At 43.5% G+C, this 275411-nt stretch overlaps 9 protein-coding genes across 23 annotated transcripts; 3 read left to right on the top strand and 6 right to left on the bottom strand.

Annotated features, from left to right (window-relative positions):
* Window positions 1–61437: 61437 nt before the first annotated feature.
* On the top strand, window positions 61438–117719 carry LOC122399003 (DNA-directed RNA polymerases I, II, and III subunit RPABC3). 2 transcript variants are annotated; one of them, XM_043399296.1, is made up of 4 exons: window positions 61438–61538; window positions 85043–85126; window positions 90407–90587; window positions 117321–117719. In XM_043399296.1, the coding sequence occupies exons 1-4, from the start codon at window positions 61466–61468 to the stop codon at window positions 117436–117438; spliced, it is 456 nt and encodes a 151-aa protein (XP_043255231.1). In that variant the 5' UTR covers window positions 61438–61465; the 3' UTR covers window positions 117439–117719. The 2 variants fall into 2 exon arrangements, with proteins under 2 accessions (XP_043255231.1, XP_043255232.1); XM_043399297.1 differs by lacking the exons at window positions 61438–61538; window positions 85043–85126 and adding an exon at window positions 88283–88693.
* Window positions 117720–117850: 131 nt separating this feature from the next.
* Window positions 117851–120721, bottom strand: LOC122399002 (dynein axonemal assembly factor 10). Its single transcript, XM_043399295.1, has 4 exons — window positions 120187–120721; window positions 119552–120052; window positions 119384–119481; window positions 117851–119296 (listed from the first exon to the last, which is right to left on the bottom strand). Exons 1-4 carry the CDS (start codon window positions 120451–120453, stop codon window positions 119089–119091), a joined length of 1074 nt encoding a protein of 357 aa, XP_043255230.1. The 5' UTR covers window positions 120454–120721; the 3' UTR covers window positions 117851–119088.
* A 2776-nt stretch (window positions 120722–123497) lies between these two features.
* On the top strand, window positions 123498–124779 carry LOC122398888 (ribosomal RNA processing protein 36 homolog). The gene is made up of 3 exons (XM_043399150.1): window positions 123498–123834; window positions 123990–124500; window positions 124569–124779. The coding sequence occupies exons 1-3, from the start codon at window positions 123790–123792 to the stop codon at window positions 124706–124708; spliced, it is 696 nt and encodes a 231-aa protein (XP_043255085.1). The 5' UTR covers window positions 123498–123789; the 3' UTR covers window positions 124709–124779.
* A 613-nt stretch (window positions 124780–125392) lies between these two features.
* Window positions 125393–212969, bottom strand: LOC122398658 (sodium/potassium-transporting ATPase subunit alpha). Of its 6 annotated transcripts, none has more exons than XM_043398735.1 (10): window positions 212447–212969; window positions 144472–144552; window positions 143243–143368; window positions 141450–143175; window positions 140603–140839; window positions 140033–140334; window positions 139692–139786; window positions 131272–131446; window positions 130764–130996; window positions 125393–130680 (listed from the first exon to the last, which is right to left on the bottom strand). In XM_043398735.1, exons 1-10 carry the CDS (start codon window positions 212474–212476, stop codon window positions 130560–130562), a joined length of 3126 nt encoding a protein of 1041 aa, XP_043254670.1. In that variant the 5' UTR covers window positions 212477–212969; the 3' UTR covers window positions 125393–130559. The 6 variants fall into 6 exon arrangements, with proteins under 6 accessions (XP_043254670.1, XP_043254669.1, XP_043254668.1 ...); XM_043398734.1 differs by lacking the exon at window positions 139692–139786 and adding an exon at window positions 134133–134227 and having other exon boundaries at window positions 212447–212838; XM_043398733.1 differs by lacking the exons at window positions 139692–139786; window positions 212447–212969 and adding exons at window positions 138888–138982; window positions 151994–152323.
* Window positions 212970–217470: 4501 nt separating this feature from the next.
* Window positions 217471–218272, bottom strand: LOC122399060 (NPC intracellular cholesterol transporter 2-like). Its single transcript, XM_043399412.1, has 3 exons — window positions 218207–218272; window positions 217889–218053; window positions 217471–217803 (listed from the first exon to the last, which is right to left on the bottom strand). Exons 1-3 carry the CDS (start codon window positions 218223–218225, stop codon window positions 217538–217540), a joined length of 450 nt encoding a protein of 149 aa, XP_043255347.1. The 5' UTR covers window positions 218226–218272; the 3' UTR covers window positions 217471–217537.
* A 593-nt stretch (window positions 218273–218865) lies between these two features.
* On the bottom strand, window positions 218866–221896 carry LOC122399058 (estradiol 17-beta-dehydrogenase 2). 2 transcript variants are annotated; one of them, XM_043399409.1, is made up of 5 exons: window positions 221226–221896; window positions 220528–220812; window positions 220082–220387; window positions 219582–219813; window positions 218866–219068 (listed from the first exon to the last, which is right to left on the bottom strand). In XM_043399409.1, the coding sequence occupies exons 1-5, from the start codon at window positions 221359–221361 to the stop codon at window positions 218894–218896; spliced, it is 1134 nt and encodes a 377-aa protein (XP_043255344.1). In that variant the 5' UTR covers window positions 221362–221896; the 3' UTR covers window positions 218866–218893. The 2 variants fall into 2 exon arrangements, with proteins under 2 accessions (XP_043255344.1, XP_043255345.1); XM_043399410.1 differs by lacking the exon at window positions 218866–219068 and adding an exon at window positions 219149–219266.
* Window positions 221897–222085: 189 nt separating this feature from the next.
* LOC122399059 (zinc finger protein-like 1) lies at window positions 222086–226684 on the bottom strand. Its single transcript, XM_043399411.1, has 4 exons — window positions 226470–226684; window positions 224347–224523; window positions 223563–223868; window positions 222086–223485 (listed from the first exon to the last, which is right to left on the bottom strand). The coding sequence occupies exons 2-4, from the start codon at window positions 224446–224448 to the stop codon at window positions 222919–222921; spliced, it is 975 nt and encodes a 324-aa protein (XP_043255346.1). The 5' UTR covers window positions 224449–224523; window positions 226470–226684; the 3' UTR covers window positions 222086–222918.
* Window positions 224456–232191, top strand: LOC122399056 (ribosome-releasing factor 2, mitochondrial). Of its 4 annotated transcripts, none has more exons than XM_043399400.1 (6): window positions 224456–225003; window positions 225126–225259; window positions 225338–225444; window positions 226691–228462; window positions 230763–230909; window positions 230975–232191. In XM_043399400.1, exons 2-6 carry the CDS (start codon window positions 225213–225215, stop codon window positions 231137–231139), a joined length of 2238 nt encoding a protein of 745 aa, XP_043255335.1. In that variant the 5' UTR covers window positions 224456–225003; window positions 225126–225212; the 3' UTR covers window positions 231140–232191. The 4 variants fall into 4 exon arrangements, with proteins under 4 accessions (XP_043255335.1, XP_043255334.1, XP_043255337.1 ...); XM_043399399.1 differs by having other exon boundaries at window positions 225321–225444; XM_043399402.1 differs by lacking the exon at window positions 224456–225003 and having other exon boundaries at window positions 225302–225444.
* Window positions 231248–261905, bottom strand: LOC122399057 (transcription factor kayak). Of its 5 annotated transcripts, none has more exons than XM_043399405.1 (3): window positions 261493–261905; window positions 233854–234291; window positions 231248–233715 (listed from the first exon to the last, which is right to left on the bottom strand). In XM_043399405.1, the coding sequence occupies exons 1-3, from the start codon at window positions 261622–261624 to the stop codon at window positions 233152–233154; spliced, it is 1134 nt and encodes a 377-aa protein (XP_043255340.1). In that variant the 5' UTR covers window positions 261625–261905; the 3' UTR covers window positions 231248–233151. The 5 variants fall into 5 exon arrangements, with proteins under 5 accessions (XP_043255340.1, XP_043255338.1, XP_043255342.1 ...); XM_043399403.1 differs by lacking the exon at window positions 261493–261905 and adding an exon at window positions 256506–256972; XM_043399407.1 differs by lacking the exon at window positions 261493–261905 and adding an exon at window positions 240101–240579.
* Window positions 261906–275411: the final 13506 nt, after the last annotated feature.

Below are 275411 nucleotides of genomic sequence, written 5' to 3'. Positions count from 1 at the left end.
GAGCAATTAGTGGAAGAGAAATACGTTACGAAATTACGATTTTATTTCTCTTTCGTTTCGCCCAAATCGTAGGTGCTTTGATCGATAATTTTCAACGTTAATAGGAAAGAAAAATTTTACCGTCGGAATACTTTTGCAATTTTATTTTTTCTCCGAACGTTCTATATATTTTGGGGTTTGTTCAATGATAACAAAGCTCTAAAAAATGTATTTTAAAAATCTTTGTTTGTCCATCCGTCTGAATGTTTGTCCCGCCATAAATCGAAAACGACTCGACCTATATCGATAAAATTTTTTACACCTGCAGAAAATCTTCCAACAATAAAAAAAATGTGTTTAACATTCGCTCGTTCGAATGCACTTAATTTTAGCAGATTTTAAAGATTTCCAATAAAACGTTTGAATACGAACGTTGCTAGAATCTTCTGGTCGTCCAAGTATATAAATACTATGATTTGCGAGGAAGAGTTTCAATCGATCCAGTGTCGCGACGATATCTCGATTAGCTATACACGATTCTCTTCGATAATAACGATAAGTATTCTCAAGATCAGCTCCTCTATAGATGGGATCGCATAGAACAAACAACAGTTGTCACATGATGCGAAAACATAGGAAGTTATCGTGGCAAAACACACCTTTCAAACTATCTACACGATCGTAAGTCATTTCACAATCCCGTTCAGTTAATACCGCCTCTAACGATCGTTATTTAACATCAACTCGTCAGACTACAAAAAATATCGTTTGATCGTTGCTCAACTCCTGCAAGTACGAATGTTAAATTGTATTCTAATTTCGTAAACCCTACCGATTCACCAAGAAGATCGATTACAACTTATTCCGAGAAATTCAATGCTCGAAGCGTGACAAACACGAGAATTAGAAACATAAAGGTGAGTCAAACTTCTAAATATTTTGCTACCCAATCTCATCTTCGAAGAATTCGTGCGACTGTCGTGCATTAATGTCTCACATAAGACATGTACAAATATTTTGGAATGTCTTAGTAAAAAAAAATTAATAGACCATAATTGTTAAATTTTAACAATCGATATATTAATATACACAAATGTTTAAGTTACCCAGATCTTTCTAGGAGTTGCATCACCTATTTTGGAAAACACTGGTCTAACTGTACCGAGCATATAATATTAATCAAGTTCAATTACTATAGCACTTCAGATTACTTTGTCTATGCTTTATCGCTTACGAAACATTGTTTACCTCGCGTCTGCAGTTATGTCTCCGATATAGTCAGCAGAAAAGCAGTCTGAAATTTGTCAATGAAAATTAACGTCGCAATAATTCTCGGCGCATGTGACATCGTCTCGATTAAAGAAAGTAATTATTTATGCGATACCTGAAATATAAATAGCTAACCTTTTCAATGTCACAGTCGGAGACGGTTGGTGGGGAGCAATCTGAGAACAGGGGCCCGTACAGCGTTCGAGCATAGACTGAGGAATGGTGGGAGACGGGGCCCTACGCTGACTCACCCCTTGGTACACGCATGCGCGCTTGGAACCTCGTTCTCGCTCGGCCGAACGATACTACGAATACATTGTGACGTAGTTTGTGAACAGTTTGTAATAAAAAAAATATTTAAATTATTATATACTCGTGTGTGCGTTGATGTCTGAAAAATCCAACATTCCTACCGGAAAGTCTGTCGTGTCTCCGTACAGGGAGCTACGCGGAACGAAAACGAAACATTTTCGCGCGTTCGGTCGCCGTTCCCTTAACGAAAGCTCGGGGTTAAACGCAAGCGGACGTGCAAACCGACGGTAACAATTGGTCAATTCGTCCGCGCCCAATTAGAGAATTGCAGCGATGAAAATACCGGCTCGTTCTTAATTCGATTCCGCCAATTAAGTCTTTCTCTCTCTAGGCAACGTTCGCGCGAGCCACGACTGCACAGAGCGTACCGTGTAAACTGTTACATCGACGACAGCGACAGCAAATTCTTTTTTAGCGTTGCAAAGATCGATTGGAACTTTTTCGGCCTATTTATAACGCAAGCGAGGAAAGTGGACGTTTAAAATTTCTTTAGGAATGGTTCCTGGACCCCCAAGATATCTATTTATAGCCCCCAGGGGGGCCCGTGGACTTATGCGCGGCGGCGATGGAAAGGGGGAGGAGGCTCGACAAAAACACGAGCACGGTCGACCGAGTCGCTGACTCGGCGGAGCAGAAAACATTCCAAAACACACGCCGGTCCGTTTCGTCGTCGCGTGGCTTCGAAGCGTTCCTACGAATTACCCAGCGACCCAATTCCCTTCGGGGAACTGGCTGTCGGTGGTGCTCGAGCACACTCGGGATCATCCTATTCCTGTTGTTCGACGCGAATTGGGTCAAAGTCATATCGTTGCAAAAACAACCGCGACCGTGAATCGAACATCTACGATTACATAATCGAATCGAGCCGTCGTACATGTTCGAAGACAATGTTTCGGCGAAACCGGAGACGGGCAGAATTTTATTCGTGTAATGGATGACTAACAGGAACTCCGTTAAACGGTTTGTTTGCTTCGTTTCGTTATCCGTAATTTTATGGTGAGATCAGAACGTTGCCCGTTTCGATACAACATGGCGTACGGATGGTGAGAAAAATTAACTTGAACCACTGTAAAATAACGATAATCAATGATATTAGAAAGAAAGTAGCATAGAACAGCGGATTCGTTTATAAACGGTTCTTTAACCGTCTAATGGAATAATTTCGTTTAAGCAGACGAGCCTCTATCAACGTCGGGAGCTTTATCAGTCGGCTGCTTATCAACGACTTCACGTGCCCCGTTGAACAGGTTTATGGCTCGGCTACTGGAAAACGCAAAACGAGTCTGTCTCATTTGCGTCGAATACGAAACGCATCGCGGTGCGTGTATGCATTTGTTCTTTTCCACGTATCGCGTGGGTCCTGTTCTCGGTTAACCCGTGATCGAACCAGCGCGCCGACTGCGTCGTTTCACGTTTCGACCAAGTCGTAACGAGACAAAGAGCTTGGAAAAGACGAAGCCGTGCAAACAGCGGGACGATTTTTCTCGCCGGGCTGCCCGTGGCCGAAGCTGCAAACGGGATTCGAGACACGTGTACCGATGGCAAACAGCGCTGATTCGTCGTTGGCGGGAATTTGTTTTACGCTGACTGCGCCGCGCATCCGCTACGAACAAGATTTCGAATGCAGACGAGTCTAATCTATATACAGGGTGTTTTACATTTACGACAGTCAAACACGATCAATTTTCGACCGTTCAAATTATTACTCGCGGTCCTTTGACACCCAAGGACATTCAGAATGTTGTGCAACCGGGACCACGAAATTTCCTCGATCGCAGCCGATTGCCCGGTTGAAGTAATTGCGAGTCGAGAGACAGAAATCGAGCATTCTGCACGCTCGAAACGGCGCGCCACTTTCACTTCATTCTTGCGAACAAAAACGACTTGTCGCCGTCGGTATTTCTTTCGTGACTATGTAATTGTCTCTGAAAGGAGACGTATTCGGTGTGTTTCTATTTGGAACGGTTCCAGAGATTCCTGGTTCATTAGGTTATCTTCGTCGGAGCGATATCTGGCTCCAAGAATACATGCATCTGGCATTTTCGAGCGACTGTTGAAGCGGCCATTGTAATCGCGAATAAACAGAGAATGAAAAACTGTTCCTCCACCATCGATAAGAAATTATTTTTTTACAACAAATTGTTAAATTTAAGAAAGCGTGGATACTTCGATAGATTCGATTTCTCTGGAGGAAGACGTGCCAGTGATCACGTAAATGGTCCATCCGACGTATCAAATAATGCCATCAAGGTCGCGTTGCGTCGAAACTTGGTTTATCTTTAGACTGACGTCCGTTCGTTCCTTCGAAATTTGTTTTCGAGACTTATCAGTGAAAATCCGCGACACTATTTCTAAGAAGCCTTTGCCCGACTACCAAACAACAAAGTCGACGCGCCATCACTGATTAGAATATCGATTCTTTCTACGAAAATCCACGTACGACGGAAGTTTCTTGGAAGTCGGGACAAAAATTTCTAAATTTCTTTTTCTGAAAGTAATTCGCGGAAATGTAACCGGTAGTAATTTTTGAACGGATCCAGGACCTGTGTACAATGCGGAGGAAGACTCGATGAGAGAAGTCTAGAGAGGAGCAGAAGCTCGACTCGTAAAACGAAGAGTTACTACCCCGAAGAACAATAAAACGACGGTCGAGCAACGTCGACGCAGACCACTTGGGAATTTCACGACGTCGTTACGGTACCGAGGCAACATGGCGGAAAGAAGAATAAACGCGCGGAGGCGATCGAACCTGATTGTTCCGTTGCGCAATTATACAGTGGTTGCACGACAGTGAAAGTCGTCGACCGATAAAAAGACGAATTATTTAATTGTACTTTTGGACCACGTGACGCGACACCATGATGCGACCACTGCGCCACCTATCCATGCGCAACAAGAACTATCACGAATTCTTTCTATAACCTCAATGGACCAAATATCATATACATTTTCTAAGTACAAAAATTGATTTCCACTTACCATTGAAACTTTATCTTGACTTTATATTTAAGTCTATTTTATTAAACGAACAACAAGCATGATTGGCAGGGCCCGTATCGCGGAAGGATTAAAGTTGCACTTTGCCTCCTAACGAAGACGAAATCCTCACAATCGTTTCAGACGATCGTCAATTCTTTGAAAAATAAAGCCATTATCTGAAACCCGATGCAATCGCCCATAGATTCGTACCGTCACTCTGATTAATTAAAGAAGAAATAAATGAGAATCCAACCATCCAACGTTTATCTATCTATGAATATTTATATTTATAACGCCCATTTGAATCGAATTATAATTTTTGGTAAAAAATACACATAAGATTAGACGATTCGTTTCTTCGATTAATTCCACGGTTTTGATCCGTGCTCGGGTCGAAAGCGATTCCGAGAATACACGGCACTCGATCTTCGCGCGTGTCGGAGAACAAAGTGTAATTGAAACGAGCTGGATTATCGAGCGTGTAGTCTCACCCGGGTTCTGAGAGCCATTCGAAACGTGTTATCGATCGTCCGTGAATCGTAATCGATAAGTGTCATCGTGAAATTTCAAAGTGGATTACGTTATTTACGGTTAGATTAAAATCCTTTGAGCTACCGCCAGAATTGAATTTTTATCTTACGTATTTCGCAATTCTATTGCTCCTTAAAGTTTAAGTTCAAATTATATTTGAACGAAGTTTAAGAAGACTACATTTTTAAGAAAAAATTTACAATTACCTTAAGAAAGAACTTACGAACCAGTGAAATTTCAGGTTCGTTTGACCATAACTTGTCCGGCTGCTTAACGTGTCACGCGTTGGTTACGACACAGAGTGTCATATTTTTAAGTTCCAGGGTCCTTCCCTTATTTGCTCGGGACAGTGTTCGAATCGTTGATTCGAATCATGCAACGTAAACATTCGGCACAAAGACATCATAAAGAATAAATTACACCTCTGTAGACACCGGACTGCACATATTGCTGTTTTATTTGTCTCCTAAAATTACGCCGTGGCTACCTAATACGCAACGATATGTATTTGGTTTCAGTTTTCGAGGCAGAGATAAACAAGACTTCAGGGACGACCCAATAAATTAACCACTTATCGAGTAGTTTGAAATATTACTTGTAACGACATTGAAAATATACATTACAGGTTGCATTTAAACCGTCAAATTTTTTCGTTTCGTAAATATTTTAAAAAAACCGCGTTATTTATGGGACGTCTTAATAAATTAACCAGCCATCGGAGTCGTTCGAAACATTAATTACGACGACGTTGAAAGCACACGTTTCGGATGGAATTAAAACCGCGTCGCATTTTTCCGTTTCGTTTTGCAAATATTGTAGAGAAATCCCATTATTCATGGAATGACCCAGTAAATTAACCGGCTAACGAGTCGTCTGAAATATTAATTACGGCTACGTGTAAAACAGCAGGGACGGGGCACGGCAAATAACGAGGAATGCCACTCGATAAGGATGCGTGCAACGTTGAGCGCGAGGTGCAAGGAGTATCCAGCAAGGATCGTGATCAGAATGTACCTAGCGAGACGCTTTGTGACTGGCATAATTGTCCCATTGCCTCCCCGCGCGCCGACCAGGCGTTTGCTAATCAAGTTAATTCCATCTCGATCCGATACGATCGTATCGACGATTTCATTATACGCTCGAATCGTCAGAATTCGAATGCCTGTCGATAAGATATCTTTTCACGCGCGGTACAGGTGAGTCACGACACGTCAAGTGACTCACCACCTGTTAATTCTTTCTTCAAGACGAACGACATTCTAGGAACGCGTAACTTTCATTTCTGTTTGACGCATCGAGTATCGATTTCCCCCCATTTATTTTATCGTCGATTTTATTATTCATGGTAATACTGGGCTTCGAAAAAATTTTAAGTCATTGGACATTGTTCTTTTTTCTCATCTTCCACCTTGTCCAGGAACTTGGAAATCGTCGGAGAACGGTCGAACAATCGATACACCGGATCGCAAAGTTGCACGGTAATTAATTCCCGGGATAGTTGGGGGCACGATAGAATAAAACTTGGACGCCGGCCGATCCAATCGACGCCCATGGCGGGGCGCAACTTTAATAAAGCGTCGTATAATTGCTGGCCCTCGGGAGCTCGCGTGGCAAAAACTTTCCAATTTGCGACACGGCGTCGATTGAGAAATTTACGCGTCGCGGGCCATAATTCATAACAGTTTGCGGCGACACTTTCCGCGCCGACTATTGCACAGTTTTCCGCCGAGAAGGCATTCCTGTTTCGCTGGATAATTCGCGAGAAACGGAAAGCCCGAATATATATCTATCCGTCCGAAGCTACGTCAATTTTCATTCGAAGAAAAGGCACGGAACGTTTCCTGGCATAATGGAATGTCAAAGTTGCATGTAAAAAAACAGTGCATGTAGAAAGAACGAGAGGCAGAAAAGCAACGAGAAAAATAGTCGTACCTGCATCGACGTGGAACGGAGATACCGTTCCTTGCTTTTATCTCTTTTTCGCCAGTTTCCCGGCCGGGGGAAAACATAGCGGCCCGTGAACTGGAAACAACGGCGAGATGAAACGTACAGAAACGGCGAAGAGGCTCGGGGGGGTAGGGGGCCTCCGTTGCTCGTTACTCCGTGAAAAAGAAGATTTCCAGGCGCGTCGTTCGAGACATTAAGAACGGAGTCCGGTACCGTGGATGAACGATCGTTTATATTTATCAGAGACGACGGAAAGTTCGAAAGTTTATCACGCGATACGCGGCAAACAGCTCGGAAAACCGACGATCCATTTTCTTCCCCCGGTGTTTACGTCCGCGGGACCCTCGAGCGGATTCTTTGATGGAAAAGTTCGAGGAATATCGAGATTAGAAAATCGACGGGAAACAGAGAAAAGCGAACGCTTCGATAAAGGGGAGATTTAACGCCAGCCGGGGGAAAAGTTGGAGGAAAAAAAAAAGAACGTTTCGGTTGACGAATTATAAAATCGTCCAAGGAGTAAGACTCCACGTGTAAATTAATGCCAAGGCGTCGCGCGTTGTTTGCTCGAGGCAAGCAAGATAGAAATGACTAAAACTTTGATTCGGTTTCGACTGGTTCTGTGTGATTGTTACAAGTCCGGTGTTGACTAACGAGTGGCTGGTTCTAATGGGAACGTGACACTCCGTACTGGTTGAGAGTCACTGACGGAGGGGTGAGACTCGACGAGACAGTCGATGTTTTTTTTAGGAATATTCCAGATCTCCAAGTGTCTGTCGTCAAGTGAATTCTATGGGGGAGGGGAGGGAGGTGTACGACCGTGCCTCCGTCCAGCCTGACACGGCCCGAGACGATTTTTTTTCCTGGGTTCGAGTTACCGAACGCGACGTAATAAGACTCTTTTCAGATTTATTTATAAGTCGAAGAAAGCAGATTCGTTAATTTTATTTACCGAATTCGAATATTTTCATGCACAAAAATTAAAGTAGAAACGTTCAAGTCCAAGTGTGTAGTAGTGGAAGTTGAAAATTTTAGATAAATAAAATTGCAAAAAAAGAAATCTACGATCGAAAAACACGAACATCGACCTTTGTCTATTTTTTCTCGCGAGGCAAAGTAATTAAAGATAGAATTGAACGCTGAATGGGAATATTCGTTATCGACGTCGAGCAGCTCTGTGCACGTTCCACGAACGGACGGTAGAACGGTGTAACGGTAAAAATTACTGCCAATTAATGGAACAAAACTCTCGTTTTATTTCGACAGAAAATGTAGATAAAATTTCGATCGATTAAAATAATAAATTTCTCATTTTTTTTCGATCTTTCACGATGCTTCTTTAACGATCGCACTCGATGAAGTTGTCTGCGCGAGCTACTATGTCCAATTTGTAAGTTTCAATATGATTGCTTCCTTTTTACTCGGTAATCATGCTACCACGATTATAATCTCATTTGCTATGGATCAAAGTAGATACGTTAAACAAATGGTGATATATCGTGAGGCCTACTGCGCTCGTGCATCAACACAATTATTATTCCATAAAGCGCAGCTGTGCTGATCATATAAGATACGATCGTTGAATTGCTGGCTGATTATAAATTATTCCGAACCATTCAACAAGAGCGACCGCAGCACAGAAAATTGACAGAACGTTGATCGTGCATCGCAATAATTATTCCCACGAGAATTCTAAACCAGGCACGCAACTTTCATAGATTTCCTCATTCTAAAATTAATCTCACCGGCATTACTGTCGCGTACTTACAAATTGCATCTCGACGATTCAAACCTTCGTTGGCTTTGCTAAAAATAGAAGCAACACTATCCGCGGCAGTGCCACTAATTTATATGCAACATGTTTATATGTGGGTAAATTATTGATCATGTTTTAAGAACCATCGATTTCACTCACGGCCACTACTACATCCGTTTGCATAACTCGATAATAAGATGTATAATACATAAATACGTGGGCAGAACTTGTCAATGTTAGAATAATTCAAACGTATGGATATCTGCTTTTCTTCGAATAATAATTTTTCAGTACCGATAACAGTGATATTTAAATAATTCATTGCAATATTCGAGCGCCTGTAAAATACTTTCCCGATCCATTTTTCTTCGAATCGTGCTTCGAACAACAATCAAGTGCTTATCGAGATGATTAAAAACTCTACGGTTCGTCGTAAATCTTTGATCGAATGGCCTCTGATTTCTCCGTCGAGAGAACTGCCCCGACAAAGGAAATTCCCGACCCCGGTTCGATTTCAAGAGACATCCACGGATCAGATTTCTTAATTCGGGCGTACCTCGGAGTCGCGGAGCTAAAATACAGTCCCGGGGTTGCTTGGACGGCCAGCAAAGAGTGCTTAATGGCGAAAACTGATTACTTCGGGATTAAGGTCACGGCCCGTGATCTCGTCTTTCGAGCGAAAAACCGAACCGCGAACCGTCTTTAAAGAAAAAACCGTCGGTGAATTTAGACGTTGGTAGGTTCGTATAAAATTTTATGTTACATACAGGGTGTTTGGTCATCCCTGGGAAAAATTTTAACAGAAGATTCTATAGGCCAAAATAAGACGAAAATGAAGGATACTAATTTGTTGATTTTTTTCTCGAAAGTAGGTAGGATTTCAGGGGTATGTCTATTCACCAAAAATGATGGTAGTTGACCCCTGCGATCGAAAATAATTTTTCCAGAACGATTTGAAATTTTTCAATTTTGTCGAAAAACTTCACACATTCTCGAATTTTTTTCTCGAAAATGGGTAGGATTTCGGGGGTATGTCTATCGACCAAAAATGATTGTAATTAACTCCCGCAACCGAAAATAATTTTTCCTGGACGATTTGAAATTTTTCAATTTTGTCGAAAAACTTCACACATTCTCGAATTTTTTTCTCGAAAATGGGTAGGATTTCGGGGGTATGTCTATCGACCAAAAATGATTGTAATTAACTCCCGCAACCGAAAATATTTTTTCCAGAACGATTTGAAATTTTTCAAATTTGTCGAAAAACTTCACACACTCTCGAATTTTTTTCTCGAAATTGCGTAGGATTTCGGGGGTATGTCTATCGACCAAAAATGATTGTAACTAACCCCCGCAACCAAAAATAATTTTTCCTGGACGATTTGAAATTTTTCAATTTTGTCGAAAAACTTCACACATTCTCGAATTTTTTTCTCGAAAGTGGGTAGGATTTCGGAGGTATGTCTATTCACCAAAAATGATTGTAATTGACCCCCGCAATCGAAAATAATTTTTCCATGAGTGATTTGAATGTTGAATATTCATTATGGTTTAAATGGCCGACTACCAGCACAGTTACCCTATTCGACAAATTTGCTATGCCTTAAGTTGTCCAACCACCTGTGAGAACAGTGTGTCGGCAGATGAAACGTGTCGTCGCTCGTCACGGAGACGGACGGTTCAGATTAACCGACGTTTCGCAACGACGATAGGTATAACAGGCAAAGATTTATATCGATCGATTTCGATAGACGCTTAATTGGCACCTTGTGCCGCGCTTAAATAGAGAATTCCCGCTTGGGCTTGACCCATAGCTGGCCAATGAGGTCGTTCTGCCGCACGAGCAGTCGGAATGTTAAAATGTCGAGCACACCTTTCTGGATGCCGATAAACATTGTTCAGACGTCGGTTACAATAGGTTTTGAAAGTCTTCGTGCGCCTTTTTACATCGGTGTCGTATAACTTTGCAAAATAAAGCTCGAGTTACCCCGCGTTTATGTACCGAAAACTTTTCCTCTTTAATTTATTCTGTTCTGCAACACGTACGATGCTTTCCCCTATTTTCACTCCTACGAATCAGAAACGATCGATCTTAAACTACCAATAAACTATTTTTAAAGTTATTTCACGCTTGAAAATTTATTTCGAATCCCTCGTTATTTTAATCTTTGTTTACACATATGAATCTTCAGAGCTCCTATTTTATTTTATTTTATTTTTTACGCATTGTTGTAATTCGTTTACCGCGAAAAATAAAAATCGCATCGATACGGTCGCGGTTGGGGCTGCAAAATGGCCGCGAAAAAAAAGACGTTTCGACAGTGTGTATTCCTGGTACACGCGCGAACCAGAAACGGATATTTTTAATTTTATTGCTCTCGGCCGATTCGGGCAATTTCCCAAACGTCGAAAACAGAGGGACACCGCTCGATCGTGTAAATCGATATTCGAAATATCGTTAGAGTGGGTTTATTAATATTCAAGCGGGCCGCGGAAAATTCTGCAAGCAAAATACACACGATCGACGATAGCGTTTCGCCTCTCTCGGTTCAGATCCACGCGAAATTCCACCGGTAACGAAAATACCGTTGCGTGTAAACTGACCGATTCGCGCAAACGATACGATCGCGCGAAAACAAGATAAGTTTATTCAGAAGAAACCGTTGGTCCTTGGTTTCCAAGTCGCTCGTACATCATCGATGTTAAAGAAGAAGCTTCTAAGGATTTTAGATGCAGAAATTTGGCTGTGCAAGTGTTCAGGGTAATGCAAGAAAAAAAGAAAAACTCGGGAAACATAGCCATTAATGTGCAGTACTTCCGTGAAATTATCTTACCGATAACTGGCTGGAACGATCGGTCGAATATCGATGGCCCCTCGGTGGCACAGCTTCGACGAAGCCAGTTTCGGACGATATTCGTTCGACTCCCATCGAGAATGCGTACTTACGTGCCAGAAGAACCTCGAGCGATGGGAAAACAAACAGAAACTTTACTCACCTGCAACAAAGAAAAGACAAGAGTTAAAAATTGCATGATAAAAAATTACTTCGTCGAGTTTTTGCAAGAACAGTGGATGGACAAATTCCGACGGGGTAAACTTTGAAATCAAACGAATTTAAAAGGTTGGCAGATCAAACGATTTCTAACTCGCGTAATTTTACGGTCCAGGGATGGTCAGTGTCACGGCATTTTATCGCTGGAACCGCGACGGATCTGTTTACGCGCGCATCGAAATCACCAATTGTTTCTGCCCTGGGTTTTACAGACGTCTGCGTTTCGTTCCATTTAACTAAACGCGTAAATAGGTATAGGGGTTTTCCAGGATTTTTGTAAACGAACGATTTCTAACGAACAAAAATCCAAGTTCAAAAAGAACTAATTCCAACTTTTATTTTCTACATTTTCCATACTATCTGTATTTAGTAAATTGCATGGTAGACCGAAACTTGAGTGCATCGTAGATTGCAACGTCAGCTACGCAAAAAAACCCCGTGACGTAACGATCCTCGAGGAGCAGCTAAGATGGCGACTCCTTCGACGCGAGGGTGCGCAAAAAATCCCCCAGTTTCAATAGCCTCCGTTATTTCAAGACCGTGCTGGGATAGCATTCGTTAATTGTCGCCAGCCGAGCGCCTGGATGCACATTCCACGGCGGACCCAGCGTCTCGATGACCATGGACAAAACCATCGGTCGACCAGGGAACAAGGAGGCCTTTCTTGCATGCATGATTAGCTGACGCCCCGTAAAACTCGACGGAACCTGTTTGAAACCCCGCAGACACGCACAGCGCAGTCATTCATTCAGGTGTGTCTGACTATAAATAGGATTCCCGGAAGCCAATCAGAAAAGTCGATCGTTCTTTGGCTACGCCGAGAACCCTACATCCTCGCCTGGTGCAACCGCGAAACGATGACAAAATCCATGCGAATGTAAAAACTGTGAAACTCGAACTTTCGAATATTTACTGTTATAATTGTCGTTCGTTGTCATATTTTCTATAAAAAAAGATTGCGGTCCACCTTAGCGTCGCAGAGTTCGAAAACAAACACGCAACAACAATGATCGACGAACGATCTTGGCAGACGTGTGCGTTTCCCGCTGATCGAGCGGCACAAAATTAGAATTCGCGTAAAATTGAACGCGAGAGGGTCAGAATATGCTCGTTAAACGGCCCGAATGGTTCGTTTGCGTGTTCGTGCGGTCATCGTAAACGCGACTCTGCTTATTGTGCTTGGCCGTTTCGAACACACGGTGTCGATGGGCGACGATGAGTACCGACGAGTACCGACGAGTGCCGACGAGCGACGATCTCTACCGGGCACCCGTACTTACGAGGGACGGATTCGACCGAATCAAGCGCGCCACCGGTAAGGTTATTCTGGAAAATTCGTTACGAACGAGTTATAATAACGACCGTCAGCGCCGAAAGAAACCCCGAACGAGACGTTTCTGACATTAACGACCAGAATAGACGTCATAATTTTAGGAGAAAGCGAAAAATAGGTCGACCGAGTCTAGCGAGAGGCTGACAAAAGTCTTTCGAAGGTAGATTAAATTACCCCCTTTGCATTTATCTCGATTCTGACGTCGATCACGGCAGGTTTATCAAAGTTTATTTCAGATTTGCATAGGGATTACCATAATATAGGTCATCCCCGTTACCTAGTTTACGAATTATCTACAGAGGCACCAGAACAGTTTTATCGCTGCTTCCTCGGAACAGGGTCCTGGTTGCGTCTTCGCTTGTTCCAGCCCCAACTAATTTTTACCCCATTTCATAGCGAAATACCTACTCGATAATCCCCTCGGTGTATAATTAGTATCGCTACCTGCAAAAAAGTATGTATTTCTATCGGTTAGACGCGTCGGAACAGAACCATCCAAGAACCGACCAGAACTTGGAGGTCGAGCGATTCGCACGTTACAAATCCCCCAATGCAAATAGACACTCGTCGCGTCGGCTCTGCCAGAACGTGTCCGTGGTCCAGACGGAACCGTCGACGTCACGAATCTCGTAAAACGATGACGGCACTGGCGAAAGAAACGGAATCGAGAATCAGACCGGATAAAGCAGCAGTAAAATTCAAAAGAAATTTTTTACAACACCGACTGCATTCTTCCACGTGGGAGGAACGAACTTCTCCGGTTTTACGTTGCCAATTCAAGGTTTCCTCGCGATAAACATCCGCAAAGCGCCACCACTCTCGAGTTTCGTGAAACTTCCCTGACAGAGCGCGCAAAATTAAGGAACAGGCGTTGTATTTTAATGGTAACCATTCATTGAAAAAGCTACCCCCGCCGACAGTTTTCGAGCTAGAATCTGGGAAACTTTTGAGGTTAATTTCATTCTCGAAAAGTCAAAATTTCGATTTTAAAATCGAGAGGATGTTCCCTATCGGATTCGCGCCGAGGAAAAAGGGAAGAAGAGGGACAGGAGGCCGGTTAACGTTCGTCGGGCGAAGTATGATACTGCCAGACGACGAACAGGGGATGCTGGGCGGTGGATGGAATGGCAAAAAGTGGAAAAACCAAGGCGTAGGACACGGAGTGCGTCGAACCGGTCGAACGACTCAAGAGCAACCACATTCCTGAGGATTTCTACGTCACTGTTCGGCCTGACAGCCCTTTCGTTCTGTCCTCCTCGGCGTACGGTAAGGATCACCGACGGTGCAAGATTTATTCGCGCGCGAAGAACCCGGATAACTGGTCTGCACGGTTTTAGTGCACACGGCGGAACGACGCCATTTTTCAAGAGCATCAACCGTTACATTTCGTTGCACCGTTTCGTCATAGTTACGTTCGATGTTTGTCTTCGTTCGAGGTGTGTGTGTTTAGGTGTAATCGCACCCTCGTTTCTCATAAACTTCGAATAACGTCTCTACGATCGTAATAGCGACGATGGGTTTCTTTTTCGATTGGAAATGTGTCTAGGGTCTTAACTTTGTAGGTTTCGAAATTGTTTTAAAAATAGGGACCCTCAAAACTTATTGTTTTGATAGTCAACTCACATGTATTTATGATGAATAGAATCACCTCCGAATTTTCAGGTCGATATGCCAGTCAGATTGGGCCACGAAAGTCCACAAAGTGTAAACTGTCTACTCGTATACCTCGTCTGTGATTAAACGTCGCGACGAGAGAAAGGAAGCGACCTTGGATCGAAACGGAGATGAGCGTACTAGGAAGTATCATAGATAGAAAGTGATCTCTAGTCTGATTAAAATGAGCCATTAAAACGCGACCATTAAACTACGGAGGATCTGCTGTCGATATCGATCAACGGTTGACGTTCATTTAGAGAGAATCGATCCTTCGTGCTATTAATTGCAAAATAAATTAATATTTCCTTATAGTTCTATTCATCTATCGACGACTGCGATAATAATTAGGGAATATCGGAGAGAGACAAACGTCTGGAAAATTTCGCAGCTACGCCGATGCGATGGTTGGAATAACAATCGAAATTTTCTCTGAAAACAAACGCACAGCGTGGATTTCATCCGAGAGCCATGAATATCAGCGAGAAGACCGGAGGCCCAAGAGAAAAAAAATTCGACGAGACAGAGAATAATATTTGTTCGAGAATCGAGAGCGTATTTTTGTTTGCTTAATTCCTATAAAATTGGATGCTTCAAAGGATATTAAATTTTTTGAGTACCAAAAGGAACACGTATACCTTTTTTTTTTTCATCGATTCATATTCGTCTTCAAGGGATGGAAACTACCATCGTCGAACTAGCGAACGAAGTACATCTGATATTTCAGAAACTAATGAGAAATGGAAAAAATTTTTGCTGGTTTTAATTTAAACGAAGGCAAATTTAATTCGCTGTTAAAGAACAGTCAGGCAATTTTGGTCTTTTAACGCGAATCGAACCGAACCGATATCTGAAATGGAGAACCTGAAATTTGTGCGTGTCGAGCCAAGGAAAACCGAGCCCCCGAGACTGTACGCCTGTAATTACGCGAGCAGTGAATTCCGAACGGGTACGGCGATTAATTAGGTGCGCGGCACGGGTACCGTAGCGCATTATGCAACAGCGAACCCTCTCTTTTTCGCATGCTCGCTGGCAGTCTCGCTATTTCGTTGAAACGTCTGGTAAAAGTGACGCGCCTCAGCCTCGGGAAACCGCGTAATAGCTCGTTGCGGTCGTCGACGCGCCGCGAAACGCCGGGAAAAGCGGAGATTAGGTAGATTTCTGCGTCGTCTCAAGGATTTTCTGCTAGGCCAGACCGTGAGATCGAACTTTCGACGAGACCAGGAAATACCGTAAAACACGCTTTCAGCGACGTTGCTCGATTCCAGATATTCTTAGAACGCGAGTTCTTCGACGCAGAAAACACCCTAGGAAACACGAATTTCGATAAAGCAAAAGTATCCATATCGAATCCCTTGAACGAAGCTGCATCCGCGGTTCACTGACTGACATTTCTCGCTAGATCAATGTCAGGTTCGGCACTCGACCCCAATGAGGCTCGATCTTGACTTAAATGCCGCCGACGAGCAAAATCATCCCACCCAACGTTCCATTTTTTATTCAAACGCGACCCGTCGAGAAATCTCGACCGGACTCGATACTGCCAATCTGCATATCTGCATATTTATATTAAACCGCACGAACGAGTGCGAGAATCGGTCCAGGATTCCCTACGATTATTGGATTTCGCGGCCATTTGTAAAAAAAAAAACCGTTGGACTACCACGAGACGAAGGAATTTTTTTTAAGACTAATTGTTCTTGGAATACATCGTCTCCTCTTCGTTTCTTAGAATCCTTGTTCCGTTCGTCCAGACCGGGGGTGGTTCCCCCCTTGGGAGCCAGCGAAGCGTGAAAGACGACGGTTAAAAATCGATAAGAGCTTGAGCGTTGGTGACGAAGCAACGTTTTTCTATCTCATTCGCTGTCCCTTTCTTCGGTTGTCGACTGCGACCGTTGAAAAAAATAATTAAGGAGACTCCGAGGCTCGACGCTATCGCTGTCTATAAATAACCGCTGGTGTCGAATTTCGTCTCCGCTGTTCGAAAGACAAACATATGCCAGCTCCCGGAGCGATGAATCATTTCTGTTTAGTGTCCGGTCAGCTGCATCTTGAGATTTTATCGTGGTTCGATCTTTGTCTCTCTCTCTCTCTGAGATTGTTGGCTCCTCCTCGACTCGACGAAATGCTCTGTCGAAGATTCGCGGACGGTTCTTGACACGGCTAAACGGTTTAGTGAACTGAAAGTCGACAATGTAAAGCCCTGGCGAGCCCGACCGAGACGCGACTGGCAGCCCGCGTCGCATGTCGCGAAAAGAAACGAGACGGTTCGAGATTGCGACACGTACCGTGATTTGTTCGACGAGGCAGCCTTATGCAAATTTATGTACGATATAATAAGCCGCTGACCCATATTTCTCACGGTCACTAGCACGCTACCGTAAGCTTCGGCCGGGATTTTCCTATTTCCATACGGACCGGTATTTCTCTCTTAACGATTCAGTCGTCAAGCATTATGTTATACACGTTATTTCAAATATAATTGTTCTTTTCAAAGATCGTCTACGAAGACTGGGCGATATCGGGCCTCGAAAGCATATTTTTAATATTGATTTCATGAAATTAGGTTAGATAAGCAAATTGCTGTTAGGTAACACGTTACAGATATCATTTCGTTCTCGCAAATAACGATTATCGGAGCAAAGAAACCGATAGGTCGGGTTATGTCACGGGTTATGCATTTGTTTCGAGCAAAAAGAAATCAGAATCTTTGATCATTCAAATAGAGTAATGTTTCTTCGATAACGTAATTTTTGACGTAACGTCGAGAAATATGGTGAAAATAACGACAAGCGAACGTCCTCGTAAAATGATCACTCGTAAAACGCTGCAACCATTTTCCCTGCTATCGCCCTATTTTACGCGATAGCATAAACCAGACGAAGACACGGGATTTATTCGTCGGGGCATAGGCACCTTAAACGTATTCCTTTCTTCTTCGACTAAATTTTTATGGCTCCTCTCCAAGTTCGTATCGGACCACGAACCAAGAAGATGGAATTTTTATTTTTTTTTAATTTTATTCCAGAGGACTCGGGGTTCTGAATGGTTCATCGAAGTCGTCTCACGAATCGCGCGGTGAAAAATTTGCGGTCAACGAGCGTTCAATTATTTCCTTCCCGCGCTGAGAATACAAAATGGACGCTCGGATTCGACAAATATCCGACGAACCATTAATACCCAGCTTAAGTATTCCTCGCGACAGGCGATCGTACTGTTGATTCGATGACGCGGAGGCGTAAAAATGCTTTTCTCACGATTGTCGTTCGCCTTTCGATGGGGGCCATGAATTTTAACGGTATAGAAAGCGAACGTACGACATGGAGGTTAGGTCAACGATCGAATTCGTCAATGGACGCTACTGGCGCGCTCAGACTAAACTAACAAAGACATTATCGAGAATTACTGTGACATAATCGACTGTTATTTAATTCTGATAATTGACAACTTAGGTGGAAAAAAATCCTACGATAAATACGATCGGAAAACGGAAAATTGTCGTCGTCAGACACAGCATCGACTGCTATTATTGGTAAAGTCGTCGGACGTCTGGCCTATCGATTACGTTCGTCCATAAGTCTATTTTGCATAAATATGTGCGTGGAATGTCGCTCGAAGAAGCCAAGCACCCTATAAGCGATGAAAAACAACCTCCGAGCTTCTAAAATCGAGTATTCCATATTACGATTACATGCTATCGCGACTCGAAGGGTCAACGTATTAAATAATATTCAGTGCATGTGTCGTTCGATTCTTTCATTCAAGCTGCCGTTCCAGATCACGATCACAACATGACCTACGACCCGAACACGAGTCCGTCGATTGTGCTCAAAGGGGAACCGAGTCTCTGACAAGATAAGGGCATCGATATCCACTTGCCTCACGGACACTCGATCTCGTTGCTTTTCACGTTACTTCCTTGTTCACGGACGAATTATTACGTTCGGGATAAACAGACATTCGAGCCGATACTGACCGATAACGTTTATCAATCTCGCGACGATGTTATAATCACGACGCGACGTGGCTAATTCGTTGAACATTTCAGATTATTTTGTTTCATCGTGCCACGGAGGCCAGAATTGGCTAATAGATCCGGTTCCAAGCTTATTAGGATCCTCTTTCCCGACAGTCATTATCGTCGTTAGGGTTTCAGCTGGCTTCATCCGACTCCGGCCCGTTTCTACATCCTGCGGAATAAACCGGGGTCTCCCGCCAATTCACGACCTTGGGCATGTTACGTGCGAACGCGCACGCGCGCGAGACACTTTCGCTCGCGCGCCCACGCGACCAACTTTCCGCGTCCATCAATGAACGCAATTGTTGCCCCGTTGAATCGCCGTCGAGTCTATTCTCACGGACACTTGGTCATCTACTTAAACACGGACGTAAATTGCCGGAAGTTCGGTGCATCGACGATTGTTAGCGTTCGCGTGATCCTACGAGCCCGTCTTTAATCTCTTTACGAGATCGCGAACCATGTTCCAAGTGTAGTCCTTTTTTCTTAATATGGCTAATCTCTACGTTATCTTTAATATAGATAGCACCTCTCGGTGACTGAATAACACACATGAATCAAACTCGAGAATACTGACACTGTTATGATCGGACGGAAGTGAAACAAACCTACCGACGGAGATTTTCCAGAAGAATAACTAGTTTTTGACGGTGTCGTTCGTTACGGTTCCATGTTTGTTTTACGCGAGTCTGCATCGTCTATGAAATATCTCTTCCGGTTGCTATAAAAGACGAGGAAACGTGAAATTAAAAACGACGAAAATATATTTTAAAAAACTGTTACGTAAGTGCCAAATTAGCCCTAGTTGGTTTTGTTGGTTATCAATTACGAAAATAAAATGACAATAATTGTAACGTTATTGCAACGGAGTCCTGCTCTATGTACTTATTAGGCAACAACATTGAACAATTTCGCGACAAGATCAGGGGCAAACTTTAAGAGAATTTGAGGTGTCGGCGACATCAAAAGCGAGAGAAATATTATTAAACAAAATCAGATTACCTGTCCACGAATGATTTATAACCTTACTTTTTCTCACGAAGGTCGCAAATTCCGGGACACAAATATTCTTTCCTTCGTCGATTTATACTATATTTAACAGCACGCGTGAAATTGCAAATAAAAATGTAACTGTTCGACCGCAAGAATGCCACAGACAATTTCCTATACGTTGGTTTTATTGGCCACGTCCGTTATTGGGAGAAAATGTTGCGCCATCTCTGATGAGATGCAAGAAGAATAACGTTCCCGCGTATAAGGTAGATACATGTCCCCCAGTTAACCTAGATAATCTAACGTAACCTCATCTCATTAAAATTAGTCGACTCTTATACAAACGACACCAGCCCTAACTTGTACGTTAATTTATTTGGAAATAAATGTAATGGCAAAAGAAATAACAAATAATATAACCCCCAAGTATGATATTTGCAGCATTCGTAAGACGTATTCTACTTGTCACTGCTTTAAATGAAACGTAATAACCAAGAGGTTGTTAATAGAGACACGTACCTTCATCGTAGGGTTAATATCAATAAAGTAAGACGAACGAAACGAAACGAAACGTTGCCCTTGCCAGGCGGCACGACGAGGACGTGTCGTGGAGGTCGCGTGCTACGATGTTTCGAAAGTGCAGAACAACAAAGACAGGAGAAGAATGGGGCAAGTACGCCCGGTCCTTGGGGACCTTGAGCCTGATCCTAAAATCTCATTGGCCAGTCTCTACGCGACGTGATAAAGGCGACCTTCGTTTCATATCGTTCGTCTTCGTTAAAACTCGCTCGAAATTCTATGGAACGAAAGGAGAAATATCGTTTGTCCTCGTGATCGAGCGATACGACGATACGTCCAATTTTGTGAATGGCACACCGCCATCGAGAACAACATTCCCAGCTGACCGTCGAACACTGTACGAGCTTACGTTTGTTTATGACTCTATGGATAATTTTTTGTACTTGAATATTTAAAAATAAAACCAATTTATATTTCTTTTCTGGAAACTTAATTACAAGTTTTATAAAATTTCTGAATATGCACTGCTTTGTAAAAGATGTCTATTCTTAATAATACAATCTTCCTTTGAGGTTAGTTTTTAATACCGTACACTTACTCGCTTTATGCATTTCAGTTTCCTTCTACCAGCGTAATAAAGACGTTTAATAATAATAACAATGAAAAAAAAAAGAGTTCTTGAATTATTCGTCCTTTCAATCTTCGTACAACTTGCTCGTAGACTCTTTCTTTACGCATAAACATAAAGCCAATTATTCTTTCTTAACGTGCAACGTGCACGTTTTCTTTCCTTGACGTTTAACGAGATTAAAGTTTTTAAATTTCTGAAGGTACGTTTTGTAGGTTATGTCTATTACATACATTCATACACAATAAGGCTGCAGGAGTTTCAAACGGATTCCCTATGCAAATTTCAGTTCCGAGGTCAGCCAGAAGTTTCGTCGACGTTAACATCTCATTATTTATAACGAAGAAAGGAAAAAAAAAATAAAAGGAAAATTGCTCGATCCGTTGCCAAGTGAAAATAATATTTCACGTTTTGAACACGATTTGTTGCTTAAATATTTTTTACAAATGTACAAATCTTTCTTGAGTTGGTAGAAAAATGATATTGAAATTTATATACGCGAAGGAAATCGAGGAGAAAAAGAGGAGACGAGTTAACGAACACGCGTTACCTTCGCCCAACAGTTTTATTGTTGCACGTTTCACCGAGCACCCGGTGGATTCATTAGCTCTCGTCTCTTTTTTCCATTTTCCCTTATCAACGACATTTATCGCGCCTATGCGTCGTTACCTTTATGGCTCTTTCGAAGCATCTTATCTCGGAACGTCAACGAGAGTCGTAAATTCAATTGTCAGCAAAATTTATTCGAATCGAACCGAGCCGAGGAGCAATCTGCGTAACTGCTCTTTTAATCAGAGATGGTATAAACAAATTTTTGTTCCAGCACTTACCGCGTATTTACACCGTTAACAATTGCTTCGTTGGTTACGCAGACGGTATAAACGCGATCGTAAATTACGTTCAATCCGCCGCGTGTATTTTCTTTTCCTTTTGTTTGGCCGATAAAATATCGTTATGAACGACGCGCACGGCCAACGTTGCTTAATACGGATAACGATGTAACAAATACTGTCGGAAATAATTATATAAAATCGTAGACAACGATCCTCGAGTATATAATTAACGTTCTTTAGCTTTTAAAGCCGTTGGTACGAGAATTAACCCTACCCTCGTTAAGAGGTCCGTTAAAAATGTTCTTTATCGAGGTAGGCCCTGGCGAGGTTAGGTTTGAGAAACCCTGCGCCGCAACAGTTGGCCAGGCTGAAGCGTGCAACCGTTCCCCCATTGACAGATGGCTTTTTTACGTAACTGCGCGTATCGTTCCGCGAGAAACCATAATCTTCCCCGCCGGAAGCACGTGCGCGTGCGCGTGCGCTCTCGCGCGGTTTTTTACGACCGTCTGGGATTACGCGCCGGCCAGGGAAGCAGAAACGCTCCGGCACAGAGAGTTTAAACTAGTTTAATGCGTCCAATTAATCTAATCGTGCCCGATCGTTATTCGTCCCGCGCGAAACGGCATTGCGCAACGACCGATCCAAGTTTCCAACAGGACTATTAATTCCCCAGTAAACACCCCATATACCGGGCACGGTTACGTCGAATTACAACAAACCTACGCGTTACCGATTATCGGATGTCGAGCTTATCAACTGCCGCGGATGTCGGGTTATTACATTTCGCGCAAATTGGATACCGTGGGTCACCAAACGATTCAATAACGTTTCAAACCGTGCGTAGCCAATCGAGGGACACTTTTCGGCTCGATTTTACAAGGAAGAACGTATCTCGCCTGACATTTCTTTGGTAATTAGTCCTGGGGTTAGGTCTGGATATTAACACTAGATTGCCCAAAAGCAGTCATTTTGACTGCTTGGAAAATTTTAAATAATCAAATGACTCTTATTATTGAATCGAGTAAATTTCTTATATGACCAGTTCGGCTGTGCATTGAAATAACAGTTTTCATTTTTTTTCGATTACCGACACATGATAACGTACAAGTACATGATAAATTGTCGATTTGGGCGTATACTTGATAAGTTGCAGTTTCTCAATAAGCTAAAGTAGTACTTATTATTCGAATCTTTATGCAGTGATACTTGTTCTAACAAGTTGTTAAATTCATAATATTAAAACCTAATATTAAAAATTAATTTTTCATTTTTTAAGTTATTCTTTCACAATCATTTTGACTGCTTTTGGGCAATATAGGTATATACTAAGTTTCAGTCTTTCCAGTGTTAATAATATCTCTAACTTGCCTGAAACAAAAATGGAAAACTCGAGCGAACCAGAAGGCATTAAGAAATTTAAGCAGAATTAAACGGCGTATATTTCATAAACGACTCGCGATTAAATCGTACGTCAAAGGGTGAAAGAGCGGAAGTCGTTCGGGTGTTTCGCCGCCATCGCGAAGCACTTTCGCAAACAGGAAGCGCGGGTAACAGTGGCCGATCAAAGAGGACGGGAAGCGATTATTTCTCATCGTCATTGACCCAAATCGCCGACGCGAAAGACGGGCCTTTGAAATCTTGACATTGAATCCCTCGTCGCCACGCTCCGTCGAGATTTATTCGAGGCTCAGCGACGCCCGCGTGGATGAAAGTGCTCGAAACCGAACCGTTCCCTGCGTCTGTTTATGTTTCTGTCGTGCCGCTGGCCCCAGAAACGTTACCCGTAAAAATACAAAAAAATGCTCGAACAACCGACCGGAATAAACCCAAGGCTCGATCGTACATGCGTTTCACGGAACGGTAGAAACTCGTACGAACGATACTTTAACGACAAATTCAACCGGAATCGCAAGACCTTCGTACGTACTTATCTTATTAATGCGAGGATTAAACAAACGACGACGATTTTGACGATCGAAAGGCATGTTATCGATGTCCGCGAGAACGTAAAATTAATTCCTTCGACAGTTTTATCACTGGTTTGCCCAAACCGGGGATCGGTAACTCGATGTTTATTGGGTACTGACATATTATATGTGGATCGGATTGTAAATTAGGGTTGGGCTGTTTTATCGTCGAACAAAAAATGATTTCGAGGGGATTCTTTTATTCTTTTTTTTTTGCCAACGAACGAACCGTATCAATTATCGAAGCCCGTCTGGAAATTGTATAAAGTTCCAGGAACCATGGGGCGAGATCATGCAACGGTTAGGTTACGTAACGCGGCGCGGGAAGCGCGAGAAATGCTTTATTTTGATATCGTGCGAAGAAAACGTGTCAGCACTCGCACGCGGAGCGTATTCGAGAAAGGAACGTGGAAATCGTGCGAGGGAATGAATGGTTTCGTAACATCGATAGCTCGAATCCAATATTCCCCCGTTTCGCCCAACGAAATACACTCCTCGTTCCAAGGGAATAACCCGCACCTATTTTTCACACTTTCGACGCCCACGGCCGATTTCCTGTTCCATTTCTGCTTCCTTTCCTGCCCGGGGATGAAACCCGCGAAAGCGTGTACAACACACCGTATCGTTCGAAGAATTCAAAGGGGGGATATATAAAATTCACGGAAATTCTATTTCCCTCAAAGTCTCCTTACAATCCACCATAATGCATAACGATCGCTATTTCAAAAATTCTGGTACCGTCGCTGCTTAATAATAGCCGTGCATTGTCGATATCAATTTGAAAAATCTGTGTGTTTTACTCTGAATAAAAATGACTTAATGCATTCACAGTCCAGGGGCCATATGTGGGTCACAGCGCAACGTTATTCAATGGGGCGTCGAGGGAGCGGACAGGGAACGCGTCGAACCACCGAATTAAACGTTTTAAAGCAAAATGGCCAACGCACACTGAGGATTGTAAACGTTTTCCTAGCTAAAAAAAATACGCCACCGGTGTAATTAATTAAACGGCCAAGGGGAACGACGTCGAGTACGACACTTGACGGTGCCGCGCATAAGTCATAAACGAGCGCTTACGCGCGCGCTACCGCCACGTACGTATATGCGCCCGTGTCCCGTACAATCTGCATACTCGAGTACACGTTAAGTAGCTGCGCGTCTACTTGACCCATTTACCCAATGACCTCGCGCAAAGACATTTTTGAAGTGCAGTATATCTACCTAATGGCAGAGACGGACTCGTGCCTAGGCTCGAGACGAGATTCCCTCTGAATTTCCCATCTCTCCACACTCCCGACAAAACAAACGAAAAGGATCCAACACTATTTGCAACGCCGGAGGATGTTACCGGGGGCCCCCTCCTCCAGTTTCAGACCATAACTTTAATATCGCCGAGATACTATCCGAAGATGGCTCCCAGGAGAAGTTCCTCGGAAATCAGGGACCGGATAAAATCATTTCATTCTCCCCCGATACGCTGGTTAAGTCATATCGATCGCCATTTCGAAGGCTATTCGGCGTGGGCTTCCGGTGTTATCCTAAATTTCCTATACTAAGGGTACACTGGAATGGGGACTTGTATTGGAAGGGCTATATAGGTCGGTGAAACCCCCTTTTGTAGACACGTTTCGCGAGAATTCGGTATTTGAACCGTCCTGTGTGTACGTGTCACTGTGATGCACTACCTCCGGCCAGGACAGTACAGACAATAGAACACAATAGAGTTGCTAGACACCGAAGAGTTAGGTTAATCTTTTCGCTGACAATCCCCTTTATATATACCGCCCTCGCTGTAGATGGATGTTCAATGTCTACTATATAAAACACGTTTATATACTTTACTATATTTAGATATCTATAGATGTTCTTATGAATACCGTGGAAATTCGCCTTTTAGTAATGTCTGTTCTCTTGTAAACCCGTACGACTGTAGAAATCGAAGAAAAAACGGGACACCGGACAATGGGGGTTTCGAACCCACGATCTTCGGATTACTAGGCCAGACGTCCTACTCGCTGAGCCAACGCCGCACCGTTCCTTTCATGGTGTTAACGATTCCTTTTATCTTATGGGTATGGAGAATCTCTGATAGAACATACGTATATTTTTTGGACACAGTCAGTGGTGCAATCGTACGGAAACGGATACCTAGGTACCGTAAGTCACCGAAACTGGGCCATTGGATAATTATTCCGTCCTAAACGACGCGTCGAGCTGTCGTCCCCTCGTTGGTTCGTCCATCGTGTTTGTTTCGACTCGAGGCTCGACACGCGTCATTTCGGATCCATTACACCCAGCCCCTGTCGCGTCCTCTCGAAATCGAACGGGGAAAGGGTGACCGTCACCTTCGGGGCGAAATGACGTCGATGTGCGACGTGTCTCTGTGACACAATTCGAGGAACTAGAGGCCATCGTCTATACGGTATCCCCCTCGTTCCATATTCTGCGCAGTCGATGTATCGATACGGCCGCGTACGCCCGTCGAAACGTATCGAGATCAATACGAGAACACGTTCCACCGACGGAAAATTAACTGGTTTTTCCGGATAGGAAAATATATTTCACGATATCACGGTCCGGATGCCTTTCTCATACAACCAAATCATTTCTTCCTTTTTTTTAGCATGCTTTAATATTTAACCTCCCAGAAGTTAATCGTTGCAAAACGAAGATTACAATCTTTTATGATAGTTATTTTTTATACTAAACCATATTCACGTTCTCATCTTATAATCTACAACTTTTGGATGCTGAATGGTTTAACCTATAAAATGACCGCAGCAAAAGTAGTTGAAATATTGACAACGTTTTGGCCAAGTGTCCTAATATTTATGACGGATGCTAGATCGTTAGGCAACGAATGACCCGTAATAATTTTATGGGAGCTAGGAAACGAAAAACTACCCTTTAAAGATGTAAGCTATTCTTCTCACTATTTATATACATCGGTAGCTAATAATGGAAGCCTCTTTTTTACTGTCGTCTATATAAACGCAATTCACGATTAAAAAGTTAAAGAGATCTCTCAGGACGAGTCTGGATCTCTTCTCGAAATGCGCTTCTCGACTTACAATGGCTGGCGACGCTGGGAATTAAACGCGTCTCGAAAAGTCGATCGGGTACGATCGGATCATTTTACCGAAAAGAGTAAAAGTTGTTAGCTTCGAGGGGTGAGGCTGGCTAGCAACGAACAATGCGGGGATGGAATTAGAGGGTAGACGACGTCTCGATCCGCCTCGTCAGCCCCGGGGCACATCGAAGGGTGAGTTCTTTCGGAACAGAGATAACTCGGACGGCGGCGCGGGGGGCTGCCACGCGAGCCAACCGAAGTTTCTTGATTAAATTATCGAAAGCACGCTCGGCTTGTGCCTCCCGAGGCTACCGTCGGGACAGAGTTGCCGCGGGATCGATCGACCCGACCGATTTTCGCGACGTGGCCCGCCCGCGGCCTCTTACCGAAAAGTGCTCCAGGAAATTGCTGTTCAAACTAGACAGTGACATCCGGGGGACCTTGGGCGTTGTTAAGCGAATTTTGAGAGAACGAGTCGGTTCCCGGACGCGGTTAATATACTCGTGAAAAGGAATCGTTAACGATACGAACGGAACGACGTGGCGGTGGCTCAGCGAGTAGGACGTCTGACCAGTAATCCGAAGGTCGTGAGTTCGAAACCACCCCATTGTCTGTCTCCCGTTTTTACTTCGATTATTATCACTATATTGAAGACACCTTATGGAAAATAAGGTTTTTCAATAGGAACGATCTAATTTTCATCGATAGTAAAAACTTTCTCCGCCATTAGATCCCGAATTCTTGAAAATATCTTGACACTGGTTCCAATATATCGAATGTCTCATACTTTCTCGATAATCCCATAAGAATCAGACCCGGCACCACAGAGATTATTGAGTTTTCGAATCAAATAAAATTCCCTGTCGTCTCTCATACGTTATTCAAAACTGTTATCCCAAATATAGATCCCGGGGATGTAGATCAAAATTTATCCCAGATCCACCTCCCTGGAGTACCACAATCGCGATTGGACCGCAAGTCCAATAACCCCTGGAGTTTTCTCAGTATCAGGACTCTTTCGAAACTGACGGAACACACCTATAGTAGTTTCAGCTGCTATAAAATTAAGGGAGCTCTGTTATCTCGTTCCAGGCTTCTGCTCTCTCTACCCTACGTATAGATGGTACCCGTCCAGTGAAACGACGTAACAATGCTGTCGATACGCATGCTCAAAGGAATCCTGTCCGCCGGTATCTGATGAACAGGCACGAATTCAGCGCATGATGCATGCATGCAACCGTCTTCGAGCACAATAGACAGGATGGCTCTATTGTTTTCGCGTGGCCCAGAAGCGTCCGGCGGAGCGACGTAGCCCTCTCGTCGGTGTTCGACACTGTGCGTGACCTTGATCATCGTTAGAGCACGAATCTAGGTCTCCGTTCCTCGTTCGGAATGCATCCAGCGAACAAGACACCCGGTATCTACGACCAATCGTCGCTAGCGTCCGACGATCAACATTTCCAGATCGCGTCCTCCAAAGTTAGAGAAACGTTCTCGCGAAGTTGGACGGACACGATCTAAATATGCGAAGCCGTCATGGCACTCAAGGACGCTCGAGACTGCTTTTAGTAAGGTGGGTTGCTCGCGTAACGGGTTCAAAAAATCCATTTTTCGCTTTTCTCTTTATGGAAAATACCGATCGTAACAAACTGCTCGATAAAACTTCCGTTTACGAGGAACGTTCTATTACCGTGACTCGCGGTAATTTACGTCCACCTGTATGGAACGATATCCGTTTCGATCGTTCGCGCGAGGTTTTCTGATGCAGGAAAAAAATATCGAACGCCATAAAACCTGGGTGTATCGTTGCAACGACGCGCCGACAGTGATTCTTGCGGCGAAGGTATGCAGATCGGGGAACGAGGAGGGGGGAAAAATGGAAGGCAGAAAAGTCAAGCACCGGACAATTTACGACGTCGGGGGAAACCTGGCCCGAATCTCTAGGGCGGTAATTCGCGGATCGAAGAGTCAGGGTCGTTCGGAGGAATCAGTCACGGGTCGATGACCGTTATATAGGCGATCACTGTTTAATAAACTTTCTCTTTCATGGAAAAAACTGTTGCAAAAAGACCGTGGCAATGAAGGGAACGGACAATTGCCCGGGGCGTTTTTATCATGGTCAACCGTCCAAATTTGGTACTTTTCGATTCATATTTAAATCTCTATCAGATATATTTAATAAACGCCAAAGAATTCCCGACGAGTTCTTCGCGCTAAAAATTAATTGAAAATTCTTCTGGCGGTTATGAGTGGTACAATCCATTTAAGGTTTTTCCTCGCTTCCGTCGAGAACCAGGCAATTAACGTCCAATGTTTGCATAGCGGGAAATTAAACGTTTCGCTGCAAAGATGACCAGCGGTACAACGATGAAAAAACTAGAGCGAATGGAATATATCAAAGAGGATCGAATCGCTTGTCCTTTTTACTCGAGCGCAATTTCCCATCGGGAATTTTCATTCCTCGTTAGAACCAACTATACCACTCTGGACAAATTCATACTAGAAATTTTTTTCGTCCAAAAATTTACGGAACGATCTTTACGACTGTTCTATGCTTACGAGCGTTCAGTAACCACCTCGACACTTATCGTGGTTCGACACGTTCGAGTATTCGTCGTGTTTTCCTCGGTTACTTTTTCCATCTATCGTCTATCGTCGAACGATAACTTTGTAACGTTCGCGTTGCTAACGCTGGAAAACTTTCCTCTAAATAAATCAACTCGAATAATCTTTCTTAATGTGACTCGCTTTAATGTGATTGCAGAAAGGCTGAGTCACAATTGCATTTATCAACGAACAAAGGCGTCCTTTACGATCGGCCGTGCAATTTTTCTCCACCGAGCATCGCGAACAATAAATCTCTCGTCGTAAACTCTTCGTTCGACGATCGACGTCGCAGATGTAATTTAGTAAGTCGATTTATACTTGGACGACGACTACGAGTCTGCGTACGCTCGAACCACGCTAATGACGAATCGATGAATGGGCGACTAATTAGCGCGTCGATACAAAAATGCCGGGAATCTCTCAGCGATGATTACTCGAAGAAATTTCGTCGGGGCTCGAGAAGAATTTCCTTCCGAACGGCCTCCACTAATGGGACGCTGTGTTCCATATTATACCGCCATGTTTCCGGTCTTCCACGTTGTTCTATCTAACTCCGCCATCTTGAATATCTTGGTTGTTTTTCGTAAACAGAAGAAATAAAAAAAGTTAATAATAAACATGTAACAATCCCCGATATCGGCTGAAGAAACAGCACGATTAATATTGGTAAATCGAATAGTGGAACTTACAGACTCGATAAATTTTCCAAGTTGATCGTAAGTTAATCGACGAGTGAAAAAGTTCGAAAGAAATTGAAAGCATCGCAGAGGGTATTTGAAACGAGATACTCGCGCGCCATCTACTATTTCCACTAGCATTATCTTCGTCGTAAACCGTCCGATGCAGGAATAAACTCCTCGCGAAACGACGGAACCGTTGTCGAGCTAATTACCAATTACACCGATGTCGCCAATTAGCGTCACATCGCATAAATTCTTCGAGACGTCCGAACAATACACGCCATCGAGACAACAACGAATGACCGATCAAACCGTTCGTTGTACAGATCTTTTCTTTTCGAAAAACTAGTAAAAATCGCGTACTTTCCGATTAATTCGAGCAAGTGCTTGCGGTGATCAATCACAAAAGTAATCAGAAAGTAATCAATTACATACTGGCAGGCGCTGATCTCGAGGAACCGCCTGCGAGCGAGCAACGGGGCCAACTGCGACTGCCATCTACTGATTACGCACCGCACTGAGAAACAGTGGGCCGACGATAACGCTGGAATTATTGCCCCTCGGTAATTAAATTAACCGATATTGGATTCCACCTGCGTCGTTCCAGTATCGTGTTTCCATTGTCTTCGCGATCGACCGACGCTTTATCGACTCGGAAAATATTTCCCATCGTTCTATCTACAGCTATAAACGAAACACGATCCATTTATAAATTATTTACGACGAAACATTTTAAACGATCGTACAGGTTAGAATCTTGATTCGAATTTTCTAAATACGTTCAAACTCGATGTAAATAGCAAGCACGATTTGTTTATAAATTATTTACGATATAATATCGTAAAGGTTTGCACGGATTGGAATCATGATTTCTTACGTCGCAAAACGCCGCAGTCGTTGGAATTGCTCAGCCATCACGATGTATCGTGTTTCAGTCGGTTTATCCATTTGCAAAACCTCTAGGCATTCGCGCGGAATTCTGAATACCAAATTGCCAGGCATAAATTTCATTATCCCATTGAAAATCAACGTCGACCGTTTTATTTCCAGCGAGTAACGTTCCGACGATTTTTCCGCGTGGCTCCCGACCTATCGTTCGACGCGAAAGTAGCGCCCACCGGCGGCATTAGCAAACCTAATTCCGTCGACCTACGAGCCTCTCCCGCAACCTCCCGCAACCTCGCCCCGTTTCGCGCGCTAGATTGGGCGATTTGTGCGAATAATAACGTTCTTTCATGCGATCATTAACAGCTATTCATCCTCACAATTAAGGCAGGAACACATTATTGTCGCGTCACGTGACCGCGCGCCGCCCTCGGAGCCGCGAACACGAGATCGCAGTTGTTTTTAAATTGCTCAAAGACACGCTGTTATCACCAACCGCGTGTCACGATGTCGCCTGACCGCCTCAGGCGATCCCACAAACGATTTTAAACAGAAGCAAATATCGATGCAGATTCAATAAACGATTTTATTTGCACAACTTCGTAATTTCTATTCTCAATGAAAATTCAGAATTGGTAAAGAAAAAATGTTTAAACCGTGACCTCGTACGTTCTCGAACCGAATGCACACACGGCTCTGGCCATATTTGTTATAATCTTGTTAATCTTAACACGACTTGGACTAATACGATTAGTTTTCCTTATTTTTACCCGATGAAAAAGCATTCTCGATTCCGTTACCATGCACTCGTTCGTCGTAACAAAAGTTTAATGGTTGTTGTACAGTTTGACGATAAAAATAATCGAGTTTCGTAGGTTAAATAAGGTCGACACGGTATCGTAACATTGTCCGATTCAGTCACGAAGTTAACCATGCAGAAAAAGGGGGAGGAGAGGGGGGTCAACGAACCGGAAGATGGATACTCACTGCCAAGTGAATCCTCCCGTGATGCCTTCCCGCAGACGGTCCTTCAAACTGCGTTGCCTGGACGGCAGCGAAGCGTTCGCGGGCTCTTCTTGCCTAACCGGCGGTGGGCCACTTCCGCCACCAGCACCTCCACCGGGGAACAACGCCATGTCCTTTCTCAGAACGTCGACTTCGCGAACCAGTTCCAAGTTGTCCACCACTGAATAAATATATCCCACTTCTCGATGCTCGCGCGCCCCTTAAGTCGCGTGTTGGCCGAGCATCGTCGGATCACTCGCGAACACGTCGAACACGGTGCCTCGTGGATTCGGTGTCTCTGCGCGCGCCACTTTCCACAAAAGACTGACGCTCGAAACCTAACAGACCCCGATAAATTATTCGGGCTGGATCGGAAACCGTTCACGATCTTTCCCGATTCGAGACACGTGGCTGGAATCGGCCGAAAGCCAACGTTTTAATCCGGATAGCCGGAAATAATGCAAACGGAATGTATATCATTTTGACGGGGTCTCGGTTAGATAATATGTGTATGATATGATTTTGAAAGTATGGATTGTCGAGGCCCAAGTTTTTTTTATAATATTTTATTTCTTACCAAAAAGATTAGCATTCTCGTCCAGGTTACGAGGTTTATAAAACGTTTCGTTGTATATATATTTTTGTTTAACTCGCTGGAGCGTCGAATGAAACACGAAGGCTACAATGTGCAACGACTTTGCATAGACAGCAGCTGGTAGTACCAGCGATAAGTCCAATGCGATAGAATCGACCTTAACAACCTCAGTTAAATTTCATTACGTTGCTCGAGCTACGAGCATCGCTCAAGGTTGCAGCATGCGATTTTAATTGTGCAAAAACGAGCACTGTCGCCGGGATCGTTAATCAGCTCGTCTGTCAGCCGATCGTAGAAATTCATTCTCCATTTTGTAATGCGACGCGCCGCGGTATCCACTTATCCCGCATTATGAACGGAACAATTGGAAATGGAAAGTACTGAATAATCGTCAACGTAATTCTTTTGTTCTCGGACAAATTAAAACTCGTCGCGTAAAATGCGACGATGAGTACAAATAAGGCTGTTTACTTCGAACGAAATCAAGTTTTGATTCTATGTAATTATTAAATTTTACGTTTGAATTAAACCTTCTCTAAATTGCATATTTTTTCCGCGACGATTTAGCCCACTAAGCGAAAGAACTAAAGAAAATTAATTGCGTGGCGAGAAATTAATTAATTCTACGCCTCTTCGAACAAGGTCAGGTGCTCGGTGTTGAAGTAAACAGAAGATACATTCGTTAATGAATCTTCATTAATGAAAATCATTAAATTGTAATGAACCTTTCTCGACGATTATTATGGTATTTTAATTAATATTGTGTAATAATACGTTCCCTTATATTTAATCAATCGCAAACGTACACAATCCCCAAACACAAGTAAATATACCCAATTATGGCCAGACAGATTAAGTCAATCATTTACGAATTCCCACAAAGAAGGTTATCAAGCGATAAAAAATTATTTTCCCAAAAGAGCTATAGCTCGGTTCTGTTACCGAATCTGCCTGCATGTTACTAGTACAACAATGATTCTTATACTATATGCCAGACAACATTTCTATCCTTCTCAACTGGGGGTATCGTCTCTCTTAGAGTCGGTGAGGCGTGAAAGACGACGCTTGAAAAACGATACGAGCCCCGGGTGCCTGTGACCATTTGTATACAAAAAAAACATGCTTTTTCTCGTTTGCTCGCACTCACTGTCCTTTTTTTCGGTTGACAACTACACGCGATAGGCGACAAAGAAAAAGGGGACTCCGTGGCTCAAGGATATCGTTGCCTATAAATATCTCCGCCGGTGTCGAATTTCGTCTCCGTCGTACGAAAGACGAATCATCACGCCAACCCAAGAGCGACCGTTGGTCTTAGGAATCGTCACCAAAGTGGTAAAAATTTAGTTGGAAACTGTTCCCGATCGGAGTACACGGAGTTCCGCGCACCGTCGAAGGGCGTTGGCAAGGTTAAGGTCGCCAGCAAGGTCAGGGACTCGGAGTCCCGATTCTCGTCGAGTGGAGAACGCCAGCCTACGCCTCCATGTCGAAAGCCTCCCGGTATTGATCCCTTTTCGCCCGCCAAACTCGACCAATCCCAGCTGGCATCGCATGGTAACCAGCACGCTCTGACACATTTTCAGAAGAACCAACCAAACGTCCTCGGGCCTGGCCCGAAGTCGATAGGACAATCTTGTGACAACCGCTAATTAACGCCCAGATCTAAACCGAACCGTTTATCTATTTCGACCGACTCACGCAACTGCGTCCCGACAATCGTCCCTAACCCACCGATGCAATCTCCGCGAAATTCGTGGATCACGGATATCCAATTTAACATTTCCATCTGCTTTTTTCCAGTTTCACACGAGTACTATTCTTAAACCAACATTCTACAGCTCGTTCAACCACAGGTGGCCGATATTTAAGAAGCGATACTCTGAGACAACGAAAGTCTCGAAAGCTCGTGATCGAAGAAAGGTTGGAATTTTTTTTTTATGGCGGTAAATCCAATCGTTTAGAAACGACAGAGTGATGAATTTTATATTTACAGAAGTTGCAATTATATTTTGAACGAAATCGGTTTTAATATGTTTTACGGTCGAAAAGAGGTAGTTTCGAAAGAAATATTTTCAGACGACAACGTGGCCTTGCCATCATCGCGAAGGTCTGTCTCGTTGACCGAGGCTTTCGCGAAAGATCCGGCACTCTTTGATCTCCCCTGAATGCTCAGCTTTTCCGCTCGGCCCTTTTGAAGGCCCGACGACCGCGGCTCGTTAATTAGAAGCGAATTCATGAAATTTCACCAGTTGCTGGGGTGTTAAGGAGGACGTGGGCACAAAGCCGGCTCGACGACGTTTAACAGAGGAGCTGGGATTTTTGTCAATTAGCGATGGACAGGGGTCTCGTTTCGCCCTCGTTTTCAGCGTGCGCTTGATTGTTACAGAGAAACGACCTGCTTTAGCTTTTTAAGGGTATTTACCAGAGGCTCTCAAACTAATAAAGACACATACTAAGAGAATTATGGCGATTATTATACACTAACCGTTATCTTGGCTTTTTGAGGGTACGTGGCTAGGGGCCCTGGTCTTCCAAAGACCAGGGTATTCAACAAGTATAACGATCGTTATAGAGAAACTGAATGCTTAAGATTTTTCAATGTACATGATTGTTATAAAGCTTGAATTTCATAAACATAGACTTTGAACAAACAAAAACATTCGAACAAGAGAAGTAAAATCAAGAGAACGAAGATTTTCACAGGCGAATGACCTGTTTTTTAGCATCTTCAGGGTCTATGCCAGGTGTTCTCCACCTGTGCTGAAATAAGCAAGACTGTAGAGGCACGATCGAACGGGGTGCTTTGCTACGTCCAGACAGGCTGTCTCCTCACTAATACATATGTAATTTATGCGCAATCACGGGGCCACCTTTCGAGATATTTTCAGCCTTTTGTCACGCCAATCCCTGTATGTTTAAACAGGGTCGAATCGAATCGTTTCGAGCATCAACGACCACTAGAGACATCCGGTCAACGTTATTCCTACGACCGATGTGTGTCAGGGAAACGGACCCGGGCGATCGTTGGGGCTTTTTAATGCGAAAACCGAATCGATAACACTCAGGGTTTTTCTGGACGACCGTTTGCGGCGCGCCACTCGATCGTTGAGATTGCAAAGACTAATATCGTCGAGCCTCTTTCGTTGCTTAAATTATTATTTATAGAGGGTGTCCGGTGAAATGGTCAACAGGTATGCGTTAAACTAATTTTATTCAAACCGTTATGAGCAGCGTATCGATACGCATTTCTAATAATACCGACTCGGAGAAGTTTAATTCACCAATGACGTCGGTGAGTCATGTTCCCGCTCCGATACGAGCAAATTAATAATTAATGACGACAAGAGAAAAAGCAACCTTCCAGCGAAGACAACGTCCAATCGCGGATGATGTAATAATAAACAAAGGTTTCGCGCGGAATTCGTTAAACGTCCGAGAGTGCGTACTTACACGCCTAGTTCCTCGTCGATTTAAAACCTCCTTTCACGCTATACGACTGTGGCAACTCCCACCAGGGCTATTCTTCCCTTCTCCCTACACTACATTTACTATACAATTTTTATTAGGAAAGTGAAACGGATCTAGAGGTGCCCCTTTACAAATAGACAAATCGAACCACAGAAAGTTTTAGTTTTAATTCGCGTAACTCGGGATGCGCTGCACGGACAGTGGGCGAACAGTGTCAGTGGAGCATGGATCGAACAAAAAGCGTGCATCGCGGGATCGACAGGGAATCGACTGTCTCGCGGTATTCACTGGTTGAAACGACACCACGGTGACGCTCGCGATTCATAGTTGCATTAACGAGGTCGATATATCACGGCGAGGTTATCTGGGGAATTGTGGCGTCGCGTATCAGCAGTTTGCATTCCACGATGCGAGTCGCAAGAAACGCGCTCGCAGTATCGCGGGAATCCCGCCGGGAACGTCATAACAATTTTTATCGATCGCGTTCGATCGTTTTCCCAGCCTTCTCCGAACAGTTTCCCGCTCGCAAAAGCCCGAGCTTTTTCTCAGCCGTCACGATAGTCGAGCAGCTTGCGTGTTGAATAGAAACGTCGAATCGAAATTTTGAGAATACGTTCCCCCGTAAATCCAAACTTTCGAACGAGAGCGGTGCTCGTCGATCACGAAACCGAACCAGCATAACGCGAGAGTGGATGTGCTTTCGAGGCAAAGTGACCTTGAGCAGCCAATACATTCTGCTTCCACTTTGCGAACCGCACGGTAAAGCTACTTATACTTAAAGAAGACCTTGCTCTATTATTAGACGTAGGAAAGTTGGGGTAGGTTCGTTAAAACGTACAGTGCATTCCGAAGTTCTTGGTTCCAAGCTTACGGTTCGTGTAACGCTCGACGAATAAACAATAAATTAAAAACATGCCCCCTGGTATGTCGGGAAGGATGACATTTGCGAATCGTTAAATGTTCCCTTCGTGCAGGAAGGAATTACACGCCTCGCGGACAAGCACAAAGCCAGAATGGATTCTCACGCGAACCCGTTAGCAACTAACTGTTATGCCAACGCAGCCAGAAGATTAAAGCGCGAACATGAGAAAGATTTATTAAAATGAAATGTAAAATTATTTATAAATAGGTATAAATAATAAAAGTAACTGTGAAAGAATAATAATAATAACCTTTAAAGGGAGCAACGGCGAGATCGAAGGCCGAGAAAGGTGTCTTGCCAACAACGTTATAATATAATCCACCAGGTGCGCCCTAGTCGGAGGGGTAACTTGGCCTCCCGTACACCAAGGACGCCAGGGTTGATTGATGGGGCAAATATTAGCTCGTGGAACCTCGCGCCTTGGCCCAACCTTTTTACAACGACCTTACTATCATCCCTGTTTCACGCTTTTGCGAAACGACCGACTTTCTGCGCGCCTCCCATTCCACCCTCTCTTTTTCTATTTTCGGTAACCATCCTGGGTGATGTAATTTCAAACATTTTTTATGTCTCGCTAAATAAACGATTAAGAAACGAAAAAAAATAAGTTCGAAATATACACCCAGCGATCTAAATTTACACGATGACTATACCCAACGTTCCCTAACCTACCGTAGAACCTGACAGCTGGTGAAAAGAAGAAAAAAAAGCGGAGGCAACTAGTCACGACCACCAATACAACGACCTTGATGTCACCTAGAGCAGCGAAAGCAGTCGTTCCCCTGGTCGTTCTAGCCCATCCAGCCAACCCCCCCAGCACCACCGTGGCATTGTGCGATTGTCTCGGGAAGTAGGTCGCCACAATCAGTCTCCTGCAATCGCACAGATACCCCTACGTGCCGCTTACAAGTCTACTCTCGAAATTCTTGCATCCACGATAATAGGCGGAGGCCTGTCGATGCCGTATCGCGGCCACCTAGAGCCCCTAAATCCTCCCATTTAATTATACCGATCATTAATTACGCCGCGAATAGGAAGACTTTAATCGTTTCGGTGCTCCACAGGGTGTCCCGTAAATAGTGTAAGAACCGGAATGGGGGGGTAGCTGAGACGATTCTGAACAACAATTTCCTTTGCAAAAATGTCCGATGGGGCTTCGTTTTTTAATTATTCACAAAAAACACTGACCAATCACGGCGCTCGCCTTCCGCGCGCTCAGGGCCGTCCGAACTCGGAGAGCCACGAATACAAATAATTAAAAATACTACCACTGCAACTGTTACCTAATTCGTTAATTACTACGTAAATTACTAAATGGTATACGGTTCCGTAAGTAACGGAAAAGATTTGGTCCAACACGTGGCAGATGTTACGCGGCTCGAATGGAACTCGAGCGAATACAAAAGGCCCCCTAAGTCACGCCATGCAACGCAACGTCGCAGTCCCCCTCGGTTGCGTCACTCGACGCTATGGCGCTCGCACACCTTGAACCACAAACACACGGCAGATCGAGATCTCACGCGTTGCATCCAGTATCGTTGCCCTCTGTATGGTAAAATCGATCGTTCAAAGGTCATCGTTCATCTTCGTTTTCGAAGGTTTAAAAAAGCGCTATAAAAAGAGCGGATCCCGTCGAGAAGTTTCGCGAGCGCCAGGCAACGTTGACGCGCCGGGCGTTCCAAGTTTCGCGAACGATGGGCAACTTGGACGCGTGAACGAATATCCAAACTTCCGGGCGTAAATGTAGTTCCGGGGAAAAAGATTATAAGAAACCGGCGGGTAGTTCGGGACACGAGGCATTCGAGGATTAAGGGTAAGCGCTCTTAGCGCCGGGATCCGCCCTGTCTTTTGTAGCGGAAAAAAGGCCGAGCCCGTGCACAAAGAGTAGAAAGATCACGATTGCTTGTAAAGTTCGCAGCTCGTTACGTTTCCCATCCTCTTTGCAGCGTGCTATGTAGGGCACCGTATTACGGGCGACGGTCTTCCCGACGCGATATCAAACGTAAAATATTGCCCACGCGAAATGTGTATCGCATCAAATACGAAATAAAAGAAATAGTTATTTAGAAGGTAATATCGGACCAAGTATTTCGCAAACTATTAAAAGCTAAGAACGAGGTTGCACCTGAACCGCGTCACCGTGGCCGTCGGAACAACGACAGACTCCCATTTCCATCCAAAGAGGGAAACCATTAAAGAGAAACTGGGGAAACTGTAAATCTCGGTAATTCCGATGTTCCTCTCCAACAGTCTCCAAGGAAAATTGAATTAAACCCTTGAGCAGTCGCGCGGAGACATTGCGATCTCATTTCCAACGTGTCTCTCGCAACGAACGTTTTTTTCGATCCGGATGTTTTCTGTTGCCGGTAAACGGCGAGTTTTAAAACAACAAAATGGAGTCTCACCGTTACAGAACGTTTAAATGGATTCCATTTACTTTGACTCCCAAGGTGCCTTTCGCTTCCATCCCTTTGTACCTTTTAATGAAAATCTCAATTTCCACAAGCAAGAAACTCGCCCAGCGTGTATTAAGGTGTACGAGTAATCCAATTAGTAATAATAAAATTGTAATTTAAACGAGCTGTCCGTGTAAACGTTCTTGTACCAATTTCGCCTGTCTGTCGTTTAACTTCTACGCCATTTCGATTTTGCTTCATCGTAACTTCTAAGTCGCTAAATCCTTATACACGAACCGAAACACCATGCTTTGATTCCATTCCCAGAACAAAGCTTCAACCGTTTAGCGAACGAACATTAACAGTACGCGTAACCTAACCTAGAACTACGAAATCTGCTTAAATGGAATTTAACATAAACTTTAAGCGTCAAGTCCGAGCTGAACGAATGAGCCCCGAGAATCGAGCGTTAAAGTGCAAGGTTAATTTGCGAAAACATGTGTTTGACAGTTTGCATATTGACCTATCATCGTCTCGTGCTGACCGCGGACACGTATCGTCGGTGTTATCGGGAGTGTTAGGTTCGCTGCACGTGGCCAATATTGGATTACAACGAATCCTTTTACGATACGCAGTCCTCAAGGTTACCACGCGACGACCTCTGCCATTACACACGATAAAACGAAAGGTGTAAGCCACCGTTTGGTGTGTTTGTCCCGCGGAATCGCGTTACGAAAATCACCGCCGTACGCTTTCGCCGTTTCGAGTCTGTTCGCCGATAGCGTGACTATTCCCGCCTTGTCTTCGCGTGCCGTTACGTGTCACCCTCGACGAAGCCTCGGGTTTTACTGACGTACGACAAATTTCACTGACGGCTCGTTTATCGTTCATTTGGCTCTGTAGCGTCCGCCGGCGGAGCCACTCACGCGACTCTGTCGCCCTCTGCAGCGTCAAAGATCGAATGTTCAGATCGAAAGTTTCGATGCAATTTTAGAAACAACTCGTATCTATTCGAACGGCTTAATATTTGAATATTTTATACATATATATATATGAATACTATCCCGATAGTAAATTTGACAGATCGTAGCTCGATGTTTCTCTCGGTTTTCTTTTAGAAACTGACGAAACGAAAAAATCGAGATAGACCGTTACGTGGTACGCGATCGAAAGCTTCGGTAAACCTACTTGTCTCCGAAACTGGGTCAGTATGACCACTCAAAATCTTTTATACGTATAATCTCTCGATACCGGAAAGCACCGCCCTCCACGACTCTTTCGGACGCAACACAAAGGATCGCATTGGACGAAAATAAGTTGCACAGAGTGCTTCGAGATACATTCGTCGGACAGTCTGTACGAATATACGTAACATCGGTTATTATAATGCAACATCGGTGAACTGTTTCGGAAATATTGGTTTTTTTCTTCAACAATCCTGTCAGAGTTACTTACATCGAAATAAAAACAAGTTTCACATTTAAATATATGTACATATATTAATTTCAACGTCAATAACGTATTAAGACCGACGTTCGAGAAAATTTCTTACCGCGTGGAAATTATAAAAACATATTTCGAGGTATCGGATGTTTCATACGTGACGACATACTCTCAGAATATTTCCCCACCGGGGAAGGTTAGGCTCTCGAGGAGGAATACAAGAAAAATTTTCCATCGTGCTTGAACAAAACCGCGAAACTGGTTCCACGATTGTTAATAAGCTCGCCGGCAACCGTAAATCGAAACCAACGCGAGCCCCGTCCAAGTCTACGAATTCGCTGTGTAAAACGCAACGTTTCCCAACGCGAGTTTATGTAAGATTAAACTTTCTACAATGTATCATTAGCACAAAGTAGGGCAGGTGGAAACTCGCGACCACGACTTACGCGATTCCGTAACGTTCGAGCCGTCTTTATCCGGACTCGCTTCATCGCGGTGCAACGGGTCTCCATCCGAGCCTACTAGCGATGGCTTTAAGACGTTTCGAGTCCGTTCAACCAAGTTTCGTAATTAGTTGAACAATGGACCAAATCGAGATCTCTCGAATACTAGATGGATCTCTAACGAGAGTAAAGGTTTAAATTTCTCTGCTTCAAGTATCTCCAGCGATTCGAATTTTGTAAGATTCGCGGTCGGGAGACGAAGAGAAACTTCGCGGTTGAAGAAAAAAACAAAACCAAGTCCCATTACGGGTCCAAGTGGGACGCGTTAATGAATTTCCTTATCAAATCGTGGCCTCGTCGTGCCACGAGTCGCTATTATTATCTCTCCCATCGATCAATACGACGTGCAGCCGTATTGCAGGACAACTTGCAAATAACGTCAAAACGTTTCTGCGCAGGACGTGCAGGATACACATCCGTTTGTATCGATACCTGTTTCGATGCACGAGGCGCGACATCGATCGTCTCCGATTCAAAACGTTGGATAAAACGTATCTAAACGGGACACGCTTGCTCGATCATCGAACGAGACCGTCTCCTGGACTTACGAGGGAAACCCAAGTATTATCGATTTCGATGAAACTCCACAAATAGACAGAGAAATTAAATATATCAGACCTACTTTTCGAGTAGACACGCGATAGTTTACGAGGCATTTAACGGATATAAATGTTTCTACAATTTGCATTTCAACCGTGACTTAATTAGCGTACTTTTTTTTAAGATAACTTTAATAAATTATTTATTTCTCGTATAACATATAATTTACTCTTCTCTGCTATTTATCTTTTTTTCCGCGACGAACAATTAGCTCTCGTGCTCACCTACCGATACAAAGTTTATGCTCGTGGCTGCATCCGACGATCGTAGGCCCGCTAAGCTGATATCCGTGCAAATAAACCCGTCAGCTCGGTGAAGCCAGTTAAATGTCTCGAGGATTATCCGCCGAAGACTCAATTAAGATTAAAGGAGGCGGGAGGGGCGACGGACGGGCAGCGTCGAATAATTACGAGCGTCTATATATCGTCGTCTATATCGTCGTCCATCTCTCTCTCTCTCTCTCTCTCTCTCTCTCTCTGTCTCTCTCTCTCTCTCTTTCTCGCCTGTCGTCCAGCTGCTAACAACTTTTCAAATTCTAATCGAATTTTCTCCCTCCTTTAACCGACCGGGGGAAAAAATAGAGCTCGTGTAATCGTCCGCTTTAATCGCGATAATCCCTTCGAGTCTGACGTCGATGGAAACTTTATTTACACAATTTCTCCTCCACTGTTTCCGATAACGAAAATTGAGATTGGAAAGGAAGCTCGCGCGGCAGGAACGATGTTTCATGAAAATTATGCGCCGTTTCCTTTTCCTAACAATAATGTTTTCGACGTGCTTTATCCGACAAATTCAGTTTCAATATTCTCCGCTTCTATTTTCTGAAAAATTCCACCGACACGTCCTGTTAATAAATAATGAATACGTTTCTCTTAAAAACGGTCGAAGATTGTATTCCCGATATTTTCTTAGATCGAAGGAATTCGTGGAAGTGTGTTGAGCACCGCTGGCCTGCAGATTTTCTCACCGGGGAAAAAATATTTTTCAAAGGAGCGACAACGTCTCATCTGTTTGCGAAATTCGTCATCTCGGGCTGACGCGAGATCGATCAATCGCAACGGATGCATTTGCATATATTAATCATGGACCGTCGAGGAGCCGGGTCGCGTCATTAATCGCTGTAATTTGACGAATGATTTTTACGGCGACGCCTTCGACATCCGGGTCAACGCGATTTTCGTCCTGGCTGCAGAGGGAATTCCATTAACGAGAAACATGCTGTGCGCGAAAACCGCCGACGAACGAGCCAAACTAGCTTCGAAACACGGTTTTATCGCGATTTAATTGCCCCGTTGTTTTGTTTCATTTTTTACTACGTTTTTCATTTTACAAATTCGCAATATACGTCGATTTTATTCAGTAGTTCCGAGAACTTTACGCGGAAAAAATATTACGAATCACCAAACATTGAAACGTGAATTTTATAATATCAGAAGCCTCGTTGAACACCTATTTCTGAACATGGCCGCCATTGTTTTCAATTTACCGCTTTTAAAAACAGAACTTCTTCTGGATTCTTTTCGAGACGATAATTCGAAAAATAAACTTCGTTCCCTTTACAATAACATCCTATGAACAGCTTTTAAAAACCAACACATAATATTTTCGAAAACCGTAAAAGATACGAAGCAGTAAGCGCGATGTACCGAAAGAAATATAACGAAAGATAATTTCTGGAAAATTAATGGTATTTTAGGATCTCTAATATTAACCAACTATCGATACTGAGACAGAAATTAAGCGCGAATGGGAATAACAAAGGAAGAAATTAAATTCTGGTGGCGAATATTCACGATAAAATGGCGCGTCGAGACCGTCGAACTGCCAGCGTCCATTAATTTTTCATGCGTGGGCATCGAGCATAGAAACGTTCGAACCGATTAATCGTATTAGCGATGGCACGGCATTAATTGCGGTAATTTGACAAATGACCCCTCGCCACTGTGCTCGGTGCTCGATTTTCTCGGGATTCCTCGCTAAAATTCCATCGCCGCGAGCCAACCGTGCGAACGAAATGAAAACCACAACAAAATGCACGACGTCCGCCTGCAAACGGCCCACAGACTTTGTTGCCGTTTGTTCTCCCGGATTCCTGTACTTTTCAACGGAACACCGACCTTGAATGGTCATCTCTTTCGTAAAAGGGAACGCGTTCAAAATATACAGAGCCCTCTATCGTCTATACCAATCGTTCTTAATGGCGAAGAACGCCCTGTGGACGTACCATTTAATCACAAGTAATTCTTCAAACATACTTACTTTTCTTGAAATTTCTTCGTACGTGCAACGGTTGCAAGAACGCGTAACTCGGAAAAGGAGATGCACGTTTTACGACGCGTCGTAGAACGCGAATAAACGATCGGCAAACGAGCGAAAAATGTCGCAAAGGAAACGAAGTGATTGCACAACCACGCGTCCGAGGTGCGTGGCTGAAACGGACGCGTCGTTTTAATTCGACGTTAATGCAAAGTGCTCGGTCGTCGTTGGCCGAGGGTGAAGGTTATTATCTCCGGCTGGCAGGATTCCAACAGCCCGAGAGTATTTCGCGGAGAGTGCTTTCTCCCGACGCACTTAACCCGCGGTGGATTGAAAAGCGATAAAACTCTTTCTGCATCGCACTCCCGTCGACGAACGACGCGCCCTCTCGCAGACCGAGCAACGGATGTTGGACGATTCTCGAACACTCTTCGCCCCCCCCCCTCGACGGCCCAGTGGAGCCCGTGTCGCGTTCACAGGCATCGCTCAATCCTTTCGTCTTGTCTTCGATTGCTTTCGATCGCGAACACGACAGAGGGGAATTGTGGTGACGCAGCTAGAATCTTGGAACGAGGGAGAATCGCAAGCTAGGGACTCGGCCAGAGAAAGTGAAGCGGCAACAGGAAACGAGAAAAATTGAAATAGAAAGTCCTCGAGGACGAAAACTTATTAACTCGATGGGGTATTCTAGCTCGGAAGCGTCGATTTATAAAATAAAGAATCATTGCATTAGATTTCATTAAATCAGGATAAAACGTTTCAAACCTTTTTAATATTATTTTTAATTTTCGTGCCTGATAGTCGAACGAATTCTGCTGGAAGCGTAAAAAGATACTTGAACAATATTTGCCGAGGAATAACGGAAAACTAAGCCGGCGCATAAATACGGTAACAGACGTCCGAAGTGGCTTTCGAGATTATCAGTGGCCGTGCGACAACAAAGAAAACTTTCAGATTAAATAACAAGGAACAAACAGCGGAAAATGATCCGACATCCGAGAGTAATTCTACGGCAGACTGCGTACCACCGCGGTATTTCTGCGTTGTTTCGTCGGCAGGTGTTCGAGAAGTATCTTCATTCTCGCGGGGACAATGCCGAAGAGACGCGTTTTAAGGTCCGAGAAATGCGCACGTACACATCGACAGAGTTAATTCAAAGCTTACATAACTTTGTGCCCGTTGTTACGAATGGCTGCGGCTCTTCAGCCTTCTGGCTTCTGTTTCTAGGTGCGTCAAAGTGGCGGGACAATGAAATTCATACAGGGTGTCTGAAATGTTTCCATTATCTCTAGAACGGTGAAAAAAGTGGCCCCCGTGGCAGAGCCTCGCTGCAGTAACGACTTATATCATTATATCAAAGCGGGTATTTATACAGGGTGTTCCACTCGAGGAATTTTTTTCTCGAAAGTGCGTAGGATTTCGGGGGTATGTCTATTCACCAAAAATGATTGTAATTGACCCCCGCGACCAAAAATAATTTTTCCAGAATGATTTGAAATATTTTTTTTTCGCCAAAAATTCTCCGATCGGTATAGAACTTGAAACGTTAATAACTTTTTAACGAAGCCTCGATCAACAGATTGGTATTCTTCATTTTCGTTTGATTTCGATCTCTAGAATCTCCCATTCAAATTGGTGGTGGCCGAACACCTTGTATAGTAGACAAATATAAGATTTGGATATTGTACTCCCGTTATAAATCCCTTCGCGAACAGCCTGAGACGCGAAGTAGGAAAATTGTGCCGAATACTCGGGAACAGAGCACGTCTCACGGTAAATCACGTTCCTGACTTTTATTATTAGCTTCCGCGCGCGTTTTGGAGATACGTGACGCTTCGCTTTCGTATTCCACTCGCCATCTATGTACTAATGAAAACTCGCGATAACTGGTGCGCTCGCTTGGAAATTATGGCCTAATATCGAAGGCGCGTAACTTATAATATTATAAATACAAAAACCTCCCGGTCTCATAAACAAGAGTACAAAGTTTCGGATTTTCATGAAAATGTTCGTCGAGGATGTCAAAAGGCGTAAAGTTAGTATAGACGATCCTAGATTGTTCGATAACGAACGTGCACATTTTGATAATCAGGATAAGAAAAATTCGCATTCCCGTCCTCCGAACAGATGATATTATCGTCGTCGTAATTCCACGACGTATCGTCGTTGAAATCGCTTTTATCCGTCACGGCATCGCGCGTATGACTGCGAGTTAACGCTAGTTTAATCAAGAGACGTTTCGACGTCAGTAATGGCTGTAAGTCGCCAATTTATCGCGCATCAAGGCAGTCCGCGGTAAAATGGCCACGATTTCGCGAAAGCAGGTCGAGAGGATGTGGGGAAAAAAATCGAAGTGCCACGCAACCGTTTCCTGTAAATTGCTACGTGCTGTGCGAATGTATACAAATTTATACAGAACGTCGGGACAAAATGGTGCCAAAGTTCACGAACGCGCGCGCTTCTCATCGAAACGGACTGCACAGCTTCGATAAACATACGTTCAAAAATAGTCTTTGCGGGAAATTTATGTCCCTTTCGAAGATTAATCGCATAAATTTCGAAATCTGTGTGTTTGTGATTTCTTTGTAACTCGTACCATTTTTATCCAATCTGGACAAAATTTTGTTTAGACGCTGTTTATGTTTCGACCGAAAATATAAGCTACTTAATTTGCGACAATGTCAGTTTTCTATTTCGAAAATTGTAAAACTGTTCAGGATTACCTTTACTTATCATATTATTACACAAATCGAGGAACAAGCAAACATTTGTTCGATCATCTATATCGGTTTCGACGAATTTATGCCGGAATTGAAACTCATACTCGTTAGCCGCGAACAGAAAATTACTCCACGTTTTAATTCGTTGTTCGTTATCAGAATAAAAACGGTGCACGATGATGAGACGAGCTGCTCTAAAAACGTCGCTCGTAGCGCAGTTTTTAATCAAACAAAAGCAAAAAAAAAAAAGGCAACAAACTTCGTGGTGGAAAAAATAATAATAATAACATGCAACGGGGCAACTTTTTCATTTTCAAGCGTCGGATTTATATTCATAATGCATCGGTTACGTTGCCACTGCTGTTTCAATTCTTTTTCCTTTTTTTTTTTTAAATGGAAGAACGTAACTGCATGAATAATTTGGACGCTGCATCCTTGTTGAAAAATGTTCGTACCATAGCATTAATATTACACTCGGCCCATTTGTAAGAACATCTTTAATTTATAGCAATGCAAATATGTGAGCTTCATTACCCCTCAAATAAATTACCATGCATTACTTTTAAAAGTATCTTTCTTGTTTTTGTTAGATTTCTCTGCAACAAACACGCGTCAAAGTAACGTCATGAATGTTGTATCGACGAAGAGACGCTCGGAAAGAGTCTGTTGTCTCTGGGATGTCGAAGGAAGACGAATTTCGCTGAAAGCATCCGTCGAAAGTCTTCTCCCCCCCGAAATTCAATCATTTCCACGCGATCGGATTTCCACGGATACGGGATCAGACAATCTTTAAAACGATTCCGACGACGCAAAAGGAACTTTCGACAATTCCGTTCCGGAGATTACGTTCCGGTAACTGCTTCGAGGGTTTTCGTAGTCGTGTCCAAGTTGTTCGAACCTTTTTAACAAAATTCCTCGAACCGATAGAGATAAAAAATTCAACGACAAAAGTGTTTTCAAGTTCAATATCTCGATACTAGCACCGTTAAAAATTATTTGTCGATCATCAAAATTTTCTACGTTGCTTAGTTTGCAACAGTTCTATTAAAAATAGAATAAAATTGTGTATGTTGCTCTTAGTAGTTTCTGGCTTTTAATACGGTCCTTGGTTAGAAATTCCGTAGAAAGGGGTGGATTGTCCAGGCGATGCTGACTTGTTTAGAGGCTAATTAATTTTATCAGGATAACGCGATAATCCTGTGGTTAAATTCACGAAGCGTTTCTGCCAAGTGGCGCGCTTTAAACGCATTCACTGTGCAACCGACCCGCCGTTGTTGACCGAAAAACAATATTTCCCCACGAAACGAAACACGTACAAAGCTTCATTCTCGTTTTGTTATATTTTCATTAATTTTGGAAGATCTTTATTACCGTTTATTTATTTTTCTGCACGATGTCGGTCGAAAAATCAGAAACAACGTTGCCCATCAAACGCGACGTGGATCTTTTTCAGTCGTCGGTCTCGTTTTTAATCAAAGAGCTCGTCTCTTCTATCTCAAAACTCGTTTTTAATCAAAGAGCTCGTCTCTTCTATCTCAAAACAAATAAACAAATACGCGGCTCTTTTGTATCTCAACCGATGCGTCTGTTCCTCGCAGCTCTCTGGATCAGTGTTTCTCAAACTTCCTCCAACAGTACAGTCTAAATTATTATTTTTCAAATACGTCTAAAAGACTATTTTTTTTTTTTTTCAATTTTAAATGTAATAAATATGGTAACAAATTGAAACCAAGTTTTCTTTTACGTTTTAACAGGCGTCTCTAATTAGGCTAAAATACTACCGGAAAGCATGTTTTTTCTCCCGCCATAAAACGTGCTTGTTAGAGCGAGTGTCTCCTAATATTTTAAAAGAAACGGGAATTCGTAAAGTTTGAGAAACACTGGTCTCCACCACCGATGACGTCAAAACATTTAATCGTGCCCCGGACGTGCCTTTATTGGATACTGATTTTACGGGATACCGAGTTTTTATAGAACGCAATATAAATACCAGCCACGTCACGAGTAAACTCTTTCTATTCGCATCTCAGCCGTCGCGCCCTTTGAGCAAGAATTCGATTTACGAAACGACGAAGAAAATTAACGTCCCTGATGAACACAGTGCGCCCGTTCCATTAGACGCAATTCCATTCGGAGGGGGGAAAACGATGGGACTGTTTCGTCCCAAGTTTGCACTCCTATCGTCAACCGTTTCCGACCGATATTAAAAAATTGTTTACGGAGTCCTCCGATATTTAATTACAACGACGACGATATGAAATTCCTGAGCGAAAGGAAGGAGGGAACGCTTTAAACGATATTCTTGGTTTCTACCACACCCCTTGGATACAGAAATTCGACAAAATGTCTGTCGTTGTGTTTATATTCCTGTTTTTCAACTACACGAAACTATTGTTGCAATTGAAAATATTATATCACGATGGAGGTTTAGAAGCATCGATGCAAGTAGAAATAGCGAGCATTGGTCAGACGCGTTCAATAGCACTAGAATGTTTACTTTCTAAAATATTAAGCTACGTACAAAAAAAATTACGACTGTTAAATTTTGATAAGTTTAATTTTAGTTTTAACAGGTTATGTAATTATGTTTACTTGTTGAATTTTATTTCAAAACAGAAGGTTTCGAAACGTTGATAGACATTATCTAGAAACGTTTGATGAACGCACGGTGTCTAAAATCGGAACATTTATTCGTGAATAATAAATTTGTACGCATCGGGAGCACAAAAATACAAAATAATCGCCTCTCTGTAACTTGATATTTTATTGGTCCCGCCATTCATTTGTACCGCTCTCGATAAAAATAAACGATCGGATAAAAACGAAACCTTGAAACCAAAACAAATGGGATTAAATTCCATCGGAACGAAACTACCAACCCCGACAGGCATGGTATTCAAAAAATACTGTTCAACAATATTTGCATCACTCACGGTTCAAATTCACCCAAATCACAGTCCTCTTTCATCGATGATAAAATCGAGGGGGTTTCAAAAGATTATCCGACATCTATGATAAAATGCATAAACAGAGTCATCGAAAATAAAAAGTTGTAATAATACTGTAATAATGGAATTGTTTTCCTTTGATACGATCAAAAATGATAAAAAAAGATCTCCACTTACTATACACATATCCAGCTATAAAAACTGAAAAAAAAAGTAAAAATACTAGTATCACTGTAACTAAAAACTCACTTGATCCACCCTACACAAAGTGAACGATCAAAAAGCAGTTGAAACTGAATTTCATTATGAGAAAAATATATCAAACCCGCCAAAGGTAGGAAAAAAGAAATTTAGTATTTTTCTCGTGCGTCCGATTCCATCCCCAGTCACGAATCGGTTTTTTAAAAAGGTGTATAAGACGTGTCGCGTCGTGCTTACCAGAGCACGTGAGACCGAAGAAGGTACGAGAAGGAATTCACCCTTTGTCACCACGCTCGATCACGATAGCGAGCGTCCGTAGGAGCACGTCGAACGAGCCTAATCGCGAAGCAACACGGTAAATCCGCGCGGGCAAAGTCCTCGCGGAAGGATCGTCGCGAGGTAACTGACGTTTCGCCGGTGTTCATAGTTGGGACAGAATCGCGCACCCTCCAGTCCTCCCTGTCTCCACCGCCCAGTCAACCTTCTCCTCTCCTCCCTAACGTTGTCGGTCGAGCTACCCTCGCGACCCCCAGGACACCGTTCCCACCCCACCTAGAAACTCCACCCTCTAACAGCGTGTGTCTCATCCTCTGTGACGTGGATGGACGGTGTCATAGGATGCCACCTGGAATGGACTCCTCCTCGCTATTGTCTTCTCACCGCCTATGGTCCGCCACGAGAACGTATGATACGCTACCGTTCCTAATTCAACCGACGACTACGCGTATCGTGAAAACTAACCATCAAGTTTTCACTACCAAACCTACCTATTAATTTCCTCGCAATTTTAACGCGAATATATATAATACTTTACGCAACAACTGTAGAGCAAATGATTGTAAACCTTTCGTAAAGCGACTGTATACTTTTAGCAATGGAACGTATACATCCTTCGTAAATGACTGTTTTTGCAAGCCGTGTATATACACACGTCTTTTGTAGTCGGAGGGATAAAACTAACAGCTCCCAGAGACCTCTACGTGAAACTGCGTTTACCCACAGAAAGCCAGCAATAGTATCTCCTAACATCTATCCTTGTTAACTCCCAGGAAACTAATTACTCTTTAAAGTGTGGCGTGTTCGTTCCCAATTGCGTTGTATCTCGCCCGCCAAGACGGACAGAAAGTATTACGGGACGTCAACAAAAAGAAACTCGCTGCCATTTTATTTTTCCTTCGTCTTCGGTTCCCAGGGAAAACGCCTATCTTCTTCATCCTGCGATGCTAGACACTTCCCAAAAAACATATCGTTTTGGAAAATGTGAATTTTCATCGACCTGAAATTAAACGGAAACGTTCAAAAGCTGGGCATAGAAAATTTTCTTCTATATTGTAAAACGCTGTTTTTCAAATTATTTTCGAAACAGGAACGTGACACGACCAAGCAATACTTTAAATGCGCATTCAAATTTCGCCGTTGTTTTTACAAAATTTGCATATGAACTGACCGTACTTGCGTATAACGCTTTACACGTGTTTGCTTTAAAAACAAAACATCTACATACCGTTGCCGATATTTTTTTCCTGTTGCAACACAAACCGTATTGGCGAACAGAAATTAATTCCTGGTTCTATGAAGTCGGTAAAACGTTGCCCGGTGTATTAAAATTGAATATTAATTGCGAAATAAAAAATTTAATATGCGTTTCGATATCGTCGATATATTTGTTTGATGAAATTGCACGATACTTTTCGAAACGATCGTATAATTTTTATTTCTCGTTTCTTTTGGTACCGAATTCAAAAAATGCCCCTTGTAATTCATCGAGTTGAATTTGTTTCTACGCGCCCGCCTCCCTTAAATTCAGAATGCGCCTCGGCGATCCACTCGACCGAAACGAAAAATGTTTCTCCATCGAAAAGGACGATCAAACACCCCCGCATCCGTTCGAGAATGAATCGTTCCGATTTACTCGATCGTGCTGCCGGAAAAAAGAACCGAGGAACAGGAAAAACGTCGAACGAAACTTGGAGGGACGAAAGAACGATTAAAAATCGGGATCCAGGTCGTGCCGATCTATATATCTGCCTCTCAAGTTGTTACAACTGGGGTCTCGAGACTCTTGCAGTCCATAGAACGATATCGTGGTCTATACAAATTTTTAACCCGTTTGCTTGTTTCTACTTTCGTTGGTGAACCGAGCCCACCCATACAGTAATAAATAATTGACCTAGGCTTTGCATCGACGTTCGTCGATAACGTTATGGTCAACATTGCTGGCAGTTCAGCCTCGGTTACACGCAAATCGACCACGCGAATCGTAAGTTTCCCTCGGCTCGAAGAAGGTCGAAGGAGGGAGGGAGGGCATAGATACACGAGGAGGGACGAAGAACACAAAGGTGGTAGAGGGGGAGGGGGCGCAGTGAACGAAGATGCCTCTGTATAGAGTCGAAAAGGCAAGAGGAGAAGCAGAGGGTTGGTCGATGCCGCAAGGTCGTTCAGTATCGACGGCCTCTCCGATCCCCTTCTACAGGGTGTCCAGAAGCCAATCCAGACTTTCGTTACCCGATACGATTCATTACGATCCGAGTGTGTTTTGACGTTCGTTAGGCGTCGCATAAATCAGGCCCCCCGACCCAACCTGACGCAGCAGCACGGAAGCCGTGGAAATTTCAAGGACGCGTCCTTGCGACACGCCATTGCTCCCTTTTAACCGATCCTTTTGTCGCCGGTGACCTATTTCAACGTATCGCGGCCGTTAAGCGTATCCCATTTTTCAGGGTGCACGTTCGAGCAACGGACTCTCGAAATCGAGGATTTATTAATCTCGAGCCGCTACTTGGTATTGGCTTTTTTCCCCCGCCCCCTCTCCCGCCATCCCTAAGAAGAAGCGTATATTGGTAAAAAAGAATAACGTCCGCGGAAGGAAACGTTAAAAGCACGGATTTATTAACAACGAACTGCCGTTCGATACTTTCAAATAATTGCTACCGACGAAACGAAAATAATTTATTCCGTACCTAACCTAAAAGAACTAACCTTGTTCGATTTCACCTTCGGGCGAACTTGGTACGCCGACACGTGACTTCGTAACGAAGATTTCCAACTTCGTATCGTATCCAGTTTCCGTGGTTCTCGTGTCTTGAAATCGAATTCGTGCGATTCGGTTGGGAAAAGTTTCGCGCGTGAAGCGACAGCGCGACAATATCTACGACAACGACGACGACGGCGAAAAAGGAATGTCACGAATCGATGCGCGATCCATTGTCTCCCGGGTGTCCTTGAGTGACGCAGCTGGATGAAAAAGGAACAATGCTCGCCAGAGACACGTTGAACCCGGCCAACCAACACGTACGTAATAATAACAACGCCCCGGCTCATTACTTCTCTCCGGGACTCTCCGTCTCCCTTCGACCGACAACGTCCACTGTTTTTATTCCTCGCCAGCGTCGTCCCCTACTTTCAGCTGTGACCGTTACTCGAGACGAATTCTCATACCCTCGCCACGAAATACGATAAACGTGTTCCAAGAAATATACCAACGACGAACACCGCTGCAAAAACAAAGGCACCACGCTTAACCAAACACTCGAAACACGAAACGATTAACGATATTCGATGCTTAATATTTTACACCTAAATTAAAAGTCCGGGACGTCTGTCTGTTTTAAATTTATATTCTACCAAAATTCTGCACTCCGAAGGACACGAAGAACAGAGCAGAAACAGCGAATATTCCCTCATTTTCCGTGGTTCGGTCACGACCTTCGTCGGCCTGGAAAACCGATGGAAAATCGCTCGAGTTCTCATTAGAGGCGGCCTTCTCGACGGTCCTTTCTACTGTTCTCTGTTTCTATCTCTTTCCACGGCACATTTTTCCATTTCTTACTTTTTCCACCTTTTTTATTTTTGGTTCGCCGAACTTGAACGCTCGCGCGCTAGGTGGCTCTGTTGCACTCCACCCCCGCTTCCCGCCACTTTTCGTCCTTCGCTCGCCGGGCGTTTTTCTCATTTCGCCGTGAAACGAGAAACGGAATCGTTTAGCGTAATCCAGAGGCTCGGTTCGGAGGATCGTTAAGGTGGGACGGTTTCCTTTTTTTCCCAGTTTATTTTCGAACGTCGTTACAGATCGTGGGAATTGAAAATTCTAGTCAGCGCGTAGAGCTAGCTGGATTCGATCGATGCCACGATCAGAGACATTGCCGATTCGACGAGTGTCCGGTGGATCGTACAGAAAAAACGTTCGTTATCCGAACAGCGTAATTCTTTCTTGCGAAAAATGAAATTGAAATTGTTTCGGGGAAAGAAAAATCTAATTTATTTGAAGCTCGTTGAGTAGCGTTTGTTTGTAATCCGAAGGCTGGTAAATAGAAGTTAATATAAATTTAGCAGAAAATCCGAAACTGTTTCGCGTAGACCGATAGTCGAGGAAACTCGAATCAGTAACAACGTTCTCAGCATATTGCAGGAGAGTAATTACGAGCTCTTCTCATCGCTCACAGCGGCCGGATCTCGCAGAGGTTATTAGAAGATTGAAAAAAGGAGATATTCCATCGCAGGACAGTAACTTCATTAAAGACACGTCGGTCTACGCGCCAGACTGTATAATTCACGAACGAATAATGGATGATACGAGCCACCGGCGCCTCCACGACGGAAAACTAGAAGCCTCCAACTTAAAAATTGACAAGTGTTTTTGTTTTTTAATTGAATAATTAAATCGATACCGCCTGGAGGGTTAATAGCAAACCGATTTCCAATCGATAGTTTCGCGCAGGTATTCGTAATCAACGCCGCTGACCAAAACGTTGAAACGATTCATCCGTATTACTCGAGAGCTTATCTACCGTTAATTACTAGCAATCATCTGCACGAATTGTACGCGATTGCGTTGGCTTAAATGGGATAAATAATTTAACATAATCGAAAAGTTTCGACTATTCGTTTATTTTATGGGTCAGCGAAAGACGATCGAAAAATAAAATAATAAAATTGCGCGTTACAGAGAAACGCAAAACTGCAGTTTGTACAGTCAGGTGCCTAGAACGATTATTATTCGATAGTTTATGGTCGAGCAGTTGTATTGAAACAGCTGCATCTTGTCAAGAACCGAAGAAACGTATTCGGTTTCTGTTAGGAAGGTCAAGTCAGTCGAGACGTCCTGTAGATAAAAATGGAATATAACTAGCGCCATCTTACATCAAATAGACGTTAATTCCGGGCAGAAATTCGTTGGTGAAAGCGCGGAATTCGAAGGCGTAGAAACCAGCGATTACGCGCGTACGTTGTACAAGATCGGACGACGTGCTACGAACAGTAGACGTCGGTGTAAACGTTCGCCTAACCGTGCTTAGATATGCACGGTAGATACGCGCGTATCTAAGCAAATGAACCATAATCTGCCACCGCGAGTACAACGCCGCGTCGCTGAATCGTCGTAACACGGTTGCTAGGCGTGCCTTATCTCCCCACTTCCGGTGCTTGTCCGTTCCACTTCCGGGCCTGTCTCTGTTCCATTTTGTTTCCACTTTGACCCTTTGTCTCTGTTTTCTAATTACAGGAGGCGGCGGCGGCGGCGGCTGAAAGAACACGCCACCGGTGTGTGCTTTCTTTCGTCGGTTTGGTACAGACGCGTCGATAATGGCTTCGAAACAGCCTGCAAGATAGCGAAGCATCCCAAGACACGCGCGGCGGACACGACGAACGATGAAATCGCGCAGATGGTATTCGATGATAAAGTTTATTGTGCAACGCACGCTCCTCGGACACCACTTCGGAAATAGATTCAAGTACATGGACACCGGCGGTTTATTTAGAATTATGCATCGACTCGTTCCCATCAAGGTCGTTAGACCGTGAACGCCTCGATCCGACGGGGCGCTTGAACCGTTTGCTTCTCCAGCGTGTTTTTGTATCCCCCAACGTTCGCGGAACTTCCTACCCGTACTACGCGAACGAATTTCTCGGCTCGACGAGATTTTAACCTAATCGAGATACCGTAATACCCTTCGACTCTCTGCAAACTTATCCCCCGTCACTGTTAACCATCTTCCGCGTGAAATCTAAAGTCCATCGAAACAGCGTGCGCTAGTAACGTTGGCATAACCTAGATTACTTTATCGCATCGCGAATGTCAGTCTATAAGTTTAAGGAGTCGCTCGAAAGCTGGGACAGGCTGACCAACGTCGGAGTCAGGTTGTGCTGGGCGCGGTAACGCAACGCTAATGGCGCCCCCTACACGCGTAGCGCCGTTTGCTCGGTCCATTTATCATTGTGAAAAATAACTAGCATATTGACCGATCTGTATCGTGCGACAAAAAAATTACCGCCGGCACGGTTCACGTGCAAAAAAAATTGCAAAGATAGTTGCAAAGAGTCAAAAATATATAATACCGAGCGGTACATTTTCAACAGACCTAACCCAAACGATCTTGCTTCGTTCCGACTCTTTCAAGTATGTAAATTTATACGATACTCAATGATTTTATTAAGTTCTAAATGTCATGAGAGACGTGCATGTCTACCACGACCTTGAACGACCTACGAATATAGCTAAGAGTCTAAAAAAATCTTTGATTATTGCCACTGTGTACTTGTAATCACTTTACGAACCGTAAAATGTAAATAAACATACGATCACGTTGCACGCTTCATATTAATCTGTATATCCATGCATTCTATTATTAGTCCGTGGTATGCTGCCAACCAAAGTGCGGCTTTGGAATATTCAAGCTTCCAAAATGCATTATACAATACCGGAGAAAGTACATATGGTTTACATTTATGGTGGATGTCGCCATGTTGCGAGAATTTGAACGGCATTTCTGTTATATGATTTCCCATAATGTATTGTACAAGTTGGAATGTTACAAGCCGCACTTTGGTCTGAACCGAACTGGCTAATAATAGTATTCATGGGTACGGATGAATGCAAAGCGTGCAACGTGATCGAATATTTGTTTACGTACGCCAACAAATACAGAAGACAGAAAAGTGTTCCCACCGGTTCCTTGCAGTGAATTATTTTTCATCGTAGTTATTCTACAACAACCTTGCATAACCTTTAAAACATATAATTAGAGGTTAAAAGTATGAAACCAAAAAATACCATTTCGCCATTTCTTCCAAGGCTGGTCTTACTCTCTCTAAAGAATACAACACATTTGTTACATAATATAAGTAAAACGAAACTAATGTCACGAAATAATAAATAAATAAATCTTTTTACGAAAACCTTACACGATAAGGAAACCTATTCAAACTGTAACGAGCTCGCGCGATACGATTTCATAATATATGCTCGTCAACGGTACCCAACATCTAATTTCGAGAAACGAGACGAAATTTTTATTGTTTGTCAGCTACTGGTATTTATCTCTGTTTGCTCTCGAATTCAGTTTCAATAGCAACAGCCTCGAATTTAACGTCTCTTATCGGCCGAGCGGAAAGTTCTACGCGAACAAAGTTGCACACAGAGGTCACCGATCGATAAAATAGCAAGCCGCACCGTGCGGCGGACCGAATAAATGCAGATTGTGCGAAGACAAAAACGCGTGGGTTGGATGTAGTTGTAACGTGACCAAATATCGATCTGTTCCGGGCGGTCGGTGGGTTGGGTGGGGGTCCAGCAAAACGGTCGAAGAAAATGGTGATGTTTGGTGTGACCCCACGCGTCGTCGGGGGAACCAAGTCGTCTGAACCCCGAGACGGACCTATTGCAATGTCGCGGGGGGCCATCTAGCGGATTCCCGATGCCCTCCCCCCCAATACGTCCGAGGTAAATCACCGATAAGAAGCAAAGAAAACGCGAGGACAAATGTCGTTGAATTGGCAACCACTGGTGCGTTTACCTTAATATCGTTCCGGAAACACTACAACAGCTCGAACGAAACGACAAAATGGTGCGAAGTTCGTGAGCGAAAATGGCAAGCATCAATTGATCTGGAAGAATATGTACATACGTCCCGTCCCGTATCACGAGAAACCATCGTTGGTCGTTAATCGCGCGATGCTGTAATTCACCTTCACCGCGGGTCAGATGCCACCACAGTATCGTGTCCATTAACACGGACACACATCGCGCTTCAGCCAGGGCTGAATTAAGATTCTTAAGGCCCTGGTCCGGGAAACGATCGAAGACACCATTGTGGTTAAGCAACTAGAACATGGCGGAATTTGTAAATATTTTTAGACCGAAGAATATACATCTTACAGCCAATTTCTTTTTTTGTTATACATTAGCAATAAATATAATAAAAGGAGAAAGAAAGTTTCCTTAAAAAATAGACAAAATTGTCAAATTTCAATCAAAATTTACTGACCCTTAATCAGCGGTCCCTGAGTCCATTTAGATTAATTTTCTGAGGATCAGATTTCAGATTGCAGCCCCTTTAGCGTTCACTTTAATCCGTACCTGGCTTCTCCGAACGCATGCACTCGCACAGAACGAGTCCGAGGAAGGTGCATACAGTACAATTGCACCCAACTCCGCGAGTATTTCAAACTACGATAGAAATGAAAAATTCTAGAACGACCGAAACGATACCTTTCGACCAAAGTTATAAGAGACGTTAATGCAAATTCCGTTTGGTTAAAAAGATTACTTGAACGAGTACTTATAAACGCCTGTGTAAGTTTCGTTCGAAACTTGATCAATTAGCCGAGTAGTTCCAGCCCTACGTGCAAACAAACCGTGCACGCGTGTGAAACGATGGAAAAAACCGTCGCTGAACGAGCGCCAGAGACGAGCAGGTACCATATAATTTGCCGCTCGTTATGCGAACCGCACGAATGAACGATCGTCCGCGATGTCTCGGCGAGAACGATCAAAAACCCTGGCCTTTCGACGGCTCGAGGCACTCGTCGCGGACGAGAGGGCCCTCTCATTTGCCAGTCAAAGCGAGAGAGAATCTTAAAAACACTGACTGGCAAGGTCACGTCGTTTCAGGTGCAACGGTTAAACGTTGTGTTGCCGCGAGACTACCGGGTACTCTGTATAAAACATCGGCCCCGTCGAGATAAAACTGCTGCCTCGACGCGTCGTCGAGAACGAAAGTTAAAAAGAATGACACAGATACAAGTGCAAGGTTCTGACGGCTTGAAGGGGATGTTCGACGGTTGTCTCGTTGTTTCCTGTCGAAGAGTGCCACGCACGAGCGACGAACTCTCGTCGGAACGGGCAACGTGGCGGTTACGATTAATAAAAATCGATCGAATAAACGAATCGTAGGATAACACTTACATTTTCCCGTGATCGGCCATCCGGACGGTGGTGTACGCTGACCAGCAACGACGTCACGCTCTCCAAGTCCTGTAGCCCTCTCGTGTGCAGCTCGTGGTGTTCGCACGTTCGTTGATAGTGGGAAGTAACTGCTGCTATTTGCCGGATCGGTGGATTCTGGCGCCGTGGAGCGCGAAAAATACGCCACGACGATCACGAGGCGAGATTAGGTGGTGTACACGACGGCATAGAATAGCCGGCACCGTAACAGGAGAAAAAAAAGTGATAGGAACGTACGTCTCACGTCCTCACCGCCGAGCCGTTTGTACTTTCGTTTCGGGCTTTCGTTATCCCGTGAAAGAAACTACTGCGGCACGATCGATCTACTGCGACGCGAACGCGCAACACGCGCGTAACGACCGACGAAAAACGCGTGAACCGTCGTCGCGTTACGTTGCTACGACGCGACGGTAGAAATGCCAGGTTTTTCCGACGAAAATGCGATTACGGACACTCCACAACTCCCGGCCCAGACTGTCATCGATTGTTGACGAGCGTCTCGACCGATCGTGTCCGTTGGCGAAGTAACCGTGGCGCCATCTGATGTATCTGCAACAGAAAATCACACGTATGAATACGTGCACGTAGAATTCTCGTCGGTACGTACGTGCAATTCGAAGAATCGATCGCTGCGATCCTAGCGACGAGTTGCTATTTTCGTTTGCCCCGGTACCGTCTGCTGCAACGATTATATTCACCGTCGGAAAACGACATCTTTTGGCATCTTTTTCCAGTAGGCAAATGTGAGCCTTCCTCTCTCGACTCCCACGAGGCGGTCCGAAATTACTTCGGGCAGCTTCGGAGAATCGAGAAAGAGGGCATGCGTCAGTTTGCCTTTGTCGACTCTCCGAAACTCCACGAGCTCACGTACGCGTGATCTGGCATAGTGTGAGTAGTGCACTCGGTGCTCGATCTGGCATCACTGCTTTCGTGGCCTAATCTAACTGCCATATCGACTTGAAAGTTCCGAGGTGATTTTAGCGTCCTCTTCCCATGAACGACATGAATTAGTATTGAATGGCAGACAGCTGTAGGCTACAAAAAAGTATGAGACATTTCCATAGGCCATCGTACAAATATATTAAAAATCAGAAACGAATTTTTAAGAAAAATCGACAGGGGATATAGGCGAAATTAAAAAATTTCAAGTCATTCTAAAAAAATTATTTTCAGTTGCGGGAATCAATAGCAATCATTTTTGGTGAATAGACATACTCCCGAAATCCTACGCATTTTCGAGAAAAAAATTTCTAATCGAAAATATAATGTAATATTTTCTACATTATCGACTTGATTTTCTGCCAACAATGGGGATTCATATGTATACATATGTGAAGGAAAACAGAGGAAGTTTGAAAACTGTTGAAACTTGATGAAATTTATAAACTTGTTTTGAAGTATAGGTTTGAACTTTGGAAGTAATGAATTACGTGTACCAACAAGTATTTAATAGTAACTTTATTCAGACTTCCTTGTGATTACGCAACGTTATGAAATCCCTAATTTTACGTAACTCGTTAATACCAATGTATGCGTCATAATACCGAGGCCTATTTCAATACGTATATGTGTAACGATAGAACCCCTCTCAAGCTGTTTAAAAGGATAATTGTGCTGCGTAAAAACCTTAAGGCTGTACAGTGTCTCCCTCGGTCGACTTCTCGGAAAATCAAAACTTTCAAGGTTATCTGGGTCTTCAATCTAATAAACATCATTATTTCCTAATTGTGTTGATGTTCCGCTATAAATGTAAAGAAGGGCTGCTTTAACGTTCGCTATTTAGATTCTGCTATTACTGTAACTATGGAACACATATTTGCCATGCCAAAGTATTTAACATATGACGTAATAGACTGTACAAATACGTACGTACATTTATGTTATTAATTGTCATACGAAAACTCAAGAAAGAATCAAAATACGTATGAATTTTAAGAATATAATCTTTCAAAATTACAAGTATAAACTTATAAAAGATATTTTTGTAGTTGGCAGAAAGCGAATGTCAAAAAATAGAATTTTAAATGGTTCCAAAGTTATATGTAATTTTTACGTTTAATGAACTTGAAATTAATTTATCGAAATGTCTAACCTACATTATTGTGTTGTAGGGATCTGAAATTACGTTCTTCGTAAACATGATGTTTACTACGAGAGGGAAGCACCGTCGCAAGTGCCTAAAATGGCGGGTGTGCTTTTCGAGGATATTTTCAACGTAAAAGACATGGACCCGGAAGGCAAGAAGTTCGACAGGGGTAAGTCTGAAACGTTGTTCACATCTTCATGTATTTATTAACTGTGTTACGCCCGAATAATTCGCCTTGGCGTGGATTTTTTAAGCCTTGAAAGAGGTACATTTCGTCAACGTTTGTCCCTTGCGGAAGTTTGCCGGGAAGCACATGGTGTGACAGCTTGATTTAAATACTGGTTTTCGTATGTGAACTCTCTAAGAAATTGTTTCGATTACTTGCTACAAGTAGTACGTTTATCATCCAATGTTTCTTCATTGATAAGATTGTTGAGTAATTGTTTGGAACATTCTAAAATTGCACTAGTCATTCGTTGACCATCTTATCTTCTGTGAAGGCGGGTAATTTGAAACATGAATGTCTAACAAAACAATTGTTACAGAATCATACCTTGTTGATTTAATATATACATAACAAATGTTTAATGAATAGTAAAAGTGGTTATATATATAACGGAAGTAGCATTAGCAAAATGAACTTTTTATGTTACTTTCATTTTTCTTTGATATTATTTATCTGCCATAATCGAGTTCATATTGACATTACCTTCACGTAGCATAAAGATTCTGCCAGCATGATCTTTTTCCAGAAAGAGGACGCAAGGGTCGAGTATGTTTGACATTAATTTGAAAGGCAGTGCTACATAACAATGCAGCTTCGTTCTTTTCATCGCCTTGAACTATGATTTGAAATTTGTCGCTCATGTTTCTTTTACCCGACCAACAAAATATACAGATCATTTTTGATATAGAAAAATTACGATTCCGTGACACGAAGAATTTCGTTGAAGCTTGTAGTGATTGTGCGGCACGACGTGCTTAACAATGTGCATTGTTTTACTTATCGGAACCTCTTATCGGTTTTCTGTTTTATATTCGGCGAAAAGTGACGAAATCGAACCGCTTTTGTGTTTCGCGATACTGTATTCGTTCCGACTATTACGATTTCACGAACGACAAGGTTTATTCTCTGCAAACAATTTTATGCAGCGAACTGAAAAGTATAGTTATTTATTATTACACGAATGAAAAATTTTTTAATTCACAGATTCTATTTTTAAAATACAATTTTTAATCGCAATAAATTTAGAAGCAGTATAATATTACTTTTGTGTATATATATATATATACAGAATTTTAATGTTTTTTTATATAATTGCTAAATGATTTCAATCTATTTTTCACTTTCTGTCGTGCTTATTCGTTGCATATCGACTCTAGTCGATTCAAAGTCATTAAATTTATTTCTTGCATAACAGAGTAATGTTTTAGACGTTAAAAGGAAGTTAGAAAAAGTAAACCTTGAAACAGAACCGTTTCGTTGTGTCGTGTCGTGCGGAGGATCAATTTTTAAGACAATGGCGTAATTCGTAAAAAAAAAATGTGGTGTGTATCGCAGCGTCACCCTGTATTTTCACCTACATTATCGCCGGGTAAAGGGTTCCGCTGGAACAGCAGCGTTCCACGCAGATGGGTGTTAGTGGAGTCAGGTACGCGAGTGAGCGAGAGAAAAGATGTGATCTCGGTTAGCGGGGTAGGGAAAGGAGAGGGCGGCGGAGCTGTAGAACGGGCAAGAGAGGCTCGGAGGCAACTCGAAGGATCGCGTGGAGCAGGGGCGCACTCTGGGGCAATGCGAGGGAGGAATTGCATTCCCTCTACCACAAATATCAATTCTTTAACCATTACAATTTTTTTGCACAATGAAAGTACTTGCTCCAATTTGTTTCTCGACAGATCTACCTAAATGAAAGATATTTAATTTATTTTCGTCTACGAGAGCGACATCAGGGAACATTAAATTTTATTAAATGTATTACAAAATAATCCGTCTCGGTTAATTTTTAGTTGCTTCGCGTACTGTTAAATTTCTGGGTATGTCACATAGTGTGAAGGCTGACTGCACGGTAAAAGGACTTTTTTTTTCATCACGTACCGCATACGATTCCGCTCTCGAAATTTGACGTGCATCGAGGAACGCATTGTTCGAAGCTTTCCTCGCGAGAGAAAAAGTGCGACTAATCGCAGCGCCGCCCGTGGTTGTGGATCCAAGTTGCACGGTTCGAAACTTTCCGCCCGCGACGAAGGCACTTCGTTCTCGTTTACCGTGTCTCAGTCGTGACCCGATGCATCACTTTTAGGGCTAGTTCCATCCTTGTAATATTCGAATACGCTAAATCCGGCGAACAGTCCTCGAGCCTAACCCGCGATACAATCCTGCCGTGCCGTCGAAACCTATTCAGCATACGTTCTACATATGTACACACGTATGTAGTGCTCTCTGGGAACGATCCTCGCGCAATACCAACGACCAATTGGTCAACGGAGTCCAAAACATCGTTTCGAGTTTCGAAGCGTTGCTCTGATTTCGCCGTGTATGATTCATCGTCGCTGACAGAGATATTCGTGGCCATTATTTATGCGATTCCTCTCAACTTTCACCGGCCGACGCGTACAGACGCGTTTATATATGTAGGTATATAGAATAAAAAGGCGGTGGGACGCGATCCGTTGGCAGGCAGCTCCGTCGCGGCTGCTGGGAGGGTGTGGCGCGGCGAGGGGCACGGTAAGCGGAGTGATGGGTCTGCAGGGGGGTCGAGGGGCGAAAGACGAGGGGGCTGGCAGTCTGCTGCGGCCGGTCGATGCAGCAACGATGCCCGCAGCCGCAGCAGCAGCAGGCAGCACCGAGCAACATCGCATTCGCGTAATACGACGCGACTCTGGATACCGTGGGGAGGTTGTCGGAGTGAGGGGGGAGCAGCCGGGACGCGTTAGACCGACCGTGGTGGGGGTTGACACGGTCAAGGTCAGTTTCGGTTCCAAGGTCGCGGGGAGATGTCATCTCAGGAGGGAGACGCGCGGTCTTTCCTTCTCTGTCTTGCCTGCTCGTTCGCGTTGTCTTCTGTTTCGTCGTTCGGTGTGTCTGCATCGCGTTCCACCGTTGGCTCGGTCTTCCTCGTGCTTCTTTACTCGATATCTCTGTGCGCACCAGCAATTGTGATGTAATAGAGATTTTTTTATAGCGTTTCTTACCCTTTCGTTTCTTCGTCTCGAAATGAATTTTCATTAGCTGGCCAAAATCTACGTTCCACGTTAATTGAACAACGTTGAACGATCCAAGCTCGAATCGCTGGTCAATCGGTGCTTTATTTGCAGAAGCATGTAAATCTGTTTCCATGGCTGTTTGGTCGGTCATCTGATTTCGTTCCGACACTTTTTTATCGAACGGTCGAACCAATTCAATGGCCCGGACGCGACGAACGTTATGGTTCGTTATGCGCCGTCGAACTAATAAATTCCCAAAAAAGCGAGTAACGGTCGTCGATTTCACAAACAGGGTGAATAGTGCCTATTTCGCTCGCTTGGACAGACCGGACAGGGAAACAGACGCATCGAGAGAAGAAAATGATATTATTAATTTGTTCCCATTAATCCCAGCCTTTTGTTTCTGACGGACGGTTCCGTGGTCATGATATTCCAATAGGACACGTGCCTGTAATTCCGACGTACGGTATCGACTTCGTTTCCATTTTCGTGTATAAAATTAATCGCGCGGAATGGGCGTTGTCAGCGAATTTCATCCGTGAAATACCTCCGCGGGACGCGCGCCACGGATCATTTCACAAATCTTAATACAGTTCTCATTTCCACGAATTTACCCAAAATGTGGTTCAGAGATTTTAGAAATAGAAAAATCTAAAAATGCGTGAGGTTAGTCGAAACCCTAGAACCTTGCTATCGGTAGCCTGGAATCGTGTCTAAAAAAAAGCATCGATACAATCGATAACATTTACGTGTAAAATGTCACCATGGTCTTTAGCGTCTGTAAAAGTCAATATAGGGTTAAGAACGTGTTTTAGTTTTTATCATAAAAAATTAGATCAGTCTGGGAATGTATTACTCGGTCCTACCACTCGACAATTATTACTGTATAAATTTGTATATCTGTTATTCTTGCTAAATTTGTGGGCGCGCCACTGTCGACTGGTAACTCTAGCGAGACATAAAGAAGACAGTCGAACAGGTCGACTGATACACGTCGGAACGAAGGTTAACGACGATGATCGACTGTTGCGAAGGCCAATCGTGTACGAAGATTAAATCATCGTTTATGGGCCAACTTTCGTTCAGTCTGATCGATAGCGTGAATCTGAACTGCATTCTAATGCTGCTTTTCTTTAATTTGTAAAATATTTATCTATTTATTTATCCGGTCTTTGCCGCTTATTGCGCGTTTTAAGGTCGATCGTCGAAGTTTCGAACTCGTTTATTCGGCCATTGTTAAAAAACGTGTCGTAGCCTCTGCACTGCCGTATCATTTATCTAGAGGAGCTCCTCGAAGTCGATACAGCCACGGTAGTTCCAGAAAACTTTAAATCCCAGAGAGTGTGTCTGTATATATGGGTAGGACGCCCAATATGCGATTAAGGTCGCAACCTTGACCGACAACTGCACCGAGAAAGAGTCTTAAATGTGTAACGAGTCGGATAAATTCACCGCAGTAATATTTACAGAGAGTTTCGATACTCTTGCTAGTGACCGATACACTTCTATTCGTATCTATTCTAAATTTAACTCGTTCAATTTGTTTAACGCATCAAGGGGAAGAACCTCTTTCTCGATATTTATTTCAAAGTATACTTTTCGCGATAAGATATCGTCGTATAAAATAAAACGACCACCTTGAGACGCACTAGTAAAATATTTACTATCGAGATGCACCATGAATCGAACGTCAGTTATGGATATAGTCTTCGGTCGGACTGACCAAGGTTGTTCGCGAACACTTGGCAATTTGGTCCCTTTCGAAAATCGAACGAAAGTCTTGAGTATCTGGTTGCGCAATCTTCAAAGATCGTTTCTCACAGTAGGTCACCTTCCAATGTCGGGTGCTGAGGTAATTCGAGCAATTTGCTCGGACAACTCAGCCAGATCGTTGGCGAGCCTAATAATTTCCTCCTTCTGTCCAAGAATCGTGCATACATACGTGATTTCACGTTATTTTTAGGAATGGAAATTCGCTGTGCGATTCCGCGAATGATAGAATCACGCACAGGGATAATCTGCAGGTGTTCCGACAGTAAAAAAAGTCAAATTGCAAACTAATCTTCTCTTTGTTCGATCGATACATAATAAATTCAAAAATAATGTAAGGACGTACAATATGTCCAGTCGCATAGATGTCTGGTAGCCATTTTACTTATTTCCATACTTGAGACTAGTGTCTTCACGTGTATTACAACACAAAGTCGTGCACGAAGCAGCACGTGGACATTGGCTGCGTCAAATTACACTTGAAACAATGCCCAGACTCTATTAGGCGCCGCCATGGTTTCTTTCACGACCTAATCAAAGCAGATGGCGCAGAGTCTAATTACTAGGTTAACCTATACATTTGCAACGACGTGATTGTGATTTCAGTACACGGAACAACTAAATCTTATCTCCAACGATCGATAGTCTAATATTTTTCATTTGTTCGGAATTTTCTTTAGTCTCGCCTATTACGTAACGTCGTTGATCGTTTCGAACGGAAACACAATGATCTCGTTAACGCGACCGATTGTTCGGCGTTCAATTTTCGTTGGCGATTGCACAAGGAACATCCACGGGGGCCGAATAATAAAAAAATCTTTGAGAAACGTTCGTTCCTGGGAGCGCACGAGTTACATCATACACCGGGGCCGTATTATCCATTTAATCTGATAAATGACGCCGAGCTAATCAGGCAATGGCGAACGGAACGCACAACGCTACGCAACGAATGCAAGACACGTACACAACACGCGCGTGATCCTCGTCCTCGACTGTTCTCCTTGCAGCCGCTAGACGTCCCATCTGCTTATTCCCTTTCTCTGTGACCCATTTCGGCGAAACGTGGCTAAAAAAAGAAGAAACAGAAAGCACAGAAATCGGAGAACGCATGCAACGAACGCGCGACGCTCAAGAAACAGATTGTTTTTCGCCGCGAGTCGCGTACCCAGAAATTTAGTCGCTTTGCAATATTTTATTAGAGAAAATGAATATTTGTATCGGTATAAAATACAGTTGTTCCCTCGTACTCCCCCTCGGTGCGCCGCTATTCATCGTACACTTGAGAATTCGGGATGCATGGTTAGTTAACGTTCGACAGTGGGACAAGTCACGATGGGAGCTTCTTTTCAGAGGCTCCGCCGAGACGCCTCATGACGTTGCATATTGTCGGACTAAAACGAGTCCACTTGTGCCAGATGCGATTCCTTTAAGTTAGCTGTTAGGTTGGCACACCTACGCGTCGGTAATTTAAGGCAATCTTTGCGTCGCATTAGCCATGGTACAAATGTGTCCATTTAGAGGTAAAACGGTTCGATGGACGGTCTACGCGTGTATATCCGTACATTTCGAGAATCGTCGCATTGTGTTGGAAGATCCATTGCACGAAGGCAGTATGTAGGTATACGGGCACTTGAGAACACTGGCGATACGAGGGAACATGTGCACATAACACCAAGATGAGTATAATCGATTATAATTGCGATTGTAATCATTGTTTAATATCGATCGTAATTACAGTTTTATCGAAAATATCGTCGAATAAAATGCAATTTATAAATGTAATTATTAATTCCAACAACCCGCAATTACAATTGAAATTGTCAAATGTAATTGTGGCTTGGCACAATTGACAATAGTAATTGGGCTAGGTAGCAATGACAATTGTAATTGAAGCAAGTGACAGCTACATTCGCAATTACGTTCGTAATTGTAGTCAGCAGTAATTGTTGTAATTTCTCATTAATTGTAATGTGTAACTTCAATTACCAATTACATTGGTAATCGTAATTACTAATCGTTAATTGGTGGTTTACATCCCGTATCGTATTGCACGGAATTCCTTTGTCAAAACACGTATACATATAGACACGAGAGCGACAAGTTACATGCGCGCGGACCTCAAATCTAGCAAGCAGTATTGATCGATTTCCTGCGAAAGGTACTATCAGAGTTGTAAATTTCACCGGCAGCATCCTCGAAAACGCCAACATTCCCATCGAAACCGACAAGAAGGAATTTTGTCCGCTGTAGCCGAGACATTCGCGACTCGAGAGAGCGCGGTACCACTTGACGACGAAAGGAATCGTGCGATTGGCCGTGTTCGCCGCCGGCCGACCAATCGCGCGAACCCTTTAGCGTGGCGCGATGTGCCGGTTACCGGCTTTCGCGCTCGCGTTGTCTGGCTCTGCTAGCAATTGCGCGCAAAGCAAGAAAAAGCGAGGGAGATCGGTGTACGTGTTCGCGGGAAAAAGACGAACGTAAAATCGCGATCGCGACGAAGACAACGAACGTTCGCGCTCGTGTGTACGTGGCCGAGAGACAGAGAGAGAGAGAGAGAGAGAGAAAGAGAGAGAGAAAGAGAGAGAGAAAGAAAGAAACACGCGCATGGAAAGAACAACGAGGACAAAAGTAAATAGCGAAGAAGAAAATGGACATACCGGCGTGGAGACAGAGCGAGAAAGAGGAGGATAGAACGGGCGTGGAAACGGGAAGGTGCTACGGAGTAGCTGTAGGAGCGAGAAAGAAGTACAGAGAGCGCGAGAGAGACACGTCGATGAAAAAGGGGGGCACGGTGGTGCCGGCTGCCTTCGGCGAGTCGACAGTTTGGTGTTCGGTGTTGCTAGGCGCGAGGGCCACTGTCAGTGCCAAGGCGGCAGCCGGCAACCTTCTCGCGACCGCGAATCGAGCTACCTTTTTCTTCGTTTCTCGTCTCCGCGTATCCGTTCCTGTCATTCCTTTCGGTCTACCCTCGCGGGCTCGTCGAGATCTACAATTCTCTCCATGTTTTCTACTGAGAACGCGGTTCCCGTCGCGATGCGGTTTCGAGACTGTTCCAACGGTGAACCGGCACCCGATCGCGGGTCGACTTTTCTGGCAGCACTGCGTCGTCGTCGTCGTCGTCGACGCGCTGCGTCTGCGTGCGTGTGTGCGTGAAAACCAGTGTTGGGCAAATTTTGATCGAAGCGACGATCTACGATCACGATTTAGACGAATAATCGTTAATCAATCGCAACGATTCCATCGATCGTTAGTCACTTGCATCGTTGATTAAATTAATGGTTATGTTTCGGTGGTGTCGAATTGAAAGTAACACGAATATTTCTTTTCCACGCAATTAAAGAATTTAACTGCTCACGGATGTTCTTTAATAGTTAATACGTTTGAACGGAATGTTCGATGTTTTCGATTTAATACCAGTGAAGCATAACTATTTAATTAATCGTCGTGATTAATATCGTATCGCGTTATCGATTAATTAGTTGAGAAGAATCGGTCGATAAATGCCCAACTCTGGTAAAAATATAGAGATGTGGCATGGAGCACACAAATCCAACGAACTAATCGAACATGGGACGTCTTTTGAACGATTTTGCAACGATTTCTGCCGTAGGAACTGGTCAGTGATCGGGTAAGATCAAAATTAATTTTTGAAAAGCCTCGAAGCTGGATAGAGATCGAATGCTGCACGAATTTCACGGTTTTATGAATAAATGAAATAGAATTCGATAATGAAACAATAATTTTTCATCAAAATTTTGCAAGCATCGGCCATTTTTCAAGTTAGTACGGTGATTTTGGCTAGTCGTACGGAAACATACATTAAACGATCGGAAACAGCCAATAAACTGTGCGATTTCATCCAGCTACGTATTTCAGTATATCGATGATAAAGTTTTTATTACTCCTACGTAATTTTAATGTTTATGGTATATTTTAAAAATTCCGCGAACACGTAGCATTTCGGTACGTGCCAAATAGTAACGTAAAATTGAAAAAGTAGAATCGTCGAAATGCGTTTAAAATGTATCAGTTACCGAATTCTGCCAACGACAATGACAGCGGGAATGCTAATACTGCGCGTTTTATCGCGCCTTATCGGACGGTTAAATATCCTTTTCGAAATGTGAAAACGTTTTGAACACTTTAAACGTACGTAATAATGGGTAACAACGACGTATGCGATAAATCGTTCCAATTTCATCGAGTGTCGCGTCTTATCTTGACTGTTCGATGCTGTTGAACACGTTTCCAACCGAATGTTTGCTAATAATATACAGTACCTTCGATACTTGATTTTTTAACCAAAAATTATTTAGATTCGTAACATATATTACTATTACGACACAAATGTATTACATTACGCCCTGCTAGAAATATGAAATCATAGGCATCGTTCAAGCGTGGCTGTGCATTTTGCAGCTTCGCCTTGCAGGCGTTTTGGTGCTTTTGATTTCGTAAATCGAGAGCATACATTTTTCCTCGTCAACTTCGAGTCGGTGTTAAGCATTGAATGTAACTCTCAAGGTTGACGCAATATTGTGAAATCATTGCAAGCCACCGAGAAGCCGTATCTCGTTTTCTTACAAATGTGTTATGTTCTCGTGGCGTGTGTGTCGTTGTTGTTGTGTTGGCAATCGTCGATCACACTTGTGCACGTGCGACGCATGTTTACACACAAGCTGCGACGCAAAATCGACGCAGAGAGAGAGATCGATCGAAGAAAATTGCGTAGTTAACGGGTTGTATCCCCTGATCTGCCTCCATAGCACTTGGGGGTCTCCTAGGTGTTCCCGTTAACGCGATTAGGGGAATGAGTGTAAATCAACCGACTGGTCTTGCATGCGCGGGTGAACCTGCGCAGACGCACGCACCGTTTCACGACTATGTTTTCGTGATCGATGCTCGAACCGTTTGCTGCTCTTCTCTTCCTAATGTTTAATCATCCTTTCGTTATTTCTAGATCGATATCTACGTGTAAAAGTTTCCGATTCGTTCTTGTCGTTAAAAATAAATATGAACGCGGGTTTGGAAATTAAACGAATGCAGGAATTCGTTCGATCGAGCGAACCGTTGTTCCTAACGGTCAAATTCGTAGGATGTCTGCCATTTTTCGAACGCTGCGCCGCCGTCGAGTTAACCTTTAAGAAATTACTCTGGTAATTTTAGTTGAAATGATCGATTGCTGTAATCTTTTAACTGCTACGCCGAGGTACATAAATTTTCTGACTTTTACGGATGATTCATAACTAAATTTATTCCAAATAAATCTCCAGGAACTGTCTAGTTTTCATGCCGCCAAAGTAGAAAATTACCCACTCGAGATGTTCTTTACACAGGTTTGTTCGTCGTGCGCACGTTGGTACAATATCTGTCCATTGGACGAACAGTATTTCTCTTAGGGAAATGTTTATGTACCTTCGATAAATGCCGTCGTGTGTATCGGTTGTAATCAATTATTTTCAGAATTTACTGTAACTGGCTTTTTTGTTTATCCGTTTTCTCGTTACTATCGACCGACGGAGCTTAGCTATCCGATTATTGTGTTTCTTTCTGGCTCGGTTATGCTCGTAATTTCTCCCGGCCATTACTTTCTGCCAATCGAACCGCGATCAGAACCGGTTCTTAAATCTCGAATCATTACAAAACGTGTAGCTGTCCTCGGCTGGTTCCCTCAGCCTCTTTGCCGCGCACCGTGCCAACATTTATCTTTATTTATTTATTTCAGTAATTAATGAGTCGATACACAATTTTGCACACAATTTTTCATAACACGTACAATTTAAAATTTATATGCCAGTAGTTCGTAAATGTAAATCTTTTTAAAAGGCTGATTTTCTGTACGAGTTATCAAATGATAATCTTCATATTTTTTACATTTATCGCAACTTCTGATAAATCTGTAATATTGCGTAAAAGATAAAATACTGATATTTTCGACGATTTCCATAGAAGAGATTATATAATCTATGTATCTCCTGTATCGGAAGTTCAACATATCTTACCTCTATTAATGTGTTGTGGATTTCTGGAAAATGTAACACATGTATCTTCGGTGTTCATCTCTGTCGTCATTAATTGTAGGATACATTTGTTCAGCGTCGAAAATTTTGCGTAATATCTCCGCAGACCTTATAATTTTTTCGAGATATCAAACACGCGACAGGTGATAAATTATCGCAACTATGTGTGAATAACAACTGGGAGTACATATCTATAGCTACGATTTGCACGTTGTTAGAAATAGCAGTTTACTTCTTTGAATACCCGATTGATTTTGATACGTAAGTTGTAATTAAAAAGTAATATTTGTGTGTCAGATTCTGCTCGAAACGTTTATAAGCAGATTCTTCAATGCTATTGGCACCAGCAGCCATGCTTGTGTCTCGAGAGTGTATAATACCAGTGGTGAGATTTACGCTGGATCAGTAGTTAGTCCCTGAACAGGTAGGGCACTGGTTGGACGCAGTTCAGTAGTTAAACCCACTTCGACAGGCAGACAAATGAAGTGCTTATCGTATCTCGCAATTCCTCTATAATTCCCCGACCGGATCTAATGAAATTTTTTGCGCCCTCCACCATCTCGTCAACCGTAATAATATCTTCTACGCTTTTGCGCGAGCACATTCTTCGGTTAAGTGCTCTCTCGCCGCTTTCAACGATTTTACCGACACGTTACTGACAATTCATTCCATCGAATGACCGAAAAGGATACCTCTCGCGTGCCTCGGCCACTTGAAAAAGCTGAACGAGCAAATTAACAAAATGGTTTAACCGTCCCAACGCGTTCTCTTTTGCCGGAGAAACCGAAGCTAATACATTCCGATTATCGGTTGCGTATAATTTTCAAAACCTCGGATGTTCCATAAATTATTTCAACATATTTTCATAACGAACATAGAAATTATAACGTCTCGGAAGATGGAAAACGTTGAAATTAAATTTCGTCGATTATTGGAGGTTAACGCGTCGCGTTTGCGCATGCGCGGATCGTGTCGATGCTCAATATGTCCGCCAGTTTACGCGGGAATTCGTTTCGGTCCGTCTCCAAGTTCGCTGGTCGATGTTCTAATCTGGAAATGTCTCGCGCGAGGGTTTCGACGCCGGGTAAAAGGAGAGATTGCTTTCGTGGATGGGTCTCTTTTACCAGTCGACCTTGAGCCCAGCTGACAAACCGAGGAAGAAACGGCGGCAACACCATCGTTCGAAAACAGGGGGATTGCGCAATGCTTCGAAATACCGTGACATCGGAACGCCCATCGTCGGTCACCCAGCTTACATCCTCAGGGTTCCTCTTTGTCCTCAGCGAATTCGTAACGAGACGGAGAAGGAGCGGGAGAAAAAAGGCGCGCAGGCCAACGTGTGGTTGCCTCTTCGCTCTCTTCTCCGTCCCTTCCTTCTCTCTCTCTCTCTCTCTCTCTCTCTCTCCTCCTCCTCCTCTCTCCACCTCTGCCCCCCTCTCTCCCCATCGATTTCAGTCTCTTTGTATCTTTTACGCCGAACGCCGGCCTGTCCAACCGACGAATTTATTTTCGTACACGCCTTTCGACTTCACCGACAAGAGATTTATGCGAAATCGCGATCCGTGGCAAACTTTTAAGCGCTCCGGGATTATTCATACCGGCGGTCGCTCGATGAGGAATCAACGACGGTTTTATATACGTTTTTTGGTTAAACGGAGATTCGGCCTCTGAAGTAATATATTTTCCCCCCTTTCGTGTTTTTTCCGCCGGGACTTCCGCGCTCTCCAATGATACCGAGAACATTTTTATTTATTTTTTTCGTTTCACAAAAGGATACGGCGGCGTACAATATTTTTCCTAGTATAGCGCAATCAGGAACGTACGTAGAGTACTTGTCGCCCGGGTATCGTTTCAAAAATATACATAAAATCGGTTAAAGTTTAAACCAGACATTGCTAATGAATTTGAAGTTGTATTACTCAAACTTTAAACTCTTTTTAATAATTTGAAAATAGTTGCGGGAGATACGGTTTTTACTGCCAGGTACGTTGTCGAGCAATCATTAGACAATTTTACTGAAACGACTTAAAAGCAAGATAGTACAAATTTGTTGGTTTTAACGCTCCGCGTGATTCTCAATATGAATTTTTACGAAACAATTATCGTAGCATATGTGGTCTGAACGTTCGTGGCGACGGGACTAGTACGCGATGATAATTCCTTTCGATCATACCACTCGTTATTATTTTAAAGTTCTACGAACATTTTCCAAATATTTTTTTGCGTCATTTCGTTCGCGTAACGCAACGACGAACGCGTCGCTCCACGGTTGCATCGTCCCTCTAGTGGCAATTAAAGTCGATGGCAGTTTCCGTAGCGAAGATTCTCTTAATTCTCGTCATTCGCCCCGCGAGCTTTATTAAAACTTCAAATGAAGGGTTTGCACGATGGCGGGTAAAAGTTGCGGGGATTTTTATTGGAAAAGTCGTAGACGTTTCGTTTTGCCCCTTTTCTGGTAACCATTAATATTTAATTATTGGTAGAAGTCGGTCCTCTAATTAGAGGAACTTTCGAGCGTCCTTAACGCGGGTTGCGAATCGAGTCAACTACAGAAGAGAGACACGAGCGTACCGATAATTCGTCACGTGCCCCGTGACCTTCGACTTCAGCGAGAGTGTTTCTTGGTGATCTCGATTGGACCGAAGCTTGTTCTTGCTCGATATACAGGGTGTTCGCGGCCAACCCTGGGAAATATTTTAATGGGAGATTCTAGAGACCAAAATAAGACGAAAATCAAGGATACTAATTTGTTGATCGAGGCTTCGTGGATAGATTATTACTATTTTATTAAATTGATCTCGTCAATCTCCGTCTATTCTGACTCGTTTCGTCGCCGCAATCTTTTCTTCGATCACAAGCGCGAATATACGATCGACGAGGTCAAAATTGAAATTCATATTTCACGTAGGAACCTGCCGCGAGCGATCGGGCCGTGGCTGCCTATGGAATTTCGTTGTCTTCGATACACGTGAAGCATTCTAAAAATCGTTGCGAGAGACGTACTGTAATTTTTAATCGGAACTCGAAGTAGGCGGATGGAAACTGAAAATAATAAATAAAAAAATTAATTGATAACAGGGTCTGGCTGAAATGATATAATCTTTCGATCTCTCTTTTGTGTGTATGTTGCCCGGGTCGTTGCAGCGCATAGTAATTGTTGTCGCGGCTAGCCTACACAGGGTTGCGTGCGCGCAGAAAAATCAACTCGCGCGTCTCCCCCTGGCGAATCCCTAATATGTCCACCAATAATACAAAACCTCTAATCCCGGGCGGATCGATCGGAAGCCCGAAAGCCACGGAGGACCGTCAAAATTCCCGCGCGTCTGCCAACTAATTAAAATGCCACGTCCCCCCCCCGACTGTCGATCACGATCAAAGAGGAAAAGGAATTGATGAATCGGCCGAGTCCACGCGGAAAAGAACAAAAAGATACGATATTAACGAGGGAAGATCGCAAATTTGCAGGATGTCGATTTTAATGAAACCTCGCGGAGAGTATTTTATTTATAGAACGCCTAAAAAGCTTTGCTTACCGTGAGCTAACTAAAATAACGTTCAAGGGCAGAAGTAAAATAATATATAGATCGATTTAATATAACAAGATTTATTAAAGTTTACTTTGCCCGCTATTGGTTTCGCGAAGCTGGAATCTGAAATACGATTTGAGAAGAGCAAAAAGAAATAATTTGTTGCTTAACGGGGCACAAGTTTTTCAGCCATTAAGTAAGAAAAGAAAACACAACACACCGGGGCCTGCCGTACGCCTGGCCGTTCTGGAATTAAAAGCTTCGAGAACACAGAGGTGGCGAAAAAGTGAGAAAGACAGAGGAAGGTTAGCTGTTAAAGTGGCGGGGGTTGGGGGGCGGGTGGGAGATGCGTCACCGGTAGGTGGCGCCTACCACCCTCGCCCTCCGTGGCTCTTTTGAAGGTCAAGGTTTCTCTCCCGCCTTCCCCTACCTTTGTGCGCGCGTGTGGCAAGAGGATTACGAGAGAGGGGGGTCCGGGGGGGTAAGAAGGGAGGCTGCAGGCGTACAAGTGTTGGTAGATGAGCGGACGACGGGGAGGGGTGCCCGGGGGCGCGCGTGGGTGGCCGTGAGGGTGTGTGTCAGGGGTGGCGAGAGCCCGGTGCCCAGTATTTATAGCGCTTGCGAACCGGTCGATAGCGGATAGCGACACTGCGCAGTTGGGAAGCCCTCGTACCGAACTCCATCCCCCACTTTCTCTCCCTTCTTCTGTTCTTGTCTCCCAACCACCTTCGAGCACCCCTCGTCTACCCTTTACCGACCTCTTACTTGCTCGGCCACCCCTTTCGCATCGAGGCTTTTTGCTTATTTCGCCTCCTTACTCTCCCCCTCTTTCTGTTCGCCTTCGCGTTAAACTTAATTTTTTTTTTTTCTTTTTGGTTCTGGTAAAATCATCATCCGGATAAAAGTTACGAATTACTGGACGAACTTTTATTTCTTGAATAAAAATTGGAATTTCAGTTACAAAGGTACCTTAAGGTGTTCGCGTAAACACGGTTAATTTATGTAAAAAAAATATGTTGTCGCGATAGAACATTGCAAGGACGTAGAGAATCGGAAACCTCCATATGTTACACGCACAGAAACTAAATAATTGCACGGTGTCTATTATTCGATATATTTTTCCCATCATCCCGGTCGTGGGATGCTTCGACGACGCGAAAAGGTCGATATTGGTATTGATCAGGTCTTTTAGTGGCGATAGTTTTAGAAGTCGTTTCGGATAGCATCGGTAGTATCGCGCGAGATCGTGTTTCTTTCGTCCCCCCAAACAAACAAGCGCCTACTCAGAAACATTAATAGAATATAATGTAAAAGGAATAATAAATATATTTGCTTAAGATTTCATAACTCTTGGGGGGATAAGGGAGACAATCTCCCCTCTCTTAGATCCCCCCACTGACTGAGGCTTCATTAGTTTCATGGCAAAGCCTCCCTTGCCTAATTTACTTACTACCACAAGAACATAAAATTTGTCTACATGGTTACATAAGGCAATTTCATAAAATCATAAAAATCAATAATCGAATCGCATAACTTAAAAAATATCGATTCGTCAAATTGGGAGATTCAATTTTTATCAGTCGATACGTTTTATTATTGTTCGAAATTTGTTGTCCAGGTGAAAATTTTCTTCTTCCTTGATCTCTCGAGTGAACGTAGTCGTGTGTTGTCTATCGCGCGTCCTAAGTATAGGAGGCTTGCATCTATTTTCGCGGTTAATTCACAGTGCGCGTTATTGGTGAACACTTGCTAGCCAGTCGTGCTATATTAAGACGACGGATTATCGAGTGTTGGATTATTAATAAGAATCACCTGTCACGCGATTGATTCTAGAAGTTATCAAAGTACGCGTGTCGAGGGCGAAAAATGATTTGAAATTTATGAGTTGGTGAGGTTTAGTGATTTGACGGGAAAATTAAATTTAACGCGCTTAACGTACCGATTGATCACCGAGAAAAATTAATGATCGAACGAAAGTTGAACATTGATCGAAGAGCTGCTTGATTTTGTTTCGATTAATAGTTACATCTATGGTGTACAATTAAATTGGTTTCCAGCTGGAATACAAGGGTAATTAAATTTTCCGTCTAGATTATTACCAACAATAATCTGTCCTTTTGTTTCGTTAAATTCGTTTGTATCAAAGCGATGAGAAAGATTAACTAATTGAAAGATAATGGGAGACGAAAAGGGGGTCAGATTAAAATCATGAAATTAACGATATTAACTCGCTAATCTTTTACGGGGCTGAAGTAAAAATTACTTTCGTAAAGGAGACGGGAAATCTGGTGTAGAATTTGATTGTCGTTCAAAGGAGAATAATTCAAAAGATGCGCCTGGTACGTTTGAAAGAACCAGCCGAATGTAAAAACAACGTCGTGTCTCCGTTCAGCGGGTAAAAAAACGAAAACACACATAGGGCACAACAGCGGAGAGAAAACGAAGAAGAATACCAGGAGTGTACATGCGAATAAAGGAAACAAGAAACTTCTCGTAAAGTGAAAGGGAGGAGCGTCGTTAGATAAAGAACTCGTCTAGAAAAGGACGAAAATAACGTCTTACCGTATGTAGATATATACTTATTTACTCAGTTGGTCTCGCTGGAAATCGTCCATCACTTTCGCTACGGATTGGATTTCACAAAGTACACAATGTACGAATTCTCGTTCCCGTTATATACTTTTATACTCACCGTAGATAAAGTATATTCCAATGGCCAGTGTGGATAATTCATGCTTATGCGAGTTAAGCACGTGTGAGTTTCAGCCTTTCTAAGCTTCGCATATTTAAGTGACGTTTTCGGTCAAGGTCGTTGGCCCTTTACAGAAGTTTTGTTAACGCTGGCATTACACCTAACGTCGTCAAGGTTTTCGTCAGTGATATAAGAAAGTTTCTAATATACACGTGTATCGTTCCGAGGGTGAAAATTTCTAACGTTACGTTATCGTACTATATTAATTTTCGACCTATGGTACCAAAAATGACCGAGAATCGAGAAACATTTTATCTAAAAAATTTGCTTGTACGAGACCGAGGTGTTTTTGTTATTCCAACCCATAGCACTGGATGCATAAATCATATTGCTTTGAAAACGAGAAAATCGTATATTATGACTATTATTCGCTCCATTGGATATCGAGGAACAAATGAATATAAGACTCCCTACACCCCCCACCTACGTCTTCTATTTTACTTGTCCCACTTGTGTGTATTACATTTTACGAACGACAATAGAAAGGGTAAGGATGGTGGACGATTTTGAGCGTGAGCCACTGTTTGTGGTACCTGCCGCAGAGAGAAAGCAAGAGAGAGAGGGAGACCGTCGAGAGAAACAACGAGAGGAGAAAAGGGAGGTCAGAGGGTTGGCGAGCGCCGCCCCTGACGCGGTGGGGGTAGATGTATCGCCATCCCTTTCTGATCGCAGGGGTGCATCAGGGGGTTGTCATACCCTGTCCCTCTTCCGTATCGAGTCGGAGAAAGACGGGCGCGAAAAAGGGACGAACGGAAGAGGACGGATCGAGCGTGGGCGTTACTGTGAAAAGGGATGGAAGCTGATTAGCTGGACGAAGAGGCTCGAGGATCGCCGGCGAGGAAACCCGAATGACAGAGACGAGTACGAGTGAAATAATAGACGGAGATGGATGCACGCGGTGCGAAACAAAGACAGACTACTCTCTCTGTGCGTTTCGTTGGAGAACTCTAACCACCGAGCGGTAAAGGTCGCCGTCGCGTTCTCTCCTTCTCCCGTTTCGCTTCTTTCGTTCTCTCCGTCCTCTTTGCTATCCTTTAACGACGAATCGCGACCAGCTGTGGCGGCGCAACGTCAGCTACATTATACAGAGTGTATTGTACGTACAGTGTATCGTGTACCGTCCACGGGACGTACGATTTCAAATCGACAACTTGAAAATCGTTGTTCGCCGCGAAGATCAGGAAATGGAAAAATTAGTCGAACGCGGGGTGACAAAGCTGAAAGGGAGATCGGTGGAAAATGTGTCACGTTGCTTCTCTGTCGTGCGCGCGACCAGAAAATTTTTAAGGCTACAGCAACGGGAGAACGAGGGGCGGAGGGGGGGGGGCGGAGGAAACGTGCTCGGGGCGCGGTGAAGGTTAGAGGGCAACGAAGGATGAGACGTAGTGGGACGAAGGGTGGGAGAATCGCAGGCTCTTCTTGCACATTTCGTCTGGAAGCTCGGGGTACCGTCGTCCGTGAAGCATTGCCGCGTATCCCCGGCGGTGGAGGACCAGCTGACACGTTCGGATGGTCCCGAAGTCGTTCCTAGTTTTAAAGTGCGAGAGTCACGGGAGCGGAGGGGTCCAGCGCGTTGTGTGTCATTGACGACGACTCCCTAGAAAATGGTAATTACAACAGAGACGAGGAAAATCACCCTTAGAGCATGTTCAACCCTCTATAATTCTCCATTATTTTTTACTTTCATCGTGTAACGTGACATCGATACATACCGACGAGGGGATATGAATTGAAAGGTACATTTTTGGAAACGGGGGACCTTTCGACTCTGATTATATACACATTTCTTTCGTCACGATAGCCAGAACAAAATTTTTATTTTTATTCAAACTGACTGTCTTTTTATCAAAGACGTTATATCTTCGCTATTAACAAGTATTCTGTTTTTTTTTCTCTTTTCCATAACCGTAGTGAAAAGGTGATAGTTTTTCTCCGGTCCGTTTCTAAAGTTGCGCTTAGATTACGTCATTCTAGTCGTATGTAATATTTGTGGCATGTTGTCATAGTCTTGAGTATAGAAACTATTGCTGTAAGAATAATTCATCGTGTCCCAATTGTGTAAAATTTCCTCGCGGAACAACCTGGAATCTTTTTTTATCGGATCCCTTGCGATCGGTCGCGTTACTAGGAGATTAATACCGTTTCAATTACTTGGTTGACGCAATGGCGAAAAATATCCTCGTCGGCCTCCAATTTGTCTTTTTTTTTTTTCTTTTTTTATTTGGTATTATTACACAACACCCAGACCGTCGGTGGCAATCAAAGCACGAAACGTTGGACGTGGTACGAAGGGACGGATGAAGATTCCTGAGAAATATGGGTATATGTATATCGGGAGGCTTGCCAGCAGGACCAGCAGCGAGAACCCCTCTCGTCCTTGGAGGGGCAAGGAGGGGGGTAAAAACGAAAACAGAGGGAGCCAGAGTGCGACAGGTGGAGAAAGAGCAGAGAGGGGCTGCGGAGGGTGGCATTTCGGGGTGGCGAAGGAGAAGGTGGTACGACGACGAGGGCAGAGAGCGACAGAGGAGGGTAGCTGGAGACCGATCAGCCTGGCTAGAGGGAGGCGGCGGGTAGCGGGCGGCGGGCGGGAGGGAGGTTTAGGGGGTGAGAGTGGCGGTAGTGGGGGATAAAGGCAGGTTCCGTGCGTTTCGTTGGAGAACTCTCGTACCACCGGGCGACCGTAAAGGTCGTCGGTTGCTCTCTCTCCACATTGGCCGCATAGAGAAGTCGAGCAGCTGGCAGCAACGTCAGCAACCAGGAACGGATCAGTCCACCGTGTGCCAGCATCGGGATCCGTCCGTGCTCCCTCCTTGGATCATTCGATGTCGCATCCTCCGCGGCGGAGAGAAGCCCCGACGCAAAATAAATTCACGATATTTCGGCTGCGTTTGGTAACCGAGTCACGGGACGATGGGAAACGTTTTTAACGAGGACGAATCAGGAACCGATTCGGTACCGAGGATCAACCGAGAATCGATTTGACGTGTTACCAGCGCCGGGGACAGTCAACACGGTGAAAAAGTAGATCCAGAAAAAAATGCAGCCCCCGGAAATAATGGCCGGGTAGTCCGGAAATTTTCACGATTCTCCGCGTCGATCGACGTCAACGATTACCGTGAGTAATTGGAGGAAATTCCCCCCTGTAGAATTGACTGCGCGTAGAGGATTTTTCAATTTCCCTTGTTTTACCTTTGTCCCCGTTGCGTTTCGACTCGTCCGCGTTTCGAATTGTTTGCGATCGTTTCGACGTTACCGGGACGCAATCGGTACCAGTGGAGAGGGCTGGAGAAATCAGTGAAATTTGTTCAAAAATATTTTCCATTGGTTGGTTTTTTGGGATCTCGTATCGCAGGAATTAATAATATAGAAACGCAATTTTTTTCACGCTGTGAACATAAGGATTACTCTTTATAGAGCCTTGTGTAATACATCAGAAGAGCACGCTCGAACCATTTTTTTTTTTTTTTTTTTTTTCCGTTATTTACAATAATTTCGTATTCAGCTTGGCTCAATTTTTTTTGTCGTCACCGATGATTCTCGGGTGTTCCTTGCCTATTTTTTTTCCAAGAAATGGTTACACAACCGGAAAACGCAAATTAGGCGTGCAGACACGAGACTCGTTGGCGCGTATTCGTGTTTGCATTGTCTCCTTGGTGTTCTTCCTTTTTCATGAGAAAAGAAAAAAGAAATGGGCCACGACAATATTACGGTGTAATTTTAGGAGGACAAAGAAAGGACTTTGGGCATTAAACGCGATGGATCTCTTTATACTATGAAAATTAATACAGAAAATAACGAGGTAGCCTCGCTTCGAAATGCTGTTTTGCAAATTCCCTCGTTATCTCGTAGCGGGGTTTATCGATGGAATCAATATCGAGTGGGCTTTGAATCGACGTAGTCACAAATATAATAGTCCTAGGTTTGCAAAATAAAATATTTTCTTCTATATAATTGTTTAATTTCAATTTTGGTTATACATTTTTATACAAATTCTTGCACTGCATAGACACATGAAACATACAGTAAAAATGTATATATAAAAAGTAAATAATCGGTCTGTTTCCACTTGTTTAAGGAGATTATAGTTCGGTATCGAACCGACAAATTGACGAGCCTAGAACTCGTCTAGTCTTTACGCGTTTCAATTTCTATTGTAATATAATGATAGGAATAATTGCGCGCGCGAGCTCACCGCTTTAGCATTTATGGACTTGTCGGCGGAACAGATCGAAGTGCATAACACGAGCCGCGCTTAAAATGTGCACTGAGTCACGTCGTCGAAAGACACTTAATTAATTCACACGAATCCGATGCAGGCAATGAGATACATACAAATTAGACTCGCCCCTCGTTCACCGTAATTTCTCGAACGAACATACGGACGATCAACGATAAAAAAAAAAAAATAAGTCCCACGTAATCTATTCGAACGTACGCATTAAAACGACTAAAATGAATGCATAATACTTCATTAGAAATAAATAACAGTTACGACACAACAGCTACTGTCGGGTGCAGGAGAGTATGGCCTTGGAAGGAACGTGGGTCCTCCATTGGTCGTCGTTTTTCTCCCTTCTTTGTTACGCACCCGACTAAACAAAACTCACAGACTGTTATTTATCCATCGTTGTTTCGAGTTTAGAATCCCTCGTAATTTATTCATCATCGGCGATTTTGTATTATTGGTAATTGGACACTTTGACCCTGAACCGATATAAATGACATTTAATGATTTATTTTTTATCAATTGTCTACCGTTGAGCATAGAAATATTACACCTCGACCTTTCATCGGATAATAACACACGTTTTCCAAGCTCGTATATAAGATCAATTTGAAAAAAAAAGATAAAAAATAACAATCATGCTATTTTAATTGCAGCGTAATGTAAGTCCCGTGGCAGTGCGAAGCCATAAACAATCTTTTTCAATCCAGAAAAACAGCGAGCCTTCCCGGCCATAAATCAAGCTATCCGCTATTATTTCGATTTCGTTTTCCCAGCGATGCAATTCCATTTGCCCGAACGTTTGTTATTGCACGAGCAACGGTCGGGCGATCCTGTTACACATTACTATTCTGCTTCTTTGTGGCTCGTGATTTGCTTTTAACGAAGAAAAATCGAAGAGGAGTCGGTTTTGATCGCAAGTATATTCCAAGCGACGCGCGCGCGCCCGTTCGAAATTGCCGCGTCACGCGGACGGGTCCATTGCAATCATCGGCGCAGTGATGCAGCAAAGGTCTTATTGGCTGTTTCGCGAGTACAATGGCGTAGCACAAAGACGAAGCTCCGCGCAAGGACGAATTACATAATACGAACAATACGCTAATAACGATTATTATCGGATACGGGCGAAAATCAGGCGACTCCTCCCAACTTAAGTCGATTCTATTTCCACGACGTTCAGAAACTAATACGAGCATTTTCGAAAATTTCAAGGATACTGCGGTTACGAATCAATACGCGCCCCAGGACGTTCTCGATCTTTTTTTCCTCGAGTTTTCGAGAGAAACAGAGAACTTAACCTCAAAAAGAGAAATACAAAATGACGGGTATTTGGAATATTTTAAAAGCATTACACAAAAATGATATATTATAAAACTTGCATGTACGTTTAATAATAAGATATTTGTTCTACCGAAAATATCGTTTCTTTGATGGGTTCCAGTTCAGGTCGCGCGCTGGGAAATCAGAAAACGTGAAGCTTGCATGGGATCGAAATTTACACGTGTTTCGAGCACGGGGGAAATGAAAAAAATACGGGACGAAAAACACATAGACGGAGGTTCTGCGCGGCAATTATAGCGAGCTTTCTCGTGTAGGTGAAGCTCTTTCGCAGAATCGTCGTCGTCGTGTCCCCCGAGCACGTGTGTGAAAACGCGCTCGCGCGCTCGCTACGTATTCCTATACCGTCGTGTGTGCGCGTTTTCCATGTGTCGGCTCGGCGATAAATTCGTATCGCGAATCGAATGTGATTGGCCGGGCTGACAGTGACGTCAAACCGGTGGGCAGCCGTGAAGTGGCAACAACTCCGCGTTGCGTTCCCCAAGACCCGTGAAAAATATTCGTTTCTTTTTTTCCCTCCGCGGATCGAACGCGATCGAGTGTTACGAAGCCTGTTATGACTCACCTCTGGTTAATACGTATATCACGTGACTCTCTAGCCTTCTTTTTTTAATTTTATTTTTCCACGCGACCCTAAACGCTCCGTTGTTCCTCAGTTTCTCGGACCGATCTCTGTGTGCGCGTGTGTGTGTATAGGACCTATACACGCGTGTGTGTGTTCCGAGGAAACGACTATGTACATATATGTAAACGTATATCCGTCGTCGGGCTGTCTAACGATGGTGCCTTCCCGTTTCTTTTTTCCGGTTCCCCTGGCTGTGTGACGATGGGTTGCAGTGAGCAGGCTCCATTGCGAGTCCGAGTCCTTCAAAATGGACTTGATCCTGGACATCAACAGCTGGCTCTATCCGATGGAACTGGGTAAGCTAATTTCGAACGACTTATTATTACATTTCCCGCATTGGACATCTTGGAATTTTTCATTCTGATATTTAAAACGAATTTATTAAAGAAGACCCGAATTACGAAGTCGAATCGTTTGATACTATCGCTGTGCTCTGCTATTTTTAAGTCGTTTATCTCGCAATACGTTATTGGAAATGTGTTTTGCGCTGATTAAGAAACTACATATCTGGCATCCGTTTAGGTTTTCATTGTTGTTTAGTTTATCTTTAGAACGAGTTACGAGAAAATGAAACATTTGATAATAATATTTTCTGATCTAATATTTATAAATATAAATATCTAATAAGAGGTAGCATCGTATTTATTTGGATCGACGTTCTCGAAAGGAGGGGGCGTGACCATGAAGGGGCGCGTTTTACGGATCCAAAGAGGCGGAACAAATACGAGTAATACAAAAAGAATTTGTAGATAATTTTGGCGTAACCTTGATAGCTTAAATGATAGAATTCACACCGGAAGAAGCGTCATATGGTACTCGTTATGGCACGTCGACAAGATTGACGGTTCGTTCTCGGTGATGATCCATGGGCCAGCCGTATATTCTGATCGCAGAAATAAAAATACCGCAGAAAATATATCTCCGGCGAAGACTTCGTAGGTTGTTGACGATACATCGTCGCGCTCCGCTTGAATTCTTCCAAGTCTGCGAGATTCGATCTCGTAACCGAGCACGGCTGTCGTAAGATCAGTTCGACGGATGATTTATGGGCTGTTTTTTTCACACGGGGAAACGGTGTCGGCGAGAAAGTTGTGTTTAGAGAATTTTTGCAGCTTGTCTGTAATTTTTCAAATATTCTATTTTGGATAGAATATGTGTGCCTGTACTTTTTCAAACAGCGAGCATAAAGTCTAAATATTTATTCATATTTTGTCCGCAAATATTTGAACGTCATATTTTAAATTTGGATTAGAATATTTGGTAAGGAGGTTTTTCAGTCTTGTTAGACCGTAGACATTCGTGTCCGTGACTGTCGTCGAAAGGGGAAAGTAATTAAACAGTCTTTGTTGGCGAAGGATAGCCAGCTTGAAGCTTGCCATCGCATGAAAATTCTGTTTGCCATATCGCAGACGTGCTGTCACGACTCTGGTGTTTGTTTACGTCGCCTGTCTCACGGACCTGGTGTATGTACTTAATCGATACACTTGCAGCGTGAATTTTGCAGAGTTAGCACAGGGTTTGCAGTCCCGTTTAATTGGCGTTCGTGTTTAAAATAGTTGGTAAACGTGTATGTACATACGTATATTCCCAAGGAGTCGGGTGTCGTTTTAGTAGCTATTTCTTCATAGTCGAGATACACGGTCAATATTGGAGAGAGATCAACAGCAAAATCTTGGCTCGGAGATTCGTAAAACGTTAAAACGCGAAGAAAATGAACGAAACGTTATTGAAAATAAAAAAAAAAATTATTGTAGCAACCAGAAACATTTTTAAAATAAACATCGCCTCGAATTTTATAAAGCGCAGAAACAATATTTATGTGCTCGTGAAAGTCGCGGAATGTCTGAAACGCATTTGGCAGCCGCGATAGAATCGAGATTTCTATTTTCTTTATCAAGCGAATTTTGAAAAGTTCCCGCATCCGGTCACGTATGCTAAAATCATTTACATTCCAAGACCATTCCTCGTTTGTTTTATAAGCTCGGTAGGTGTCGTGTGTCCGAAACGTTGATAATGATACGCGTCTCTGCACGCGATCGATGTCAAAGAATCGATACCCACCTTCCTCTCAGCCCTTTGGTAAACGTGACACGTGTTTCGCGCTAACGGGCACACGTGCTACGCGACGGCCTTTTTATTCTCGCTGCCACTTCTCTCCGCTTCTTGGCTAGACGTCGTAAGGACGACCCTGGTAAAGGACACTGGCGGAACGTGTTCCGCGCGACTCGAAGCAAGTTGTCTTAACGTGTGTACCCACTCGAAGGTGACTTACATCGTGCTTTTTCTAACGACGAAACGTTCCCGTGGCACGATACGAGGATTGAAGAATCAGTGCACCATCTCTTTTTAGAATCCCCGCAATTTATTTATTTTTTTAATATTAAATTCCAGTACGAACATTTATTCGTATTCTTCGGTTATTTTTCCGATATTAAAACGAGAGACATGTATTTGCATTTTTCTGTATTTTTTCCAACGTCGAGTTTACATCATAATATATATATCCATAATTTATAAGTACAATAGACGAAGATCGAAGTAGACATATTTCGGTGCAAAATTTTTTGGATCAACCACGTGATGTTTGTAATCGTAAACATGGTAAAAGAAAGGGGAAGGAGGGGGGGTATTCGTGATAAACGTGCATTGGATTCGTAAGTGTGCCCAAGGCTACGCCACGCTGCAGCAAAGCAACCCATCCCCTTCCCTTGGAATATCGTCATTTTGACTCGCCCTACGGACAGTTCTGGATGTATCCCGTTGATTCGGGTGCTGCAGAGGGAGCGGGTGCGTCACAGCCCACTAGTATTAGGAGTGGGGGGTTGGGGGTGGGGTGAACCGCATCGTCGATCCACCCCTGCCTGCTTTCTGTGTGTTTACAGATTCATATCCTGTTTCCCTGCCTCCGGTTTCGAGAATGGTTTCCTTTCTATGTCTCGTTTGACCCTAGACTAATTTCTGCAAACAGCTCGACTTTCTTTCTTTCCTTCCTTATAGTTCTTACGTCAGAAAGTTTAGAAATTATCGATAAAAAAATGAAGAGAGTAGTCGATGTGCGCGCGTGTCTTATTTTTTCGTAAGTGTTCCGAACTGGAAAGAAAAAATGTAGAAGCTGCAAAATAATCGATAGAGAGGGAACCAAAATCGCTTTTACAGCTGTGCGAGTGGGATGGATTTTACAGGAAGGCGGTTGTCGAGCGAGCGAGAGAGCGAAAAGCAGGGGCGGGAAGGAGAACGAAGGTTAGTCCATAGGGCCAGGCAGTCCCGCTGTATTGACGCGCGGCGCGCACAGGCTTGCGCGAGGTGACGCAATCTCCCTCCTCCCGCCTCGATCTGCCTGTGCCACATTCTGCTAGCCTCTCCCCACTCTTGCTCGTTCGTTCCGTTCCTCTCTCCTGCCTCACCCGGCAGCTCCCATAAGTTCAATGCCAAGGTCAAAACGGCCACGACTCGTAGCCGTGTCGGTCGCGATACTCGTTCCGTCGAGAGAAGAAGAACCAGTTGTGTGTGTGTTCGTCTATCGTCGCGTCGTTGTCGTCGTCGTCGTCGTCGTCGTTCCACATCGCGTATTCGCGTTTAACCTTTTCCCCATCGTTGTCGCGGCTACGCGCCGTAAGATTTTTCGTTTCTTTTCGCGCGACTAACCTACATACGCGGCCAGCAATCATGGCGAATCGCGGCGAGTCGAGACGCGTCAACGATTATTCGTCGATAAATGGATGGTTCTCGGGTGCGAGGACTAGGAAGAGGAAAAACGCGTAACCGAATCGCGAGCGTTAATGGTGCGCAATCGGTCGGAGACATTCGTGCGTTATCGTTCGATGTCGTCGAAAGCAGCTCGTGCAGAAGCAAGGTCGTGACAGGTGCGTGAAGAATATTCGCGGAGGACGAGTCCAGGACGTCCTGCGCAGCGAATGCGGATACGCATCGGTACGAAGAATGGATATAAACTATTGTCGTCCTCTCTCGCTCTCTCTTGATAGTGTTTGACGTCACGAGACAAGATGGCGGATTTCGGTAGACTCGGGACAGTCGTTAAAGCTCTCTATACCAGGATGGTTGACGTTTCCGATCGTGCTGCACGGTACCAGTTCTCTGATACATCGATTCGTGGTTGAATATTGTTTTCCAAGTGTGTGTTGATTATCGCAGAGAAAAAAAAGAACGGAGAATGATTTTTACGAGTCGCATTAAATTTCGAAACGAAATTAAGCGTTTACGATACGGTGTCGGTGGTAAACGTCTAAATGCAGAGTCTTTACGTCGACGACTAAATACATACAGCTTACCCGGAAAGCGCTAATGCATCCACACAAGCGAATGAACGGTATACGTTGCTGTCAGTGTCAAGGTTAACGCGGCAAATCACGCGAACGAACGTAATTCTTCGCCCGGCTCGCATTATGTAGTAAATATGGCCGCCGGGGATATAATACGGTGTTGTACATCGTTCAACTAGGTAATCTATAATCGTTGTACCACTATTATGATGTAAGTCGGTCCCGCATAAGCTTCGTAACATGATCAATTGATTATGCAGATATCCCCCAACTTGGTTTCATTCGATGTTTCCTTTGTCTACTTCACTGGCACTGCCATGGCTGGGTAATATCGACCACCGTGCTATATCTATCATCGACATAGTGCGGACTTAACCTTGACCCTTGTTCCCCGAGCTCTTACATACGAACTCGGTGTTTCCTAGCGATGGAGCACATCAAACGTTCCATATCTTTCATCGAACTTGGTATCTATCGCTCTGATATTTCGTGTCATGGGTGTCGACGACGTTTTCGCTTTCCGTCGTTTTCACGTGTCCCAGTTTCCGTCGCTAGACGTCCTTTACCCTGATAGGCTAACCTCTTTCCAGGCGTCCCTTATTCTCGGTCTTCCTTGCCTTTCATCCTTCGCCCTTTTTTCTTGCTCTTCCGTTACGTGAACGTTCCAAGCTTCATTGAAGGGCCCGACATATGTAAATATACACGTAAATACGCGCAGGATTCTAATTTACGTTCAATTATTATCGCCTGCGAGAAAATTGCACTTTTTACGTATCTCTTTGCGCTAGTAGTTTCCGCTCGAGTCGATAACATTTTATCGCAGCAATTTTCTGAACCTTTCCTACCTCGTGTCGATCTCTTGCATAATCAACGACAAGCTGAGATAATCGTCGGCGACGTATTACAGTTTTCGCGCGTTCTTCCGCGGTGCTATGTGCTCGTGCCACTTCTCGAACACGTAATCGTAGAAAAAAAAGTCTGCCGACCAAATGCTCGCATTTTTAATGGAATCGCGCAGAAATGGCGAGGGGGACAAGGAGGGCCTATTGGCTTTACGCGATCAACCGTAAATCTCGTTAAAAGTACCGAAGCACGCGCCTCTGCAACGCCCCCAATGTATTTTCGATGCAACTGCCTTGGAGTTTATTATTAAACGTCCACCTTCCTGTTCCGACATTGCGCGTTCCGTGATGCTTTAATGTTTCATCGGAAAGGAAGGGTATATATTTCGTTACTTTCCGCAGAAATGTTGTTCACGGTTTATCTTTATCGGAAATATTTATTTTCTTGTTGCAGGGGATAAGTTTCGTCTGGTTCTCGCGACGACCTTGAGAGAGGACGGCTATCCGGATGGAGGGGAGTGGAACGCGACGGAACAGGAAGGAGGCTCCAGGGCAGACAGTTTCGAATACGTGATGTCTGGAAAGGTTTTCCGAATCGAGGGCGACGAAGCCAGCAACGAGCCCAGCAGCAGATTGTAAGTGAAATATTTCAGTTTTCTTCGTTTGTACATTAGTCTGCGATGGCACTGGTTAACAGAATAAAGTTTGCGTTAAAATTAACGTTATTTCGAGTCGAGTTCGGTGCATGATCGAACCTAACTCGGGACCGTCGCATTCGCCTGGACTAGCCGGGCGGTAGACGGCGGCCATTTTGGAATAGTAGAGTTAGGAAGAAGGAGCCTACCGACGTGCTCGAATAGTTGGTTCGAGTTTTCTTTTCATGATCTGATATGCCAATTGTTCGGTATCTTTGAAACGTTTGAATCGTAAAGTGTGTGCATGGAATGCGCGTTTACATTTCCAACGCTATTTTATTCTGTTACGAACCGGCCGTAATCGCTTCGCGTATCTCGTGCGTGCACGCACGTCACAGTATGACGTCATTCGTACGCGTCGTTGCGCGCGTAAACGCGCTCTCTTTCTGCTGTGAATCTCTGATTGGCTCGCTTCCAGTGCTCAATGAAGTCTCGTGAGTTTTTTTGAAACGTGTAAGTTCCAAAAAATTGCCCCAGAAACAAAGGTCGCGTCGATATTTGCGACACGAAAAGAATACGGACAAACGTAACTTTTCGGTACGACTACTTTGGAAAATATCCTGAAAGTGGTCCATGTTAAGAAAATGTGTAGAGAGCGTATAAGAAAACAGTATACGTTTAGAAACGAGCGTTTCTTGGAATTTTGTGCGAATAGGTTAAAAAGGAAAAAGTAAAAAGTAAACCAAGTATTTGTTACTTACTTCTATTCACGTAGACGTATGTCAAATATAAAAAATTGATATTTAGTAGTAGGAAGTAGGTAGGGCTTTTGTTTATTAGAAAACGTAGCAAGTATTCGACATTAGAATTCTTTGTGAATTGTTTGGGGAGAGAAAGTTGCATCGTGGTGGAGTTCCGCGATAACCCTGACTTGACCGACTTATCGTTTAACCTTGAAACTCGATTCCTACCGCGTATGCAGTCAATGTATGCAGCGAAGGCCGCTTTGATGTTTGATCAGTGCAGGTTGTGTCGTAAACCGTATATACGCGAACTTCTAGTATCGTGCACGTTCGTATTGTTGAAAATGGAAATGTGCAGTGTTGGTCGAGGCTCGATAAGATAAAGCGATGCAAGCTCGCCGTGTGGTGCGTTAACGAATTTTAAAGTGGTACGTGGAGATTACGTAATTGTTGTATGTACGTCCTAAATTCCTCTATTATTCCCTCAAACATATTCCGTTTCCACTAGATTGTTTAAAACAGAGATAAAAGAATGAAAATATTAATAATAAATTTGTGGGAACGCGTATGATAGGAGCATAACCTATACAAGGAGTTACCGAAACGAAGAACTCGTGGTATTTATTAACAATGATGGTTTGATCTTTTTTTTGAAGCGCGGAGAATTATTGTTTCGATCCACCATTTTTGACGTGTCAGAAAGTTTCGACCAAAGCCTCCTCTCTCAGCCATATCGCACCAAGTGCTTAACGCCACCTGGCAACTCTTTCCATCGCCGCAGAATTAATTGGACAGATACTCGTCGTTGTAGCGCGAAGAATGATTGCAAAATCAATTAACTTGTGACAGTTTGCGATTTATTACCGGGACATAACTATCGTGGGTTTAGTGTCCCGGTGGGGAATGCATCGTCCGAACAGCAATTCGCTTTCAGCTCCTTGAATGCTTTCGTATCGATTTATCGATCTCTTTGTTGCACATAATCTACGGTTCTCACGCTATCTTCGTGTACGTGTTTGCATTCAATCGTTATCAGAGATTTTATCTTATTCTTCGGTCGTGTTCGTGTCCTTGAAAAAGAACTCGGCCTAAAATCGATCGTTTCTTTTCGATAATGATACCGTTGTTTTTAATTTTTGTATTTTATTTAATCGCCCTCGATTTTGCTTTGTCTTTATTCTAAAACTGGCAAGGAAAGGAGGTTATGTACGAAGGAAGACCGAAGAAAGTTCCCCCCTGAAGAAATTGAAGAAAAAGATGTGTGTCAACGTTTACACGTACAATCGATAACCAAATGTTAGATTAACAATGGTTCTTGGACGAACACGTTCGTTTAATATCAAAATCGGAAGGGTTTTCAAAGGTATCGACAATTGAGAGGAGTCGCGAAAAGACCACACGCTATTGTTCACCATATTCGGTCGGTAAAAACGGACGGAGGCACCGAAACGGGCTCTCGGAGAACAGGGAGCCACTCTGCGTTCACTCGGTGGGTAATGAAGCGGGTGAACACAGCTGGTGGTATCTCAATTTTCTGAGAGCGTTGGCAACCCATTGAGCATTACCTGCTGGCACCCTGTGGTGGTTTTGTGGAAGAGTAATGGCTCTGTGATATCTCCGAAGAAACCAAAGAAAAAGGACGCATCGCGTACAGAAATATTTAAGCTTCATCGGTACATAAGGAGTCACAATATGTATATCGCGACTAAACATTTCTTGGCGCTCGTTGCTGTCTGACAGTGACCATAAAGAAAAATCATGCAGGTGTTCCATATTACCGAAGACATTCCCAGCTCGTTTATTCAGTGTGGCGCGCGATGCGTACGCCTTCCGGTAGCGCGAGCCTGTGAAAACGGGAGCGTCGCAGCTGGGAAATGAAATATTGATCAGGGTCACTGGAGACCCCGGGATACGAATATAGAGCTAATCCCCCAACGAATGGAAATTGCACACACGAGACGTTGTCATACCGGTGGTGCACCGGCGAACTAATTTGCCCTCGTCATCTTTGGCCTTTGGTCTTTACGCCATTTTGATTTTTAATTAATTCCAGATATTCAATTGCAAATTGATACTTGCATTTTCGAGCAGTGTTTGATGGTTTTTTCTTCGAACGAACAATGGTGCGTGGATCATAGAAATATTTGAGATATTCTTTTTTATATATTTTTTTTTTATAATATGTGGTTCGTGCAGTTGGGGGAACGGGGGCGAAGTGTGACCGTGTGCACGCGTGACTGCGTCGAGACGTGTTTTCGCATTGGTCGACGGCGCGCGACGCGCTAGGATGCGCACAAGGTCGCCCGGGCTGTCAAAATCAGCTGACGCTCTGGCGACCAATCAGCTGATCTCCAAGCACCGAGGGAGACTCGTCGCTTTTGACCTTTCAGCCATAAAGGGCGCGTGGTCTCGACTTCTCTTAAATTACATCCCACTTCTTTCATTATTTTTTCGTTTATTTTATTTTTATCGATAACGGGTGAACCAATTCGATCTCGTAAGAAAAGACTCGAGTATTTTCATTTTTGTTTTGAATAAAATCTTCATCGTGTATGAAATTCGATTAATTAAATCGATTAATTTCCTTACGGGAGATTAATATGATTACGACTCACTCAAGATACCCATGATGCATTCATTAAAATCGTTGTGACATGTCAAACTGTAATATCTCGAATGACATCATCCCTCGCCATTATCGCGATTAAATGTTCCTGGACGAAAGCAATCGGTGGAGGTTCTCGTTGCAATCGTACGTTTCAGCATTGAAAAATAACGTTCGCGGTGATTAATAGTCGGAATAGCTGAAAATACGAGCGTAAGAAACGCCGGGGGGGAGACACATTCATCGTTGCGGTGATCCAATGCCGAACATTTTAAGCTCTTCAGGCCTACTGTACATTGTCGTGTACGTGGACAGTATAATTAATTTTGTTAAATAATAAACGATCTTTGTTTCAATATTTTTCTTCTTTATAAATAGTTTATTTATAAATAGTTTATTTATAAAGAAGATCTTTATAAATTAATGCCAAATGTTTCAACAAAACGTAACCGATAATGAATTATTATCTGCCAGCAAGCGACTCGTTGGAAAATACGAGCTTGAAGCTGTACATAGTGTAAGCCGTATTTTCTGTTATGTTCGACGGGCGCACCGGTGCACGGAAACGAAGCTACGGGAGTTCGATAATTATATCGCGATAGCATAATTAGTATAATTGCATCGTATTGTCGTAATTATATCTTGATTAAATCTCGATTGAAATCTCCGTTTTTGTAACGGTGAAGCGTTTTGCAAACACGAGGCTGCGTAAACGGATCGTTAAACGAAATTGTTCTGACAGTATATACACTGGGTGTCGTTTCAAGTAGCGATCGTTGAAATTAAAATAATTCGAAAATCAGTAGTCGCGATTGGTGCATTAAATGATATAAAATTCCTATTAAGAGGAATCGTTTAGTTCGATACAGATCGCCGACCCAATAAGTTAGTCAATAAATCTATCCTACGCTTGCGGTGGACGCACATGGGCGTCGACAAACACGATCGTAGGCGTACGTTTTATATTCAAGGTCTTCAGCGCCCAAAGGTTTACACGCACACATAATTAAGAATGTATAATTGATACGTTGAACGCAGCGTGGAACATGTTTGATATACCCAGTAGTGTTTTCCAAAATGATGTACGTTTTTATTCAAAAGTATCAAAAAAATGTTACTTCGTGTCGTAAAGATGGACAATATGGTTTAATTCGTTGTTAGAGATTTTTAATCCGGGCTAGAATTTTATCGAACGGTCGAATTCCTCGGAGTCGTAAATACAGACCAGCGCGAGTCGGTGGAAAATTTAACCGCCACGTCATTCGACGTTAGCGTTGGAAGAAAACTCGCGGAGAAGAGGAGTAGAGACGCGCGTAAAAATGTCGCGTTATAGCTCGTCACAAAGGGGCGTAAAGAGCGGAGGAGGATTACGTAAGGTTTGCGGTGCAGCGTCGGCGGAGTTAGAGCCGCGCGTTTTTGGCAAGGAAAAACGTTTTCGTTTCTGTTCCGACGGACGCTCGCAGTGTATTATTGGCGTTTGATCGCAGGTGCGCGTACGTTTCTTGGGGACGTAAATAATCCACATTCTTTGCTTTTAAGATACGAGATTTGCCGGTGGAAAGGCTGAATCCGACGAATGGCGTTGTTCTAAAATTAAATTTATTACGCGGAAGAAGAAAATTCATTTTATATAAATAGGTTACGTAAATGCAAATTAATTTAGAACAACGTTCCATCTCGCTTAGATTCGTTTCTGGTTATTTATATTGCATTTTACAAGTACCGATATAGGGTGGAAATAAGGTTTTAAACGTTGGAACGAAATCATTTTATTAATATGAAATTGATGTATCGAATAGTACAAGATTCGATTTTACAGACTATTGGCGATCAGGGCGTAAATACCCTTTATGAGAATGGCAAGTTTATCGGTGACAAAAATGCAGTGCATTACCTCGGTATAATATTTCAGTATTAATATCAGGATCAATATTAATACGAATATAGATATCAGCATAAAAGTGAATATCAGTATGAATATTGACGCAATATTATTTCCTTCCTTGTCGTTCATCACGATATATTTACGTACAATTGGATCGAAGTAGATTGCAAGAATAGTGTAACCTGATAGGTTGAAATATTGCAACACCTATTCCGTACGCTACTGGTCGGCTCGTAGCCTTGTACTTTAGAGGCTTTATATACATTACACACAGGCACCTCGGAAGAGCGGAAGGAGGAAGGGAATGCATCGTCACGTAATGCAAGCATTATGCAATCCACCGTCGACCGTGTGTGCTAACAGAACAGCTGATCTTTTTTACCTGCTAGTGTTTCACGTTTCCATCGTCGATCGAGTTTCAAATAGAGACGCGTAAACTTTTCTCGAGATAATAAATAACGAATAAAAATCAACGGCAATTTATTCGGCTATTAAATTTTTATTTTTTGATCGTGAAATAATTTTATTCAACATTCGTTTACCTTTTACTCGCGATAAAGTATTTTTGAATACGACGTATGGTAAAATATTGGATCGCGTTGATGCAAAAATATGTAGTTATAGTTGGAAACAGGGTCGTTCGGGTCACACGTTCGACAAGACTCTTTTGCACGACTATCAAATTCCGGGATCTATCCCCGAAAATGGATGCTGTCGAATAGACGGCGACCTCTTCGCTTTCGGGTCCTCTAAACTCGGTGGCCCCGTAAATCCGTTTCGAAACTTGGACGCAACGCGCCTCTGTGTGTGTGTGTGGTTGGTAACGCACCGTAGGCTCCCTGGAGTTGGTGGCGTTGACGTCACGCGGCGCTGAAGGGGACACGGCTCGAGTTATTCGATTACGTTACATTAATCCGAGCGGTACGATTCTGGTCTGCTTCTCGCAGTGACGCATCCACGTGTAGTTTCACGTCTAGTTAGAGGCTTTAATTCCGCCACAGATATATACCAGATATTACCACCTCGACTTCCGTCGTTGCCGCTACGCGTAGCGAAAAATAATTCGTATAGAATTAGAACGGTTTGTTTTGAACGTTAGTCTTCTCGCGTGCGGACGCGCAGAGGACGCACGGAGGTCGTTCGATGTTTTGTTTTTACGCAGTTAATATTTTCTCCGATCCACGCTGAATTTGATTCCAATCCAGGAATCCTCCCTTCTCGATCTGCCCGGCATCTGCGTGCGTCGATCAGGGTTGATCGAGTCCGAGCCGGAATTATTCCGAATAATCGAATCACGTGTTTCTCGTTAAAACGATGTAGGTCAACGGGGACGATATCGACGCCTCAAACTTCTCTGTTTGATGAACGCGCCATGTTACCGCTGCACGCGAGAATGATCCGCGCGCGTGATTTCACGGATGTTCCCCTCCGCGCGCGCCTCCGAACACACGTGCAACTTCTCGTTCCCTAATATCTCCTTTTGTGCCTCGGCTCTGGTAATCGATACCTCTGACATCTCTTTGTCTCCGTAGAGAGAAAGACGACCAGACAGAGACACGTAACACCGCCGAAACATATTTTTCTCGTCCCTTTGTCCTCTGTTGTTTCGTGTTACATGTACACGGTGAGACACAAATTAGTCCCCACGATTTTTCCTTTCGATGGACTGACAAAAAAATACTTCTTAGCGAAGTTGAATTATTTCAAATAATATTCTTTTGTTAAAAGTGACTGAAAAATCGTGGGGGCTGATTTATTAACCTGTGACGTTATCGTAGGCTGGGTTACTTTCTAGCGAAAATAAGGTGAACGATTCCGAGTCTAACGTTTATTATTTATTCTAATCGAATTAGCGCCAGTCTTACAATCGCGATAATTAATCAAACGGTAACCCGAGTTCTTAGTTCTGGGGGACAGCGTCGCCAATGTATAAGGATCGATTCGTCGATTTTCCAAAGATTCCCTTTGGTAAATAGCGCGCGCAACAGCTTCCGTTCCGTAGACCGATATTCGCAGGCTCCGGCCAGTTGTTCCCGGACACGAGCCCCAGACTCTCCGGTTTCCAGGGGTGACCCAGTTTCGTTTATCCCCTCACTGTCGGCCAGCACCTGCCTGGCGAACCTCCACCACCTACGCAGAGAGTTCGCCAGGCTTTCCAGATGGAGCTTGGTCCACCTACTGCCCCCTCCCCCTTCCCCCCAAGTAACTTCCATCGAATCCATTTTTATTAATCAGTTTCCTGTTACTTTCACGCGTTTCCTCTCTGCGATGCAACGGTGGTTACGGTGCCCAAGCAAATATTCCAGAATTTCAAAAAACTAACATTACCGATCAATAGACTGCGGATTTTTATGCAAATTCATATTTCGATTAATAGAATTAACGGAATGAGAGCTTTTTAGAGGGTTGCTTCAATCCCTAAATATATTAATTCGTATCTTGCTTTAAATATTTCTTATATATTTGCACATTAAGTTTTTTACTTTTTTCGAAAATTAAAATTTCCCATAAATGCATAAACATCCGCAGTCTACCGATCAAACTCTTAACAAAGTGTCGCTTTGTCGTAATATTTTAATAATAATATGCAGAATGATAATCCATCCGTGGGAGAAATTTTAAAGAAAATCAAGAATACTAATTTGTTGATCGAGACTTCGTTAACAAATGATTAACGTTTAAGGTTCCGGCTGTAGAAACACTATCTTTAAACAAATTTAATAATTTGTTAACGAAGCCTCGATCAACAAATTAGTATTCTTGATTTTCGTCTTATTTTGGCATCTAGAATCTCCCATTAAAATTTTTCCCAGCTTTCACGGTATAAAATCCTCGACAGCGCCGCCCACGTCGTTCCAATAAAAATGGCTGATCCCCGAGATTCGAGTTCTTCTTTTCTTTATATTTCCATCCTACGCGGTCTCGTGATCCCATTGTTTTCCCGGTTTTCCGAGTTTCCCTCTTGCGTGGGCGGATGGTGCACGTGTACCACGGCAACTTTCCCCCCCTCTCTCTCATCCGTTCGGTTGATTTCTCTTTCCGATGCACGCTCGCACGCGCACCCTTACCAGGAACTCTCCTGGGAAAAGGTCAAACAGTCAGAGGCCAACCTACGGGAGAAATTAGGTCAACCCCTGACGGTCGCTCGTGCATGAATCCCCTGGCCTTTTCTCGCTGCGTGGCAGGGGATGCCAGGAGAGCTCCAGGAAGCGTGGGCGTCTCGTCGACGGCGGGAAGAAATGGGTTACGCTCAGGAGCAATCGGAATAAGGGTTTTCGGAACAAATTGAAAGGAAGCTCGGACGTGCAGAAATCGACGCGTAAGATTTCTTAATAATATTCCCAACAATTTGGGGACATTGAATCTCAACGCCTTCCTCTAAAAAAAAAGTTTGATCCGTTTTGGTATACTTTACCTTTTATCTACGTTATTTCGATGAAAGTTTAAAACTTGGTTGTCACGGAGAATTTAAGTCCAACGTTAACGGAGAAGAAAATCGTTCCTGGGTCTGAAAGAATTCGAGGATGGCGGGCGCAAGGTGTTAAATGGGTTAATGGTCAATAAGCGTGTAGAGGGACACGAGGCTTTCGATGGGTAGAACAATTTGTCGATAGTTTGTCATTTATTCAAGCGAACGGAGCCGTGGCTGGGAACGCGTCCTTGGCCCTATTACCATCGAGCAAACTATGGTGCCCTTAATACGTACCAAGGTTGAGACCCGTTGGTGTAAAGATGTCCCTCCCGCGCGCGCAAGAAGCAAAAGCTAATTAACCCGATCGATAGCGTCTCTTCCTTTTCTCCTACTTATCTGTCCCAGCTGTTTTCGTCGTCAATTTAATCCTAGAACGACGGTGTACGATTTTTTTTCTGTGTAAAATATGCAACTAGTTTTAAATAATTGTTCAAAAAATGTAGGGAAGTGTAACAAAAATAGAGAAAATTCTTTCGAATAAAATCGAGTCAACACGTTTATTAACAGGATAACAAGATCGATCTAAGAATGAAGAAATCTTCGGTTGTCAAGATTCTTGGGTTTAACATATTCCTGAAATCTCCATAAACATTCTTTATTCCTTGGAACGCAACGCAAGACGCCTCTAATGAGATCCTTTCGCGACGTCGTCTTTTTCCCCCTTGATTTCTGTCTCGTTGAATGCAACTCGAGACGAAGAACGTCGAGAGGCGAGAGGCGTGTTTTGTGTATGTTTAGATTTCCATTTGGTAGTCCAATTTGTTTCTCCGTGGATCAGAAAAAAATAACGAGAGTTTGTTCTTTCACCCGGTATATTTGAATGGGAAACAACGTTCCCAGGACGAGATACACCAAAGGGGGGGTTTGAATTTGGTGTGCTTGGTCCTCGAACGCGGAAAATGTTCGATAGCTCGAGGCCTCCTCTCGCCTGCTTTTGACTGGAAGGTGCTATTCCACCCCCGTACCACCACCCATCCTCGTTTCTGGACGGGGTTGAAAGAGGAAGAGCGGGAACGCGGGGGAGGGATCGCTGACGTCATACCGCGAGCTTGTATTGCGATTGTGGCGGTAGAGATCAAAGAGTAAGGGATTAAAGGAAATTATGCGCGCAATGGAGTTTGCTAGGCGCGATTTAAAAACAAAATAAACATCGATGAAAACTTATATTAATGCTTGCTGTTAAAAGTGCCACGTGTAAAGGTTTTTTGAATGATTTAAATAATAAAAATCTCTTCCAATTTGATACGTGTGCTCGGTAGACGTAAGAGCAAAGGGGGGATCGATTTCTCTTCTTCGTAAAAGCGTAAAAGATGTACGCGTCCCAAAATTTCCAAGAACTCATAAACTGCAAACGGATTGTATTCCGTGAAATTAAGGTCAAGTTGAGCAAAGCATTAGAGGACCTCGAGCCCTTGCCACTTCCTGGATGGGGGTTGAAACAGGCCTGTTACTCGGCTGCCAATCGCAGGCCAGCCCGCTCGATCCAATTACTCGACCTGTCTGTCGTAATCGAGAACACCGAGTCACTCTGTCGCGCGTTTCACGTACAATGTGTCGGACAATTATTCGAGAATATTTCAGACGGTGTGAAAACTCGGCTACGGTTATGAAAAATTTAACAGAGACGAATAGGTCACGATACTTTCGTTGCACATATAATTATAATAACAATATATGTATCATTAATTGCTTCTCACGCGCCATAAGTACAGCGAACATATAATTTATATTAATACTACAAAGTCTCTGTGGTATACTTCCGCTATTATTTTTAGTATAACATATACATGATGGACAGAATTCGATGACATATTCTATTCATCTTGATGTCACACAAAGGTTATACATACGATCATACCTACAAAAAAGGATCAGTTTCTGCTCGCGAATACATCCTGTTTGCGACACACTTCCCGCCGTAAAGAATTAACGTATCAATCTCACGCTTGATGTCTCGTAAAAGTATACACCAGCGGGAGATACATTTACGACATGCTTATTCCGTACATAATTTCTTCCTTATAATCTATAATTCCATCTGCCGAAGCGCGGTCGTAAATTCTTTTTCACCCGGTGTATCGTATATCACTCGCCAGAATGTGGGTCGTTCAAATTGATCGCAAAATTTCAAGTCCTATAAAATCGCTTCTATCCAGCGGACACATAACCCCTTTCCTATTGCATTTATCGAGCCATAAGGTTTTAACGTGTTTGTAGAAATTCTTGAACCCGGATACAAAACGTGGACAAACGATTCTTAACCTTTATACACGATTTGCATAGCGCATAAATGCTTCCTTGTTCGAACAATTTTACCGTGATATTAAATTCTACGTATAGTTCGAACGGCGAACCGTTCAAATGGTCCCTAGTACTTGAACCGACCGCTTTCGTTCGCGGCGCTTTTTCTCCGTTCTTCCATAATTCCCCGTTCATTGTTATTTCCGCGTATGGTCGCAGCGTGGGATTCCTACGCGTCACAATGTGTTTATCGCACGTGCTAGAACCGTGACATTGAGACGCGAAGCGTGTGGTAACACAGTTCTTCCTACTTTCGTAGCTAGAATAATCGGCTGTGTGTGTCGTGCAGCCAGCGGCGCTCGTTCGCTCGTTCCCGGGGCCACGTGTTGCTTCGACTTCCCTCGTGCCCCTTCGTTCATCCTCGGCCGCGCCAGCCCGGTTTCTAAGTAGAAAAGTTCGATTCGTGGCCAGACAGGGCGACGCGGCCTTCGAGCCCGCGCTATGGGTCACGGGAGATGCTCTCTCTTTTTCATTTTTTTTCTCTCCACCTTTTCTCGGGACTCTTTTCTTCGATGTCTCCGGGGATAATTATGTCGTTGTTTGCGAAAACCCAGAGGAATATTTCGTCCCTCGACAGTCTCGGCGCAGCACTAATTAACAATCAGACTCTTATTACTTCGCCGTTACCGTAATTGGAGCTTCGGTTGTAATTTAATTGGGATTTAACTAATAAGGACGCGAGAGGCGAAGCGGTGCCCGTGCAGCAGAGGTGGCCAATACTATTATTCACGACATTTATCCAATTAAACAGACACGCACGTTCGTTATGTGATGTAATTTCATTCTGTAATTCAAAATATACTTTTTAGTAGCTCTTTCAATGTCGCGTGGGGAAGCCGTTTCGATCTCAGCCGAGCACCATCAGTCATCAACGTCGACGACGATAAAACTTTTACCCTACGAGTACTTTGAAGGAGAAGAAAGAATGTTTCATGCAAGTCATATTAGGTCAGACGTTTATAGTCAGCCTTTTCGAGGCAAAATTACTTCAGGCTGTCTACATTCTACTTACTCGTACTACCATTTTCCACTTAACCCTAATTCTACCGAGATGTGACTTTGGGTAACATACCAAGTGTGAATAACTGTGGGACCTTGTACATTTATTTAGTAATGACACTTAAATTTTTTATTATAATTTATTGATTTTGTCGTTCGAATAAAATTTTTTCATCTTTGTCTCGCAGTCGCTCAAACTTAGTAGCATTTAGATTAATACGGGACCATTTTGTCTTTCTGCCAGCAATACTTGAACGATAGAAATTGTTTAATGTTATTAATTTTAAACTCGAGCAGCAATTACGTGACGTAGCTTCCTAACGTTTTCACGCTCCAATTAACGATCCAACCCATCCGACCCGCGAATTCTTTTCATATCCGAGCGAGCCAACTGCGCACCTCGAGTTTGTCGCCGAGCCAAACTTCGCGACAATTTTACGGGTGTAAAACAATGCCTGCTTTATTGGCGGGATTGGAGCTTAAAGTAAATGCTTCACTGTGATTGGACGACTCCATATTCCGCATCAACACAGTTTAAATTAATATGAATTTCAATATTTAAAAGTTATTATATTTGATAATCGATAATAAAATATATAAAATACTCGCTCTATTATAGCGATATAGCATTTTTCGTTGATACACATAATTTTCCAATTACTCGGTCAGGCGTGTGTGAACGCAGCTGTACAACTAATTGTACAAGCATTCAATGACTGCGCAACGTAGCGTTTCATGTAACCAGTAAATAAACGCATTAACGTTGATATTAAAACAAATTAAATTTGCCACAATGCTACATCTTTTAACAACGAGATTTAAATGAAAAATCTAAGAAAAAGCATCGAGCAGCGCTATACTTCTGTACCCCCGCATAGCACCTAGTAATTGGCAACAATGCGACTCGTCGAACGTTATCCCATCGAATCGTATTAACCTCCATGGTACTCGACCTATCGCGAATCAATTGCTTCGCGTTGGTCCTTCCTAATCGAGCTATTAATATCGTCGTACAACGGTCGATTAATATCGCCGTGTGCACGTACAGTGGCTCCGACAACACGGGTGCACTTCGAAGGCAATCGATTGTCCCGATAATATAGATCGGGCTCGGTGATTGGCAGTGTCTAATTTTAGATTTCTGGTGCTAGCCCACGAGAGATCGGTTCAGCGTACGTAAGATCCGACGTGACACACGCTGTTGACGGGACAATCGTCGAGAACATGGTTTTAGGGTAACTGATATCGAATTCGACCGAACTAAAACCCCATAATGCCATCCGAGGGTCGCGTCGGCCTAAAAGAACCTCCACCTTTTGACCCGGCAACCCAGTTATTTCTCGATGCTCTCCGGCAAACCCGTTACTCGAGAACGTATCGGCCAGTCATTCAATGGTCACTAGCACGCCACCGCGTCTATCTACGTGAAAAATTATAATCATATCGTATTACGTAATCCCTTGCTTGGTTGGGTGCCGTCGGTAGAATTCGATCGGCCATATTGGTGTCTCTTTCGCCGCGCTTGTTGCGTATCGAGTGGAGAGAGAGAGAGAGAGAGAGAGAGAGATAGAGATAGAGATAGAAGGGTCCCCGAGATTCTCCGGACGATAATCGACTCTCGACGATGCACGCCGGCTGGGACGGGTAGGTGGGTGCTGTTACAGGGTCGCCGTGGATGTTGGGTCGGCGCGATGAAGAGCAGAGGAAGAACGGGGGGTGGGAGGCGCGGGAGAGCGTGAAAGAGGTGGTAGAAGGAGCCTCCTAGTCCCCTCCAGTCGACCGAGCGAGTTAGTGGCGTAGAAGAGTGGAGGACTCGAGGAGTAGGTACTTGGTCGCGGGCGGGGGATAGGGTTAGTTGGCTGGGTGGAGGGGGAGCGGAGAGGTAGCACGGACAGGGACAAACGAGCCGCGACCGAGAAAACGACGCAGGAGCGCGCAGGTGCGCTTTTCTCGCTTGATATCGTTCTGTTTCTCCGTGCGAAGGAGCGAGACAGAGTGACGAGGGGGGACACCCAACCGCGAGATACTTTAAGGCGGGTTTACATAGCGTCCAGACGCACCGAGTATCCTTTCCATCCGCGTATTTCCTTTACTCTTTCGCGCTCGTGTTCGCGTTCGCGTTCTCAATCGTTATTTCTTTCGCGATTCGTTCCCATGTATCGTCGTCGCGTTCGTCGGGGTGAATCGCGACAGCCGGCGCGGTGCTCTCTCGGTTTTTCGCGTACGGTTGCGTGTGCCGTCGCTTTAGTAGTCCGCTTCCCGTCGCTGGCCGCGGTGTGTGTTGCGTACGTGCGCCGTTTTGCGCCGCTGGCGATGACGAAAGTTGACACACGTACGCGGGTTGCTGCAACAGTGCTGGTGTGTGAGAAACTCTTGTTCGTTGGCAGCAAGGAGAGGAGGTGTTCTAAGATTAAGTCGACCCAGGTTCCGTCCACCTGGCAAGGGAGGCTGCTGTTTGCTCTTTATCTCGCCGTTCCCCCCCTTCCCCCCTTTCCTTATTTCTTGCCTCTTCGTCTCTTTCGCGCTACAGCGCCTCTTTCCTGCGCCCCCCTTGTCCTCCCTGTCTCTCTTTTCACGCGCGTGTGTTGTTTCTCGTTTTTCGTATTTTTTTCTCGTTCCGTATTAATAGATGGTTCGTGTCCTTCGTTCAAATTTGAAAACGACACGACGCAGGGGCTTCTTCTCCGACGAATTGTTCGATAATTTTTCACGGCAGCCTCGCTTGGTCCAGTTTTCTTTGCCCTTTTTTTCGATTCGAACGCAGCATCGATTACGCAGGTGGATATCGACGAGCAACAGAGTCCAGGTGACGTCACGCCGAGCACGTATGATACATCTACTTAAAAACATGGCTTTAGATATAGATTCGACGATTAAGATTTTTACAGATCGACTTTTATACAGCATCTCGGTTAAGTTTCTGTTCGCGTGTTCGAAATAATTGTTTCTGGACAATTGTATCGATCGAGTCCGGGGCAGGAACGAAAGAAATGCTTTGGAACATTCGGTAGACTTGCTTGGATAATCTTGTCCCGTGACTAAGGAGTGTACCCCAGTTACCGTGGCATATGTTATCACGTACAAGCAGCTTGTTGCTTCGCAGCTTTTGAATCGGTATTAGAAAGTTCATCGCTATTCGCAGCCCCACCATTTTGATATTTTTATCGATTGTTTAGCCTGTCCAGGGTTTGAAGCGTATTTAAATAATTTTTCGAATTACAAAAATAAATAGTGTTGGATGTATGTGAAAAGAAAATTTGATGTTCTTAACAGAGAATTGGTTGACAACATCTTGATGTCCAACTACAGTAATAGGAAGCTTCATTTATAATTGGTAATTACCGATCGATAGGAGCTAGCCTTAATCAAACTTGGAGTGGGAGGGCGGCAGGGTATTGTTGGCGTGGATATTAAAAGTAAAAGCACACGTGTGCGAATACCAGGTGGCGTGTGGCTTTACTCTCACCCGGGATCGATCGAAATTCAGGGACGTCGGTGCGCCACAGCATTCAATAATTACCGTTAATTATATTTCGCGCGAAGGTCGACCGCTGAATCTGCTAAAAGTGGCATTGTTTAACGCGATTCGACTCTCGTACGTGTCCAACCTTTCGCGTAATCGATCGTTCTCCCGACGTTGACCTATATCGCACCCGGGACGATCGGGGGGCTCTTGTGTCCATGTATTTTACATTTCCAATCTTTTCTTATTCCTGTAACTTTCTCCTGTAACTCATCGTTCGTATCTCCCTTTAGACCGAGTCCTTCCATTGCACGTTCATCGTCATCGTATAACACGCTGCTGTCAATTTATTATTAGGAAATATTTTTATTTTCTAACAAAATAAAATACAATAAAACGAAGCAATTTTTTCTTCTTACGATTTATTTCCGAATTAAGAACTCTTTTAAACGTGGATTTTTATACAACAAAGGGAAAAGTGTTTTTTATCCGTTGAAATTTAATTTCGTGTTGTACGCAAAATTCCAAGAAACGATAACAACGCGCTTGCGAGAACATTGCAAGTAGAATAAACGAACGCTCGTTTCTGGATACAGCTCGTTCACGTTTGCTCGATCCAGGAATTATTTCGACGCAGAAGTTGCGATAAAGCGTCGTGATTCCTCTATTCGTCTTGCCCCCTTCGATAATTTATGGAAAGAAAACGACAAATTTTAGGGTGTTCGGCCAACCCTGAGAAAAATTTTAATGCGAGATTCTAGATACTAGGATACTAATTTGTCGATCGAGGCTTCGTTAAAAAATTATAGAAACATTTCTGGCCACACGGTATATACATATTCGGTAAATAATTTTTTTTCTCGAAAGTACGTAGGATTTCGGGGGTATGTGTAATGACCAAAAATTATTGTAATTGACCCCTGCAACTCAAAGTAATTTTTCCAGAATGATTTGAAATTTTTTAATTTAATTTTTTAATAACATTTTAACGAAGCCTCAATGAAGAAATTGATATTCTCGATTTTCGTCTCATTTTGGCCTCTAGAATCTCCCATTAAAATGTTTCCCAGGGGTGGCCGAACACCCTCTATATAAGATGTTTGAAAAAGAAAAAATATATTTTTTCTTGTATCAAAAATTAGTAATGACGCTAAACCGGTGAAATGAGTTTATTCCGTTCGAAGAGACTCCCAACGCCGCGTTCAGTAAACAGTCGACGGTTCGATCGTGCCGCATAAATAAATAATTAATATCGAAGCATTCCACTTCCGGCCCACACCTGCGCGTAGTCGCGTCGAATCGTTTCGGAAGCACGCAATCGATAGAACGGAATCAAAGGAGTTACGACGAAGCCGGGGGTCCGCGTCACAACAGCTGACGTCCGAAATTAATTTCGCGTTACCGAATTCCAGGCATTGTTCCGCGACCAGCGACCGTTGTGGTTGGTGAAAAAAGTTGAACATCTGGAAACACACGGCCCACGACAAAATATATCGAAAATTTCAATAACAGAGAATCGATGCAACGGGGAGAAACATTTCAATTAACCGGGTTATTAGAGTTTCGCGGAAGGGTCCTGTCTTCCACAGGCATTTCTAAAGATAGATGACTTTTGTAACGCAAATAAACCCCGGGTCCTCGACGAGACACGCAGTCTTCTCGTTTAACGTTACACGAAGAGCTCATTTATGGCAACACATTCGAAAATTCGTTCCAAGTTCTCTTCCCTCGCTCCCGTTTCTCTGCTTGGCCCAGTGAGCTGACCCGCCCGCGACGTAAGGTCGCGAGACAGGCTGAGAACACGTCCACGACGAGATCCAAACAGCGGGTTGGTGGGGATGTGTGTGTGTCCCTAGGCAAGACCCGAATGGTTCCAAATAACCCTGGGCTTTTTCGCAACCCCGAACGTTTGGGAGACAGCCACCTCGTCGAACGTCGTGTTACGCCTGTGTATGCATTCGTCGCGTGTGCCATTTCTTTGTATCCTTCCCTGTTTCGAGGTTAGGTGAACACACACGCATTCACGCCGTGGCCCAGCGCCACGCAGCTTGGCACAGCTTTTTCGGCCATCGTTGTGTAACGCTCCGCGTCTCCGTCTCCATGCCTCGTACGCTTTACAAGCGCGATGTCGTATCGTTAGCCTAGTCCGCGGCTAGTTCTTCTCGCGAGGCCCGAGACGTCGGACATTTTTTTTTACGCTCGATCCGATCCCGCGTACGCGATCCCCTAAGTTCACTCTCGTCTCGATAACAGTGTCCCGGAGATCACCGCCGGGTTAACTACAAAGGAGAGATTTCTTCGAAACGAGAGAGAGAGAGAGACGACGGTATATCTCGCGTTGGTGTTCTCTCAGTCTCTGTTGGGGCGTAGGCAGTGTGCACGCTGCAACTCGAGACGCTCGCGGTCGAGAGGATCTCGTTAAGGACTTGGTGCTGCACGGCCGTTCAAACCTGTGGTTTTTTCAAGCTCGGTATCTGGGACTCTAGCTTCCAATCCGTTCTATTAAGATCCGCCCATGCATATCGCGGAGTTTCGCCAGATCGAGTGGAATTCGGATTCAGTGGTCAGGGATGGTTTTTGGGAAAGGTTAATTTCGCTGTTGGTCGAAATTTTCACGAAAAAATGACAATAGTACGCTAGTCCTATTTCTCTGTAAGATAAGTATCGTTTATTAGTTGATCAATGGTCTTCGTAACAAAGTTTGTAACTAATTTTTAAAAGGTTAATATTTATTTTCAAAGTTGGGAAAAAACATTAGTTTCATTGGGTACGGTTCTCGATTTATTTACGGGGAAAAAAACCACGCGAATAACATGTCACTCGGTATCAGGATCGAGTCGGTGGTCATTTGTTGCATTTGCATTCCAGTCAGGCTGTCTCATTTGCCTGTTCGGAGCTGACACATCGCGTTAGCTCGCGATCCGAATACATCATTAAAACAACGTCACTGATCAGAAGATCCATTCCGTCGTCTCTCCGCATTGTGCCATTAGAGTGGAAGGCAGAATCGATCGTTAAGCTCGTTTAGCGACAAAGTGGTCCAATTACAACCGTTGCCGCCTCTCTGTGGGCTTTTACCTCGTCTGAAAACTACGTGGATCGTCGGTGGATTTTTCCCGCCCTCGATCGTCCCGTTTTCGGGTCACACTACGTGTATACGTAGCAGCATCGTTCCGCTATTTTCTTCACGGATTTACGACCTCTTCGAGTCTTCCGTATCAGTCACCACTCGATAGCACGTTCCACATTCGTTTCCTTGTTTCTTCCGAAACAGTGTTTCTCAAACTGTGGCCCGCAAGCAAGAGGCAAACATATTTCTGTTTTAAAAAACATACCGGTATTGTATTCTCATCGAAGAAACACCAACTAGAATGTTTTCTAGCTGTTGGTTGTAATAAATGCCTAAACGGAGTTATCGTAAAGTTTGAGAAACGTCGTCCTAAAATATCAGTCTTCCACTATGACCTAAATAGAATTGGCTCTTCGGCAGACCTAGCTCTCGGGGTTGGCGTATCAAGATTGTATAACGTTGCCTATTTCGAGGGCTTTCAACTTCCCGAGCTCGTCGGAAAAATAAAACAGCGATTAATTGTTTTTACGAATGTTATATCCGACGTACAAAGTGGTAGAGAAAATCTGGGTTAGATTTTAATAATCCTTCGAAAGAGGTCGGTGCTTCGCGGCCCGTAGGAACTCGCCACGTCAAAGGGAAAGAGCTTTTTAGCGCCACGAAACTAAATAACCACACGTCGTAGTCACCTCGATCGACAGTAGCACGCACGATGGTGCAACAGCAATTGCCATTCCATGTTTTCTTCCATTTGTCTTTCTATCTTTGTACGCAGCCGACACGCGCATCGGGTGTACTGGTTTCTGGTACAGTTTCCTGAACTCTCTTCCGCGAAGGCTATTATTCGAATTGATCTTTCGCCGACAATAGACTCGCGATAGAATTTTATCTTCGCTGAAGTTATAATACATAATAATTCTCTTCCGACTGTTAAACGATAAGAAGTACAAAGTTTCTTCGCAAGTTTAACCTTCATTGGCGTAAGAAAATTTGCAAACTACGATTTATTTGATCTAAACGTTCGATTGGTCGTCTTGTCGCGTGAAAATTGTGTCCATCTGCGCCAGATTGGTCGGGGAAACGCTGGTCCCCTCGGTGGTCTCAAGACCCGATATATACATATGTACGTGCGGATTGTGTAACAGAGAGTCGAGATAGAGCGAGAGTGCAGCGCCGTTTCGGTGCCGCCGCTGCTGCTGCTGCTGCTGCTCTACGGCCACATCGTAGCTCACTAGCCCGCTACAGCACCGTGACTCTAGTCGTCAGCTAGTCGTCGTCGCGCGTACCGCTGTGTTTCCCGTCGTTTCTCGTCCGTTGGAATATCGTGCGCGTGTTTCTATCCCTTTACGCGCCCGTGTCCATCGATCGAAATCTGTTTTCGCGCTGGTCCTTGGTTCCACCGTCGCCGTCGTCCGTCGTCCGTCGTCCGTCCTTTGGGGGTTAGGTTTCTTTCCACAGTCGTTGCACGTGTTCCAGCCAACCCGAAGTATAATAAATCGAATCGATATCAAGTCGTGATGGAAGATAGTACATCGTCTCGAGAAATCTTTCGTAAGAAAATCCTCCCGTTGCGTGTTAGTTGGCATTGCGTTACACGCACCGAGGTAGTTGTTTTTCCCCTGTCGCCTTAGTCAAGGTCGTGCGTTCGATCATAGAACGATTACTCAACGCACGAAAATGGGTGGAGGAGAGGCGAAATAGAACCTCGCGTTTCGGCGTCCGTCGAGAATCGAGTATAAATATCGCTCCCGGCTGTCGTCGCATTATCGCGGGCGCGCGCTCGCGCACATCGTGCCCGATGCACGCGTTATACAACATGCTCGCGGAATGTGCAGCACCGTAAATATAAGTGGTTCCGTATAAATATATCTATCGAGCTCTCCCCGTCGAACAGCGCAAGAGTTGTTCGTACCGCGGATTCCACATCGATTTCGTCCAACGAATTCCTCCTGCACACGCCTCTGTCTTCAAGGTCGTAATTGTGTAACAAGGGACACGCTCTGCTCGGCAGACGGAGCGTGAATTGCAGTTGCCGTTGGTGGCGGTAGTGGTGCACGGATCGCGCGACGGTGTGTCGCGAGAAATCGCCTTGGTTTTCCGTGAGTTTCTTTCGCGCGATTCGGTTTCATCTCACGGCCGTCCACGGTCGATCTCACGATTACGTAACACGAAGTGGATCTCGCCCAACTGTTGTAATTGGCTCGAATTTATTAATCGATGCATAGCCACCCGAAGGAAACCCGACGAACATTTCGAGCCGCGGTCGAGAACGATTGCGTAACGCGCGTGAATTTACAATCGCTTCGTCGGTAACGTCGCGCTACTCCCGTGCGAATGGTAACGCGCGTCTCGAGTCTTGGTTTCTTCGCGAATCGATCTATTTTGCGCGTTGTATAACGTGCTGCGATCGCATTCGACTATTTCCAATGGCAGTAAAATATTTAAAGGATTGATCGAAACTGTTCGCTAAATTGCACAACTTCGGTCGGTATAAGATCTCGAGATCTTCTTGGATGATTTACGGTCGTCGGTTCGAAGGTAGAATTTCTTCGGAAGCTATTGAAACGTTTGGTGTCGATCGAATTCCAATTTCACGGCAGTGTGGATTTCTCTTTGAATTTCTATAATGCAAAGCCCACAGTCGAGTCGTGTGGCACGGAATTGGTGCACGGCGGACAGCGAATAATCGACCGGGAAAAATATTCACGATCGGAATTTCATATAAAGTAAGGTTATATTCGTCTATATTATCGACCACCGAAGGCCCCCAAGACGTGATTGTACAATAACGGTTGTTCCTCTGTATCGGCCGCACTCTTTGGGCGCATCATCGCGTAACTCGTCTCGGGAACGGTCGTGTTCGAATACGAAACCTGTGTAAATCGACTACATTCGACATGCTGTGCTTCAAACATAAATAATTGTGGACCAGTAAAGTGTGATACTTATTTAAAAACTTGAAATTTACGGTGCATAATTGTAAACTTGGATTCGCGTTAAAAGTTGAATATATTTAGCCACCCTTAAACTGACAAATTTAATACGAGATGCCGTAATTTAAAATAAATAAGATACGCGTGGTGTCGTAACAAACGAAGACTCGTTTGCTGCACGTGGTAACATCGCACCTTCGCGTGACGTCATGCAACGTAAACCTATTAACACGTGCAAATCAATGGCGTTTAATAACGAGTCTTATCGGGGTCCCTCTGTCCACAACACGCTTGGTTCAGAAATTCAATTGAAAATTAAAAAGCATTTCTAAAAGAGTCGCGTCGGACGTGTCAATTTTATTTTTGTTACGAAAAACAACGATTTTAATTATACGCATTAAAGTGTTATATCGAGTGTAATTAACGAGCGCGTCCCGACGCCACGGCGTCGCAGCACCGAGGACAGTCGCCTATTATTAGAAACGTCTCTTCTCGTTCCACTCTTTCAACTCCTCAGGCACGGCGCGATTTTCAGTTTTCCACTGTGTGCGGCTATTCGAAGATTCGATAGTGTAAATTGCACAGATTGTCGTGTAAATTGTTCCGCGATCGAATTACAACTTCAATCTTTCCTTACTCCGACTTTTGTTCGTTAAAAGAGCACGGTAACAAAAAAAAAATATCGTCTTAACCACTGTCGCGTCGATTAAAAATTTTCGCTGCATAAGAGATACACCGGACGCGTAATCAAATATCGGTTTATAAAAGTTTCGTTCGAATATATATCTAAAATACGTAAATGCGTGAAAGGTGTAGCGTAGCTGGGTAAATGCTGTTTTAAAACCTAACCTCGATTAATTGGGGGTTAATTAAGGGACGTCCTGGGGTGTAAAAGTATAACGATACAGCGAAGGAAGGCAACACGAGAAACAGAGAGAGAGCAAACGAGAAAAAGTGAGCACGAACGGGAGAGCTAAACGGAAGCGAGCCAATATGAGATTACAGGGCAGTTGGGGCTCGTGCCAGATGCGCGTTTACACGGGCCGTGAATGCTGTAAATGCACTATCTGGTACGACATCTCTCCTGTCACCGCCACCAGTAACGGTCACCAAGCTGCTGCTTTTCGGCGGTGCGACGTAAAATAAATACAAAGAGTTCTTGGTTAGCAAAAAGAAACGTAATCGCTTCGAGTCTATTTTTAACTCTTCGAGCGACAGTCTGTAAAAAAGAACCGTTGATCCGACAAGATACGCGTTCTCGGGTCAAGTTTCCTTTCAATGTTACGTTAATTGGTCACGGTAGCTCGAAGGGTTAAATGTCGCGACGGAATCGAGGCGTGTAAATTTTTTTTCAGATGGTTTGTGACTTTCGTCGTTGACACGTTCGCTGTCCATTATGTTCACGGGTAGCTTTTGCACACAAAAACTGTGCTTGGAAGTTTCTCGTTGGGAAGTAATCTAAAAAAAAAAAAAGTATTGTGTGCAGCGAACTTGTCAATCGATTGTCCTAGAGTTACGTTGGTGTTTGTGCGTAGAAAAGATTGTTATTTGCAATGAAAAACTCGTCGAAAGCGTGACGTGTTTAACGTTGTTGAATATGAACGGGGGGGGGCAGAGTGTATTTAAAATGGAAGCTCGTACGACGACGATACCGCGATGAACAACGAGGGTGCAGATTGCGTGTGTTTGTAAGTTCGCGTCTCTATCCTCGTCTCTGTATCATCCCAGCAGAAATATCCACACGTCGACGAGAGATCCGACACGCCTGTCATTGAAAAACGTTACGGAGACGCAATGTCACGTTACGTCACAGTTGCGAAGACGGAATCGGGGAACAATTGGATACGCGAAGAACACCGGGATTCCTTTTCCAGCAGAGCATGTATCGTATTCTGTTCCGGTATATGTCATGTAATATCATACGCGTCGGCGTTATCCGATCGCCCGTTACACGGTGTCATCTTTTTATTCGACAGATTTCGGAAAACATAATGCACGTTGTGTTCGACGAGATGAAAGTTAAAATTAAAATTGATCCGGCAAACAATGTATTAAGGTTAAGTCTTTGTCCAACTGCAGAAATTGTATTATACATTCCAATCTCGACTCGAAATTACCAATGCATCGAAACTAGAATAAATTGGCGACAAAACGTGCTCTAACATATTTTGGAAAAATGCATCGGACAGTGGGCGTGGATTAAATTATCTTCCAATTTGTTGTCGGCGCCCAGAATGCATGTGTCCGAACGTATGTACCCCAGTGAGTTAAAATTGGACCGTAGAATGAGATTGCGAAATTATAATCTAAAACTAGAGTGTAGAGCATCCGCTGAAGAAATCACGAAACATGGCTGAGCCACACACCTCGCTGTACGGAGATAAATCGCTCACGGAAGATCGTTTTTAAGTATTACGTACATGGCGATGCATATCGTCGACGATGTTAAAAATGTCAACGTACCGTTTGTGATTTTATTTAGAACCGGGTCATCCTCTACGATTTACCACCCTACACGAAAGAACATCTGTCTGTATACACGTCGTTACCGATATTGCATAACATTCCACGCTTTATAAAACTACCAGTTTCGAAATATAAAAACTGAAACATGACCATTCGAAGTATCTTGGAATCATCCTTGTCCACGTAAGAATGTAAATATCATAATCGTTTGGATTATACGCACATATGTATGTATGCACATGTATCGCCACAATTTCTACCGCGCGACACGAATGAATAAAATTGACAGGAAATTTCACAATACATCGAACGAAAAAACGCCTTCGACCATCACGATTTAATTGCAAGTAATTTTTCACGTGTACGCTACTTGATTTTGTGTAAATTTGTTCGTACACGCAATGTTTGCAAAAAAAGAACCGATTCGTTTCGCGACGAGCGAAATGTCGTAGCTTCGTGAGATTTAACCTAAAAGAAACTTAGCGAACAATTTATATTATCGACAATAGGTAGTTGCTAACGAGATATGGAAAACCTGTTTTGTCGCGATAAATTCACACACGCCGAACGAAAAGAACTTGAACCGAAGTTCTCGATGCTTCCAGCGTCGGTGTCGGGTTCTTTTTTTTGTTCGTACCGTCCGTAACGTAAACACGCGTGTTCTTGGAATGCTGCGCGTTCCTCGAGTCCAGCCTCGCGAGGGGAAAAAAAAAACCAGTCGAGCCTGTGTTTTGCACGGTTCGTGGTGTGCAGAGTATATGCTCGTTTTTATGCCTTCGTTCCCTTTGTTGTGATGTATCGGCTTTCCGACTTCTATGCGATGCTATCGTATCGGCATTCGTTTCGTTCAACACGGAGAGTCGGGCAGAATTTTATTTGAACAATAGACGAATATAACCTCTCTGTATATCGGTTTACTCTAGTCGAACAGAGTTACTCGTGTAACCTTGTATTCGTTCAACGTGTAACGTAATTTGTATCGATATTAGATAAAATGTTCTTGTGTCCTTTATATTCGTTGCTTAAATATGAAAGAGTTCTGTTCATTTCTGGTTCTACTGTCTCGTGATTTACTATCATATTAGAGATCGTCGTTAATTTTGTAACGGGACATGGGATCTCACAGCGACAAACCGTTTCTTTTTTCGCGTCAGGTCCGTTCACAGATGGAACCACTTGCGTTGTTTTGATCTTCCCAAAGTAACGTTCTCGCGTAGGTACATAACCCTACATCCAGCCACCATCTTTTCATCTTAGTAACGTAGACGGAACGTGGGAAGCTACTTGGATTCTGAAGATGATCGTGGACAAACGTTTAAACATTTCGAAAATCATTTGTCGCTGATGCGTTGCCACGTTGTCACCATGTTTTATCGTTACTCATTGTAATTGTAATGACAATGACAATAAAAATCATGCTGTACCATCCCCTCCATCATTTCATTTCATGCCGTCACCACCTTTGGGCGTAACTTTTTTAAAGCAACCGTTATTATTTAGAAGAGCGTCTTTATTACGCGCATACATTACGCAAGTTACAAAGCTACTATATTTAAATCCTTCGTCGTTGGACTTCTTTTTGCATTTTATGGCACGATATTAAAACGCCTTTAGTAAACGATAAATCGCCGTAATTATATGGAATAGAAATCATAAACGCACACCGCTATTCGTCACATTATCATTTACGATACTTGTAGGTAACCTTCGGAATTTAAAATAGTTATGAATTAAAAATTTCCCAATTCCCTGGCAGTGATAAGTTGTCGAAACGTCTTTTTATAAATTGCCTCATTGTCAATGTCGCTTCGAAGTTCAATATTATCGATATCTGAGAAGTTTAATATAGTGATGGACTTAAATGAACGGGGCGGGGGGCAGGGTGGGGAAGGACCAATAGATGGGGAGAGTCTCAGAATACTTTGGTTAAAAATAATCAGCTCTCACTGGGATGGTCAGAAATTCGGGAGCAAGGTCAATCGATAGCGTCGCAACTTCCTAAACATGTGTATAAATATTCGTTTCTTATCGTTCGCAAGTATTTTAAATTTTACTTCGATACGCGTTACTAAATAACACGTTGCCCGGCAACGCCATGCGAGATTTTATGGAAATAAACCAGACGGTAGTTATAGCGACTGTATTTCTTTTTATAAACAGTTCCCCCCCTCCCCCTCGGTTTGTGTATGCATGTCTTTCTAATAAAATGCGAAATACATTTTATCGCGCGAGATTTAGATCTAAAAATGATGTTCCAAAGCGCGATATCCAAACATCAGGAATGACCGTCTCGGCTGCACGTGTCCAACGTGGCGCAACACGCGGAAGAAAGAAGAGCCAAAAACACGAGGAATCCTTGGACAAGAAAATTTTGTTGCGATCGGCATGTTGGCAGTGTGGTTAGCTGGTTGTGTGGTTAAGTATATACACGACCGCTATCGGCACTGCAATTATATGACGATCGCGGATCTACGATCAAAGGATGCCCTCCTGAAACCAGACACCCCGGGTGCCCCACGAGGATACATCGGAATTACTACTCGAGAATCGCGTTGGAATTCAGTAGAAACTCCCGCGTAACGTTGGAAGAAAAGAAAGAACTGCTTTACCAGTCGAGCTCTGGTAATATGTCCACTGACTTTTTCTTCCCTCCAAGTCGGTGGTTTCCAAACGTTTCCAAAATTTCGAGGTTAGATGGTCAAAGATGAAACCGGACGATAAACATTTAACAGGAAAATGCACGTTGCCCCGAGAGATCGGACTGCGACTTACGCTCGCCTTTTCCTTCTGTTGCAGGTCTGCCTACGTATCGTTCGGAGGACTGCTGATGAGGTTACAGGGTGACGCAAACAACCTACACGGTTTCGAGATTGATCAGCATATGTACCTACTCATGAAGAAACTCGCGTTCTAACTGCGCCATACGTTGGAACATGACTTGGGAAATTTATATCTTGAATATTGTTTTCTTAGAGCATAAAGATTACTAGAACTAGTCGAAGTTCGCGACCACTGATGTGCATTTAAAAAAGACTTATACCTTGTACCTTTCACGAAAACAGAGAATCGTAAAAAAGATTCTTATTTATTTCAGACTCTTCAGTCGTGAATATACGGATCTTGATCAAGAGCATTGCCACTGCCACAATTTCTAAGACACACACAGTGATCAATAAAGATATTTTTCCATGTTAATACTACCCATTCTACCTTCGATCCTAACTTATACGATATAACAGAAGGTAAGTGTTACCCTGATCGTGCAGCAATAAAAAAAGAAGTGCCTGTCGGTATAATTTATCAACTGAATAAAACGTTGACGATTTCTGCTATTGAATAAAATGCGTGCAAAAAATAGGCAACGACGAAACTGCCCCTCCCCCTCCTCCCCACACCCACCGGAGTTTCTAGATTTACACCGTGCGTTGCAATCAGCTAACAGAATTGGTACAAATCCAAACGAACAGTTTCTGTGCACCTCCGTTGCAAGTCGATTAATATCGCGTCGCAATTGGATTTCGTTTTTGTGATTACATTACGTTTACCGGGGCATCGTAATTTTCTTATTCCCTTTGCTCGTAGCTTTTTGCCTTTTCGACTGCTTTCGATAACGAATCAAATTGTTAGGCAATTGGTTAAATTGCGTAAATCGTTTTTCAGCGACTCGTAGATAATTTTAAAAGTGCCCATTGTCATTTTAAAAAACACGATCTAATTGAAACGGGGCTTTGTCGAGTACGCGAGAGCGAGATGAGAGGAGCGTACAAATAGAGACGCCATCAGGGACGGGGTAGAGTCAAGAGTTAATTTATGTAATTAAACTCGCGGTATTCCTGACCTTGTACGGCTGAATGCGAGCCGATCGAGGCTGGCTCGAACAATGTGGCATAAGTGCACTTGGCGTGGGCTCGTCTATAACCCCAACATGGCTGCCCGTTGCGTAACACCGTCGTTCAGCAACATGGCTGCCACTTAATAAGGGTCTGATCCTAAATAGATTGGCCCAATGACATATAATTCGCTTTTATCTGGCCGGCCGTGCGAGGTTGCGCAACGCTTGCAAACGCAAGGGACCGACGGAGACTAAGAAAAATCGATAGTCCTAGGCAAGCAGAGCACTGCCAGCTCTCGATGCCACCCTGAAACTGCATCTCGTTATTTACAACAACTCTGATAAGTCGGACACCGCCTGGCATATCTCTGAATTCTAGAAACACCAATGGTAGAGTTCGTGGTCCACCAGTAAAAAAAATAAAAAAATGATTTATCGTCCCTTACGTATTTGAGAATTGGTTCTAGTTTACTGGGATTACCAATGAAAGAGTAAATAATTAAAAAGGAACGGGAGTAGTCACAGTGGTAACTTCTTTTTGGTTTCGAAAGAAATTTAATGCTTTGTTCGTCAATTATAAAAGTTTTATAAAATAAGGCAATTAATATTTACAAGCGTGTGCAATTACTGCAACGTCTTTAATATTAACGATGCATTGTCGATCGACGACACGTGGCAGAGACCCGAACATTCTCTGTATACGAAGTCTACAATTAATTCTATGCATTTCTCTTAATAAGTATTTAGTTTCGTTGTGATAACAACTCTTATGCATTGATCGAACGCAGTGCAAACAGCCAGTCCTTGTTTGTCCGGACTCCAGTCTAAAGAGCTGACGGGTTGCGATGAAAGAGTAGCATTTTGTAGAAGACTTAGATTGCCAATGACTCCGTGTTCGATGCCATCCGCGTCCGCTAATTTTCTTTTTTCTGGATAATTACTGAAATAACAACGTTCGATATCAAATGTATAAGCTTGCCGAAAATATTACATTTACGGATAGAGAAAGCATAAAATTGATATTTACTATTTCCAAAGGCAAAGAGTTCCTCCCCCACCACAAGTAACAAATATTTCACGATTTTGTGGCAAGTGTCTGACCAACCATACCGTTGAATTGTGCGCCTGAAAATGATATTACATTACTCCATAGCAAACGTAAAATAGAATTTTTCTTTTAGATCTCGTATCGTACCTTTTCCATATGATAAGCAAATCCCTTTTTAGGATGTTGTGTTTTCAAGTCGAACAAGTAAAACTTTGACTCCAAAGTAGTTGCTACCAATTTATTCATCGCGATATCCTTTCTATCAAATTCGAGGCTACAAATACCATTCTTTAGATTACTTTCCCATTGTACGGACATTGTCTTCAAGTCGAACATTTTTATGTCCCCATTGTCGTAACCAGCAGCTACCACTCTTTCTTCCGAATTATACGAATTTCCAAACGTAACTGCCCAGCAGTCTCTGCGAGTTTCACCTTCCTTGGGTTCCATTATAGCTACCGGACGTCCTTTCTGTCTAGGATCCCAAACTTTAACGCTTCCATCTCTGGAACCGGTCACTAATTCAGGTGCACCGCATCCGATGCTTTGTCCAGCTACACCATCGATGCTATTTATAATCCCATTGTGAGCATTAGCTGTGTAAATTGGTACGGAAGGATCCTCCAGGTTGTAGACGTTCAGTTTACCCTAATAAAGGTGGCTTTAAGTTTTCTGAATGTAGGAACAACAACTCATTAAAATATGTTTGAGTGTTAAAAGGATAGAAGAAGTCTTTTAAGTCGTTTTTAATGTATTTTAACATACGTATTCTTTACTAATACCTGGAAATCACCAGCTGCCAGATATCTGTCTTTTAAGCTAGAAGCTTTGAAAGTTCCGCATTTCACTGGCTGCGATCTTTCGATATCTTTAACGAGTTTTAATTCTCCGCTTGACACTTCATAAATTTGTATAATACCGGTACCGCGCGGTCGTGAGCCCATAACCACAAACTTGGCACTGCACGGTATCCATTTAGCATCAAATAAAGAATAATCGACCGATTTCTCGATATGGCAAATTATTTGAGGCTTCTCAAGTTTCTCCATGTTTCTTAGAATTAACTTCCTAGTCAACCAGTCTAATTGTTAGGCGAAGTCCATGCAACCGTGACAAAAACGCGATAAACAAATTTAAGACTCGTTTTCATGTGGCATTAGGATCAGTGCACAGTCAAGTAAACCAAATCATACTTAATACGTACAGAGTCATTCAACTTATTAATATGCCTTATCAATTTATTATTATGCCTTTTGTTTATATTCTTCACTACCTTTCCCATTAATTTCCTAATTTTTATCTATTCTAAAGCTTCATAATCCCTTACGATTCCTCCAAATATTATTTGAATCCAATTAATATCTAATTAAATGCTTCGCCATTTCTCTACAGATTATTTAATTTAATTAATAAGTTATAATGCATCCTAGGGTGTTCAGGTTAGGTATAGTTTCTAGTCATGGGATAGTTAGTTTTAAGATCATTAGTTGGTAAACGTAATTTCGTTTCAATGCGCGAGAGCCTTTCAATAACGTGACGGCGGTCATTTCCAATGTCGAATTTTTCTTACGGAAATACACGTTTTATGACCCCCTGATCATATTTGAATTATTGAACAAAAATAAATTCATTTTTATTATTCCTATATATCAGCGGACATATGTATATCATTTCAGATATCACTTCTGATACATCTGGCAACGTATAACCATTACTGCTGGCTTCTGCTGGCCTCTGCTGACCTCTGCCAACATGTGCGGGCTTCTGCCTGCCTCTGCTGCCCCCTGCTGACCACTGCTGACCACACCTGATACTTCCGACAACGTATTACGATTACTACTGGTTACTGCCAGCCTCTCCCAGCCTCTGTTGGCCTCTCCTGACCTCCGCTTATATTTCTGACGACGTACAACAATTACAACTGACTTCTGCCAACCTCCGCTGGCCTCCGCTGACCACTGCTGACCATCCCTGATGCTTCCGACAACGTATAACGACTACTACTTGTTACTGCCTGCCCCTGCTGGTCTCTGCTTGCCTCTGCAAACCTCTGCTGTCCCCTGCTGCCCCCTACTGACCCCTGCTGGCCACTGCTGACCACTACTGACCCTTGTTAACAACTTCTGTCATGATATATATGTATTAAAATATTGTATAATGTAAATCTATGGCAATAAATGATATAATTACAAAGAATTCTATCTGTTCTCATCATTTTTTACCTTTCTTTTCGTCTCCAAATCATTACCTTAGTTATAAGACTCCCTGAAACTCCTTGGTTTCCCTGAACCCACTAGGAAGTCCAGAAACTCAGAACTTTGCTAAAAATTCAGGATTTCCAAGAATTTTTGGCGTTTCCAAGAAATCCCAGGACTTCCCAGTCCTCCCAGGACCTCCCTGAAACAATTGGAAAGTCCTGAAACAATTGGAAAGTCTCGAAACAGCTGGAAAGTCCTGAAACAGCTGGAAAGTCCTGAAACTCAGAACTTTGCTAAAAATTCAGGACTTCCAAGTTGTTTCAGGGCTTTCCAGCTGTTTCAGGGCTTTCCAGCTGCCAGGAATTTTTCGTTGTTTCAGGGCTTTTTCGTTGTTTCAGGACTTTCCAGCTGCCAGGAATTTTTCGTTGTTTCAGGGCTTTTCGTTGTTTCAGGACATTCCAGCTGTTTCAGGACTTTTCAGCTGTTTCAGGGCTTTCCAGTTGTTACAGGACTTAGAAAATTTTTCGGGCAAAAATTTTTAAGAGAACAATAATTTGAAAGTTAATTTTTCGTTTTTGGACTTTGCCATTTGGAGGACATGATATGGGAAGAGATGGCACGTATCTTATAACTATGAGAATGCTTTGGAGAGGTAAAGGAAGGTAAAAATGACGAGAAGACATAGAATTCTTTGAAATTATAACATTTATTGCCATAGATGTACATTATACAAAGTTTTAATACATATATCATGGTAGAAGTTATAAACATAGGTCAGCAGTGGTCAGTAGGGGTCAGTAGGGGTCAGTAGGGGCCAGCAGAGGGATGTAGAGGGATGTAGAGGCATGCAGAGACCAGTAGAGGCATGCAGAGACCAGCAGGGGCAAGCAATAACAAGTAGTAATCGTTGTACGTTGTCGGAAGCATCAGGGGTGGTCAGCAGTGGTCAGCAGGGGTCAGTAGGGGCCAGCAGAGGGATGTAGAGGCATGCAGAGACCAGCAGCGGCAAGCAGTAACAAGTAGTAATCGTTGTACGTTGTCGGAAGCATCAGGGGTGGTCAGCAGTGGTCAGCAGAGGCCAGCAGAGGCCAGCGGAGGCCAGCAGTAGCATGCAGAGACCAGCAGGGGCAAGCAGTAGCCAGTCGTAATCGTTATACGTTGTCAGAAGCAACAGGAGTGGTCAGCAGCGGCCAGTGGAAGCCAGCGGAGGCAGGCAGAAGTCATTAGTAATCGTTGTGCGTTGTCAGAAATATAAACGGTGGTCAGCAGAGGCCAGCAGAGGCAGGGAGAGGCTAGCAGTAGCCAGTCGTAATCGTTACAGTACCAGGAGTGGTCAGCAGTGGTCAGCAGGGGTCAGCAGGGGACAGCAGAGGCCTGCAGGGGGCAGCAGAGGCCTGCAGGGGCAAGCAGAGACCAGCAGGGGCAACTAATAGCAAGTTGTAATCGTCATACGTTGTCAGAAGTATGAGGAATGGTCAGCAGCGGTCAGGAAAGGCCGGCGAAGGCAGGCAGAATTCAGTAGTAATCGTTATACGTCGTCAGAAATATAAGCGGAGGTCAGGAGAGGCCAACAGAGGCTGAGCAGTCGAGATTTGGAATCGTATGCCGTCGACGTGAGGTCGAATGTCAGCTGTTCAAGAGCGCGGAGGCAAATAAGCCTTCCTCTCTCGACTCCCACGAGGCGGTCCGAAATTACTTCGGGCAGCTTCGGAGAATCGAGAAAGAGGGCATGCGTCAGTTTGCCTTTGTCGACTTTCCGTAACTCCACGAGGTCACGTACGCGTGATCTGGCATGTGTGAGTAGGGCACCGTCGGTGCTTTTCTGGCATCTCTGCACGAAAGTCCGTGAAAGCACAGACGAGGTGTACGAATAGACCTTTTAGAGGTATACCTCGTCTGTGGTTCCATCATTCCAAATCAATAATTTTAATTTTGTCAACTTACTCAATCTTCAACCCAATAGTGACACTTTATGTAGTAACAATTGCGTTCTGACATCCCCTTATTCAATTTATTTAAATAAATTAGCTGTACCGACGTATCTATGCAAGTTCGATTAATCCGTTTAGCGCACTCTACCACTGAATATAAAAAGCTAAGCAGAAAATAAAATATGGCGATCTACTGGATATTCTGTGGAGAAAACAAGGAGATCGGTCGTTTCAAATCTATTTTTCGCTATTTAACATGAGTGACGAAGAAGATGCCCTTCTTAACGAAGACAAGGATCAAGTAGGTTTATAAGAAACATATTTCTGGTTCAATTTTTGCGTTAACATGCAGTATTTAGACTTACTTTGGTCGTAAGAGGTTATGTTTACGTTTTAAACGAATAAAAGGTATGTTTAAATTAGATTTAAACGATTTAACGAGCTGTTACGATTTAGGAACAAATCAGGGCGGAACTTTCAGAGATGAGTTTCGAAGATTTACAGAAACTTAAAGAAAAATTGGGAACCAAAGTTTACAATGAAGCACTGTTTGGCCCCAAAAAGGTTAGGAAAGTCGTTTTCAAACGGGTAAATAAGAACAGACCACGAGAGATGTCGGCGAAGAAGCCTGTGTCACGATTTAGAGAAGTCGTGTACGTGAAAAAAAATATTCCCAGAGATCCCAGGTTTGACAGCCTTTGCGGTAATTTCGATCAAACAAAGTTCAAAAAGGCTTACGGCTTCCTAACCGACGTGAAGCAGAACGATTTGGAAAAGTTAAAGAAACAATTAAATGAAACCGAGGATCCAAAAATGATAAAGAAGATCAAATACCTTATTGAGAGATTAGAAAATCAATTACGCGAGGAGAGAAAGAAAGGAAAACAACAGGAGAGGATGGGCACAGAGAAGAAGGAAATAGCAGAGAGCATTAAACGAGGCGAGAAACCTGTATTCAAAAAGAAAAGTAAGTATTTTCAAACAATGCAAAGGTACTGTTTATAAACTAAAAAAAACATTGGTTTTGTTGTACAGCCGAAAGACGAGTATTGGACTTGGTTTCTCAATACGAGGAACTGAAAAATTCAGGCAAACTGAAGAAGCACATTCAAAGGTTACGCAAGAAGAGTATACACAGGGACAGACAGAAATTGGCATCGTCAGAAATCGAATGAAAACGACTGGTGTGCGTGAAATTAAAATTTATATGAATCGAATATATGTCTAGAATGATTACAAGTGTAAATAAGCGTAATAAATACTACTATGACAGTAAATGAAGCCTAATTTTCTTTCACCTAACTTCGCAAACGACTCGTGATGCTCGCGTATCCGAAAGTACCAAATAGAAAGGTAGGATAAAGAGGGCTTTATTAATTATGTATTTTTTATTTAACATCAAAAGTAATGACACTTGGGTTGGACAATGTCTCTCGTTTCTTCCTTAATGTATTTTACGTGTGAAAACAGAACTTACAGAATAATCAATATGAAAGGAATCGTCAATCAGAAGAGATAGTTGGTAGAGCGGTGTACGTTTTTTTTTTTATCTCCGAGGGTGTGTTACATGTGTCTCTATGTTCGCGCGTGTTTCTCGGCGAGTGTAATATGCTGTGTGTGGCTGTTGGTGTGTATACAGGTGTGTACGTGTGGTGGACCGTGTATGCGACGCTAAAAACGAAGAACAGAAAAAAAGAATACAGGGGACCCGTGCACAAAAGGCGATCCTTTCAAGCGGAGCGCCTTCTCGTGGGTCACCATTCACGCGCGATCTGTTTGTCCGTCTTCAATTATTTAAAATATGTACAATATTAATAAAACATCATTCATTATTTTTTTTTTTTTCCTTTTTTTTTTTCTTCTGTTTATATTTTAATCATTCAATGATTCTGTCGTGGTGTGGCGGGCTGTGCAGGGGCGACGTTCCACGGAATTCTCGTGACCACCGTTGTGTCTCTTTCGTCTCTCGCGGAAATAGTTCGATTCTCTTTTTTTTATCCTTTCCTCGTAACGGATTCGAATTGTTTCGTCGCCAAATTGGGTTTGATCGCGATCAACGAAATGCGAAGGATCCGTATTAAAACACTCGTTCTCTCGCCCACATTCACGCGTTACTTGTTCTCCCGCTCGTGTACGCCAATTCACCCGGGGAAAAAATAACCAGTTCACGACGTTCGTCTCGACGATCGAGGTTCGCTCTCGTTTGCAGAACACGAAGAGATTTGCGACTCGCGGGTGCCGAGGATCGTCTCTCTCTCCTATGAATCCGCAGATAAGAAGGGGCAAACCGAAAACAGAGGCGCGAAATGGTTCACGAACGAAAATGCCAATATAAAAAAAAAAAAAAAAAAAAAAAACGGAAAAATTGAAAAACACGAGGTCTGGGGTATGAGAGAAAAGCGGTCTACAGTACGTTCCATGGGACGACGAAACGGAACCAAACGAATCTCCGCGTGACCGCGACGAGGGTTGCATCGGTAAGAGAGACCCCCCATACGTGACTCCACCCGTTACTCTCCGAATACATACAAATGCAATAGAATTTATACAATTTACTATTTATGTATATAAATAACAACGAACAATAGTTACGATTCTATACGCGCTACGTTAATAGGAGAGATTAAATATATCGAACAAAGTAATGGAAACAAAGATATTTTGGAGCGCCGTGTCGATGCAGCCAACGAATCGAGTGATCGTCACCGTCTTGAAACGTACTATAGGACTTTCTATTCGTGACTCGGCTCGATGGGTGCGCGCGCGCGACTCTTGAATGCGAGTTGCATCGTGTCGAAGGTCGTAAGTGAAGTTGCTGCCCGAAAAAAGATCGATCACGTACGAAAGTAAAAGCGGATTATCTCGTCTGTATCCCGCTCAGTCCGCCGCAGATTTTATGGTCTTAGACCGAAATTTCTTCTCGCCGCCACTTTTCCTTGATTTTCTTTTTTTCTTTTTTTTTTCTTTAAATCTCTCTCTCTCGCTCTCTTTCTTTCTCTCTTTCTCGCTCTCGCTCTCGCGCTCTCTCGCTCTCTCTCTCTCTCTCTCTCTCTCGTCGTCGAACTTCGTATCATTTATTTTGTTCGCTTATACGTACTTTGTTCTTCAACAACACGATCTAGACTAAACCATATATAATAATTACATCTAATAATATCTTATTGTAACATGTATTACATTATAATTATTATTATTATTATTATATTATTAATGTTTAAATTATTAGCCTAAAGTAAAGAGGCGCACGACGGCAAAGCATTTTTTTTGGGCTCCTACGCCCCCCGGGCACGGAACACCCTGTCGACAAACCACGGATCCCTCCAATCCAAGCTCCGGCCACCAGATCGCGAATCATTTTACGATAACGAACGGGCTAATGCGTCGTTCACCCTCCCCCCTCCACCGTTAGCATTCTTTTTTTTTTACCTTTTTAACACTTTTTGAACTTCGCGTCCCGTCTCGAAACACGGGGATCCACCGTAAAGGCAATCCATTTTCGGCAACCTTCGCGCACACATTCTCTTCGTTCGATTTCGTTGTGTGATAGGTATGATCCGGATCTCTAGCGCGAAACGAATAAACGCCACGGAAAACGGAATAACATCGCGGCGCAACATTGAACAGCTCTCCTTCGAACACCTAGCACTGCGATAGAGAATCGATGATATCAACTCGAATTCGTGTGTGTCGTCTACTCCATCGACGAGAAAAAACCAAACAACCGGGGACGTGTTTTATACGCGATCCAAGTTTTGGTTACACCGTTTGTCGGGGGGGCTCTGATCCGCGTCCGAGTTCGACGAGCAACGCGACGGTACACTGCTGCCCTCTGTCCGTAATTCTCTCCGTCACTTTCGTTCTAACGACGATGTCGGTTGGATCCGAAATGGCGATCCGCGTGTCTCGAAAGCAATTCGAATGCGTTCGCCGATCCGACCGGATCTCTTTCTAGGCGAGTCGACCCGTTTCGACGCGTCCAGCCCGTCGCGCGCACAACAGAGAAAATTCATTTTGGAAGGGCTGCACGGTGGAAACACGTAAACCCGAGTGGAGGATCTTCCGTTCGTGGAACGGAAGATCGCGGCGAGGCACGGCGGGATCGGCGAAGGCGGAACGTGTTACGCGTGCACTGCACCTCGAGAACACCTCGATTATTGAACACTTAGGGTAGTTTTGGGGCCAGGGTCGCCGAGCGAGCGTCACCCTCGTCTACCTAGATCCTCGACAGTCCGTTCGCCTTGATTCGCGCGGGGAAAAATAAAGAGGAATCGAAGATTGAACCGTTCGAGCTAGATCCGTTGATATCCGATCCGACGACGACGAACTATCTATCAACGAGTGTCGCACGGCTACGAAACCTACGCTCTCCGCCCGTTATTCGTCCGCCCGAAACGAAGCGCCTTTCGTTTACCGACGTGTAGCTAACGCACGCACAAAGAAGCGGGTGAGGCTTTGTGATCATGATCGAAACACATAGGGAGAAAGTAAGACGAGAAAACAACAACCGATAGAGTACGTGTCACACTTGGAGAAAGCACGAGAAACAAGACCACGACTTGTTTTAGATGGCACGTCTCTCGGATCGTCCCGGCCCGAAAAGTCGCGTGGCAGGCATTTTAAGTCACCTTCGTTCGTATTTCTTTTTTTTTTTTTTTAGGTTTTGTCATCTTTTTTTTTTTTGGGGGTTTTTTTTTCTTTTGTTTTCTGTTGCTCCTAAAAAAATTCGAAGGGGCGTTGTATCGACGTTCGACACACATACATGCATACACGCACGACAGACCGCGGGGTTGGTGGTACAGGGCGTTCTGCGTTCGGGGGTCAATGATTTATAGCGAGCTGTCCCGCTGGCGTTTTTTTAAACCTATGAAAAACTAAGAGAATGAATTTATACCTTTTTTTTTTTCCTTTACTTTTTAGTTTCGCCTAAGTAAGAATGATTTTTCTTTCCTCTTTTTTACGGGTTCTCCATTCGCTATTAATAATCCCCTCTCTTCTGTGCTCTTTTCTACGTCGTTCACCATCCTCTACTAGCAATTTTTTTTTTATATCCTGTTACCTCGACTATCGTGGGTGCCCCCGCACCCCCGGAAACAGACACTGGCCCCGGGGATAGACGCAGGTTACTTTAAACTCTCTATGTAGCTCGTTTTCACTTCATTTTTTTTTTTTTCCCTCTTTTCTTTCAATCAAATAACATTGTCATAATTCATTTGTCCGGTTTCAAGTCGGTGAGAGAAACCGCGTCTCTGCACCGCTTCGCTATCAGCACGTGGTAATTAAACAACATATATCAACTCCATTCTTTGTTTCTTTATTAGTATTTCTCTTCATACTCGTCAGTTGGTAGTGATTCGGTTGATAGTTACTTATTAAACTGTCCGTTTGCCGCTTCTCACCGTGCTCCCGCGCATTCGACTTCCTTTTGTTGTATTCATCGTTTCGTGGAACCGTTGGCGTACACACCCCTAACCGGAACTCGCGGTTCCTCTTTACTCGCGTCTCTCTCGTTCCCCCCCCCCTCGTCGCCTTCGTCCATTCCTGGCCCGTTCTAAACAGCTGCTCGGATCAAAGACTCGAACCGAACGATGTTACTTGCAATTGGAACAATTAATGAGTACTGCGAACGCGCTTCTCTTACACCTTGTATATGTCTGTTGTCTTTCTTTTTTTTTTTCTTTTTGTTCGACTGTTTTTTGGTTTATTTCGTTTGGGTGTTTTGTCGTGACTCCTTGCTTTCCTCGTCGTGGATAATCTCTAGGGCGTGCCAATCTAGCGTACTGGTTTCATTGTTAATTAATCAACGATCGATCAAGTGTCTACTCGAGACCCTTGGTTGTCACGAGACGTATCCGGTCGGTTAGTACACCGAATACTCCGTTATTTCCATCTACGTTGCTTCATCAGCGTCTTCTCTATTTTTTGCTCATTTTGAAATTTTTAACAAGCACGTGGCGATCTAGCGCAGCGATCATTGTTCGTTAGATATTTAACACAGGGATGCCTATGAATAGTTTTGTCGATCTAATGATCCTGAATATACTTTATCGTGTACACCCGTCGATGTCCATACGAATCTGCCGGCCTTCGTTTCTCCTCCGCATCCTCGTCCAAAGTTTCACGGGTGTCCTTTCCGGGTTGTCCATTCGCCGATCTCGATGCATTATATTCTCGATTCCCTTCGTTCGCGCTCGTTTAGGCCCTTCGTCTTCGCTCGATCGTCTAGCTCTGATAGTGTATTCTGTCTGAAAATCCGATGGCAGCACCGACACCTATAACCTTCGGTAGCATATCGGGCGTGTACCTGGAAGCCTTTAAAAACTTCCCGACGACGTTGCTCGTTGAACCCTTGTTCATCCTCCCGGTCGATCCTTTCGATGTTTCTCGAACGACGGCCATTTTATGTAATGATACACCGGCACGCGCATGCAAGCGACTCGCGGAGCCAGAAAGTCGAACACGTGTGTGTTTTCCACGTTAATTTTTTTGTGGTTTTTTTTTCTTTTTTTTAGATTTTTTTTTTATCATTTTATTCTTTTCATTTTGTATTTTCTTTTTTTTTTCGTGTACTTCACACTGTTTGCGAGATTGCTGTCGCCGCTGAACACGCGACAGTGTGCCTCCTTTCCTCGACACGTAGCGTAAGAAATGCTCCGCACGTTTGATTCCGCCGTTGTTGGACGGTTCGAGCTCGACTGACGCGAACTTTGCTCCGTCCACCCCCAAAGTGGTTATCTTTTTTTTTCTCGTGATCTCGCGACAGTACGGATAGACCCGAATAGCACGCCCCGTGTAAAATGTATATGTGTTTTAACGTGAATGATTTTTTCTTACCTTCTTGGCTTCATTTCATATTTTTTTTTTTTTTGTTTCTTTTGTTAATTATTATTATTAATATTATTATTATTTTTCGGTGTATATTTTTGCGTGGGTATGCGTCTCATTCTCTCTCTCATCATTCTCTCTGCTACTCTCGCTCTTACTCTTGCGCGCGCGCTCTGCGTGTATGATTAATTCTCCTTTTTGCGTCTAATAGTAAGTTTCTTGCTCGAGCCAGCCTCCTGGATACCGACGGAGGTAGAATCGTCTCGTCTCGTCGTAGATGAAGATGGCGAACATGAAGGGAAAGGCAGGCAGCCACCAGACGAATCTGAAACACAAACGAAGCTCCGTTTAAGCATCGAATGGAATCACAGTCGTAGGGAATATTTTAGATACAGAGATGAGACTTACTTGAGAGGGAACATGCGGAGACCTTTGTCCATGCCGGGCGTGTAGCTTAGGAACGCGGCGAGGGCAGTCTCGAACACCAGACCAAAGTTCAGGGCCCAGTTTCTCATTCCCTGGTGAATGATCGAGTTACGACGCGTCTTACAAACGATCAGATCGGCCCACTGTACAATCACGATCGAGACGAAGAAGGCCGTGTGGCAGGTGAATTCCAATGTCTTGCGATCCCTGTACGTCTACGCGAAAATAAACCAAACTCAGTATCGAAGCTCTTGTCAAGTTGTACTAGAAAGTTATATCGTTATTATTAGATTATTTTTATTAATAGAATTAATGAAACGGAAGCTTCGCAGAGGGCTGTCTCAACCCCTAAATATAATAATTCTTACTTGAAGTATTTCTTATATTCTTGCATATTAAATGCATTCTGTAGTTTTTTGAGGATTAAAATTTCCCACAAATGCATAAACATCCGCAGTCTAGTTATTGTTGCGGTGTTCGCTGGGCTTACCCATTCCTGGCCATAGCTGTCGCGAAGATCGTTGATGGCCTTCGAGTCCCACTGTTTTCGGATACCGAAAAGATACAGCGGGAGGAATCCATTCTCAGCCATGATCACGAAGTAGACGAAGAAACCGGCTGCAGCCTGGATCATACCGATCTGACCGTACGCCATCGAAATAAGCCTAGACATAGAGAATCGCGTTAAACGTGTCCCATCGACCACGACGACGATAGGCGTTGCAGTTACACTCTGTCTTCCAAAGAACTATTTCGAACGAACGTATCAATTACAGACTCGCAAAGGTCTTTAACTTCTCGGAGCAAGAGGATCGTTTTACTTCGAAGATAACGGTGGGAAGTTCTTTGAAGGCCAGACGAAGCTTTCTGTGTACACTAAGTTTGCTTGTAGTAGCCTAAGGTGGTGTTAATATGGAAGCCGTAGTCGGTTAGGATTAAATGCAGATTACTTACCGGATCGGAACGCAGATGATAACGATCGGTTTCTTCGCGTCGAGGCATGCCACACGAAAGCACAAGGCACGCACACACACACGCACACGTCACATATATATATATACATAATAGTATGCTGTTCATCGAGCCTCACGGTGCACGTGTCTCGTTTTCCGAGAATCGAGCTTTCCCCGTCGCTCGGTCGAACCGTGAGATTAAACGAAACCAGCTGACACCAAAAAAAGCAACGCAATCCTTGTTCAGGCAACGTGAATATGCTGGTTGTCTCGGAACCGATCCTGTTCTCTTACGATTTTAGACAATTTTTTACCTTCCTTACAAATTCCATACTCATAAAACAAATTAGTGTCAGTTATCGAGGAAAAAATTCCATCACTTAGCGGGGTAATTCGTCAGAGAGAACAGGCGTACAGTCCAGTCTCAGGTTCTTCGATAATTTGATTCGTTAAAAATGCGTCAAACTCCGTACGAACGAACAAAGGTTTTATGCAATTCCCAACAGGATCAACTCCGCGACGATAGTTTGCATGCGTTTGGCCGCGATGTCGCGCAACAGTCAATTAGCTCGTCAGGCGTTAGATCAAATCAAACAGATTGCAGGCAGAGACGGATCTCGACGGGTCAGATCTGGACGGATGGAAAAAAAAAAAATTGAGCGATTGGCGGGCACGGTTATCGATCGGGTCGGCGGCAGTGTAATCAAGCGAAGTAATTAACAGATCCGATAATCCCGTTCGTATAATCGAGAATCGTTAATTGCTGAACGCTGCTGCTCAGGCTGTGTGCATGGGTGTCGAGTTTTCAAGCAGCTTTTTTTGGCTCTTGCTTTTTCTAACGTTTTTTTGAAACTTCTTTCTATGTATTATTTTTTTTTGTTTGCATACCCGGGGGGGCCACTAAAACTTTACTGTTAATACGCGCGTGAACGTTTCAAGCTACGCGTTCGAGTCGCAGGCGTACAATCGTTAGTAGTCGCTCCAGAGATTCTAGATTTCTAGGTGTGGCTAAAGCATTCGGCATTCCCAACACTGTGAAGCCGTACTTCCACCTAAAAACGACTCGATAATCAACTTCGAACCTCTAATGATAGTCATTCGAGAAGTTTTTTTGTTTTGATCATGTTATAGTCGCGTCGTTTAGGCGAGAGGGCGGCTTAACTCTCCTATAAGGTATAGCTCGACGATTTGGAAAAGATTTCTACCATGGAAGAACCGGTGGCCATCTTTTCCTATTACTGTATATAGACTACTTAAAATTCCACAACCTTAAATTATTTATAAACTCCCACGATTTAATTTGAAAACATAATTTAATTTATTCGAATATCAGAAATTATTTTCTCGACATAACCTTCAATTCTGAATATACAAGGTTGTGGAATTAAAAACGTTAAGCGTTGCTGATTCACGCGAAGCTCGGGGCCACGCCTTCCAGGACCATTTTCCAAGTGATCGAGCTATACATACTGTGCTATACTGATCAACTAGTTTTCCTAGAGACGTGTTTTCTGACTCGTTGGGCGTAGAGTGTCAACCGAGACTGTTGTTTTTTGTTAAAACGACGAATCTCTGTGGGTGATACGATTGCGATACCACCGGAGATTTCGCGTAATCTTTAAAAGAAACTTCCGTTAAATTCTCGTCGTTTTCTCGTCCGTACGGAAGGTACCGTAATCGAACTTGGTTTTCTCTCGCTGCGGGACGGACTCCGCTCCGTCCGCGAGAATCGGTTCTTCCCTCGGGACACGTTCGAACCAAGTGCAGACGAAAGTGCGCACAATAAGAACGTTTAAAAATACAATTTTCGATCGACGCGTGCAAGAAAATAAATAACAAGCGTTTTAACCAACGAACAACGAGAGATTTGTATTTCAGAAAGACAAATGTACGACTTCGGACATCAGTAGACACTCTGTTTTGAATCGTGTTTGTAACAATCATGGCACGCGTACGTATGCGCTCGAGCATACGTATGCTCGATTTCAGTGTTGTTTGAAAGGTCAAACTCGTTCCGCGGCTATTATTTTACTCTACCGTTTCGTACAAAAAAATATCAAAAATCAAATTATTTTAACCACGAACACGAGAAAAAAGTTGATTGGTAAATGTATACGCGAAAATTTTTTACTATTAACGAACCACTATGAATCTTCGAAGGACGATTTCATCCCTTAATGTAGAGTTGAAAAATTTAAAAAGAAAATCTATCCCTCGTTTTTGACTGTTCTAGAAACCACTGCCTCTAAAATCGTTTTTACCGTCGGAACAGTTTTGGCCGTCCGTGCAACGTGAATGTGTTTGTGTATGTATGGGTGTGTGTGTGTGTGTGTGTGTGTGTGTACGTGTGTGTGGGGAAGGAACTGTTTTTCTCTGGGTGGGTAGTTGGGAGACCCACCTTCGGTTGACAAGATTGTCTCTGTAAGGATCGCGGGGCTGCCGTTTCATAATGTCCGACTCCGGTGCCTCGTAAGCTAACGAGATGGCCGGCACCTGCCATCCACCATTGATTAGAATGTGTGCCAAGCACCCCGTACACCGTACAAAGTACATATATATACACACGTTATACATGTATGCATATTTACATGTAACGTACAGATCATCAATTGATTGTACACAGTGATAGCGAAAGAGACAAGGAGGAGGGAGCGGGGGGAACGCGCGAAAAGTTACATATCGGAGAAAGAGTTCACGATCTCTCGATCCAGAGTCTGCACAGAATCGATCAACCTCCAAAGATCGTCCCTGTAGCCGTGCATCCGTTCGCTAGTCGGAAATGAAACACCATTCGTTTCTGTCTTTCGAACGCCACGCCAGAGGGAGCGGAGAAAAGATGGCGGCGGCGATCGTAGCGCTATTGCGCGGGAAAAGTCCCAACGACGATCTCCAGCGGGCAACCGAACCTGTCACGATCCGACAAGCCAAATATTTTAGGTTAAATGACTCTTTCTCCGGTTTTGCCTTCCCTTCGTTCCCTGTTTCCCGTTTCCCGTTTCCTGGTCGGGGGACCAGCACTGTATCACAGTGAGAATCGAAAAATTGGCATACGCCGTGCAGCGTGCTCTCTGCTGGGGTTAAGTGACATAACGGTCCTTCCGCTGAACACTGTGATCCACGAGCCTCGAAACCCCTTGCAATTTCTAACCTAGTTCCAATTCACGATTCTATTAAAATGGGTTTCGATCCCGGATCGCGTGTTCAGCGTACGAAGAACTGGTCACCAGAGTCGATCTTGCTTCGATCGTCGTTTCGTCGATGCTCGATGAAGTTCCTTTATAGCTGAGATTCTTTGTCTTTGTTTAGGTTAAAATTTATTTAGCAGATCAGTCTAATTAATCTGAAACTCTTTGTGGCACTTTTAGGCCCAAGGAAAATAAGTAAGAGAACCACCAATAAACCAAGGAATCGTCATCGAGCATTTCGTCAGGATTCCCTTCTCTTTCGTGCACTTTTAAATACGATTCAAGCTTCATTTCTGTTAGTATCCTTAAAGCATGGTTCCCCCAATGCACACTGAGAGTCCTGTAAATGTTAAATGAACTTTTAAACGATTCACGCGTACAATTCGAGAAACGAACGTTGTGCATATTGTTTGGAAGGGACTCTCTGTTGCATCGGAGGGGGGCATAAACAACCTTATTCCTCCCGTTATATAATATGCATACAGGCCCATGAAATATATTCCCGCATTAGCAACTTTCGATCGCAAGTGATCATTTTGACAAAAAAGTGTCTTTCGCTCGGTCGCTCAGCACCCGTTAGAAAGTTGCCAGTCGCAGAAGTGGTAGAAGGCAGCGGCGGTAGGCAGCGCATTACAGAATAAAATTGTGAGAGGACTGTAAAGAATAAAAAACTGCAAAGAAGAATCATGGACGCCTAAAAAATGTACAAAGGTGCCATATTTTTTTTTCTGTTTTTCCTATTCTTTCTTTTTTTTTTTTGGTAATTTGGTTGGTTCTTTGCGGTGGACACATCGTGGCGATAAGAAACAAAAAAATAATAGGTAAATAGTAATAAGTAGTAGTAAATAGTAATAGTAAAAATACGAGAGAGGTAGCAGCGGTAGCTGTGACAGTAGAATCGTAAAAAATAGTAGTAAAAATTCGTTGCTATCTTAATAAATAATGCTGGCTTGTGGTTCGTGACGGCGTAACAATAGTAAATAGTAATAACAAAGAAACGATAAACGATAAGAAAAAAAAAAAGAATGAAAGAAAATTGGTGATGGCAATCGTATTAGGATATTGAAAAAGATGCTCTCTATTGACGAGGATTGAAAACTTGATGATGAGAAAAGAGAGTAGAAGAGGGGGGGAGGCGACGATACTTACTGATGAGCTAGGACAGTGATAATAATAGTGATGACAATGATGACACTAATGACAGTAGTACGATAACGACAGTCACCAATAAAATATATATGTAAACACACGACTATCGATCTATGTACACATTATATACAAATAGAATCGAGACTGAACTAGCTAGTTTTCGAGGCGAGCGTCGTCGACGATGCAACTCGCAAGAAACTATTTACTCGACCACTTTTTCTCAACTTTCAATTTCAAAGAGCATAACTGCTAGGATATTTTTACAAAAATTGCCTTCTTACTTTTCATCGAACAGGGAACACAAAACGTTTTAGTACTTGGAGGATCAGATTTTATCAAAATTATATGATACTTTATGTAAATTAATATAACACACTATGAAGACTTATCGAACAGTTGCATCGTCAACGACGCCCTCTATCGTAATCTCTATGATAGTCGAAGTTCGTGTAATCCGACAAAAGATACCAGAGAATCGATCGATGCAGAAATTGGAAGAATTCCGGAGCAAGAAAAAAATTTCTTTAAGCCAGTAACGTTGTGTTATAGTTATTTTAAAATCTGCATCGATCTTGGCGATTCGATTGGCTCTCCTACTACATCCGGTGTGTTTCTTCGTGTAAAAGTTGTCGACGCGTATTTTCTGACTGTTAAAATTCGACGTATCAAGGATAGAGAGGAACACCGACGATTCCCAGACTGTCCATGGACACTTCTCTCCGCTAATCATGCACGTTGCTAGAGATTCGAGACGAATTGGAAAAATGAAGACCGTGGAACAAAAGCTGTCGAGACGCGGGAATGAAGAGGTAACGAAATGGCGGTGAATCTCGAATCCCTCGGGCGAGACAGCCGGGAACAGCGGAGAAAAAGAGAGAGAAATATAGCGAAAGAAAGAGAACAAAGATTAAGAGTAGAAAATAAATCGTCACGGCGGCCATTTTAGGTATCGACGAGTCGACGATGGCGGTCCCCAAAAAACGGGATCGCCGGAGCACGATGTGCAAAGTTCCCGAGCTGAGTCGACATGTTGGATTGTCAAAATCGAAAAATTGTGGCTCGCAGAATAATGCGGTGAAACGTGAAGGCCAAGCCAAAGCCGGTAGTCCGGCGTAAGAGAAAAGAAAAATCGTTGGAAAATGGTACTCAACTTCCTTTTTTTCCCCCAATGGCGGATCAGTTTCGTAAAGGGATGAAGCTCGGTCCAGAAAGAGGGGTGGAGATTTAAGAGATAGAAATTAGAAGGTGACAGATAGAAATAGATAGAGAGAAAAGAGAGTGAGAGAGTGAGAGAGTAAGAGAGACTTCAGATCGGCTTACCTTTGGCGTTAACGAAACAACACTAATTACAAGCGAGGATCATCGTCACATTGGAAGCGATCGCTTGACTGGCAATGGATTCAGAGGAAGAGAAAAAAACCTTCGAGAGAGAAACACGCTGCGATTGCTCGTCCTGCGATTTTTATCGCGTATTTTATGCTACGCCATTGCTTGCGATTTTCGCGGGCTATTCGAACGGTTCTAGATAAAACCGACTCGCTATAAATAATACAAAAACGGAGAATAATTGATAATTTTTTAACTTCAAATTTTTGAAAGAGGAAATGCTCCTCTTGGATATGTAATAAAATACACTGACGGAAATGTCTTTGTACTTAAATTGTACAGCTTCCTCGACTGAAATTTTTGGCACAAAATGGCGTGATCGTGGACGAGCAAACGTCACTGATCAAGACACGATCCAGCTCGTATCGAGTGTCGACCGGACTCTCGAACAGAGAGAAATAGAGACAGAGAGATAATAAAAGTTCTGATAACAAAGCTCTAGTGTATATACCCAGTCACCAAATGCCCCGAAAGTGTTATACCTGCGTGCACCATTCTCGGTTACCTTTTTTTTTTTTGGTTAGATTCGATCGTATAGATTCCCCTAGCGTATCCGAGTCCTCTGACCAAGGCATATCCGAGCAAATTAAACCCAGCCTTTTAGCGTTTCATCGAACTTACAAAGCAAAAATAAAACGAAAAACGCGAAAAGACGATACGTATATAACCAGACATTTTCTCTTATCGCTCGATATATGCTCGAAAGCTTCAGCATTCTCCGATATGCAAATGCGTTCCAAAGACGGGAGTTAGGCGTGACAAAGACCCCGTTGATCGTTCACAATTCTCGTTAAAAAAAAACAAACAATTATCAGCGAACACGTAATCCACGGACACCACAGTTATCGACCCAACAAACTTTCTCCACAGAATCAAAACAATAAAAAATTAGCAAAGGATAAACGAAACCAGACAATTCCTACGAAAGAGTTAAGGCCAGGGATTAATTTACACACGAAACATCGTTTGTCGCCCTTGTTCACAGGTCTCGCGGTGCGTGTCGGGCAACAAATGCTCAGGAAACAAGACGTGTTCACGAAAATCTTTTTGTGTGGTTTCTTTTTTTTTTTTTCTTTTTTTTTCGGTGGTCGAACGAGTAATATAGTCACACAAGACAGTACGAACTAGCTACTACAATAACCATAGGAGTAAGTAAGAAGTGTAACGACCAATAGGCAGGTAAAAGGAGAGAGCGATGGCGACTGCGGTGACCCGATCCTCGAAGCTGAAACACGGACGATTTTCTAGCCACTTTGCATCTTGGTCACCTGGACCACCGATCCTACACGCCTAATTAAATAATTTACCCGAACCTTTGGTGTCGTAACAGCTTCGAGGGTCGGGCGTGTCGTGTCACCGATTACTCTTTCTGACCATAAAAAAGTATATCTGGTGTAGCTTGTCAAGACTCGTTTATGTTGTTGATGTGTTACCTTTCGTTAACTAGCTTGTCAGTGAACGGGTTTCGTGGATGTCGCTTCATAATATCGCTCTCTGCCTCCTCGTAGGCAAGTGAGATGGCTGGCACCTGACGTCACATTATCAACAAGCTCAGTAACAAACGCCAAACAGTTACATCGTGAATATTGTTCGGCCGTGACCTTTGCGACAAGGATGCTGACCAACGGTTAGGGTACCTAGCGGAAGGCTTTCGACCCAGAGCTGATCGTCTGATCGTGGAGTATCGCGGCGATCAGCATCCTTGCAAGTGTGTCATATGATGAAAAACGTAGAATGGTAAGCAAAAAATAACTGAGAGAAACCAAATTGATCGGAACGATGAAGTGGGAGGGGGGATCAACGAAAGGATCATCGATGGGATTCGATCGGGAATCGGTGTTCTTTTGGGCTCGCTACTCTTTAGGGCTTCCTCTTTGTTGCTTATCCGGCGACTCTGTGAAAAAAGTTGATTACGTTTAACCAGTAGCGTCTAGATTCGTCCGGAGATCAAGTTCTAGCTTCAGGAACAAAGACACCGATGAAAATCTGACAGATCTCCGCAGGAATCGAGATGCTTCGGCGTGAAAGATTCAATGAAACGTTGATAGATACTCTGCAAAGTTACTCGTCTATCTAGAGTGTAAGAAAGTTGAGAAAGTTAGCGTCTATAGTGGGATGGCTCCTAGACCTGGCGTACTGCGGTTACTGGAGCTCTACCTAGCTTGGAGGATCACATAATCGTAAGAGAACCTAATAAAGCGATATCGTATGGGGGCCAGCCTTTTCGTAAAAAGAACCTTTCGTTGACGAGGTTGTCGTGATCGGGATCGCGGGGCCTTCTCTTCATAATGTCGGACTCGGCGTGCTCGTACGCCAACGATATAGCTGGTATCTGACAATCATCGTTTCAGCATTTAAAACACCAAAAATGGAACTTGGTAAGTTTTACTGCCATGGATCAAGAGATCGATATCGCTGAAAATCTTTCGTTACTCGCGAATGGGAATCGCGACGACTCCTCGAGGGATGCGATCGAACAACGATCGAGGAGCCGTTGGGATCCCCTCGACGATCTTCACGGGGTTGTTTCCGCGTGGAAACCATCGAGAACGGTTAAGCTGTAGGAATGGTCACTCACCATGTCTGTTCCCAAGTCGATGCAGAGAATGGTGACGGTACCAAGGGGCAGAGGGATGTCGCAAAGGATGAACGCCAGGAAGGGTGAGATTTCAGGGATGTTCGAGGTCAGGGTGTAGGCAATGGACTTCTTCAGGTTGTCGAAGATCAGACGGCCCTCCTCGACGCCTGTCACGATGGAGGCGAAGTTGTCGTCCAGCAGAATCATGTCGGCTGCTTGCTTGGATACGTCGGAACCAGCGATACCCATGGCTACGCCAATGTCGGCCTTCTTCAACGCGGGCGAATCGTTAACACCGTCACCTGGAATTATTTCACTCTTTAGTACAGAATCTTTATAGCCTGGGTCAGAGTTTTTCAGAGTTTCTTGGACTACAAACTCTTGAGCAAATTCATTATGCTCTGATAAATTAATTGACGTGTCTCGACCCACTTTATCTTGCCCAAGTAGTCGAGTACAAAGTGTTATTTATTTCTTGTATCGTTTCCTTGTTAGCCATGCTTTCATACCCAACATAGGTTAAGATTTTTGTAGAAATTGTCTATGGAATATTAACGTAAAATAGCGTACCAGTTACAGCGACGATAGCACCCATTCGCTGGCAGCCTTCGACGATGATGAGCTTCTGTTGAGGCGAGGTACGGGCGAACACAATTTCGGTGTGGTACCTGAGAACCTCGTCCAATTGGTCGGAGTTCAGTTCTCTGAGATCGGTTCCGTGGATGACGGCAGCCTTGGCCTCGCGAGGATTCACTTCGGATACCGGGATGTTCAATCGTTGGGCAATGTCCTCGACGGTCTCGTTACCTGGAACAAGAAACGACGAGTCACCAGCTGCCACGACACCGAGAACTTTTAAGACATGTCTGAGAGAGCCTGGAACTTTCCAACTAATTCTCGAAGAGACTCTAAATCTTTCATAAGGCTGCCAACATCTGTTATTAAGCTCTGAATATTTCATAAGAAGGGACGAGAGCTCGGGGACGAACTTTCAGCGAAGTTACTACTTTTTCGTTTACGCTTCGCCGCCGTCCGGGCGTACTTTAACCACCGGGAACGTGAAAGTTGGTAAAAAAAAAATATTCAAGCGTAATGAAGAATGATTAAAAAGTATAACGGTCGAATATTCATGCCAGAGGTAATTTACAAAGAGTTTCGGCAGCCTTCTGTAATATCATTCGTCCCAGAAGATTTTGTTAACAAGTAATAAGTCTTTCAAAGCGTTCAATTATTTTTTAAAATCTTGGAGTGGCTACTGGTAAGCTACCGAAGGGAACTACCAGGCCAAAGCCCTCAAATTGTCCACGAAAACGATACACTTTGTCATAGAGCTATCTATCTGGCTTTTCTTTGACATCTGATCTTGAAAACTATAATAATTTTTGTTTACAAAGATATGGGGAAAAGAGATGCTGACCTTCAGAGATGATACCGACGGATTTGGCAATGGCTTTGGCAGTGATCGGATGGTCACCGGTTACCATGATGACCTTGATACCGGCGGAACGACATTTAGCGACCGCGTCGGGCACCGCAGCCCTGGGCGGGTCGATCATAGACATCAGGCCCACGAAACGTAGTCCTTCGCACTGGAAGTTGGGATCGTCGCTGTTGAACTTGAAGCCGATGGGGAACTTGTCGGACGGCAGCGTGAAGTCGCAGAAACCGAGTACACGTTCGCCGAGGCCACCCAGTTCGAGGTACGCGTTGTTGAACGCCTCCTTCATCTCCTCGTCGAGCACCTTCTCTTTGCCACCGATGAAGATGGTCGTGCAACGGTCCAGGATCCTCTCCGGTGCTCCCTTCATCACCAACAGGTGCCTGGGATCGTCAGGGTTGTCCGACTCGTGGATAGACACCTGATACTTGTTGGTGGAGTTGAAGGGTATCTCGCAGACCTTCTTGTTGCGTTTCCTGATGCCCATCACGTCGCCCAGGGCCAGTTCCATGCATTTCAACAGAGCAGCCTCCGACGCGTCGCCGTTCACTTCCTTCTTCAGAAGGGGTACGTGCTCCTGGCCGGGTTTGAACTCGGCGCGGTTGCAGAGGGTCGCGATCTTCGCCAACGCTTTGAATCCTGGACTGGTGCGGTCGTACTGCAACCCGGACTGATCCTCCGTGGTGTCAGCCTCGATGATCTGATTGTCGAACCACATGTGAGCGACCGTCATACGGTTCTGCGTGAGCGTGCCGGTCTTGTCCGAGCAGATAGTGGACGTGGAGCCCAGCGTCTCTACGGCCTCCAGATTCTTCACCAGACAGTTCTTGGACGCCATTCGCTTCGCGGTCAGGGTCAAGCAGACGGTGACGGTGGCCAGCAAACCTTCTGGTACGTTCGCCACGATGATACCGATGAGGAAGATTACAGCGTCCAGCCAATGGTAACCGAGGATGAAGGCGATCACGAAGAAGGTGACGCCGAGGAACACGGCCACGCCAGTGATCAGGTGGATGAAATGGTGGATTTCTTTGGCGATCGGTGTCTCGCCGGTGTCGAGACCGGATGCCAGACCTGCGATCCTTCCCATCACTGTCTGATCGCCGCAACAGATCACCACTCCTTTCGCCGTGCCTTCGACCGCGTTTGTCGAGAAGAACGCGAGGTTCTTCGTTTCCAAGGGGTTCTCGTGCGTGAACTCCGGAGACCTGGACTGCGGCTCCGATTCACCGGTCAACGAGCTGTTGTCCACCTTGAATCCCCGCGACTCGATGATACGGATGTCGGCCGGTATACGATCGCCGAACTTCACCTCGACCACGTCCCCCAGCACCAGGTCCTCCGCGGTCAGCGTGACTTTCTCGCCCTCTCTGATCACCGTCGCGAACTGCGGCACCATGTTCTTGAACGATTCCATGATCTTGCTCGACTTGCTCTCCTGATAGTACGAGAATATGCCCGTCACTATCACCACCGCCGCCAGCACGATGCCCAGGTAGAGATTGTCGTCGTTCGGGTCCTCGCTGGTGGACGCCTGGATCGAGTACGCGATGAAGCAGAGGATCGCGCCGATCCACAGCAACAGGGCGAAACCACCGAACAGATTCTTGCAGAATTTTACCCATTCTGGCGTCTGTTTTGGCGGCGTCAACGCGTTCGGACCGTCCCTCTCGAGGTTCTCCTTTGCCTTCGCGTGACTGAGGCCCTGCAACGCATACACAGTTGAAATTCAGAGTCCACTCAAGGGTTCAGAGGAGCTTGGTTTCACTTACGTTTTCGGGGTGAGTCTGAAATCTTTGATACAGTTCCTCGGGTGTGATTTTGTGGAAGTCAATGTCCAACTCCTGCTTCAAGTCGTCTAGATTGTCCGTCCTCCGCTTTGGGTTCTTCCGCCGCGACTGCGTGGACAAAAAACAACAGACGGGGTTAACGACACTAACTCTGCTATAGGATCACCCGTGCAAGAATTATGTTACCTTCAGACACAGATAGCTTACGTTACAGAATCGTTGAATTTGGGATCGTTATTGTTAATCTTTTGGATGAAAATGTGACCAACTCGTGGAGGATCAAAGATGAGGTAAGGTTTTTGAGGTTAGTCGAGGAATGAAAGATAAGAGTCCTTCCCTTCTATTTAATATTAATGATACACGTACTACGAAACTACAGAAGCAGCTACTATAGGAGGTTGATCAGGAAAGTCCAAGTTTACACATTGTTATAACACAAATTACTCCCCCTGATGTGATTGTTAATTGGGAGATTTGATTACAATATTTGTAGATCGTCCGACGATCCTCGTTAATTAAAGCGTCGTCCGTTTTGGCGGTAATGGCGTGTTGATGTGTTTACGTGGGAATTACCAGCAATCCTGTTGTTAAACGTACGTTTAGAACATAATCCTGTTAAACCCTCCTCCAAGGATCGGTTAATTATCCTGTATTAACGTGTCAGCGCAGCAGACGAAGAGTACCATTTTTTTCGACGATTACGTAATGATGCAGAATGATCGAGACCCATGTTAGCGTGAGTTTTTTAAAATACTGTGCCGTGCGAGTACCAATCGACAGGATAGATTTCGTCGAGAAGAGAGAGAAGCTGACAGAGTGAAACAGAAAATAGAAGAACAGTAAGGTAGAATTTCTCTATTAATATTATTATTAAAAAACAATTCTGTTGGAAATAAGGAAACGCGAACGAGCATCGTTAGCAGAATCTCGAAGAACGTTTACAGAGAATATTTAGAAGAGACACTCGAGACTGCAGAGAATTGTTAGGAGAGAGTACGTAAGAAAGGTTATTAGTCGAGAGCAACGAAAGAACCAACCGGAAGACGAAAGAGCACCGCGGCAAAAAGTTTCAAAAGGCGAGATGAAGAATGTTTTTTTTTTTTTATTTGCAGAAACTAGGAGAGAACGGTCCATCACCGACGAAGCAAGCCGCGACATTGCGAGCGTAAATGGAGTCACCGCGGGGGCCGGAAGTCCTCCGGTGCGTATACCTTGAACATCCCGTCGGCCGTTTTGTTGTCGTCGCGAATTTTGGGTAACGTGGCGACCCTGTACGAGTCTGAGCGGCCATGCTGTAAAAAATGTATGATAAAAAAAACATGAGACATGTGAGGAAAAAAAATACAAAATAAATCGATGCGACACAATGGTTAAAAACAAAATAAAAAAATTAAAAAACGCATGTTTGTTCGACGGGTTCGATGATGCGGTGTGTGGATCGACGATGGTCGTTGCACCTAAAAAGTGTCAAGATTTTCCCAGAAATCGTACCACACAGATGGCTGTATCGGGAAAACGATATTTCCCCCGGAATTACAGAGTCGAAACGATACACCACGGTGTGTGTCCAATTTTCTCAATCCAGCGACAAGATCGTCGCACACAAACGCAGAAACGCACTCGACCGACCTTCTCGAAACACGTGGGCAGCGTAAATCGAACACGTGAGACCGCGGTGCAGCCAGAGAAGCCTAATTTTCAAGTTCGACCTCGCCAGCCCGAGCTCTACTCGTTCGCGTTCGGATAACGACCGTTTCCGGTGCCGTTTCAATGGAGGCGTATCGCTGAAATCGTTCGATGGTATCCCGTGATCGAGACTATCCTTCGAACGAGTCCCACGGACCACAGGTGGATCGAGTTTCCGACGTTAATCAAGGGACAAAACACGATCAAACACCTTTCGATTTTTCATGCTTTTCTAAAAGATTCTATAAAAATAAAATTCAATTGCTTCGCCAAAACTTTTTCAAACTTATTTTTCATATTCTTAGGGACAGAATTTTCGGAGACTCGAATTTTGCATTCCCCCCTTTTAGCCCCAATAAACACGCCACTGGTGTTCTAGAAAATACCGTGTATTTCAAGACCTTCGTTCATTAACACTTTCGTAACCAGCGATTCTAGCGCACGACCTAAAAACGGCAACCGCGTATAATTTTCAAAATTTTCCAAACGAGTCTTGAAATATAGCAAAGCATTTTGTACGCGATAATCTGGTCTAAAAGTAATTAATTGAAAGTTATTAAGGCCAGAATAGTCGAACAGAAAAGAGCTTGCAAAAGAGCGAATTATTACTGGGAGGGATTGGTTCCTAGCTCCTAGACCTTGGATAATCGATGACAAGTCACGAATTCGCCAGGGGTCGCAACCCTCGAGTTTCGAGAAAAAAGACTCACGCGACTATCCACGGAAACAGATTTATATTCTTTGTAGATATATATATATATATTAACATTTTTATCAAATTATATAACCCCGTAATTGATACGAAACCGAGGAACGACGATTATAGGACGCGTATCGATTTCCTCGGCAGTCTGCACGTGTGCGGTGCGATACGATAATTGTCGCTCGTCGCGGGAGAAGATTTTGCCCAGCTGCAGTGCAGTAAATTGCCTCGACCTCTCTCGTCGGGCTCGGGAACGGTGATTCCAATCTTGAACGTGTCGCGGAAATAAGTGAAATTGATTGGCGTGTGGGTCCAGTATAGTTCTTGCCATACAAAGATCAAGATCGCCCCCCGAAACATAACGTAGAAATAAAAAAAAAAAAAACAGAAAACAGAGCATGGGGTTTCGAGCCAACTTTCTCGGTGCTAATAATTCCTCTTATCTTACGAGTACGGGAGACACATAATTTTGAGCAAACTTTTTCCGATAAACACTCGATTCTAGTCGTAAGAATGGGAGCAGCGGTATTCGAAGCAATCAGAGACGCAGGAAACACTACTGATTCGCCAAATGGCTCGCAAAACCGTCGAGACCAACGGAAATTCGCACGACAGCCTCCGACGGGCCCGAAAAAAGGTTCGAATCGAACGCGAGCGGACGTAGGGCCACGCATACTCGTCCGCGAGCGCGACAGAGACAGAGAAAACCTCGGTCTCTATTGATCCAAATGATACAGACACAAAGGTACGCGGCGCGCGGCTGTTCGTCAACGATTTTAACGAGCGGTGTGTGTCGACGGCAGTTCTCGTTCCGTCGAAATAAATTGCTTCAGATAGCCGCTGTGTCATGCCCTCGGGACGCGCCGCATGACCGACATTTTAATGGGTAGCTTGCGGGGATTTTAGTTTCGCATGTTGCGTGTCCGGGGTCCGTCTTCCGTCAACCAAACTCTCTCTATTTCTTTACTTTTCATTCACCCTATCCTACCAATTACATATGGCAAATTCGAATTAATTATGTATCTTAATAATAACACGATTTTTACTTCTATGGGAAATTTGTATATGATTAAGGAACTCTCGAATTTGGGTGATAATAAGATCCAACGATGCAGAAATCGAAGAAAAAACGGGACACGGTCGATGGGGGTTTCGAACCCACGATTTTCGGATTACTGGCCAGACGCCCTACTCGCTGAGCCAACGCCGCAACGTTCCTTTCTTATCGTTAATGATTCCTTTTATACGATACACTTGGTATAATAGTAAAATTCAAAGTTCATTTTTCGGATTCGAATACTATTATAAATACTGAAACTCTCATGCTCCCTATTCCACTCAATGTTCATTTACACTCCATGAAACGACAAGCGTGCTACGATCCGACTCCTCGGAGGGCAATTTTCAGTTCCCCTCGCGTTCGTTCGGTATTTTGCCGGTGGTCGAGAGTCCCGTCGCGGTCGTTTCTTCTTAGAGCGAGTAGGTGTCCATAAACGCTTTGCTCCCTCCCCGTTTCATTGATTCGACGGTAACATTCCTCGCTTGCAATTCCACTAGGTGCGCGTGCATGCGCCGCCGCGAGGTGCGTACGTAACGAAATTGCATAATCGTGCTTCCTCAATGACGAGAGCCACCGTGTGACGATCAACGAGAGATAATAATGTCGCGGAATTGTCGCGTTTACGCGCTCGCGCGCACGCTGTCGCGAGAAAACGTGCGTTAACGGAATTACATGCATTCTTTTTACGACCGCTCGATCGCTCCACTAACGCTCCCGCTTGACATTTTTATCTAATCGTGAACGCATTCCGGCGAGCGTGTTCGCGCCAACGTACGGAGCCGACTACCGACTTAATTGAGCCACATCTACGTAGGAATATTGAATTACCACGAATTATTCAGCGAGTTAAACGAGCCAGGGTTAAGACTGCGAACGCGGAACGCAAAAGTGGCAAATTTATTAAAAAATTCTGGCCAAAATATGAAGATAACTTGTTTTGAGGTTAGCTTGTAAGAGGTTCTCGTGATCGCTGATCACGAATATAGGGATAGATCAAAGTTAGGGGGATGGAAATCACAATTCCTTGACACTAGAAAGACTGAAATTTAGTATATACCATTATTGCCCAAAAGCAGTCAAAATGACTGTATTGTGAAAGAATAACTAATGTGTAAAGAAATTCGTTTAAAATTAATTCCAATTGAAATTAAAAAGCAGTCAAAATGACTTCCTTGGGCAATCTAGTGTCAAGTATCCCGGAAACCAACCAAGTTGGAACAAAATTTTGTACGGAAGAAACGTATGATTCTTTTTATGGGCAGCAAGATGGTGTCCTAGGTGGCGCCACTGTTTCGTACCATAGAAAATCTAGTGGGGAAAGCAGTCGAATCGCGTTCGATCTCGACCAAACAAACTCGAACCGGAGGATTACGTAGCACAAACGCAGAATCGTGCCCTCGACGACGTCTCGATCGATGAAGCTGAGGTCTGGAGGCTGATGGAGGGGAGGGGGTTGTGTAGGTGTGATTCGAATACGAGGAATCCACGAAAATCCTGATCGATAGCCAAGGCTGTCGACGGGCGCGCGGGCTAATCCAATATAAACCGCGATAAAGTCCGCAGGATGAATACGATCGACCTTATGCAAATTTCCACGGCACGACAGCCACGGGGAACGGGTTCGTGAGTGTGCGCCGGACGCGGCACAGTCGCATAGGTTGGCTGTGCGCGCGCGTACGGACTCGCGCCAGGACCGGAAGTGGTCGTCGAGCAGGAAAGCGTCGCGATAAGGCCGCGTCTCGAACGAATCGACCCACTGTTCATTTAGCAGATCAAAGCTGGTCTCCGAAGAGTTCGAGCGAACGTTAAGCTACGTGCACAATTGCATCCCTCGATCATCCATCGCTCGAAAGATGGCGGAGGGAGAGAAAGAGGGTTATGGCAATAAGCACCACTTTCGACAAAAACAAAAACCAGTAGTTGCATTGATTTTTTAAGTAAATCAGAATTGCACCCCATGACTTCCTGGAAATAGGGGAATATTCTGACGTAATGAGACACTCCGGGGGCAATTTATTTCTTGCTACGTAGCAAGATTCAAACTCGAGACCGCGGGTTCCGTGAGTTGTCAGGGTCTTCGAAGATTCATGACTAGGTTGTGAATTATTTATGCTCCTCGTAAAAGACGATGTAGGTTGAAGATCGTATTAACAACACCAAGGACGGATAGAATCGTTCCTGTAGATAAGACTCTAATTTCCCTGCAAGTTTGAGCATCAGTATTCACTTTTCAAATTGTTTTTAGGTTAAGAATATATTGTATAATAACCCTACTATCTACATAACCCAAAAATAAATTACTTCGAAACACCTTAAAACACAAAAAGGCGCGAGAAACTGATCAATGGGGATTCCCCTCTGTTGCAACGGCGGAGGAACTAAAAAATAAACTAGAATCGAGTTTCCCCGCAAATAGGTTCGAGATCGAATTACAAGAAAGGCGTGACACAGCCGCCGCGTTTCAGTTATTCCGATACAGAAATTAGTTTCCACTCTCCATTGTTTCCCGTCGAGGCGCGAAACGGGGTGAAACTCACCCTTTCGTATCGAGTGAAGAAGGGGAGGGTGGGAGACCTGATTCTTGAGCGGCCCGCGTACGCAGCCAAGAATTTCGTCGAGGCGGACGCGACAAACCGGGTTTAATCGAGTTGCATAACTACCCCCACCGGTGCTCATCGACAACCCTTGGACGCCAAAGGGGCGGGAGAACGACCCCGGAAGGGATGCGACGGGCTAATTCGAAATTCTAACGAAGTCAGCCGCGCTTAACCCAATTCGATCCTCGTCGAGCACTGGATTTCGTTTTGTCAAAAGGGTGGAGTTTTTCAGGGGGTCGGGGGAGGGGGTGTAGCGATTGTGATCGATGAATGCTTCGTATCATTGTTGCGAACTCGATGAAATCAGCGACGCTACCCAGAAACGAAATTTGTTTCTCAAACTCGAGCAAACTTTTAAAGACTTTGGGTGGATCGGTCGAGAGTTGATAGAATAGATCGTCGTAAGATCTGTGACTACACGAAGGATTACTCTATTCAAACAATGGTACCACAATCCCCTGCCGTACAATTGGGGATTGGGAAGAAAAGCTCTGGGGAAAAATGGCGACTCGAATACTGGGTCAGACGTCTCGTAATGGCCAGACATTGTAATGCCTGCGACTATAGAAAAGTTTCTTGACATCATCCATACTTTACTCGCTGCCTACCACGCCACTATCAAGAGATTTTTTCAGGGAAACGGCTATGGGAGACTCTAATTGGCACGAAGGAAGTTTTCTTTTGGACTGATACAACTTCTCCAGGAACGTGACCCTTAGATTTCATTGGTCTACATTTTTATTACAAACATGTTAGTCCCTGCCATGGAAGATGGCGTAAGAAAGGAGCTATCCAGACCGTGAAATAGGATGGGTCCTGGTCGAGGGAAAACGGTAGGCGAAAGAGTTGAAGGGGAATATAGCCTATAAAGATCGACAACAAATGCTCCCCATCATCCGTCCAGATTCCCAAAGGGTCCTACGATAGACCCGGGGGAGTCGTATCGAACTGGCAGAGCAGTAGGAATTGAAGGGAAAATTCCTTCGAGCTATCTGTAATCTGGTGAATCTTCTATATTCCTTTATGGTTGGAATAACAATGAAACAGCTAGTTCCATGTGCCATCGTGAAATCTTTGGATCAGGGAGGTTCTAGACTTTGCATCCTAGCAAACACTTGCTCAAAGGGTCAAAAAAGTACTATGAGAGAACTAGTCTAATACCCCTGGTGGCACTACGTCGTGTTCATTATCTTCAGACCAAGCAGATGAACACTATCCAGGTTCACAAAGGGTTTCATCTCCCGTGGGACTTGTATCAGACTCTGCTAGACTTCTAATTTGAATAATGATGGAACACCTAGCTATCCCGAGACCAAGGAATGGAACAGCTAGCTTGAGTGTTCTAGGGTGCATGGCGTCCAACGCTCGCTGTCCAGGTCCCCAAAGGGTTCCGACCGTGTTAAGAACATTAGTTATTCCAGTCCCAAAAGCTCTACTAGCCATGCATTAGGGATGAATGCACGTGAGCATCGAATTAGGCGGATTATAGGGTTCCCCAGTCCAGGGTCCCGAGTCTGAATCCATACTGTCCAGGTTCTCGTGGACGTGGTCGCGTGTTCCGCTCGCATATCCTCTATCCGTCGCGCGAGAACTTTCAGGCCGATGATTTAGATCGGCCCGGGGCCGCGTCTGCAGCCCGCGGCGCGCCTATCGATGGTACCGTACCACTCTGATCCAGAAACTCTGCCCCACCCAACCCCCGTCGACCTAACCATACCCGCCCTTCCGTCCCAGCGCGTTCCGCTTTACGTTTCTCCCTTTTTCAGTCTACGTCGCGGGTCGATGAGGACGGAGCCGTCGCCGTGGAGGCGCATGCGACCTAACCACCCCCCATCACGGATCAATACCCAACCAGGCCACCTACTCTCTGCTCTCGCGGCCGCTCGAACCACCGAGCAGAACCGTTAACGCGTGTGTGGGATACACGCGCGAACGAGCACGCGGGGGAAAACGTCGACGGACACCCAGGCGCCAACCGGGGGGTGCAACGGGATCCTCTCGATCCTCGGGGGCTTTTTCCGTCTACGGACGATCCAAGACCAACGCGACTTATTCCCATACCGAATTGTCCCGAAATTCTTTTGGATGATCCAGAACTCTGGAGACTCTGGTTATTAACACGTTCACTGTCCATGGCCCGTATATGGGCCACATCACCGTGCTATTGAATACGCCGCTGAGAAACCGGACAGTGAACGTGATGGCTTGAAATTCTAGGTAATTCTTCACCCGCGGGGGTGTGTCTATTCTCGATCCAAGGGACAACGGTCTCGAGTTCTCATTCCCGGGAGTAATTTTCTATAAGTTCTGTCCGCAATAGCGTCGGACGAATCGATACCACGCGCGCCAAGTCCTCAAAGGGGCAATTTCCTAGCTGGAAGGGAAGCCAGCACCGTAAACGGAATTTCCTCCTATTCTTGCCGCGAAACATTCGCGTGCACCATATCGTAACGATCCAAAGGGACCCCGAGACCGATGTCTCGAGACATCAGCATTTTCAACCCCCACCCTGGAAGACCTCCTGTCGAAGGGACTCTTTTCTTATTTCGATAATAGGTTTCTTTATCGCGACCGTATGCACCGCAGACGCCCGTGGTCCAATACGTTCCAATCAACGTGATCCAACTCCGAGGGAACTGTTGGCTAACCGGAAACTCGTACGTTGCTATTTCCGGAACCACAGTTGCCTGAAACTTTAGCTCCCGTCGTAGGGACACGTGGCTCTTTGTATCGACAGGTCCAAATCCCCGAAATGTATTTCGACGTTGAGAGGAAACAAGGTCAGCGAGTATTTCGTTCCCTCGACTTCCCTGGATGTCGTAAACTTTAGCAATCGATGGGAGGTAAGCGAAGAAACAAAATGGTAGCTTCGAACATCCATAAGAAAATTCACTCGATATATCAATTTCAAGAATATTCCTTAGCTGATTGCACCGATCTGTGTTAGGAATAATTACGAGCAAATTATCCCCACCATCGATCGGAGCAGTTGGCGGAGCCATTAAAAATCCATTCGACTTGGATCAGTTCCGAGAACAAACTCTCCACTCCTCGTTTGTTGATTTCTGCTACGTTCAAACTTTTCTACATTTTGCACATGTTTCGAGTGGTTTGCAGAGGCCATGGTTGTCGCGTTTAAAGTCTTGGCGTATCGTTCCTTTTCCAGATTCGTCGTTTGCACCCCCGTTTCCGAGGGATCGCGGGTAAACGACCCGTTTAATCCGCAGTTTTCAAACGTCTTAGCCAACGTTTCGAAGCAAAAGCGAGCCAATATTTACGCCCGTTTATGGAACGCGCTCAGGTATATTCCCATTTGTTTCGCGCGGAACGCTCAGCCGTGTATTCGTTCGAGTAAAACGACCCACTTAACGGGAGCATAATGCGAATTTAATTGGTTCCCCTCTGTCCTCGTTTGCGACAACACAGACGTCGTTGTGTCGTCGTTTCTCTTCGTTTTTTTCTTCTTCTCTCTTCCCCTACAGTCTTTCTTTCGTTCCGTTTCCGGCTGCCAGCGACGCCGCGAAGGAACGGGACTGTCCGCGTCGCCGTCGGTCGTTTTAACGACTTTTCCTTTTCTGTGTCGACGAGAGGGTGGCTCGAACCACACGGCCCAACCGGGTCAGCGAGCACTCTCGTCCTCGTTCGACGTTCTTCGTCCGTACACGCGTACCAATTTCCCGTGGACAGATAACGGGGACGTGATTCGATGTCTTGGACACGCTTCAAACTACCCAGAAAACCCTCGAAACATGTTTGAACCTGTTTCAAAGTGGTTTGTTCCTTTAACACTTTGACTGCCACGTGACCCATATATGGGTGAGAGAACTTTTAACAGTGGAACTAAAACAATTTATTCTCAAGTTGAAATGTTAAAGTAAATTTTAATGAAGTTACGAACGTAACTACTAGGACAACTTTTAAGTTGTGCAGTTTGCAATTGACTAAACTCAAAGTTTTGGTCGTGTAAACAATTTTAGGATTTTAGACTGGCAGCCAACGTGTTAAATTTGCATACGATTACACGTCTGAACTTATCTCCAGTGGTTTCGTCCCGAAAAACAATCTTCCAGGCTGTTCACCAGCAAGATTTAGGAGCTTCGCGTTTACTTTTCGTCGTTCCATTCATCCTTTGGGAAATTCGGTTTGCCACGGTGTTTTATGGTGCCAGAAACAAATTGAAACGTCAGTGGAACTGTAAGTTATCGAAGATAGTTGTATTTTCCGTTCACCCTGCGTGAAACTGTATAGAAAGTAATATGTTGGAAAATTCTAAAGTCGACACACCCCCCTCCCCATTCTTTGGTTACAGGCGACGTCTTAAGAAGTCGACGCCACGGAAATGAGTTTCCCCCAGAGAAGAACGGAACCTCGGCGAATTTACGCCCCGACATTCCCCTCCCCCTCACGCGAGTTATCGCGAGCCTCCCCCAACGTCCTGGCGCGTCCGAATCCGGAATATTAGATTCCAGAAGTTCCGATGAACTTTCGCCATGAATCTCCCGAGAGACCAGACCACGGAGAAAGGAGCTACGGAGTCCGTGGAAAATGGAGGAAACTCGTCTCGTGCCGTGACCAAGTCATTTTCAATTGCTTAGAAAGTTTGAAAGACATTAGAGAAAAACTATGTCCAAATTTTCCGAGATTCAATCTGTTACTGTCGGGGATCGAGAAATTGGCGGGAAGACGCGGAGAACGGTTTATCCGATCAACCGTTTGAGAGACGATCCCGCGGAGTGAACCGCGATATGCATATTTGATGTAACGTGAAATAAGGGGCGGCTAAAAATAGGAGACTTAGCGAGACTTCGCGCTTTGCTGGGAACTAGCATTCATCGCGCGTATAAAGCAAAAGCAGCCCGGCCATCTGTTGGCCCGTGCCTTCCTCCATTAAATATGCAAAAGCGAATTCTGGGTCTGTTGGCCGCTAAAAGCATGGACAGAAGTAACTGAAACGCCGAGGTGAACGCGGATACGCTGGCTGCTTCGATGTTTTTACACTGCGAGCTTTGCGACGGGTTGTTAACCCTGTCGTCGCGATTATAGTCGCGTGGCGCCATATTTAAATTCCCTAGTAATTGTTTTTAAATGTTGGGTATGTTTGAACGAACGAATTGTCTTTAAGGGAGTCGATATTAATATTAAACAGCATTTGGACCTCGCGTGTGTCGTTTGGCGGATCACAAATTACAGTTTCTCTGTCTAATTTAGAAAATTAACTACGGTCCTTGGAGAAATCAGACCCAATCAGCCGCGCTGGAAGGATCATCGCTTTTGTAACCGATACCCAAGCCCCCATCTTCGATTTCCGATCCCCTGACGTTAAATTAATTCGAGAAGTAGAATTGGAAAGTTGTTCAACTCTCCGAAGACTATCGATGGTACCGTAAAAGTCGCGTGTCGTTAATTAAACTCGCGTTTAGCGTCGTATAACGAGCCTGAATGGAAACTCGATGAACGATGCACTCCACGGGGACGTTCGAAACCCACGGAAACGTTTTCGCGTCGAAAGTGAAACACAATTAAGGTAATTAATACACGAAACGAAGTTTCAGCGACGAACTCGAATAGACATACCCCTCCTACCCCAAAATCCTACGCATTTTTGACACAAAAATTCAGGAAGGTGGACAAATTTTTCGACGAAAAAAAGAATTTCAAATCGTTCTAAAAAAATTATTTTTAGTTAGGGGGGTCAATTTCAATCATGTTTGGTCAATAGACATACCCCCGAAATCTTACGCATTTTCGAGAAAAAAATTCCTAAACGAAAATGTAATTTATGGCCAGAAATGGTTCCCCGAAATTACATGCGAATCTTTGAAACGTCATAACTCCTAAACGGATTGGACGATTTTAATGTTTAAAAATGCAAACGACGCGTATTTTAATGTAGAATATGTAGATATTCTAAAAAATTCCGAAAAGTAGTTCCATGACCCCGTAAAGTGAGAAAAATCCCATAAAAATGGTCCAATTTTCAAACAGCCATAACTCCTATAATAGTGAATATATTTCAATGAAACTTTTTTCGGAAGTAGTACTCATAGGTACCTACAAAAAAGTATTAGACAACTTTTCTATAGGACGTCAAACAAAATTATTAAAAATGAAAAACGAATTTTTAAGAAAAATCGACAGGGGGTAGGTGCCTACTTTATCGGCGGAAAAAAAAAATTTTGCATCGTTCTGAAAAAATTATTTTCGTTTGCAGGGGTCCATTGCAATCATTTTTGGTGAATAGACATACCCCCGAAATCCTACTCATTTTCCAGAAAAAAATTCGAGAAGATGTGAAATTTTTCGACAAAATTAAAAAATTTCAAATCGTTTTGAAAAAATTATTTTCGTTTGCGGGGGTCAATTAGAATCATTTTTGGTGAATAGACATACCCCCGAAATCTTACGTATTTTCGAGAAAAAAATTCCTAAACGAAAATATAATTTATGGCCAGAAATGTTTCTGTAACTTCATTTTCTGTTTCACTATCTCTTGTATTCATTAGTGTAATCTATTAGTAATATTCCGAGTGTCATGAAAATGGTAATGGGACTCTAGAGCCCCAGAAAAATGAGCCGAAAAAAAATACATTGAATGTGAAGTCTACTCGTATACATCGTCTATGCTTTAACCACAAATATTCTGATTTGCCTCGATACTACGTTCCTTCATTCTATCGGTCTATTCGGGGTTTGAGGTTAGAATCTCCACGGAAGCGTGCAGCAGCGACGAACGTATCGCAGCTGCGTGCGCCTAAAAAAAGAAAGAGAGAAGAAAGAGAGAAAGAGAGAGAGAGAGAGAGTGAAACGCATCAGCTGGCCAGAGCAAAGAGACTGGCCTTGCACGCACCCTCACGCGTTACTCGCGCACACGCAGAGGCGGAGATCCGTGACGTCACACGTGCGTGGCACAGGGCGTTTTACGAATTGGATCAAGAGGGAGAACTGGTCGTTTAACTTGAGCGCGTTTCGTGCTCCCACTAGCTGGCATACCGGGCCAGAGTCTTTTTTTTATTTTTTTATATCTCCTTTGAGCGGGAACGCCGCCATGGCGCATCGATCGGGGAACCCCCGGAAATTGAAATCTGATAGCGTTTCTGCCAGCGATGCGAATGCTCGATCAATTGGAAGAGATAAAATGGCTCGGTTACGTACTCGTGATCGCGTCAAATTTTTACGGGCGTTTACATATTTCGTTAAGCGACTCGAAGATCATCGATTACGTCCACCATTTTGTAACTCCGCGTCCATAACGGTCCAACCGTCGTTGCAGCGCCAACTTTTGTTGAATCTTTTTATCATTACAGGTAAATAAGTAGCGACACGATAGAAAATAATTAGTTCAATAGATATTTCAGATAATCGCCTTTCGAGGAAGAAAAAACAATCTGAAGATTAAAAAGTTTACGATTGCATAATCATCGAACAGGATTTTCTCATGAAACCAAGTACACTATAATTGCACGAATGTTCAGAGAGGAACTTGAGCAATACCATTACAATTAATCGATGACCAAGGAAACAGGTTTCTACAAAAGTTTCCTGCAAAACAATCAATCATCGCGATATCCTGGTCACCTTTTTTTCCATCTCGAAATACGAATCTCCGGGATATATCAAACTATCTTATTTTTGGCATACCAAACCACATTATCGTAATCTACATCCGGTGCTTTGATAACGTACTATCGCGTTTCACATGGATAGCGTTTGACTCATTAATGTTGTATATATTCTCAGCCCGACTGATTCATTGATAATGCACTACTACGTCTTCCGTGGCTTAGCTCAAATTCATTGATGACACACCAATCCATTCCCCCTGATTAGGCGTTTGATTTATCGATGTCGCGTTCGTAAAAACCATTCATGCCAGCCGGTCGTTAATTAGTCCCGTTGACAAATGACTATTTTTACTTTGAATTTCTTATCGATACCACAGTCGAAGCGCGCGATACAACTTCGTTTCCTTCTAGAAATTGCGTATCAAATGAAACCACAGTCGACGGAATGACGAGTTTCTAGTAACGGATGGAACGAAGTCGCAGGACTAACATCGTTTACCTTGAAGGAATTGGATCGCGTGTCTCGATACGGGTCTTCTCGCGTGCATGTGTTCATTCTACGGTCTTCAGTTGAAATGTTGCTCGCGTATGCACGATCTTCTGGATCCACACTGATTCACGACTGGTGTATCGATTCTATCGAAAATTTCTATATAACGAAAAAGTTTCCAAATTTGATTTTCAACAACTCTGGTTCTATGCATTTTTGCTGTAGAAACGATAACAAGCGAAATATCGTAGACTTTCGACTTCCACGTAACAAAAGTTTTGTGACGTCGCGTCTCCAACTTTATCGAGATTGCTTTCAACGCTTTTCCCGGCGATATCAGGCTGGCAAACGGTAAAAATTGAATTTTATTTGGGTAGATAAACTCTCTGGCGTCAGCGTGCAGCATTCCTCGTCAAAAGTTCACAGTTTCTGTTGACGTACGTTCGATCGAACACGCGAGTCGAGCGCGGGTCGAGGTTCCGCGATTAAAATTGGATTTTCGTCTATTCTCAGCCGACCGTCCCTGAAAGTCTTCGAGACATTAAGTGTATTTATGTTCCACTCCGTGTGTGACGCCCCACCAACGACAGCTAGCGTGTATCTAGCGTCTAGTCTTTCCCCGTTTTACTGGTAGTCTCCGAACAAACGCACGAAACAGTGTGTCAATTAAACTGAGAGTTCCCAACGTCGTTAAATTGGGATTTAATTTACGTAATAAGAGATACAGAAACGTGAACATTTGGGGACGAGAAGACACGTTCGTTGATAAAGCAACACGGAAATCATAATCAGGTCAAAACTTCTCGAGATCAACATTTGTATTTCACGAGATTCAATTTCGCGACCGTCCTAACCGCAATCAGCGTGTCTCCCGCGCGGAATTCAATTACGCGGTGCACGATTGGTTTTCATTACGAAACCAGCTGTATCGATCTCGCGGAGTATTAATTATGCACACGTTCGCGGGCTCCGCGACGCATAAATTGTCGCGAGTGATCACAGAGAACACGACCATAATCACTGATCGCCCGATCACGGACCGAAAAGCGCGGGAAACGCGTCGCGAAATAACGAACTACAATACCGATTCTTTGAAGAGATTCCAGACGTAATTCCGAGAAGCTCGAATATTTCTATCCCTCTCGACTGAAGGGAGGTCTTCTTTAGAGTCAGTGAAGCGCGAAAGACGAGATTAAAAAACCGTTACGGTTTGTGTATAAGACAATACTTTCTTTCTCATTCGCTCTCACTGTCTCACGACACACTGTCCTTCTCTTCGACTGCACGACCGTTAGCAAAAAAAAACTACAGGCGACTCCGAGGCTCAACGATATCTCTGGGTCTGCCCGGTGTCGAATTTCGACGCAGATGTGCGAAAGATAAACACGTGTTATTTTACACTTTATACGAATGCAATAATCAAAATTGTTCTCGAGCAATGGAATTACGGCTCGCGTGACCCACGATGCATCATCTCTGTGTACCGCATCAGAACTTTCTGTTTCTAGAAATAGTCGAGGTGTTATCAGTGGAACGACTGAAAATAAAATGATTCGAGGAGCGCGAAACTGCATACGAATCAGTTTCGTTGCCTCACACCTTGGCATTCCTGCGTTCCTTCCGAATGATTTACACTTCGCGGAGAACACGCACGCGCGAAGAAGAAACAATAGTTATCGTTAAAAATTACTTGGAACAGAGCTTTTGATTTGTTCCGAATTCGCAGCGTGCAATTAGATGCTAGCTATAGGTGCTAGATACAGTGCTTTAGCCTCGAATTAGCCAATTAAACCGATCGAACGAATTAATCCAATGAACCTTAACCTCGAAATTGTCGTGTGCAAGTGCAGAACGATTATGAACGTAAACGAAGATACATTTGTTCGTGAACCCTTCCAGGAAAACATTCGATCTGTCTTTAGAGACGCGTAGGTAGCGTTTTCTCGTTAATCAAGTTCAATGACCCATTTACGTTCCCCTAACCTGTAATTCCCATAATACCTAGTCCCTCGAACGAGGTTTTTTTGCTCGATTTAATTTCTATTTTAATACATACGTATATATTCGTGGTAGAACGAGTTTCTGCAAGATTGTTTGATACAAATATACAGGATGTCCTTATACTTTCATGCAAATATAATATGAAAAGTGCTGCGTCAAGAATTACCGACTACTCCCGCTTTCAAATAACTTCGTGGTCTCGAGTTTCTCGTTCGAAAGCTAATGTTTACTTATTTATTCATTACAGAAGTTTTGGGCCACTATTTTATTCATTTTACTTACAGCGAACCACCTTTGCCCGAGACAAAAATTATTTGGTCATAGATTTATTTACTCGAAACTGAACTTAGGTTTTAAAAATTGTCATTCTGGTTTCAAGCGACACGGGGATCCAGATTTCGTGATTCGAAAGCAGGAACAGTCGACGAAGTCTGTTCGGAACATCTATGAATTCACGACACTGTTTAACTCGAGGGGAAGCCCTCGCATAATGCGGCAGTGCCGTAGCTAGTTCACGGTCTTCCCTTGGTTCCCTCGAGCGATGAAAAGGGGCGGCAGGCCGCGCAATTGCATAATAAATCGATGCACAAAAGGGCCCGCTCGCCGGATAAAGCGAAACGTTCGACGAATTAACGACTACCGTTCCTCGTGGAGTCATGTGTGCGTGTGTGTGTGCACGTATCGACGCGATACAGAAGCTAGACGAATTAATGTACTCGACGTACGTGTACTTCTAAACAATCCAAACTTTATTTAAACAGACCCCTAAGACTAGATTGAAGACGTAGATCTCTGTCATTAGAATTTTCTGAATCTCGTAGTAATGATCTACCGGACAGAGAAATATTTTTAGCCACTCTCCAATTTACACCTGCGACACTTTGACCAACACAGACGATGCACACGAAACTTCTTCAACTATTTTCGTTAGATAATAGCCAGTAGCAAAAGAAACTCATTTAATATTCATCGACACGTTTCATAAACTCGTCAGCGTGACACAAACACGAACTACACGGTACTCGAAGAACGAAGGTCGCGCGAAGACAACGTCCCTGATTTCTATTAGCGCCCGGTACCTTCGAACCTCTAATTAAGCAAGTTAAAATGTTCAAATGGAAACTTTTCACGGTTCGGAAATTAGCCGCGTGCCACCGTGCATTCGAATTTCCACTCGGAGTGCTCGAGTGTACGCTTTAAACATTATCGAACGAGCGAAGAGCTGTTTGTTTGATTTAGAGTCGTAAAAATAGTCGAACACACGTTGGTCATCGTGCGTGAGGATGAAAATCCCGTGAATGTTCTTTTTCTTTCTTTGGACAGTCGACCGGATCGCACTGGTTTTTGGTAGTTCCGTGATTGTGGAACGAGTTAAGTTGTCTGGAACGCTCGAGGATCGGTCAATTCGCGAAAAAGTATAAATTGCATTCGTAATAAATCACAGGTTGCCGGATGCAACCGAGTTATAAAATTTTGACGCGTCGATGTGAATTTATTAATAAGACGATTACCACTTGGGAGATTTTCCAAGTATTTAACAAGATATTGTGAATCGTCGTTATAAATTTTCGCTAAAACGCGACACAAATTCACGCAAATTTTTAACAAAATTAAATGCAAGCTTCGATGCATTTAATCACAGTTCGTCAAGCTCGTTATCAACGTTAAAAGCAGCTCTATTGTTCAGGTGATTCGCGGCGTTCTCGTTGATAGTATTTTTTAAAACGATCGGTATTTTCGAAAAGGTTGCAACTTTGTCGAGACGCGATCACCGTCGTTTAAAAATAACCTGTTAATTCCTGTGCAACAACTTTTGGTAGCAAAGGGGCCGAGTGCCAAAGAAAGATCCTTTAACCGTGAAACGAGAAAATTTGATTTAAAGAGCTATTATAAAAAAATATTTAACAGGTTTAAACGTTTAAATGTATGTAGTTGAACCGTTGACTCGTTATGTCTTTTCTTTAAGATTATCAACAGTGGTATCTAATTACAGAAAAATTACAATCCTCTAAATTTCATTCTACAGAGTAGCAACCGTGTGACAATTTTGGCAAACGATGTTTTACAAATCGTCAGTGGTCCAACTGCTAGTATAGGTTAGTATCGTCGGTTTCGTTGGTACGCTATCGCGTTTCCCCATTCTTTGTTAAAGCGCCAGCGGGAAAAGGGCAATCCCTTTGCGGGCCAACGACCGTCGACTTACTTCGTTAAGGGGAAACATTGGTTTAACCGAAGACCCGCAAACGCTCTAAGCAGAAGTCTTTGAAGAGGCTATTACAACATTCGGATTTCCGCTGGATTTCCAGGCCGTTTTCTTTCGCGACCGACGAGAGCAAATGGACTTGGCTCGAGAATCTAACCTCCAAATTGGCGACACTCCACTCTACGGGGACCGAGAAACCAACCCAATCCAACTTGATGCTTAAATATTTCATACATGGAACCGCGTCGTGATTCAGAATTCTCCCAAAGAGTTAGGGACTAGAAAAATTATCAATCTACACTCGTATAAAATGTATCATGAAAAATGTTGTCATAAGAATTGTTATATGGAATAGAGGGAGGATCGGAAAAATTTCCAATTGAAGTCGAGTTAAATTTATCTACGCGAATCGATATTTCCGCTCGGAAATCCTACACGACATCGAATCAATAAATAATACCACCAATATCGCGAGAAGTCGTTCGAAACCTCAAATCCCGCACGTGAATGACACGAATCGATAGCGGTGTGAGTATTTCCATCGGCCAGGGAAAGTATCTACAACTCCGTGGAACGGTAGAAGGCAAAGGATCAACCCTTTCGCAAAACCACAAAGAGGCTAACCCCGTTGCGGTGCCCCGCCACCACCGGCGTACGAGTGCCCTTTCAAAGAGAAAAATTGTGTTGGAAATAAAGTCTTTTGAATACAGAACGATTCCAACGCACGCGTGGCACAGAAGACGTCGAAAAACGTATTAAATATATATATTCCTTCTTCTCCCGATCATAAAAATTAATTATTAGTTTTATTTTATGATTCTACGTTTTGAAATATCCATTAAATTTTTGTATACGGTATTATTCACATTTGAATTGCATGGCTTCAAAAATGACGTCACAGGGACTAAATTATTCATACATATACGCATGACATGAAAACTCTACATCCGAACAACAATAATAATCTGTTTCTACTGCATTCGAGTTGCATGAAACATAAATTGAAAGAAAAAATAGACCGCGATACGTATATGTAAAGATAATTATAGGTGCAGGCTATCGGTATACGTTGTTGGAAACCTAACCTATTTGACAATACTCGGGAGTGTTAACCCCCGGCAACAGAAGGCCGCCGATCCACCAGACGTTCGTTCGTTCTATTAAAATTTACATCGATCGACTACTACACATTAGTACAAACAATATGCATTTTAACAATTCAGTCTAACGTGTTACAGTTCCGAACAGTTATTCACGTTCATAATTATCTATAGCAAAGGGGAGTCTGCACCGCGTACATTGCTCCAGTAATTAATTATTCAGAACACTATAATTATAATCTAAAATCCATTGGAACTAGTTCCAGCCGGTAGAAGTTAACAACTCCGCCCAACAACCCATATAACTTTTCGTAATATCTCTGTAAGTTGAAAATAGATTTTCTTTCGTACTAATTTCCATAGCAACATAACCTATGCGAGCACGAGATAATTATTAGGTACAAGTTGGTCGCCGAAAAACTCGATACATGGCATTTATTCGGTTTTAATTTCACGAGAGTATGCATAACCTAAAAATTTACGTTGACGACAAACCTTAGGAAGTATTTCGAATAACGATTATACTTTTTGAAAGGAACATTTTTTGTCGTTACGTAAATTTAATTATATTTGCAATACGAAGGGTGTATCGACGGAAGAGAATGAACAATTCTCGAAAATGTAGCAGAACCGATTTTCTCGCTTACGAAACAAAAATTGAAAGGCGATACGTGGCCGATGAGTGGAAAAGGGACGCGTCGAGGGGGCGGGGGGTAGAATTTGCCGACGTTATCATACGAATCGAAATGTCAGAGGAATTATAAATAGGTTAGGATCGATAGGCACCCCAGAAGGCAAACCTGGGCGCCATCTAGTCTGCGGCCCTTCCACCTACAACAACCACCACTGTCTGTCTTCGCCGGCCACTATTAGTGGACGTTCGATGCTTTCCCTCGATTTCTTCCAATCGTTTAAACGCGTCGAAAGCCGATCGAATCGAAAGTTTGAAACGATCTTGAGACGCGTAACGGATTCATCGAACCCCAGACGGCTCGAGTATCATCGAATATTGAAATTTTTTACGAGTACCGGAGAGCACGTTGTTCCCATTCTAATTGGACTACTTCGAGCTATCGAAAAGTGGGCAACGGCTACCGCTATTTCCGAGACTTTAACTCGAGCTTTTTTTTGAAACGGTTAGATCATTCAGGACTCTTAATGCTTTTCCAGAACTTCCAATTTCAGATTGCGTTCAAAGTGATTTTTATCGTGCATGGTTAAAGAGGTTAAGAGCGTCTAGGATCCTGTGCTATTTTCGAGTGTTGGAAGCTGGGATGGGTCAGATATATTCTCAGATAAATAAGTTTGTACCAACAATAAAATGAAAGTAGCGTTCGGATTTAGCGAATAAAGTTATATGCTACAATTTTGCCCATCTCTAGATTGGAAATTATGAGAACACTCTCTAAACTATTTAAACACTCTCACAACAATACGAAGAAAAATTTGTTGAGCTTTGGCCACGGTTTTGGAAACTTTGCGACCTGTCAATTATCTGGTCGAAAGCCACCGTTGGAAAAACGCAATTTCTCAAATGGACACGTTCGTACCAGAGGGAGAGAATTCGCGCGAGGATGCTGAGAGGTTAGGATGCTGGGACCTTCGGCGGTCGAGCATCAGCTTCCAACAACGGTCGTGTCTTAAGAACCTGTTCAAGCCTCGTGTGTCCCTGTCTCGCGCGAGGTCGTTAGAAACACTTCTGACGGAAATGACCGTTTTGTGGCTCGAAGCAGGCCGTACGAGAAACACTAAGTGCCGTGTGATGCGGTCAGAGGGGGGATAATTTTACGCCGCTAGCGCCTCGACGAGCGAAATTCTCGACGGACGTTGTCTCTGTCGATGCGTGTTCGAGAAAACGGGCTCGTTTTCGAGGCCTGGCGATCGCGTTTCCGCGTTGGAAACGATCCCGTTCCGCTGATAAATCGCTGCCGCGAGAACTGTTTATCTCCGGGTGGGCAGGTGGATACGGAGATAAGGAGCTTAGAAGCGACTCGAGACTCTGGAAATAGAGGAATAGACAGGGGGAAACCGTGGCCCCCGGAGCTCTGAAGGAGTACAGTTAGACAGGAGGTAGACTTTGCGTGGCTAGAGTTAGTAGATTTCCGTTAGGCAAAACTCAAACAGTACGATTAGATAAGAGCCAGATTATAGAAAAGTTCATTAGACAAGACACTGAGTTGGAAGACTTTGCTTATAGGAGAGTTCGCTTAAATGAGATTCTAAGACAGTCAGACCGTGGCTAAAGCTAGTAAGCTTCGAGTTTCGTCTTTGATGAGAGACAACCGATCCCTGGCAAAGGTGTATCATAGCACGGTGCTTCAAACGAGGCTTGATCAGTGTGTCTGGGCTCGGTTAAACGAGGAATAAACCCGAGGAATAACTTAATTACTGGAGAACTAAACTTCAGACTTGGAAACCTGTAGTTGATCAAAGACGAGCGATCCCTGGCAAAAGATGTTCCAACAGAGCTCAGAGCTACAGAAACGATCCTCTTCTTGCTTATGGCGTCCATTACCATTCGATTGCTAGACAAAATTCACAAAATTCAAATGGTTCCTAGATGATTATCTGACGTCTATGTTCTGGTAGCAGAATTTCACGGAAATTGTAGGTTACGGAGGTTCGAAAAGACATAGAATCTTAAGAACAGAAGGGATTCGAGAGCACGTCGAGCGGAAGTTGTGCAGCTATAGGGCGAGAGGCGCAGCTCCCGTCGAGGACGATCGATTCGCGGAGAGGCGAGTTGCACCAGCATCGGCCGGATCTCGCCGACGATCGGCGATTCCGCGGCGATAAAGGTCGCCAAAGGCCGGCCATGACGCTCGCCGATTTCATTCTTTCAGTTTATTGTATCGCGTAATCGATCCGCTGACAGCCGGAGCGCGCGAGCGTTGAATGAACACGAACGTCACCGCGTTATGTAACCGACTCGAACGGATCCACGAAGGGCGCAGGTCCCTTTCGCGGCCGAAGGTCACAGGTTGGGATCACCGTGGTGTTACGTAAACCCGTGTCTCCTAATCCAGTCGAAAAGATCAATCCCAAAATTAAAAAAGAAAAAGAGAAAATTATACTGCGTGCACAAAAGTGAAAATGCGTGCCTGAAACACCGACGAAGGTAAAAAGATAATGAACAAATAGATTCGATATCTTTGCGCGGATCGACGAAACGTCCGCGGCGACCTAAATTTCCAGAAAGCCGGGCGCAGACTCCGGGCTGATAATTGACGGCCGGAAGTCGCCCGAAGAAATTTCAATGAATGAAAAACGCCGGTAAGGGCCTCTTAAAAGGATCGACCTTTTCAATTGACCGTCCTTGGACCTCCAGCCTACGGTGCGTGGATCCACATGCAGAGAAAACTAGCCTGATGCCGTCTCGAACGACGTCCAGTTGTACCAACGACGCTTAACGATCTTTCTAGCCGCGTGCACGACTAATCTGAACTACCGATCGCTGGAAAATCGACAGTGGACCCGGACGAACGGATGGACGGAAGAAAAGGGCGAGGTTGCGATCAAGGGCGTGTCACGAGACGTCTACATTTAGGATTCTGTCTGGATTCTAAACGAACAATAGACACAGACTCTTTTGGGAATTGTTTCAGGTTCCATCTTAATGCCTTTCGGTCACTGCGATAAAAATCCATCGTTATCTCTCCGGACGTATCCTTGTTTCCAGCGAGCTTGCGCGCCGCCTAGCAAAAGGTGAACTTTAATAGCTCGCTAAAAATACCAGTCTCCCAGCGTCGGTTATTTTCTACCGCGAACGATCGATCGAATTAAGGGAGGTTTCGAAGGCGGAGAGCCGAGAAAATCGCGATCGGACGATCGCCTCGCCGCGGAGATCGCGAGTCTGCGCAGTAGGCGCGCTACCAGAAAATCACTAGACGCGTTTAGAACTTCGATCCTGTCCCTGGACGATCCTATATGCCCCGGACGAGTCCCCTAACGGCCACCCACGCGTCGACGTTTCCCAAAGCCTGATTATCTCCAGGCCCAACTTTGGACAGGGAGGAAGAAAAATCGAGAAATTCGTTCGAAAGTGTCCGGACTGGGTCGCCGTGGAGGATACGTGCGAAAAATCGTAACGTCCCTTTGGAAAGTCCGCAGCTGGTTTGTGGCGCGTGCGCGCCAGACTGCAACACCCTCGCCGACACCTCGCGAACTACTTCTCTCCATCCCCCGAAACTACCAACGGTCTCTTTACGAGCGTTTCTTTCCCCGGCCGCCCCGCACACTCGATGACGCCTAAAAACTACATCGAGCACAACTGGGTTAGCGGATCACACTGCCGCAAGAGCCGGGAAACGAACTTTCCCGTCGTTGCAGCGTGGTGTCCTCGGGCGTGCAAGCTTTCCCGTGACGCGAACAGATAATTGAGAATGGCGCTACATTCGAGAACGATGGTCTGGAAATGAAAGAGGAACACGATGGGGCCCAGAACTAGATGGACTACGGCAAACGTTCGATATATGTCCGATACGATCTACCGCATAAATGCTCGGTGTTCGTTCCCACCGCCGAGGGCAGACTTCCCTTGACACTCCACAAAGCTGCCCTTTTCTACGTTCGATTCGGGCTGTTTCCGTAATTAGAATCGATCCGTCTACTCCATGAACGCCTGGACTTTGGGGTCCCAATTTTCAGACAAATATCCAACGTTTACCGTGGGTGGAATGGAACCTAGTTGCAAGACTAAGGTCGGAAGCGGTGTCCTATCCATCGGTTCCGCTAAGACTATGCAGGATCGGTGTTCTAGGATTAGATAAAGCCTGAAAATGATACAGATCGAGAACGAGTTATAGAAAATGAAACGTTACCATGTTTTGGTTGCTGGACCGGTCCGAGAAGATGAAGATGCGTATCGAGTAAAAAGGAGAAAGAAACGGAGAGGGGGGGGACAAGCCTTTCCGACCCGAGGAAGTTCCTCGATTTCTTGGAAACGACACTGACAGAACGGATCACTGGGAAGAACTGTTTCGCGTGGTTTCCGCGAGAGTTCGACGCGGAAAAAAGCACGAGAGGAGAGAAAGAGAGAAATCGCGGGGAGGGTTTCCGAGGTGCGAGCCTTCCTTGTCTCTCCTCGACTTTCCCTCTTGCTCTCTCCCACCCTCCCCCTCCTTTCCTCGATCGAAGCTCCTCTTTAGCAGTGGTTACACCACAGCCTCGCCTCTCTCTCGCGCGCCCGCGCGCTCTCTTTCTCTCCTGTTCGTTTCCTGACACCCTTTTTTCGGGTACGATTTTCCAAAATCGTTCGAGAACGAACGCGATCGGATGATCTTGGGCCGACTGTTCCGTCGAGACGGTTCCCCTAGGCACGGGCAAACACACGCGAGAGCACACCGTGCGTCACACAGCAGCAGGAATCTTCGTTATACGTCCCCCGTTTACCGATCCACCGATTCCCCCGTCTAACCGACTTCTATGCACCGGTGTCTCTAATCCCGATTTACGCTTAACACTCGTTCTCATTCGCACTCTGAATTTCTCGCTCGATCGCACACGTTCTTCTCTTTCGTTCTATCTCACGCACGCACGTACGCACACCTCTATCGTTCTCTATCTCTCGGCTGGGCAAAGCGGGAAAAGCTGTCTAAAGCGGAGAGACTCGGTCAGAGACAGGAGATTGCCGTCTAAGCGATCACAAACCTTGTCACCCATGGCTGCGGCGAGCGGTGTTTGATGAGATAGAAGGTTAACAGCGCGGCTTCGAGAGGACCAGAGACTGACTGGCGTTTCGAGTCGTCGAGGACCGCCGGCATCATCGACCCGTCCGTCCCCCACCACGTCCGTTACCCCCACCACCGACAACCCCTTCCACGGGCGACCAACCCGCTCTGCACGGGCATAGCGGCTACCCCCACCATTCGCCTGCTCTTGATCCGATCCCCACCACCCGGCCGCGCACCTAGAGCGCCACCACCCGACCGACGAGTCTCGCGGAAGCCTAAAACTCTACCGATGGGCTCAAGGCGAGTCGTTTTGACCGCGCTGACGGAAGTTACGAATCGCTGCGGGTAGCTATTCCCGAGATTCCGAGGCTCCTTAACCCTTTCGTGGACATCTCCATTAAATTCGGATTTCTAGAGTCTCCGGTTGATATCTCCGACCGGCCAACGAGAGACATCCAACTAGAAATCGGTTGGGCAAAAAACAATTCTACCGTAATTTTATACCAATTACGGTGAACAGCATCGTTTCATCGATTCTAGCAATAAAAAATATTCGCGCATCTCTCAAGTTGTTCGATAGGAAGCCTCGAATTCCCATTGCTAGCCAAAGCCCCGCAGCCCCGTCGCCCCAATCCACGACCACCCCCCACCCTCTCGTTCAAACCCTTAGCCTAGAGGAACCCCGTTTCAGGCGGCAGTCCGCGCCCCCAAACGCGACGGCGCACGCTCCGGCTGTTGGTGGCAAGCGGTTCTCAGCCTGACGCGGACATCCGGAAGCAGGATTCCGGGGTACACCCCGTCTCGGTCCCTCGCCGGGACGTCCCTGGGGAAATTTTTCGGCCGAGAAGTGTGCCATGACGGCGGGTTAATTGGAAGAGCAAGGAATACTCCTGCGACGCGCCCGGTCGATCGTACGACGTCCAAGGTGCGACGAGGGTGGGATAAGAGGGAACGGGGACACGGTGTCGCGGAACACGGCGGTTCCGGTGGTTTTCGAGTCCGAGGCAAGTGGAACGAGCAACTCGGGCCGTAAAAGGGTGACAAGTGCGCGTCAAACACCGCGATGGAAAACCGAGACGTCCGGTAGGGTGAAGAAACTCGTCGCGTTCGGTTAACGAAGCTTTGACGTTCGATGGTAGAGGGGCTGAAAATTTACATCGCGACACGGTGAAGAGATTTAGGGTTAGGATGAGAACCGATGGCCCGCGATCTGTGCTACTGGGGTACGCGCCACACGGCGCTTTGGCCGATCGGCCGACTCTACTCGCACTATTCTCTCTCTCGCTCGCTCTTTTTCTCTTTTCTCTCTCGTTATTCCGTTCCTTCCATTCCTCCCTCTCTGTCGCTCCTACGCTCAGACCCTGTATGCTTTCCAGGCTCCCCTTCCACCATGCAAATATTCCGTCTTGCAGGTTATGAGGAACGATCCTCTCTTTCCGAGCCTAACCGAGTACTATGTGTGTTCTACGGGATCCTGTTTCCTCGGCGATCCGCAGGGATGATCGAATGCCGCATTATTCCCAGTCTGCCATTACATCTCCTGTAACTCGACGTCGCTGAGCCTCTCCCTGTATCGACGGGGTTTAGGTTCGATATTGGTGGCGAAGCATATTTAGAGAATGGAATTATGTTGATGCCCTGGTTTATGAAACTGGGCATATTTTTACTTTACGATCCGGAAGGAAGGGGAGAAAATCTTCTTTTATGGAAATATACGCGTTGAAACTCGGTGCTTTGGTTATGGAAAACAAAATTTTACTTTCCCACTTGTAAATTTATATTTATACAATTATTATTTTCAACTGAAATAAGATTAAAGCTACACGTCGAAGAGTAGCGTGACAAATTCATACAACCAGGCGGCTTTTAATGAGATTATTAGCAGCTGTTGAGATTTGACTTAACCTCTTTGGGATACCAGCACGTACGGTGTACACTCGGTGTTTGAGTTACTTAAACTATTGAAACAGGGTGGGCAACTGTCACAGTTTAGAATAAATATTCATAGAGCAGAACCATTCAGAACCAGAACCAGATTCAATCCATTTTTATAGACATTCCAAACAAAGAACCATTAATCTAACCTCTTTCCAAGACGATAAAAAAAATGCATCCCGAGTCGAGTAAAAGTACCTCCGTAACATCAGTTTTTTTTCAGGCTCGGCTTCTCATCACGAAAAAGACGAGAAATTCGAAAATGACTATCTCGATTTCCGATATCTTTCGTTTAAAAGCGAAAACTAGAGTCGCATCTTTGCTCTCGGCGTCTCGCGAGCCAGCCAGCCTCTAATGGATTACTTTGAAAACAGTCTCGTCCGAGCTTCGACGCGAAGACTTCTTTTGACCTTACGGTCCAATCCTTCCATTCGATATTCATCGAACGTCGTTCGTCGAAATTACATCGACTCCTTTGAATCTCCATATTAACGAAAGAAATTTCATCGGTGTGTTATTCGTTGGACAAATTTGCAAAAATAAATTACCACTCGCAAAGAAAATGTGTTGTCTTGGTTCTTGGTTCTGTGACTATCTCGAGAAGATTGTTGGCGAAGATACCGCGACTTCTTTCGGAACCTAACTTTCGATTCCCTCCGTCAGATATGCCACGGAACACAGCGATACTCGGAACGGGACAGCCGTTGGAAGTGAAATCGATCTGGCCTGCAGCGTTGTTTTTTCTTCTTCACGTCTCCCCCCCGTGAAAGGGGAGAATCGGTCTGGCGTGTCGTGCAGTTTGGTCCTAAAGGAGGAAATTCAATCGGCGGGCAGGGGTTTTCTCGTTGTCGGCGATCTAATCATAGGACCGCTATCATCGCCAGCCGAGCGTCCTCTTCCGTACTTTTCATCGCGGCTCGTTAGACGACTCGAGTCCAGTCGTTTCCAGACTCCGTGCCGGTACCGGTGACTCGGGTCATCGCCGGAATTACTTGGTAATTACTTCTGTCGTTGCCAGCGTTCCGTCCGCAAGAATTCGCTGGAAAGCGCGCGCGCGCGCGACACCGCACGACGCCACGCAGAAGCGTCGATATCGACGTCGCGATAACGACTCCACTCTCATTTTTCACCCGACAACGATTAAAACATCATTCAGCGAATCTACCTGATCGTAACTCCCAAACAACCGTATGTTGTAAATTTTTAGTGACTTGGAAAACGACACGACATGGTCTACACGTCGAAGAGAGCAAGATTGGAATTTATGCAGCTTCGTCGACACTGTCTGGCCAAGGCACGGGGGATCAGGCTTTTGCCTGAGGATAAACAAAGGATCGGTTGGAAGCTTCGTGGGAAGTGGAACCGTGTTTCTTGAATTTTCTCACCCGGTCGGATATCTTTCCTCTCCTCGACTTCCATTATTATAAAAAATTCCGCGCGTGTCAACCTGGAACAGTTGCGACGCCAGATCTCAGATAGCACGAGCAGTCGTTATTTTCCAGCTGGGTCGACAGACAGGAAATTATAGACGTTATTATAGGCCTATTGTTAACTACAATTACGTAAAATAGCTGTCGTCTCGGAATTATTAAATTACAGGCTCTGGGGCGCGAGTTTTTCAATTTTGAAGAAACAATTTTCCTTCGTTAAAAAATTGTTTTACAGGTCACTTCGATCAATGTTGTATAACTAGCACGTACCATCGATTCCAAAATAAGTCTACCTTCGTGCTAACGCGGGTGCTATCTAAAATCCGCCCTAATTTCAATCCACACTGTTCACTGCTGTTGAACGGATTCCAGACAATCAGCGTACGATCGATACTCTGGAAAGCTCCGACCACCATAGCGAACCTGTCGAAAATACACCCTGGCGATAAATAATACAAAATGTCAAAGACCAACGTAGGAGAAGAACGGGCGACACGATCATCAAAAGCGTCAGCCAGATCGATCCTCCGGTCAGGGGGGTGGAAACACTTCCGCGGAACTGGGCTAGGCTAAAGTCCCTGAAACAACTCGTTACGTAACTTCCGGGCGGCGCGTTGGTCGACAATGCGGTTCCACGTTGCGGACCGGGGATTATTCCCAGAGTCGCCGCGTTAAAAAGCAACCGCACCCTTCTAACCCTCCCAGACGTCGTACGGCCGGTTCATTGTCGCGCCTCGGCCACTTTGGCAAGAGAAAAAAAAAAGCAGCCTCGAACGGGAACGTCGTTCACGACCGACCGATAACGCCCGACAAATGTCCACGGATGGCGAAAAAGGGGGAGATAAACCGAAGAGGAACCTGCGCGACGGCCGGCGTCGTTACCTCGGGCGAAGATGCTCGACGAGTTCTTTCGAAAACTGGGGAAAAGTGGAGTGTCCCGAGGACGATCTTGTTACGTAACTCGTGGAAAATTGTCGGTCCAACGAGCCCGCGAAACCTTCGTTCCGGGTCTCGAGGATTCCCGACTTCTTTCAACTCTTGTTTCTTCGTCTTATTACGTGGCAATTCGAAACTTTTATTTTTCCCCCCGACGTTGATATCTTTATCGTCATATATCTTTTTTTTGGATGGTATCAATTTTTATTTCCAAAGACGTTTCGATGGGATTCGGTTAATCAGACGCTGTTTAAATCTTGTGTCCGTCGAAAGGAAGTACATATTGCTTGATGGCAGAAGGGGGAAGGAAGCCCTTTTTCGCGTCCTCTTGAGCCGAACACAAATCTCGACGGTCGTTCACCCCGCCGCCGCCGCCGCGAAAGCGACAGACCGGACCGTAAACGGCGGGAAAAGTGAAACAGTGAGGGTTAAAGAGAAAACTTTACGACGCCGAGGGAAAAGACGAGCCTCGGGTGGGGCGTTCGGGTGAAAAAGGCGATGGGCAAGGTGGCGTCGCGGCGACGACGTCAAGGAAAAAAAGACGCCGCGCGCGATCCCGGCCGGAGAGGCATCCACTCGTCGATAATCGAACACCGTTCTCCGTGTCAAAGGGAAAACGTCCCGGAGTCACGGGGACACTCGTCACTGTCACGCGAGAGTTATGAACTTGGAAACGATCCTGAAAAACCAGCCGCTCGCGAACCTTGACACGCTTGGTCGTCCGCGATTCGCCCGTTCGCCGTGCAAATTTAATTTGCATAAGCATCGCCCCGACGATTAACTCGCTGCAAACGCAAGACATTACTCCCTCCCCCTATCGAACGATAAAAAAGAAAATTAAATTGCTTTAAAAGCAAATCTATCGTTAAACGAGAATTACGACAAACCCGAACCGTTTGAACAAACAGAAATTGTTGAACGCTGCACGAACGCAAATTTGAACGCAAGTTCGTTACGCCGTGTAATTGCTCGGGTCTTCCTTCGATCCACATAGACGAAAGGCTAATAAAACAAAACTCGAGGTGAATTGTTACAATTACGAAAGCCTGGCCCCCGTAGGGTGGATGAAAACACAACAGAATCTCCCGAGTTAGAACGCATTACGGTGTGATGTAAGCATGGAAAGGGGGACCCTTAAGTATGATTCATTTCCTGCGAATCAAATTCACGTCGTATATTTTATATATCACAGATGGACTTACGGACCGTTGGACGTTGGCGTAAGGTATCCAATGACTCACGGGTCTAATTAGCTGCTCTTTCGAGGCAACGACTTGCGAGCCAGCAATCTCACTCGTTTACTAATTACCTGACCGAACGCCTAACATAGTATAGTCGATCGAGTATTTAAGAAGCGAGGCGCGCGTAACATTCTGACAATGTGTTTTTGGGCAATATATTTCTTGAATTTTTTATGATTGAATTTGATAGAGCCATGCATTCCGAAGATAAAAGTATGAAAGTACATTTATCCTAGAATCGATAGTTTTCAAGCTACGGTAAAAACCTTGATAAGGGAGACTCAGCGTTACTTTTATCGAGGTGCTGCTATATCTCCGAAACTATCAGCTTGAGGACACGTGTACCTTGATACTTTTCTTCTCGAAATTCGATGCTGTATCATATTCAGCTATCAAAAAAATTAAATATTACACTAAAACGCTTTTCCTCGCCATTTAAACTACCGATGACATTGAGACGATCTTTGTGCACAGAGCAGGACTCGATATCCTCCACGTACGATCCACTGAAGCTGTTTAGAACAACAGAAGTAGACACGTTTAAAATTCAACCAAGACCCAATTATCGTTGGAGGAATTTTCGTCGACTCGTTGTATTTCCTTATTTAATCCCGTAAAAGGGGACAAGCCCTCGCAGTTTCACGTTTTCCGGTAAGCATTTCCCCGTTGGAAGTGGCGAGGTGTCCCTGGTAATTCCATCGACGAGCTTCGGTCGTTTTGCTAACAGCCACGCTTTTACTACGCCCCCTGCGTCCTTTGAATCGCTAACTTTCGCACGATAAACGAAATCCGTGTTTCTAAACGAACGACAAATCGTGCGTGTCTTTTGCACGGTCACGCGAAAGTGAAACAATTTTTTTCATAGGTCGTTTCACCCAAAAATGTTTCGAATTTAAAATTTCATTAACTCTCTATCGCACTCCGCGACTTTGTCGAAAAAAGGAAAACTTTTAGTCGAAACTCGCAAAGATTTCGTGCAAAAATAGTTTGACAAGTTATTTAACGATATCTTTGACGCTCGAGAATTTCAAGTCCTTTGAAAAACGAACGAAATTACTTCGGTTCGGTGTCCAATTGTAACGATTCTCTTTGAAAAAGTAACATGTTTTCCAACAATAGAGTATTTTTCTGTGCTTTGGCGTACGGTTTGTCCCTGTGAAACGAGAAACTGTTGTAAACCGAAGTCACCTAGGACAGCCAATGGAATTTTTGTTTCGATCGACAGCAAAAATCAATCGACATCGCGTTTATTCCCGTTCAAAAGAATTAACAGCTATTCAGAGTTACGGAGTAATTAATACATTTATCGTTCCGTTCGAATAATTATTGACTCGAAGGAAAGTGTTGTCGAAGCGACGAAAAAGTTTACGATATGGCCGCTGTCGAGGGTAACCCAGACGTCAGGCTTTATTCTAAATTCCGAACAACCGTTGACGTTTTAATGGAAAGTTGGTAAAACCATCGTCGATGTCTACGTCGAGGCTAACTCGACGTCGTATTTTCCTTCCCGGCTCTCGTAACTCGTTCGCTCGTTTAGGTACAAAAACTTTTAAAAACATCGCGACGTCGGAGCTTATGCTTGATCTTATCAAACTCTTTAGATTAAGGAGTTATAAACTACTTACTCCTGATAAGAATTTTTTTTAAATTCCCCGACACCGTAATCCACGTCTCGAGCTAAACGTCGTTCTTTGATTCAAGCAACTTGTCGAAATTAAGAATGGTGAAAAAAAATTACGTTTCGAGTCCTTATCAGACGTGTGTCTTGCAATGTCGCAACTAATAATTCCACTTGTACGCAAGAGTAGACGCTTTAGGATAGTATTACGGTGTCGTGCGAAAGTTGCCATTAAAGTGGAGCCCGTACTGAATTTTTTTCTCGAAAACGCGCAGGATTTCGAGGGTATGTCTATTCACCAAAAATGATTGTGATCGACTCCCACAACCGAAAATAATTTTGTCAGAATGATTTGAAATTTTTTAATTTAATTGTTAATAACTTTTTAACGAGGCCTCAGTCAAGAAACTGATATTCTTCATTTTCGTCTTATTTTGGCCTCTGGAATCTCCTATTAAAATTTTTTAAGACTCCAGAATACATGCGTTTCCGCAAAGGGTTAAACCCAAAAATAATTTTTTAATTGCTTTTGCAATTAAATTAGACCCTTTATAATGTTTTACAAATGTTTTTTTTGAGACAGAGCTTTCTCCTAATGCGAAGAATAAGGCACCATCGCATACGCAGAGATATATCGTCGTTCGGCGCTAAAAGGGTTAAATTCCTCGAGGTGGATTAGGAACAAATATGTCGTAATCCGGAGGGTCAGGAATATTATTCTGCGCCCAGGTCGAGCGGTGCGACGGCAATCTCTCTGTTCGTCGTGTCCGTGCTGCAACACCGTTAATCTCGCCGGTTTACAATACACGCGCGCCCTTAGTTCATCGATCTCTCGGCCAAGCAGTCGCTTTCGTGATACGTCGAACAACGGGCCAGGGCGCAGGTATCACCGGGGAAAATGGGTCGAGTCCTAATTGCATCGACGACGAGAAGCTCACCGAATCCCATGGCACGAAAAACAATTGATCGATTCGGGGGATCTTCGATCGATACGAGCGTCCTCGTTAACAGCGGAAAGCCGTTCGTTTAAAATGAAGAAAGGAATCGTTCGTTTGAAAAACTCATAATTGTTCCAACGTCTCCTGGTATGCTATATATTTTATACGCGACACCACTTCTCTCCCAAGGTCATCCGTTTCACGTTTTCAAGGTCATCGATATTTTTTTGTTTCATGCAAGCATATATTTCTTTCTCTCGTAGATTAGGTTTTCAAGGTTTAGGAATTTAATGACCTTCGGAAAAGCTGAGCTTATCTAATCGTAATTCGACTATTTAGCGCATTAATTAAAAAAAGAATATCGTATTTTTAGCGAGATACGAGTTTGGACAATCTCGTAGTACCATCTATGGCGATAGGAGCAACCGTCTAGGGGGAAAAATATTTACGTCGATTTGGCAGAAATTATTCGACGATATTGAAATATAAAGCAAATCTCGATTTACACGATTACATCACTTTAGCGATCAACGACGTAAACGTTCGCTTCCGTTCGGCCGAGAGAATGGAGGGGGGAATGGAAAATCGTTGGTGAATCTCGCTTCTGCGTCGCCAGAGAATTGTCAGGAACGAGGGAATATCGAGAGGAAGGGGGGAGGGGGGCAAAAAAAGACAGTGGGGTCTTTGCCAAGTCGATACTTCGTCTCCGATAATATCACTCGATTACCGATTAAAAGAAGATTCCGATATCGAACGCCCCGGCAGCCGTATCTGCGCGAGTAATCGATCGAACCTCGCAAAAGTGGTTTCCGACGCGGTTAATCCTTTACCGTTATCGTCGCGCTGATTTATTTAACTCTGCAGATACGGTGCATCGTTGGCGTTGTTTCGATATCTACGCCTCTGTTCGAATTAACTGCGTAATTAAACTATATTTATGTAGACTATGTGTGAAAAGAATTGTAATAAAACCAACTTTAATGGTCCACACGGGGATAAACAAGTTCGTTAACGAAGATATTAAAATTAATATATCGAAAGGTTAAACGCGATCAATTTCTAACCTTAAAAATATTGTACGTGCATATATAAAATTGATAACATGAATTGGACTTGTCTATTTTTAGTGAAAGAACTGGATCAGGAAAGGTTAACAATATTGGAATGCATATTAACCTTGTGTATATTAGACTGTCAGGATTCGATGCGGTCCGAACCAGTGTATACTTGAAAACTTACGCAAACCGATCTATCACGATCCGACAAGGCTGGTTTTCTCCAGCCAACAATTCTTTCAACATATTAATAATTGTACTCGAAGCTACGTCGTACGATAACTCAAACTTCGGCGAAAAAGCAAAGGAAACACTGTGTACAAAATTTCGTTAAAACGATTTCTCGCAAGCGCTGGAAACGCGATACAAAATTCATATCGTTTCGCGAAATGCTTGCACGCCCTTATCGAGGCTTTACGCCCGACGAGTTTCGCGATGCAACGTTTGCGTTCCTCGTGAAAATTTGATAAAGTAGGAAAAACATGCGAGCAGCGTTCAGTTTTACAAAGTATCAAATTATATTCATTTTTGGATTCGCTGCAACAAAAATTATGACTTCAAAATAAATATAAATTAGTTTTCCGTCGGGGTAGAGGCTCCAACGTTTCCAGTTACAAAAATGTCTGTATTCTGGCGTTATCGTCGAAGCATTTTAAAAATGCGTGTACGCCAAATGTAGTTCGACGTCGCGCAATCGCTCTTAAAAACAAATTGCTTCGGTGTGACGTTTGCTAAATTAAATGTATCAAAGGTACGAAATATTACCTCATTACAACCGACAATTTAACATTTCGTACCGAAATAATTACGTATCCGCATGCCTAATCACGGAGCCACGAGAATTTGAAAACATCAGTTTTCAACGCCCAGCGCACACCACCAATCATGTTTCCTTGAGTACGAAATTATGCAATGTAAGTGTTCGAATGTTTAATTCGTTCCTCTTCCATGTATAGCAACAAAAATTAAATACAGAATTTATAAAGGTGCATATATAGAAAATTTTCAACGTTTTTGCGACAAAAGTTGCGTTTTATGTGTCGTGCTTTCACGGAATCGCGACCGTCCGCCTAAAGGCTTCACAAAGTGCATAAAACGCCAAGGGCGTAGAATGTCTGAGTGCGTGCAGTGTCGTGAGACTCCATGTCGGCTACCCCGAATGCGAGAAAAACGAAAAATACTACTGCACGCGCGTGGGAATGCACAGAAATTGTTTCCAAGTTCCCCAAAATCCGATACCGACGATCAGGAATTTGCAGAAACAGACGGTTTTATAGACTCATAAGATCCGATTCCTACATAAATTAAAACAATGATCCTCGAGTTAAACATCGCTCCCGACTTGGCACGTTCGTCTTTCGACAGCGGAGGCGAAATTCGACACCAACAGATGTTTATACACAGCGGTATCCTTGAGCCTCGGAGTCGCCTGTTTTTTATTTCGTCGACGAGCGAAGAAAAGGACAGCGCGTGAGAAAGAAAGCATCGTTTTTTCTACAAATGGTCGCCCGGCACCCCAAGCTCGTACCGTCGTTGAATATCATCTCTCTATACTCGATCATCCACAAATAAGAAATATGGGAATTTTGTTGGATTTTGGCTATGATTTTAAAAGAATTTCAAACGTTCGAATCGATTTCGGGAGCAGCATCATCTCGAAACAGGTGAACGGTTCCGTCGGTTTTCTTCCGGGAGAGGAGGAGGATGGGGGTCGGAAAAGGGAGGGGGGTATTCGTAGCTGAGGCACGACATTCATCGAGCAGTCGAGCGATTCGCAGCGACGCGAGTTACGCAATCGCCCCGACTGGCCTTGCGCCAATCTCGCGTATCACTCGAACTCGTCCCACAGAGGGGGCGGGGGGGAGGGTCGAGGGGGAGACTTGACAAGAGAAAAACACAACCACGCCGCGCACATATTTCTGCGTGTGTCCCGAGTTACGAAACACGTGTCCGTCACGCTAGCCGGCTGCACGCGTGTCTCCGCTACCTCGACGCGACCGATTCTCGATAACCAGAGACGCGCGCCGGGTCCATCCAGCGTCCCCCACACCGTTCAACCCTCGAAACATGTCCAAGAAAGAAAAGTGATCGTTTTTGGCCGATTAAGTCAACAAAAATATGACTACAGACAGTATACACTGACAAGAACGTTTAGACAAAGGATCAGAAATTTTTTTATATTTTTTCTTGAAAAAAATCTTATCCAGGAGGATAGAATCGTCATGTCGCGACGAAGACATCCGCATTATTATATAATTATTTGCACATTATACGAAGCAGCAATTTCTACAGTTTGAATAAACAGTTTGCTACATTGTCAGATACTAGAATAAACATGCCAGCAGATTAACGACATTTACGAGCTGTGCGTAGTCTGTGCAAATCTATGTCAGTCGCAAAAGTCTACAGTCTATGTTACGATCGAATCTTTTCTTTTGTGTGTAAAGAGTCTACTTCTCGTTAATAAAGGAATAAATAATTGTTCGAAGATAGAAATTGCGACGCAATGTTTAGTCGAATTATAGCGACGCAAACAGCGCGACGAACAATACCGCGGAAACTCGCGGGAATCAAAAGGTTAATTATTAACCCCGTTAAGCAATTATCGACGGTCAGCAATTCGTACGTCACCGAGCGGCGACGTCGATAGTTGCGTTCCGTTCGACGCGACCTAACTAGACGTTATTCAGTCTTGTGGGCTATTTTGGACCTATAAAAATGCACCGTTTATCGATAATTGTACGCTAACGTAATAGCGTAAAATACCGGGCACAAATCAGGTTTATGCAAATTCTATTCCAAACCAGCAACTCCCAGACTCGTATGCACAGAGACCCCACTTGTCGAGAAAAGCTTAAACGTGCATTTGTCCGTGTTCGAAGTAAGAGATTTTGATCCAATCGGTAACTAATGCACTATAATGTATCGGGATTACTTTAAAGTTTACTTTCCACTCGAAATAGAATCAAATCATCTGTATATTTTCGAGGTCATTTCAAACGTTGCATCTTGTCAGCAGCTCAGCAATCCACCGTGTATTATGCATCGCCTGGTCCAAAGACGATAATGTACAGTCGATCGCAAAAGTTTCTACGCGTTCATCTAATAATTTATACGGTTGAAGTTTCTACATTGTTAAATTAAAATATAATCATAAAATATATTGCAAAAAGTATCTTGCCCATCTCACAATAAAAATAGATCAAACGATACTTGTTGCACAGTACTGTCTTTCATTCTGTCACACTTCCTGTCCCTCAGGTTGTCACCTACCTATCAATATCGCCCATTTCACACTCTGATCGCCACTGTATACAATGTCGGGTAACCCAAGAGAGATAACTGCGATTAAGTTTCGCCTACCTGTCCCTCAAATTGTCTCAGCTTCGTCCAGAGCTCGACAGACGATATTGTGCGTGCTCGGCTCGGATCGAGTTTTCATTGGCACGATCGCGAAGCTGCTCGAAATGTTTCGACCACTAGGACAGCTTCAGAGTCCCTGGGTCATAAAGCTCGAGCGCGTCAGCACTGGTTAATGCTGTCTAATTAACGTCACCGTGTCAACTGATCGTGCTGGGGACACGCGCGCGCGTGTGCAACGTTTCGAAACACGACGTCTGTTCGGTCACGGTTTCCAAAGATTTGGATGCGAATTTATTTCGCCATTTTTTGTAGTTTTGTACATTTATCGAGGTTTGTCCGTTTTCTAGGAAACTATTAACTTTAGAGTAGGGGTACCCTGATGCTTTTGTTTTCAGAATTCATTACTTTATCAAATATCCTCCATTTATTTTGAATCGCGTGAAAAATGAATCTGCCGGGAAATGACGTGTCGAAGGATACCGAGAAAGACGGGAAAGGACGTCGAGTATCGAGGCATTGGAAGACGTATCTCGTCGTGCAAAAAAGAAAAGGGGAAGGAATCATCGAACAATGACGTCCAAGGCGTATCGAGGATCGCCCGCGATGTCGGAGAAAAAGGGGCTTGATTTATTTTCCAGATCTTTTTCGGGACCAGCTGTCGTTGGTTATTTATCCCGAACAGAATCGAAAGATTCTTTCCAGTATGTTCCACGAAAAACATCTTAACCCTTTGCACTCCAAATTATATTTCAATCTTGTTACCAGCTGCTCCTCCAATGCTTTTAAGTGTTTTATTTGAAATTCACGTTGATTAAAAATTATCGTATTTTGTAATTTTCAAGTGTAAAAATTAAATAATAAATATAATTTAATTTTTTGTTTATAAATATTTCGATAACTAAATTTTAAAATTATTAAAATTATATTTGATTTTCATATATCCAGTGAAAATTATTGTCTGTTTGGTTTGGACTTGAAAAGATGTCGAGTCACATTCGACGTAGGAGTGCAGAGGGTTAATATCGTGACTGTATTAGACAAGAGATCCTTGTTAATTTTGGTCCGATTCTCCAAGTATCGTCGAAGGTTTCGCGGAGAAGGCGTGAACGTGCGTTTATAGAGGATTCCAGTGGTGCGTGGTACGAAACGATCGTACGCGTTCTGTCCCCCGATTACGCACACTTGCTTATCCACGATCTTCCTCGTACGTGGCCGTACCACGAACTGATAGTAACGCGCGTCTACGAGCTCGTTGTATACGCTACGATTCACGAATAGGTCTGCAACTGTTCCGACATTTAACGAGTATTCGAACAAATAGTAACAAATTCGAATGCACTAAAATATACCTAGTTTATTCCACGATCTGGAACGTTGAATTACACGAGTGCATATTATAAGACGACAGACAATGGTCCACGGATCGACCGTTGTTGCAGTTTACAATTTGTAAAATCGCCAAGCGCACGTGCACCTACACGAGGTCCTCGATAATTGTAGTCATGGATATTCGCTATCGGGATGAAACCGCGGTGCCCGTGCGCGAGATAAACGAACGAAAAAGAAATTTAATCTCGTATTTAACCACGTTGGCCAATATACAAAATTGCTGTGGCCGTCGATATCCGATCCGTAGAATTGGGACGCGAAACACCCTATCAAACGGCGATCGAAATAAAAGAGAGGAACTGTTTTTCCCTCGGACGTATCAATTTCTCTGAACGCGTACAATTTTCTTTAAAAAAATTTTTCAAAAAAAAAACGATCTGGAAGATGGATAATTAAAGGGTTACCGTTAGGAAAATCGAATTAGAAACGGGGTAAAAGCCTAGCTGGTGGAATTACGAGAGAAGGGTAATCATTCCGGGTAATAGCGATGTAATGGGGTTTCAACTGCCTTCTCTGCTTCTCCGTCGCGAACCTAACCTGGAATTTATTTCGCAGTTTCGTCCTTTTTCCCCCCTCGGTTCGGCTGGAGATAGTCACGAGAATGAATTCGAGAATCGACACAAAGGATCGCGTGCCAAGAATCCCCCCGAGACGACGGCCAAAGAAACACAGTCTCCCTTTCGGCCTCCTCTGTCGCCGTTTCGCCCGTTCGCGAACCGATTTGATTATCTCGTCGGACGGACCGTTTAATTCGAGGACTCGTTTAAATGCATAACGCTGTGTAACAGTTTGTCGAGGGGCGTTTCGTTCTTCTTGGGCGGATTGTTTACAGAACCCGGATAAAATGGCACTTGCACTCCGCCCTGTTCGAGTCTGGGTCAAGGTACCGAGGACTGTGTTCGATAAAATCAAAATGCGACTGAATTTCTCTGTCAATATTTGCCCATCGGTGTCCCGTATGTATTTATTTACAGACTCGATATTTAGAACGTGTATCAATTGTTTATTTGAATAAACTTGACTCCTACAAACGATTGGACGTGTACCGTCGGTTGTCCAAGTTGTCGTAGATACGAGACACTGGCGCCACCAGTGGAGGAACGTTTCCCGCGCAGTAGCTGTGCGCAAAGTAGGTGCGCAATAGATCATTCGTCAAAACTATTAAACCTCTAAAGTCAACTCTACAGTCCTCCTACTATTTTTTACCTGTTTCCTCACGCCACCAAGGGCTACTATAAAACTTTCATTTTATTTGAGCACCGTCTGCATACGTTACACTTTGAACCTAACCAAAAGGAAACGCGAGACTTGAGGCTAATTTCAGCAGGATGTGTCTCGAGGAAACAACATTTCGCTCCCGCTGCCAAACTGGATACGACTCTTCCGAATTGTGTTAGACTCTAAAGAAGATTTATGGGAGGACATCGTGCCAGTTTGAAACTCCGAAAACATGAGAAACGCGAAAGGGGCGGGTTAATGGTATTAGACGAGAGTCCTTTGATCATTCGCGTATGAGATTTATAGGATAAAGTTCGCCGGGATGAAATGTGACGCGCAAGCTGAAAGAACCGGACGCCAGTCTCGATGCCGAAGAACAACTGCCGCTGTCTCGACGCCATTTTTCTCAAAGAAAAATATTTATAACAATTTATAATAAAAAAACTGTTCGACCACGAGTAAACATTTTCGCGTTTTCAAGAACAAACCGACGTTTCTTCGAATCTGTTTATTTATCCAAAGATGTGCTCGCGTTATTAATTGCTACGCCGGAGGATCGACGAAATTCCCGGAAAAAAAGCACGATGAGATCGGTCTGGCGCCAGACCGCTCGTTAATGAAACGCGGCTTCGAGGAACGTCGTGGACGAATTCGACAATAATTGCGATCGACGAAGGTGAGCGTAAACAATTACTTGATCGCCTTTTAAGCCTCCACTCTAGTCGCGATGATAAGATATCTGCTCCGTCGACCGTGCTAAATCAGCTGTGCACACCACGCACGTCCATTTTTACGTATCGTTTTCATATCATAGGCACGGGCTCGACAGTGTGATTAATTTTTAATGAATTATCGTGGAATCGTTTTCGTTGGCTAAATAGAATAGACAGACTTAACACAATCAGTTAGGTAGACTAAATAGCTCAAATAGGTTATATAAAATAGAATATACTAGATAGCCAGGTTACATAGGTTAGATGCAATAGGTAGATTAGATAAGTCGTATAAAACAAATAGGATAGACCAAATAGATAGGTTGTATGAAATAAATAAAATTGAAAAGCTGGCGGGTTAGGTAGAATAGATGGGTTAGAGAAGATAGACAGGATAAATTAGATGGTCAGACTGGATAGAGTATGTAGGATAAATAGAATAGAATAGACAGGTTAGACAAGTTAGGTAGAACCATATAGATAGGTTAAGTAGGATCGATAGGGTGGACAGATTAGGCAAAATAAATTGCATATAAGCACTAAATTCCACATCTAGGATTGAGCCTAACTTTGTCATAACTAAAATTGTGTCATTGTTACTTCCCTATTTCTATAAAAATTCCAAAATACCAAGTTCCAATTTTGTCCACGTCTGATTCTGATATTCCTAACCTAAAACCAGGTCCCAAAACTCCGCGTCGGTCCTCGTTGGAAGTTCCCGGCGCAGCGGCGTTTCGCGCCAATTCTTGTCGCAAAAGATGGCGTCACGTTCGATCGCATCGCCGGATGTGTTTGTAAACAGAACCTCCGCACGCCACGAGGACGAAGAGGAGACGAGAGGCAGCCTCGTGGCTGTTCGTGTACGCGTCTAAAAGTATCGACGCGTGCGAGAGAGCGCCGCGGGCGGTTCTCGCCACATGAATGACGCCTCCGCCGGTTCTTTCTGGTTCGAGCAGCCATTCTCCGAATCGTCGACGCCGGGGTCCGTACCGGTTTTAACCGGTAAAAGTCCGACACCAGCCTCGGCTGGCTCGATTAGCTCTCAGCAATTATTGGATACCCAGTCGCCCGACGATAAGGTTCTCGCTTTTGTTCTCGATTCCTCGATCGGTAGTCGATCTACGGTTCCTCGCGGCGGTAAACTGTAAATTCGGTTAGTGGAGTTGGATGTGAACTCTGGTGGGATACAGTGTGTGGACGAGCTGGAAGCATGGACGCGCGTACCGAGTTCTGGATCGCTCGCTCGAGAAGAACATGGCGTCGAGCGACGGCCGTTCGTTCGCTGGTGAGACAGACGACTTTCGCTGGCTTTTCGATACGATTCTATCCGATGTCCGAATAGTATCTTTCGACACCCTGTATATACAGAGACGGACCGAGAACGCGTCACAAAGAGTTGCTTGAGAATCTGTCGACATAATTTTCTTGTTAAGACTCCCGGTAGCGAGGGCTTTCGCGCTGCACACAAGACCTCAAAGGGGGGTACATAATTTGAGAATTTTTACAGAAATTATCCTTCAACTTTTCCACGTCTTTCAGATAAAATAATTTGACATTTTATCTCGGTATTATTTTTAATTATACATTATTTTGTATTTGTATAATTTTACCGAGTATAAAAGCAAAGTTTTTGAGATATCTAGAACGTTTCTAAACTGAAACGCGCATCATTCACGCTGTAACAGTTTCATCTTAATTAATCGTGTCTCCCAACGTATTTCAACGATTTCTACAAGCTACACGCGGCGTTGCGTAACGATCACTCGTGACTGAAACAAATATATTCGCCATTCTTTTTATTGTTACGCTCTTGAACCATTATCCGAGGAATAATTCACTGAATTTGAAGATTAAGGGGCCAGTTCTATGGTAATCTCGACCGTATACGAGAAATAACTTGGCCAGCTGGTGCATTATACTATTACATCTAGGTTAACGAGATACGGTACATACAGGTGTCCTGTAACGCTAAGAACCCAGCAAATCACGGGTAAAAAGAAGCTTAAACGGCCCTGCAGTACCGTTTCCGCTGAATAATAAATACTCCTATATTCCCGTGGAAAATTCAAACCGAATATAACGAAACGTTAAAAAAAAAGAAAAAAAGAAAATAGAAAGAGCGAAAAAAATTTACGGAGACGTAAAGGCGTAAAATCCTCGACATCGGATACGGAATGGATTTTTATTCGGCGCTTTTCGTCGCGGATTAATTTCACGGTCGGTCGGCAATTGGATTATGCGCGTATTGTGACCGGAACCGGGACTATTTGTCAAATTTTTCCCGCGCTCGCGAACCTGCCGTATCATTTCGCGAAAACTCATGCATTATTCAATTACCGCTTCGTTTCGAATTGTTCCGTGGCCACCGACCGATCGAACAAATAGTTCTGATCCGTTAAACCGCGAACAGTAAACTTACGAATCTTATTTCTGGTCGTATTTTAAGAAATTAACGGTTCCACGTGGATTCTAAAACATTCAAAGCAGCGTTACTCTAATGCAGACTCGAGTCTCTGTGACAGTGACGTCGCCAGTATAGTTATCTCGGCGAATTATTTCTTTGTTTTCGCCGAGACGACAGACGACAGACGACAGGCGATACGAATTTGCGTCTTGGTTTCGTAAACAGGTTTATCTAGAAAGCTCAAGTATTTTCAACACTTCAGAGGCACCGGCGTCAGATAAGCCGAAAATGATATTTGATACGATGGTATATCGTTTTCTGCGTGTTATAATTCACCTTACTCACGATTAACTTAATATTCGAATTAGATTTCATTATTCACGATTTACAATAGATAATAATATTCTAGTCGCCCAATATTATAATAGCATTTGAATAATTCAATGCCTCGATACAATTCGAATACCGAAACTATCGACTGACGTACGAACGTAATACCGTTAGAAACGTGAGACATGATTTCAAGATGGTTTGAATCAATGGAGACTACGGGCGTGTATATTTATGCAAGGTAAACACGAGAATCACTGAACCAATTTAGATAAAACTTTCGCTGCTAGATAGCAGGTTGCATGATTACGTAGCATTACCATAACCAGAGCATAATAAATGGAAATGTAAAGTCTGTGTTTCTTCTTCTTATTTAAACATCGATATCCCGACAACTTTCTTGTTATTCCGTTCCGCCAAGAACCTCGGTATAAAAAATACAGAAAGAAAGATGGCGGAGCCGCTGAGTCATAGGTAGCGCCACTGTTCTCAAACGGTCGAGTTATCGCAGCTGGCATATATTATTTCTTAACCTAGCTAGAGACTTAATACACGTTATACAAGAATAAAAATATAGGAAAAAATTTATCAAGGAATTTTTGACACGGTTTTAAAGAAATCTGTCACCGTGAAACGTACGTTGGAAGTGTTTTGTCAGGTGTGATAGGAGTTATCGCAGATGGCATATATTATTTCTTACCCTAGTAATTTATGGTCTGGTAAATTGCTAGAGACTTAATACACGTTATAAAAGAATAAAAATATAGGAAAAAATTTATCGCCGAATTTTTTAGACGGTTTTAAAGAAATCTGTCAGCGTGGAACGTACGTTGGGAGTGTTTTGTCAGGTGTGTTAGCGAACGACGCCTACAAAGTTCTGTTTTAACCAGCCTGCGCGGGAACAATGAACCGTCGCCCCGACGTTTCATCCAGTTCGAACCAGAAAACCGGCGACTGGCGGTCTCAGGCGACGAGATAGCGTCGACCAGTTATTGGATACTCGGCTATCGACAAGGTCTTCTCTCCCTCCTTTGCCTCTTCGTCGTTTCAACGGCATGTTCTGTCGCGTAACCGCGCGATGACGCGTCCACGACGATCGCAGGTTGATCGACCTTGCCTCGACTTCCTACGATAACCGGCCAAGTATTGCGGAAGACGGTTCTTGGCCGCGCGAAATTGTTCGTTCACGGTTCCCATTTGCTCCCTGGTGGCTATATCGTGACACCCTCTGATACGATTCGACGTTTATGTACGCGTTCCTACGCCTTGGCGACTGTTCTATGATCTAAATTGTTATGGTGTAACAGTGTCGTCATCGGGAAGAACTCTGAGCCTGGACAACCTAGGAACATAATTGTTACACAACTTGATAGAAAACTAGGACGTGTCATGAGACATATAACGTACTCTGACCTAAATTGTTAAGGAATCGCAATGTTCACTGACAGCTAAGTCAGCGTCGTGATCGGGAAGAACCGGACAACGTGGTGACACGATTGGTTGTAGAAATAATGGAAAAGTAGGGCATCTCGTCGAGTAAATAATGCACGGTAGAACTCCATAGATCTGAACTGGTCAGGGGTCAAGACGGTGTGGACAGTAAGAGTCTACAGACTGTTCCCTTTACCAAGATTAGAAATAAAAAAATTCTTCAGCGTTTGTAGAAAGATGGCTGACAACGGGACTAGAGGGGAGGGCAGAGCGAGGAGGAAACACTCCGGGATCCAATTCGTCGTTATTTAAATGGGGTCGCGTACGATTGAGCTCGTTTAAGTAGACACGACGATACGCTCGCGGACCTGCTGGTTCACGTGTCTCACGCTCGCGTCCCCCATTTTCTTTCGTGGTTCTTCCCAGATTCACCGAGTGGTTTTTCCAATTTATTCACTTTTCTCTTTGCGTTCAATTAACTATTACACGTCTCCGCAAGAAAACTTTGTATTTCTATATAATTACACTGTACGTGGTGTCAGGTTGAGGATTCGAGGTTAGAATAGTGGAACATTCACAGAGAACGAATCTCGTTTAAGAACACACCGCGGACTAGAAGATGCGTCGTTTATTCAACGGTACGTTTAATCTGCCTCCTCAAAGCGATACCGGTCCACGTGCTGGAGTTTTGATACTCCGTGAACGCTCGAGGCGGTTTCGAGATTCACGGCAGATTCGACCTTTGTCTAAATTCAGGCGCGGACAGTGTCTGAACAGTTTCGGCTTTTCCACTGCCGCTTAACGCTCCTACCGTCTCTTTCCACTTCAGAATGCAGCAGCGATAACGAGCAGCCTCTACAATTATCCTGCTCCTCGAATATTTTCCAAAATTGGAATTTTGTCTTTTCTGTTCTCTCGTTTTGAATCGTTTAAATTTTTCAATCTTTTTAATTGCCAAAATGGGGGACCCTCGCCCCTCCCCCGGGGGTGGAAAACACCCTTTTTCTAATATTTTTCAATACTCTATCAGTATCAGTTTCAAAGGCATTTGCAAGTGTTTAAGGCTCGAGCCACGGAATACGCAAGTCGGTGCATTTAAATTTCATCGTGAGAAGGAATGAATGGGCGCGGCGTACCCTCGATAATCGATCGCGTCTTCTCCGTTTTCCGGGGGCTTCGTTATCGGACCTTCCACCCACACCACTAGGTCGAGGTAAGCCTTTCCGCCTGGACGTGGATCTCCACAGGAGTCGTCTCTCGATGTTTCCAAAGGATTGGCTGTGTCGAAGGCCCGCGCGGCGTATCGGGACGGCCGATTAGGGTCATTGGTTTTCCAAACCAACGGAGCTGTTGCTCGGGGGAACTGCTTTCAGACTGTGATAAAGCTCCGACAGAAACTGCTCCGTGCACGGGGACATCGATCGTCCCTGGATGCGTTCGTTTTCGCGTAAACTCGGGATTTCCAAGTCCCTGTCTGCGATGAAAGGGACGCTTAATGCGCGGGAGAAACCGTATTTCCGGTTTTCGAAACTCTCGCGCCACAGCGTTTCGTCTGTTAGGCGAGACGAATCGCGAGAGTTTAAATTGAAAGTCAGCGGGGGGGCCGGAATATCGAGTCTCGCCTCGCGACTTACGGAACCCCATATTCCTGGGTTTTCGCATCGATTTCGAGGTATCGAATCTCGTCGAGCGTAGGTTTAGGTTTGAAATCTTGAAAACGGTGATTCGAACACGTTCGTTTCATTTGGAAATTTAAGGTTCAAATTCTGAATTTTTATTAGCTAGATTTGTGGTCCCACCGTATAATTATGGTGTAAGAGAATGGTTGATCCGAGTATTCCCGATTGTTGCGAGCGTAAGAAAGTTGTAACGGATCGACGTCGACCCAGTCGACGACTTTTCCACTACTGCCTCCCCAGGCGGCTGGCTGTTTGCGCGACGACGCTACTTGAAACGGAAGGTGGAACCGCAATTCCTCCGCGCCCTTTATTACGCGCGGCCGAGTCAAATAATTAAAGCGCTCGCGTTGCAATGAAAGAACGCCGGGAATTCCACCTGACTTTAATTACTCGCGGAGGATATCCACTTTGGGGCAGATACTTTCCTGAATAGTTTTTATTTAATTCCGGCTCTCGCAGCAACGTTTCCCTTTCACGGCGTTGAATGCGTTTGGCTGCGACCGCGTGCGGCGGCGAATTTTCTAAAAATCCTGGCCCAAATATAAAGACACCATGGATTCGGACGAAACTTGGTACAGCGCGGTTTTCGTGGTCGCTGATTACGAATCTGGGCTCGAAAATGCGAACGAAAGAAAAATGGCGGTTTCGAAAGAATCACGGAATAGATCGAAAAGATATTACATCGTGACTAACAAATGTTACATTCCGATTTGGATGAAATTTGGTGCATCAAAGTTTTCGCGATTGCTGATTACGAATCTGGACTCAAAAATGCAAACGAAAGAAAAATGGTGGATTCGAAAGGATCGTTGGAACAACTGGCGAGCAACTCGGAATACGGTCAATCCCTTCGCTAGCCGCGTGCTCGCGAGGAGTCTGTCACAGGCCTGTTACAGCAGTTACGTGCTTCTGGTCCCACCTCCAACCGTAACGCGCGACGATGTTACGGCACAGTCCGTAAAACCGTGTCGAATACCGAGGGGTGAGTCACCGGGTCCACGCGCGTTTTTCTCTCTTTGGATCGCAGATCACGAGTGCGAAGCGCGAAGTAGGAGTCGAGCGGAGCAGAGGCAGATTGAGCGTAATGTGTCTCTTCCTCCGACGCGGATACAGTCACGGTCACCACACGCACACACTTCGCCCCCAAGCGTCTACGCGCGTCACCGTTCCACGAGTGCAAACGCACCGGGAACTCCAACGAGGAACCTGCCACGGGTCAAAAAAGATCCACTATTTTATCATCCATCCCGAACGCAATCTCAGCACATTTGCCGACAGCGAACATTTTCTTATTCGAGCCCAGCGACAGTTGTGCGGGTCAATTTGCAAAATTGATCCTTTCACTTATTCGGAACGTTAGAAGACAACGAAGACGACGTTTGGTTTGGAAAATAACCCGTCATTATACAATAAATTACGCCCTCGAAGCGTTATTAATCACGCGTCACACGTAAAAGTAATTAATTCCTGAAAATCCTCGAGTAATTGAAGCAATAACTGCACCGCGGCGCGGTGTGTGCGGTATTAAAATAAATTACAAAAATAATTCAAGCAAGAAACTCGATATAACGACCACCGTCCAACATTCCGCTAACAGAAAATTCTCGAGAATCCTTGTTACCTCGTTTCGTTATATTTACTTGTTTTAAGGGGGGGATACGAAATGATCATTTTTTAATATCAAATTGGAAAGAAAATCCCTAAAAATAATTGACGTCGTCTGGAATCCAAAAAGTTGTTCGAAGCGTCTTTAAAGCGTTGACTGCCAAACCAAAACCGGTCAATTTTTTATGAGACCAAAACTTTGAATTTAAACAATTTCAAAGCACATAAATTAAAATTGATATCAGTGTTTATTTTCGTAACCTAGCTAAAATTAATGAGTCCTATTCAAATTTACTTTCTTTTACATTTCAACCTGTGAATTAATTGTTTCAGTTACATAGTAAAAACTCCTGTCACCCATGTATGGATGACGTGGCAGTCAATGTGTTAAAAAATCGTCGACGTCAAGGCGGAAGTCTCCGGTGGCTTCTTTCCAACGGTAAATTGGCCCGTTTCGCGTATTTCCGTACACCTGACCTTAAACGCGTTGGAAACACCGCTTAACGTGCCTTAATGGCGCGTAATAGCGCCAGGTATAATGCCGGACGGTTCTGGCGGTACCACTCTCTCACGTATCGCTATAACGTCGCCTAACGTTTCCTCCAACGGCGGTGACATACGCCACGAGCCGCGACAGCGAGCGTTCAACCAGTTAACTGGTCGTTTCAGTGTCGAAACTCTACGCCCACCACCTGACGGTTCCAATCTCTGCCTACACGTGACTCTCGTGAGTTTCGGACGCGTCAAGGTGCGCGGGGACATTCGTCGACGACCTTTCGAAAACTTTCCACGCGAGTTCCAACCACTCCTGTCCACAAGTCGTTCAGATCCCAATTAAAACGAATCGACATTATCAAATTACGATTCACGGGTTACGGAGGGGGGATTCACTTTTAATAACCGTTCGTTATTTAATTCCAAGGGTGAACTTCGAGGAAGCTCGAGAGTGAATAATGGATCGCGGATCGTAACACTTTCTCAAAGACGGCTTAGACGGTAATAAATCATCAATCCACTGGGCGGTGGCGCGTTAAAACTCGAGCTTCGTCGATAATTAATTAATTCTGACGCAACTCGGACCGAAGAGGGATCCTCGGGGCTCTAACAATTACGCGAAAGTGTATTCAAATGTTTACGGGGGGGAAAAACGCTGGTGAAAGACCGAAGAAGAATAGCTCTTTTCATGAAGGTCTGAAAGAAAGAAAATAGTTTATTGATTAATTTTAATTTCGATCGGGGGAGGCAAAACTGAGACGAACTGTAAATCCTATTAAAAAATTCAAACGTTTGACGATATCCGATTGCAAATTCTCTCTGTGAAATTTTAATAAATTCGACTTTCGATCGACCATTATCGAGTTACCGGAGAATTAAAAAACGTCCCGTCCCGTATTACCCAGACGGAAATGAACCGGGAGTTTTTTCAACAAAAAAAAGAAAAAAAAAAGGAAAACCTCAGCGTTTCAGTCCAGGTTCTTTGTCTTCTCGTCTTGGTACGGGGGTGGCTCGTGGCACGGACAATCGGAAAGTTAACAAACGACGACGAGAAAAGACAATCCGCGAGAAATTGCAGTTTCGCAGATTACGTTCGACTCGACGAGCACTAAATTTCTTTAAACGAAGAAAAAGAGGGGCCAGCGATCCGACAAACTCGGGAAAGTAACTAGTCGGTCGGCGGGAACAACAGAACTACCCCTGGAAACTCGTTTAAGAACGGGAACACCGTTGAACCAGAGGTGTTCACTAACTTTCGAAACTGGACCACCCACGGTTAATGTATTTCGTACGTCGAATGGAAGATTCATCGACTTCCCGACGGGCAAGCAAACCACGCGAGACTGGCGAAATTTTACAGGAGATTTTCGATGTCGTGGAATTACAAATGGATTCGATAGAGGGGGTTGTTCGGAACCGATTTACCCCAAGGACCCCGGTTAATGTTGTCATTAATGACAATTATCAATTACGGGGGTTGCGTCGGAACGCCTAGTTCCAGATTACGTTGCATGTTTAATTAGTAACCGACACGTTAACCGGAACGCGTAACGCTGTACTCGTTAGCGGACTTTATAATGGCTAGGCAGAAACGTGTCCGCCAGACTACGGAGTCGGGTGTAACAATACGGTCGTTATGAATTATGGAAAACCTCGGCCGATATCGAGAAAACAATGAGCAGTTAACTGAACTGATTATTCGAATGATTAACGCGTTCGTCGATGGTCATAAATTATAAATTTCGGGTGACAAAATCAGGAAGTGATAATCGGTGGCGATTTTTGTCTTAAAGGTTATCTTCTTCTTAAAGCGTAATATAAATCTTAATACGAGGAACTGTCCAGAGTACGTACTCGGAACGTTTCTACTTCGAAATACAATATCCTTCGAGGAGATGGAAATCTCGTTCCACGATTCTATCGGGGACCATGTGTCCCCATAGAATTCAACTTCCCCAAGAAATCGAACAGCGCGTTCTACTTACGGTTCAATCCAGACAAGCCACCAGTCTCCACCGAAACCAATCGGAAACACTATTCTACGAGTCGATGAAATAACACCCCGTAAAACGTGAAATACGGTTCCACAAAATTCTGGCAACATTCTGTCGTTTCGGTATGATAAACCAAGCATCATGCTCGTTTATCATTCCTTTCCCTCGGCGCAGCTTAGCTCCTTAATTATCCAGCACTCTAAGGAGCTCCCTTAACCGGCTCTAATTAAAGCAGAACAACGCTCTCGGTAAATTCTCGCAATTAATTCTCGGTACGGCGCTACGCGTAAAAATAAAAATGCTTGGTCCCATTTTGCTGGACGCTATAGACTTTGACTGCTACGTAGCGTTGATCGTGTCTTCTGAAACAAAATTAGGGGGTCCCCGAACGCTGTAGGAATGCTGTTCCCACACAGTATGTGTCTGCTCCGCCTATCGCGCCACCCTTGATCCCGAGAGGCGTGGCCTACGGCGGACCACCGGCTTCTGACACGCCTGTAGCTCTCGCGAAGCAGAGATCAGGGAAAATGGGACGCTTTGTGCGGTTTGCTAGCCGCGATTCTGCCACTTTGTGACAGTCGCGAAATTGAACGTTCGCGAAAAACGACTGTTTCGGGCTACATCACGGACGGACCAACCAAACGACGCTGTTAAACGCGAAATGAGAATTCCGCTGTCCATTGTTTAAGCCACGGTGGCACAACTGGCCGTAAATATTTAATGTCCGAGTTTACAACGCCTCGAATTTTCCTCTTTTATTCAAAAAATTTCGCAGACCTTGAGAAATACATTAACTATGGTAATATAAAAATAATTTCTTACACACTTATAGTGTCGTTGAACTCTTTGTCGGGGACAATTTCTTTTAACGAGACTTTCTTTGATAATTTAAAAAAATAAGAAAAGATACCTGAGAATTACATGTCTAGGCCGGAATAACCCTTGAGCTATGAAAAACGAATGAAGCTTCCACCGCAGCATTTTTATACGCGGGTATACGGTCCTAAACCTGAGCGTCTAAGCATCCCGTTACCATCTGAAAATAAAGCTATCGTCGTGGATGTTCGTAAAGATTCCATCGAGAACGAAACGAAAGACGGTGAGAAGCTATCGAAGGGTGGCCAGGAATCTCTGGAAATCCTGGACCTTTGACCCTCGAAATCTTCGACCACACACTCCCTTCAACCTTTTATCCAAATCTACACCGTTTCGGAGGATAGCAGGCGTTGCCCTCTCGCGAGATTGAGCCGACACTCTAATTTATAGCTTTCTTTACGGTCAGCACGATCCTGCTGGACGCAGTAAATCGAACGCGAACAAGCCACGTAAATTACCAGGAAAGAATAAAATCGGGGATTTATGTTACCTAGAATCGAACCTGACCTGCAATCAATAATCAACGTACACGACGGTCGCGAGCCTGAACAAGTTCCTAACAATTCGTTGTTTGATCTATACGGATCGAAAGCACTCACGGTAACTGGATCGTCGTCTCGAACTCGGTTAATTCGAATCTGGAAAGCTAGTGACCGTGAAAGAAGTTACGAAAATGCGTGCCCGTACATAATATAATGTATATTTCTGTCGAAGGCGATGTCGTTACTTTTTGAAACGTTGACTTTGTGGCGGTTGACTCGATAGAGGGACTCTTTGACTTTATAGTTTCAAATCAACGCTTCGCCTGAAACCGATACGCTCTAGCGAGGTCGAATTACTTCTCGTATCGTGCCTCGAACGGGATAAAATCGTCAACGTCCCTGTCGAAGTCTCGAAAAATGTCACGTTAAATTAAAAGCGCCACGGAGTTTGGCAATTTTTATTTCGATCCGCTTGATCCGCCGTGTGAAATAAAAAGAAAATTGCAAAGGAACGAGACAAAAAATATCTGATTAAAAATAGTCTATCAATTTTCATCTCGATCCGGACGATCCATCTTCCGGAAAAGGAAAGTACAGAAAAAAGAAAAACGACAATTTCCTGTCAGAAGTGGCCCAGACTGCCCCCTCCATCGCGTCTAATGTCTTTTAATTCGAGGCAACGGAGGGCGGAACGTGGTCAAAATTCGCCCGAATTCGGGTCACCGATCGAACAGACCAATTTATTCGAATAATCGCAGCCGCGGCTCTTTCTTGGCACTCCTTCTACCCCTTTGATCGAGTCGTTAATAGCGACGATCGTCCGGGAATATCGATACCGCGGCGAGAATAAACTGGTCGTCGTCGTCGTCTTGAACTCCCGAACGATTTACCCATCGCGCCCCTCCGCCTCCCACCCTTGCAACCCGCTGGCTTTCAGCGACACAGCGACGTTAAGCCGCGCAATTGCGCGACGAACGGGCTCGGCGAGGGTTAGAAAGACAGAAGAAAGGCAGGGCGGAGGGAGGAGGGGGTGCGCGGGGGTAGACGGGAAAAGAAAGAATAGCAGATGGAACGGTGACGAGGTTCGTGCTTTGTCGGTCACAGGGACTCTCCAAGTCGTTTCGACCTTCTTTCCGCGGCTCGGTGCAACGGCCAGCGGACACGAAACCGCGTAGATGGCGCTCGCGCTAATCAGCCTGCGCCCCGTCCCCTGGCCCCCTGGCCCCCAGGTCCGACGGAGAAAGACAGAAAGAATGACGACAGAGAATCGGTGTACGCGCGAGAAAGAGGGCGGACGGGGGCGAGAAAAGGAGAGGCAGAGTCGAAGGGAAAGAAAGGAACGACCGAGAGCGAGGTTCGCTGAAGAGGCATCGGAAAACGGGTTGGAGGCGGGACGGGAGGGAGGGGAGGGAGGGGGTGTTGTATCGACCGCGCCGCACTGCGGGGCTTTATCCCCTCCCGCGCCCCAGCCGTTCCGCCACCCACCCACCAACACCACCAGCAACTGCTGCCGGAGGAACACATCCGTCCCTCTTTCGCCGTTCTCACACCCTACGCCCTCGGAACCTTCCTCGTTCTATCTCTCTCCGTCGCAGACTCGTTTCTCCCTCTCTTATTTCGTTTCTCTTCGCTATGCATTTTCCTGCTTCTTTTCGCACCCCTGCCCCGGGTCTTCCCCAATTAGGGATATTCTTATCTCGATCTATTCCCTCTTATCGCCCCCTTGCACGCCCTACACACTCGTCTCCGCGGTCTCTCTCTCTTTATCCAATTATACGTATATTCCTCTTAACGTTTGTTCTACCAAATTTTTCCCCCCTGTGCTTTGAATATCACCTATGGTCCTTTGCACACCCCTAGACCCACGCGTCACGAATCCACAAATTAGATAAACGCGTCTGCGAGTCTGTAACCAAGATTTCGTCCGACTCCTCGTCTTTTAGAATCCGTCGGTCCCACCGACTGGATGTATCTCTTACGTAACAGCTCGAATTTTAAACCTACCCCCTTCGTACGTTCCCATCCCCTGTATTTCGATTGCAATAATTATATATATTCGCCTTCCTTATCGTCGAGCTGGTTTCGTCCTAGTCTTTCAAGTTTGTCTCTCAGAATGTTCGAATTAAGTTTAGAGGTTAGGATTCCTAGAGAGTTCCCAAACTTCGCGCAGTAACAAATATACAGGATGTATACCAACGTCTAGATCCTGGTTTATTGCTTCCACTGGTTCACTACGTCGCTTAAACAACACTAAAGAAGATTGCTACAACACCTGAAAAGTCTCGAGACTTCGAATATTTTTTTTCTCATCCCCCGTGTTTTCTGTCGCCAGCAATTAGGTGTCTCCATCTCCGCCGTCGTCAAACTGGAATATTTATCCTACCAAGTCTTTCTATTTGCGTTCGATCGTCCGCTGGAGTCTTTGAGTATCTTTCAGCTCTCTTCTTTATATTCTGTGCTCGCATCCCTCGTGTTTCATTCCCACGGTCTATTAGTATCCTCGACTAACATTCCCTCGTGTTTCCGTATCCATCACTCTTCCCTCTCGAGTTTCTGCCCTACCGAGTCTTCTTGTCTGTCAGAAGCTTCAACCAACCACAAACTTACATACATCAGGTCTGTCCATTAGGTTAAGGTTGTACCATTGTATGCCTTTAAGGAACATTATCGTCTCTAGCCAATAGCTCCCATAGCCACGTCTTTCTGTTTGCCTTTTGCGGTTCCTTACGCTATCCTCCAAACCTGTTTGTGTTTTAGAATCACCGAACATCCTCCAACATCGATCTTCCAACATCCTGTATTCTCGTCCCTTCTTCCTCCTCTTCCTACTTCCGTTCAGATCTTCCAGCGATTCTAGAAATCGATGTAAAAATATAAAAATGTCCGCCACGTCTTCCCGTTTCTCTTCAGAACTTGGACGATCCTCCGAGACCCTGGCCTCCGATACTGGGGTGGCCATTAACCCAGCTTTCCGTAGACCGGGTCTCAAGAATGGGATTCGAGGGAAAAAGGATTTTTCGCGCCCTCGATTCCAATTTCCGTGCACGCGGCGGCCATGTAATTCGACTCGCCAGGCGGAGCTGATCCAAGTCCTTCCGGCGGGGCTGATGCCACACGCCTCCCCCCGTAGATGGCTGGCTGCATCGGGAATTCGTTGACAAGCGAGGCTTGTTACGTCGAGGGCTGTTCTCGCGCGGAGAGGGCACTCGATTAGTCGGAAAATGAAAATCGAAGGGGGAAACACGCAGCGTGCACCGTCGATGATAAACTCGTCCGAGGGGGGATCCCCGGGACGCTTCGAGGCACGCCTTTGAACGCGACTGCCGGTGGGTTCTCTTCGATTCAACGAATCGGCCGAGATTTCGAGCGGAAGTCGAGGTGCTGAGTCGACAACGAAACCGCTTTCGGGACGTGTCTGCGACGCTTCGAGGACTTTCGACGATTGGACCATTTTTTTAAACACGAAGATGGCTCTTTCGAGTGTCCGGAGATCAATTTAGAACTGATGTTTATTTATAGAGCGTTTGGTTTTAATGATGATAATAGTAGAGGGGTGGGAAACGATACGCAAAAATATACGTTTAAAGCGAAGTAACGTTTGGAAAAATAATTCTCGAATAACGAAATCACGATGACCGTAGCTGCTCGACAATTTTCAAGCACGCTCGATCGTAACCCAGTAACGCGGCTCGAAATCACGAGCAACGTGCTCGCTAAAAAATGCATGAGATCGCCGGAGCGCCGGGGAAAGGAGCAAGGAGACGTGAATTTGCACGCGACATTTTTTTGTTCGAGAAATCCGCCCTTTAAATTGCAGAGCGGATGGGCATACACTGCCGGCCAAAAGTTTCGAATCTATTCAGAATCTTCAATATACCGAACGATAAACAAACTCGAGCGTAGTTAAAATATTCAAATTATTTTATAGAGAAATAAAAATTTGGTTTATAAGTAAGATGAAAAATATTTGTCAAAAAAAGTATTTATTTTACAAAAATTGAAAACAGTTGATGGACTCGTCACAGAGATGGTTGTGATATACCGAGTGACCATTTTTAGAATATTTGACGAAAGGATAATTTAAATAATAAGTTTTTGGTATGAAAATATTTGACGAGTTTTCTTGATTAGTTTGGAACTGTAACTTTAATTCGAGCAGCAATTCGAAACTTTTGGGCGGTAGTGTAAGGGATGGTGGCCCTCCCGTGCATCGACATCGATGAAACGCGGTATCGATTACCGACAGTTATGCGACCGGGGGTGAACGCGAGACTGGAAAACAAGAATAAGGCGAGAGAACGAACGAAAGAAAAAGGAATTCGGTACATCCCCGACCGGGGGAATGGCTGCGACGAATAAAACGACAAATTTACGGGCAAAATATATCGCCACAACGGAACAGCTGATCCATTTAACCAGAGCCCGTGCACGCGCGATTTTCATGCACGGATGTCTTTCATACTACAACTTAATAATTTCCAATTTGCCACGACGCGAAAGGGATGAAATAGAAAAATAAAATGAAAATGGGCAAAATTGATTTGAAATTTCAAAAACGAAAAATATATTTACCTCGATCGGGACACCATTAATAAAAAAATATTTACCCTTTGCATTTAAAATGGCCACGAACACGAACGACGTTTATTTTCACGAGAGCGTTCAACGGCGAAATGATAACAAATTTTTCCCCGTCGACAGCTACGCAGCTGTTTTGACCGATCCCAGGGTTAACCATGAAGAATGGCCGGAAATGTTTCCCGAATAATAAAAAGAGAAGGGAAAAAATGGTCGAGAAAATTTCAGGAGAGGGCTGCTTAATATTTGTGTCACGACGCGGGTTTTAAGGGTGGCAAGACGGTGTCCATCGATTCCGGTCCCTCCAACCTCGTTTCGCCCTTGCAGGACCTCGACCCTTTGACACTAAAACACCTCCGTTTCGCTGATTAATTCATCTGATACCGCGATGCATATGCTGCTGGTTGGACCGTTGCCAGATGCACCCCTTTAAGCACGACTCCGACCGCGACTCGTTAAGGGTGTATTCTCGTTCGAAACGTCATTTTTTCGATTTCTCAATAGCAAGAAAAAATACATAACATTTTCAAAATTATCGCTACCTCGGTATTCGAACAAAAATAAAAAAAATAAATAAATAGTAAACCCCAAATCTTCTCCCCGAACCGTTCCATTGCAGATCATTTCGCCATAAATTCTCAGGTCGGAAACGTACATACCGATTTGTTCGGGGCAACGGATAGGATTCTAAAACGTTTCCAGGTGCGCCGAGAGACTCGAAAACCGTTGAAAAATTCACGGCATTTCCGGTCCGGTGGTTCACGGACCGCCGTCGAGGCGCCATTTAAAACGAACACCCCCATTTGTCGTATCGTCTTCTCGAATCAGTTCCCCGCGAGAATGTCAAAGTGATTTTAATTAAAATTCAGCCCGGCGGGCGTGTGCCGACCGGTGGCAATTACTCGAAATAATTGAACGTTCGACGCGCCAGAAGGGGGTAAGGGGGAGGGCAGGGGGTTGGGAACAAAAGAGAAAAGCAAAGAGATCCGGAAAACTAACGCAAATAGACACGCCAATGTCCACCGTATTGAACGTCGAAAACAAGGGCGGAGGAGGCGAAGGCATAATTGGAGAACGCTTGGTAGCCAATCTAACGGTGACCCTCGAGTTACATTATACGCCAATGACTCTGCAATTTCTTTTTTTTCAATAAGTTACATAACAGTGTTAAGTACTCGATCTCTGTTTACGAATTGTGTACGATCCTTGGATGCGTAAGCATTTGAATAATTAAAAAATCGACGCCCGTCGTCGAGATTTTCCTCCTCGTCGTTACGTGCATATGCATGAAGCCTGAACGCGAACAACTGATTTTCCCTGGCTGCATCAGAGTCGGTGATTTTATTCGAATCGGTGAATACTTTCAGACAACGAAGTCATCTTCTATTTTACGAATTTAAAAAAGAACAAAATTAATTTATTTTAATTAATTAATAAATTTGAAAACTATTGCACGAAAGGAACTTACGAAGGATTTACATTCATAACCCAACTATCGGATTCTATCAAGTTCGTCCAACGGTTCGCAAACACCGAGTAATTTGTAACCGGTTGCGGTAAAGCTTGTCTAGCAAGCGGCGAACGTGTTCTCCAATGAAATTCCACGCAACTTGGGCGAGTATGTATGTATCGTCCGTCGGCGACGCTCGTTACTTTTCCGTTTTCCTTGAAAATAAATTAATAAACAAAAGACAGGAGACGGTCTTATCCGTCTCGTCGGGCGCTTTCTCGTCCCCCTTAAAAATTCAAGCTGGTCGAAATCGGAAGTCCTTTGTCTCGGAACGGACCTTTTAAAGGTGACGGATGCATTCTTCGCCCGACTCGCGACAGCGCATTAATGAAAAACGACCGCCCGACGTCAGAAACGGAATGCAAAACAGTCGTATTAATTTTTAAAAGCGCGGTACACTTTTTCCCGTTTCGCGCAAGAGCGTCTCGGTGGAAATCTCTGTCTCTGGGTTTTTAATAACGTCGAACGAACCTTTTCCTCGTTCCGTAACAATTTATACGCGGAAATGAATTTTTAACGACGAAAGAACATCAACGTTTAACGACGCAACGTTGTGCTTTTCTTCGATCCGCAGATTCTCCTTAAATAATTACACACTTTGGCCTTTTGTTTTTGTATCTTACTTTTTTCAAAGAAGTACATTCGACGGACTTGGCATCTTTTAAAATAGTCGACGAAATATTTCTTGGACACGACCGGCGATCTTAACGTCGTTTATCGAGTGTGTGTATTCGTTTGGCATTGTTCGAAGAAATACGTGCCGTTGAAAATATTGCGACCGGAACGCCGCGATCGCGTAGTTAAAGTCTGGCAAGCGAGCCTCCACTTTAAAAACTTTGATTCCCATCCAGCTGGTCGCGTTTCCTTCGCCCGGCTCGCGACTCGACTTTAATAACTTCGTCGATGTTATCAAAGAGTAAGCAAAGGGAAAACAAATTACAAACGGCGAATTCCACTTCCGATCCAACTATGCTCCAAGTTTTTTTAACAAACCGTGGCCTCCGGCGAACCGAGAACCGGCAAGAAAATCTATAACACGATTTTCTTAGCTGCTAATAAGAAATAAAGAAACTCTACAATTTCTACAGAACTTTAAGTATCGTTCGAGAACGTCAATCATTTGGCATTTAAAATCCAATTTCATCCAAGGGGAGTACAAACATTGAAACGCAAAGCATTCGAACGCGTATCGAGGCATAGCAACTTGTTGCTGTTTTAAACCAAGGATTAATTTTCATCTGCATATTTAATATCAAACGCTTCTTTATTGCTTTTTCTGCCTGAAAAGGGAACAAATTGAATGTATACTGGATTCCAAAATAAATAGCTTCGAAATATCCTTGGACACAGCTTTTCTTAAAAATGATATATCAATTATCGTTGCAAATATCCAAGTTCCGTTTGTAGATTGGTCGAATAACAATATTCCAACGTCTCGAAATAATTACGCGTTACGACGATCGTAACGATTAGTTTCAATTACTCCTCCGCGTTAATCCCCGCCGTAAAAGAATCTTGGAATTTTAAAGCGCGTTCGAGCCCAATTAAATTAGCCGTACCGACTGCTGGTACAAATCGATTCAGCGTGTAGAATCCGTACGCATAGTAAACAAGCACGGTGCGAAATAATATGGCTTCTCACGTTCTCCGTTGTAACACTGGAACGACGACGACGCATCGAAAGAAAAATTTCTTCCGAAACGTAAGCAAACTGGCTATTTTTTAAGTAAAAATATACGTGGAAGCGTTCCACGGCTAAAAAACTGTGGGAAACTCTGTTAGAGAATATTCCAGAAAGTTGCGCGTTCAATTACGGGTCCACGTCTAATTAATTCGCGACGCAACGTGCCACCGTGGCCGTTATTATCGTTATTATAACTGACATGATCGTGTCGCGTTATCAGATATCGCGGGAGCAAATTCTGGTTAGCTATTATGTTGTTTTTACTTTTTACATAGCGCAACCGATCTCTTCCGCTTACGTGAAATCCGAGTACAGAGCGTCGAGAACGTTATTCGAGCACTGTTTTACTTGGAGAACAATTTTCGTGTGAAAATTAGTACACAATTGTATAAAATTAATTTTTAAACTCGTACTCTCGCGTGTATAGATCGATGAAAACGAACGTGATTAAATGGTAGAAATTGTTCTTGATTATGCGCATGATTTTGCCGCGCAGGGATGACAGAATTACGGCGTAACGGACACGGCTAATATCATCTATTTATTTATTTATTATTCGCCGCGCGCCATTGTGTTTCCCCGCTGACGTCAAAAGAACAATACGCGTCGTTATATTCCTGGTATCCCACGAACAATAAAATCATCCTGGATGTTGCTACGATCCTTTTTCCAGCGGGGCTCCAATCACGACGTATTGTACCGAAATTGCCAAGAGAAACAGTGCGCCACGCGTAAATATCTAGCACGAAACGAAAATCTGATACGAACGGCTGGAATTTTATACGCAAGTGCTATTCCAAGAACGGACAAATATCATCGAGAACGAATTATAATGAAACGATAATAATAATTAATAATACCGGCGGTATTAAACTGTGAAGTTAATGAGATATTGACGTCACCGTGGAGTCGCCATATTTGTTCTCGAAACATCGGTAACGGTTCTCGCTCGAAAGCTGAACAACGCCCCCATTGTTCTATTCCACGAAATCGAGATCGAGTGTTTGTTTTCTCAGCTGCTAAAGACCAGTAATGATACTTGAGATGAAGGCGATGGCGAAGGCGATGGCGAAGGCGAAAGCGCAGACGAAATTCGACACCATCAGATATATATATCCAACGGACATCGTTGATGAGCCTCGAAGTCGCCGTTATCTTTTGCCAACCGTCGTAGAAAAGGACAACGAATGAGAAAAAACGCCTTGTCTCGTGTACGAATCGTCACCGGCATTCCAACCCGAACAGTTTTTTCAAGTGTCGTCTTTCACGCTTCACCGACTCCAAGGGGGATCCCCCCAGTCGAGAAGGATAGAAACGACGTCTGGTGTTTAACGACGGGGGCCTCGAAAACCGTAGATTGATTTCGAAAGAAGAGCACGGGGAGGTCGAAGACCTAGAAAAAAATTCTCACGTAATTTATGAACGACCCCTGAACGAAGCATGTGCCACGAACACGACGGACGTTAGATTTTCTATGATATATCGCGCGGAGGAGGGGCAGGAACGGTGCCAGGACTATGCAGGTACACGAAAACGGCTGGGTGTGACAAAGCAAGGAAAACGTGCCCTTTGGTCGCACGGCTAGAGAGTTTGGCGTGTTTCTATGCGTCGCGACACGCCACGCCGCAACATCAAAGCGTAATTTACTTTGGGAATGAGCGACCGTGCATACTCTACCGATCGATTACAAATTCATTGTACACGTAAGTACACGGTTCACGAGTAAATACACTGCGCGAATATATCGAAGCGACACAATCGTTGTTACACTTTTTTGATCAACACACGTTCCCTGCCAATAATTGATAAATCAAATTATTGTACTTTTGTTCGACGCGTTCAGGGTCCCGAGCTTCCGCAATTTCTGCGTAATTCAAGGAATTGTCAATGCATGTCAATAACGTAGTACCTATAGCAACCTTTGTGCGGATAGAGCGTGACCCGAGCACTGTCCAGCGTGCGCGTTACAATTATATAGGTCAGGTCCACGATACTCTTACGAGCCAGAATTACACTCGACGACGACGCCAGAGTCGGTCAAAATTTTCTTCCAATAATAAATAATGTAACAATGGTATTGGTTATTTGAAATTTTGTATCTAAATAAAAATGTTGCCCATCTCCGGACGAAGGGAATCACGTGGCACTCGAGGATGACGTGTGCGTGTGCCCGTCAAAGCAGCAGCAACCTGCACAGACGAGGGGGCTCGTGCATAATTAGGAACCAAGGGTAGCAAGCATGGTTGGCCACGAGCAGCGCCGTGTTTGCGCACACCCGTAGTACACAAGCACACGGAACGCACCAGCGGCCAACGCGCGCGTTCACAGAACCGCTTGACATTCTTTGCCCGGTGTTTTTGTTTCGACTTTTTATTCAGTGTTTTTTTTTCTTTTTTTTTGCTTTGGATTCGTTTGTTTAAGCTTTCGTTTTCGTTCCGCGTTTATCTGTCGTTCAAACATCAAACGACACGTTCGAACCCCCCAACATTTGGAATTTATTTACAAATCTATGTTTCGACAGTATAATCGCAACGATTTTTAAAAGGTCGGGGAAGCAACGATCGCGCGTTCGAGAGCGATTTCCGTATGACGGAATTTTTTCACAGCTTTCCGTCTCTGTTCTTTTCGATTCGTTTATTTGTTTTGGGTCGGATTTTATTCGCGCGGGCGATGTTATTCCGAGCTTGGATCATCCGCGACGTTGTATGTTTTTCAGCTTTTCACGTGTGGATCGAGCGAACGTTATTCTCCAAGATATACATACGTTCGATGTTGCAACGTTAGGCTCGCACACGGTGTAAATAAAAATACGCTACGGATTAGCGTAACGGGACAACGTACGTACACGATATTTTCTCTGTACAAAAGCTTTGATTTAACACGTTTCTTGTTCCCCCATCTCCTCGGAAAAAAAGTTTTCATCATTCGGTCCGATTATTTTTCATTTCCCCTTCGCCTTTCGCTTTTTATTTGCATCTACGTTGTAATTTGAACGGAACTTGATCCGCGGTGAGTGATGAAGCTTCCGAGTGCCAATGGCGAGAGAGCATATTTGTTACAATTCTGATCTTGCACATTTTATTCACAATTTTATGAAATATTTAAAAAACTCGTATTGCTACTTCGTTGATGCAAACATAAATAACTGAAAATAGCTCGCAGAGACTTCTTCCTTCAAGAATCTCTTCCGACTCTAGTACCTCTATCGCAGAGACGATCTCTTGCAATAAGACACTTCCAGCGAGTACGTACTTATCGTAAAACCTCGCACGAGTAACGAAGATTATTAAAAAGTGGGAACCAATGTGATTCGCGTCGCCAGAGATAAGAAAACTCGCTCGGTATCTAGGAAACGATCAGCAAGAAATGGTCGCCATTCAGCGTTCAATTTGCATTTCACTTGAAGCAGAAACAAGGAAAAATTTACGTAAACCAAACGTACGATAATCCTCGCGTTTGTTCGAGTAACTATAAGAGAAGGTGAAAAAATGTTTTCAAATCGTTCTGGAAAAATTATTTTTCGTCGCGGGGGTCAATTGCAATAATTTTTGGTGAATAGACATACCCCCGAATTCCTATCCACTTTCGAGAAAAAAATTCGAGTAGGTACTGAAATTTTTAGACGAAATTAAAAAATTTCAAATCATACTAAAAAAATTATATTTAGTTACAGGGGTCAATTACAAGCATTTTTGGTGAATACACATACCAAACTGTGAACGACAAAGAAACGATTTTCTCTCACTCGTTCGTCACAATTCTTGTTTATATTGCGTTTCCGTTTCCGGTAGGATAATGTCTCCGCAGGTTTCACGACCGCTCGAGCAAAATGAAAAACCGCCCTGGCGTTTCTCTCGGTAGCCATCCGACCCGCCGGAATCCTCCAAACGTAACAACGGTTTTTTCTTGCTCGTCGAGCTTCTTCTTCCCCCGACTCGTGGGCGGAAGTGACCAGAATCCTCGAGACTCAGCAGTTTCACGGTCCTGCGTTAGCGAGACATTATAATCGCCACGAGAAAATTTATGACGCGGGGCCGACGGCGTCGGAATTATTCATAAAATATAAACGTATTCGGGGGATGAGTCCGCTAAATTTAACCAAGCATTCCTGTCTCTGTTAATTCCATCCGTTGTTGACCTTTCGCGCCAGAACGAAATTCGACTTTCCCCTTAACCTTTTCACCGCCGAATCGAGACAGGGTTCCACCGACCACGCAAACGCAAAAGTATTTAAAATGAAAACGGTTCGATTCCTCGGATGCCCTTGGAATTTTTCGAAATCAAGACAGAGACGAGGATCGTGGTGCACCGGAGGTCATCGGCAATTTTCGAGGGGCTCTTAATTAAAGTTAAACCCATTAACATGAGCGAGCGTACGTGTGCACACACTCGCGCGTCTGCGTTACGTAATTTCATCGGTGGATAAGCCGTTATCTCTGGACGCGGTATCGAGGCGGAATACATATATCCGTGGTTGGCACACGGACAATGGCGAGCGCCAGCGGGCATTATGGTGTTCCGCGGGTGAGAAAATATGCGTGTCGGCAAGTAGGAATAAGAATCTTGGCCATTCAAGCTCCTCCAGCCGCGTCTCGCTTCCTACAAATTATGTAGGCGTCGAACGGGCAATCGTGGCGCCGTTTTTGCATACAAGAATGCAAACTACCCTCTTTGCCTGCTTGACGCTAAGTATAGCTACTCGAGGTAGACTATAATCCTCTTAGTGTTCGATAAATCATTATTTAGAAACGATATCTCGAGGAGCCTTGCTCGAAAATAAAGAATACGGGAAGGTGCATTTCCCAACCTCTTTTGTGCCGAGTAATAACTGAAAAGTATTGACGTTTCGATTTTTCTGTTTCCCGATACAGGTGCCATTTTGCAACCCCGAACGGCTGACCGAGCGCGAGCGCGCGAACGCGTCGAGACACGCGACGGAAAAAAACGGACCACGGCTGCCATTTAAATAATCAAGAGGCAACGCACGGACGACGACGACCACGACGAATTAGACGCTAAAGAAGTTTAAAAGGGCCAATATACAGGGCGGACTCCTTCTCAGGAATTATGGTCCCTGGGCCGCGTGGGCTGACCCCTCCGGTGTTCTCGTCGTCTCGCGGAAGTCCGCCATTAAAACACAGCTGGATCGAGCCAGATCTCGCAAGACGAATCTAGCCTCTTCACTGTCACGGGTCTGACCTCCGATCTTGGATATCCTAGAGGCGCGCAGACCACGCAGGGATTCGACACATCCGATAAAACGAGCCACGCTCCAGCGGGATCCGTTTGCAACGGAAACTTCCGCTACCCTGTCTTCGTCGCTCTGTCGCGAAATAACGGATCTCGTGACACGAATTCTGGAAGGCGTGGCAGCTGTGCAAATCCACTGGTAAAATAACCTTCGCATGATTCACCACCACCCCCTTTCTTTCGGGGCTATCGCCACCTCTACGATTCGTCAATATCGCGCCATCTCTCGATCGATACGCCGCGCGAAACTCCCGCCAAAAAATGGCTATCCACGACACCGTAACGTTTCGACCAGTCAGGTTAGAAGAATCTAACGAAGAAGTAACGAATCAAAGATAAACCATTGGAAGGTTACACGAAACACACCGTAATCGAACGCGTCCATTTCTAACCGTTATCATAGGTCGATATCGCGCCATCTATCGGTTGATGCGACACGCGAATGTCCCGCCAAAATATGTGCATGTTTACACGAAAATTTCCATGGCAGTATCGTTACGAATCAATACCATGCTAGCGATAATCGCATCGCCAAATGTGTTGGTTATTATGAGTTGAAATTATTTCGTCGCTTTGTACTTATTTTCTTTGGAGGATAGTCGTTCAACGTAAATACGCTGTCGCGAAGCTAAAAGTTACCCGAGCCAGTAGTTACGGGACAGACAGGCATTGCATATTGTTGTAATATACGTAAACGTTGTTTAGCCATGCGACGACAAAAAGAATTAAAATTAAACCATGCGGAAAATGTCGAGAGACAGTTCCATCGAAATCTCATTCTCGTATGGCGGAAAGCTCCGCGTTCATCGTCTGTATCGTTGAAGAAAACACCCTGGAAAATCACGTGCACGCGTTGTACATGGAAATTTATATTTTATCCGGGTACGGTAGCGTCTCTTTGCAATTTCCACGATGCCCTGAACCCGGGATGATATCGAGGTCGATCAGGCTTCCGTCTATTTCTCGAGTTGTCGACAGGACGAAAATAGATTTTTGTTACGTACGCGATACCCCTCGGATCGGAAAGTAAACCTGGTCAAAACAATCACTGTTGACAAGGTTGACGTCGTCTAATCGTCGATCGGGCTAAAACCATCGCTGAGATAACCTATGGCTGAACTATGGACTGTTCGAGTTTCTAACGTTCGAAAGCAATCTCAATTGTCAAATTCTGTGTACGCGTATTTAAGGAAGCTACTGATAATGATAACGCGATAATGACGTACGTGTACATGCTATTGTGGAAATCGTTACGAGAGGATTTCACCACGACGACGATGCCAAACCATGCAGAAGAGGAATTGGACGAGGAAATACAGTGGTACAGACTGGAAGCGTGTGCACGGCCCCCTGACACACATCGACTCGTTAAAATAACGACATAATGGCTAATTTAGCGATAATAAGCGCGAACCGTATCGTTCAAATTAGCGTCGAAGGTGAGACGAAACTGACAAGGAGAGACGCCCGAGGAGCGAGGAAAAAAGAGACGAGAGAAACGTTAGATCAACGTGTCTGACTTACCGCATTACACTCCTATCGACCAACTATCGCCACCATACGGTTATTCTACGAACCATTTTACATCTCGACAGGGCCGTAATAAGACGATTCCTCTAAAATTTTGTATACAATAAATATGCTGGAATAAATCGACAATACTCAAATACTTTGTTGTACAATTTTAGTAGTTCTTTGATATCACTTTCATGGTTGGACAGAACGGTTATAAGATGTATTCTTTGCAACGTTTATCTTTTATGGCAATTTTGTAACATTTGAATACCAGAGTACCACAAACTTTTGAATTTAATATCACGGAAAATTCTTCATTATTACCGAATATAACTAATGAAATGAAACTCGTGATAAAAGAGAAATATTATAATTGACGATTTCTATTAATATTTCCACTAGACTATACAATTGCAACTGCATGCGATCTCGGCCATCAATACAGAAAATAGACATTGTAGAAGTCAACGACCTTGGACAAAAACATTCAGGATGGTCAAGAAAGCAATTGTCAGAAGCATAGATATTTCAATGAGCGGGACGATCTCAATCGCGTTCTGTGACTGTCGATTTTTCGTCGAGCCACGGAACAAAAGCAGCTTATACAGCTAATCGGCATTGTCGCCGCCGTTTCCGAAGGGGGACCAATTTTCTTTTATTATAGCTTCTATTATGCGGACGATTCGTCCGTGGACCTTTGAAATTTAGGTCGAACCTCGTGATACATAAAAATAAGGCTGCTTTCCGTGTTCGACGCGTGGCAGTCTGCCAAGGTAAAAACAAATTCGTCGGAATCTATTCTAAACTAAAAAGTGCATTATTAAAGAAAAATGTTGTCAAAATTTTTAAACAAATTTTTGATTTTCATGTAATCGTCTGATATTAATTTCTAACACGTTGTAAATATTTTTAATAATTATATTCCTAATCGACTGTACAAATTTTATTCATTTCTTCTTAAACATACACTTGCATAATACGAAATAAGAAACGAAGAAACATGGAAGGTACAACATGCATACATATTTTCACGCATGGCCATCGGTCATAAGCTTCCGATAGAGAGGGATAGGAATGTAAACTACAGAATTTTCTAGGGGATTTTACTATTTGTCGGTTCACCTTTTCCCGCGGGATGGCGACCGTTACCGGCATACCCAGACCTTGACATAGTTCTACGTAGTGAAATTTGTCAACCAGCTTGTCTTGATCCTATATACGTAGACGATAATGAACTAATATAAATTCAATAGTTTTACTATCGTTGAGACGTAAATGTGATATATCTTCACTATTTTATTACGAAGATAAACTTAATTTCGTATAACATTTCGAAAGAGGATATCAAAGTGACATGTTTACTTACTCTACAATCTGTTACCCAATAATTAGCTTTGGAATAACAAAAATTAAAATTACCACCAAACACCGGACTCTCGATAAAAAAAAAAAAGCTGTACACATTCTAATTAGGAGTCTCTAAGTTCAACTGTGTAAACAAGGTCGCGAACTTTAAATATTTTCACTTTGCATCCGTTACAAACAGAACTGGCCCGAATATAATAATACGAATTCTTTGGTAAAAGATTCAACGACAAATATAATATCGTCAAGCAAGAAATCGTAATACGATACGATGCAAAACACTTTCGAGCGATCGTGTTTGCATGCAAGAAATCGGTAGACCGCTTAATGCAAACCAACGAGACGTTTTACAACAAAACAAACGGGGATTACGTACACGGAGCCACGTGCATATTATTTTTCGAAACAATGCTACAAGTTGATACCTAGAATGTTTCATTTCGTGGTCAGGTAATATTTCTTGTTGCACGGATACAGAATCACGGATACGGAATCACTTCTAATAAATGTAATTACGTGCACGTAAGTACGACGCTTCCTTCATGACACATAGATCGCAATTAACCTATTAGCGGAAGGTATTCACCCGTATATCCACTTTTATGCTGTCACTGTTACTAACGATACTAAGAACAAGTGTGTCATTAAACAGGTTGCGCAATTTTTTTTCCGACGATCAATAAGGTTATTTAAACAGTGGGATACGGTGCCACGAGACTTGTATTTGTACACTCCAGTGGCCGGATATTTGTGCGAAATCGTCTGGTACCTGTTTGAACACCGTAATATCGTGAATTAAAATCGATAAGAAATTCTGTATGGGAAAGCTACCCGAAGGGCGTGGTTCACCGGACAATATGACGTTCCTGCGTGAACACGACGCTTGCCCTCGCGACGTTCAAAACGCGCGACACGGTCGACGATGATCGCGGGGTCGATAAAATAATCGATAACGTAAAAGGACCGCACGGAAGACGCTCGATTCAAGCGTTCCTCGTACGTTTACCCTGCACTTGGGTCGTCATCGAACCAACATCGAACGCGTACAAGTATAAAAATAGCGAAGAATGTTACTGACCTCGGTTGCTAGCTTCCCTTTCGACGCCATCTTGACAACAATGATGGCGATCGGACGACAACCCGATTACCTGCCGTGCACGCTGCACCCACGATCACCAGCGAACCTCGACAATACGCACAACACTGGCTTCTTTTCGGCCGATGCACACGCGTGCGATTCGAACACGTACACACGAACAAAAACAGAAACAAATTCGACCGCGAAAACGATACGTACAACGGTCCCGAAAGCCGTGCTGACGTCACGGCACGAAGCGTCTTTTCGTACTACCACGAACTACGAGTTCACAAGCGATACGAAGCCGACCGGACTCGGCACAATTGTGCCCCACCACTTTGGGCGACAAGTCCCTTTCACTCGCTCGCCCGATAATTATAATAAACCATCTCTCCCCCACCCCTTTTTTCGTGTACGTTTGTGTGGTTATTCTCTCTGTCTATCGTGTTCTCGCGTCAACGAGGCTCGTGGTGTCACGCGTCTTTTTTCACTCGCGATGCTTCAACTTTCTTCGTCTCTCTTCGCCACACGGATGGTGTCGCACGGGGCCTTACCGTATCGCGACCCATGGCTTCTTCGTGTCGTTGGCAGTTATCGAGCAAACGATCGACGATATTCATTGTTTCCGGGCAGTGGTTGCATGCATCTCGCGCGTCTACCGGCGAGCGAATTTACGAGATTGAGGTTAGGTGTCGCTTGGAAAGAAACCGTACCGCCGTTCTATTCTTTCTTTCTCTCGATCGACAATCCCCCGGGGGGGCGAAGGGAGATTCGCTTTAATTCAGAACGTATTAACCTTCCCGCACACTTTTGCCCTCGTTGATCCTCGTTAATTAAGCGCGGTCAAACGTCGCGTACTTTTTACGAATTTCGAACGGCACGAAAGCGGCCCAGATTCCACCCGGCACGTGCTTTCTCGCCGCCACTCGAACGGATCGATGGAATCGTAAACTCGGCGGTTCGTTGATCGATTAGTCGATCGATCGAGCGAGACGTTAAACGTAACCTTTTCGAGATTACAACATTTTTTTGTTTTAATCGAAAGGATCGGGGGAAGCTCGCGGAATACTCGTATCGATTCGGCTCGTAAATGTCACGCTCAATTAATTTTCCATGGCCAGGACGAATGTGTCACCAGGCTTCCAATTCTATTGCTTCGCTCTCATTCGCTTCGCGCTCACGTAGACGCATGTTACGAGCACTTCACGATGCGATAGTATTGGCGTCGGTATTGTATAATACTTGGACTGAAACGTGGGCGGAACGCGAACTCCGCAAGTTTTGTATAAAACTCCGTTCCCGGCGAAGATAGCTGACATACTAGTGATTGAAAACCGGAAAAAAAACTTCTCTCGACGTGCCTGGAACACAGGTTTTATGTGTCATACCGATGGATAAACCGCACGAGTATAATGATTTTTAGCTGACAATTATTTTTCAGTAACGCAATCTATTTTCGGTGACAACTTGAAAGCACATCGCGAATCGGGGACATCTATCGGAGTTTACATGAAAACAGAAATGAAAGACGAATCGACTGAAACCGAATTTCATCAGAACTAGTTGCTTGTCATTTTTAAGCATTTCTAATGATCGTCACGACGTACGGAGATTTGAATTCCTATTCGTGATGCACCAAAAACGTACGTCTCATTAATCTCTCGCGGAACAAGATCTCCACGCTGTTCGCACGCATATACCGAGTCATTTTTCACCCGGTGCATTACTGTCGGATGCATCGGACGAGAGCACTTGCATCGAAAAGAGCAGCTTCGCTCGCGAAGCTAAGTGCATGCAAAGTTCCAGTTTCTTCGTATTTATACATCTGTTCTCTGCGTCACACTGTTGCGTTATCCCCGTACATACTAACGGTTATCGATAAGATATTGATAATTTATCGATAACCTCACTAATATATTGACAATGCGAACAGGCATGAATGAAACATGTCGCGTATTAAAATCTTAATCTCACCTTGTTTATTTTTATTTTGACTTAACCTCTCTTGTGCTGGAAATCGATTCACTGACTTGAGACGAGCCATAACTTGAAATCAGGAGATACGATAGAATCTCGCCCTAGAAAGTAATTTCTACATAAACAGAAATGCAGAATACGCGATGGAACGAAACGAAAGAGGTTAGAACGAACTAACCTAAAAATACAGTTTTGTTCTGTACTGGTGATACGTGGCAGGAATCGCTGGTACGCCACAATGTGTCTCCAAGTGTCCATCTTCGTTAAAATTCCACTTATAAATGTTTCTATATACTTGGACCACTCGAATCAAACGAATTCCCAATATTTGTTTTCCGCGAACGAGACATTATTGACAGTTTACATTTCGTGTATTCCAAACATAAATACCGATAAATATCGATAAATCTTGACATTTATTGATGTTTACCGATAATATTATCGTTAACAGCACCTCCAGCGATAGCGTTTCGAAGCCAATCTTCTCTGTCGCCGGAGACCTGTTTATTTTCGATCTGGTTCATACATACGCGAGGCACGCCAGCCCTGGAATCGTTATTGGCACAGTGGCGGCGCTGGAAATCGGTATTACACACGCGTTCTATAAAGCAAAAGGCTCGAAGGGTCGACGAGACAGAAGGCACGGAGGAAAAAGAAATGTACAAACGAGGGTACAAATTTCGTGCTTCTTCCATTTCGCGACAGAAGAAGATGAGCGCTGGCTACGAAACGGCATCCATTTCATCTTGAAACTCTTCGTCGATGGCCGAGTCGAAAAATAAATCAACTCGAGTGACCATTTATTCGAGCAGGAAACGATCCTTTGATCCGGTTGAACGATGAGATCGAGTACATATATCGCAAATAGCGTCCACACCTGATTGCACAGCACTCGTCCCAACCGTTAACATAACCTGAAACAAAACAGACACCGGTTAGAACAAACTTAAGGCACAGTTGTTAACTTTATCGGCATTTGTTTTGTAACCTATAATTTAACAGATGCTGGTAGATTTATCTAATGCGTTTACCTAACCTCAAATTATGAAAAATAAAAGTTGAAGTTAAGGGCTAGGGAACGTAGGGGTTTCATTTGTGACAACTTAATATCTTAGCATTATTTTCCACGTGTTCGTTTGGGTTATGTATTTAGATAGATCGACCACAACCGGGGGACTAAGGTAGAAGGTGGGGGGGGAACGGATTCCCACGCGTGGAGTCTTCCCCCTCTCCCATCAACGGGGTCTATTCTTTCTTCGAGTCGACTGTAGCTTAAACAGACCGTTTAGTGACGTTCGCGCGCACTTACGCGCATCGTTGCTATTTTATCTTACGTGCAAGCGGAGACGTCATCCAGCCGGAATAATGTCAAGGACAAGTGCCGGCCAATCGGGCGGGTCGACAAATTTGTAAACGATTGACGCAAGGTGCACACCCTCTATAGACGGACACGCTGTGTAAGTACCTCTGAAACGGTCAGTCAACTAATTTAATTAATAGCAACGTACACGCTGTTTTTCCCCACCCTTTTCGACTCGGGTAGAATTTTGTTTGGAACTACGGGACAAGTCTTATGGAATGATCGATCGGGTGGTGTTCGAGGACGCGTGGAAATTAACGCAGCAATGTAATTGGGGAAATTGGAAGACCTCGTGGGTCGATATTAGTTTTAATAAATTATTAAAATTTTCAGATAAATAATCGTCGGTTTATGCATGTCCCCGTGAAATATCTTCTTCGCGTTTTTCCCTCGCGAGCAGATCATAAATCTTCGTTTAACGCGGCATCGCGTACCTGCAAAATAATAACGTGTAAATGATACAAGGAGGAGAATAATTGGCTACCCGAACGATGCATTTTCCACCGGAATTATCCGATGCGCTACGAATGTCCAATAAATTTCCATCAGACTGAAAGTGCACGCGAAATTCTATTACTGGACGGAATTCTTTTCCGTGATCCGTATAATAATCTTGCCGTTACGCGGCGACGAACAGACAGCAACAATTTCCGACCGAATCGTTCTACGTTCGCGCCGTCGTTATTTCCATTTCGCGTTCCGACTGGCTTTTCGTTAAAACATGGCGGACCAAATCAATGCACGATACTCGGTCGAAACGTTTTCATTTCTCTTCCGCTACTTAAACAGCACTAAATTCCTTTCAATGGAACCTGAACAACTGAGAAATCGTTCGCTCTATGTTGTATTCATTTCATTCACTCAAGGACCAATCCTCTCAACTTTTAATCTTTAACACAATGGCGGCCAAACTAGTTTTCCCTGACAGGGTTACGTACGCCTGGACTATTTTCAGTGGCGTACTTGAGTTCATTTTAAAGGCATTTTTAATAAATAAAAAAATATTTTTACAAGCCTGCGTGGTTGCGTTATCGTTGGTGAATGGTACGAGGACCGTGGAGATATTATTGTTCGCGTTATGAGAGTGTTCGAAGGTGTCACTAGATATCTTTCAGAGCCATGCGACCGGGTCGATCGTTGCGCGGAGATGTGGGTCAGGCATACGCCCGAACCCCCTGGATTTTCATCTCATCCCTTTCTCCGCTCAACAGACGTGTGTAACGCGTGAATTTAACGCAAGCTCTTCTATAACTCAAAAGCTACGTTATATGTATAGAACCCGAGGCTCGTATAACACATTTACTTGTTTCCGTGTTTAGCTTCGCCCTTTCAAGCTCTGACGTGCATTTATGGTTCACCCTGCGTTGTTTCTCGCGTTACAGGCCCGTACTAAATTCTTACAGACGTAAAAATGTTTCGAGAACAGAAGGAACCCGTTAACCCTTTTTTTCAAGGCAGAATCGTCGCGTTCGAAATACACAAAAATTGTTGCAAAATACAATTGCAATATGTGGTTTCGGTGCACTACAATTATAATTGTAATTGCAATTGTTGAATGTAAATGTTCAAATTGGAACAAAATGGACAAAATATTGATCAAATATGGTTCTTACGTTACAAAGAACCGTTTACCGGGAAAATAGTAAAATAAAGAACAGTGTCGTTTCTCAATACAACATTTTACTTATATTTAAAATTTAACATTGCGATCCGTACGAGCGTGGTCCATTTTGTCAGGCAGAAATTCTTAGTTCTTAGTTGACAACCCTGGAGGGGATTTTCAAGCACATCTGGGAGTTGTTGTGCTCGTCCACCAACGACAGTTCGATGATCAGGGAAATGGTCGGGTAGCTCTTCTCGATGGGCATGTTCAGATGGTAGGTGACAAGCTCGCCCTTGTCCAACGGACACTCCGCGTCCGTGAGGTCCTTGCAAGCGTTCTGTTGGGGCAACGGGTACTTGATGTGCACGCTTCCAAGCTGAACATCCACCACTGGTTTCAGGGTTTTCGTGTTCTCGGCTGTAACGAATGTTAACGCGATCAAATATCTGGCCACCTTGAAACTGAATTTCGTTTTTCCTTTGTTGCGTGTCGTTTTACTTACTGACGCGGAACTTGATGTCGGCCAACACGTTGGTGCCCCTTTTGAAGGAGCAGGGGAGCGTTTCGCACGCCGAGATGACCACGCTCTCGGGCGCTGGGATGCCGTCGCAGGGCTGGAACACCGACTGCATGGAGTCGGCGACCAGGAACACGGCCATGATGTAAACTGCAATTACAATTTGCCTTGGTTAGAATCAAATTTAAAAAATTGTGAAATTTTTCAATTTGTTTTTATCGCGTAAAGTATTTTCAAGTATTTGAAAATCGTAAGAATCAAAAGCGGTATTGCAGATAGAATTTTTAAGTAAATGGTACCAACCGTAAGCGAGGAATGCCATTGTGCTGTTTGTTCGGGATCTGGAACAACTGATGCTCGGTACTAATCGAAGCTAGCTATTTATTCTCTGTTACTATCTAATCGAATACCAATAATCGGGACCAATTATCGTCGGCCATATTCAAAAACACTTGAAACGCACACCTGGCTTACACAAATTACGCGTGACCGTCGGATTATCAATAAAAATCGTTTAAAAAGTATAGGAGAATCGTTTCTACGCGCACAGATTAGAAAAATGCGATTGTGTAATGTTGCAGGTGGCACGGATAAAAACAAATTAATGTGGCAATGATGGTTATCGCTGATTTTGAGAATCGATGGAAAATCTGATCTTGGTTGAATACAATTTATTTAACGTAACAGATGGGAAACAAAAAGAATACACAATAAAGTAGCAATAGTATTTGCAAAGTCGATTATTGAAATTCGAGTGCTTCGGTTTATTTCCACCGAATAAAGCTCGTGTTAAAAAAAAAAAAAAAACAAAAATGGAACGTCACAGATATATCGCCACGATTACTTCGTCGGATCGATAATTCACACATTGCATAGTACCGGTATTAAGGGCAGGATATTTTAAATAAATACGGTAACAAATTTTTAATCGATGTTTTCACGAATTAAAAATATTAATCGTGTAAATCAGAATGTTGTTTTTATTAAAATTTATTCCAATAATCCTTTCTCCGAACCCTGTTTCTCCGCCATGTTTTTTGCTGCCTCGACGTCTTTCTTCGTCCAGGAAGGTCCTTGCACGAATTTCTGAACCAGCCAATCGCGAACGCTGGCTGGCGCGATGAAAAACAGCGCGTGATAAACGCTGTATCTCCACGTTTCGTTCCTAGATAAATGTTTAAACAGCATTCTTAGCGTCTGATAATCGTAATTAGAAAGAAGGCTTAAAATAAGTGTGTGTCGGTCGTCTAAACTCTTTTTAAACGAATCGAAACGAACAGGTGTTTCGATGCAGGTGTCGAGTTGTTATCGATACAAAAATATAGTTCTGTCACGCGTGTCGGACCGTATCTTGATCCGGAAACTACGATATCGAAGGACTGTCACGATAGTAATTTCGTGCTCGTGCGAGCAGAGCTCAGTCGACCGAGAGGCGCATTTGGAATCACACGAAACAATTAAAAAATTAATTATAGTCTAGTTGCACAACAGGTGAGCCAAAAATGTTGATCAATTAATCCAATAAATACTTATTAGTATATTGGACCCTGATTAAAATCTGCAACTTGTAACGTTTCTAACGTCGCTGACGTTGTTCGATCAATTATTCAGATTCGGGATACGGGATCTTGTAATTGTTCCGAGCAGTTTGTTCGTTGATTTCGACCCGTGAACATACTTGTAAACCGCCGACGGACGCTTGTCGAGAAGGGCGCCTTCGAAAATCTTGTAGATACGCGGATCCTGCAGCTTCCTCGACTCTCCGCCATGCGCCACCGACATGAAATATTTCGAATATCTGTCAAAATATTCGCCGTAAAAAACTTTCGCCTCCTCCGGCATCGACTTCTTCATCGTTTCGAAATGTTCGGCTTGTCGCGCTAATATGTTGCTTTCTCCGACGAAAGAACCTGCGAGAAAGTGGCAACGTTCTTAAAAAAATGTATCTTCAACGGACAAACATTAGAAATCATTTCGAACGAACGATCGACAATCGTCGATTTCCAATTAAATCAGATTTCGCCCGACGCTGGCAAGAACGTTAAAATCGCGAGAAAATATTTCGTTTAGACGAGACTCGTGGAACGTAAAGGCGAGAAATATAATTGGATCGTTCGTTTCTGATGCGCCATCTTACGTTTCCAGTAATACGAGTAACTGGTATATTTGGTTACAGACCAGGCACATAGCAAACGACCTCGACGCCGTACTTCTTCAGTTCCACTTTAATGGCTGTGGCCCATGCAGTAATCGCAGCTTTGGTCCCGCTGTAAACCGCCACACCGGGGATCGGTTGCATGTTACAGTGGCTCGAGATTACGATAATCCTGCTAGAGTGGCCGCGGATCATCGGCATCAGTTCACGAGTGATTCTCACAGCGCCGAGGAAGTTCACTTCCACTTGATTTCTGATCTGTTCCTCCGTTTGCCATTCAAACTCACCGATAATCATCACCGCGGCATTATTGACAAACCACCGTAACGCTGCAAATAGATTTTCACGATATTCTCCTATTTTCAATCTCCTTAAATTCAAACTTCTTAAAGTTATTTTAATTTAAATATTCGATCGCCGAGTAACGGATAAAAAATGTATCCTCTCTGGCACAAAAGAGAACAGTTACCCAAACGTTCCTGCGCCACGATCGTTCGAACGGAATCGACGAAATCTACGACGCTGTTGGTTTTCGTGACGTCGAGAGGATAAACGTGCACGTTGTTCTCTTTTAAACTTCTAGCGCCCGGACCTTCGTTTTGAAACACGCCGGCGATTACCGTTGCACCGAGCTGCCGGCAATGAAGAGCCAAACTGTATCCCAGCCCCGAATCGCAGCCAGTCAGGACCACGGCCTGATTTGAGGTTATTCTATACCGAGACATCATACGACGACCATACAAATAAGTTCCACCTGGAACAAACCGTTCATTTTCAACTATCCTTTGGTTTAACAACCGTCGCACAGTGAGGCATTCGCAACCTAAATATCGAAACAAAATAACGACACCATGTGTCCCGAAACAATGCTGTAATTCGATTTCGTAATCGACGCACGATTTTCGTTTGTTATTTATAACTTAAAAATACATGAGTCTGATTACCGATACGATTGGACGATCAGAGAACGACGTCTCGCGATTGCATCGTGTCACCGACTTTTCTGCTGATATCGCATTCTAATAAGCGAATTAATCTGCCGGTAAGTAGATAAGCAGCTATTATTTGACGTTACAAAGTGTCCGCGATATTAAGGAAATCCACGATCAACGATAATAAAAATCTCTTTAATTTAAACACTTGTGCTTTTTATTCTTACGTCCTTACCAATGCAACAGATCGAGATCGTCGACGCTAAACTCTTGTATCCCTTGTTCCACGAATAAACGAGACCGATCGATGTCGTTAAATCGACAGCGAGTATCGCAGAGTGCCTTCTTACGATCGATTTCACCAATTCCATCGTTAAAATAGTGCACACCGTCGAGCTTGATGGGGGCACCTCGCCTCAATGGTAACACTGATTTCCGTACGATCGAAATTCCGTTAACGTTTCCACGGTAATACTATACGGAATATTAATACCGTTAACAGTATAGCGTCTAATATCACGAAATCCAAACAAGATTTGTTTTCGATTTGTACAAAGTGTCTATACAGAGTAAGACACGAAATTTATTCAAACTTTACGTTATCGAAACATTTATTGTTTACTAATAAAGAAGTACATATCTATTACAAACGGAATTTACTCTATCGTTGGTATAAAAATTTTGAAAAACAAAAAATTACCGTCGAATTACTTTAATCGCTACGCGTGATCAACAAGTATACGATGGTATCCTCGTCCTATTCGCAACTGGCTGCTATGGAACGCGAAAAGAAAGAAAATCGAACTTCCCCACTCTGCTTAATACCGCTGGTCATGGTGTTTATTTTTCAAAATTTAAACCAAACGATGCACGGAGCTCGCATGCACGATTCAAAATGATTTTTACCAGTCCACGATAAACAGCATACGATACACAATAATTTCTCTATCGCACTTGTTATTCACCATACTCAATAGGAAGCTCGGTAACGAAAACGGAATCGGAAATATAATAATATATAAATAACAAACAGAATCGATCAATTTTTCGTTTTCGATAGTTCTATAGTGTATGTATTTATTATAAAATTCAAACTTTTCGCTTGTGTACAGACTTTCGAATGCAAAGTAGCTTGTAGACACCACTGGATGTGGTTAGAAGGTATGAAAATTTCATGGGCAGATTATTTCTCAGATAAGTCGCTGGACTCTCATTTGAATTGCAAGCACAATCGCGTCTTGACCCGAATAAATCGAACATGGTGAATTTTCTCGTTCCTATTACGTTTTTGCCGTCGTAAAAATACCGATATCGACGGAGACTACGACTGGGACTATCCGAACGTCCAGAAAATGAGGTTAGTATCAACGAATGGGGAACCGAGAATGCTAAAATTGGCGGGTAAACGTCCAACGAAACGTTAGATAACCACGAAAATGAATTACACGGTAGACATTTTCAGGCATCTATTTTAAATAAATTATTACCTTACCTTCGAAACAAATACAATAACCTAAATATTAAAACAGTGCATTTATAATAAAAAGATCACCAACACGATTAAAAAATCCTTTTATCTTACGTTAGATCGTTAAGTGAATGATTGGGATTGGCAGCAAATCTTTCCTTTACTTTTTCGTACATGACTGTATAAAAGAACTAACGATCGGTACAATTATCCAGTACTTTTGAAAAATTGTAAATTTTTTTACAGAGCAAAATATACAACACAGTTATAAAGCATAGTTTCACGTAAAAATTAACAAATATTACAGCTAACAGTATACGGTATCTTAAGTTTATTAGTAATCGATATATATATATATATATCTTTTTCATTTATTTCGATCGACAAGTATTATCTATATCGCGCAAGTTTCGTTCGTTTTTCGTGTTCGAAATAGATACGATCTTTCGAGAAGAACGTATTAAATGTCGGCAGGTTTATTATCGTCGACCAAAATATTAGGATTCGCGGAAAGATCGTAGCTTGGATCGCCGTCTGTGGCCATCCTGCCAAACCACGAGAACAAAATTACCATCCCGATAAAAGCTAATACACCCATGATTCCTACCACTGCGTATTTTTTGTATAACGAGCCGGGTGTATTTCTACGTTGCGTCGTCGGACTCGCTATCAATTTCCACCACCTCAACAACCACTCGATGGCAGACTTTCTTTTATATTTATTTTCATCGTGATCGAACGACAATTCTTTCGGATCGTCGTACGCCTCGCAAACTTTTCTCGACATCGGAGTGGACATCCCCGAAGACGAATCGATATTTAAAATGGAACAAGGTGGACCAACCTTCTGATTGTTTAAATGCACGCTGTTTATATTAGCGTGCACCGAGTTTACAGTGCTAGCAGAACGCGATATAGCTACCGAATGTGCCGTCGAAGTCGTCATTGTGTGATTTGGGTACGATGTGGATTCGACTCTTAACAACGGGCGTTCTTGTTCGGGTTCTTGTTCCCTGTCATCGCTCAACTGTAAAACATAAGATTCAAAGAACGTGTACCTGTAATTTATATGCATTGCTATGCACAATTGTTCGAGCTACGTACCAAGGGTAATCCTAACCCAGCACGTGCCCAGTTGACTCCTGCTAACTTTTCTCTCAAAACATCTGCTACGGGTGACACTAACTTTGCATCAGGGAAGATACGTTCCTTGCAAAACGGACACGTGTACCCTGCGGGTGCTGTTGTTGCTGGTAATTCTCTGGCATACTTGTCCAAGCATGCCCAGTGAAACATATGATAACAAGTTAATCGAACGCAATCACCTTCGTTTAGGTATGTCGAGCACAGTGAACAAACTGGATTGTAATCGTGATCGTGAAGCCATAGAATATACGACTGTACTATGCACTGAAAAAAAAACAAGTAGAATTAATTAATAATACTTGCATTGAAAACAACGTTGTATGACAGTTAAAGACTAATAGCAGATAGTAAAGTTGGTATGCCTCCTTTTTTCAAGACAGTGACGTCGCCTTTTCCTGAATCGGGTGTATTTTTAGGTTATGAAACAATTATTTTATCGTGAAAAATTGAACTTGTACAGAATAAATTTGTTTTTTTTTCGTTGCTTTCTTTGGTAAACGAACCAACCGTATAATTTATTAATCTTTAACTAACATACGGACGTTGTAATTCTTTTATTTTTTAGGGTATCGAGAATTTATTTTCTATTGATTTTATATCACATTGTACATGCAAATGGTATATGCAAGTTAATTATTGTTTAAACGTTCTCAACATTGGTTCGATACAATTAAATCATCGATACGAATTTTGTGTAGACTAAACTCAAACACGGATTTTTTTAATAGAAACAAGACAATACCTTCGGATGATTCGTAACCATACAATGCTCGCAAACATTGACACGATGTTCAAAACAAAATAAGTTTGTAACTCTTCTTTTCGGACACTTGCACAGACCCATTGTGGTTTCCAGACTTTATTCAACTTGCATCGTATGACGCGACCTCCATGTTTCAACGTCCACGTCGTCTGACGTCTGGTACCGGAAGATAGAGCAGAAAGGACCAATAAAATTCTTCCTTTCGCAGCATTCGGCAAATCAACAATTAATTCCCTTTGGGAGCTATTAAAAAACTATTTCTGTTTACATATGTTGAACGAAAACAAGTTATCGAACACTTTGCATTTGAAAATTTCAAATTTTCATGCGACTTAAAACCCCTTTAATTGCGTCCTTAAGAACCTCTTTTAAAGGTATTCCTAAGTAGAATTATTCGCTCGAGCGATCCAAACAATACTGATCATAAATAAACATTAGTTACAAACTCAGCCATTTGATTCAAAATATGAGATAATGTATATGTTCGGTGTATGTAAAAAGGTTTCGGATAACCTCTTTCGTATACTGTAAAAATGGCTGCGTTATTTCGATTCGTAAAATATTTAGGGAACAATGTACAACTATCAAGACAAAATAGAAATATATCATTATCTGCGACAAGGAATATTAAAGAAAGTGAGTCGAAAACCACAAACATAAATACTGATTCGAAAATTATTTTCACCTGTTTTCCATTGCACGATTTAATATTTATAACCTATACTTTTCGATTCGAATTACGTATTTCATATTTGCAGTTATCGAGAAGAAGGAAGGGAATACTTTAACTATCGAAGGGGTGATTAAACCATACGAAAAGGAGGCATTATTAGTGAAAACTAACAATGGAGCTTGTTCAATATGTTCGCACGGTCTTGATGTTAAACATACAGTAAGAATTTACTATTTCATTGCTTTTTCTATGATTCTCTAGTAATCAAACATTTTCATAGGATGTCCTTATTCTAAGCCAGTTTCTTAGGTCGGATGGTTGTATATTGCCCCGTAGAATTACAGGTTTGTGCAAAGTGCAACAAAAAAGAATTAGTATAATGATCCTAATGGCACAGAGAGCAGGTCAGTAAAATATAAATTCTGCATAAGTCTTAATTGTGTCTGTAATAATAATGGTTATTAATTAATCCAAAAAATATTTGACCAACATATTTTACTTTAGGACTAATACCAAGTAGATCTCCCACCAATACTAAATTCGATCCCTTAAGAAGGAAAAAGTGGAGAAAGTTTAATACATATTATGATGAATCAACCATCAAAGCTAAATATATATAGTAATTTGTAAAGAATGTAATAAATATTCCATTTAAAATATTATAAATGCTTTATTTTCTCTGACGTTCCAAATCGATCGACGATATCTCTAATAGATGCTCTAATATTGTACTAACAACCGCCTAACAAGTACTGTAAAAGAATTTGGCGGGATATCGAACGATACATCGTACATTACGTCGAAATGGTTTTCATGCACGTACCATTCGTGAACGAAATTAACCGTAAAAAATATTGTTTCGGGGAAAAAACTATGTTTACTAATAAAAGCAAATAAATCTTTAGAAATGACTACAACTTTTAATTTTGTCCAAGAATAGGTTATTTAGCAAATTTTCCACATGATAGCAATATTTTCCCCGTTCGCAAATTTTGAAAAACTTTTAAAAAGTCGGTTTCGAACCGGAAGCAATTAAAAAATATTTTAAAATCCGAATGGAGGAACATAAGCAATGAAATTGCTTCAAACTTGATGCAATCGATGGAGCGATGATTACAAGCTGCAATTCATGCGAACTATTACCCTATTTAAATATTAATAATCTTTAAATGCACATTATTATTAATTGTTCCAAGACTTTTGTGGACTGCTATTTGTACCATATGATAAATATGTTTTATTTACATAAAGAGAACATGTTTGTTTTTATTTGCCCCTAATTAAGTATTGTACTTTAATTAAATGAAATTTGAAAACAACGTCATGTAAATACTAATAAAGTTAAATTGATAAAAATTTTCATTTTCGTGTACGAATAGAATTTACGAGGCATTGTAGATTAAGTCATGTTGAAACGTAGGTTACTTACGACTTCGTGGAGCAAATTTCATAAACGATACGCACAAAACAGTTCGAAAATTATAAAAGGAGAACACGATGGGGAACAGGAAATTGCAAAAATTCGGAATATTGGAATTTTGGCACACATCGATGCCGGTTTGTCTAAATTTTAATATACCATCGATGTAACCTATCGACGTGTAATTTTGTTTTTATCGTAAATTACGATTCCAATAATGATTCTTTCAGGCAAAACCACTACCACGGAAAGGATGTTGTATTATTCTGGCCTGATCAGACATATGGGAGAGGTTCATCATGGAAATACAGTAACAGATTACATGGACCAAGAACGCGAGCGCGGTATAACAATCACTTCCGCAGCAGCAACATTTGAATGGAAGAATTATCGTATTAATTTAATAGACACTCCAGGGCATATCGACTTCACCATGGAAGTAGAACAAACGTTAAGGGTATTGGACGGTGCCGTAGTCATACTTGATGGTTCTGCAGGTGTCGAGGCTCAAACATTGACAGTTTGTAGACAAGCCGACAAATATGACATACCTAGAATTATTTATGTAAATAAAATGGATAGGCCAGATGCCAACTTTGATGCGAGCTTGAAGTCTATAGAATCAAAATTAAACGCAGAGGCATTGCCTACGCAATTCCCAATCAAGGAAAATGGAATTCTGGAAGGTATCGTGGATGTGGTTTCGCTGGAGAAATTATTGTTCGACAAAAAAGATTTGGGCAAGAAGCTAACAAGATTAAAGTTATCTGAAAATGAGGATAAACATTTATGGGAAACGGCGCTTGAGAAGCGTAGAGATTTAGCAGATAAATTGTCCAATATGGATGATAAACTAGCTAATGAAATCATCGAACAAGAATCTTTGGATTCAATTTCTCCGCAAATGTTACTGGATGCTTTATACAGAACTACTATAAGCAGGAGAGGCATCCCTGTAGTTTTGGGTAGTTCTTACAAAAACATAGGAGTGCAACCCTTAATGGACAGCATTCTGCTATATTTACCATCGCCCGATCAAAATAAATATTTGAAATATTATCAGTCGTTTGGCAAACATCTATCCGCGCGAGCGTTCAAAGTTGTCCATGACAAGCAAAGGGGACCCATCACCTTCTTCAGAATTGTCACCGGTACCATGGAAAAGGGTGGAAAGATATATAACGTTCAGAAGGAAATATCGGAACAGGGTAACAAATTATACGTTGCCTGCGCGGACGACTACGAGGAAGTATCAAAAATTAGTCACGGTAACATCGCAGCCGTTGCTGGATTAAAACATACCTCGACCGGCGATTTAGTGACATCCGGTCCAGCAGCAGCGAGCAATGCGCGAAAGTATCTGGCAGCGCGAAAGGACATCGAACCGGAGGACGTTGAAAACTTTTTCACTTCAAATTCCAAGATACTGGAGCCTGTATTTTTTTGCTCGATAGAAGCACCGTCCCCTGCCTCGCAGGCAGCTTTAGAGACTGCGCTCGAACAGCTCGAGAGAGAAGATCCAAGCTTGAGAGTGTCCCAGGACAATGAAAATGGCCAAACGATACTCGCGGGTATGGGTGAATTGCACATAGAAATTATCAAGGAAAGGATCAGATCGGAATACAAAGTCGACGCTGACATAGGCCAATTGCAAATTGCTTACAGAGAAACGATAGTGAATTCTATCAAAGATACCTTCACGTCCGAGTATCAAATAGGAAAAAGTAAACACGCAGTCACGACAACTCTATCGTTGATACCGCATTATAAAGGAACACGGACGTTGCTATTGGACAGGACACCGGATTGTATCGCAAACATTGACGCTATACGTCCGAACATGATGAAGGCGGTAAAGGCTGGAGTGGAATCGGTTATGCAGCACGGGCCAAAACTAAGTTATCCGGTTGTAAACATGGCGGTTAAGTTACACTGGCTGGAACTCGGCGCTGGTACGTCGCCGACGATAGTTACCGCTGTTGTTTCGCAAAACATCAAAAAGGTAATGTTGTATTTCTATAAATTTGTAAACAAGTATATCGACAGGTGTCGTATCGAAAAATTAATTTCAATCAGTCGGCGACCGTGTCTCTTTGCTCTTCTTGACGGACCCTAAAGTCTTCTCTTTTCCGCCGTCAGGTGTCATCGTGGACAATACCAGCAAAGACCTGGGCTTTCGTTCCAGCATCGTCCTAGCTGCATTTTGCTTGGACGAATCGCCGCTGTTCGACTTCTCCTTACCGAGAAAGTACCTGCATTGCCAGTTATCCTGAATAGCCTTTACGGCTTCCTCTTCTTTGCGTTTCTCTTCGCTGGTTAAGTACATGTCGGTGAACGTTCGAAGTACACCGATCTTCTTGAGCGCATCTTGCGAAACAACGCTGGAACGAAAGGGTTTAGGGCTCGTGTTCAATACCGGAAGGGCGTAACGTTTCAGCTTCGCTTGCTGCTTGAACTCCAAGGCGCGCGGTGGCTTTGTGGGTTGCCTGTCGAAGAAGTCGTTGATCAGTAGATCGGTTTTCATCTGCAAGCTTCTCAGAAAATTCTCATTGACCGTTTTGCGGCCAGAATCTTTCGCAGAATTTACGCCGGTCTCCTCCGCTTGAACGTTGTCGGTGCTGTAGCGTCTTGCGACACTCTTCTGATTATTGTTCTCCCTGATCTTGCTCTTGTTCCGTTTGAAAGTGGTCTGGGTCGTCTTGTCGACGGTGTAAATGCCCCACTTCAGCATGTAAGTCTCCAGGAACGCGTGATACAGTTTGGGACAAACATCCTGGTCGTTGTAGTGCTTGTCTATGAAGTAGATCCTGCGCAGCCGACAGTTACCGTATATCTGCAACCTCTGGGTGGCCGCGTAACTGCTTTTAAAGGCGGTTTGCGTCAGATGCGATAGGTTAAGTTCCAGCTTGTTCCATCCGGTTTCCAGTTTCAACTTCACGCGGCATATCACATCCTTCGAGTTGTACTTCTCGTTCTCCGCGTTGGTGAATTGAAAATGATGCAGGCAACTTTGAGTATCGACCACCTGGTGAAATTTCATTCTAGACTCTACAAACTTAACCTGTACGGGATTGTCAAGAACTCAGAACCTGTTTACCTGTACTTGCAAACGGCATTTTAAGTTCAAATTTTTTATAACCACAACTAGGATCGGTAATTGGATATTGAGAAACTGCGACGAATCGAACGGACAGAGGATAGAGGTGCCGTAGCCGTTGGATTGCTCGAAGTCCTGTATTTCGATAACCTATCGATCGTTCGCAGTAAAATTTATTAGAATCGTTTCGAATTACTTGGACGTAGCACGTTCTACGGGCATACATTTTCCACCAAATCCGAATCTAGGATCTTGCGAATTCGACCGGACTGCGAGTGCTGTTTGCTCCAATATTCTAACGGTTTCTCACCGACGCTGTACAAGAGGGACACATATCCAGCAACCATTAAATTATGGGATTATTTTACGAAAATATTAGACATTTACACGCGGGTCCTGGCACTCTGGAATTTACATCTTTCTGTTCGCTTGTTTTCCGACCGACGGTATCGTTGCCTCGAACCGAAGCAAACTTCAATACGAGGATATAAATACAAAATTGTTTATCTTCTATTCGTTATTCGAGATTTTTATCTGCGCTTTGTTCAACGAAAAAACTCTGTAAACAAAACGATGTGGCTCCATTGTATAGTACATTATTGTCTAAAGCGAAGGATACGAAAGAACATTTCTAACGTGAACGAACGTGGATGATTTAATCTCTTTCTACTCGTACATTGATCATCAGAATTGTAGGAATATATTTTTATTTGTACTACTTTATTTGATATTTCTCTATATTTTCTCTTAACAATTAATATAACTTATATCTCGTCACTTTGGTTCTATGATAAGACAGATTATGTTTACAGAGTTTCTTCTCGCTGGACGAAGCGTAGATAAGAACTTTTCCAACCCCGGCTTTCTTAAATCTATAGTCTGGTCCATTGCTGATTGCGCATAGGAATTCTAAAACCGAATAGTCATAGATATTACTAATTAACTGGCAAACGTTTTCGAGCATTGCACCGATGCAGAAAGAACTCATGGATTAAGATGGTTTATAGGTTATTTTTAACGCTCAGTTTTAATTGTTGTTAGGAATACTCGATAACAGCCATATTGGTCGGATCAGCAAAGCTATTGATTATTATTTTATTTTTAACAAAAGAAATAATTCGAATCGTAATTGTCAAATTTAGAAATTTTTTTAAGTATTTTAGTTTTCGAAGAAAACCTTGTAAATTAATTTCTTTGCTTCCTAGTTGATGCAAAGCAGCACAATGGTATTGCTAGAGCCAATAATGCGGCTGGAGATCGTCGTGACCGAGGAATATTCTAGCGGTGTCATGGCGGACTTGCCAAAAAGGCGGGCAGAGATAGATAACATTGATGTTCGCGGGCAGAACAAGGTAACGATAATTTTTTTAAACCAAACTATAAAAAGCAGAGCTTAAATTTACGCGATTGCAAACAGGTGATCAAGTGCTTCGCTCCATTATCCGAACTATTGGGTTACTCAACAACGCTGAGGATACTGTCGTCAGGTCATGCAACGTTTTCGTTAGAATTCGATCATTACGAAACGATGGATCCAATCAACGAAGCAGAAGCTGTCAAGAGGATAACAGGTTTCTGTTAAATTGTTAAAGCTCAGCGAGTGAAATAAATTGGCCGACGCGATGCATAACGTGACAAAGGAATAAAGTAATCACCGTCCCCTCTCAAACCGATATAACACTTCTCGTAGTTATTTTTATGAAATCGTTTGTATTAAGAAATCAGCAGTTCAACTATACAAAGATGAAAATACGATCACTCCAACGTAAGAGTTATTTGCACATTTCGATTTACTTCCGACAGAACGCTGCATTTATGAGACACGCCATAGCCAGCAGCTAATGCTTACAGCTAATACAAGTAACAATTTATTCGATGGGAACATCGTTATTGTTTTCGACAAATTACACATGTTCCGGTCTCCTGTATTCGTTCGATCTAATTAAAATATATTGCAGCATTATCAATGGTGTCGTTACAATCTTTCTTAAACGATCATCGATCCCGGCCGCCGATTGCAAGGCTGGTTCGAAATCGACCAGCTTGTAGAAATATTATCGACGAGTCGTTACGAGGAAAAAGGAAAGAAAACGGAAAGCCTTCCATCGAGACACCGACCAGCCTTGCAATCGGCAGTCGTGTATAAATATATTAATATTGCTTAAGATCATGCAAAAATGTCATACATAGTAAAATATATGTATGTGTATATATTATATGTATGGAGGGATTAAATGTTATGGGGTGAGACTTGCAAACACGTCAGTTGCACATAAATCTTTTTTCGTATTGCATAAAAGCGGCTTTGGACGAGTCGAAAGGCAAACGAATGCACAATAAAGCATCCGCAAAGTCTCCAATAAAATATATATGTGTATGTGTATATATATATATATATATATACGTGTATGTAATGTTTATCGTCGTTAAGCCGCTTTAATGGTTACCTTTGAATTGTGCGACGCAAAGATTGGATGGTTAAAGGCGCAATTCAAAGACGACACGACAATCCTTAACCTACAAAAAGGTTCTTTTGAGCGCTAAAAACGATTGCCTTAAAAACGTCCTACGCGGTTCTCGCCCGGTGTATAATAATCACTCGTATAAAATTCTTCCCTTTTAATTCGATTTCTTTAAAAAAAAAAACAAAAAAAAAAAACAAAAAAAATAAAAAGAAAAATGACAATCTTACCTCGTACGTTCCGTTATTACATTCTAATTTATTTACGCGAAACGTTTACGAGTTAAATACAATTATATATCACTTGCGCGCGTAGATACCGCTATCGTTCGCGACTATATTCCCGAGGGGGTTTAAGATGCACAAAAAATACTTGGTTCTTCGAATAATGTCTTCCCGCTACCGATTCACGCCCCTTGAAACCCGATAACAAGAATAAAAACTTCTTTTTTTAGCCTCAAAAATTAATCGAAAATTCACTCCGCGGAGATTTGTAAAAAGTTATCAACAAGCTTCCTCCGAATGGACAAAATTCCATGACAAACGCGAATACTGAATTAGTTTCGATGCGACGAGATCTCGTCGAGAGACACGATCGAGAGTGGTGGGGGGGGAGTCGAAAGTTACCAGAATCTCATGATAACGGTAACAGTTTCGTGTCTCGCTTCCTGTAATGTTCGTCGAATACAATCAATGATAACAATGCAACGACATCCTTTTTTATTGCAACGTGTTCTTTTTTTTTTTTCTTTTTTTTTTTTTCTTCTTTACAAACGAGTCATCGGAAATGCATCGTACGGCGTTTCTCCGTCGGTCGACGAACAAAATGTACGATTCTCGTTCTTCGAGGTTCAAAGATTCAGGGAGAGAAGGGTTTAAATCCCGTTGCAGAGAGGGTCACGTTTAATACTGCCCGACAAGATCGATGATATTATTATTCCCGTGGTCAACGTATGGCAACTGGTGATGTAGAAAAGAATTCGTCAAGCTCTGGCCCTCTTGCGTCATGGTTCCACTTCCTCCTGTACAGTTTTTTTTTTACGATTCATCCGCAATACAAAGTAGTGGTAAAGACAGCGTTCCCTTCATTCCGGATCATCCTCGTTCGATCCGTACTCGAGGCCTTCTTGGCGTCACAAGCTCACGAGTTTCGGCGGATTCGCGTCCGGGGAGCTGAGGTCCACCGCGGCCAGATTGTTTCTCTGTTGCGTCGAGCAGGATGGTATCAGAGGCGTGGAGACTGGAGTCAAACCGGTGCCACCTTCCATCAGCGACTCGAAGTTGAACGGTATGCCGCTAGTCGGCGTCGTGATCGGCATCCCCGCGATGTCCAGCGACGGTTTCATGAAAGATGGCGTCTCCACGGTCTTGAACGTCAGAGAATCGGGCCTCTCTTTCGGTTCGGTGAAGATCGGCAAGGAATTCGGCCGGTTATTGTTATCGAAGCCGACCGGCAACGAGTTCGGTCTGTTTGGTCGCGCGGCGTGCATCGAATCGCGTTTCGGGCTGGCGACGAACTGCTCCTCCACCGGAAGCTCGGGCTTTATCACGGGCTTCACGTCCGGCGGCGACGCGGAACGAAGCCGACAGACCGCTCTGTGCGCCTCCAGGATGAACTCCAGCTCGTCTTTGGCCTGCTGCAGCTGATGGATCTCTTCCTGCAAGCTTTGTTTCTTTTGTTCCAAGTCCTCAGTCTCCTGCGAAACAAGTACAATCTATTAAAAAAGGCAAGTGCCATATCTTGGAGGGTTTAACCTACTTCGTTCGCTAATTGTTGCAGATGAAATGAAAAGACCTTCTCGACGATGCTGCAGGAACTGAATTTGATAACTTACTTCTAACAAGGCATTGGTGTGATCCATTCTTCGCTTGCGGCATCTGGCTGCTGCCATCTTGTTCCTTTCACGGCGTATCTGTCGTCGCTCCTCCTCCTCGGGGGTCATACCGATCGTCCTGGTGGGCCTCCTGCCGCCCATGTTGCGCCTCGTCGGCTGCTGCGGCTGCGTCTGATGGCTCTCCACGAGGGTGGTGTTGGTGGCCACGGGGCCAGCGGTGGTGATGATCGTGTGATGCGCCGTCGTGTTCTGCGTTTGTGCCGGCGTCGGCTGCGAGGGTTCGACCAACGGTGGCACGAACCCTGCCTCGCGACTATGCGACGCTGACTCGCTGGTCAGCTCCAAGAATGTCTGCTCGATGCTACGAAGCGTCGTCGGCGTCAAAGTCGGCGTCGTTCTGGTCGGCACTCCGCTGTGTAATCCGTCCAGGGATACCAACTGCAACATCAAACGATAGCTGTATGTTAAATCGATGTCACTGTTTTCTGGAATGCCAAAAACCACTGTCATCTTAGATCGTAACAGAGAAATCACCGACGATTCGTTATGGCAACGACCAAAGTCGTTGACATTAATGACTAATCCCGTATTTCAACCTCGGCACAGTTCAGTTTCATTCAACTTGAACGATACACTGAAAAGATATTGTTGCTGTTGTAGCGCAGTGGTTCTTAAGATCTGATCTAGTAAGACTTATTCTAATAGTATTGAAAAGATAAAGTCGACATAATTTAAAAATAAATATTTAAAACTTCTATGTACAAGTTCCACGGGCGCAGATTAAGAACCACTGGTTTAGGTCTTTGCGTATGAAAGGGGTAAAAAAGTATGTATACCTCGGACATTATCGGAACAACCCGACTGGTACTACGCAGAGCCCATGACAACAGTTCAAAGAACATTCCGAACAACTCTTTCTCCTTCTGTCGGTACCACGAATAAACGCAGCGTACTGTCGCGTACAGCTCAGTGACCATGCAACTACTATAATATAAACATGACTGTGCCAGGTGCGCGGAGATAACGAAACGGCTAGGAAACAAATGCTTTTTCGTTGGCAGCTGCGCGAACGCGACTGCCTTCGAAAGGTACTACGCGTTATATCTCGTTAGTTTGTGCGTTACCCAGAAAAAAGATAAAGAGAAGTTCGTCGCGCTATCGACTAGCCGTTGAGCAACACACGAAGCCTGTTCCAATAAAACGTTTTTATTTCATGGAAACGGAGAACACGATTGCGCAACGGGCGATCGAGAGAAAAAATGAGGCGAAAATAAAAAAAGACAACGAAAGAACGTCGGTGGAAAGGTACGCGATACGCAGTCCGTAGCGCGCGTTATCGTTTCCTCTTCGCCTCGATATCGCGAGCAGCCTTAATCCGTCGAGATCTACAGATAAAAATACTCCGTGATCCAATAGCCGATAAGCTATCGGACGAGCCAGATAGACCATACGGGGTTAAGTTTCAAGGTATGCGAAATCTTTATCGTCGGCATCATCGTTAAAATTACCACCAATTATCGCGACGCGTCGAACGATTATTCCCTCTTCCCCTTCCCAGTAATCATCGATCTTCGAATTCTGTTTATACGTCTCAATCTCGGATTACCATAACCTCCATAAATAGCACTGGCGTGATTAGAAATGCTACACTAGTTTCTTGCTAACCGTGGATATAATTTAAGATACCTAACCTAACATTTAAGAAGAATCAGTGACAAAAATCGAGAACATTTCTTCCGTTGGAAATAACAGCCAAAAAATCAGTTCGTTAGATTCGTCCCTGTGTTATTATGAGGATTAAGAACTCTGCTTTAATTAGATATGATTAAAATGGCAATAAAATGAAATCGAAGACTTTTGTGGGTCATCGCGAATCGACGTAGACGTTGACAATCGTTGGTACGTGTTCCACGGCACGAAGAGCGTCGTAGAAACGATTGTCAGTCACCCGACGGATTTCATCGGCGAATAAAACGTGTGTACGTCCAGCTACGATGATATATTAATGACACGGCTCGAATCGCAGCTCACGTAGCGACAACCTCGCGTTCCCCATTATCGCGTCGACCAATCGGCGGACGGGGACGTACGACGTATTACAGCCGGCACACGTTTCCCAGAAAGCACAAAAGGACGCAGGAAGGAGAAGCGCGTCCTTCGTTCTCGTAAGAAGAGACAACGACACACACCAGCGTTGCGCTATCATTTCTAAAATTACGATCAGTGTTCTGATCGTTAACGAAGGACGATTCGCGATGACAAGACACGTCAGAGTGGACTAAACAATTACCAGACTACGAGCATCGGACGTTCTTCGTTAACCCTTCGGTTCCGACGTCGCGATCGACTCGTTACACGTCGCCATCTTGATTCTCAGTTCGATTAGAACGATTTTCTTGGGATTTAAGATAAAAAGTACACTGTAATTCGATGGTGTCGAACAAAATGGCTACTTATAAAATGAACCACCTTCCTCGACTCGAGGTTACCGTTCTCCAATTTTGGGCGAAAATTTATCGCCCGTCTATTTTTAACGCAGAACCGCGGTTCATAATCGCGGAGCATCGAATCTGCCCGGAGTGTCATCGCTAAAATTACTTAGCATACCACCGAACCGGCGACTTGGTCACGAAAGTTATCATCCACCCACAAAATTCACGGCCCACCCAGTCGATCCTTCTGCACGCAACAAGTTCAGGAATGTCCGGTGCGATAAACTTAGGCGTTACCAAATCATTTCCGCGCATCACCGGTTTCGGGAATTTCGCGCGTCAAGATACGAAACCTTCCTCCAAAAGTAACCGATAATTTGTGTGATTTTTGCTTGCCTATAAAATCAACGTCATATTTTATTTTTGACAATTAATTTTCGACCTGCACTCTGTGAAAGAGAAACACGAACGTCGTATAATTTTTTGTCGAAAGGCATGGGATTTTTCTCGAATTTCTCACGTATAAAAGTTCGCGCTCGAAGGGGTTAATCCGTCGTCTCGACCTTGGCACGAGTTTAACACCAATTTATTGCAGCCTCGGTTGATGTGCGCGCACATAAATCAGGTAATATGTACTTGGAAGCCGTCTTTGTTCGGCACGGTCTCTCTCGATTTGGCACGATTCGAAATTTATGGCCGCGGCGATCCCGGGAAGGCAATTCGGTTATTACGGCGATTATCGAAGTTTCGATAAATTTAGAGACACCGTCGGAGGCGCAGTGTTTACCGCGCCGTGAGTTATCGGTTCTTATTTACTTCCTATAGATGTGCCTCTATCGAGCCAAAAAATCTGTGAAGCGACAAAGGTGTGGTTATCGAGACGTCAGTCACCCTTTCAGGAAAAAAAAGAAACCGTTACAAGTGAATATTGTTTGTCCACGGAACTCGAAACGCGACACCGTCTGTTTGCGGTGGGAGATTATCGGTGCTCACGATCTTCCTGCGAGTCGCTTTAATTTACTGCGAAAATTTCGAAACGTGATCGTAACATTGTGTCATTTGTACAATATTACATTAATACATACATAGAATTTAGTTAATAAAAATCTTTCCTATAAGATCTACGGAACGAGACTAGGATCATTACACGACAGATTCGTTGACCGACGGGCCGTTCACCACGGACACATGGCGGAGTGTGAGTATACGTCGAGCGATACGAATCGCTGGCGAACGAACTCTGTACCATTTTGTCAGACGTGTCTGTGCAGGTTCGACACGTCAATGCGTAACGGACGCGTCACGACACGCTCCAAGGCAGACCGCACCACTCCACACGTTGCTCGCTACCTGAATTTTGCATAACAACACCACGGAGGGTCCTGTACTCACAACTGGAATTTCCGCATCTTTCACGAAGCGAAAGTCAGAGTCTGTCCAACGGCATTCTATCCACGAGTGTCTTTCATTCCATTACGACGCTTCGTAGCTGCGATTATTAAGCTTTTTACGCGTATTTCAATTACGTATCGTCGCAGTTTTGGAGATTGCTTTTCGAAATCGATCGAGCGGCGTCAAGGTCGGGGGATAGCGGCGAACGATGGTGGAAAGAAAACGGAGATAAGAAGGGAACCCTGGACTCGGTCGCGTGCGTCAACCCCTGCGGGACACCCTGGCGGCGAAACGTACAGAAATATTTCGCGCAGATGCGCGACGACGGCGCTTCCCCCTCCCCCGTGCCGCGGTTGGCATGCATGCGCGTCTTCCGTTTCGCGATGCACTCGCGTTCTCTCTCTTTCTCTCTCTCTCTCTTCTTCACGCTGTGCGCGACACACGCGCGCGCACACGCTCCAGTCGACGCGCGCACACACGCCCGCCGAGATTCTATAAATAAATGCGTTTGCTGTTTTAATCTGCCCTGGGCCCGCTTTACGAGCAGACAAAGGGCGATATCGGTAACCAGAAAATCGTTGCGAAACGCAGCCAGATATTCGACGGAGGCACGTTTGCCATCGCCGACGACGGGAGGGAAAAAACACCGCTCGAGGAGAAGAGAAAAAAGCAAAACCGTTAAAGTGATACACTGAACCGAACCTTGGAGGAAGGGGGAGGGGGAGGGGGGCCACCTCCAGGCCGGCCTCCCTCGACCGCACGTGCACGTAACATTACACCGCGAAAAATAGATTCTCGGTAGAGAGAGAGAAAGAGAAAGAGAAAGAGAGAGAGAGAGGAGGATCGCCACGAAAGCGACGACGATAAAATAATTATAATCGAACGCTTGATCGGACGTAGGACGATTCGTGTATCCTCCGTGCATCTTCGATGCACCGTATTTTACGCTCGTGCGAAAGAGAGAGAAGAAGAGACTCGTTAAGTCCGGCATGTTATTGTCGCACGTTCGCCGCTCGAACATTCGAGGTTAGTTGTTTTCATAGTCTCTGGTTCTTTCAAGGTACTTACTCGCGGTGATTTAGTTTCAGCGGATTTTTTACGAAACGTAAAAATATTCGAGCAGCGCGTGTTCGTGTTCGATACGCAACCGTATTCCTTTACGATCTGTTTGTTTCGCCGTGGCGGGTGGAAGTTCCAACATTTGTTGCACAACGTTGCTCAATTCTTGCTCATCCGCGTCGCAATAATGCTACCGCGTACGTTAACAGGGCTCAATAACGCACGTTCGCGAGTCGAATAGACTTTCTCCTTCAAGTTCAGCGGTGGCGGTGGCGGCGGCGAGCGCACGTCTGGCGTATTGTTTTTTTCCTCTTCGACTTCATTTGCGTTAGAAATTGACGCGTCTCGAGCGGGACGCGAAAAGAAAAGTGACGGTTTTCGGGTGTACGCGACTCCTTTCGAACTCGGATCGACTTAATTCGCCCGCTCGACTATATAACGGTTGAGTGAATGAAACGCTATTTCGAAGGCCTGCCAAGTGGTGTGTTTATTTTAGACGATCGCTTTCGATGCCCCTCGAGGTCCTTTATACTGTTTTCTCCCAACAGAAGGCTACTTTGTGCGAGACATTCGATGTAATTGAACGTGATTCTCGAGCCGGCGATCCGTCAACAATGACCACACACGTCATCCCCGAGTAAACTGAATTTAGAAGTGTTTTCCTTGATATTCCAAGTGGATTCTCTATGTTTAGACCAATTGTACTTTCCCACGCCATGTGACTTTTCGCGACCAAAGTCTTGTCTCGATAATGACTCAGTTTTGCACCGACAAAAAATCTGTTTTTTTTTTTATTTGTCAATAAAACATTTTTAATCTTATCGTGCAGTAATTAATTATAAAAAAGTTTTGGTAGAACTCGGTACTCTTCCTGTGCAGGCCATGTGGTGAAACGCATTTAACCACTTAATGCCTGGATTTATTTATTGGTACAAAGTAGAAATTACGGTATGGGTTAAGTACCTATCTCGTTCAAAATAAATCTCGCAGCTGTTTCAACTCTTGCTTAACGACAGGACCATTTGTGTGGCCGTAAACAAAAACAGAATATAAGTTCGGTAGAAGTCTACCATATTTTTTAGGTTACGTCGCGGTGAAAACCATTAGGGTTAGGTTGCCTTCTCTACTATCGTACGCCACGGTTTCGCGTATTTGAATTTCCATCTTTTCCTCGTTACGATAAATAAAATTGTTAAAAAAAAACGACAATCTTTGAACGCGTTAACTTTTTCAACGACAGAGCGTACAAATATTTTTGTACGTTGCAGGAACGCAGACGATGAAATAGAATTAACCGCGATTCTCCGGAGCAACGAAGCCAACGGTCAAACATATTTTTCGAAATCTCGAACATGTAGGATTACCTGCTGATAAAGCAGTTCCTGCGCGAGGATATTAGCAATGTCGACTGGATCCATGGCGGTGGCTGCCATAGCTCGAGGTATCGGTTATTCGTTCTGTATTCGTTTCGTCGTCGAAAGAAAGTAAACAAAGGAAAATAACTTGGGGTAAGGCGGGGGATGAAGGATCGATGGGAAACAACGAGCGAACTCGTCTTCGTAGGGGGGAGGGATGGTGGTTACGAAAGGACACTTGGGGGATTAAAGTAAGAAAAAGTAATTTCAGTCGATCGTTCGTTCGTGAGAGATCGTTCGGGACGTCGGTGTGCGCTCCCCTCCCCTATCTATCTCTCTTTCTCTCCGCTCTCTCGATTCTCCTCCCTCGCACACGCCGCTCTTCTTCTTCTCACTTTTCGAAGAGTTCGTCACCACTGCGTCCTCCACCGACGCCTCTCTTACACTGAGGCCTCTCGATGCCGCTCTGCTCTTCGTGGCCATACGCGACGAGGAAACCTAATCTAAAAATAACCTTCGAATTTCGAGTATGTGCGCTTGACAGAGAGAGATGGCGAGAAAGAGAGAGAGCCAGGGAAGAAAAAGATGGGAGGGATTTCCGCGCCCCCGTTCAATTTCTCGGATCGCGAACTGACCTTTTTGCAAATTTTTCGCGCGTACCTTCAAATAAATTACAATTTAGAAATTCAATTAATCTACATAGAAAATATATATCTTGCGTTCGATCGAACAGCACGGTTGGTAAAGCAGTTGTTTGCAAGCTTCAAGTTCGAATCTCGAGTCTGGTGAAAAACTATTCCCCCCCCGAAATGTCAGTCTCGCTCGGCGGGTTTTATGTTCCGTGGAAACATTTCGAGACAAGTTTGGATATTTAACGCAAGTGTCTCCCGGAACTTTATGGCCAAGCAGATAAGAAAGGGGTGCCTTTACGACTTTCTCCATTGTTCCCGGCCGGGCAAGAGCAACATTCTTTCGGAATCGCGTAATGGTTCCAAGTTCCCTGGCTTTAATACCGGCCGATTTATCTGCGACGGTCGCCCCCAAAGATTTATACTAATGCGTCGAGATCTTTACTAGGCGCGAAAACGCAAAGTATCCGACGCTGTCTCCCTGACAACCCAACGAATTATTTGCGTAACAGTTGTTCAAGGGAGAGCACGCATCCCAGAGTCTGATCCAAATTTAATTAACGGGCAAATAAATTACGTTCAATTTTACGATTCGTTGTACGCTCGCGTTACAACTTTCGCGAACAGAAGGATCGATGGAAAGTAACCGTGCGTATTCCGAACAACGGGAATATGGTCTATCGAGTTTATTCGCGAGCAGTGGTTTTTCCCCGGCATCTGTGAAATTCCCAATTGCGCGTCCGTCTGGAGGATCTTAATTAGCTCGAGTTCTAAGTTTAAACACCTGTGGAGCATCGTTTGTCGTCGACGCCGGCTTCCCCACGATTCGTCGTCGCCTTGGAAACCAGCCAAGAACAATCCCGCCGTCGCGAAAACTCGAAAATCAACAATTTTGTCGAAAAACTCGAATTAATTGATTTGTCGATCACAACTGCGCGTTATTCTCGCCGAGATAAGATATAGCACGGAACAGAACAATAGCCCATCATTTTTATTTGCTTTTAAATATACATATGTAGGAGACTTGTATTGAATATTTGTTCAATGTTAATTTATGTGCAAAAGGGTTGAAATTGTTTTGTTGAAGAAAGAAGGGGTTACTAGGGACAGCGAGACAACAGGGTGTGAGAAACGTGTGATTGTGAAAGACGAACGTGATTTTAATTTGTGTTGTCAATTAATGTGATTTTAATTTGTGTAAAAAGATAGTGTGCTTGGTGTGTTTCAAACTCGTTTATAGAATTATATCATTTGTACATTTGTTCCTCAAATAAATCCTCTTCGTTAAATCCTACACATATGTATATACAAGGTGTTCGACCACCCCTCGAAAATCTCTAAGTGATCTACGCCGTGATTGGTCAGTGTTTTTCGTTAATAATTCAAAAACGAAGCCCCATCCGACATTTTTGCAAAGGAAATTGTTGTTCAGAATCGTCTCGGCTACCCCCCATTTCCGGTTCTTACACTATTTACGGGACACCCTGTAGAATCTTCCATTAAAATTTGTCCCCAGGTGTGGTGTGACACCCTGTATATTTTTTGAATTTTCTATCTATTGTACGTATTTAATTGTAAAGAAAAATGTTAAGTAGGCTTGAATTTTGTCACGTACTGTATTCGCGAACGAACTCGTTATCGCAAAATTCGCGCGAATGACGCTCGACGCCGCCGCTTTGTTGATTATCACGCGTTGGACATTTCCAGGATATGTGGTTTTCTTCGTTGCGTCGCATCGTTAAGATTCATACAGCGCCACCTCGATTACGTTCGTATTTCTTTTCTCGCGAGAAATATTCTTCCGTGCAGAACCATACGATAACTCCGGGGTTTTTAAGTTCGTTAATAATTATTACTAGGCTGCGGATATTTATGCATTTATGGGAAATGTTAATCCTAAAAAAACTACAGAATGCATTTAATATGCAAAAATATAAGAAATACTTAAAGATACGAATTATTATATTTAGGGGTTGAGACAGCCCTCTGCGAAGCTTCCGTTTCATTAATTCTATTAATAAAAATGTAAATTTGCATAAAGATCCGCAGTCTAATTATTACTATATTTTCTATACGGTCCGCCACGGGTCGTTACGATTATCCACTATCGTCGTTTACGCACGCGAGACAATTAATTATTTAAGAGGAGTATTTTTTTACGCGAGTTTCGCGCGACAGGGGGAAAACAACGATAATTGGAATGCCGGCGGAAAACCTGTTCTCTTTTGCGTCACGTCGGAAACGACCGGAGTCGACCAGCCGCGGGACTCGTCGAACACGAGATGGACATTCAAAACCAGCTTATCTCTGGCTTGATACGAAAACATGTGGCAGCCAGATTACAATAAACAATCCCGCGGTGTTTTATCAGCCGACGGTGGCTTCTGGAATTTTCAAACATCAAACACCGTAAGAGAGGCGTACCTACTTACGTGTATCCGACCCGTTCTTATTACGTTACCATAAACAAAGATCATTCGCTGGGAACACTTCTGTTCGATTCGTTTGGGAAGGGATACGATAATTCTACCACGAGATTTCGTAGTTATAGTTTTCGAACACTGACCACGCACGAATGCAGGCGGAAAACTAGTGTTCCATCGAGACGGACGTTAACCACGTTGGTTCCCCTTTGCACGAGAGGTTATCACGGGCATAAACATTTCCTCGAAATTCACGGAGGTCTTCCCGTCTGCGTCGATATAGCTACCTATTCTCCGTATTAATCTAGCCGTGCCAACCCTCTCCGGATACCGCGACGCCTCCCCTTCCTCTCATCAAGCATCAATTTCGAATTCCAGGAACCGTCGACATATTTCCCGACCCCGATAAGCCTTTCGAGGGCGTCCGATTAACAGGAAACCCGTCGGATTCAACAAACAGCGCTCTCTCGCTCCTGGACGGTTCGACGGATTTGCATCCGACACGCGATTCCCAGAGACTCACGCCTCTGCACACTCGTCGAGCAAACCGATTATACAGGCAATTATGTAACGCGTCAGTAACGAGCAAACTATTTCGTCCCTACGTCGAAACCGCGATCGTCACCGTGGATCGATCAATAGGGAATTTATTTGCATCGTCCCATTACCGACCGACGATATCGATACGCTCCCCGCGCGTCGGATAATTTCGGTTTACGTAACGAAATAAAGATCGACCGCAAAACCGGTACAAGGTAAAGCCGTCGATGATCGTGCCCGATCTCTGGAATCCGTTCTAAATTCAACTCCGGTGTTTTTCTCTCGCTCGAGCACTCCGCGGTTGGACGTACGCTGGCCGCGCCGCGCCGCTTCCATCGGCTAATTATGCGACAAGGATCGACGCGAGAACGCTCTCTCGCGCGTCCCGTATCGGCAGAGAATTTGAGAACAAAGATTTGCACGGTTTTTCCACGAGAAACCTTTTTGCACGGAGGGCGATCGAAACGTCGGGCCAAGATCACCGGCGAACGCTCAACTTGGCCCGGTGGGCGACCCAAGGACGCCATTTCTCGGACAAACAAATCGCAACGGCGCTCCTTGGACGATTAACCGTGCAGTTATCGTTATTCTTCATGGGTAATTACAGCTTTCGGTGGAGAAACGATTCTCCCGCCAGACAATTACGCCTCACGACGCAATCGGATGCTCGGTAATTATTTTTCTAATCTTATTATTACTCCCGCTGCTGCCCGGTACAGTCAATAGCCAATAACCACGAACTACGAGGAGATGTAGATGGAATATCGGTGTCGAGAAGAGCTCGTAGTCGCCGTAATCGAACTAATATTAATTACGTTTAGACTTTCCGTTTCTCTTATCAGTGATTCTTTTTATCGTTCAAAGTAGAAACATTGAATTTCGACCTTGATCCAACCCTTTGCTAACTTTGTTAAAATAAAAAATCTTTCATTTTTTCGAGCATAAAAATACCATATAAGAAACCAAGTCACTAAATTTATTGAATTTCGATCTTAATCCAACCCTTTGCTAACTTTGCTAAAATAAGAAATCTTTTATTTTTTCGAGCATAAAAATACTATAATAAGTACACGTTAAGTACAAAGTGCCTTGGTAGATTCTCAACGATAAAATATCGCGGTTAAAAGAAACCAAGACACTAAATTTTATTTGTATTTACGTAAACGGAATAAAATGCATGGGAAATGAAACGTAACGACGAGAATGCAATTATCTCGGTATAGGAATCGCGTATAGAACGCTGGCAATACGATCGAGAACGCGTTCCAATTCCTAATCTCGTATTAATCCCTCACCGATGAACCGACCGCCACACGGTTTCGCGTAATAACGCTTTATTGCCGTGTTTTCCCGCGCGCGGACATGTTTTCTCTTTCTGCGTGTGCCCGTTGCGCGATGGTTGCTATTACGCGCGGTAAATAATAACGCAATTACGTCGTCGTCGTCGTCGTCGTCGTCGTCGTCGAGCGAACCAAGAGCACTATCGCGGTACGAAATGGGGGAAAAAAAAGTATGCGCGAACGACAGACGGTCATCGCGCGACGACACGAGCCCACCAGCCTTGGATAACAAAGGAAACGTTTCAATATTTCGCACGCACTCTTCGGAAGGAGGAGAAAAAAACGTCGCCGTGCTTCGTTAATCGTAAAAAAACCGTTTCCAATTTCTAACCCAGACCTTACGTTCGAAATACGTTCGTTTTATTCGCGAAAAAAAGAAAAAATATTTCAACAACGCATTAAAAATATTTAGTGCTCGAGCAAAAAGAGTACAAGAATGATGTACAGTAAAAATTTAAATTCAACGAGAACTGGCCAGGAATACCGAGGGACGATTAATTCCACAAAGAGGTTAGGAAACTCCGCTCGGTACTCGCCGCGAATGATAATCTTCTTTGTCCAATCCTCTTAGAAGCGGAAAACCTAATAGCGGAATAATTTCGTAATCATTTATTCTGCTCGCTTCGCTGTTTTTCATCCGCAGACCCGATAGGAAAACAATAGTAATACTATGCGCGGTTTGCACGAACTCTGAAAGGAAAAGTGAAGTTATCTTGGCGTAACGCGTGCCCCTTAATACAAATAACCAAAGCGTTTAACACAAATCTGTCGTTCGCGCGATTTTCTAATATAAATCGAGTCTCGTCCAAGCTTCTCTGATCGCAGATTGCATCATCATTTTTCAAGCAACGATGCGGAATGCGCGGCGCCACATCCACGTTCCGGTGTCGCACGCAACATTTGCCTTCGATAACGCAATAACAACACACGGAACAATTAGAAAAATGTCAAACCACGGGGAAGACTGGCCGAAACAAGATCGAACGTTTTGTCGATCGAATCGAGGACGTTGTAATTATTCAAATTTAATCGCGAACGTCTGGCAATCTGGTGGAAAAAAATCTGCGCGTTAATTCAGCCATGAAATATTCGGAACAAATACACGAAGGTTGAAGGCGAGCTCGAACGCGCGCGATCTGGCGCAAACACGCTGATGCACCGGCCCACGGACAAAGAACAAAGAATGTAAACACGATAACACGTAGCGCGATCGACCGCACACGACTTTCCCCCGTTTGTTACGCTTTTCACCATAGCACGCGAACGGAACATGCGAGCTGCGCGAATTACATAACCTGCAAGTTCATTTTCTGCGCGATATGTACTCGGTTCCTATCGAAAAGATAGCTAAATGTAGGACGGCCCCGTTTTCGCGTATATCGCGACGGTTCGTCGGAGGCGTAAATTGTCGAAAAATATTCACTTCCGAATCAATTCTGTCCTGCTTAGATAAATCAAATTTTTATTCAATTTCAAACTTTTATTCGGTACTATAACAGCTCTATAGCCGTGCAATAGGTTATGTCTACTATGCATTATGAATATATTGCATGGTAGAGTAGATCAAATTTTATAGGTTAGAAATAACATCGTCCAATTCAGCGTGCAGAATGTTGCCTCGTTATTCGGTAAGATATGGAAGAAAAATATGCGCGGTAGTTCCTGGAACATTATCGACTGTTACGCCAAGGTTCGAAGCCTCGGTTTACAGATTTCCGCGGTCGATTTGTGGAAGCTCACGGTCCGGTATATACGCGAGTTTAGACGTGGGACGAAGCACGTGTACGAAACCAACTGTGACGGAGTCTAAAGTGCAGCCAGCGAAAGGAAACAGAATGCACGGGCATCGCGTATCAGCCAGAGAACAAGATAAGGATGCTATTAGGAAAGAAAATACAGCTACCGTCTTTGTTTGAAGTTCATAGTACGGAAGTCCGTCGTCCGCAACTTTGTTTTCCTTCCCTGGCTGTTTACCCGCGCGAGCGTTTATCAACGAGTACAGGAAACAGTTTTCGAGCGTGCTGCTATTTTCGTGCAACGTTCAAAGTAAATAGCTTTCGACGAAACACGGTCCGATCGCAAAACGCTTTCGATACCGTCCGTTCGCACGCACCAAAAATGGAAATGATTTTAAAAGCCTGGACTCACCTCGAACCGTTGCCCCCACGACCTCGTGCCTGTTCACGAAAACTATCGACCGTGCCGTATAGTCGACCTAACCTAAAGCGACTTCCGTTCCGTGGAAGCTATTTCGGCCGTTTCGTGAAACTGTCGCGCGCTCGACTTGTCGTCAAATTTCTCGCCGGATGGGGGGAGAGAAAAAAAAAATATGTGCGCTCACCGAAATCAAACAGGGAGGAGGGGGAGAAAAAAAAGAGGAAAGGAACGAGTCTCGACGGAGGACCGCGTTCGACGGCAGTCGTAGTGACACTGACAGTGCTTCTGTCAACGCGCTATCACCACATGGTCGTTCGTTCCGTTCGTTCGTACTCGGCCTCGGCCTCGCCGCTTCGGCTATCTTCGGCCGCGCTCGATTCCTTTCTCGAGAGGACTCTCGCACGTCGGTGCGAGCGGCGAAGAATCCTCATGGATGAAGAGTGAAACAGAAAAAGATCAGACACCGGGGAAGGTTGCATTAACCGGGATAAGAGATGACTTCATTCGGGCATCGAAACACGCTGCTCGAGAGCTACTTTCGAGGAGAACGGGGATCGAACGAATCTCTCAACCTCGGAAGATGTCGAGTTCGAGCATTTTTTTTTTTCCTTCCTCTTCTTTGGTCGCCACCGGAAACGAAACCACAAGTGGAATACTTGGTATTTCCGAGTGTCGCGTGTCTAGCTATCTCCGGGTCGAAGGTTGGACCTTAAAGTAGCTTTATGATTTGAACAATATAACGTTCGTTGAAGATTATATTTTTTTTTTCACCATACCAGATGCCTCTTCGTTTCGATGATTATTTTTAGAAATAATAAATATCGTTGACCGGAACAAGTTTATCTTCGCGAGCCGTAATCGAACACGGAAGTATCGAGCGATGCAACGCTACGATTTTTACGAACAAGACAAAAGGAATCGCTGTATCGCTTCGTTCAAAGTCGCAATAGCCGTTTATCGCGCGATGGCATTCAATCGACCGACATTCGCTGTTGTGAAACAGATATAAAAAAAAAAAAAGTAGACAAGTGCATAAAATGCATACGTGTAACAGGTTTGCATTCGTTCATCTGAATCCTTAGAATCTGATTGTTAGGCGTCAACTGTCTATGAGTCACCGGGTTTCGATACTAGAAGTCACCGAATCATCGTACCAGGAAATTCGAAATTGAGCACACGTGTCCTTGCATAGCACGAATTCCTACTTCTTTTCTGTCAAAACCGACTCGAGCTCGAGGATTCTACGAACTCATAGCTCACCTTAATTTCATTACACCTCGAACCGTTATTTCGATATTTTTCTAGAGCCTTGAACATGCTACTTAAAACAGGGTAACGAATACCGAGAATTCTAATAAAAAAGTTTTTCGTGTTCAACAATTATTCAATTGTTTGTAGTATATAGATATTTAAGAAATCACTTTTTATTTTACTCTGAAAGTTACCGCACTACGTTTGGATCTCAGAATTGTGTAAATAGAATGATCAGTAATGCTAATTTTGTACACACCAAAACAGATTTAATCGAACAATCATTAGAAAGTCTAAGATTATCCTTACAACATATTGTAAATTAATTTATTTTGTTACATTCGCTAAGCGATAATGTTTCACTATGTAAATCCACATCTGTAGTTCCTTGCATATTACATCTTTGTACTAAAGGGTTTAATACCCGTTAATAAATGAATGAATAAAGAATAAAAACGACAAAGATTTTTCTCCTTATAAATAAATAAATAAACGTAAAGCAAAGTTGCTTGACAATGTTAGTCCTCTTTTAAGTTTCATTTAAACCGTCCCTGCGTGGCAGCCTCTTCAGTCTGCATCTAGGGCTCTTAATTGAAGTCTGGCCTTTCCCGAGCCTCGATTAACGATTACCATTGAGAACAGTGCCCCGTTGTTGGTCGCACGCCGTCTTTTCTCTGGACCACAGAGGTTCGACGAGCGCTTCGCGAACAAACACAACCGGCCAATTGTCTTTGGAAATCCGTTCGTTGGATCGCGTAACCCCGAAAATCCCGAGTTTTCCGCCCGGCGGTCCCCGTCGATCGTTCGAACATGACACGGCAAAAAACCACGTGCACAAACACGACACAGAATTTATAACGCGTTTTTTTATGAATGACCTCTCCCAGCCACCGTACATCAAGCTCGTAACGCGAGCTGAAGCACTTGGACTGGTCTGTCAGTAGCCGATAAAGATGGAGATAAGAACAGAGTGGTCTCTGGCTGACCATTTTTAGCACCCGAGTCGAAACACAAAGCGAAACAGGAGCCGTACGTACCGTCGAGGTTCACGATCAGAGGTGAACGACACCGTCGGGAGACGGGACTCCCCCTGTGTAAGTAATTTTGGAAATTCCGTCCGTGTCACGTCCCTGTCCCCGTTCGCTCGCGTCAAGGTTCTGGCTACGAACGTCCATTGTAGGTCAGTTCTACCAACCGATTACTAATACATCATGCTACGATCAAAATTTTTATTTTATTAGGGATTGGTTGCAAGAGAAGTAAACTTGCAAACATACCACGTGTCCCCACGAATGCTAATTCCGTCTTTACCCAGACGGCGATCACGCCGCAATCGATCTTTCGTGACGCAGAACTATATAGGTCTTACGAAACCGACGCTTAGCCTCGAGGGTATTTAATCGCCTACTTTTCACCGAGGATGATCGATTAACTCGGATTTATTGGCGTGCGTTTCGCGATACGTAATTGCTACTTTCAACGTAAAGCATTGCAATTATAATAATCGTCTTCGAGTAGCATAGCGTTGCGCAATTGCATGCTCAACATCGAGTAGTAAAATTTAATATACAACCCAGCACGATAACGAATACAACCCGAATTTTCGATTCGTCATCGGATCGCGTTCCCAGAAAATTAATCACCGATCGCGTGTTCTTTCGATTTTCCAAGAGATGTCGATTCATCGTTAAAAAGCAGTTTCTCGACGTTGTTATCAAGGCAATAGCAGCTATCGTTAAATCGATCTAGCACGTTTTGAGTGATTTAGCAAAAAAATGGTTCAAAATCACGCGAAAAATTAATCGATAACTATGATATATCACAAGGTTACTTTAATTCTTGGTTAAACCGATCCTAGAATATTTAAACGTTCGAAATGTTTTCTAAATTTCTGTTTGCATAAAAATTTCATGTTCGATAATTTTATTTCAATTTGATAATATGTAATGTTGAACGAACAAAGACCTATTTGCTAAAATAAAGGTTGCGAACAACCTGTTGTTTTATGGTGACTTGGCTTCGAATTTAGTGTTCCTAAATCCAAAAATTTAGCGTATCTTTGCGAAAGGGGTGTAAAAACCCATTATTGGTCGTCGGACAATCCGCGCGGAACACGATGCCTCCGTTCCAGCGACGATGCGCATGTGCGGTTTGCTCGACCCTCGCGAACACCACTCCGCGGACAAATAAAGTCGCACGTGCACGGTGAGGACGTTAAGGACGAAGGATGGAACGAAGGGGGGAAAAAAAAGGAACGCACAGGCGTAAAAGAAAACGCTCAGAGGGCAGAACGGTCCGTGAATTCCTGACCAGTGACGCAATCACGCAGGCATTTCCGACTGGTTGCACTTCGGCGGCCACTCGGATGAGAATACCTACATAATCGCGCACATAATGCGACTACGTGGACTCCACGCACCGCTCCTTTCTCTCTCGCGCGCTTCTTTTCTCCCTTTTGACCCGTGACCGCCTTCTGCGCAACAGTTTCTCCGTCTCCTAGTACGCGAAGGCTTATTTTCTTTTTATTTTTACCCGAAAGAGGAACCACGACGCGAGTAATTTCGATGGACATGATTTTTAACATTTCCAAAGTCGAACCGGATTCTGTGAGTTAACCCTTTCAGGTACGATTTAATTACAATTTTACAAACATATACAATTCATTTATATGGATAAAAAATTCATTCGATAAATGGACCGTTTATTTTGAAAGTGGTGCAAGTCCATTTTCTCTTGTTTCGAGAAAATTAAAGGTTAACATATCTGTCGATTAAAAAATTTAGACAAATTGTATGAAGTCTGGCAATGTTTCTACTGTTTTATCAATATGTAATTTGGTTATATAAATTTGTTTCAGGCGTATTTTACTAAACCAATGTATAAATTAGACAATTGTAAAAATCGTTTAATTTCAATTTTGAAAAATCAAATATCACTTAAAATATATTTCATATTGATCCAATTTTGTTTATAAATAATTACACGACATAAAATAGAAGTAGTATTTTTAATTTTAGACGCTAATTACATTGTTAAATTATCTAATTTTTTTTCAAAAATGGACTTACACCACTCAAAATAAACGGTCCAAATATCAGGCGTAGAATTTTTTTATGGGGAAATTTTGTGGGTTTGGGAACCACCGTTCGTTGCACGTTATCAAGTTCCACCTGCGAGGGATGCATTATTAAGATCCTTCGCGACTCTATACAAGCTTCAACAATGTCAAGCTTCCGCTTCTTTTCGAATGAAAGATTTAGACCCAGCATACTTTCGAATGCATTGGACTATAATGAAGTATTTAGTAGTGTAACGTATGTTCGAGGCGGGGTGCTTTTTGTGGCCGGTCGAGAGACTTTTGGGTCCTCACGAAATTGGATACGTTCGTCCCACGTATCAACAGTGGTCCTAAAAGGACCAACAAGGTTCCATGACCCCTTAAACGAGCAGTCGCTTTTATAGGGGACGAGCGTCGCACTGAATAGGTGGAGTACTTTATCATACCATCGGATGGAGAAGAAGGGCGATATCTTTTTTGAATAATAATCACTGGCTCAGAGGCGACGTTCCGAGCCTGATTCTTCGGCGTTTAACACGTTCACTGCCAGATCAAAACCGTATAATATTCTGTACAAATAAAATTTTGATTTCAGACCATTGTAAGCTACATAACCTAAAATTTGTTTCGATACTTATTTTCGTAACCTTGTTAAAATTCACAAACTCTATTCAAATTTATTTCCCTCGACGTCTGAACTTGAGAATTAATTTTTTTATTAATTTTCGACGGTCAGAAGGATTTCGAAAACCTGATCGTGTTTTCAGAAACATTTTGTCCGACGCAACATCTATTTTGATGATAAAAAGGTATTATATAATTCAGGCGATGGGTTTCAAGTACTTGTTTTCACGAACGTTTATTTTCCAGAACAAACGTCGAGCGATAAGGAAATATTGATTTCAGCTGTACGGTCTGGTTCTTTCCAGAGACGATTATGTATTAACGTTTCACCGGGTGTTGTTACGAACTCGTTAAAATATCGTTGCGAGGAGCGACGCACCTGGACACATTCGCCACAATATTATGATTGGTAAAAAGAAAGCACGACGGATGGAGATTAATTTGATCGATACTATCGAGGAACGACGACGGAAAATTTGCCTCTGGACTATTGCACGTGCCGCGTGTGCATCGTCGACCTTGCACACCCTTGGATCGAGCAAACTCGCCTCGCCCGCGACGATAATTAAAGATAAAATAATATCTTGCACAGTCAGTTCCTGCCTGCGCTGGGATTTCAGTCTTTTTTTAAATAACGTTAATTGTTGGATTATTAATAAATAATCATTACAAAACTGAAACTAACAGTAGAAACACTGTCCATTGTCTGCATATGAAGTCGAGGGCCAGGGAAATAAACATGATGCAGGCAATGGTTTCTTTCCTTTTTAAGTGGACGCCAGATTTTCTTTTAGGGGATCGTCGCTTCACTTCTTGTTCAGTTTTAACAGAGTAAAGACGTCCTTCCAAACCACAGAATAAAGTTTCATTTGTACTTACAAAGTGTACTGCTTTTTCACCCAATTACAATATTAATTTTTCGATTAAAATTTTTGTGTTGGAGAACGAGGTGTTTTTGTAATTAACATTTTGAATCGTTTGGATAGGTTTGTCCGTTTCTCGCGGTTCGCGGAAAATCGACACGAGCGACGGATAAAATGGAGGGCGAGGTCGACCCAACGGAGACTTTCGAGTTTCGCAATCGACCAAGGGGAAAAACCCCGAAGACCGATCGCCACGCGCGAACGCGGACGAGCTACAAGGAAAAGTATATAATACGACCCTACGAAAGTGTAAAAACGAAGAGAGGTCCACCGACCATTCGAGGCATTCTCGAGGGGAAAGTGTTAACGTATTGACGTCACTCGTACGCAAGATATCTTTCCGTGGAATCGACCTCCTTTCGAGGTCGACTACACCGGATTACCAGCAGCTCGTTATCCGCCAGCGGAGGGAAAAAGAATTCAGAATTTTACGACCACAGAAGCCGCAGAAGTCTCAAACTTCGGCGTGTTTCGCAGCCGTGGGGAACATTAGCGTACTAGGTTGCAATGATTCGTTGCCGCGAACCTGGAGATCTCCATTGTGCAAACGTTTCTGCGCGCGGTGCATTAAAGTCGGTTTCCCAACATCACAGCGTTGTTTTTTTCTTTTCTACGCGATTCCTTTTATTCGTTAATCCAGGGAAAAATATAGTCGTTTTAGAATTCTTGCCTCGATTTAAATTTACGATTTACGAGATTTCTCTCGGTCGTTAAGCATTGTTCTTTGGTACATATCGGTCCGCTTTATCGCGTATCTAATGATGCTGCTAAAAAGAAAATGGCGGGGAACGATTTTAATACAGAAAAATGTGTGTACAACGAAAACATTCGTATCGTTTATAAAAGTTACTTTTTTACCTTTTACTGTTTCAACGCTGTAAATATAATTCTACTACTTAAAAATAAAATGCAAATGTTATGTTGCGATATTGCTTCATTTCTGAAATGTCACACTCGAGCCGTACAAAATTATCGCCAGTTACGTCAATTATTACTTCCATTTCCGGTGTTGCAACTGTTCTCGTACAATTCTTTTTGTTATCGTATAACCGCTTTGGTACTTTTGTAAACAACCAGTCATCGCTGGCCTTAACTCGAGCCACACGCGTGCCATTCCAATCGATAATTATAAAATTAATTTGAGAATATATGATAGCGGGGTAAAAATGTAAACTTACACATCAAGAGAGAAGATAACACCCGACACCTAACCTACAAAAGTTTTCTTCGCAGATCTGGATTTTCCAACACACATTTGCATTCAGGAGCAAAAAGTCGGTTTCTCAGCGGCGAAGATATATGTATATTCGCGATTCTCGGTAGCGGAGATGAAAAAAATACGCCGCGGTTCCAGTTGTGACCGGTGGCGTCCGTTTTTCCTGGAACCTGCGCGCGTGTGTCACTGGCAAACGCATAATCGACAAGTTTACGAGGCGTTGCGAATAATAACGGCGGGCAATCTCGCGTGTCGCGACGGCGAACCTGCGCACGCGACACGTGCGTGGATTTTCATTCATAAATCGTTGGTAAAACTACGCTTCGTGACTCATCTATCGCGCGCGCGTTGCGCGGTGCGCTAAAAATGAGAAGAAAAAAAATGGCGACTCCCGTCGCGCGTTCTATGCAAATCGGACTGGGTGTTGGTCTTCCAGTGATCGCATCGATCGCGATGGAGATCGTTTTACACGGACCGGAAGTAATCGATTACGACACGACATATTTTTCCTATATCCCGGAAGCGTTAGTTCGTTCCTTCGATGATACGTTGAAATAAAAATATGGGTCCAAGGGAACAGTAATTGTAACGGTCGCTGTTCAGAAAAAATCAAACGCTGGACACAGAGACACAATGACGATTTAAAATCCCACGCGATAAGGATTCGTGAAACGTAAAAAAATAACAAGTTAGCGAGGGAACTGTAGACAATAGTCAAATCGCGATAGAAGATAACGATATCTACCGATGGTATCGATAAATATCCTTTGCGCGTTTTTAATGCGACGACGATCAAATGGAATATATCTACGATACGTGTTAGAAACGCAGGTTTTTAATTGTGACAACTTGAGAGGGAGTGGAACAAAAGTAAGAAATTGTAAGAGCGAGCAAGACAATTAACAGCGTTGGGGGGATTGCTTTGTGGTAACTTGAGAGGTACAAATTATGACAATATGAGAGGCGGTAGTGTATTGGACGAAGCAAACGAACGTCTTTCTCGCGAGGCTAAGAGGCAGGATGACACCTCTTGCCTTATGACCCGTTCATATTGCTCCCGCTAAACTTAACCCTGCCTTCGTTTAACTAAACCCTCTAATTGGTGGGTTAACGAGCGTTAACTCCGGGCTTCCTGTCAGATTTAACTGTTTTCCTTCGGTATCATGCACACAAAGAATTCTTAAATTTCGTGACGTTCATGTACATGTGTGTTTTCCCCGACGTTTTGTCTTCCAGGTTCAACGACTTACATCGCTCAAACCATTGGCCTGAAAAAGCCAATCCAAATGTCAAGAATCAGGAAAATAGCAAGTACTTGAAATAACTCTAAAAGAAACATGGGACAAATTATAATTTTATTTCAATTTGAATTTAAAATCTATAAATTACCTTAATTAGTTAGGTAATAGGATAATTAGTAAGGTAGCTGGAGTTGCATCGAAATGACTTCTAAAGTCGTTTCCCTGAAAATCGACACAAGGTTCGCAAGAATTTAGCCTCTTAATGGGGCGACATTTAGTCGACGAAAGATGGGAGATACCTTCGAAACCACATAAAACTACTTATGTAATAGCCTGTAATAAATACAGGCTTTTAAGAAGACCTTCGTGTATTCCTGGAATGGAAAATGCGATTACGGTAAAAATACGATAAGAAAATGGTGACCAAGTTTAAATGCTTTCATTTACATCAACCTCGGCGAATCTCGATCGAGTAATTTAACTCTCTTAAATATTTACCAGCTCGTGGAAAACAGACTGAAAAAAGCAAAGTGAAAGAAACGTGCAAGTTGGACAGGTGCGAGGATCAAAGATTTAACGCGATAACGGCGTTTCTTAGAAATTTCGAGCGAAGACGTCATCGCTGACGCGACCTCAATTTTAAATTATCTATAACCGTGAAACGTTCTTTACTTTCACGCGTCATTTTTTAACACCACTTCCAATACCGTTTTCTGTACGCCTGGAAAGCGCGCGCAGTTGTTAAACACATTATGTATTTACCGAACGGCGTCACATGCAGCATACAACGGTACTAATTTGGCAAAATAATCATAAATCAGCCGTGACTATAATCGACGTGAATTTACTCCTCTACCAGCTAGTTTCAGTTCGAATATCGAACGATTTTCGACCGTGACACCTGGACACTCGAGCACGCGATCCAAGTTTCGTGCTCGAAATTCTAGTGTTTATTCCAGCGTCGTGGCACAACGAAATTTAAGCGACAGTCTATCAAAAATGTTCCTCTTACCATGGCCTTCTCCTCTTTCGTCAGCTGCCACGGATCGGGTTGGTTAAAATTCGGGGGGTACATCGAAAACATCGTGTAACTGTGATCTTCGACAATGTTGTCGTAAAAGCCTGCGCTTGGTACACGTTGCGTCATCTGTGGGCGGGTTTCGCTTTCAAAACTTCACTGGAAAAACTCGTTGGTACTTGGCGAGATAGTTCCGTCGAGAATTTACCGAAGCACGGTTCGTACGCGAGTCAACAACACTCGCAACGTACACCCGGGTGACACCTCCACCGGTTCACCGATAACACGATTCTGTCAATGGCACACGACCGATTAAAATGCAAAAGTAAACGCGTGCGGATCGTCCGTTTGGCACTGTCGCGTATCAACTACAAAAGCATGCGACAGCGAGGCTAAGTGATCGACTACAGTCCCGCGTGCTTACGTATCCCAACTGAGCCCGCCAATGTGACTGGGATACTATATAGAAAGACAGCCGCTCGACCCCCCACCAATCAGAACCGAGCAAGCACCGCGTGACGTCATCGCCATCTTGATTGCTGATTCGCGCGATAGCACGCGGCCAATCAACGAGCCCCGTACGACGAGGCTGCTTGCCCGCGACGCGATCACTTCCACGGAATCGGGGAACGCACCGCCAAGAACTAGATCCCCTTTTCCAGGTAAACGACGAGCGGTCATTAACTTACATAATTTTGCCAACGGTAATCATCATCCTCCGATCGGAACTATCGCATCCGATGACGAACAATGTCAATTGATTCTGATTTATATGCTTACAGATATCTACGAACATCAGTAGTGCGTAGATTTATATGTAAAGAGCGTAGAGAAAATGCATGCAGTTCACCGTCTCGTTTATACACTTTGCAATATATTTATTTAAATCTAAAAATTTGCTCGACTGTGGATAAAAGCAATACACATACGGCACTGAAAATGTGTCAACGAGTTACTCAGGGGGATTTGGCATGTATCATGCGCCAGTAGTCTTCCAGTTACCATTTTTTCTCGTTTTATACTGCGTTGAACGTAACGACGTCGTATTGAGTTTCGTATCCTAGCGCGTGGTTTAAAATATTTATGTTGATCGTTGCAAATGATCATGTGTCGCACGACGTGTGGCGGATTCTTACTTATTTCGGTACCGGGAAATCCCTGGTGCATGCACAGCTCTTTGTTCTTGTTTCGATACACACGCGTGTAAGTATATACGTGCACGTGCAACGAACTCTGCCAGTCCGGTGCAACGTACGTGTGAACGCACTTTACACAAGAATAAACAAAACGCTGGTACGGTCGTTATTGTAGAACACCAGCTGGGAATTAAAAGCGATTGCAGGAAAACAAAGAGATAAAGTCGATGTTTGCAGATTTCGTAACTACTTTCGTAAATTAGAGTGCACCGTTTGAAAAATATTTAAAGAAAACAAAATAGCAGTTCGGTTTTATGACTGAAATCTGCGATGTTTTTTAGCTTGGATGAAAACATGGTTAGCCGTTGGGGTTACAGAGAATTATGATTTACAGCCTTGTTTTGCTCAACGGGAAAGTAATACGCGCCTGGAAAGAATTGGAAGATAATAAAGTAGCCCTTCGACGCGAGCTGGGCGAGAGAATATAATCGGTCCCTTAAGCTTCCGTGAGAGAACTAAGAACTTGGTCAGATTTACGACCTTGTTTTGACGAAAAGTGTTGCGATAGTGAGAGAAGCAAAATGTCAACCGTGATTCATCCACGGCTTAAGCTGCCTATAATAAAGCTCTCCAATTTCTCCTAACCACCCCGAACACATGCATACAGGGAAAAACAATTTTTTTCACAAAGTTTAGTTGAAATAAATGCAAAAATTTATTCTAATTATCCGATATATTTGTATTCGTTAATTTATCACTGCGATAATTTAAGAAAAAGGAGGCCGAAATATTAAAGAAATAAATTCTAGAATATCTTTTTACGTTTATTTTTCAATGAAACCAGTCGATAAGTTGTCCCGTGCTACGAATGAATAATTCCGACCCATTGTGCAACGCCGTCAAGAACACAAAGGGGTTAGGAAATCGAAGATCGGTACTACCCGTAAAGGATCAAGCGGTCGTGTCTTTGTTCGCCGCGTCCACAAAGGGAGGTTGTTTTTTAACGATTACACGGCGAAGTTAGCGGGGTCGATCGAATGTTTGTGGGCAAACCAAAAGCCGCAGATTGCGGCACACGTCGCGCGCGCGTTGCATAATAATCGACACCGAAAATCGTACGAGAGAAAGGCGGAAGCCTTGATCGGGCTCTCTATGGGTGGAAAACCGTGTAAACCACCGGGGACGGGGTGTGGAGTCGGAACATTCAAGCTGGACAATGGGGAATAAGCAATCGGATGAGCTGCCCGTGAATCAGTCGGTTTTCTTTTATGCGACGTCGAAGGATTTGCGGTGCTTTTACTCCCGCCGTGGATAAAACACGAACGGGCACAATACCGAGAACCAAGCGGATACGATAGGCGAGGAAGGACGAGCAGCAAGATTATATGTGCCTTCGTGACTTTGCTGACGATCAGGGACTCGGAATTCTATTTATGATAACTGGAAAACGCTTCGACATCTTTCGCTTTATAATTTCAAGAAACTCCAAGCGAAGACACAGACGTTAATTCCATAACCCTTGCACGGCGATGGGGAGGTGGTCCGCCGCGTGGAACTGCCCTGTCGTTGAGCGTGTCAAGTTGCGTACATTTTTTGTTCCGTTCGATATGCATGGATAAACTTCTTTCTACAAATTACATTTACATAGCTCTTAAGAAGAAACTTAAAACCGCCCCGAAAGGATTAAGCGCAGATCAGCTGCATATATACTATGAACGCGATAGAGAATGTTGTCACTTCGTCAAACGCAATCCCCCACTATCTACTTGCATCCCTGTTTATCAAACAAAAAGCTTGTGACTTGCAGGTTTCGCTTTCTCTTTATCAAACATAACAGCTGTATCGACAAATAGTGGGAATATTTCAGTATACTCGAAATATTAAAATATTAAATTCAGGTTATATATTTTACTCCACGCTTACAAGCTTATATTATTCAGCGACGGATTCTCTCCCCGGGCCTAATATTCAAACACGGTCGCCGCCCCCCACGTTATCAACCCAAGAACAAAGAATGCACGCAACCTTTCTCAGAATTCTTTCCCCGTTAATATTTTTTTTTACGCTCGCCTACTCGAGCTTCGCTGCATGTTCTCTCTTTGTCTTTAATATTTGCATATCGTCGTCCGAACCCTACCGTTAATGGCAACCGAGATAATTAGGTGACAACAGCTGGCTCGGTCGGCTATCTGGCTGTAACATTAACGTTGCGCAGTACTGCGATCTATCGTTTCTGCGCGCGAGAGACACGTGTGCGTGGTAAGGTTGCGCACACGTGTCGCGACGCGTTCCCTGGTCGGTGTATACGCGCGTGTTTTTAAATGACCGCGCTGTCTATACGCCGGCGATCGTCTATACGGGGTCTTTGTAAAACAGCTGTGTCGGGGACAGCAGAAGCCACGCCAGTCGAAATGCTAAATCAATACGAACGTCGGCCACAGAATTCGTACGTAGGATGCTAGGGGAGACTCCTCGACGAGGGTGAGCGTTAAACCCTCCCCCCATCGTCGTCGGTAGCGCACGGTGTACCGAGCCTAACAACTGTATCTATTCGCTAGTTAAATTACTTAATCATATACACGTCTACGTTTCTTCCAACACTCTTAATGTAAAAATGTTTGTCGATACGCGAGATGTGACGCAAGTGGAAGAAAAATGGAAATTGGCGTAATCGTTGGCTACTGTACACGTACTTGACGTCAATGCATACACAGAGCGACTGGAACCTGTTTTGCCCAGCGCATTCGATAAGAATTAGTTTTCTCGTATTCTAGTAATTTTATCATAAATTGGATTTTTGCTGTTTACGTCTTAGAACTTTATATTGTAATCTCCAGAAATGCATTGTAACGCTCCTGTGTAGTCGCGAACGATCATTGATCTACTGAAATCGGTGAATGGGCGATAGCATACAAGACAGCATTTCATTGGCCAACTCCATAGTAACTCGGAAGTTTATTGGAGATACTTACGCACACAGCGTGCGCCTTAAATGGATACCTAGGCTAGCTTGGGACTAGAATGAAAGTTGTTTATCCGAATCCACACAGTTTACCGGGTATATTTACGCACGGGCATATTATCGTGCACGAGGATCGTTTATTTTCGACACGCTACGTCTCTTATCGTAACCATGCGCGGCGAGCGATTCCCTCGGGAATTATGAAAATCGAAAAACATGTTTTCACGTCGAACAGTTTATAGCGATGACGCCACGCGATTTATAAATTTAGATCTCGACGCGTGTACCATCTACAAATGACGGAACGGTTACTGCCTAGACCCAACTCGGTTGTCAAGTATGGTTGTTAACTATGAATAATCTACCAAGCAAAGACACCCTATGAATTTGCTATCGTGCACGGTGGCCCTAGAGAAAACCGATCGTCGTCGAACATTGAAACAAGAAACAACGTATATTTCCCGTCATCTCTGTACCTGCTCCAAAGAAGAAGTGTTTATCGTTTTCGGTGTCTCTCGTATATCTACTTTAAACTTCGATAGAACACGCGATCGTTTTTTTTCTTTCCTTAATAAATTTCGAATTTATCGTCAATAAAGAACGGTATTTATTCGGGTAATGGTTAATCATTCGAGGAAACCGGATTACGTAATACCGCTTGGCAGACTTTTTATTCGCGATGATGTTGCCGTCCGAATATTTTTACCAAGTTCGCTTATGCTTTTGCCCGATCACGTGAACGATGTTTATCGACGATACACACGTATATACGTGGATCGCGGTTGCGTAAGCGTCCATATTTACACGTAGAAATCTACCTTTTTCGCCGCGAAAGTGGCTTTTTCTACGGTTAAATGTAGGCGACGGCACGGCGGGTACTTACGTTGTTGTGTAGTATGGACGAGTTCGCGATGCTGGAGAGAAAATCATGGCTGACGCGCGAGCTCTGTGACGTCCCGCTGTCGCTGGACACGCTCGAGCTGTCGTAAAGCACGTCGGACACATCGAGCTTCATGTTTACGTCTTCGAGGCGCTACGGGGATTACCTGGCTCCGTTCCCTCGCGCGAAAGGAAAAGTCGACGGTTAGGTACGCGTACGTTTATAACCTCTTTTAAGGATGTACCCCGATACGGCTGAAAAGGCGTTCGGAGAGCCTCGTTACGGCGAACTCGAAGGCAGCGCACACGGATCGCAGGTTCCTTTGCCCGAAACTGTGTGAAACTGCGCCCGATGACTCATACCGTGGGGGAATACCTCGAGGTTCGCGCACGTTCGGTCCTCGGCTCAACGATCTGCTCGACTCTCTCTGTCCATCGGGCTCCACGAACGCATATGACGTCACTAGCTATTCCCAGGCGACCAATCGCAACGCTTGCCGCGCCACGTTCGCGACGCTCGACGCAGGGACGACCTCCTCCGCGCGAATCGCGGGTGCTGTTCCTCGGGGCACTGTCACGAAATAATAATCGACAAATAAATTCGTAAACAATCACGTTCCAACGACAATGGAATCGTGCGTGATAATAATACGGAGTTTGCAATCTATAGCATAATCTATTTTTCCTGCCAAGCACGTCGTTTTTCTTATTTTCGAATTTACATGCTTTCTTCGAGGGTTCTTCGGTACCAAGTATACGACTCTTGTTTGCCTGTGCCATAAACACACCTATTATCTTCATAATGTTCTCGCCCGTCTACGTGCATCTCAACAGCGTCGAGATCATGGGCATGTCTCAAATTTGAAAGATTAGCCTCTCTCGTACCGTGTTTCTCCACGCGGAGTTAACGGCGACGATTGTTTTGCAACTATGTATTTAACCGTTGACCGATCGGCGCGACTACCGCAAAGCCGTTTTATTGCTTGTTCCGTTTATTGGCGATACGTGCCAGCGTTATATTGCGTAATATCGATAGTGCCATTGGAGCGGAACTACACGAACGATCGAGGCGACCAGAGCGCCAGAATCCACGAGAATCTTATCTCGCGGCACGGTGTCCGAGGGAGCCTGCAGTAGCGTCGCACGGCGACGAAATTTTCAAACGACCGTCACACTCCGTTTCCAAGAATCGTCGGTGACTCACGCGGCAGGTCGTGTGGGCGGTGAACGGGGTAGCCGGAACATATCGAACAAGACGCGTGACTCACCAATCTGATATGTCAGATATTCGCGCCTTAACCTGCTCCCTCCGGATGGCCAGACGTTCCTCGACCTGCCGTTTCCTCCGCTCTGAGTATATTACAGGTGTCACCTGTAATCAAGCGGCCAAGATACGAGAGGAAGCTAGGTCACCAGTCTCGTTCCAACGCGTCATTTACTTTATGCACGACGCGCGATGCTGGGCAAGATCGAGACGAGTAAATAATTTTTTCGCCTAAATCGAAACATCTGCCGCGAGCGATAACGAGCTTATCGTAACTTGACCCCTAAGATTTTTGTGCCCAGTAAACGAGAAACTGTATACAAGCTTCGCGAATAAATGCATATTTTCTGTTCGAAAGCTATCATCGAGCACACTGCAGTTTTTTCGAAAATTAATTGGAAGATATAGTCCGGACAAGATCTGACACATTTCAAATGGAATCTTTCCTCCATTACACCGATAATGTGTACGAGTAGGGTTTTACTAATTTTTACCGTTGTTATTTTTAGCCGCGTAAAGTCTGTTCGACCAGTATGCTATTATGCTGCAAAGATGTGTCTCATTACGGACATGAAGCGCAAGGGGCTGACATTCACCTGCTTAGCTTCACACCATGATGAAATTCGAATAGACACGCGGTCGTCGTCCTTGAGCTAACTTCTGCCTATAGCCAAGGCCTCGGAGCTTAGCGGCCACATTTGAACGTTACCCGATTGGAAAAATTACGACGCCATGGAATGTCATTGCCGTTTCGTAAATCGGTGCCGCGATGTAGCTCACATGTGCTCAGGGAATACACGCGTCGCGTTGTTTTGCCTCTTTCGCGCGCAATCCCCAAGAAAATGTAGGTTACGCCTTGTTCGCTCAACTTTTCGAGGTTATGAATCGTGCATCGATCTTCCTACTGATAAACAAGAGCGATCTGCAACGCCAGATTAGGAGAAATGGCGGAATTTTTAAATATTTTTTAAAGGAAAAGTAATTGTAACCATTTATTTTATTATTTGGACATGTGCGTATCTAGGAACCGAAATGACGATGCAACGAGCTGAAGTTTCCTTTCCTATCTTATCTGCGTGTAATACGGATAAAAAGGACATCTATTTTAGTAGTTATTAGCAATAACGATTGCGAACGAGCAAACACACATACGGCATAATACATCACACTTACGATACTTGTGCTTCTATTGTATGGCACAAATAATCGTGCAATTGTTTTATTATTCTTCGACTCGTCTGATCGATCGGTTACGAGTAGATAAGCTATCGATCAAATACAGCTTTTTCGAAAGATTGGCCATCCCCGGGAAAAATTTTAATGGGAGATTCTAGAGGCAAAAATAACACCAAAATGAAGGATACTAATTTGTTGATCGTGGCTTCGTTAAAAAGTTATAGCAACATTATAGCAACAAATTTTTAGACGAAATTAAAAAATTTCAAATCATACTAAAAAAATTATATTTAGATACAGGAGTCAATTACAAGCATTTTTCGTGAATAGACATACCTCCGAATTCCTACGCACTTTCGAGAAAAAAATTCGAGAAGATGAGAAATTTTTCGACAAAATTAAAAATTTTCAAATCGTTCTGAAAAAATTATTTTCGGTTACAAGGGTCGATTACAATCATTTTTGGTCATTACACATATCCTCGAAATCCTACCCACTTTCTAGAAAAAAATTCGAGTAGGTACTGAAATTTTTAGACGAAATTACAAAATTTCAAATCATACTAAAAAATATATATTTAGATACAGGGGTCAATTACAAGCATTTTTCGTGAATAGACATACCCCCGAATTCCTACGCACTTTCGAGAAAAAAATTCGAGAAGATAAGAAATTTTACGACAAAATAAAAAAGTTTCAAATCTTTTTAAAAAAATTATTTTCGGTTTTGGGGGTCAATTGCAATCATTTTTGATCATTAGACATACCCTCGAAATCCTACCCACTTTCTAGAAAAAAAAATTCAATGCGGGCGTAACTTTAAACGTTAATAACTTTTTAACGAAGCGTCCATCAACAAATTGATGTTTTTGATTTTCGTCTTGTTTCGACCTCAGGAATCTCCGATTAAAATTGTTTCCCACCCAGTATGCCATGGAAGACAATCGACCTTTGTTCCTGTAACGAAACACCGAAACGTAGAATCGAGTCGATCGCACGTGCAGCGTGCCTTTCTTTCGGCGACCGAGAGCCTGAGATAACGCCACGTGGCTGCTGACATCTGTGATTTTTTTTCTAAAACAAAGACGGAAACGAGATCGAACCGCGAAATGTCGCGAAACTATTCGCGAACAATACCGGAGCGAAACGGAATCGAGAACTGGACTCTGCTCTTTGCAGCTGCGACGGACAAGAGCAAGTTTAACGACGCAGCCGTGGAACTCGCGCGCGAAATGAGTCAACACCCGCTCCCGTTGCCTCTTGCAAAACGCACGTGCGTTTCGGTTCGCTGTGCAGTTTGCAAACGTGGGAGATAAAATGTGCTCGCCGGGAGGATATATGCCGTACTTGTACAGACACGTTGTTAATAAATTCGGTACGGTTGGTGCGCAAACAGCACGATTATATGCAACTTTCGTGCCACATACGTGTACACAATGTCAAACGGTTTAATTTTCATATCAATAACAATATGCGGTTACACGTACACGGGCTTAACGCGGAAATAACGTATGCACTAAACTCGAAACGTTTCGTGTCCCCGAAAGTTTTATTTTAGGTTAGGTGGCGGACTCCGCCGGTTGCACGTAGTTATTCCGCTAAACAGGAAGTCGATGTTGAAATTGCTTGGTCGCGCAGTTTAGTATTTATCCCGTTTTGTAATTGTCAAGGCTCGCGGCTAGGAAGAAGGCAACGCAACACCTGATGGAAAAACGGAACAAAGGCATTGTTTCTGCCTGAGAAAATGATTTCTTTGGAAGCGTCGGAAAGAATGTAAATTGTCAAGGTCGTTACGATTGCATTAATTCCCTGGAGAGCATTCACGCTCGACCAACACGAAATGTACAGAGAAAGGTGTACGTAAAACTATCGATTGGCAATAAATGAAAATTAACTTGGATCCATTTTGGAAAACGTTTTACGTAGGTTTACAGAATTTTTAGGTTAAGGACAAATTTTGCTTCGTTTCTCATTTTGCAACCTTCTTGTACCAGAACTTTATGAAAACTTTTTTATAATATTTTTTTTATAGTATTTTTAGATAGCCATTTTGATCACCTTTAAAGAAACCGAATGTTTCGGATATCGGTATAATATCGATAAATATTTTATAGAAAAGAGAAAGGAATTACGAGTTAAATATTAAAATTATCAAAAGCATTTAAACAAATCGATTTATAAAACTGGAGACGACAGATCTAAAAATGTGTGTTGTACGGGATTGATTGTGGCGAAGGGTGCGTGGGCACGAACAGTCGGGCGCCACCATGGAATTATAAATTTCAAGGTGGCGAGTTTAAATTTCGTTAATCTCTTTTGGTATTCATACACGACGAGAAGTTAGGAAAACAATGTGTACGGTTCTCCGCGCGGTTTGGCGTGATGTCTAGTCCAACAAACTATTGTATGCAAAATAGTAGTTCCCAGCAATGATATTCCCATCTCCAATGCGCTTTGTTCGTCCCATAACCTCTTCGTGGGAATAAAAAGAAGAAATTTTGTTCATAGTCGAATATATTCACAGTTACTGCTATATATACACGTATGTATATTGGTTTATAAACTCGAATAAATAACAGTATAATACAAAGGAATTGACCTGTTGTTTAAATAATTTGATAATAATAAAATAAAAAATGTATGAGTATTCTGTCGTTTTTATTAACTATAATTTAATGTGGACGAACGCAATAGTAGCGACGATTGTAACGATTTCTATTAACCTAATAATCCATTATCGTTCCTCGCGTATGATTAATAAACGAGGCAAAAGTCAACGTTCATATGACACGTTTTCGATAGAAGAAAATCGCAGCCTACTGGCTCCGGCCGTACAAAAAGGCATCGGGCCGTGTTATATGTTACGATTATCGCTGCAATTAGTCACGTCACTATCTGGAATGAGTAAGATTTAAGCATGCAGGAAATGTTTCGGTACACCCCGTTAACCTTTGTGTGTGCGTTAGTCCTATGAGATACCAACGTTTAAATGCCACGAGATAAGGAGCAGCTTAGCACGCGTTACATTGTCATTTCTATTTTTCTAAACCGTGTCCCGAGATAAATGGAAACTCTTAAAACACGCCGATAGTAACCGGCTGACTTTGATCTCTGCGCTTACGTATAAACGTAATCGATATATAATGTTCAACTTCGTTCCCGTTCTTGTTCGTAATAAGAAAAATTAAGAAAGATTCCGAAAGATTACGAAAGCGATTGTCGCACATAACCAAACAAAAAGCAACGAAGTAAGTAAGTAGGTAACGTTGTAAATGACACAAAAATGGTAATGGGCCGAGAAAATACATTGGGTGAAAGAGGTCTACTCAGTATACCTCGTCTATGGTCTGAGAAACACTGCTATAGCAATCGAATAATTTTTGCGCAGTGAGAGAAGAATCTGTGCGATGCCTCGTGACGAGAAATAAATCTTATCGCGTAAAACTAAGAACTTGTTCTCTATTGGGCAATCCGGACACCAGCTAAAAATACATCGATGACACGAGAAATTGGCATTCTGCTGGAAAAAGATGCCAAAAGATGTCGTTTTCCAACGGCGAGTAGAATCGTTGCAACAGACGGTACGGGGGCGAACGAAAATAGCACAACTCGTCGCTAGGATCGCAGCGATCGATTCTTCGGAAGTGCACGTACTTACCGACGAGAATTCTACAATGCACGTATCGCCACAGACGTTAGCGTTTAATTAATAATCGTATCACAGACGAGATATATGATCCTATACCTCGTCTGTGATTGTATCACTTTTAGCTGGATAATGCAGTTATTAATTGAAAACTAAATAATGTTAGCAAATTGGCTGCGATCCGCCTTGCATAGGTCATCGTAAATATAGAACTTCTACGCTAGGTTAGTTTTGATTCTCATTGATTCGTCAAAGATTCTAGAGTATCGTCAGAGACGAGGTATACGAGTAGACCTTCCACCCAATGTATTTTTTCGGCCCATTACCATTTTCATGTCACTCGCAACGTTACCAACAGATTCAGAAATGAACACAAGAGGAAGCGAGACAGAAAATGAAATTACAGAAATTTTAGAGTATTTTTTAACGGTATGAAAGCTGTACAGTCCAGAATTGAGCATCGATCGATTAATTTCATTGGAGTAACCAATCGATTGAGATTATTAAAATACGTACGGATGTGCCTCATTTATAAGTACACCGCAAATCCTTTGTTTTTTATTTTAAATTGTAATATATCATTTATTTAAAAAATAACTCGGCAGAAACGTATTTGCGGCTCGAAATATAAGAAGAACGCAGCCATTAGCTCATATTATTTGCTATGTAATTAATAATTCTATTAATTACTAGACTGCGGATGTTTATGCATTTATGGGAAACTTTAATCCTCAAAAAACTACAGAATGCATTTAATATGCAAAAATATAAGAAATACTTAAAGTAAGATACGAATTATTATATTTAGGGCTTGAGACAGAGTTCTATAAAGCTCTGATTTCATTAATTCTATTAATAAAAATGTGAATTTGCATAAAGATCCGCAGTCTATTAATCACATAGTAAATAATATGACCCAGGTCTCACCACGAGGAGGTTGCTGCGTATGGAGACCCGCCCTAGCCTCGCCCCAACCACCCTTCCTTTGGCGAGGAATTCGAATACCTATCCAAGGGAGAAGCTATCGAGAAGTTAGAAAAGAGCTAGAAAAGGAGCGTTCTTAAAAGAACTGCCCAATCAAGAGACGAAGAACCTAACAAAATGTCGATACATGTGAGATGATACACATGTTTTCTAGAAACGAAATTGAATTGTGCAACTGCACGTACGAACTCTGACGAAGAGATCGAAAACCTAACAAAATGTTGATACATGTGAGATGATACACATGTTTTCTAGAAACGAAATTGGAATGTGCAACTGCACGTACGAATCCTGATTACTAAAGTACCGATATGTACTTTATTATTAATTGTTCCTTCTTAATTATGACAGTGCCTGATAAGACACTGAAGATCCAACTAGAAATGTGCAACTGCACGTATGGGACCTTGCATATTAGAATACTAATATGTACCTTAATATTAATCATCCCCACTTAAATTTACGCACACGTTTTGGTAGTACTTAATAAAACGCTGGAGAACGCTTTTTTATCTTATAATCTATATACATTTGTACTTATATTCTAACGCAATCTGAAGTACGCAAGAAATACGAGGAAATATTTTCTTCTTGATGTCTTCATCGATCCCACGATGTTTCTCTAAAACATACACTCATATACAATAAATATAATTCATATAAAACGAAGAAATATGAGAAAATAATTTCTTCTTGGTGTCTTGATTAATCCCACGATGTATCCCTGAAACAAAAACTCATATTCAATAAATATAATTCATATAAAACGAAGAAATACGAGGAAATAATTTCTTCTTGTTGTCTTGATTAATCCCACGATGTTTCCCTGAAACAAAAACTCATATTCAATAAATATAATTCATATAAAACGAAGAAATATGAGGAAATAATTTCTTCTTGGTGTCTTCGTCACTCCCACGATGTTTCCCTGAAACATAAATCGGACGATAAATAAAATTGTATGAAATATTTCTGTAAGAGCGATCGAGATGGAATCCGTGTACCATTTCAAATTCGATTCTTCGATGATTATGTATTCTGTAACAAGGAACTTATTCAAAGGATTAATAGCTGAAACGAAAGTGTATTAGTGAACACAGAAAAAATAATTATATAACGATAATCGATCAAAGTAAAACTGATATGAAATTAATATTTGAACTAAATCTTCCGCGAGTAAAAATTGATATTAAAAAATTTAAAAACAAATATCATGTGAAATTGAACGAAAATTCGTCGCATTGTTAAGATAAATACGAAATTGATTGAAAATTTCATTCATTCGTTACCGTAGATTTTATTTTTCGTTTTCTTTATGAAATAAACAATTTTTCAAGACGTATACATTGCAATAATCATATTTTACTGTATTCAAAACTAAATTAGTTTCATACGGAAAAAGCAATAGCGAACGAAAATATTGATTCTACGCGGCAATTAACTCTCAATATGAAATATCGAATTGCAATTTGCATACCCTTTTGATACAAGCAATCTATATTCCATCGAATAAAACAATGATCGCGAACAAACTTTGATTCATGCAAAGAATACAGAATATTTATAAAAAATTCACTATTTATAAATAACAATTGAGTTGCAACGGTTATTATATCCCGTAAAAATAACTCTAATAATGAATAATTAGTGATATAATATATATTGGAATCATAAAATTAATCATAATACAGCATTTTTAAATGCATCAGAAATCTGTGATAAAAATGCATTCACATAAATTACAGATTTTAACGCGTTAGAAAGAATAAAACAATTGGTCTGTTTACAACGGTACTTTTAAGCAGTATTTCTTTTGACAAATATATAAATATAGATAAACGTCCACTCGTCTTAAATTCAAAAAACCCGCGAGTGGACCATTCTTTCTTTCGCAACGCTAATTTATAAAATAAAAAACTCTACGCGAATGGTGCTTGTTATTCGTAAAATGAACCACGCAGGGTTCCTTTATTAATTAAATCGCGTGCACCCATATTCAATCATACGCAACACTAATTTTAACAACGATGTTGAGCCATTCGAGGCTTTGCAGAATTCCATCTCGATGATCCTGATGCAGTGGCCAACGTTTTGGCCAGCTTTTGGGCATCGAATCGCAACTCTAATAAAAAAACGCGACAAGTAAAGATCGCAACGCTAATTTATAATATAAAAATTCCAAACGCGATTTCTAACAATAAAAGCAACCGCGAATGGTGATTGTTCGCAACACTACCCTGAAAAGTAAACGCGAAAAATAGTAATTCGCAACGCTAAGAGCAAACCGATCGGTTCATTCGCAACGCTATTCTTAAATAACGATAAAAGCAATCGCGTGTGGAATTCGCAACGCTACCCTGAAAAGGAAACGCGAAAAATAGGAATTCGCAACTCTACGAGCAAACGCGATTATTGTATATTCGCGACTCTATCTTTGATGGAAATAGATTTATGGTTCGCAACGCTAATGCAAATCGCGTTGCCCAAAAACGCTGGATCAGGTGCTGGCGTCTTCGGTTGTAGCTAGAAACATACATGCACACAATAATCTAACTACATCGAGCTACTTCAAACTACAATAGAGTGGCACATATGGGGATGAAGTTAGACGTTTTAAATATCGCAACACTACGGGGCAACAACGCGATAAATCAACAATCGCAACGCTAATTTATAATAGAAAAAATTCCAAACGCGATTTGCAAGAATAAAAGCAACCGCGAATGGTAATTGTTCGCAACGCTACCCTGAAAAGCAAACGCGAAAAATAGTGATTCGCTACTCTAACAGCAATCGCGTTTACTGATAATTCGAAACGCTATTTTTAAAGCAAACGCCCGGTTCCTAGGTTTGCACAAAGACAATCGCGAATCGTATTTATTCGCAACGCTGATATATCAACGCGATAAATATTTGTTCGCAACTCTACGAGCAAACGCGAACATTGTATATTATTCGCAACTCTAACTTTAATCAGGGGCTATTGGTACATGTACATAGACATGTACTGGCCACAAAATAAACTAACTACTACTAGTACTACAATTGGGGTAGAATTTGGGCATTGAAAATATCGCAACGCTAAAGAAAAAATCGCACGATTGATCAAGATCGCAACGCTAATTTATAGTATGAAAATTGCAAACGCGGTTGATGTCCATTATATGTATAAAAGAGTAAAAAAGCAACGCGAATCGTGATTGTTCGCAACACTACCCTGAAAAGGAAACGCGAAAAATAGTATTTCGCAACTCGACGAGCAATCGCGTTTATCTATAATTCGCAACGCTACTTTTAAAGCAAACTTTTGGTATCTAAGTTTGCAAAAAAGCAATCGCGAATGGTAATTATTCGCAACACTACCCTGAAAAGGAAACGCGAAAAATAGTAATTCGCAACTCTACAAGCAAACGCGATTATTGGATATTCGCAACTCTATGTATATCATAACCGCGAGTTATGGGGAGGGATGGCTGACATGTATGGTGCAATCATGTACCATCAGGTACATGCATACGTGAGCCAGCAAAAAAAATAAACTAACTACAACTACGGACGAGTTAAGTGACAAAGTAGTAAGAGGAATGACTTTCCATTCTTATCAGAAGATAAGGATGAAAAGCCATTTGTTGCAGCCCGCTCTTGAGACAGTTTGTCAGGGCCTCTTCGGCTCATATAGAGTCTTTTCTTTCTTCGGCGGTCCTGCCGATGCCTGAAACTTACGAAAGACCGGGCTCGAGATTTCGTGCAATACGTAGTCTTACAACAATATACGAATCGTTGCAAGAGCAAACGTGGTCATCTCGAGCGGGACGAACGTTTCGAAAGGGACCTAATCGCGACCGCGAGCGCGAGAGAGCGACTTTAAGAGTCGCGCGATTCGAGGAGTCGAAAATGAAGCCGAAACAAACAGCACAAGTGCACCGTTTGAATCAGCAAAATTTCTACTCTCGAGATCGTAACTACAGGAACAGAACTGCCACGCGAAAACGCGCCTACCCGAATTACTAATGTGGACAGCCCTGCCCTGACCCTACCTACTTAGGTTTAAACACACACACACCAGAGAATAAGTTACCTACCTACCTAACCCTATATTTAAAAAATTGCAAAACTCAGTCTCTCAAACAAACACTCCACGGTTCTCATTCTGAATGTCCGGGCGCGACCTAAACTAGAGAGGACTCCCCGGGGTTCCTCCGACACCCGGACACAATCTCATTCATACTCTAATTGTGTACGTACCAGTTTTTGCAGTGGACTGACAAAGCTAGTGACCATTGCGTACTTTTATTATTTATGTAAAACATTTTGATATATCTGATATAGACTTTATTAAAATATACTCTATATATGATCATATAAGATTGAAAAGCTAATGCATTATGCATTTTACAATATCATTGACGCGTATGCAATACGAACAATTGCCAAGTAAATAACAACTACAAGTTTGATATTATTATTGCGATTGTTATGAATCTAAATGTGAAAAAATTCTGTATCTGAATTGTAATGAACTTTTGAAACGATGCACTTCCACATCCTAACCACAAACACACATATGTGGATAGTACATCGTGCACGATACACTAGCATTGTCAGTCGCACGGATAGATTATTATTATAAATGTTACAAACTAAGTCATCGTGCCCCGTTGCCTTCGCTCGTGCAAATAACACTTGGGCATGTGCACGAACTTAGGCAACGAACACGGAAAAGTATCCTGAAAATCCTGACTAGAACAACTGGTTATTAATAATTCACTAAACGGTATCTATTCTCAGTAAAAATGACTCGACTTGTTATATGCAATATATCAACAACAGACTACGTTAATATCAAAAGATATAATTACTCAAGAAAAATTTCTGACTGAAATTTAATTGTGTAAAATGTAAGACTTTGATAAAGAATTCGTGATAAAATAATCTACTTTGCAAATTGAAATAAATTTGTTAAATTACTATTCAAAATATTCAATTAACCAGAGTCGATTCTGTCGTCAAAGGAAATTTTTTAAAAAATAAAATCAACATGCATGTTCCTTTGAGTTCAAAATCGACCAGTCGCGAAACGCCTTCTTGCACGTAAAATACATCATATGATGTATTAATCGATAAAACGAATATTTAATAATTATATTAATAATGTAAGATATTCTACTGAATCGTACGATTAATATAATGTTTTCACATTATATTAATTCATATTCTACTCGATTGTATAATTCGTATAAAGTTAATAAACATATTTCATATACATATTGTATCAAAATTGTGTAATATTTATTGATAACATTTAAAAACGCGAGTGCAAGAAGACCCTAGCCTACACTAAAAAAATACAATTCATGGGTCACTTAACTCGTCAAAAATACTAAGTATACAACTGGTCACCCGTGTTGATTCGGATCTTTCATCCTACAACATGGTTGGGGACCAGAGGAACATAAATAGCATGCGACTTACGAGTGATGAACTTGAACCTCTGGGATGACTGCATGATGATGCTGCTGCTGCCCCAGTGGAAGTCATCAAAGCCCCCTGCATGCTCCTGCTATAAAGAATAAGAAAGCAATTATAATCTATTGTTAAAATTATAGAGATTTTTAATTAACAAATTTCAAAGTATAAATTTATACTTACGTTGTTCGCTCGTGGTCCACCGCCCGATACCCCCCGGGTACTGCTGCTGGTTCCCAGGATCACGTTCAGAAACTGTAAGAAAACTGTAAGAAAACAATTAGAATCTATCGTAAAAACTGTAGAGATTTTTAATTAAAAATTTCAAAGTATATATTTATACTTACATTGTTTGCTCGTGGAGCATCGCCGAATAATCCTCTTCGGTGATGCACTGATTCTAATTCCGGTAACGAGGAGTTTAAATTTCAAATTGAAAAAATAATTAATTTGATTGCAAAGTATTAAGTTAAATTACCGCGACCGAAGATTGAAATCGGCGAACAAATGACTCTATTATCGCGATTCAGAAAACAAGGAGCCACGATGCTCTGGAAGTAATTTAATACCGCGTAAGAAACACTGCTTCTATTCTCGCGTTTGTCTAACATCGCGAACGATAACGTGCTCGGGGTCACTTTGCCCCGAGAAACAAACTTGTTGCTACGTACAATCACCGAATCTACCGGCCGCATTGCGCTCGGCCAACAAATTTCCTGGAAAGAAAAGAGCTGAAAGAAAAGGGACAGGAGACAAGAAACAAAACAAGCACATCTGTGCTTTGCCTATCGATTTTCTTTTTTCTTCTTACTAAAATTCGTCAACAGAAATACTGCTTTACCAAGCACTGCTGTATACATAGTTTGTCCCGTACAAGATCAATGCCACGAAGGCGAAATATTCTCAATCGATGAGAATTTCAACGATAAAATATTACATACGAAAATAATTACGTACAAGTATTTATTCAATTTATAAATATTATATCACTAAATTTCATTGTTAGAGTTGTAAGCATGATTATTTTTACTTTATCGAATGTTAGAATATCCCGTAATTTTTATAAATATTCCGAAATTTGCAAGAATTAAAGTTCGCAAGTTATTTATGCTCAAATAGCATATTCCAACTACGCAGTTACTACGTTTACTGAAACTTGTATCGAAATATGTATGCAAATTGCAATTACAACGATTCATAAAGAAATATGAATGATCAATTAAATAAATAATAGTCGGAAATATTTAATCGCGATCGGAATACAGTCTAATATAAATTATTCCAATGTATCGTTAATATCTACCGACGCCATTTCTGAATACTTCGATATATATCGAAGTGGATAAAAAGATTGTCAAAGATTTTCATAATTTATCTTAACAATGACC

This window comes from Colletes gigas, unplaced genomic scaffold, assembly GCF_013123115.1.
Source record: "Colletes gigas isolate AHSC1104 unplaced genomic scaffold, ASM1312311v1 Colletes_gigas_Sc00012, whole genome shotgun sequence".
Taxonomy (NCBI): Eukaryota; Metazoa; Arthropoda; class Insecta; order Hymenoptera; family Colletidae; genus Colletes; species Colletes gigas.
This window is presented reverse-complemented; position numbering and strand designations above follow the sequence as displayed.

Excerpts from the sequence above, each read along its gene's own strand:
- LOC122399003 (XM_043399296.1), top strand. The coding sequence starts at position 61,466 with ATGGCGGGTGTGCTTTTCGAGGATATTTTCAACGTAAAAGACATGGAC. Across the intron at positions 61,539-85,042 it reads AGGCAAGAAGTTCGACAGGG|TGAGCAGGCTCCATTGCGAG; the intron begins GTAAGTCTGAAA and ends GATGGGTTGCAG. Across the intron at positions 85,127-90,406 it reads GCTCTATCCGATGGAACTGG|GGGATAAGTTTCGTCTGGTT; the intron begins GTAAGCTAATTT and ends TTCTTGTTGCAG.
- LOC122399002 (XM_043399295.1), bottom strand. The coding sequence starts at position 120,453 with ATGGAGAAACTTGAGAAGCCTCAAATAATTTGCCATATCGAGAAATCG. Across the intron at positions 120,053-120,186 it reads TGGCAGCTGGTGATTTCCAG|GGTAAACTGAACGTCTACAA; the intron begins GTATTAGTAAAG and ends CACCTTTATTAG. Across the intron at positions 119,482-119,551 it reads TTGCTTATCATATGGAAAAG|GCGCACAATTCAACGGTATG; the intron begins GTACGATACGAG and ends TATCATTTTCAG.
- LOC122398888 (XM_043399150.1), top strand. The coding sequence starts at position 123,790 with ATGAGTGACGAAGAAGATGCCCTTCTTAACGAAGACAAGGATCAA. Across the intron at positions 123,835-123,989 it reads TTAACGAAGACAAGGATCAA|GAACAAATCAGGGCGGAACT; the intron begins GTAGGTTTATAA and ends GTTACGATTTAG. Across the intron at positions 124,501-124,568 it reads ACCTGTATTCAAAAAGAAAA|CCGAAAGACGAGTATTGGAC; the intron begins GTAAGTATTTTC and ends TTTGTTGTACAG.
- LOC122398658 (XM_043398733.1), bottom strand. The coding sequence starts at position 152,308 with ATGGCTCCGCCAACTGCTCCGATCGATGGTGGGGATAATTTGCTCGTA. Across the intron at positions 143,176-143,242 it reads TTCAGACTCACCCCGAAAAC|GGCCTCAGTCACGCGAAGGC; the intron begins GTAAGTGAAACC and ends TATGCGTTGCAG. Across the intron at positions 140,840-141,449 it reads CGTCGGTATCATCTCTGAAG|GTAACGAGACCGTCGAGGAC; the intron begins GTCAGCATCTCT and ends TTCTTGTTCCAG.
- LOC122399060 (XM_043399412.1), bottom strand. Across the intron at positions 217,804-217,888 it reads CGACATCAAGTTCCGCGTCA|CCGAGAACACGAAAACCCTG; the intron begins GTAAGTAAAACG and ends CATTCGTTACAG.
- LOC122399058 (XM_043399409.1), bottom strand. The coding sequence starts at position 221,361 with ATGGAATTGGTGAAATCGATCGTAAGAAGGCACTCTGCGATACTCGCT. Across the intron at positions 220,813-221,225 it reads GATCTCGATCTGTTGCATTG|GTGGAACTTATTTGTATGGT; the intron begins GTAAGGACGTAA and ends GGTTTGTTCCAG. Across the intron at positions 220,388-220,527 it reads CGTGGCGCAGGAACGTTTGG|CGTTACGGTGGTTTGTCAAT; the intron begins GTAACTGTTCTC and ends ATCTATTTGCAG.
- LOC122399059 (XM_043399411.1), bottom strand. The coding sequence starts at position 224,448 with ATGGGTCTGTGCAAGTGTCCGAAAAGAAGAGTTACAAACTTATTTTGT. Across the intron at positions 223,869-224,346 it reads TGGTTACGAATCATCCGAAG|TGCATAGTACAGTCGTATAT; the intron begins GTATTGTCTTGT and ends TTTTTTTTTCAG. Across the intron at positions 223,486-223,562 it reads CTGGGTTAGGATTACCCTTG|TTGAGCGATGACAGGGAACA; the intron begins GTACGTAGCTCG and ends TATGTTTTACAG.
- LOC122399056 (XM_043399399.1), top strand. The coding sequence starts at position 224,901 with ATGGCTGCGTTATTTCGATTCGTAAAATATTTAGGGAACAATGTACAA. Across the intron at positions 225,445-226,690 it reads CCTAATGGCACAGAGAGCAG|GCAAAACCACTACCACGGAA; the intron begins GTCAGTAAAATA and ends TGATTCTTTCAG. Across the intron at positions 230,910-230,974 it reads ATGTTCGCGGGCAGAACAAG|GTGATCAAGTGCTTCGCTCC; the intron begins GTAACGATAATT and ends GATTGCAAACAG.
- LOC122399057 (XM_043399403.1), bottom strand. The coding sequence starts at position 256,640 with ATGACGCAACGTGTACCAAGCGCAGGCTTTTACGACAACATTGTCGAA. Across the intron at positions 234,292-256,505 it reads CGAAAGAGGAGAAGGCCATG|TTGGTATCCCTGGACGGATT; the intron begins GTAAGAGGAACA and ends TTGATGTTGCAG. Across the intron at positions 233,716-233,853 it reads ACACCAATGCCTTGTTAGAA|GAGACTGAGGACTTGGAACA; the intron begins GTAAGTTATCAA and ends CTTGTTTCGCAG.